The sequence below is a fragment of the Apus apus genome, chromosome 22 (genome assembly GCF_020740795.1).
Source record: "Apus apus isolate bApuApu2 chromosome 22, bApuApu2.pri.cur, whole genome shotgun sequence".
Taxonomy (NCBI): domain Eukaryota; kingdom Metazoa; phylum Chordata; class Aves; order Apodiformes; family Apodidae; genus Apus; species Apus apus.
Window position 1 is genome coordinate 77,722 of NC_067303.1, and position 269,458 is coordinate 347,179.

General features: G+C 48.5%; 11 protein-coding genes across 33 annotated transcripts; 7 read left to right on the forward strand and 4 right to left on the reverse strand.

Moving 5' to 3' along the window:
* Positions 1-51,738: 51,738 nt before the first annotated feature.
* On the forward strand, positions 51,739-52,618 carry LOC127393461 (olfactory receptor 6B1-like; the record flags this gene model as incomplete). The annotated part of the gene is given in 3 exon segments (XM_051638545.1): positions 51,739-51,840; positions 51,843-52,271; positions 52,274-52,618. Coding segments are annotated over 3 exon segments (876 nt in total), but the record flags the coding sequence as incomplete, so codon positions are not given.
* Positions 52,619-56,171: 3,553 nt separating this feature from the next.
* FEZ1 (fasciculation and elongation protein zeta 1) lies at positions 56,172-76,233 on the forward strand. 8 transcript variants are annotated; one of them, XM_051638715.1, is made up of 11 exons: positions 56,172-56,267; positions 58,985-59,287; positions 64,110-64,206; positions 65,422-65,508; positions 65,945-66,155; positions 68,358-68,629; positions 69,638-69,718; positions 70,071-70,146; positions 70,602-70,667; positions 71,264-71,461; positions 72,116-72,286. In XM_051638715.1, the coding sequence occupies exons 2-11, from the start codon at positions 59,013-59,015 to the stop codon at positions 72,130-72,132; spliced, it is 1,380 nt and encodes a 459-aa protein (XP_051494675.1). In that variant the 5' UTR covers positions 56,172-56,267; positions 58,985-59,012; the 3' UTR covers positions 72,133-72,286. The 8 variants fall into 8 exon arrangements, with proteins under 8 accessions (XP_051494675.1, XP_051494671.1, XP_051494674.1 ...); XM_051638711.1 differs by having other exon boundaries at positions 71,264-71,429; XM_051638714.1 differs by having other exon boundaries at positions 70,101-70,146; positions 71,264-71,429.
* Positions 74,015-163,795, reverse strand: PKNOX2 (PBX/knotted 1 homeobox 2). 7 transcript variants are annotated; one of them, XM_051638721.1, is made up of 13 exons: positions 163,716-163,789; positions 112,209-112,351; positions 111,781-111,897; positions 102,931-103,039; positions 97,503-97,636; positions 93,191-93,362; positions 89,789-89,977; positions 81,095-81,227; positions 80,920-81,017; positions 78,833-78,952; positions 77,043-77,119; positions 76,439-76,617; positions 74,015-75,613 (listed from the first exon to the last, which is right to left on the reverse strand). In XM_051638721.1, the coding sequence occupies exons 4-13, from the start codon at positions 103,012-103,014 to the stop codon at positions 75,366-75,368; spliced, it is 1,434 nt and encodes a 477-aa protein (XP_051494681.1). In that variant the 5' UTR covers positions 103,015-103,039; positions 111,781-111,897; positions 112,209-112,351; positions 163,716-163,789; the 3' UTR covers positions 74,015-75,365. The 7 variants fall into 7 exon arrangements, with proteins under 7 accessions (XP_051494681.1, XP_051494683.1, XP_051494684.1 ...); XM_051638723.1 differs by lacking the exon at positions 163,716-163,789 and adding an exon at positions 156,683-156,978; XM_051638724.1 differs by lacking the exon at positions 163,716-163,789 and adding an exon at positions 127,084-127,101.
* Positions 163,796-174,664: 10,869 nt separating this feature from the next.
* TMEM218 (transmembrane protein 218) lies at positions 174,665-177,388 on the forward strand. 2 transcript variants are annotated; one of them, XR_007891454.1, is made up of 4 exons: positions 174,665-174,799; positions 174,885-174,987; positions 176,858-177,069; positions 177,243-177,388. XR_007891454.1 is itself a non-coding variant. In XM_051638433.1 (3 exons), exons 1-3 carry the CDS (start codon positions 174,690-174,692, stop codon positions 176,990-176,992), a joined length of 348 nt encoding a protein of 115 aa, XP_051494393.1. In that variant the 5' UTR covers positions 174,665-174,689; the 3' UTR covers positions 176,993-177,388. The 2 variants fall into 2 exon arrangements, 1 of the variants encoding a protein (XP_051494393.1); XM_051638433.1 differs by having other exon boundaries at positions 176,858-177,388.
* A 4,868-nt stretch (positions 177,389-182,256) lies between these two features.
* SLC37A2 (solute carrier family 37 member 2) lies at positions 182,257-191,990 on the reverse strand. The gene is made up of 18 exons (XM_051638398.1): positions 191,900-191,990; positions 189,604-189,685; positions 189,432-189,519; positions 189,046-189,124; positions 188,734-188,869; positions 188,226-188,302; positions 187,978-188,144; positions 187,537-187,574; positions 187,138-187,317; positions 186,889-186,979; positions 186,748-186,810; positions 186,171-186,256; positions 185,293-185,341; positions 184,921-184,994; positions 184,375-184,453; positions 184,196-184,293; positions 183,822-183,886; positions 182,257-182,521 (listed from the first exon to the last, which is right to left on the reverse strand). Exons 1-18 carry the CDS (start codon positions 191,956-191,958, stop codon positions 182,506-182,508), a joined length of 1,527 nt encoding a protein of 508 aa, XP_051494358.1. The 5' UTR covers positions 191,959-191,990; the 3' UTR covers positions 182,257-182,505.
* Positions 191,991-193,401: 1,411 nt separating this feature from the next.
* Positions 193,402-207,387, reverse strand: CCDC15 (coiled-coil domain containing 15). The gene is made up of 12 exons (XM_051638397.1): positions 207,379-207,387; positions 206,829-207,026; positions 205,253-205,402; positions 204,372-204,536; positions 202,810-202,914; positions 199,557-199,721; positions 198,082-198,201; positions 196,583-196,750; positions 196,293-196,483; positions 194,507-194,686; positions 194,288-194,436; positions 193,402-193,682 (listed from the first exon to the last, which is right to left on the reverse strand). The coding sequence occupies exons 2-12, from the start codon at positions 207,000-207,002 to the stop codon at positions 193,561-193,563; spliced, it is 1,689 nt and encodes a 562-aa protein (XP_051494357.1). The 5' UTR covers positions 207,003-207,026; positions 207,379-207,387; the 3' UTR covers positions 193,402-193,560.
* Positions 207,388-208,409: 1,022 nt separating this feature from the next.
* On the forward strand, positions 208,410-215,045 carry HEPACAM (hepatic and glial cell adhesion molecule). 2 transcript variants are annotated; one of them, XM_051638593.1, is made up of 7 exons: positions 208,410-208,635; positions 210,873-211,214; positions 211,424-211,705; positions 211,814-211,919; positions 212,521-212,594; positions 212,794-212,864; positions 212,942-215,045. In XM_051638593.1, the coding sequence occupies exons 1-7, from the start codon at positions 208,551-208,553 to the stop codon at positions 213,230-213,232; spliced, it is 1,251 nt and encodes a 416-aa protein (XP_051494553.1). In that variant the 5' UTR covers positions 208,410-208,550; the 3' UTR covers positions 213,233-215,045. The 2 variants fall into 2 exon arrangements, with proteins under 2 accessions (XP_051494553.1, XP_051494554.1); XM_051638594.1 differs by having other exon boundaries at positions 211,814-211,907.
* Positions 215,046-215,162: 117 nt separating this feature from the next.
* Positions 215,163-222,605, forward strand: ROBO4 (roundabout guidance receptor 4). The gene is given in 18 exon segments (XM_051638595.1): positions 215,163-215,287; positions 215,365-215,643; positions 215,716-215,854; positions 215,934-216,061; positions 216,392-216,504; positions 216,919-217,132; positions 217,221-217,342; positions 217,880-218,051; positions 218,132-218,279; positions 218,370-218,500; positions 218,924-218,949; positions 218,951-219,101; positions 219,501-219,762; positions 219,858-220,529; positions 220,617-220,739; positions 220,810-221,351; positions 221,470-221,568; positions 221,647-222,605. Coding segments are annotated over 18 exon segments (3,561 nt in total). The 5' UTR covers positions 215,163-215,193; the 3' UTR covers positions 221,793-222,605.
* Positions 222,606-222,657: 52 nt separating this feature from the next.
* On the reverse strand, positions 222,658-233,433 carry ROBO3 (roundabout guidance receptor 3). Its single transcript, XM_051638303.1, has 27 exons — positions 233,307-233,433; positions 230,513-230,839; positions 229,591-229,748; positions 229,390-229,510; positions 229,173-229,311; positions 228,730-228,857; positions 228,522-228,646; positions 227,886-228,057; positions 227,623-227,819; positions 227,164-227,245; positions 226,908-227,076; positions 226,655-226,821; positions 226,368-226,492; positions 226,066-226,279; positions 225,872-225,984; positions 225,618-225,789; positions 225,333-225,518; positions 225,161-225,254; positions 225,049-225,080; positions 224,897-224,977; positions 224,619-224,819; positions 224,369-224,537; positions 224,135-224,296; positions 223,276-223,358; positions 223,115-223,192; positions 222,949-223,035; positions 222,658-222,872 (listed from the first exon to the last, which is right to left on the reverse strand). The coding sequence occupies exons 1-27, from the start codon at positions 233,431-233,433 to the stop codon at positions 222,658-222,660; spliced, it is 3,924 nt and encodes a 1,307-aa protein (XP_051494263.1).
* Positions 233,434-239,048: 5,615 nt separating this feature from the next.
* MSANTD2 (Myb/SANT DNA binding domain containing 2) lies at positions 239,049-259,070 on the forward strand. Of its 5 annotated transcripts, XM_051638446.1 has the most exons (5): positions 239,061-239,552; positions 249,879-250,137; positions 251,592-251,652; positions 251,820-251,978; positions 257,563-259,070. In XM_051638446.1, exons 1-5 carry the CDS (start codon positions 239,073-239,075, stop codon positions 258,413-258,415), a joined length of 1,812 nt encoding a protein of 603 aa, XP_051494406.1. In that variant the 5' UTR covers positions 239,061-239,072; the 3' UTR covers positions 258,416-259,070. The 5 variants fall into 5 exon arrangements, with proteins under 5 accessions (XP_051494407.1, XP_051494406.1, XP_051494409.1 ...); XM_051638447.1 differs by lacking the exon at positions 251,820-251,978 and having other exon boundaries at positions 239,049-239,552; XM_051638449.1 differs by lacking the exons at positions 249,879-250,137; positions 251,820-251,978 and having other exon boundaries at positions 257,563-257,653.
* A 1,422-nt stretch (positions 259,071-260,492) lies between these two features.
* On the forward strand, positions 260,493-269,129 carry LOC127393455 (endothelial cell-selective adhesion molecule-like). Of its 4 annotated transcripts, none has more exons than XM_051638528.1 (7): positions 260,493-260,578; positions 266,560-266,762; positions 267,301-267,514; positions 267,602-267,757; positions 267,842-267,964; positions 268,074-268,215; positions 268,521-269,129. In XM_051638528.1, exons 1-7 carry the CDS (start codon positions 260,545-260,547, stop codon positions 268,813-268,815), a joined length of 1,167 nt encoding a protein of 388 aa, XP_051494488.1. In that variant the 5' UTR covers positions 260,493-260,544; the 3' UTR covers positions 268,816-269,129. The 4 variants fall into 4 exon arrangements, with proteins under 4 accessions (XP_051494488.1, XP_051494489.1, XP_051494490.1 ...); XM_051638529.1 differs by having other exon boundaries at positions 268,077-268,215; XM_051638530.1 differs by having other exon boundaries at positions 266,560-266,717.
* Positions 269,130-269,458: the final 329 nt, after the last annotated feature.

Consider the following 269,458-nt stretch of genomic DNA (forward strand, 5'->3'; position numbering starts at 1 on the left):
CCTAGGAACCTCCTCATTGTCATTAGGACCCCCTAATTACCACTATGAACCCCTCTAATTGCCTCTAGAAACGCCCTATTCACACATAGGAACCCAATAATTACACCTAGGAAATCCCTAATTACACAGTGTAACCCCCTAATTACACCTAGGAACCCTTTAATTGCCTGTTGGAAGCCCCTAATTAGCCCTAGGAAACCGAAAGCTCAACTCACGCAAATAGCGTGACTCAGGCAAAATGCCACTAGGAACCCTCTAATTGCTACTGGAAAGCCCTAATTGCCTCTAGGAACCACCTAATTGCCCCTAGGAAACCCTAATTGCCACTTGCAACCTCTAATTAGCCCCAAGAATCCCCTAAACATCCCGGGGATGCCCTAATTGACATTGGGACCAATTAATTAACCCTAGGAACGCCCTATTTACACCTAGGAACCCACCGATTATGACTAGGAACCCGCTAATTGTTCCTAGGAAGCACCTAATTGTCACTGGGAGCCGTTATTACCCCTAGGAATATCCTAAATATCCCGGGGACCCCCTAATTGACCTTGGGACCCATTAATTAACCCTAGGAACCTCCTCATTGTCACTAGGACCCCCCTAATTACCCCTACGAACCCCTCTAATTGCCTCTAGAAATGCCCTATTCAGACCTAGGAACCCCCTAATTACACCTAGGAACCCTCTAATTGCCCGTTGGAAGCCCCTAATTAGCCCTAGGAAACCGAAAGCTCAACTTACGCTAACACCGCAACTTACACAAATAGCGCAACTCACGCGAATAGCCACTAGGACTCCCTAACTGCCCCTACGAACCCCTCTAATTGCCTCTAGAAATGCCCTATTCACATCTAGGAACCCCCTAATTACACCTAGGAACTCTCTAATTGCCACATGCACCCTCTAATTACTCCCAGGAATCCCCTACACATCCCGGGGACCCCCTAAATGACCTTTGGACCCATTAATTAACCCTAGGAATATCCTCATTCTCACTAAGACCCCCTACTTACCCCTACGAACCCCTCTAATTGACTCTAGAAATGCCCTATTCACACCTAGGAACCCCCTAATTGCCCGTTGGAAGCCCCTAATTAGCCCTAGGAAACCGAAAGCTCAACTTACGCAAATAGCGCGACTGACGCAAATAGCGCGACTGACGCAAATAGCGCGACTCACGCGAATAGCCACTAGGACCCCCTAATTGCCCCTAGGAACTTCCTAATTGCCACTAGGAACCCCCTAATTGCTACTGGAAAGACCGAATTGCCTCTAGGAACCACCTAATTGCCCCTAGGAAGCCCCTAATTGTCACTGGGAGCTCCTAATTACCCCTAGGAACCCCCTAATTGCCACTTGCACCCCCTAATTACCCCTAGGAATCCCCTAAATATCCCGGGGACCCCCTAATTGACCTTGAGACCCATTAATTAACCCTAGGAACCTCCTCATTGTCACTAGGACCCCCTAATTACCCCTACGAACCCCTCTAATTGCCTCTAGAAATGCCCTATTCACACCTAGGAACCCCCTAATTACACCTAGGAACCCTCTAATTGCCCGTTGGAAGCCCCTAGTTAGCCCTAGGAACCTGAAAGCTCAACTTACGCAAATAACGCAACTTACGCAAATAGCGCGACTCACTCGAATAACCACTAGGACCCCCTAATTGCCCCTAGGAACTCCCTAATTGCCACTAGGAACTGCCTAATTGCTACTGGAAAGCCCTAATTGCCTCAAGGAACCCCCTAATTGCCCCTAGGAAGCCCCGAATTGCCACTTGCACCCCCTAATTACCCCTAGGAATCCCCTAAAGATCCTGGGGAACCCCTTATTGAACTTTGGTCAGATTAATTAACCCTAGGAACGCCCTATTTACACCTAGGAACCCCCTAATTGCCACTAGGAACCACCTAATTGTCCCTAGGATGCCCCTAATTGTCACTGGCAGCCCCTAATTACCCCTAGGAACGCCCTAATTGCCACTTGCACCCCCTAATTACCCCTAGGAATCCCCTAAACATCCGGGGACCTCCTAATTGACCTTGGGACCCATTAATTAACCCTAGGAACGTCCTCATTGTCACTAGGACCCCCTAATTACCCCTACGAAACCCTCTAATTGCCTCTACAAATGCCCGATTCACACCTAAGAACCCCCTAATTACACCTAGGAACCTTCTAATTGCCCGTTGGAAGCCCCTAATTAGCCCTAGGAAACCGAAAGCTCAACCTACTCAAATAGCGCAACTTACGCAAATAGCGCGACTCATGCGAATAGCCACTAGGACCACGTAATTGCCCCTTGGAACATCCTCATTGTCACTAGGACCCCCTAATTACCCCTAGGAAGCCACTAATTGCCTCTGGAAATGCCCTATTCAACCTAGGAACCCCCTAATTACACCTAGGAACCCTATAATTACCCGTTGGAAGCCCCTAATTAGCCCTAGGAAACCGAAAGCTCAACATATGCAAATAGCGCAACTTACGCAAATAGCACGACTTCCGCAAATACCGTGACTCATGCAAATAGCGCGATTCACACGAATAGCCACTAGAACCCCCTAATTGCCCCTAGGATCTCCCTAATTGCCACTAGGAACCCCCTAATTGTTACTGGAAAGCCCTAATTGCCTCTAGGAACCATCTCATAGCCCCTAGGAAACTCCTAATTGCCACTTGCACCCCCTAATTACCCCTAGGAACCCCCTAATTGCCTCTTGCACCCTCTAATTACCCCTAGGAATCCCCTAAACATCCCGGGGACCTCCTAATTGACCCATGGAGCCATATAATTAACCATACGAACCTCCTCATTTTCACTAGGACCCCCTAATTACCCCTACGAACCCCTCTAATGGCTTCTAGTAATGCCCTACTTACACCTAGGAACCCCCTAATTACCCCTAGGAGTCCGCTAATTACCCTCAGGAACACGCCAATTGCCCCTAGGAAGCCCCTAATTTCCAATGAGTCCCCTAATTACCCCTAAGAACCCCCTTATTGCCGCTTGGACCCTCTAACTACCCATAGGAACCCCATAATTGCCTCTAGGAACCCCTAATTACACCTAGGAACAACTTAATTACGCCTCGGAAACACCTAATTGCCTCTAGGAAGCCCCTAGTTGCCACTGAGAATCCCTAATTACCCCTAGGAAACCCCTAAGTATCCTGAGGACCACCTAATGGAAATTTGGACCCCCTCATTAACCTTAGGAACCCCCTAACTGCCACTGGGACCCCCCAATTGCCCTTAGGAACCCCCTCATTTCCTCTCAGACACGCTAATTACCATTAGGAACCACCTCATTACCCCAAGAAACCCCCTAATTGCACCTAGGAACCCCCTAATTGCCCCTAGGAAGCCCCGAATTGTCACTCGGAGCTCCTAATTACACCTAGGAAGCCCCGAATTGCCACTGGGAGCCCCCTAATTACCTCTAGGAATCCCCTAAACATCCTGGGGACCCCCTAATTGACCTTTGGACCTATTAATTAACCCTAAGAACGCCCTATTTACACCTAGGAACCCCTTAATTACAACTAGGAACCCCTCTAATTGTCCCTAGGAAGCCCCTAATACTCACTGGGAGCCTCTAATTACCCCTAGGAACTCCCTAATTGCCACTTCCACCCCCTAATTACCCTAGGAATCCCCTAAATATCACGGGGACGCCCTAATTGACCTTGGGACCCATTAAATTACCCTAGGAACATCCTCATTGTCACTAGGACCCCCTAATTACCCCTACGAACCCCTCTAATTGCCTCTAGAAAAGCCCTATTGACACCTAGGAACCCCCGAATTACACCTAGGAACCCTCTAATTGCCCGTTGGAAGCCCCTAATTAGCCCTAGGAAACCGAAAGCTCAACTCACGCAAAAAGCGCGACTCAGGCAAATAGCCACTAGGACCCCTCTAATTGCCCCCAGGAACTCCCTAATTGCCACTAGGAACCCCCTAATTCCTACTGCAAAGCCCTAATTTCCTCTAGAAACAACCAAATTGCCTCTAGGAACCCCCTAATTGTCACTGGGAGCCCCTAATTGCCACTAGGAACCCCCTAATTGTCCCTTGCAGCCCCTAATTACCCCTAGGAATCCATTAAATATCCCGAGGACCCCCTAATTGACCTTTGGACCCATTAATTAACCCTAGGAACCTCCTCATTGTCATTAGGACCCCCTAATTACCACTATGAACCCCTCTAATTGCCTCTAGAAACGCCCTATTCACACATAGGAACCCAATAATTACACCTAGGAAATCCCTAATTACACAGTGTAACCCCCTAATTACACCTAGGAACCCTTTAATTGCCTGTTGGAAGCCCCTAATTAGCCCTAGGAAACCGAAAGCTCAACTCACGCAAATAGCGTGACTCAGGCAAAATGCCACTAGGAACCCTCTAATTGCTACTGGAAAGCCCTAATTGCCTCTAGGAACCACCTAATTGCCCCTAGGAAACCCTAATTGCCACTTGCAACCTCTAATTAGCCCCAAGAATCCCCTAAACATCCCGGGGATGCCCTAATTGACATTGGGACCAATTAATTAACCCTAGGAACGCCCTATTTACACCTAGGAACCCACCGATTATGACTAGGAACCCGCTAATTGTTCCTAGGAAGCACCTAATTGTCACTGGGAGCCGTTATTACCCCTAGGAATATCCTAAATATTCCGGGGACCCCCTAATTGACCTTGGGACCCATTAATTAACCCTAGGAACCTCCTCATTGTCACTAGGACCCCCTAATTACCCCTACGAACCCCTCTAATTGCCTCTAGAAATGCCCTATTCACACCTAGGAACCCCCTAATTACACCTAGGAACCCTCTAATTGCCCGTTGGAAGCCCCTAATTAGCCCTAGGAACCCGAAAGCTCAACTTACGCTAACACCGCAACTTACACAAATAGCGCAACTCACGCGAATAGCCACTAGGACTCCCTAACTGCCCCTACGAACCCCTCTAATTGCCTCTAGAAATGCCCTATTCACATCTAGGAACCCCCTAATTACACCTAGGAACTCTCTAATTGCCACATGCACCCTCTAATTACTCCCAGGAATCCCCTACACATCCCGGGGACCCCCTAAATGACCTTAGGAACCATTAATTAACCCTAGGAATTTCCTCATTGTCACTAGGACCCCCTACTTACCCCTACGAACCCCTCTAATTGACTCTAGAAATGCCCTATTCACACCTAGGAACCCTCTAATTGCCCGTTGGAAGCCCCTAATTAGCCCTAGGAAACCGAAAGCTCAACTTACGCAAATAGCGCGACTCACACAAATAGCGCGACTCACGCGAATAGCCACTAGGACCCCCTAATTGCCCCTAGGAACTCCCTAATTGCCACTAGGAACCCCCTAATTGCTACTGGAAAGCCCTAATTGCCTCTAGGAACCACCTAATTGCCCCTAGGAAGCCCCTAATTGTCACTGGGAGCTCCTAATTACCCCTAGGAACCCCCTAATTGCCACTTGCACCCCCTAATTACCCCTAGGAATCCCCTAAACATCCCGGGGACCCCCTAATTGACCTTGGGACCCATTAATTAACCCTAGGAACCTCCTCATTGTCACTAGGACCCCCTAATTACCCCTACGAACCCCTCTAATTGCCTCTAGAAATGCCCTATTCACACCTAGGAACCCCCTAATTACACCTAGGAACCCTCTAATTGCCCGTTGGAAGCCCCTAGTTAGCCCTAGGAAACAGAAAGCTCAACTTACGCAAATAGCGCAACTTACGCAAATAGCGCGACTCACGCGAATAGCCACTAGGACCCCCTAATTGCCCCTAGGAACTCCCTAATTGCCACTAGGAAATGCCTAATTGCTACTGGAAAGCCCTAATTGCCTCAAGGAACCCCCTAATTGCCCCTAGGAAGCCCCGAATTGCCACTTGCACCCCCTAATTACCTCTAGGAATCCCCTAAAGATCCTGGGGAACCCCTTATTGAACTTTGGTCAGATTAATTAACCCTAGGAACGCCCTATTTACACCTAGGAACCCCCTAATTGCCACTAGGAACCACCTAATTGTCCCTAGGAAGCCCCTAATTGTCACTGGGAGCCCCTAATTACCCCTAGGAACCCCCTAATTGCCACTTGCACCCCCTAATTACCCCTAGGAATCCCCTAAACATCCGGGGACCCCCTAATTGACCTTGGGACCCATTAATTAACCCTAGGAACGTCCTCATTGTCACTAGGACCCCCTAATTACCCCTACGAAACCCTCTAATTGCCTCTACAAATGCCCGATTCACACCTAAGAACCCCCTAATTACACCTAGGAACCTTCTAATTGCCCGTTGGAAGCCCCTAATTAGCCCTAGGAAACCGAAAGCTCAACCTACTCAAATAGCGCAACTTACGCAAATAGCGCGACTCATGCGAATAGCCACTAGGACCACGTAATTGCCCCTTGGAACATCCTCATTGTCACTAGGACCCCCTAATTACCCCTAGGAAGCCACTAATTGCCTCTGGAAATGCCCTATTCAACCTAGGAACCCCCTAATTACACCTAGGAACCCTATAATTACCCATTGGAAGCCCCTAATTAGCCCTAGGAAACCGAAAGCTCAACATATGCAAATAGCGCAACTTACGCAAATAGCACGACTTCCGCAAATACCGTGACTCATGCAAATAGCGCGATTCACACGAATAGCCACTAGAACCCCCTAATTGCCCCTAGGATCTCCCTAATTGCCACTAGGAACCCCCTAATTGTTACTGGAAAGCCCTAATTGCCTCTAGGAACCATCTCATAGCCCTTAGGAAACTCCTAATTGCCACTTGCACCCCCTAATTACCCCTAGGAACCCCCTAATTGCCTCTTGCACCCTCTAATTACCCCTAGGAATCCCCTAAACATCCCGGGGACCTCCTAATTGACCCATGGACCCATTAATTAACCCTAGGAACATCCTCATTGTCACTAGGACCCCCTAATTACCCCTACGAAACCCTCTAATTGCCTCTACAAATGCCCGATTCACACCTAAGAACCCCCTAATTACACCTAGGAACCTTCTAATTGCCCGTTGGAAGCCCCTAATTAGCCCTAGGAAACCGAAAGCTCAACCTACTCAAATAGCGCAACTTACGCAAATAGCGCGACTCATGCGAATAGCCACTAGGACCACGTAATTGCCCCTTGGAACATCCTCATTGTCACTAGGACCCCCTAATTACCCCTAGGAAGCCACTAATTGCCTCTGGAAATGCCCTATTCAACCTAGGAACCCCCTAATTACACCTAGGAACCCTATAATTACCCGTTGGAAGCCCCTAATTAGCCCTAGGAAACCGAAAGCTCAACATATGCAAATAGCGCAACTTACGCAAATAGCACGACTTCCGCAAATACCGTGACTCATGCAAATAGCGCGATTCACACGAATAGCCACTAGAACCCCCTAATTGCCCCTAGGATCTCCCTAATTGCCACTAGGAACCCCCTAATTGTTACTGGAAAGCCCTAATTGCCTCTAGGAACCATCTCATAGCCCCTAGGAAACTCCTAATTGCCACTTGCACCCCCTAATTACCCCTAGGAACCCCCTAATTGCCTCTTGCACCCTCTAATTACCCCTAGGAATCCCCTAAACATCCCGGGGACCTCCTAATTGACCCATGGAGCCATATAATTAACCATACGAACCTCCTCATTTTCACTAGGACCCCCTAATTACCCCTACGAACCCCTCTAATGGCTTCTAGTAATGCCCTACTTACACCTAGGAACCCCCTAATTACCCCTAGGAGTCCGCTAATTACCCTCAGGAACACGCCAATTGCCCCTAGGAAGCCCCTAATTTCCAATGAGTCCCCTAATTACCCCTAAGAACCCCCTTATTGCCGCTTGGACCCTTTAACTACCCATAGGAACCCCATAATTGCCTCTAGGAACCCCTAATTACACCTAGGAACAACTTAATTACGCCTCGGAAACACCTAATTGCCTCTAGGAAGCCCCTAGTTGCCACTGAGAATCCCTAATTACCCCTAGGAAACCCCTAAGTATCCTGAGGACCACCTAATGGAAATTTGGACCCCCTCATTAACCTTAGGAACCCCCTAACTGCCACTGGGACCCCCCAATTGCCCTTAGGAACCCCCTCATTTCCTCTCAGACACGCTAATTACCATTAGGAACCACCTCATTACCCCAAGAAACCTCCTAATTGCACCTAGGAACCCCCTAATTGCCCCTAGGAAGCCCCGAATTGTCACTCGGAGCTCCTAATTACACCTAGGAAGCCCCGAATTGCCACTGGGACCCGCTAATTACCTCTAGGAATCCCCTAAACATCCTGGGGACCCCCTAATTGACCTTTGGACCTATTAATTAACCCTAAGAACGCCCTATTTACACCTAGGAACCCCTTAATTACAACTAGGAACCCCTCTAATTGTCCCTAGGAAGCCCCTAATACTCACTGGGAGCCTCTAATTACCCCTAGGAACTCCCTAATTGCCACTTCCACCCCCTAATTACCCTAGGAATCCCCTAAATATCACGGGGACGCCCTAATTGACCTTGGGACCCATTAAATTACCCTAGGAACATCCTCATTGTCACTAGGACCCCCTAATTACCCCTACGAACCCCTCTAATTGCCTCTAGAAAAGCCCTATTGACACCTAGGAACCCCCGAATTACACCTAGGAACCCTCTAATTGCCCGTTGGAAGCACCTAATTAGCCCTAGGAAACCGAAAGCTCAACTTACGCAAATAGCGCGACTCACGCAAATAGCCACTAGGACCCCCTAATTGCCCCTAGGAACTCCCTAATAACACCTAGGAACACCTCAATTACGCCTCGGAAACCCCTAATTGCCTCTAGGAAGCCCCTAGTTGCCACTGAGACCCCCTAATTACCTCTAGGAGCCCCCTAATTGCTCCCAGGAACCCTCTAATTGCCTCTAGGAACCCCCAATTGCCTCTAGGAAGCCCATAATTGCCACTGGGAGCCTTAATTACCCGACGGAACCTTCTAATTGCCACTGGGACCCCCTAATTACCCCTAGGAAACCCCTACATATCCTGGGGACTGCCTAATGGAACTTTGGACCCCTCATTAACCCTAGGAACCCCCTAACTGCCACTGGGACCCCCTACTTGCCCTTAGGAACCCCCTCATTTCCCCTCAGACCCACTAATTACCATTAGGAACCACCTCATTACCCCAAGAAACCCGTAATTGCCCCTAGGAACTCCCTAATTGCCACTAGATGCTCCCTAATTGCTACTGGAACCCCCTAATTGCCCCTAGGAACCCAATAATTGCCCCTAGGAAGCCCCGAATTGCCACTGGGACCCCCTATTTACTCCTAAGAACCCCCTTATTGCCACTTGGATTCTCTAACTACCCATAGGAACCCCATCATTGCCTCTAGGAACCCCTAATTACACCTAGGAACACCTCAATTACACCTCGGAAACCCCTAATGGCCTCTAGGAAGCCCCTAGTTGCCACTGAGACCCCCTAATTACCTCTAGGAGCCCCCTAATTGCTCCCAGGAACCCCTAATTCCCTTTAGGAACCCCCAATTGCCTCTAGGAAGCCCATAATTGCCACTGGGAGTCCCAATTACCCCTAGAAACCTTCTAATTGCCACTTGCACCCCCTAATTACCCCTAGGAATCGGCTAAATATCCCGGGGACCCCCTAATTGACCTTGGGACCCCCTAATTAACCCTAGGAACCTCCTCATTGTCACTAGGACCCCCTAATTACCCCTACGAACCCCTCTAATTGCCTCTTGGAACGCCCTATTCATACATAGGAACCCCCTAATTACACCTAGAAACCCTCTAATTGCCCGTTGGAAACCCCTAATTAGCCCTAGGAAACCGAAAGCTCAACGTACGCAAATAGGGCAACTTACGCAAATAGCGCATCTTACACTGTCAACGTTTGACCCAGTTGGACAACAATGCTCTCGATCCCCTCCCCCTCCTACCCAGGTAGGGAAGGAGAGAGAGAGGAAAAAAAAAAAAAAAAAAAAAAAAAGACTTGGCTAGATTGAAAACTGAACCGTGCAACTTTATTTAGAATATTAATACGTGATGTTAGAGTGTATATATATATATATAGTGATTATACAAAAGTGTGGCAGAAGCCTCTCGCCTCCCCCCACCCCCAGCAACTCCCACAGCACTTCCCTCAGATGACACAATTCCGAGGAATCCCGAAGCTGCTCCTGGAGAAGGCAGAGAGTTACGAGGGTCAGGAGGGCTTGAGGTCGATGGTTCGACGATGATGGGCAGATGGTGTTCTCCCAGACGCCGGCCACGAACGAAAGAAAGAGAAAAAGAGAGAAGAAGGAAGGCAGACAGAGAGGCGAGGCAAAGCGGCGAGAGAGCGAAGCAGGAAGGAAGGAAGTTTTCTTCTGTCATCTCTGACCTTCCCCCGAGCCTACGTAGATATATGGAATGGAATATCTCTGGCCAGTTTTGCTGTTTGTCTAACCCAGCCTCCCACGGGGGGGACCACAGATCCCCCCGTAGTGTCTGAGCCGGCAGAGCAAAGGCACGACCTTGAGAGCCCAGCAATTACAAAAACATTCCAGTGTCTTATCAACCTAGCAGAACACGCAGTTGCTAGTTGAAGAAAGCTCACTGAAATAAAAAAAAATCAGCAAAAGAAAAACTGGCTTCATCCTGGCTCAAACCAGGACATACGCAAATAGCGAGACTCATGTGAATAGCCACTAGGACCCGCTAATTGCCCCTAGGAACTCGCTAATTGCCACTAGGAACCCCCTAATTGCCACTAGGAAGCCAATAATTGCCTCTAGGAAACACCTAATTGACCCTAGGAAGCCCCTAATTGTCACTGGGAGCCTTTAATTACCCCTAGGAACCCCCTAATTGCCACCTGCACCCTCTAATTACCCCTAGGAATCCCCTAATTGCCACTGGGACCCCTAATTGACCTTGGGACCCATTAATTAACCCTAGGAACCTCATCATTGTCACTAAGACCCCCTAATTACCCTTCGAACCCCTCTAATTGCCTCAAGAAATGCCCTATTCACACCTAGGATCCCCCTAATTACACCTAGGAACTCTCTAATTGCCCGTTGGAAGCACCTAATTAGCCCTAGGAAACCGAAAGCTCAACTTACGCAAATAGCACAACTCACGCACATAGCACTACTCACGCGAATAGCGACTAGGACCCCCTAATTGCCCCTAGGAACTCCCTAATTGCAACTCAGAACCCCGTAATTGCTACTGGAAAGCTCTAATTGCATCTGGGAACCCCCTAATTGCCCCTAGGAAGCCCCTAATTGTCATTGGGAGCCCCTAATTACTCCTAGGAACCCCCTAATTGCCACTTGCACCCTCTGATTACTCCTAGGAATACCCTAAATATCCCGGGGACCCCCTAATTGACCTTTGGACACCCAAATTAACCCTAGGACCCTTCTCATTGTCAATAGAACCCCCTAATTGCCCGTACGAACCCCTCTAATTGCCTCTAGAAACGCCCTATTCACACATATGAACCCAATAATTACACCTAGGAACCCCCTAATTGTCACTGGGAGCCCCTATTTACTCCTAAGAACCCCCTTATTGCCACTTGAACCCTCTAACTACCCATAGGAACCCCATCATTGCCTATAGGAACCCCCAATTGCCTCTAGGAAGCCCATAATTGCCACTGGGAGCCCCTATTTACCCGTCGGAACCTTCTAATTACCACTTGCACCCCCTAATTACCCCTAGGAATCCCCTAAATATCCCGGGGACCCCCTAATTGACCTTTGGACCCCCTAATTAACCTTAGGAACCTCCTCATTGTCACTAGGACCCCCTAATAACCCCTACGAACCCCTCTAATTGCCTCTACAAACGCCCTATTCACACCTAGGAAGCCCCTAATTACACCTAGGAACCCCCTAATTGCCCGTTGGAAGCACCTAATTAGCCCTAGGAAACCGAAAGCTCAACTTACGCAAATAGCGCGACTCACGCAAATAGTATGACTTACACAAATAGCCACTAGGACCCCCTAATTGCCCCTAGGAACTCCCTAATTGGCACTAGGAACCCCCTAATTGCTACTGGAACCCACAATTACCTCTAGGAACCCCCTAATTGCCCCTAGGAAGCCACTAATTGTCACTGGGAGATCCTAATTACCCCTAGGAACCCCCTAAATATCCCGGAGACCCCCTAATTGACCTTGGGACCCCTAATTAACTCTAGGAACCTCCTCATTGTCACTAGGACCCCCTAATTACCCCTACGAACCCCTGTAATTGCCTCTAGAAATGCCCTATTCATACATAGGAACCCAATAATTACACCTAGGAACTCCTTAATTACACATAGTAACCCCCTAATTACACCTAGGAACCCTATAATTACCCGTTGGAAGCACCTAATTAGCCCTAGGAAACCGAAAGCTCAACTTAAGAAAATAGCACAACTTACGCAAATAGCGCGACTCATGCGAATAGCGCGACTCGCTCTAATAGCCACTAGGAACCTCTAATTGCCACTAGGAACTACTTAATTGCCACTAGGAACCCCCTAATTGCTACTAGAAAGCCTAATTGCCTCTAGGAACCATGTAATTGCCCCTAGGAAACCCCTAATTGTCACTGGGAACCCCTAATTACCCCTAGGAACCCCCTAATTGCCACTTGCACCCCCTAATTACCCTAGGAATCCCCTAAACATCCCGGGGACACCCTTATTCACCCATGGACAAATTAATTAACCCTATGAACCTCCTGATTGTCACTAGGACCCCCTAATTACCCCTACGAACCCCTCTAATTGCCTCTAGAAATGCCCTATTTACACCTAGGAACCCCCTAATTACTCCTAGGAACCCTCAAATTACCCTCAGGAACCTCCTAATTGATCCTAGGAATCCCCTAATTGCCACTGGGACCCCTAATTACCCCTAAGAACTCCCTTATTGCCGCTTGGACCCTCTAACTACCCATAGGAACCACATCATTGCCTCTAGGAACCCCTAATTACACCTAGGAACACCTTAATTACGACTCGGAAATCACTAATTGCCTCTAGGAAGCCCCTAGTTGCCACTGAGACCCCCTAATTACCTCTAGGAGCCCCCTAATTGCTCCCAGGAATCCCCTAATTGCCTCTAGGAACCCCCAATTGCCTCTAGGAAGACAGTAATTGCCACTGGGAGCGCTATATACTATATATTATATATTACCCGTCAGAACCTTCTAATTGCCACTGGGACCCCCTAATTACCCCTAGGAAACCCCTAAATAACCTGGGGACTTACTAATGGAACTTTGGACCCCCTCATTAACCCTAGGAACCCCCTAACTGCCACTGGGACCCCTAATTGCCCTTAGGAACCCCCTCATTTTTTCTCAGACCGCTTAATTGCCATTAGGAACCACCTCATTACCCCAAGAAACCCCCTAATTGCCCCTAGGAACTACCTAATTGCCACTAGGAACTCCCTAATTGCTACTGGAACCCCCTAATTGCCTCTAGGAACCCCCTAATTGCCCCTAGGAAGCCCCTAATTGTCACTCGGAGCTCCTAATTACCCCTAGGAACCCCCTAATTGCCACTTGCACCCCCTAATTGCCCCTAGGAATCCCCTAATTGCCACTGGGACCCCCTATTTACTCCTAAGAACCCCCTTATTGCCACTTGGACCCTCTAACTACCCATAGGAAACCCCTAATTGCCTCTAGGAAGCCCCTAGTTGCCACTGAGACCCCCTAATTACCTCTAGGAGCCCCCTAATTGCTCCCAGGAACTCCCTAATTGCCTCTAGTAACCCCCAATTGCCTCTAGGAATCCCATAATTGCCACTGGGAGCCCCTAATTACCCATTGGAACCTTCTAATTGCCACTTGCACCCCCTAATTACCCCTTGGAATCCCCTAAACATCCTGGGGACCCCCTAATTGACCTTTGGACGCATTAATTAACCCTAGGAATGCCTTATTTACACCTAGGAACCCCTTAATTACCACTAGAAACCCCCTAATTGTCCTTAGGAAGCCCCTAATTGTCACTGGGAGCCCCTAATTACCCCTAAGAACCCCTCTACTTGCCACTAGGAACGCCCTATTCACACATAGGGACCCCGTAATTACCCCTAGGAATCCCCTAATTAACCTCAGGAACCCCCTAATTGCCTCTAGGAATCCCCTAATTGCCACTGGGTCCCCCTAATTACCCCTAAGAACCCCCTTATTGCCACTTGGACCCTCTAACTACCCATAGGAACCCCTAATTGCTTCTACGAAGCCTCAAGTTGCCACTGAGACCCCCTAATTACCTCTAGGAGCCCAATAATTGCTCCCAAGAACCCCCTAATTGCCTCTGGGAACCCCCAATTGAATCTAGAAAGCCCATAATTGCTACTGGGAGCCCCTAATTACCATTCGGAACCTTTTAATTGCCACTAGGACTCCCTAATTACCTCTAGGAAACCTGTAAATATCTTGGGGACCGCCTAATAGAACTTTGGACCCCCTCATTAACCCTAGGAACCCCCTAACTGCCACTGGGACCCCCTAATTGCCCATAGGAACCCCCTCATTTACTCTCAGACCCGCTAATTACCATTAGGATCCACCTCATTACCCCAAGGAACCCCCTAATTGCCCCTAGGAACTCCCTAATTGCCACTAGGAACCACCTAATTGCCCCTAGGAGGCCCCTAATTGCCACTTACACCACCTAATAACCCCTAGGCATTACCTAAACATCCTGGGGACCCCCTAATTGACCTTTGGACCCATTAATTAACCCTAGGAACGCCCTATTTACACTAGCAACCCCCTAATTACCACTAGGAACCCCCTAACTGTCCCTAGAAAGCCCCTAATTGTCACTGGGAGCCCATAATTACCACTAGGAACTCCCTAATTGCCACTTGCACCCCCTATTTACCCCTAGAAATCCCCTAAACATCCCGGGGACCCCCTAATTGAACTTGGGACCCATTAATTAACCCTAGGAACCTCATCATTGTCACTAGGACCCCCTAATTACCCCACGAACCCCCCTAATTGCCTCTAGAAATGCCCTATTCACACCTAGGAGCCAACTAATTGCACCTAGGAACCCTCTAATTGCCCGTTGGAAGCCCCTAATTAGCCCTAGGAAACCGAAAGCTCAACTTACGCAAATAGCGCGACTTACGCAAATAGCGTGACTCACGCGAATAGCCACTAGGACCCCCTAATTGCCCCTAGGAATTCCCTACTTGCCACTAGGAACCCCCTAATTGCTACTGGAAAGCACTAATTGCCTATAGGAACCACCTAATTGCCCCGAGGAAGCCCATCATTGCCACTGGGAGCCCCTAATTACCCATAGGAACCCCCTAATTGCCACTTGTACCTCCTATTTACCCCTAGGAATCCCCTAAACATCCCGGGGACCACCTAATTGACCTTTGGACCCCCTATTTAACCCTAGGAACCTCCTCATTGTCACTAGGACCCCCTAATTACCCCTCTGAACCCCTCAAATTACCTCTAGAAATGCCCTATTCACACCTAGGAACCCCCTAATTACACCTAGAAACCCTCTAATTGCCCGTTGGAAGCCCCTAATTAGCCCTAGGAAACCGAAAGCTCAACTTACGCAAATAGCGCGGCTCACGCAAATAGCGACACTCACGCGAATAGCCACTAGGACCCCCTAATTGCCCCTAAGAACTCATTAATTACAACTAGGAACCGCCTAATTGCTACTGGAACCAGCTAATTGCCTCTAGGACCCCCCTAATTTCCCCAAGGAAACCCCTAATTGTCACTGGGAGCTCGTAATTACCCCTAGGAACCCCCTAATTGCCTCTTGCACCACCTAATTACCCGTAGGAATCACCTAAACATCCCGGGGACCCCCTAATTGACCTTGGGACCCGTTAATTAACCCTAGGAAACTCCTCATTGTCACTAGGACCCCCTAATTACCACTACGAACCCCTTTAATTGCCTATAGGAACACCCTATTTACACCTAGGAACCCCCTAATTGCCCCTAGGAATCCCCTAATTGCCGCTGGGACCCCCTATTAACTCCTAAGAACCCCTTATTGCCACTTGGACCCTCTAACTACCCATAGGAACCTCATAATTGCCTCTAGGAACCCCTAATTACACCAAGGAACACCTCAGTTACGCCTCGGAAACACCTAATTGCCTCTAGGAAGCCCCTAGTTGCCACTGAGACCCCCTAATTACCTCTAGGAGCCCCCTAATTGCTCCCAGGAACCCCCAATTGCATCTAGGAAGCCCATAATCGCCACTGGGAGCCCCTAATTACCCGTCGGAACCTTCTAATTGCCACTGGGACCCCCTAATTACCCCTAGAAAACCCCTAAGTATCCTGAGGACCACCTAATGGAACTTTGGACCCCCTCATTAACCCTAGGAACCCCCTAACTGCCACTGGGACCCCCTAATTGCCCTTAGGAACCCCCTCATTTTTTCTCAGACCGGCTAATTGCCATTAGGAACCACCTCATTACCCCAAGAAACCCCCTAATTGCCCCTAGGAACTCCCTAATTGCCACTAGGAACCCCCTAATTGATACTTGAAAGCCCTAATTGCCTCTAGGAACCACGTAATTGTCCCTAGGAATCCCCTAATTGTCACTGGGAGCCCCTAATTACCCCTAGGATCCATATAACTGCCATTTGCACCCCCTAATTACCCCTAGGAATCCCCCAAATATCCTGGGGACCCCCTAATTGACCTTGGGACCCTCTAATTAACTCTAGGAACCTCCTCATTGTCACTAGGACCCCCTAATTACCCCTATGAACCCCTCTAATTGCCTCTAGAAATGCCCTATTCACACATAGGAACCCAATAATTACACCTAGGAATGCCTTATTTACACCTAGGAACCCCCTAATTATCCCTAGGAATCCCCTAATTACCCTCAGGAACCCCCTAATTGCCCCTTGGAATCCCCTAATTGCCACTGGGACCCCCTAATTAACCCTAAGAACCCCCTTATTGCTACTTGGACCCTCTAACTACCCATAGGAACCCCATAATTGCCTCTAGGAACCCCTAATTACACCTAGGAACACCGTAATTATGCCTCGGAAACACCTAATTGCCTCTAGGAAGCCCATAGTTGCCGCTGAGACCCCCTAATTGCCCCTAAGAACCCCCTTATTGCCACTTGGATCCTCTAACTACCCATAGGAACCCCTAATTGCCTCTACGAAGCCCCAAGTTGCCACTGAGACCCCCTAATTACCTCTAGGAGCCCAATAATTGCTCCCAAGAACCCCCTAATTGCCTCTAGGAACCCCCAATTGAATCTAGGAAGCCCATTAATTGCCACTGGGAGCCCCTAATTACCTGTCGGAACCACGTAATTGCCACTAGGACCCAGTAATCACCCCTAGGAAACCCCTAAATATCTTGGGGACAGCCTAATGGAACTTTGGACCCCCTCATTAACCCTAAGAACCCCCTAACTGCCACTGGGACCCCCTAATTGCCCATAGGAACCCCCTCATTTCTTCTCAGACCCTCTAATTACCATTAGGAACCAACTCCTTACCCCAAGAAAACCCCTAATTGCCCCTAGAAACTCCCTAATTGCCTCTAGGAACCCCCTAATTGCCCCTAGGAACCCCCTAATTGTCACTGGGAGATCCTAATTACCCCTAGGAAACCCCTAATTGCCACTTGCACACCCTAATTACCCCTAGGAATCCACTAAATATCCAGGGGACCACCTAATTGACCTTTGGACCCAATAATTAACCCTAGGAATGCCCTATTTACACCTAGGAACCCCCTAATTACCACTAGGAAATCCCTAATTGTCCGTAGGAAGCCCCTAATTGTCACTGGGTGCCCCTAATTGCCCCTAGGAACCTCCTAATTGTTACTTGCACCCCCTAATTACCCCTAGGAATCCCCTCTAATTGCCTCCACGAACGCCCCATTTACACCTAGGAACCCCCTAATTACCCCTAGGAATCCCCTTATTACCCTCAGGAACCCCCTAATTGCCCCTAAGAATCCCCTAATTGCCACTGGGACCCCCTATCTACTCATAAGAACCTCCTTATTGCCACTTGGACCCTCTAACTACCCATAGGAACCCCATAATTGTCTCTAGGAACCACTAATTACACCTAGGAATACCTTAATTACGCCTCAGAAACCCCTAATTGCCTCTAGGAACCCCCTAGTTACCTCTGAGACCCCCTAATTACCCCTAGGAGCCGTCTAATTGCTCCCAGAAACCCCCTAATTGACTCTAGGAACCCCTAATTGCCACTAGGAAGCCCATAATTGCCACTGGGAGCCCTAATTAACAGTTGGAACCTTCTAATTGCCACTTGCACGCCCTAATTACCCCTAGGAATCCCCTGAATATCCCGGGGACCCCCTAATTGAACCATGGACCCATTAATTAACCCTAGGAACCTCCTCTTTGTCACTAGGACCCCCTAATTGCCCCTAGGAATTCCCTACTTGCCACTAGGAACCCAATAATTGCTACTGGAAAGCCCTAATTGCCTCTAGGAACCCCTTAATTGCCCCTAGGAAGCCCCTAATTGTCACTGGGAGCCCCTAATTACCACTAGGAACCCCCTAATTGCCACTTGCACCCCCTAATTACCTCTAGAAATCCCCTAAATATCCCGGGGACCCCCTAATTTACCTTGGGACCCAATAATTAACCATAGGAACCTCCTCATTCTCACTAGGACCCCCTAATTACCCCTAGGAACCCCTCTAATTGCCTCTAGAAACGCCCTGTCCACACATAGGAACCCAATAATTACATCTAGGAACCCCCTAATTACACCTAGAAACCCTCTAATTACCCGTTGCAAGCCGCTAATTAGCCCTAGGAAACAGAAAGCTCAACTTACGCAAATAGGGGAACTTACGCAAATAGCGCGAGTTACGCAAATAGCATGACTCACGCAAATAGCCACTAGGACCCCCTAATTGCCCCTAGGAATTCCCTAATTGCCACTAGGAACTGCCTAATTGCTACTGGAACTCCCTAATTGCCCCGAGGAAGCCCATAATTGTCACTGGGAGCTCCTAATTACCCCTAGGAACCTTCTAATTGCCACTTGCACCCCCTAATTACCCCTAGGAATCCCCTAAACATCCCGGGGACTCCCTAATTGACCTTGGGACCCATTAATTAACCCTACGAACCTCCTCATTGTCACTAGGACCCCCTAATTACCCCTACAAAACCCTCTCATTGCCTCTAGGAACGCCCTATTTACACCTAGGAACCCCCTAATTATCCCTAGGAATCCCGTACTTACCCTCAGGAACCCAATAATTGCCCCTAGGAATCCCCAAATTACCACTGGGACCCCCTATTTATTCCTACGAACCCCCTTATTGCCACTTGGACCCTCTAACTACCCGTAGGAACCCCATCATTGCCTCTAGGAACCCCTAGTTACACCTAGGAACACCTTAATTATGCCTCGGAAACCCCTAATTGCCTCTAGGAAGCCCCTAGTTGCCACTGAGACCCCCTAATTACCTCTAGGAACCCCCTAATTGCTCCCAGGAACCCTCTAATTGCCTTTAGGAAGCCCATAATTGCCTCTAGGAAGCCCATAATTGCCACTGGGAGCCCCTAATTACCCGTCGGAACCTTCTAATTGCCACTGGGACCCCCTAATTACCCCTAGGAAACCCCTAAATATCCTGGGGACTGCCTAATGTAACTTTGGACCCCCTCATTAACCCTAGGAACCCCCTAACTGCCACTGGGACCCCCTAATTGCCCATAGGAACCCCCTCATTTCCCCTCAGACCCGCTAATTACCATTAAGAACCATCTCATTACCCCAAGAAACCCCTTAATTGCCCCTAGGAACTCCCTAATTGCCACTAGGATCCCCCTAATTCCTACTGGAACCCCCTAATTGCATAAACGGTCTACGTTTAAGGATCTAGGGTTTAGTAGCTAGGATTAATGGACTACCGTTTGGAATTAGCATCTAGCGTTAAAGGATTATAGATAAGCGTCTAGGGTCTAGTATGTAGGGTAAAGGCTCCAGCGTCTAGGGTTAAGGCATTAGAGTTTAACATCTAGGGTTAAGGTCCAGAATTTAGAGTTCTACGTCTAGTACTAACAGTCTATGGTATAGAGTTTATTTTCTGGAATTAAGGATCCACGGTCTACGTATAAGGATCTAGGGTCTAGGCTTTAGTATCTAGGATTAAGGCTCCAGCCTCTAGGGTTAAGCCTTTAGAGTTTAGCATCTAGTCTTAAGGTCTAGGGCTTAGAGGTTTGCGTCTAGGATTAACGGTCTATGGTATAGAGTGTAGCATCTATGGTGAAGCATAAATGGTCTACCTTTAATGATCTAGGGTTTAGTATCTAGGATTAATGGAGTACCGTGTGGACTTAGCCTGAAGGGTTAATTGATTGTAGATAAGCGTCTAGGGTTAATATATACGGTTAAGGCTCCAACGTCTTGGATTAAGGCTTTATAATTTAGCATCTAGTCTTAAAATCCAGAGTTTAGAGTTATGCGTCTAGGATTAATGGTCTGTGGTATAGAGTGCAGTGTCTGGGGTTAAGCATATATGGTCTACGTTAAAGGATCTAGGGTCTAGGCTTTAGTATCTAGGGATAAGGCTCCAGCGTCTAGAGTTAAGGCTTTAGAGATCAGCATCTAGTCTTAAAATCTAGAGTTTAGAGTTATGCATCTAGGATTAACGGTCTACGGCATAGAGTGTAGCATCTGGGGTTAAGCATATATGGTCTACTTTTAAGGATCTAGGGTCTAGGGTTTAGTATCTAGGATTAATGGATTACCGTTTGGAATTCTCGTCTAGTGTTAAAGGATTACAGGTAAGCGTCTAGGGTCTAGGGTTAAGGCTCCAGCGTCTGGGGTTAAGGCTTTATAGTTTAGCATCTAGTTTTAAGATCTAGGGTTTAGAGATTTGCATCTAGGATTAACGGCCTATGGTATAGAGTGTAGCGTCTAGGGTTAAGCATAAACGGTCTACGTTTAAGGATCTAGGGTTTAGTATCTAGGATTAACGGACTACCGTTTGGAATTAGCATCTAGCGTTAAAGGATTATAGATAAGCGTCTAGGGTTTAGTATGTAGGGTTAAGGCTCCAGCGTCTAGGCTTAAGGCTTTAGAGTTTAACATCTAGGGTTAAGGTCCGGAGTTTAGAGTTCTACGTCTAGAACTAACAGTCTATGGTATAGAGTTTATCTTCTGGAATTAAGGATCCACTGTCTACGTTTAAGGACCTAGGGTCTAGGGTTTAGTATCTAGGATTAATGGACTAACTTTTGGAATTAGCGTCTAGCGTTAAAGGATTATAGATAAGCGTCTAGGGTCTAGGCTTTAGTATCTAGGGTTAAGGCTCCAGCGTCTAGGGTTTAGGCTTTAGAGTTTAGCATTTAGTCTTAAGGTCTAGGGCTTAGAGGTTTGCGTCTAGGAGTAACAGTCTATGTATAGAGTGCAGCGTCTGGGGTTAAGCATAAACGGTCTACGTTTAAGAATCTAGGGTGCAGGGTTTAATATCTAGGATTAATGGACTACCATGTGGACTTAGCGTCAAGGGTTAAAGGATTACAGATAAGCGTCTAGGGTCTAGGCTTTAGTATCTAGGTTTAAGGCTCCAGTGTCTACGGTTAAGGCTTTATAGGTTATTATCTAATCTTAAGGTATAGTGTCTGGAGTTCTGCGCCTAGGATTAACCGTCTATGGTATAGAGTGTAGCGTCTGGGGTTAAGCATAAACGGTCTACTTTTAAGGATCTAGGGTCTAGTGCTTAGTATCTAGGATTATTGGACTACCGTCTAGGGTAAAAGGATTATAAATGTCTAGGGTTTAGTATCTATGGTTAAGGCTCCAGTGTCTAGCTTTAAGGCTTTATAGTTTAGCATCCAGTCTAAAGGTCTATGGTTTAGAGTTTTACGTCTAGGATTAATGGTCTATGGAATAGAGTGTAGCGTCTGGGGTTAAGCATATAAGGTCTACGTTTAAGGATCTATTGTCTAGGCTTTAATATGTAGGATTAATGGACTACTGTTTGGAATTAGTGTCTAGGGTTAAAGGATTATAGATAAGCATCTAGCATCTATGCTTTAGTATCTAGGGTTAAGGCTCTAGTGTCTAGGGTTAAGGCTTTATAGTTTAGCATCCAGTCTTAAGGTCTAGAGTTTAGAGTTCTGCGTCTCGGATTAACAGTCTATGGTATAGAGTGTAGCATGTGGACCCTAGATACTGGATGCTAGTCACTAGAGCCTTGACCCTGGGCACTTAACTCCAGACCCAGAACCTTAAGCCTACAGCCTAAAACGTGGACACTGGACCCTTAATCCTAGATACTAAACCCTAGACACTAGAGCCTTTACCCTGGGCACTTATCTCCAGACCCCAGACACCTAACTCTAGACTCTTAAGCCTACGGTCTAAACCCTAGACACTACACCCGAGGCACTGGACCCTTGACCCTAGTCACTTAACTCCAGACTCAAAACCCTTAACACTAGACCCTTAAGCTTACAGCATAAACCCTTGAACCTGGACCCTTAATCCTAGATACTAAAGCCTAGACGCTGGAGCCTTGACCCTGGGCACTTATCTCCAGACACCAGATGCCTAACTCTAGGCTCTTAAGCCTACAGCCTAAAACCTACACACTAGACACTGGACCCTAGACCCTTAATCCTAGATACGAAACCCTAGACGCTAGACCCTTGACCCTGGGCACTTATCTCCAGACCCCAGACACCTAACTCTAGACTTAAGTCTACGATCTAAACCCTAGACACTATTCCTGAGACCATAGTATTGGACCATAGACACTGGACTGTTTACCCCGGTCACTTAACTCCAGATTCAAAACCCTTAAACCTGGAGCCCTAAGCCTACAACATAAAACCTATCACTGCACCCTGGACCCTTAATCCTAGATACTAAACCCTAGACACTAGAGCCTTGACCCTGGGTACTTATCTCCAGATCCCAGACACCTAACTCTGGACCCTTAAGCCTACGGTCTAAACCCTAGACACTACACTCTAGACACTGGACCATAGGCACTGGACCCTTGACCCTGGTCATTTAACTCCAGACTCAAAACCCTTAACACTAGACCCTTAAGCCTACATCATAAACCCTTGACCCTGGACCCTTAGTCCTAGATACTAAACCCTAGACGCTGGAGCCTTGACCCTGGGTACTTATCTCCAGACCCCAGATGCGTAACTCTAGGCCCTTAAGCCTACCACCTAAACACTAAACTCTGCACCCTAGATACTTGACCCTAGACACTAGAGCCTTGACCCTAGGCACTTAACTCCAGACCCTAGACCTTAAGACTACAGCCTAAACTGTGGACACTGGACCTTTAATCCTAGATACTAAACCCTAGACACTAGAGCCTTTACCCTGGGTACTGAACTCCAGACTCTAGACCCTTAACTCTAGGCCCTTAAGCCTACAGCCTAAAACCTACACACTAGACTCTAGACACTGGACACTAGACACTGGATTCTAGACCCTTAATCCTAGATAAGAAACCCTAGACGCTAGACCCTTGACCCTGGGCACTGAACTCCAGACCCCAGACACCTAACTCTAGACCTTTAAGTCTACGGTCTAAACCCTAGACACTATTCCTGAGACCATAGTATTGGACCATAGTCACTGGACCCTTGACCCTGGCCACTTAACTCCAGACCCCAGACCTTAAGCCTACAGCCTAAACCATGGACACTGGACCCTTAATCCTATGTACTTAACCCTAGACGCTGGAGCCTTGACCCTGGGCACTTATCTCCAGACCCCAGATGCGTAACTCTAGGCTCTTAAGCCTACCATCTAAACACTAAACTCTGCACCCTAGATACTTGACCCTAGACACTTAAATCCAGAGCCTAGTTGCATAATTCTAGACCCTGAAGCCTACAGCCTAAACCCTTGACACTGGACCCTGGATACTGGATGCTAGTCACTAGAGCCTTGACCTTGGGTACTGAACTCCAGACCCTAGACCCTTAACTCAAGGCCCTTAAGCCTACAGTCTAAAACCTACACACTAGACTCTAGACACTGGACACTAGGCACTGGACCCTAGACCCTTAATCCTAGATACGAAACCCTAGACGCTAGACCCTTGACCCTGGGCACTTATCTCCAGACTCCAGACACCTAACTCTAGACCCTTAAGCCTACGGTCTAAACCCTAGACACTACACCCTAGACACTGGACCATAGGCACTGGACCCTTGACCCTGGTCACTTAACTCCAGACTCAAAACCCTTAAACCTGGAGCCCTAAGCCTACATCATAAAACCTAGACCCTGGACCCTTAATCCTAGACACTAAACTCTAGATGCTGGACCCTTGACCCTGGGTACTTATCTCCAGACCCCAGACACCTAACTGTAGATCTTTAAGTCTACGGTCTAAACCCTAGACACTATTCCCTAGACCATAGTATTGGACCATAGGCACTGGACTGTTGACCCTGGTCACTTAACTCCAGACTCAAAACCCTTAAACCTGGAGCCCTAAGCCTACATCATAAAACCTAGACACTGGACCCTGGACCCTTAATCCTATGTACTTAACCCTAGACGCTGGAGCCTTGACCCTGGGCACTTAACTCCAGACCCTAGACCCTGAAGCCTACAGCCTAAACCCTAGACACTGGACCCTTAATCCCAGATAGTAAACCCTTGTCCGTAGACTCTTCACCCTGGGTGCTTAACTCTAGACCCTAGACCCGTCACTCTAGATGCTTAATCCTTCAGCCTAAACCCTAGACACTAGACCGTAGACACTGAAATCTAGACTCTTAACCCTACGTACTAAACCCTAGACCCTAGAGCTTTAATCCAAGACCTTTTACTCTAGATGTTTTACTCTAAAAACTTAACCTTAGTGTCTTGCTTGGCCCTAATTCCTACACCGTAGACCTTAGATTCTTTACCCGAAATCCTAGACCCTTGACCCTGGGCGCTTAACTCCAGACCCTAGACCCTTAAGCCTACAGCCTAAATGCGAGACAGTAGACCCTAGACACTAGACCCTAGACCCTTAACTCTATATACTAAACCCTAGACCCTAGAGCCTTAATCTTAGATGTTTTACTCTAGAAACTTAACCCTACTCTCTTGCTTGGCCCTTATTCGTAGACCATAGACTTTAGATTCTTTACCCTAGACCCTAGGCCCTGGGTGCTTAACTCCAGAATCTAAATCCTTAACCGTAGACCCTTAAGCTAATAAACTGGGAGCAGCAGAGCAATTAGCTAAATTGGGAAAGGCCAGTAAGTCCAAGCTCAGCTGGGTTAGTTCTGGACCTGTTAATGAATTGATTACAGCTGCGAAGCAGCTCACCTGCTAAATTTAGATTTGCCTGCTAAAAAGGTGAAAAGGCTGCCTTTCTGGCCATCAGACCAGTGCCATCCTGAGGGCATGAAGAACAGTGTGGCCAGCAGGTCAGGGAGGTTGTTCTGCCCCGGTGAGGCCCCATCTGGAGAAGTGTGTGTGGTTCTGGGCTCCCAGTTCAGGAGGGACAAGGAGCTACTGGAGAGAGTCCAGCCCAGGTCAGCAGAGATGCTGAAGGGACTGGAGCATCTGCTAGTGAGGAAAGGCTGGGAGAGCTGGGGCTGTTCATGTAGAGAGGAGGAGACTGAGGGGGGATCTCATCAGTGCTGGTCAATATCTAGAGGGGGTGGGAGGAGGGGGGGGACCAGACTCTTCTCAGTGCTGTCCAGTGAGAGGATAAGGGACAATGGGCACAAGCTGGAGCTCAGGAGAGTCAAACTGAACATGAGGAACAACTTCTTTCCTGTGAGGGTGACAGAGGCCTGGGACAGGCTGCCCAGAGAGGTTGTGGAGTCTCCTTCTTTGGATGTGTTCCTGTGGAACCTACTGTAGGCGATCCTGCTCTAGCAGAGGCTTGGCCTGTGTGATCTCTAGAGGTCCCTGCCAACCCCAGCACTCTGTGATTCTGTTTGGAAAGGCATGGTAGTGGATACACAGAAAGTTTTCCTTTGCTCTATGGAGTTTTTGCAGCAGAGTTTGGTGAGGTTTTTTGTCTGACACTTGTAGTCTCTGAAGTGTGGAACTTGAAAAACAGAAGGTGCTTTTAGATGAGCAGACATTGAAAGGCAACTGCAAAGCCCAACATGCTGATTTCAGAATTCTGCATCTATAGGTCAATATTTCTCTGAGTAGTTTTGTGCTTCTTCTCTCCAGTCCAGTATGAGAAGATTGAGGCGCAGCTGCAGAAACACTACAGCACTTGAAGAAATTCTGGAATCTGTCCTACATGGAGTAGCTCCTGGATGATCACCCACAGACAAAGCAAGAGATATTTGAGGTAAAAGAGCTTAGAAATGCTCAGCAAGGCTGCACATCCTGAGGTTCTTGACTCTGGGTGCTTAACTCCAGACGCTAGACATGTAACTCTAGACCCTAAAGCCTACAGCCTAAAACCTATACACGGGACACTAGATACTGGACACGGGAACCTTGACCCTGGGCACTGAACTGCAGACCCTAGACCCTTAACCCTACACCCTATGCGCTAGACACTGGACCCTAGACACTAGAGCCTTGACCCTGGGCACTAAACTCCAGACCGCAGACCCTTGACCGCAGACCCTAGAGGGCAGGCCCTAAACCCTTAACCCTAGACCGCGGACCCTGTACCCTTAACCCTAGACGGCGGACCCTAAACTACGGACCCTTAAACAGCTGACCCTAGACTCTTAACCCTAGAAACTTAAACCTAAACTGCGGACTCGAGACCACGGACCCTAGACCCTTAACCCTAGACCGTGGACCCTAGGCCCTTAACCCTAGACCCTTAACCCTAGACAGAGGATCCTAGACCCTTAACCCTAGACTGTGGACATTAAACCGTGGACCCCAAACCACGGACCCTAGACCCTTAACCCTAGACATTTAATCTTAGACCACGGACCATAAACCTTAACTCTAGACCGCAGACACTAGACCCTTAAGCCTAGACCCTTAACCCTAGACCTCAGACCCTAGACCCTTAACCACGGATCCTAGACCATGGACCCTAGACCCCGGACGCTAGACAATTAACCCTTAACCGCCGAATCTAGACCCTTAACCCTAGACCCTTAACCGTAGGTCGTGGACCCTAGACCCTTAAGCCTAGACCCTTAACACTTGAACGCGGACCCTAGACACTTAACCTTAGAACGTGGACCCTAGGCCCTTAACCCTGGACCCTTAACCCTGGACCCTTGACCCTAGACCATGGACCCTACAGTACGGACCCTTAAACAGCTGACCCTAGACTCTTATCCCTAGACCCTTAAACCTAAACTGCTGACCCTAGATCCTTAACCCTAGATCGCGGACCCTAGACCCTTAACCCTAGACCTCAGATCCTATACCCTTAACCATAGACCCTTAACCCTAGACCACGGACCCTAGGCCCTTAATCCTAGACCGCGGACCCTAGACCTTTAACAATAGACCCTTAACCCTAAACCGAGGACCCTAGAATCTTAACCTTAGAGCGTGGACCCTAAACCGTGGACCCTAGACCACAGAGCCTAGACCCTTAAGCCTAGACCCTTAACCCTAAACTCTTAACCCTGGACCTTTAACCCTAGACTGCGGACCCTAGACCCTTAATTGTCGACCCTTACCAGTAGACACTTAACCGTACACCGTGGACCCTAGACCCTTAACCCTAGACCCTTAACCCTAGACAGTGGACCATAGACCCTTAACAGTAGACCCTTAATCCTAGACCACGGACCCTTGACCCTTAACCCTTGACCCTTAACCCTAGACTCTTAAGCCTAGACCGTGGACCCAAGATCGCGGACCCTAGACCATTAACCCTAAAGCCTTAACCCTAGACACTTAACCCTAGACACTTAACCCTAGACCTCGGACCATAGACCTCGGACCATAGACCTTGGACCCTAGACCCTTAACCCTAGACCGCGGACCCTAGACTCTTAACCCTAGACTGCAGACCCTAGACCCTTAACCCTAGACCCTTAACCCTAGACAGCGGAACGTAGATCCTTAACCTTAGACTCTTAACCCTAGACTTTTAACCGTAGACAGCAGACCCCAGACCCTTAACCATAAACAGCAGACCCTAGACCCATAACCCTACACAGCGGACCCTACACAGCGGACCCTAGATCGTTAACCCTAGACCCCTTAACCCTAGACAGCAGACCCGAGACCCATAACCATAGACAGCGGACCCTAGACAGGGGACTCTAGACCCTTAACCCTAGACAGCGGACCCTAGATAGAGGACCCTAGACCCTTAACCCTAGAAAGCGGAACCTAGACCCTTAACCCTAGACCCTTAAACCTACACAGCGGACCCTAGACCCTTAACCCTAGACCCTTAACCCTTGATAGCGGACCTTAGAGTTGGCTCTAGACCCTTAACCGTACACAGTGGACCCTAGACCCATAACACTACAGAGCGGATACTAGACAGTGGACTCTAGACCCTTAAGCCTAGACAGCGGACCGTACACACTTAACCGTAGATAGCGGACCCTAGATAGAGGACCCTAGACCCATAACCCTAGACCCTTAACCGTAGACAGCGGAACCTAGACCCTTAACCCTAGACAGCAGACCCTAGACCCTTAACCCTGGACAGCGGACCCTAGACCCTGAACCCTAGACCCTTAACCCTAGAACCTTAACCCTAGACAGCAGACCCTTAACCATAGACAGCACACCCTACACCCTTTTCCCTAGACCTTTAACCCTAGACAGTGAACCCTAGACCCTTAATCCTAGACCGCGGACCCTAGACCGCAGACTGTAGACCACAGACTGTAGACACTTAACCCTAGACCGCGGACCCTAGATCCTTAACCCTATACTGCGGACTCTAGACCCAGGAACCTAGACCATTATTCCTAGACCGCAGAACCTAGACCCTTAACCCTAGACCCTTAACCATAGGGTGTGGACCCTAGACCCTGAACCTTAAACCCTTAACCTTAGACCGAGGACCCTAGACCATTAAGACTAGACCCTTAGCGCTAGAACGCGGACCCTACACTCTTAACCCTAGACTCTTAACCCTAGACCCGTAAACCCTAGAGCGCGGACCCTAAACCGGGGACCCTAGACTATGGAGCGTAGATGCTTAACCCTAGACGCTTAACCCTAGACAGCAGACCCTAGGCCCTTTAACTCTAGACAGTGGAACCTAGACCCTTAACCCTAGACCCTTAAAACTAGACAGCAGACCCTAGACCCATAACCCTATACCCTTAAAACTAGACAGCAGACCCTAGACCCATAACCCTATACCCAAAACCTTAGATCCTTAACACTAGGCAGCGGACGCTAGACCCTTAACGCTAGACCCTTAACCCTCGACCATTAACCCTCGGATCTTAACCTTAGACAGCGGACCCTAGACCCTTAATCCTAGAGGCATAACCCTAGACCCTTAACCCTACACAGCGGACCCTAGACAGTGGACCTTACACCCTTTTCCCTAGACCTTTAACCCTAGACAGGGGACACTAGACCCTTAACCCTAGACCCTTAACCTTAGACGGTGGACCCTAGACCCTTAACCCTAGACCCTTAACGCTAAACCCATAACCCTAGATCCTTAACCCTTGACCCTTAACCCTAGACAGTGGACCCTAGACCCTTAAACCTAGACTCTTAACCCTAGACCCTTAACCCTAGACAGCGGAACCTAGACCCTTAACCCTAGACAGCCGACCCTAGACCCTTAACCCTAGACAGCGGACCCTAGACTGTGGACCCTATACCCTTAAACCTAGACCCTTAACCCTAGAACTTTAATCCTACACAGCGTATTCTAGACCCTTAACCCTTAACCCTAGACCCATAACCTTAGACAGCAGAATCTAGATCCTTAACCCTAGAACCTTAGCCCTTGACTCTTAGCCCTAGAACGCAGACACTAGACCCTTAACCCTCAACCCTTAACCCTTGAACAGTAATCTTAGACAGCGGACCCTAGACCCTTAATCCTAGACACATAACCCTAGACCCTTAACCTTTCACAGTGGACCCTAGATAGCGTACCCTACGACCTTTTCCCTAGACCTTTAACCCTAGACAGCAGACCCTAGACTCTTAACCCTATACCCTTAACCTTAGACGGTGGACCCTAGACCCTTAAACCTAGACAGCGGACGCTAGACCCTTAACCCTAGAACCTTAACCCTAGACAGTTAACGCTAGACCGTTAACCCTCGACCCTTAACCCTCAACCCTAGACAGTGGACCCTAGACCATTAAACCTAGAGCCTTAACCCTAGACCCTTAACCCTAGAAACTGGAACCTAAACCCTAGACCCTTAAACCTAGACAGCGGACGCTAGACCCTTAACCCTAGAACCTTAACCCTAGACAGCAAACACTACACTGTTAACCCTCGACCCTTAACCCTCGACCCTTAACCCTAGACCCTTAACCCTAGACCCATAACCCTAGACAGTGGACCCTAGAGCCTTCACCCTAGACCCTTAACCCTAGACCCATAACCCCAGACAGCGGACCCCAGACCCTTAACCCCAGACCCTTAACCCCAGACCCTTAACCCTAGACGCTTAACCATAGACAGCAGACCCTAGACCCATAATCCTATAGTCATAACCGTAGACCCTTAACCCTAGACAGCGGACGCTACACCCTTAACCCTAGACAGCGGACCCTAGACCCTTAACTGCACACAGCGGACCCTAGAGCCTTAACCCTAGACCCTAAAACCAAGACAGCGGTCTCTAGACCCTTAACCTTAGACCCTTAACCCTAGACTTTGGATCCTATACCCTTAACTCTAGACCCTTAACCCTAGATATTAACCCTAGGCAGTGGAACCTAGACCCTTAACCCTAGACAGTGGACCCTGGACACTTAAACCTAGACCCTTAACCCTAGACAGTGGACCCTAGACCCTTAACCCTAGATGGTAGACCCTAAACCCTTAACCCTAGAACCTTAACCCTAGACCCTTATCCCTAAACCCTTAAGCCAAGACTGCGGACACTAGACCGCAAAACCTAGACCCTTAACTCTAGACTCTTAACCCTACACTTCTGACCCTAGACCCTTAACCCTAGACCATTAACCCTACACCCTTAACCTTAGACCTTGGACCCTATACCCTTAACCCTTGACCCTTAACCGTAGACCACGGACCTCAAACCCTTTAGCCCTAGACCCTTTAGCCCTAGACCCTTTAGCCCTAGACCCTTAACCCTAGACCCTTAACCCTAGACCCTTAACCCTAGACCAGGGACCATAGACCCTTATCCCTAGACCCTTCAGCCTAGACCGTGGACCCTAGACTGCGGACCCTTGACTGGGAAACCTTGACTGCGGACCCTAGACCCTTAACACTCGACCCTTAACCCTAGGCCGCCGACCCTAGCGCCTTAACCCTTGACGCTTAGCCCTAGACCCTTAACCTTAGACCGCGGACTCTGGACCCTTAACTCTAGACCGTGGACCCTAGATCCTTTAGCCCTAGATCCTTAACCCTAGACCCTTAAACCTACATCATAAACCCTAGACACTGGACCCTTAATACTAGATACTAAACCCTAGACACGAGACGCTTGACCCTGGGCACTTATCTCCAGACCCTAGACCATTAAGCTTATACCTATGCCCTAGATACTGGACCCTTAATCCTAGATACTAAACCCTAGACACTAGAGCGTTGACCCTGGCCACTGAACTCCAGATCCTAGACCTGTAACTCTAGACCCTTAAGCCTACAGCCTAAAGCATAGACACCAGATTCTAGACACTGGACAGTAGACACTGGACAGTAGACACTGTACTCTAGACCCTTAATCCTAGATACTAAACCCTAGTCGCTAGACCCTTGACCCTGGGAACATATCTCCAGACCACAGAAGCTTAACTCTAGACCCTTAAACCTATGGTCTAAACCCTAGACACTACACCCTAGACACTGGATCATAGACACTGGACCATTGACCCTGGTCATTGAACTCCAGTCTTGAAATGCTTAACCCTAGACCCTTAACCCTAGATGGTGGACCCTAGAACCTTAACCCTAGAACCTTAACCCTAGACCCTTATCCCTAAACCCTTAAGCCTAGACCGCTGACACTAGACCGCAGACCCTACACCGCGGACCCTAGACCCTTAACCCTAGACCGTGGACCCTAGACCCTTAACCCTAGACCCTTAACCCTAGACCCTTAACCCTAGACCCTTAACAGTAGACCCTTAACCCTAAACCGCGGACACTAGACCGAGGACCCTAGACACTTAATCCTAAACCGTGGACCCTAGAACCTTAACCCTAGACCCTTAACCCTAAACCGCGGACGCTAGACCGTGGACACTATACCCTTAACCCTAGACCCTTAACACTAGACCGCAGACAATAGATCCTTAACCCTAGATCCTTAACCCTAGATCGTGAACCCTAGACCATTAACCCTGGACTGTGGACCCTAGCCCGCGGACCCTAGACCCTTAACCCTAGACCCTTAACCCTAGACCAAAGACCCTGGACCGTGCAACCGAGACCGCAGACCCTAAACCCTTAAACCTAGACCCTTAACCCTAGACCCTTAACCCTAGACCGCAGACTCTAGACCCTTAACCTTAAACTGCAGACACTAGCCCGCAGACCCTAGACCCTTAATCCTAGACCGTAGACCCTAGAACCTTAACCCTAGACCCTTAACCCAAGACCGCGGACCCTAGACCCTTAACCCAAGACCGCGGACCCTAGACCCTTAACCCTAGACTGCAGACCCTAGACCCTTAATCCTAGACTCTTAACAGTAGACCCTTAACCCTAAACCGCGGACACTAGACCAAGGACCCTAGACACTTAATCCTAGACCGCTGACCCTAGACCATGGACCCTAGACCCTTAACCCTAAACCGCGGACCCTAGACCCTTAACCCTAGACAGCAGACCCTAGACCGTGGACCCTAGACCCTTAAAACTAGACCGCGGACAATAGATGTTTAACCCTAAACCCTTAACCTGACACCGCGGACCCTAGACCCTTGACCCTAGACCCTTGACCCTAGACCCTTGACCCTAGAACCTTAACCCTAGACCGCGGACCCTAGACCCTTAACCCTAGACAGCAGACCCTAGACTGTGGAACCTAGACCCTTAACCCTAGACCACGGACCCTAGACCCTTAACCCTAGACCGTGGACCCTAGACCCTGAACCCTAAACCGCGGACCCTGGACCACGGACCCTAGACTCTTAACCCTAGACCGTGGACCCTAGACCCTTGACCCTAGACCCTTAAGCCTACATCATAAAACCTAGACACTGGACAATGGACCCTTAATCCTAGACACTAAACCCTAGACGCTGGACCCTAGACACTAGATCCTTGATCCTGTTTACTTATCTCCAGACCCCAGACACCTAACTCTAGACCCTTTAGCCTGCAGTCTAAAATCTAGACAGTATACTCTAGACACTGGACCTGAGACCCTTAATCCTAGATACTAAACCCTAGATGCTAGAGCCTTGACCCTGGGCACTGAACACCAGACCTTAGACCCTAAAGCCTACATCATAAGCCCTAGACTCTGGACACTGGACCCTTAATCCTAGATACTAAACCCTAGACGCTAGATCCTTGACCCTGGGCACAGAACTCAGAACCTAGACCCTTAAGTCTAGACCCTTACGCTTACACCCTAAAACGTAGACCCTAGATTCTGGACACTGGACACTAAACACTGGACCCTAGACCATTAATCATAGATACTAAACCCTAGACGCTAGACCCATCTCCAGATCACAGACGCATAACTCTAGACCCTTAAGTCTACGGTCTAAACCTTAGACACTGGACAATAGACACTGGACCGTTGACCCTGGTCATTTAACTACAAACTCGAAACCCTCTAACCCTAGACTCTTAATCCTACATCATAAACCCTAGACACTGGACCCTTAATCCTAGATACTAAACCCTAGACGCTAGACCCTTAAACTACAGCCTAAAACCTAGACACTAGACACTAGACACTGGACCCTAGACCCTTAATCCTACATGATAAACCCTAGACACTGGACCCTTAATCTTAGACACTAAACCCTAGACGATAGAACCTTGACCCTGGTCACTTAACTCCACACCCTAGACCCTTAAGCCTACAGCCTGAACCCTAGACACCGGACCCTAGATACTGGAATGTAGACACTAGACCCTTGACCCTGGTCACTGAACTCCAGACCCTAGAACCTTAACTCTAGATCCTTAAGCCTACAGCCTAAAACCTAGGCACTAGACTCTAGACATTGGACATTAGACACGGTGTGGAGAGTCTTGCAGAAGACTGGCTGCGTGAGAAAGGTCACGTAGACATGATACAGCTGGTTAATTGTAAGAGCTGAGAAAAGGGAGTTTTGCAAGAAACCAGGACAGCATGTCCTTGAGCACAAAAATGCTATACAATAACAAGATATGGTAGAGGGAACTTGGACATGAGAGTGAGAAAGCTAGCCTGGGAACACTAACTACAATAATGTAATCAAAGGCGTGGTTAACATTAATAGTTAGCCAATGGTGAGCTTAGCTTTGCACTATGCTATGAGCTTCATGATTGAGAGTATAAATACTGCCTGATTGGAGTCAATAAACGAGACTTGCTGATCACTCATCATGGTCGTTTGCATCTCTCCCGTCGCCTCCCACAACACGGGACACTGGACCCTTCATCCTAGATACTAAACCCTAGACATTGGAGCCTTGACCCTGGGCAGTTAACTCCAGACTCTAGACCCTTAAGCCTACATCCTAAAAACTGGACACTAGAGTCTGGGTACTAGACCATAGACACTGTACCCGAGACCCTTAAACCTAGATGCTAGACCCTTGACCCTGGGCACATATCTCCAGTCCCCAGACATGTAAATCTAGACCCTTAAGCCTCCGGTCTAAACCCGAGACACTGCATCATAGACACTGGATTGTTGACCCGGGTCACTTAACTCCAGACTCGAAACCCTTAATCCTAGACCTTTAAGCCTACATCATAAATTCTAGACACTGGACCCTGGGCACATAACTCCAGACCCTAGACCCTTAAGCCTGCAGTCTAAACCCTAGATACTGGACCGTAGACACTGGAGCCTTGACCCTGGGCATTTATCTCCAGTCCCCAGCCACCTAACTCTAGACCCTTAAGCCTACATCATAAACCCTAGACAGTACACCCTAGACACTGGACCATAGGCACTGGACCTTTGACCCTGTGCACTTAACTCCAGACTCGAAACCCTTAACCCTAGACACATAAACCTACATCATAAACCTTAGACACTGGACCAGTAGTCCTAGATACTAAAGACTAGAGCCTAGAACCTTCACCCTGGGCACTGAACTCCAGACCCTACACCCTTAAGCCTACATCATAAACCCTAGACTCTGGACACTGGACCCTTAATCCTAGATACTAAACCCTAGATACTGGACCCTTTACCCTGGGCACTTAACTCCAGACCCTAGACCCTTAAGCCTACAGCCTAAAACATAGACACTAGACTCTAGATACTGGACACTAAAAACTGGACTCTAGACCCTTAATCATAGATACTAAACCCTAGACGCTAGAACCTTGACACTGGCCACTTATCTCCAGACCCCAGATGCCTAACTCTCGACCCTTAAGCCTACGGTCTAAACCCTAGGCACTACACACTAGGCACTACACCCTAGACATTGGACTGTTTACCCTGGTCACTTAACTCCAGTCTCAAAACCCTTAAGCCTAGACCCTTAAGCCTACAGCCTAAACCCTAGACACTGACCCTTAATCCTACACACTAAACACTAGACGCTAGATCCGTGACCCTGTGCACTGAACTCCAGTCTCTAGACCCTTAAGCCTACAGCCTAAACCCTAGACACTGACCCTTAATCCTACATACTAAACACTAGATGCTAGATCCGTGACCCTGTGCACTGAACTCCAGGCTCGAAACCCTTAAGTTTAGACCCTTAAGCCTACAGCCTAAACCCTAGACACTAGATCCTTGACCCTGGACACTGAACTCTAGATCCTGGACCCAGAACTCTAGATCTTTAGGCCTACAGCCTAAAACCTAGACACTAGATTCTTGACCCTGGACACTAGACACTGGACTCTAGACCCTTAATCCTAGATACTAAACCCTAGACACTAGACCCTTGACCCTGGGCACTTATCTCCAGACCCCAGATGTGTAACTCTAGACCCTTAAGCCTGTGGTCTAAACCCTAGACACTACACCCTAGACACGACACCCTAGACACTGGACCGTAGACCCTGTTCACTTAACTCCAGACTCAAAACCCTTAATCCTAGACCCTTAAGCCTACAACATAAACCCTAGACACTGGAAAATGGACCCTTAATCCTAGATACTAAACCCTAGAGGCTAGACTTTTGACCCTGGGCACTTATCTCCAGACCCCAGACACCTAACTCTAGACCCTTAAGCCTACAGCCTAGAACCTAGACTGTATACTCTAGACACTGGACCATAGACACTGCACAATTGATCCTGGTCACTTAACTCCATACTTGAAACCCTTAACCCTATACCCTTAAGCCTACATCATAAATCCTAGACAGTGGACACTGGACCCTCAATCCTAGATACTAAACCTGAGATGCTACACACTTGACCCTGGGCATTGACCTCCAGACCCTAGACCCTTAACCGTAAACCATTTAGCCTACAACCTAAACTGTAGACACTGGACCCTAGATACTGGACCCTAGACACTGGACCCTAAACCCTTAATCCTAGATACTAATCCCTAGGTGCTAGACCCTTGACCCTGGGCGCTTAACTCCAGACACTAGACCCTTAACTCTAGACGCTTAACTCTAGACCCTTAATCCTACTGCCTAAAACCTACAAACCACACCCTAGACACTGGACCATAGACACTGGACCGTTGACCCTAGCCACTTAACTCCAGACTCGAAACCCTTAACACTAGACCCTTAAGCCTACATCATAAACCCTAGACACTGGATCCTTACTCCTAGATACTAAACCCTACACGCTGGACCCTTGACCATGGCACTTATCTCCAGACCCCAGATGCCTAACTCTTAAGCCTACGGTTTCTACCCTAGACAGTAAAGCCTAGACACTTGACCATTGACCATGGTCACTTAAATCCAGACTCGAAACCCTTAACCATAGACCCATAAGCCTACAGCCAAAACACTAGACACTGGACCCTTAATCCTAGATACTAAACCCTAGACGCTACACCCGTGACGCTGGGCACTTATCTTCAGACCCCAGACGCCTAACTCTAGACCCTTAAGCCTACAGACTAAACCCTAGACAGTACACCCTGGACACTATACCGTAGACACTACAACCTAGGCACTGGACCATAGATACTAGACTCTTCACCCTGGTCACTTAACACCAAACTCGAAACCATTAACCCTAGACCCTTAAGCCTACAACATAAACCCTAGACACTGGACAATGGCCCCTTAATCCTAGATACTAAACCCCAAACACTAGACCCTTGACCCTGGGAACTGAAGTCCAGATCCTGGACCCAGAACTCTAGACCCTTAAGCCTACAGCCTAAAACCTAGACACTAGACTCTTGACCCTGGACACTAGACACCGGACTCTAGACCCTTAACCCTGGGCACTTAACTCCAGACCACAGATGCCTAACTCTAGACCCTTAAGCCTGTGGTCTAAACCCTAGACACTACACCCTAGACACTACACCCTAGACACTGGACCATTGACCCGGGTCACATAACTCCAGACTCGAAACCCTTGACCCTAGACCCTTAATCCTACATAATAAACCCTAGACACTGGACCCTTAATCTTAGATACTAAAATCTAGACGCTACACCCTTGACCCTGGGGACTTAACTCCAGACCCTAGACCCTGAAGCCTACAGCCTAAACCCTAGACACTGGACACTGGACCCTTAATCCTAGATACTAAACCCCAAACACTAGACCCTTGACCCTGGGAACTGAACTCCAGACCCTAGACCCTTAAGCCTACAGCCTAAAACATAGACGATGGACACTGGATCCTTAATCCTAGATACTAAATCCTAGAAGCTAGACTCTTGAACCTGGGCACTTACCTTCAGACACCAGATGCCTAACTCTAGACCCTTAAGCATACGGTCTAAACCCTAGACACTACACCCTAGACAGTACACTCTAGACATTGGACCATAGGCACTGCACCTTTGACCCTGGTCACTTAACTCCAGACTCGAAACCCTTTACCCTAGACCCTTAAGCCTACATCATGAACCCTAGACACTGGACCCTTAATCCTAGATACTAAACCCTAGACATTGGAGTCTTGACCCTGGGCACTTAACTCCAGACCCTAGACCCTCAAGTCTAGACCCTTAAGCCTACAGCCTAAACCCTAGACGCTGGACCGTAGACTCTAGAGCTTTGACCCTGGGCGTTTATCTCCAGACCCAAGATGCCTGACTCTAGACCCTTAAGCCTATGGTGTAAACCCTAGGCAATACACCCTAGACGCTGGACCAGAGACACTGGACCCTTGACCCTGGTCACTTAACTCCAGACTCAAAATCCTTAACCCTAGTCCCTTAAGCCTACATCACAAACACTAGACACTGGACCATAAATCCTAGATACTAAACCCTACAAGCTAGACCCTTGTCCCTGGGCACTTAACTCCAGACCCTAGACCCTTAAGCCTACATCATAAACCCAAGACAATGGACACTGGACTCTTAATCCTAGATACTAAACTCTAGACGTAGACCCTTGACCCTGGGCATTTATCTCCAGACCCCAGACGCCTAACTCTAGACCCTTAAGCCTATGGTCTAAACCGTAGACACTATAACCTAGACACTGGACTATAGACACTGGACCGTTGACCCTGGTCACTTATCTCCACACACAAAACCCTTAAGCCTAAACCCTTAAGCCTACATCATAAACTCCAGACACTGGAAAACGGACCCTTAATCCTAGATACTAAACCCTAAATGCTAGCCCCTTGACCCTGGGCACTTAACTCCAAATCCTAGAGCATTAAGCCTACAGCCTAAACCCTAGACACTGGGCCCTCAATCCTAGATACTAAACCCTAGACACTAGACCCTTGATCCTGGGCACTGAACTCCAGACCCTAGACCTTTAAGCCTACATCATAAACCCTAGACACTGGACCCTAGAACCTTAATCCTAGATACTAAAACCTAGACGCTAGGCCCTTGACGCTGGGCACTTATCTCCAGACCCCAGACGCCTAACTCTAGACCCTCAAGCTTACAGTGTAAACTGTAGACACTACACCCTAGACACTGGACCATAGACACTGGACTGTTGACCCTGGTCACTTAACTCCAGACTCAAAACCCTTAACCCTAGACCCTTAAACCTACATAATAAACGTTAGACTCTGGACACTGGACCCTTAATCCTAGATACTAAACCCTAGATGCAAGACCCTTGACCCTGGGCACTTAACTCTAGACTCTAGACCCTTAAGTCTACATCATAAACCCTAGACACTTGACATGGGACCCTTAATCCTAGATACTAAACACTAGACACTAGAGCCTGGACCCTGGGCACTTCTCTCCGGACCCCAGAAGCCTAACTCTAGACCATTAATCCTATGGTCTAAACCCTAGACAGTACACCCTAGACACTGGACCATAGACACTGGACCGTAGACCCTGATCACTTAACTCCAGACTCGAAACCCTTAACCCTATACCCTTACGCCTACATCATAAACCCAAGACAATGCACACTGGACCCTTAAACTTAGATATTAAAATCTAGACGCTAGACCCTTGACCCTTGGCACTTAACTCCAGACCCTAGACCCTTAAGCCTACATCATAAACCCTAGACACTGGACACTTAATCCTAGATACTAAACCCTAGACACGAGACCCTTGACCTTGGGCACTTATCTTCAGACCCCAAACGCCTATCTCTAGACCCTTAAGCTTACGGTCTAAACCCAAAACACTACACCCTAGACACTGGACCCTTGACTCTGGGCACTGAACTCCAGACCCTAGACCTTTAACTCTAGGCCCTTAAGCCTACGGCCTAAAACCTACACACTAGACTCTAGACACTGGACACTAGACACTGGACCCTAGACCCTAGACCCTAAACCCTAGACACTAGACCCTTGACCCTGGGCACTTATCTCCAGACCCCAGATGCCTAACTCTAGACGCTTAAGCCTGCGGTCTAAACCCTAGACACTACACCCTAGACACTGGACCATAGGCACTGGACCATTAACCCTGGTCACTTAACTCCAGACTCAAAACCCTTAACCCTAGACACTTAAGCCTACATCATAAACCCTAGACACTGGACCCTAGAACCTTAATCCTAGGTACTAAACCCTAATAGATAGACACTTAACCCTGGGCACTTAACTCCAGACCCTAGACCCTTAACTCTAGACCCTTAAGCCTACAGCCTAAAACCTAAACACTAGACTCTAGACACTGGACACTAGACACTGGACTGTAGACCCTTAATCCTAGATACTAAACCCTAGACGCTAGACCTTTGACCCTGGGCACTTATCTCCAGACCCCAGATGTGTAACTCTAGACCCTTAAGCCTACGGTCTAAACCCTAGACACTACACCCTATACACAGGACTATAGACACTGGACCTTTGACCCGGGTCACTTAGCTCCAGACTCGAAACCCTTAACCCTAGACCCTTAGGCCTACATCATAAACTCTAGACACTTGAAAATGGACCTTTAATCCTAGATACTAAACCCTTGATGCTGGACCCTTGACACTGGGCACTTAACTTCAGACCCTAGATCCTTAATTCTAGACACTTAAGCCTACAGCCTAAACCCTAGATACTGGACCCTAGACACTAGAGTCTTGACCCTGGGCACTGAACTCCAGACCCTAGACCCTTAGCCTACAGCCTAAAACCTGGACACTAGACTCTAGACAATTTTGGGGTCGGTTCAGGGATCTTTGGAGCGGTTCAGGGATCTTTTGAGTGGTTCGGGGTTTCCTGGGGGCGGTTCAGGGCTGTCAGGGACAGTTTGGGGCTCTTCCGGGCAGTTCGGGGCCCCCTGAGGGATTGTTCAGGGCTCCGGAGTTCAGATTGGGGCTCCCTGGGGGCGGTTCGGGGTCCCGGGAGTTGGTTCGGGGCTTCTGGGGCCATTCAGGGATCTTCGGGGCTGTTTGGGGATCTTCTGAACGATTCGGGTCAGCCCGGGTGTCGGTTCAGGCTGCCATGGGCAGTTCATGGCTGTTCAGGGCTCCTGGGTGTTAGTTTGGGGCTTCCGGGGCCATTTGGGGCTTCCTGGGGGCAGTTCATGGAACTTAGGAGTGGTTCGGGGCTGCCCGGTGGTTGGTTCGGGGCTCCATGGGGGCTTTGGGGGTCTTGGGGGTCAATTCGGGGCTTCCAGGGCCATTCAGGGAACTTTGGGGCAGTTTGGGCATCTTCAGAATGATTCAGGGCCGCCCGGGTGTCAGTTCGGGGCTGCCATGGGCAGTTCATGGCCGTTCAGGGCTCCCGGGGATCAGTTCGGGGCTTCCGGGGTCAGTTCGGGATCTTCGGGGCAGTTCGGGGAACTTAGGAGCAATTCGGGGCTTCCCGGGGGTGTTTGGGGCTCCATGGGGGCGGTTCAGGGCTCTTGGGGGTAGGTTTGGGGCTTCTGGGGCTGTTTGGGGATCTTCGGAGCAGTTCGGGGATCTTCAGAGTGGTTTGGGGCTGCCCGAGGGTGGTTGGGGGCTTCCAGGGCCATTTGGGGATCTTCAGGGTGGTTCGGGGCTCCCGGGGGTTGGTTAGGGGCTTCTGGAGCTGTTCAGGGATCTTAGGAGCGGTTCGGAGCTGCCCTGGGGTCGGTTCGGGGCTTCTGCGGGCCGTTTGGGGCTCCTCGGGAACTATTTGGGGTTTCCGGGGACTTTCTGGGATCTTTGTTTTGGTTCGGAGATCTTCAGAGCAGTTCGGGGCTGCCCTGGGGGCAGTTTGGGGCTGCCAGGGACAGTTCGGGGCTCTTTGGTGCAGTTCGGGGCCCCCCGGGGGGTAGTTCGCGGCTCCCAAGTTCGTTCTGGAGCTCCTGGGGGTCGGTTCGGGGCTGCCCAGGTGTCAGTTCGTGGCTGCCAGGGACAGTTTGGGGCGGTTCGGGGTGGTTCGGGGTGGTTCGGGACCCTCCCCGGGCGCTTTGAGGCTTCTGGGGGTCAGTTTGGGGCTTCCAGGGTCATTTGGGGACCTTTGTTTCGGTTTGGGGAACTTTGGAGCCGTTCGGGGCTGCCCCGGGGGGAAGTTCAGGGCTCCCGGGGTCAGTTCAGGGCTCCTGGGGCGGTTCAGAGGTCCTGGGGGTCGGTTCGGGGCTTTCGGGGCCGTTCAGGGAACTTCAGAGTGGTTCGGGGCTGCCCAGATGTTGGCTCGGGGCTCCCGAGGGGCAGTTCAGGGATCTTCAGGGCGGTTCAGGTTGCCCCGGGGGGTAATTCGGGGCTCCCAGGGTCGTTTCATGGCTCCAGGGCCAGTCTGGGGCTCCCAGGGTTCGGTCTGGGGCTTCCGGGGCCTTTCGGGGATCCTCGGGGCGGTTCGGGGATCTTCGGAGCAGTTTGGGGCTGCCCCGGGGGCGGTTCGGTGCTGTCAGGGACAGTTCACGGCTCTCGGGGTGGTTTGGAGCCCCCCGGGGGCAATTCAGAGCTCCTGGGGGTCAGTTTGGGGCTTCCAGGGGTTGGTCCAGGGCTGCCAGGGGCGGTTCAGGGCGGTTCAGGACCCCCCCCGAGGCGGTTCGGGGCTGCCCAGGGTGTAGTTCAGGGCTCCGGGGGACCTGAGTGGTTAACTGCAGAGCTTGTTAATTACTCTAATTATCTCATCTGACCCTTCATCTCTCTCTCTTCCCCCCCACCACATCCCAGTCTGTCCTGGTTTGAGCCAGGATTAAGCCAATTTTTCTTTTCACTGATTTTTTTTTCCTTCAGTAAGCTTTCTTTTAACTAGCAACTGTGTGTTCTGCTAGGCTGATAAGACAGTGGAATGTTTTTCTAACTACTAAGGTTTCAAGGTTACACCTTCACTCCGCCAGCTCAGACACTATGGGGAGGTCTCTGACCCCCCCCCGTGGGAGGCTGAGTTAGACAGACAGCAAAATTGGCCAAAGATATTCCATTCCATATATCTACGTAAGCTCAAAGGAAGGTCAGAGATCATAGAAGACAGCTTCCTTCTTCTTCTCGCCTTCTCTTCCGTCCATGGCCGGCGTCCGGGGACGACTCTGTTCATCCATCACCGTCGACCCTTAGGCTCGAGCTCTCCTGACCCTCATCACTCTCTGCTTTCTCCAGCAGCAGCTCCGGGATTCCTTGGGACTCTTCCCAGTTCAGGGGAGTGCTGTGGGAGTTGCTGGGGGTGGGGGGAGGCCAGAGGCTTTTGCCCATATCTGAATATATCTGTATATAATTGTATATATTTTCTGGTATGATTCATTAGTGTTTTAATTAAAGCTGTGTAGTTTAGTTTTCAATCCAGCCAAGTCTCTCTCTTTTTCTCTCTCTCCCTCCCTACCTGGGTGGGGGGGGGAGGGGATCGAGAGCATTGTTGTCGGACCTGAGTCAAACAGTGACACAGTCCCTCTTCCCCCATGTCTCCTGTTCCCTCCAGCTCCTCTCCGGGTTCTTTCCCCCTCTCCCCGGCCCCAGTCCCGGTGCTGTCAGCCCAGGTCGAGTTTCTTAGGGGCGATTTGGGTCTCCAGGGTTCAGTTCGGAGCTCACTGGGGCGGTTCGGAACTCCTGGGGGTCGTTTTGGGTCTTCCGGGGCCATTTGGGGATCTTCAGGGTGGTTCGGGGATCTTCAAAGTGGTTCGGGGCTGCCCCAGGGCAGTTCGGGGCTTCCGGGATCATTCAGGGATCTCCCAGGTGGTTCGGGGCACCCCGGGGTGTTGTTCAGGGCTCCCGGGGTCAGTTCGGGTCTCCCTGGGTGCGGTTCGGAGCTCCTGGGCATCAGTTCAGGGCTTTCGGGGCTGTTTGGGGAACTTCAGAGCGGTTTGGGTACCCCGGGGGGTAGTTGGGGGCTCCTGGGGTCGGTTCGGGGCTCCTGGGGGTCGGTTCAGGGCTCCCTGGGTAGTTCAGGGCCTACTGGTGTTCGGTTTTGTGCTTTCGGGGCCATTCATGGATTTTCAGAGCGGTTCAGGGCTACCGGGGGTAGTTTCATGGCTCCAGGGGCAGTTTGGGGCTCTTGGGGCTCGGTTTGGGGCATCCACGGCCTTTCAGGGATCTTCGGAGCGGTTCGGGGCTGCCCCAGGGGCGGTTCAGGGCTGCCAGGGACAGTTCAGGGCACCCCAGGGGGTAGTTCGGGGCTCCCGGGGTCGGTTCGGGGCTGCCAGGGTCAGTTCGGGGCTCCTGGGGGTTGGCTCGGGGCTTCTGGGACCGTGTGGGGATCTTCAGGGCGGTTCGGGGAACTTTGGAACTTTTGGGTCAAGTGTCCAGTTTCTAGGGTCTAGGGTTTAGGCTGTAGGCTTCAAGGTCTAGAGTTACGGGTCTAGGGTCTGGAGTCAAGTGCCCAGGGTCAAGGGTCTAGCGTTTAGTATCTAGGGTTAAGGGTCTACAGTCCAGTGTCAAGGGTTTGGTGGCTAGGGTTTAGGCTGCAGGCTTAAGGGTCTAGCATTACGAGTCTAGGGTCTGGAGTTTCGTGCCCAGGGTCAAGTCTCCAGGGTTTAGTTTCTGGGGTCTACGGTCCAGTGTCTAGGGTTTAGGCTGTAGGCTAGGGGTCTAGAGTTACAGGGCTAGGGTCTGGAGTTATGTGCCCTGGGTCAAGTGTCCAGTTTCTAGGGTCTAGGGTTTAGGCTGTAGGCTACGGGGTCTAGAGTTACGGGTCTAGGGTCTGGAGTCAAGTGCCCAGGGTCAAGAGTCTAGGGTTTAGTATCTAGGGTTAAGGGTCTACAGTCCAGTGTCTAGGGTCTAGTGTCCAGGGCGTAAGCTGTGGTCTTTAGGGTCTAACATCTGGAGTTAAGTACCCAGGATCAATGGTCTTGTGTTTAGTATCTAAAGTTAATGGTGTAGGGCCCAGTGTCTAGTGTATAGGGTTTAGGCTGCAGGCTTAAGGGTCTAGCTTTACGAGTCTAGGGTCTGGAATTAAGTGCCCAGGGTCAAGGCTCTAGGGTTAGGAATCTGGGGTCTAGGGTCCAGTGTCTGGGGTCTTGTGGCTAGGGTTTAGGCTGTAGGCTTGAGGGTCGAGAGTTACGAGTCTAGGGTCTGGAGTTATGTGCCCCAGGTCAAGTGTCCAGTTTCTAGCGTCTAGGGTTTAGGCTGTAGGCTTAAGGGTCTACAGTTACGGGTCTAGGGTCTGGACTTAAGTGCCTAGGGTCAAGGGTCTAGTGTTTAGTATCTTGGGCCTACGGTCCAGTGTCTAGGGTTTAGGCTGTAGGCTTAAGGGTCTAGAGTTACGGATCTAGGGTCTGCAGTTAACTGCCGAGGAACAAGGCTCTAGATTCTAGGGTTTACTATCAAGGGTTAACAGGCTAGGGTCCAGTGTCTAGGGTCTATTGTCCAGGGTTTAGGCTGTAGGCTTAAGTGTCCAGAGTTATGGGTCTAGGGGCTGGAGTTAAGTGCGCAGGGTCAAGGCTATAGGGTATAGGGTTTAGTATCTAGGTTTAAGGGTCTAGGGTGCAGTCTTTAGGCTGTAGCGTCTAGGGTTTGGACTGTAGGCTTAAGGGTCGAGAGTTATGGGTCTAGGGTCTGGAGTTATGTGCCCAGAGACAAGGGTCTAGGGTTTAGTTTCTTGGGTCTACTGTCCAGTGTCTAGGGTCTAGTGTCCAGGGTGTAAGCTGTCGTCTTTAGGGTCTAACGTCTGGAGTTAAGGACCCAGGGTCAAGGGTCTTGAGTTTAGTATCTAAGGTTAATTGTGTAGGGTCTAGTGTATAGGGTTTAGGCTGTGGCCTTAAGGGTTTAGGTTTCTGGATCTAGGGTCTGGAGTTAAGTACCCAGGATCACGGCTCTAGTGTTTAGTATGTAGGTTCTAGAGTCCAGTGTCTAGGGTCTAGTGACTCGGGTTTAGGCTGCAGTCTTAAGAGTCTAGAGTTACGGGTTTACGGTCTGGATTTAAGTTCCCAGGGTCAAGGGTCTAGGCTCTAGGGTTTAGTATCTAGGTTTAAGGGTCTAGGGTCTAGTGTCTAGGCTGTAAACTGTGGGCTTAAGGGCCTAGAGTTATGGGTCTAGGGTCTGGAGTCAAGTGCCCAGGACCAAGGGTACAGTTTCTAGGATCCAGAGTCTAGGGTCCAGTGTCTAGGTTTTAGGCTGTAGGCTTAAGGGCCTGGGGTTACACATCTAGGGTCTGGAGTTAAGTGCCCAGGGTCAAGGGTCTAGGGACTACGGTTTAGTATCTAGGGTCTGGAGTTAAGGGCCCAGGAGCAAGGGTCCAGTGTCTAGCATCTAGTGTCTAGGGTTTAGGCTGTGCGCTTAAGGGTCTAGAGTTCCAGGTCTAGGGTCTGGAGTTAAGTGCCCAGAGTCAAGGGTCCGGTGTCTAGCATCTAGTGTCTAGGGTTTAGGCTGTAGGCTTAAGGGTCTAGAGTTAGGCGTCTGGGGTCTAGAGTTAAGTGCCCAGGGTCAAGGGTCTAAGGACAAGAGTTTAATATCTAGGGTCCAGTGTCTAGGGTTTAGGATGTAGGCTTAAGGGTCTAGGGTCTGGAGTTATATACCCAGGGTAAAGGCTCTAGTGTCTAGAGTCCAGTGGTTATGTTCCAGAGTCTATGGTCTAGTGTCTAGGGTGTAGTGTTTAGGATTTATTCTATAGACCTAAGGGTCTAGAGTTACGGGTCTAGGGTCTGGAGTTAAGTGCCCAGGAGCAAGGGTCCAGTGTCTAGGGTCCAGTGTCTATGGTCTAGTGTCTAGGGTTTAGGTTGTAGGCTTAAGAGTCTAGGATTAAGGGCCTAGGGTCTGGAGTTAAGTGCCTAGGTACAAGGCTCTATAGTCTAGAGTTTAGTATCGGGGGTCCAGTGTCTACGATCTAGGGTCCAGAGTCTAGGATCTAGTGTCTAGGGTTTAGGCTGTAGCCTTAAGGGTCTAGGGTCTGGAGTTAAGTGCCCAGGGTCAAGGGTCTAAGGACTAGGGTTTAATATCGTTTAGTACCTAGGGTCTAGTGTCTAATGTCTAGGGTTTGGGTTGTAGGCTTAAGAGTCTATAGTTACAGGTCTAGGGTCTCGAGTTAAGCGCCCAGGGTCAAGGATCTAGGGTCTAGGGTCCCGTGTCTAGAGTCAAGTGTCTAGGGTCCCGTGTCTAGGGTTTAGCCTGTAGCCTTAAGGGTCTAGGGTCTGGAATTATATGCCCAGGGTAAAGGGTCTAGAGTCTAAAGTCCAGTGATTAGGTTCCAGAGTCTAGGGTCTAGTGTCTAGGGTCTAGTGTTTAGGATTTGTGCTATAGGCTTAAGAGTCTAGAGTTACGGGTCGAGGGTCTGGAGTTAAGGGTCCAGGAGCAAGGGTCCAGTGTCTAGGGTCTAGTGTCTAGGGTTTAGGCTGTAGGCTTAAGGGTCAAGAGTTACGGGTCTAGGGTCTGGATTCATGTGCCCAGTGTCAAAGGTCTAAGGTCTAGTGTCCAGTGTCTAGGGTCTAGTCTCTATGGTTTAGGTTGTAGACTTAAGGGTCAAGAGTTACAGGTCTACGGTCTGGAGTTAAGTGCCCAGGGTCAATGGTCTAGGGTCTAGGGTTTAGTATCTAGGGTTTAGTATCTGGGGTCTACAGTCCAGTGTCTAGGGTCTAGTGTTTAGGGTTTAGGCTGTAGGCTAAGGGTCTAGAGTTACGGGTCTAGGGTCTAGAGTAAAGTGCCCAGGATCAAGGGTCTAGGATCTAGTGTCTAGGGTTTTGGCTGTGGCTTAAGGGTCTAGAGTTACCGGTCTAGGGTCTGGAGTTAACTGCCTAGGTACAAGGCTCTATAGTCTATACGATTAGTATCTGGGATCCAGTGTCTATGGTCTAGGGTCCAGTGTCTAGGGTCTAGGGTTTAGGCTGTAGCCTTAAGGGTCTAGGGTTAAGGGTCTAGGGTCTGGTTTTAAGTGTCCAGGAGCACTTGTCCCCTTTACTTGTCTGCTGCCCAGTAGAGCCCAGACTGGGCCCTAAGCCTCCATGGGGTCAGGCTGCCCTATACCCAGGGTCAGCTCTGATGATGAAGCCATGCAAGGTCGAGAAGGCCCAGCTGGGGGCTGCTCCTCACTCCAGGACTGCTGTTCAGCTCCAGCTGCCGCCCTTGGTTTTGGCCTTGCTACATTGCAGGCACACCTGCGCCAGTCAGGTGCCTCACTGACTCACACCTTGCACCTACCTTTTCTCAGAAGGTCACCAGATCTTCAGTTTGCTCTCCTTGAAGTCAGAACATATGCTCACCCATCATCCCATCCTGGATGTGGCCTGAAGACACCATCTCAGTGCTGCTGTAGTCTCCAGAAAGAGGCCTTCTTCAACACGGAAAAGCTAAGAGGGAACCACGTCCTCTGACGGCTTGAATCTCAAGCATTTCCAACAGTGGAGAACTGAATGTGTCTTTGGGCAACCTGTTCCAAAGTCTCACTGGCCTCACTGCTGTGCCCTTTGGAGCGCACTACCTGGCACCTTTGTGGAGTCCATGGAGAGAAATAAACATTTAAATTACCGATCCAGATGTGACTGTCTCCATCAAGGAGAAGTGAATAATATCCCCAGCTGCTCTGTGTCCTGTGTTCTCAAACAGTCCCAAAACATCCTGATTGGCAGCTCCAGAGAGGGTAAGGGAAAAATCTTACAGAGAAATCTTACAGAGAAATCTTACCATTTCTGGGACTGCTCCATGAGGATGAGCCTGGAGCTGAGGGTGACCATGACACAGGCCATGCCCTCCCCAAGGAGGACACAGCCCTGCAACATAGTGTGGAAGCAGAATGGTGCTGGTAACAGGGTCCATTACATCAGGGTCCATCAACAGTTTCAGACAAGGTGAGGGCAGGACCCAGGTCCAGAGCCCAACAAGGAGGAGGCAGGGATGGGACAGAGACAAGATGAGGGACAAGGCTACAGCCCAGGTCAGACTGGCACATGGCCAAGATGGAGTCAGACCTGGGCACAATTGCAATGTCACTGACACAACGATTGAACCTGAGCTGCTCCTAGACCCATGAGCAAGGCATGGGAGGAGCCCCCAGGTGAGGCTGATCATGGCCATCAAGGCCCTGATGGACAGGATTAATTACTGCTCGCAGGATTTGACCTCTCCACAGCAAATGTAGAGTCACAGTCTGACACCTTCATTTTCAGTGCTCCAGGTGGTGTGAGATAACCCTCTCCTGCCGCAGGGATTTCCATGGGCATTCAGTGCCCCCCCCACACCGGGGGTTGTCCACAAAAATAAATTCCTTATCTTCCTAGTGCTGTGAAGTTGTTGGGTGCATTGGAGGTGACAGCAGCAATGCTTGTCTCCTGCAACCTGGCCCTCCTGGCTCACACTCCACACTGAAGGGTTTTGAGATGGGAAAGATGGATGCCACAGCTCCAACTCCATCTTAGCACCCCTCCTCCACATAGAGGAGAGAGACACCAGGGCAGTCTCTTCTTCAAAGAACTTCAGCCTGTGGGAGCCCAGGTGCAACCTAGACATCCAGGTTTCCCAGGCAAGGAGCTGTGCGGGCCTCTGAGGGTTCATTGGAAACTGAATGAAGTTGTAAGAGTGGATCCAGCTGGATGTAAACACCATTAAAATGGTGATCTGAACTTGGAAATGGGCTGGGGTGGCTCAGAAATTACTTCAGGGGGGGAGTGGGTCTGACACCTTTGGGTATCTGAGGCTTCTGCACAGAGAACAGAAGACACCACATGGGACTTCAGGGTGAGTCTCCCCCACTGGCATTGGGAGAAAGAAGTGAAGAAGACAGCCTGCATCAGCTGAAATGTGCTGCCTTCTTCCATTGTGAAGCAAAGCTTTGAGAGGACAAGGAGGCTTGTGTCCACTTTAGGTGGGTGCACTCTGTGCTGATGTTTTAGCATGAGACCCTCAAAATCTGGGATTAAAATCTCTCATTCTTCACAGCTACAGAAAAAGCATCCGTGTCCACTGGGCCAGTCTCTCCTGCCTTTGTATCTGAGGCAGACACTGAGGAGCTGCTTCTTCTCAGGTGCCAGTCAAAGCTGCTAGGAGGCATTCCATCACAGGAGCAACCTCCCATGGAGGACACAGGGCTTCCAACTAATGGTACATCTTGAGTCCACATCTGTAAGTGAGCTCACTGCAGCAGGTTACAGCCCAGGCTCCAATTTCTCTGACATCAGAGCTGACCAATACCACATAAACCAATGTAATCTTGCCTTCTGCACATGGGTGAGGTCAATCCCATTGCTCCTGTCCTGCTGACCAAGCCGGGGTGCTCTTGCTTACTGACCTTCCTCAATCTGCCTCTTCAAGAGAGCAGCTGGAGGTCTGCTGTAGAGGTTTGGAGCCTACCATCCCTGCCTGGAGGTGTTGGAGAGCAACAGCTTGGAGCTACCATCCCAACAGGAGCTTAATTGTGTTGTTTTCACCATGTGTAAAAAGAAAGCTGAGAAGCAGGAGAAAACCTTTGGGAGACTGAATTCTGCTTTATAGCCCAGGACACTGCACAGAGCAGAGGACATTTGGAGGCTGCTGGACACTCGCTGGAGAGCTGCTGAGAGAAAGCTGCAAGGGCAGAACAAGCCCCAGTCCTGGGTCAGAGTTTGGGAGTAGACCAAGGGAAGGAAAGACCAACGTGGGGAAGAGGCAAAGGGTGAGACCCTGGCCATGGTCTTCACTCTCCAGCATTGTCAGCACAGAGGTCACCCCATTACACTGGAGAGTGCAAGTAGGTGATGAAGGTGCTGAGGCAAGTCTGGGGGTTGTTCTTTAGCCAGTGAGTCTTTGCCAAGGGGATTGCCCGTTCCCCCTGCACAAGATCACCTCTTCTCCCTCAAGAGCTTCAAATTAGTAGCTTTGAGGTGTTCCCTCATCCAATGCCACCACACAGTCCTTGCACATCTCCTATTTTAACCCCTGACCTGGACTGTGCTAGGGGTGGCAGGAGAAGGGGTATTGCCTCTAAAAGAAGGGCTGAGACTCCTCACCCTGCCTGGGCCTGTCTGTCTGGGGGATAAGGATATGTGTTTGGCCTCGCAGAGCAGTGCTTGGGGACCCTGCAGGGAAGAGGAAGGTACCTTTTGCCTCTCTGAGGCACAGCTTTCCTGCCTCAGAGCAAAGGGCTCTCTGTCCTTCCAGTGTCAGCCAGGTGCTCAGGGGACAACCTTGAGGACAGGAGGCACAGTGCTCTTGGCTACAGTGGAAGGACTTTCTTTGGGAATGCCAAAGAGGAAACGGGCTCACAACAACACTGTGAAGCCCATGGACATGGGCAAAAGTAGGATCTCATCTAGGAAAACCTGTTTTTCCCCTTTCCCAGGCAAGGAGCCCTTCACAGGACCATCCATGTTATCTGCAGTAGCACAGAGTCACTTGCTGTTCTCATTCCAAGTCCTCTTTAAAGGACCATTCCCACATTCTTTCTAAAGCAAGTACAGAGATGCTCTTTATTAAATGTCTCCCTCTTAAGACCAAACTGTGATGGTGATGGAGAAAGAAGGAGGGGAAAATGGGACATCACTATTGGAGTTCCTCCTGGTGGGAATGGGAAACATTCCCCTGCCCTAGGCTGTACTCTTCCTTCTCTTTCTCATCATCTGCTTGGTGACTGGGGTTGGGAACATCCTCATTGTTGTGCTGGTGGGGACAGAGCAGCACCTGCACACTCCCACACAGCCACATACTTCTTCCTGGGCAATCTCTCCTCCTTGGAGACTTTCTACAGCTCCACCACCCTGCCCTGCCTACTGGCCAGCTTCCTGACTGGGGACAGGACCATCTCTGCTCATGCCTGTGTGGCTCAGTTCTAATTCTTTGCTGCTTTTGCAACGACCAAGTGTTACTTGCTGATAGCCATGTCCTATGAGTGGTACTTAGCCATATGCCAACCCTTGCTTTACATAAGCCTCATGACCTGGAAGGTCTGTCTACAGCTGGCGGCTGGTTCTTGGCTGCTGGGATTGATGATTTCTACTATACTGACTTCTCTCCTGCCCCAGTTACAGTTCTGTGTCCCCAAGATGATCAACCACTTCTTTGGTGACTTTGCCTCACTGCTGGAGCTTGCCTGCAGTGACACCAGCATGGCCATGCTTGCTGCTTGCTCTTTGGCTTTTCAAATGTAATCTTCCTCTTCCTACTCACGCTGGTGTCCTATATGTGCATCATAGCTGCCATCCTGAGGATCCTATCCAACACAGGAAAGCAGAAGGCTTTCACCTGCTCCTCTCACCTCACCAACATCACTGTTTTCTACGGCTTCCTCTTTGCTGTCCTTGTCCTGCCCAGAACAGCCCCAGTGCAGCAGCTCAGCAAAGTGTTCTTCTTCTTCTACACTGTCATTACACCTCCGGTCAATCCCCTCATCTACAGCCTGAGGAAAAGGGAGGTCAGGGAGGCCCTGAGGAAAGGACTCAGGGAAGCCCTGGCCTTCACCCAGACTCTGTAGTATGCGTTGCATCATGGGGTAGGAATGGTCCTTCCGGGAACCACTGAGGATGAAGTGTGGGAAAGCATGTGCTGCATCCCAGGTACTCTCCAGGTGCCTCATGGATGTTTGTGAAAAATTAAGGATAATGGAGGATCCAGTTCCTCTGAGATCTTTTTGTCTTATTTAGAAGAGGCTGTGGGAAAGTCCCCGCTTGTGTGTATCATGACCATGAATAAAATTGCGTATATGCCCATTGGATGACAGGTTTTTCTGTGGAGATAAAAGAGAAACTAAGGTTGAACGAGGAGCTCTATGATTCTGTGATTCTCTTCCCAAGTGCCAGCATCTTGGCATTGTCTCTGGTGTTCTCTGGTGCTGTTCATCTCTGACTTGGGCGACTCGAGGTGTGTGGGGATGAGGAGCCAAACAGAGGCAGAAAGCCCTGGTCTCCACCCTGATTTCCTGCTTGGTGGGGGACACTAGGGGACACTTATGCTTACTGATAGCTCATCAGGGGCATCTTTAGAAGGGTTAAAGACTCAGAGCACTTATGGACTGGCAAGGGGATGACAGTAAAATGTCCCTGGTAAGAAATATTCCTATTTTTAATGGAATGTGAAATAGATGGAGGTGGTGAGGTGCAATTTTCCTGTTACTGAGGGCTAAAATGAGGTCTAAGCCCACCCCAGTTTTAGTTCCTTTCCCCTGGGATGATCAACCTTCCCTCTCCAGCCCTCCTTCCCTGCAGGAAAGCTGTAACCCCCTTCTGCCTGAGCCCTGAGCAGGGCTGGGCTGTGGTGCTCTGGATCAGGTGCCCATGGATCCTTACCAGAACTCTTGGGTCACTAATGGACAGGCACTGAAGGAACCTCCCTAGTCAAACCTTGTAGAGGGCTAACCAGGGCTCTGCAGCTGATCACGAGGAGAGAAAATTATCCTGGATCTCTGGCAAAGAGCTTGTTTTCCATATTAGCTCCATCACTTGGCGATGTATAGACAAAACCCGTTGCTGTACTGCAGGCTTCTGCAACAGATTTCTAGTTTAAATCAATTGTAAAATATGAATAGGCACTTTTTTTTTTTTTTTTTTTTTTTTTTTAGTTAATGGCCCCGTAGCTGGCAGCTCTTCCTATGTGGCTAGTAGCACTTTCTAAACTGGAGAGTGATTCTGTAGGGAGCCCTGCCAGGATTTGGAGCCAAAAGTAACAGGGGAATGCTTTCTACCTTGGATGTCTTATAGAATCATGTAGAATCAGAGAATCCTTTTCATTGGAAAAGACCTTTAAGATCATCAAGTCCAAACATTAATGCAATGCTGCCAAAGCCACCACTAAACCATGTCTCTTAGCACCACATCTGCGCAGCTTTTAAATCCCTCCAGGGATTGGGGTCCCACCAGTGCGCTGGGCAGCCTGTGCCAGGGCCTGACAACCCCTTTGATGGATAAATTTCTCCCAATATCCAATCTAAACCTCCCCTGGCACAACTTGAGGCCATTTCTTCTTGTCCAGTCACTTGTTCCCTGGGAGAAGAGACTGACCCCCCTCACTCTAACTGCCTTTCAGGTAGATGAAGAGAGCGAGAAGGTATCCCCTCAGCCTCCTTTTCTCCTCTGGACATGTCAATGCCCTTCTTGTCAGGAGGGCCCAAAGCTCGACGCAGGATTCGAGATGTGGTCTCAGCAGTCCTGAGTACAGGGGGACAATCACTTTCCTAGTCCTACTGGCCACACTATTGCTACCGATGCAAGCCAAGATGCTGTTGGCCTTTTTGGCCACCTGGGGACACTGCTGACTCATCTTCAGCCGAGTGCCGACCAACACCCCAGTCTTGCTGCCATCCCTTTTGATATCCCTTGCCACCTATGCCTGTAGGTAGTGTAAACGGGTATGCAGGGTGGTTGGGTCCCGTCGAGTAGTGACCTAAAGTTTCAACCTCTAAAGCAGTTGGTGCTTCATTATTTTTCTGATATCACAGCTCCAAACTGTGGTTTTCTTCTTTTCCATTTTCTTATCTATATATATATATTTAAAAAAAAAAAAAAAAAACAAAAATTTGGTGCTGGATGGCATGGTTTTTCATCCTCCTATCCATCAGATACCTAAAACTGTAACCTCTTGCTGTGTTGAGTCAGGAACACTAATATTTTATTCCTATAAGTGCCAGACAACAACATTCAAACTTTGGTGACCTGTTTCAGAATATCATCTATCTATTGTCAAATGGAACAATATAGAATATCATGTATATACTGTAAAATTGAAGCCTGGGGTGGGAGGATGCAGATCCTACCTCTTTAGCTGATATGGTATGAGCAATGGGTGGCTGCTAATCACCTTGCAGTGGGAGATTACAGGTATATTGTTTCCACCCCAAGTTTTGCTGTTATGTTGGGATCACAAAGAAGACATCTTTTATATCCAACACATATCTAGCACAGTAATTTATTGCATTAGTTGTCCCTACCCTCTACTGACAGCAGCTGTTAGAGGGTCAGTGACTTTATTTAAAACCCTGTGCCGTGACCGTTCTGGTTTTTTAACAGGCCATGTGGGACTGTTATGTGATTAATGGGGTTTTATTTTCCCCTATAATACTCAAATTATTACTTTAACTGTGTGATTAATTCTGTTGCAGGTTTTATGGCAGGAACAGTTAAGAGTTTCCTCCCAGTAATGTATGAAATATGGCTTTACACCTGCAATTGTAAATGGTAAACCATGCCCTAGCTGGAGATTGTGCCTTAAGACACAAGTCAGCCACCAGATGAAGCCACCACGAACAGCAGGACACGTCAGATCACAGCACCCAGAGCGTGGAGACCAACCTGTCCCACCGTGTCCATGTGCGGCTGGACAGAACTTCCCCAGGGACAAACATTTCCCAGTCTCTTCTACCCAGAGGCCATGTACTGGTGGGAAACCCCCGTTCCTTCCTGCTGAGGGAAACCAGCATGAAAAAGGAGTCAGGAAACAGGGCTGAGGGTGTTTGTCCTCCCTTGGCATCCAGGGAGCCCCATGATGGAGGACGCTGAACCCAGGACCAGGGAGACACAGATAAACCTCAAACCAGGGAAATAATTGAGCTTAAATCCAGTGTCAGGGAAAGGAAATTAAACCTGGTATGGGGAGAAAAATAACTAAACCCAGTACCAGACGAAACTGAACCTAAACCTGTGTCGCGCGCCTGTTTCCCACAACCTGTAATCAGGAGAAAGAGAACTCCAAACCAGGCCTTGCCCCACAGACTGTTCAGCCAGGATTGAAAAAAAGAAACAAGATTGTGTGAAGCACTTGCTCTGAAAAATGTTAATTAAAACCGAAACAAACAAAACCAAACCAAACAACCCTGCTATTATTTTTTTTTTACTAAAAATATTTTCTTGATCATTAACAAATAAAACCCTTTTTGAAACATTATTCCATCTTTTTCTCATTTTTATTTGAATTTCTGTTTCCGATGTGCAGACCACGGCCAGGCAGCAACAATAGGGCTCGGAAAAGGATGGAGACCACCCGGGGGGGGGGCAGGATGACGTCAGGACTCCTTTGACTATAGCTGCTCCCACCCTCCTGGTGACGTCACCCTTCCTCCCCTGCGCGTGCGCTTCGCATCTCTGCCCCCTCACCTACCCCCCTGGAGCTGCGCGGAGGATGCGGGGCTGCAGGTGGATGCGGAGCGGGGGGGGGGGGGTGTGTGTTACGGGGTGCCGCGGAGCGGGGAGGGAAGGGGTGCAGTGGTGGGGGGCACGGGGGTACACGTGCTGGATTTTGAGGTGTGCCCGGGGGGGTTCACGCTGAAGAAGGTGCAGGGCGGGACGGGACGGGGGAGATGTTGCGGTCCAGCAGCGCGGGGGAGGTTCGGGCACCCCTGGGGGAGCGTACACGGGGGGAGGGGGCGCAGGGGGGTGCGTCGGGATCGCGTCGTTTTGGTGCGTAGTGGATAACGCTGGCATTGCGGAGTGCGGGGAAGGGATTTTTGGGGGTGCATCGTGGTGCAGGGTCTGGGTGCGTGCGAGGGGGTGAAGGGGGCCGCAGAGGGGCATGGGGGGGGCGCGTTGGAGGGGGGGGCGTGGGGCGTACCTCTGACGTACGGGGGTGGGCGGGGTTGGATTTTGCGGAGCATTGATCTGCGGGCGCCTCGGTGTATTGTGGGGGGTGCCTGTGTTTGGGGGTTGGGGGAGGAGATGCTCCTCTACGCATCAGCATCCGTACACGGGTGGTGCATTGTGGGATGCGCACACCCTGCGGAGATGGGGGGATGTGCTTAGGGCGTTTTGGGGGTGTTTGAAGGGGATGCAGACACTGGGGCGTGCGGGCATAGAGCTGCACAAAGTGGGGAGCGTGCAGCTGGAAGTGCGGTGCGGGGGCGTGGAGCGCATGCATACATCCGCGTCCCCTTCTCCCCCCCACCCACTCCCCTGCACTGGGCATGCGTGCACCCTCATCTGCAACCCTCCTTGCACACCTACGCTTCTGCATGTCTGCACCCCCGGTACTTGTACGCTGCATGTACGCATGGGGTGCTGCATGTCTGCGGGGGTGCAGGCAGGCACCAGTGAGTGCACCTGCACGGCATGTGTGCACGCACCCCTTGCACACCTGCACTGTGCCCTGCGTGCAGCATACTTTGTGCACTGTGCATGCCTTCATCCTGAAGTGCACAAGCAGGGGTGTACATGCTCCCTGTGCACATGTGGGTGGGATGGCTTCCTGTGTGCACAGGCTGAGTGCTGCAGATTGCCCAGTGCTGCACACGTGTGGGTGTGGAGGTGCATGTGTGCACAGGGCATGCAGACATGCTGCACGTGTGCCCGGCAGTGCTCAAAGCCCCAGTCTGGGGGGGGGTTCTCCCCAAAGCTGCAGCGTTTCTGCTCTCCTCTCCAGGGGAAGGGAGCCAGGTGCTGGGTGAGGGGACTGGGGTAGCGGCACCTCTACTGGGCTAGTACTGCCTTACTACTATCTTAATACTTGCTTCTATGAGGCTACTGCTAAGATATTGCCAGGATGCTCTCAGTAACTTCGTGAGGGAGTAGTGAGATGCTATCAAGACACAGCTGAGATACTCTAAGGATACTACTGGGATACTACTAAGATTCTCAAAGGAATTTACTGAACTGCTGTTTGCAGACAGCACTGAAGGCACACTGAGAATGGCACTGAGATACTTTCAGGATATTATATGGATGCTACTGGGATACTGCTAGAACATTCCTAAGGTACTACAAGAGCAGTACCAGGATGCCACCAGGACTCTGCTAAGACACTTCCAGTGTCTCTTCCCAGAGTTGATACTGAGATACTGTTCTGAAGGTACCTCTGGAGCAGTGCTAACACACCAGCAGGGTACTCTCAGGATGCTACAACAGAAACAGTGAAGTTGCTTTCAGCATAGTAACATGGTGCTAAGATTATACCTGGATATTACATTGCAGTACCAAGATACTATCAGAACACTACTAAGGTAACAGCTATATACCATTACACCACTTAGGGTCCTATCAGGACCCTGCTTATATACTACTGTGATATTATCAGGGCACTGTTAGGATGTAAACAGGAAGCTATGGGGACATTCTTGATGCAGGATAAGGATACTCCTACCTGTGCTACTAGAACATAAGGGCAATGCTGAGGTATTCAGTGGCTGCTCCTAGGATAGTCTCAGCATAGCACAAAGGTACTACCAGGATGTTGCTAATACAACCAGTATACTCCAACAATACCACTGATACTTTCACAATACTATAGAGGCATTCCTAAGATACTACTGCTAAGGGTCATTACTAGGATACTACTAAGATAATATCAAGGTACTACTGTCATATTCTCAGCATATTATCACAACACTGTTAAGGTACCATCAGGACAGTACTCATTTTTTAGTAGGATGCTATCAGGATGCTAGTAGAATATCGATAGGTTGCTTCTAAGATACTACAAGGGCACTAGAATAGCTAGTGGTAAGATATTACTGGGATACTACCAGGGCAGCTTTTAAACTTCTGGGGTACTGTCAGCACATTACTGATACTAGTATGATACTTTCAGGCCACCACTAAGGTAGCAGTGATATTGTAAGAGGTTACTACAGAGATGCTACCAGTTCAGTAAAAAAGGTAGTATACTATCAGGATAGCACTGAGACACTTTTGGGCTATTATCAACACTTTGTTGCTGCTATCAAAGTACTACTACTGTAATGTGAGGATAGCAGCATACTTCTATAGTGCTGCTAAGATGTATTGAAGACAGTACAAAGGTGCTGTTGGAATACTACTGGTTCTATAATAGACCTGTCAGTAGAGTTTCAGCCAGCATAGGAGCTCTGGTGTTCTAACTTGTGAGTATCCCAGTGCCTCACAGGCTTAGCCTCTCCCTGCAGCTAAGGCAGCACGTTGGCATTGAGGAGTATGGAGGCACCCCTGGTGAGCCTGGAGGAGGAGTTCGAGGATGGGCCTGGGGATGATGGGGAAACCCCACAGCGCACCACGGACCCAGCATTGGCTGAGCTGGAGAGCTTTTCGGCTGAGATGATGAGCTTCAAGTCAATGGAGGACCTGGTGCAGGAGTTTGATGAGAAGCTCACTGTCTGCTTCCGCAACTATGATGCAGCCACCGAGGGCCTGGCTCCCGTGCGGGGGCATCTCCAGGCACAGGAGGAAGAGGAGCGCCTCCAGGATGAGGAGTGAGTAAGGTCCCCTACTCTTGGGGGCACATAATTCCTCACACATCTGTAAAATCCACACCCCCCCCATACAAAATGGCTCCCAGCATTGCAGCTTGGTGATGCCACATATCATAGTGGTGTAGAAACCTGTGAGTAAGCCCCCTCACAGCCTGTGTGACTCCTTGCACCCTTGCAAGACTTCCCTGACTGGCTCCCTGAATTGTGACATGGTCATAGACCATGTCAAGAGTAGTGCTGTAGTATCCTATGAGTAAGGACCCCTTCAGGTTCTGCGTGCTGCTGTGTATGCTAGCAGGGTCCACCCTGCATGGAGCTCAGCCCCCTGCATCACAGTGTAGTCATGCAGCAGCCTGGAGTAGCTATGTAGGATCCTTGGGGCAGCTATGTATTATCCTACAAGTAGGCCACCCTTGGGCCCTGAGTAATGAGTGATGGTAATGAGCTACACCCCCTCCTACAGCATGCAGCCCATCCTGGCCCATTGCAGTGTGGTTGTGTAGCACATCGGAGTAGCAGTGTAGGATACAATGAGTAGCACCCCTCTGGAGCCTATTTCACCTCCTTGCATGCTTGCATGATCTCCACCACATGGAAATCGGCCTCCTGCAGCACCTTGGAGTAGCGCTGTAGCATACTTCAACTGGCTGTATAGTATCCTTGGAGTAGCTGCGTGGCATCTTATGAGGAGGCACAGCAGGATACCCCATTTAGCATTGTGGGGGATCACGATGGTGTCAGTCTATGTGAGGAGATGCCCAGAGAGGGGTGAGTGTAAACCTGGAGTAAGGTGTGAGTAGAGTTTAGCTTCCTGCTCGCATTGTGCAAGCTCCTCATCGAGCCAGGGAGCAGGCAGTTTGGGTCAAAGCCCTCCACCCGGGCCCTGTGGTCCTGCCACAGGACAGTGGCATTTGCATTAAGCTGGAAATTTCCATTTTAACCCTTTTTTTTTTCTTTTACAGGCAATGCCATTTTTTTGCCCAAATTTGTGTGGGTTTTTTGCAGCAATGTTTATACATTAACTTTGGTTTACTTTGGTGTGTTTAATTTGGATTATTGCCCAGGTCACCATTCCTAATATTCTTCTTCACCATGCAAAACAGTTGGTTTCAACCCCAAAGCCCCCAAATCTCATCTCTTTGCTTCGCTTTCTTTTTTTCTTTTTCTTTTTCTTTTTCTTTTCCTTTTTCTTTTTCTTCTTCTTTTTCTTCTTCTTTTTCTTTTTTCTTTTTCTTTTTCTTTTTCTTTTTCTTTTTCTTTTTCTTTTTCTTTTTCTTTTTCTTTTTCTTTTTCTTTTTCTTTTTCTTTTTCTTTTTCTTTTTCTTTTTCTTTTTCTTTTTCTTTTTCTTTTCCTTTTTCTTTTTCTTTTTCTTTCCTCTCCTCTCTTCTGCTGTCTCCTGTCTCCTGTCTCCTTTTTCTTCTCCAACCCACTGAGGCTGAAATGCTTTTCAGAATTGGCCAAACTGATCATTTTTCAGAGAAAAAAGACTTTTGGCTGGGGCCCAGGAGCGCCGCGCTGTCGCCGGCAGCCACTTTGTGCCACTTATTGTGGCTTTTTTTGGGTCAGTTTGGGCAAAACAGGGTTTGTTGCAGTTTTTTTCTCCTTGAATGCACCCTGTGTGCAGGGCGGGGGATGGGCTGAGGCCTAAAAAATGCTGCATTTCCATCATTATTAACCAATTCTGGCCATAATTAACCCAGAAATCTGCTGCCTGACTGACCCTGAGGGGTGCTGGCCCTTTAAGAGTGAAAAAAAACCCACCAGTCTGGGGGGACTAATATTTTTTTTCCTTATTTGCTGTGTTTTTGTTAAAAATGGGAATATAAGGGTGTTGGGTTTTTTTATGTGGGCATTTCTGGTTGTTCATTTGGGAAATTTGCAATTTTCCGGGGAATCCAGGCGAGGTAAATATCCAAAAAAGAGTGGTTGGGGTTGTGTGAGGTTTTGGGATCATTTAGGGGGAATCCACTTTTCCACCTTTTTCCACCTTTTTCCCCATTCGTTCCTCCTTTGTTCTTATATTTTCTCTTTTTGCCCTTTATGCTTTCCCCCCTTTTTTCCATTTTCCTCCTTTTACCTCTTTTCCTCCTTCCCCTAATTCCTGTTTTCCCATCTTTTTCTCTCCCCCTTTTTCCCTTCTTTCCTCCTTTTCTCCCTTTTTCCTTATTTTCCCCCTTTCCATTTTTTCTCCTTGTTTTCTCCTCTCTATTTTCCATTTTTCCCCTTCTTCCTCTTTTTTCCCTTTTCCCTCTCTCCCCTTTTTTCCTTTTCCCCCTTTGCCCCCCCTTTTTTCCATTTTTTCCCCATTTTTTTCATCTTTTTTGCTCTTTCCCCCCCTTTTTCAACTTTTTTCCCCAATTTTCCTTTCCCCTCCCTCCTTCCCCATTTTGCCCCTTTTTCACCTCTTTACAACTCCCCCCCCCGCCCCTTTTTCCTCTATTCACCTTCCCCTGCGCAACTCTTTTGGGCTGAAATTGGTAAAATTTGGTCCAGCCCCGCAGTGGACAATTGAACACCACAATTGTGGTACAAAGGAGGGGAACAAGCACAGGGGAGGGCAGTTTTGGGGTGTTTCAGTGCATTTTGGGGTGTATCGGTGCATTTTGGCATATTTTTGAGCAGTTTTGGGGTGATTTGGGGCAGTTTTGGGGTTGTTTCCAGGTGTTTCAGAGCTGCATTTTGGGAGACTTTGGGGTGTTCTGGCAGGTTTCAGGGCATCACAACTGGGGTTTTTTGGGTGTTTTGGTTTGTTTAATTTCAGAGCAGCACTTTTGGATGTTCCAGGGCCGTGTTTTGGGGTGTTTCAAGGAAATTCTGGGGTGTTTTAGGGCAATATTAGGGTGTTCAGGGCAGTTTGGGGGCATTTCCGGACTGTTTCAAGGTGACAATTTGGGGTGTTTCAGGGTGGCATTTTGAGGCATTTAGGGCATTCCTGAAGCATTTTGGGGTGTTGGACAATTGAGGGGGGTGTCCTGGAGCATCACAGCAGCATTTTGGGGTGTCATGGCAGTGTTTTGATGCATTTTAGGGTCTTTCTGGGCAATTTTTAAGAACAGCATTTTGGAGTCTTTCCCAGTGGTGTTTTTGGGTGTTTGAGGGCATCCGCATGGTATTTTGAGGCACTTGAGAACTTCTTTGGGCAGTGCTTTGGGGTGTCATTTTGTAGAATTTCTAGGTGATCAAAGGTGGCATTTTGTGACATTTTGAGGCATTTCAGATTTGAGGGGTGGCAATTTGAAGCATTTCAAGGCATTTTGGGGAATTGTGGCTTTTGGGGACATTTTGGGGTGTTTCAGGATGGCTTTCTGGGGTATTTCAGGGCATTTTTGAGCTTTGGGAACTTAGGAGTATTCTGGGGTTTTCCAGGACAGCATTTTGAGGTGTTTTAGTGCCTTTCAGATGGTCTTTGGACTTTGAGGAGTTTTGCAGTGTCTCTAGGCCTTTGGGGGCATTTGAGGATGTTTTGGGGTATTTCCAGTCATCATGGTGATGTTTTGGGGTAGGATTTTGGGGCATTTCAAGGTGGTCCTTTGCGGCGTCTGGGGACATTTTGGTACATTGCAGCTGCCTTTTTAGGGGTATTTTGATGGCAATGTTTGGGGGCATCTCAAGTGCTGTGGCAGCTTTGTGGGGTACTTTGGGGTATTTCAGGGCAGCATTTGATGATGATATTTTGAGAAGTTCTGGGGTCTTCTAGGACATCATTTAGGGTAGAAAGTAGAACCCCAGGAACTACCGACCTGTCAGCCTCAGCTGTGTGCCTGGGGAGATCATGGAACAGATCCTCCCAAGAAGCTCTGACAAGGCACATAGAGGACAGGGAGGTGATTCATGACAGCCAGCATGGCTTCACCAAGGGCACGTCCTGCCTGACCAACCTAGTGGCTTTCTACAATGGAGTGACTATCTCAGTGGACAAGGGAAGAGCTACACATGTCATCTATCTGGACTTCTGCAAGGCCTTTGACACAGTCCCCCACAACATCCTTCTCTCTAAGTTGGAAAGATACAGATTTGATGGGTGGACTGTTCAGTGAATAAGGAAAGTATAAGGAAATAAATAAGGAAATAAGGAAAGAACAAGTTGTTGGAACAAGTCCTGTGAAGGGCCACAAAAATGATCTGAAGGCTGGAGCAGCTCTCCTATGGAGACAGGCTGAGAGGGATGAGATTGTTCAGACTGGAGAGGAGTAGTCTCTGAGAAGACCTTATAGTGACCTTGCAGTGTCTGAAGGGGCTCCAGGACAGCTGGAGAGGGAGTGTTTACAAGGGTGTGTGCGATAGGACAAGGAGCAATGGCCTTAAACTAGAGCAGGAGAGATTTAAGTAAGACATTAGGAAGTTCTTTACAGTGAGGATGGTGAAGCACTGGAACAGGTTGTTGAGAGAGGTGGTAGAGGTCCCCTCCCTGGAAACATTCAGAGTCAGGCTCGATGAGGCTCTGAGCAACCTGATCTAGTTAAAAAGGTCCCTGCTCACTGCAGGAGAGGCTGGACTAGCTGACCTTTAAAGAAAGTCCCTTCCAATCCCACACATTCTATCGTTCTATGATCAGTTGGGGTCTTCTAGAACATCATCTGGGGTCTTCTGGGGCAGCATCTGAGATATTTTCAGACATCATGTGAGGTCTTCTAGGGCAGCATTTGAGGTGTTCTTGGATGGTTTGGTCATCTCAGTTTTGTTTTTGGACATTTTGGAGGCATTTCAGGGTGTTCCAAGGCTGCATTTTGGGTTGTTTTGAGGCCTTTGGCATGCCCATTTGGGATGGCTTTCTGGGAGACACCATTTTGGGATCACCACTCACCACCCACCTCCCCACAGGGTCTGGGATGCTCTAACTGATGGCTTCACCCCCCGGGGCTCCCCCCGACCCTGGCTGCTCCCTGGGGCTGAGGCCCCCAACGGCACCGACCCCCAGGTAGGGCTGTGCCCCCCCCCTTGGCTCTCCTGTCCCTGCATGACCCCCTGGCAATGCTAGTCAGCTGTCAGCCTGTCCCAAGGCTCAGCAACCATCAAACTACCCACAAATGGTATTTTTGGGATGTCCACATTCTAGGGTGAAATCACACTGAAATGGGCAAGCTGAAATGTTTGGCTTGGCAATCTGATCTTTGCCAGTTTGCCCCCAAGCCAACGGGGAGGTAGTGTATTTTGGGGGGTCGAGAATGGTGTTTTCTTGATCATAGTGAATTAATGCTGCAAATAACTGCAGCTGGGGTTGTGGGAAGGCTGCAAAGATGCCCCCAAATCCACTGAATTTCACCCATTTGGGTGTTAACACATCCTGGTGCTGAAGGGGAGAGAGAAAGTCAATTTCTTGGGTTATTTTCTGCTAAAAAGGTGAAATAACTGTGAAAGGTGGTAAAATAGATGTCTCCCCGTCCAGCATCTCCATCCATCACCTCTCTATCAGTGTCCCCATCAAGTGTCTCCATCTGACCTCTTCCTCATTCAGCATCATCATCCATCGTCTCTCCATTCAGTGTCACCATTCAGTATATTAATCCAAACACCTCTTCAACATCTCCATCCAATATACCTGTACTTCTCCCTGTTCAACTTCCTAGCCTTCTGTCTCCACCCAACAACTCTCTGTTTAACACCTCCGTCAATCCCCTTGCAAGACCTCCACATCCAGTGCTTCCCTGTCCATCTCTCTCTCCATCTCCAGCATCCCTGTGCAAAGTCCCATCCAACATCACTGTCCAACATTTCCCCATCCACCATTTCTATCTGTCTCTATCCACTGTCTGTGTCCAACATCTTTCCATCCAATGTTCCCATCCAGTCCCCAGTATCTCCATCCAACATTTCAATCCAATGTCTCTATCGAACATCCCCATCCAACATCTTCATCCAGTGCCCTCATCCAGCATCTCTACATCCAGTGTCTCCATCCAACATCTCCACCCAGTACTGTCATTCAACATCTCCCTATCCAGTGTATCCCTGTCCAGTGTCCCCATCCATGTCTCCTTCTGATATCTCCCCATGCCAACCCCCTGCCCCATGCAGTGTGTCCCCATGAGCTGTGATTCCCTGGTGGCTCACCCTGTGCCAGGGCCATGCCTGGGGCTATGCCTGGGCTGGGCCTGTGGTGCCACCAAGGGTGCCCAGCCTTTGTCTCCTGCAGCTCTGCGAGAAGGAGGAGGAGGAGCTCACTGAGAGGAGTGAGCAGGACTCAGGCATCAATGAGGAGCCGCTACTGACAGCGGAACAGGTACACAGGCCTGGTGGCAACCTGTGTGTCTGCATGTCCCCCAAAAGCTGGGCTTCAGCCTCCAGTGTGGCCTTGGCCCACCCCAGCCCCATGACCACCTGCTGACAGCACAAAAGAAGGCCAGATCCTATCACCGTGGGATGTGTGGAACATGGGTTGGGATGCAGAGGGAGGTGTGGGCTGTGGGTGATGAGGTGGGATTTTGGTGCAGATGGGAAGGTGGGGTGTGGGTGCTGGATGCAGAGGTGGAGGGTAGAGGATGGAGGGTGCAGATGGAGGTTGGAAGGTGCAGACGGAGGGCGTGGGATGCAGATGCAGGGTGCTAATGGTGGTGGAGGATGCAGAGGAGACTGGAAGGAGCCGGATCTAGCTCTGGGTGCAGAACCTGGGTGCAGCAACAGGCTAGAGCTACCCACTGGGGGTGGGTGGGCTGCAGGTGCAGGTGGAGGACACAGATGCCCTGCAGGTCATTGAGGAGCTGGAGGAGCTGATGCAGAGCTCACCCGACCCTGAGGCTGACCCCGAGGGTGATGAGGAGGAGGAGACAGAGGCTGATGCTGAGGGCGAAGGTGGGGGCACAGAGCCCATGCTGCTGCAGGAGCTCTATGCCTTCTCCCCTGCCTTGAACAACAACTGCTCCCATGAAGGTACGGCCTGCTCAGCCACGGGGGACACATTTTTGGGCCTATTCCAACCAGTTTGGACAATTGAATCCCTCCGAGGTCAGGGCTGGCTTGCTCTGGTGGTCACACACAGGTTGGCCAGGAGAGGGCTCTTGGCCAAAAGTGAAGCTCCTGGGCATCTTGCTTGTGGTATTGCTTGAAATGCCCCCAAGGCCTTGCACTAAATGTACTTTGCTGGATTTTGCCAAGTTTGCTAACTGCATTTTGCAAAGTGCATCATGCTAGTAAATGCTCCATGCCATGTGCCAGGGCCGTGCACAGCCCCTTTCCCAGGTGCACCCAGCGTCCTGCTGCCACTGCCCTGCACCTTGCAGGAGTGCCCAGTGCAGTTGGCATTTGCGGTTTCACAGAATCACAGAATGGGATTGGAAGAGACCTCTGATCATCGAGTCCAACCCTCCTGCCACAGCAGGATCAAAAACTAGAGCATATCACTCAGGCATCCAGACAGGTCTTGAAAGTCTCCAGAGGAGGAGACTCCAGAGCCTCTCTGGGCAGCCTGTCCTGGGGCTCCGTCACCCTGACAGTAAAGAAATTCTTCCTCATTTTGAGGTGGAACTTCTCATGCTCAAGTTTGAATCAATTGCCTCTCGTCCTATCACAGGGCACGAAGGGGCAGGAGATGCAGTTTGTTGATGACACTTGGCTAAAACACACAGCATGCATGGTCCTAGCTGCTGACGGTTTTCACTCCCCTGGATGCAGCAATTGCCACTAAATGCCCTGTGCAACAGGAGCTTTCCCAATTGCAGCAGGCATTTTCCTAAATCCTTGGAAAATATGGTGGTGCTTTTCACTCCTTGCATGTTGAAAGAGCACCCTGTGTGCTGCTGAGTGCCCCATGCAGCACTGAGCTGATGGCACCAGGCTCTGCTCAGTGCACTCTGGGCTCTTCAGCAGCAGCGCGGTGTCATCTGTCACCCCAGGGGTTTTGCTGCTCGCTCAGCAGAATGCCCTGATTGCACAGAACATTTCATTCACTGAACTGTGTGTGGCACCGACTGCAGCAGGCGTCTCTGTCATTGCTCTGGGCCTGTCAGTTCTGAGGCTGGGCATTGCAGTAATTGCACAATGCAATTATTTATTGGTGGGCCAGTAAATGTGCTGAGCAGCTCATTAACCATGGGATGTGTTCTACTAGTCTCAGTGTGCATTTCACTAATTGTCCCATACACTTAATTAATTGCCCATGGTGATGTGTGCTCACTTTGTCCAGGCATGCCATAAACTGGATCATCATATTTGCACCGGGAGTCTCACTAGACCATGAGTCTCCCTAGACCATGAGTCTTGCATTTTGCAAACTTCACGGTGCCTTTTGTGAACTGCAGTGCACAGCAGTGATTGCACTGGGCGTGCGACTGGTTGCCTGAGCATTTCACTAATTGCACCAGGTGTTTCACTAATTGTACCATGCATTTAATTTATGGCACTGGGCACTGCGCTTTTTGCACTTGCCCGATTGCACTGGGCATTTAAAATATTGAAGTGGATGTTTCACTAATTGCACAGGGCATTGCACTTATTACATCAGACATTTCATTTCTTGCTCCGTGCTGGCACTTACTGTTCAAGACATTACATTTCGTGAGACCCTGGCCCAGGTTGCCCAGGGAAGTTATGGCTGCCCCATTCCTTGAAGTGTTCAAGGACAGGTTGGATGGGACTTGGAGCAACCTGGTCTAGTGGGAGGTGTCCCTTCCCCTGCAGAGGGTTGGAGCTAGAAGATCTTTAGGTCCAAACCAGTCTGTGATTCTATGGTTTATTGCACCAGGCATTGCAGTAATTATAGTGAACATTTCACTAAATGCACTGTGCATTGCACTTATTGCACAGGGCCTTGCATGTATTGTACTGTATTGCAGTAATTGCACTCAGCATTTCACTAATTGCACTGGGCACTGCACATACTGCACTAGGCGTTGCACTTAGTGCACCAGTCCTTGCAGATGTTGCACTGGGCTTTGCACATCTGCACTGGACATTGCACATACTGCATTCTGCATCGCCGTGTGCACTAGGCTTTGCATGTATTGCCCCACACATGGTACTTTGTGCACCGGGGTTGCAGCGATGGCTCCGGGCAGCACTGCCCGCCTGCAAGTGTGACAACCTGTCCCGCGGAGCCGTGTCCTGACGCTGCCTGTTCCGCTCCCTGGTGTCCAGGGCTGTCCCGCCTGTCCCCCCGGGAGCTGGTGCTGGCGGCGGGGCGTGCGGAGGCGGCCAGCCGGGCTCTGTCAGCGGAGCTGGTGGCCCAGTTGGCGCGGCGGGACGAGCTGGCCTTCGAGAAGGAGGTGAAGACGGCGTTCATCGGGGCGCTGCTGGCCGTGCAGGGCGAGCAGCGGGAGCAGCGCGAGGCCGCCCGGCGTCGCCGCCGCGACCGCGGCCCCAGCACCCAGGGAGGGCGGCCCGAGCGCGGGGGGCAACTGCCACGCAAGGTGGGAACACAGCGGCCAGTGGGAAGGGATGGGGGCTGGGAATAGGGAATGGGGGACAGGGTAACGACGGATGGGAGGGGCAAGTTATGGGGGGACATGGGACTAGGGGATGAGTGATGGGGGGGTCAGGGGAGCAAGGGATGGGGGACATGAGGCAGGGACATGGTATGAGGACAAGGGATGGGGTAGAAGGGTTGGGGGGGACATGGTGACAAGGGGTGGGGGGACAAGGGATGGGGGATATGGGGCAGTGGGACAAGGGACAGGGAATGTGAGATGGAAGGACATGGGACAGGGAGGGGGTGATAGGGACTGGGTGATGGGACAGGGCAGAGGGACATGGGAGAGGCAGATGTGGGGGCATGGGGCAGGGGAACAAGGGCCAAGGGTACGTGGGATGGCAGAAAAGGGACATGAAGATGAGGGCACAGGAAATGGAGCAATAGCCATGGGAAAGGGAGACATGGAGCAAGGGGATGAGGGATGGAAGGGCATTGGATGGGATGTGGGGACAGGAGGACATGGGGGAAGGGGATAAGGGATGGGGGGACATGGATGCAAGGACAAGGGATGGGTGTTGGGGGAGGGCAGAGGGACATGGGATGGAGACTTAGGGCAGGGGGATGAGGGTTGGGGGAACATGGGACAGGAGGTGGAACAGATGGACGTAGGAAGAGGGGGTACAGGGCAGGGGGATGGGGTATGTGGGGACAGAGGGACATGCGGTAGAGGGATCAAGCACAAAGGGATCAGACAGGGACATGAGGGATGGGGGGATATGGCACTGGAGATGCAGGGATGGGGTGATGGGTGGTGGGTTGGGGCAAAGGGACATGGGACAGGGGGACATGGAAGTGTAGGAAGATAGGTTGGGGCAGATGGGAGCAGGGGGACACGGGGACAGAGGGATAGGGAGATGTGGTGGGAACGGGGTGGGGGGGAACACACTGGTGCCAGGGGTGATACTGGTGTCCCTGGGAGATGATGGGGTGACCCGCATGTCCCCAGCGCTTCAGCATGGAGGGCATCTCCAGCATCCTGCACTCCGGCCTGCGCCAGACCTTTGGCCCCACCGCCAACGAGAAGCAGGTGCTCTTTTCCCCCCAAAACCACCCAAATCCATTCCCTGTCCACACGCCCTGTCCCCCCCATACCCTGCACCTTGCAAACCCCACCGTTTTTCACCCCAAAACCCCCTTCCTGACCAGGGGTTCTTGTACAAGTTGTGTATAGTTTGTGTTGGGCTGGTTTTGCATTGTGCAATCCATTCCCTACCCCCCAAAACAGCTGCAAATTGAATGCAATGGCAGGGAAAAAAATCCTTTTGTCCCAGTTTGGGCTAATTTGCAGCAAGGTGCTGCAAAAAAAAGGCAGTTTGGTGCCATTGGGGTGGTTTGCGGGGGGGGGGCGCTGTTGGGGTTTTGGGTTGTTTTTTCTGCAGTACCTGAACACGGTGATTCCCTATGAGAAGAAAGGATCACCACCCTCCGTGGAGGATCTGCAGATGCTCACCAACAGTGAGTGCTGGCTCGTGGTGAAGTTTTGGGGTGGAATCAGCTGGTTTGCACCACCACTGAATGGTGGGTTGGGGAGGCAGGTGCACAGGTTGCATTTGGGTGCATTTTTGCAGCACAGCATCAGTCTGCTGCAGCATAGCAACACAAATGTCCATCATTGCAGTGGGGTGATTTGAGGTGCAACCACCTCAGGTGCATCATTGCAAGAAAGCCCATTTTTAGGGGGAAAGACCCGTTTTTGCAGTGCAGCAGCACTGCTGGTTCACAGCAGCACCCCTCGTTTTTGCACCCTACACAAATGTCAGTTTTTGGGGTTCTGCATTGCAGGTGCCTGGTTTGGATGCTCTCAGACCTGGTGCATTGTGGGAAACTGGCAGCGTCTCTATGGCGACTGCAGGGATGGTTTGGGGGGAAGGGACATTCTGAGGGGCTCACAGCCCCATTCTCCCTCACAGTCCTGTTTGCCATGAAGGAGGGGAATGAGAAGGTGCCCACACTGCTCACTGATTATATCCTCAAAGGTATATGCTTGTCTCCTGCACCCCCTGTGCATCCCTTTTGCCTCTGTGCCTCCACCACAGATCCCTTCTGCATCTCCCTTGCATCCCTCATGCATGCTTCTTGCATCTCCAGGGATCCTTTTTGCATCCTTGGGAATCTCCTGTGCATCCTTCTGCCTCTCCTTGCATCCTTTGTGCATCCCTTGCCCATTCCTCATGCATCTCCCTGCATCTCTTAAGCATGTCTGGTGCATCCTTTAATGATCCTCTGTGGATCCTGGGTCCATCTCCTATGCATCCTTCATGCATCTCCTGTGCATCCCGTGTCCATCTTGTGCATCACCCTGCATCCCCTTTTCTCTCTTATGCACACTTCATTGCATATCCCCTGTGCATCTTCCACTCAGTTCTTGTTCACTCTTGTGCATCCCAGTGCAAGCATCTGCATCACTGTGCACTCTCATGCATCACTGCCTGTGCTTGTGCATCATCGTGTATCCCTGCATTGTGCACACTCATGCATCATCCTGCAGCCTCAGGCACCCTCGTGCTTCCCTGCAGCCTCAGGCACCCTCGTGCATCCCTGTACACACTTGTGCATCCTCATGTTTCCCCAGGCATGCCCATGCATCATTGTGCACCTTCATGCATCCCTATATGTGCTTATAAATCATGCATCCTCCTGCATCCCCATGAACATTCATCATTGTGCATCCCTGTATGTACCTGCGTGCATCGTTGTGCATCTTCATGCACACAAGTGCATCATCATACATCATCCCTGTACGTGCTCATTCATCATCATGCATCCTCAGGTACTCATGCAGCATCATCAGCCTCTCTACTATGAAGACAGGCTGAGGGAGCTGGGGCTGTTCAGCCTAGAGAGTGCTCTGGGGAGACCTTAGAGCACCTTCCAGTGCCTGAAGGGGCTCCAGGAAAGCTGGGGAGGGGCTTTTCACCAGAGAGGGCAGTGATATGACAAGGGGCAATGGTTTTAAACTGAAAGAGGAGAGATTGAGGTTGGGCATCAGGAAATTCTTCGCCATGAGGATAGGAAGGCACTGGAACAGGTAGCCTGGGGAGGTTGTTGATGCCCCCTCCCTGGAGGTGTTGAAGGGCAGGTTGGATGAGGCTTGTGCAGCCTGGTCTGGTGGGAAGCAGGGAAGTTGGAACCTTGTCATCTTTAAGGTCCTTTCCAACCTTCACCATTCTGTGATTCTATGATTCTATGATCATGCATCCCCAGGGACTCTCATGCATCCCTGTGCACACTTCTGCATCACTGTGCACCTTCATGCATTCCTGTACTTGCCCAGGAAGCACTGCATCCTCATGTATCTCCTTGTACTCATACACTCTTGTGCATACTCGTGCCCTGTGCACCTCCATTCACCCTTGGATGTGCTCGTGCACCATCGTGCATCCTCCTGCCCCCCAGTGCCCACTCTTCCCCTCTCTCTTTGCAGTGCTCTGCCCAACCTGATGCGGTGCTGCCCTTGCACCCTCACCCCAATGCTCCCCAAAAACGGGGCCAAACCCAAGGAAAATGGATCGCCCGTGGCCCCTCCACAGCCCTGCCCTGCACTTGTACCCCCCTTTGCACAGCTGGAAAATAAATAATTCGTTTCATTAATTAAGCAACCGGGCTCTGGCGTCTCCATCCCCTGCTTGCCACCTTGTTTTGCAACTTTTTGATAGAAAAATGCACATTTTTGGAGGTGAAAAATATGGATGAGGACTTTGCTGCTGTACTCATGAATATGCAGGATTCTATAAAATATGCAAATTTCTGTCTAATGAGCTGCTGGGAGCTGGCTGTGCTGCTGCAGCCAGCTGCCATCCAATGGGAAAATTCAGCCAGAAATTCCATTTTGAGGTGATTTTTCCCATTTTCCACTGCTCCACAGCCCCCTTTTCTGCTAAAAAAAAATGCAAAATTCACTGTTTCCTCCAAAAAAACAACCTATTATTTAGCACTGGCTCATTAAGGAATGGGGGAGAGGGTGCTTCCATTTTGGGGAGATTTACTCAGTTTGGGTGTTTGTCACACATTTTTGGGGGACAGCTCTGAATCTGGGGGCGGTCACTGCTCATTTTTGGTGAACAGCCTCCATTTTGGAGGCAAATTAAGCCATTTTTGGGGAAATATCTTGTTTTGGGGAGTTTTAAGGAGGATGGCTAGTTTGGGAGAACATCATTTTGGGTGAACATCACTCATTTTGGAGAGTGTTGCTCATTTTGGGGGAGAATTGCACATCTTGGGGAAACATTTTAGGGAGCATCATGGTTTTGAGAAGGTCATTTTTGGGGGGCATCACTCAAAAAAACCCCAATTATATTGGAGGAACACCCCTCATCTTGGGGAAAGACCACTTTTTTGGGGAAACACTTCAATTTAGGGGAGCACTTCTAATTCTTTGGGGGGCGTAAGACATTTTGGGAGACCATCACCCATTTTGTGGTGGGTCACTCCTTTTTGGAGAATGTAACCCATGTTGGTAGACCATCATTCATTTTAGGGAAAATCCCTCGTTTCTTGAGAATGTAATTAGTTTGGAGAGAGAATCACTCATTTTGAGGTGAGCATCACTCAGAGGAGAATCACTCATTTTTGGAGAATGTAACTCATTTTGGGGATAAATCCCATCTTATTGAAGAATAAAACTTAATTTTGGGGAAGAAATACACAATTTGAGGGACAATCACCTTTTGGAGAACGTAACTCATTTAGAGGTGAGCATCACTCATGTTAGGTGTGTGTGCCTCATTTTTGGGGGAGCATCACTTTCATTATGGGGTAGAATCACTCGTTTTTGGAGAATGTAACTCATTTTAGAGTGCGGATCACTCATTTTAGTGGAGAATCACTAATTTTTTGAAGACTACCACTCATTTTGGGGAAGAATCACACATTTTGGGGGGTATTTGCCCCTCTTGGGTACCATTCTTACTCTTTTGGAGAGCATCATCCATTTTTCGAGAACATAATTAATTTTGGGGTGAGCATAATTTATTTTAGGGGAGGGTGTAAGATTTTTGGGGTGTATCACTCATTTTGGGTTAAAATCACATGGGGGCTCTTTTTTTTTAAGGAGAGAGTGTAACTTATTTTGGAGGTTAGCATCACTTTTGGAAGTCCAAATCCTATTTGCATCACATCACTCCATCGCAGACTTGGCTCAATTCACCCATTTTGCAGGCTGACTCACCTGTTTGAGGGGAGTTTTGCCCATTTGGGGGGCTTATTCATCCATTTTGGGGGGTTATTCATCCATTTTGAGACTTCTCCAGCCACAGGAAGAAGCTGCCAATAAAATACAGCTGTGAAACCTCATCTTGTATCAGTTTATAATAATGGCCATGAATTAATACTAAATCACAATGAGTCCTTTATGAAATTACAGATTACATTCATGCCAGATCACTGTTGAAAAACAGGCTTTTTTTGCCCATTGCATCACTCATTATTTTTCTTCCCTGGCTGCCATTTGTGGGGTTTATTTCTGAACTCCTCAAGAGCCAAAAAATAAGGACAAAACCAGCAAAAAATGGCAAAAAAAAAAATCCAAATATCCTTCTTACAGAAACCTGCAGTTACAGGAGGAACCTGCAGAAGAAAATTCCTTTATTATTTTTGCCCCATGTCACACGGGTTTGCTTTTGCATTTCTCCCCATGCCACATTTTAAGGCAAAATTTGCCCTTTTTCTTGCATTTAAAAAAACCAACAGAACAACCCAAAATACATGGTTGTTTTTTTTTTCAGAACCACCCTCCCCCGCAGCTCCTTTGGGGTAAAAGTCCCACACATTTTCCCACACAATATCAGGGAGAAACCATCTTCCCAACAACAATGTTGAAATGTTGAATTTCATTCTGCCTGGGTGAATCTTGGGGGTCACCATTCAATTCTGGGTAAAAATATGTATTTTTTTAAACCTATTTTTTCCTGATTCGGTGCCAAAAGGCCCTGGGAAAGTCTTGCTCCCAGCAGCCTTTGCCCCAGCTCTGCGTCCAGTCTCAGTCCTTATGGGCAAGGATGGGATTTTTTTCTAGATTCAACGGGTTTTACCACATAAATTAAAGGATTCTGGATTTCCTCCCTTGTTCAGGAAGTTGAGTCCGGAGTCACCAAATGGAGCTAAAAGGGGGAAGTTTGGTCAATCCAGTGGGTCAAAAGCACAAAACCTTCCTCAGATCCAACCTGAAGCAGAATTTGCACTCACTGATTGTTGTTTTTTTTTCCCACGTGTTGATATTTATGCCTGTGGAACATCTTTTTTTGGGGAAAAATCCCTAAAACATCAGTCCTGGGGTTGGTTATTGGGGTTTTTTTGCACCAAGAAATCCGAGTGAGGGATGTGGTGGCCCATGGTGAAAACCCACCATTGCCCAATAGCATCTAAACATGGCCTGGGGAAAACAGCTTCCCATAAAAATCCTTTTTCTTAGCAAAAAATGGAAGGGAAAAGGAAAAAATAAGAATAAAACCTGGAAAAAATAATCTGGCCACAATATGTGCCTTGTAAACCTGTGTCCTTCACTTTCACGTGCTGATATGGTAGTCCCTGCGCTCCCACGGGCAGCCAGGGTGTCCACCAGCGCCTCCAGTTTGCGTTTTTTCACCAATTCTGTTTTTGTTCTTGCCATTTTGTGGCACTTGGGGGAGAACTCTGCTTCTGGTGTTATCACTGATTTGGGGAGGGCGTGGGAGGAGTTACTCCAGTGAGTCACTGTGGTCCAAGCCAAGGTTGGTGCTGGGCGCTGCTGGGAGGCCACCAGGCTCTTCCTCCAGCTCTTCCTCTTCTTCTTCCTCTTCCTCCATCTCATCCTCATCTTCCTCATCCTCCTCCTCTTCCTCAGTGCCGTCGAGGGAGTCGTCATGGGCTGCCAGCATGGCCTGCTGCATGGCCATGGTGGCCGTGGCTGACGAGAGGGGTTGCAGGTTGTCCATGCTGAGTGAGCCTGAAATTTAAAAAAAAAAAAAAAAAAAAAGGATTCTCCAGCTGATACAAAAAAGACCAAAAAGTGCATAAACTCAGAATAACCTTGTACCCAAATACAGCACCCTGTAGAGTGTCCCACCTGCCCCAGGCACTCCCCAAGGTCTGACCCTTAATTTTTTAGCTCATGTTATCTTCACTAAGTAACAAGAACCTCTCATAGTTTCTATGAAGCAGAAGAAATTTCGTTAATTAGATGCCCAAATCAGGCAGATCTTCTATTCACCATCTGTTCATTTCCACCCTCCTGTCCCTTCATCTTCTTTCTTCTCATCTTGTCTGGTCCATCTGCTCTTTTCACCTTCCCTTCATCTTCTGTACTGCTCCTCATTTTCATAAGCTCTCTGTTTATCATCTTATCTCATCTTATCTGTCCTCTGATCTTGATCCTCTCTACTGTCGTCTTCATTTTCATCATCTGTTCATCTTTTCATATTTTCTTCACCCATCTTGACTCATCCATCTTCCCATCTTGACGTTTTTTCGTCTTTTTTTCATTTTGTCTCCTTTCCCCTTCTCCCACTCCGCCCCCTCCCCAGCACTTCAGGAAATAGCCCAGGTGATCCCTCATTGTGGATGATCCTTGAGGGCTGTTCCTAGGCCGAGGAGATGGCAATGCTCCATTGCCAGAGCTGTTGTGATGGCCAACTGGAAGAACCTTCTTGCATGGGTCACCTCTCCAACATGTTTTCCCTCACAGGGACTTCAAGGGCTCTAGAAATCCTTAATTACCAATTAAGGTTTGTCACCGTTTGACAGTGGCTACTCTATCCAGGTTTGTCCTTACCATCAGGATTTGTCCCCGAATTGCCACCCTGCTGCTGCAGGACCCCAGTGGCAATGGAGTTGGGCCAGAACCGCTGGGTGGGCCGGTGTTGAGATTTTATTTTCTTGGCTTTGGGGGCTGGGTCTGGGTTGCTGGCGTCAAGCATTGGCTGCAGGATGCGCCGCCGGGCATTTATGAACCTTTCCAAGGAAAAGAGAGATCATTCAAGCAGCCAAGAGTCATCACACTCATACCGTTACACATTAATTTCAAGTTAAAACAATAATTCAATTAGTTTCAGTATCAAACCCTTTAAAAATTGGCTGCATCAGCCAAAAAGCTGGGGTTTTTTACCCTATTTTATTGGTGTGTGGCATGTTACACCATTGCAGCAACTTTTCCAGCTGTGTGTTAAAAGCTGCTATATGCTGGGCTTGCAGGATAGGGCACTGAGACATCGCAAAAGAATGCCCACAATTAAACACATCTGAACTCATCTCCCAGAAATCATCCAGAATCCCAGAAACTGGCCATGTTACGCCCCAGAAAAGCATTATATAGCACCAAAATAGCATGGAAAAGATCTTGAGAGCAAGAGGACTGCAGAGGCTACCAACACACTCACCAGTTGTTGACTTGCAAGAGGGTCAGGTTGGTTTGGGCAGCAATTTGCCTCTTCTCATCCTCTGTGGGATAGGGGTGCTGGAAAAAAAAAAGAAAAAAAAAAAAAGAGAATGCAGCAAAATAACGTCCCCATTTTTTCCATTTTACAAACCCAAACTTGGTGGCTTCTTGAATTTGCAAGGCTTAAGGTGGCATCTGAGAGCATCAGTTTCCTTGGTGTCCTTAGGGCTTTTCCAAGACTTTTCCTTGAAGGAAGATATTTGTTGTTGTTGTTGTTTGTTTTATTGATTTTCTAACAACAGTTGTTGGTAAAGGTGGGATTTAGTCTTCAAAACCTGTTGTCACCCACAAGGTTCCTTATGTGCATCAATAAAACACCTGGAATACCTGCCCTAGGAGGCTACTAGCACTCAAAGCTCCATCAACTCCCTCCCAACTGTGCTAAAGTCCTCCTTTCCAACCCCCAAAATTAAAATATCAAACCAGCCTCGCATGTCATTTTTTGGACCCCCAAGCAAGTGTTGATTCACATGACTTCTTTTCCAGCTGTTTGCCCCCAAACAAGTGTGAGTTCCTTGACAAAACCGGTCAAAGTCATGCAGGAAACAACCATCCCAGCAGGGCCTCAGGGATGCCAAAGTGATTAAAAATGGCTCTTTTTCGGCAAAAATATCTCTATTTTTGGCATATTTTTTCCAAGACTCCTTCTTTCTGCTCGTACTACAAAACTCCCAAACCCAATACAACAGTAAACATCAATGCTGTTAAGTTAAAAACCACATCATCTATGATACCAGATGGTGAAGCCCAAGCTTGGGGAAGCCCAGGCATCCTCTGACCATGAGGACCTGGCTGAGAGCAAGTCTAACAGTCCAGTAGAAGAATAATTTCAGTTTTTCGATCCAGTTTTGGAAATTTCACGCCATGTGGTTCTCCTAACACCTGGCAGAAAATAGTTCTTTGGTTTCTGGTCTTTTAAATCCTTCTGTTTTCGAACCTGCAGTCCAGCCCTCCAAAGGTATGGGAGGTGCATGATGCAGCTTGGGATGGCAGCCTAACACAGATGCTCTTGTCCTCAACGCAAGAAATACAAGATTTCCCATATACAAAAAAAGGCTGGAAAGTTGCCAACCAGCTGCTGCTCCATGTCCTGGGTCATGCTTGTTCCTGAAATTGTTCCTTGGAACTGCTGTTTTCTGTCTTGCTGTTTCATCTGTAGGTCTCCCACTCCTGGAGACCCTCACGCAACTCTTTGCAACCAGCTTCTGAGTCGTCTCCTGGACAGATTATTGATGAAAAGGGTTTTTTTTCAGCTTTTTGCCCTTCTTCCAGCCTTGCTGGAGAGAGAGCAGTCTCCTAGCAAAAGAATATCCTTGTTGCTTCCTCTGAACTCCCTCTGTCTACCTACTTCTCCAACTGCCAAAAAATGGGACAATGTAGCAGTTCTGCATTTCAACTGGTTGCAGATGTGCCCCAACCAGACCTGTGGGGCAGCTTTCACACCTCAGCATGCTGGAAAAGGGTATTTTGGAGTTGTTAACAGCAAAAACTGCTCCATTGCCCATCTGCAATAAGTCATGGAAGGTGTCCTCTTGCTTGGTTTGCTTCTTCAAGCATTAAGGGAACATTTTTGCCACCTGCAGTGAAAATGGTCATCCCAGAATATTCCCAAAATAAAATCAAATCCACTTTGTGAATTTAGATATAAATTCAGACAAATCACCACCTTGATTTGTTAATATTGGGGATTTTTTCCAGCTTGAAGAAGGTTTTGGTGGCTGCAGTGCTCACCATGAGATGCTGGAAGAGCCATGATCGCATTATGTTGGTGGCGTGTTTGGGCAGGACACCTCGCTTGTTCTTGGACTTCTTGTCCTCACCATCAAGGAGGGAGGTGAGATCCAGGTTCACCTGCCAGGGGAGAAAAAGGAGAGAAATTGCTGAAAACAACGATGTGCAACCCAAAAAATAAGCAAAATTAACCCAAAAAACTGAGCAAAACCAACCCAGAAAATGGGGAAAACCAACCCAAAACCCAAGGAAAACTGATCCAAAAACTGACCATAACCAACCCAAAAACCAAGCACAAACAATCCAAAAAATGAGAGCAATCAAACAAAGAAATGAGCAAAACCAAATCCAAAAAGGGAGTGGGTTTGAGTGCAAAACACAGGAACTCAGAGAAGGCATCAAACCCCATCCTTTACCCAAAAATTTTGCATTAAATCCACAATTTCCCCCACAATTTCTATCTCCTTTTTTTTTTTTTTCCCCCTTTCTTTTTTTTCTCCAATGCTTTGCAAAGGGCAATGAGCTTATTCTCCCTGGTGATGGCACCAGCACAGCTGGGGACCATGGTGGCAATGTCACAACTGTTTTCCATGGTTAAAGGAGATTAAAGGAGAAAACACTTTAAACTTTTAAAAAATAACAACAACAAAAATCAAAACAAAAACAAGACCACAGAAAAAAACTCAAACTAAAATATTAATTTCTAAACCCAAGATTAAAACTCTTTGCTTCATTAAACCTTATCAAACCTGTGTTCTTCACCCAGCCACTTCCCACCATGAGGAGTAACATGCCCATTGAGTGAAAATTCGCTTTTTCGCCCCCAAAATAAAAATAAAACATCTTGCTGAAAGAGAAGTTTTACTGAGGTTGCGGAAAGTGAACTGAAATCTCAGCGCTCACATTTAAAAGGGATTTTTTAAATATTTTTTTCCTCAGCTCTTCATTTGCTTCTCCTGGATGAATAAAACATCAGGTCAGCAGGCCCCTGAAACTCCCCTGGGCTCCGGTTGCATAAATCATGCTGGCAGTGCGGGAAGAGCATCCAGAGGTGCTTGTCTGGGGCTCTTTCCCTGCCCTGATATTCTCTGTGCGCGTGTTTTCCCACCACAGAGGGTTTTGCTGCAAGATTTAAGTTGGTGACAGGGAGATATTAAAGAAAGAAATTTTTTAAATCATTGCCCAAGCAATAAAACCTGTCAGGGAGGTGCCATTTCCAAAATGCCATTTATTTATTTTTTTCAGGAGGCTCCTGCAAGTAAATTGGGGAGTTTCAGAAAACAATTTGCATAGGGGGATTTTTGCTGATCTGCCCCCAGGAAACAGAGTAGCAGAAATCAGTGTGGGTTTTTTTCCAAAATTCCTGGAGAATGAGGGTTTGGAAGAGATTATGAGTTAACTAGGATAGCATGTTGTCCTTATAAATCTATTTCTACCCCAAATTGTCAACTCATTGCAAGTTGTAAGGCGGGGAAACCCTGTGCAGTTATTGGCAATGACAAAAAAGGAATAAAAAAAGAGGAGATGGCTAAAAAGTCTCCAAAATTCCATAAAGTAAGGAAAAAAATTAGACTTGCCTGTGAGCAGTGTGACTGCTGTGCCCGACAGGCGATCTCAGATCCATAACAGTAATAATTTATATCATGTGATATGATTGATATGATAAGATGTAAGGTAATGTAATATATTGTGTTATGTTGTTGCATGTTCTGTTCTGTTCTGTTCTATTCTATTCTATTCTATTCTATTCTATTCTATTCTATTCTATTCTATTCTATTCTATTTGTTTACATACCATACTATACTATGATACATTATTAATAGAATATTTAGTAATTGTAATAATTACTCTTTTAATTAAGATATTTATTTTTCATTTTATAAGCATTACTATAATTTGTTAGGTCATTGCTATAACTTTTTAGGCACCCCAAAGGTGCCTAGCATATGGATTCAATCAATGTTTCTTGCTAATTAAGAATTTAGGATAGTTCCAAGGGTTGAATTTATGGAGAACTGGGGTGTTTGCTTGCTGCAGCAGTGCAAAATACCCCCTAAAATGGCATTTTGAGGTGGGAAGGTCTTACCTGGGCGTTGGGGATCTGCAGGGCACTGGGTGCGATGGCTTGGGCAAGGACCTGGCCCTGCGATGTCACCATCGTCACGGGCTGGTACAAGGCTCCACCTGTGGAAAAAAGGCTCGTGGGTGCACGGAATCCCCAGATTTGTACCCCTCCCTGCCAGCCCCACCCTCATCCTTACCTGGGACGGCAGGTGAGCCGCTGCCGGCGCTCATGGCCAAGTTGCCTGGCGGTAGCGTGGCCGCTGGCACCACGATGCCCGGCGGCGGGTTGGAGGTGGGTGGCAATGCTGCGGGTGAGCTCTGCAGCATCTCCTGGGGAAAAACAGATCAACAACTTGAACTTCCAAGACATGGTTTTCATTTCCCCCTGCAATAAATTTGCCCTGTTGCTTTTTGTTTGTTTGTTTGTTTGTTTGTTTTTTACTGCAGGTGGTTCTACAGGTAAAAAAGAAATTTTTCATTTTGTTTCAATTGCAAAAAAAGATGGAAAAATAAGGACTTATGCTTTACAAAGCTCTCACTTAGTCTCTCCCCCAAACTCTGCTTATTTGTACAGCCACTATTTCCTATAAGGAAAAAGGAGAGGAAAAAAGAGCACAATGAAGAGCAGAGATTTCTTCAATCTTATTTCTATACATTTCTATATTTTTTGGTGCTTTGACTGAAACTAGATGAAGCAGCATTTGCTAAAAGCTGGGACAAACACCATGATTGCCCCTTGCCAGAATAACAGTAAAATAATGATGATAATAATTTAACTCAATTTTATATCATTCTTCGCAGCTTGAAGCTAACTTATTGAAAAAACAGGCTTTTTTTTTTAGCCAGAAGCTGTAATTTTTGTATCAGTCCCAGCTCTGGGGTGGCTTTGGCATGTGAGCAGCAATTTGCCTTAATTTGGATGCATTTCTTCAAGAAACCTATTTCTTATCTTAAGAAAAGAGGACTTCTCAGGACTCGCAACATGTAATGACACAGGTAAAAGTGACCACACAAACACAGTCAGGTCAGGAAAGCTGTAGCTCCTCTTTTCCTTGCAGTAAAACCATAAAGATGGTAATTTGAACACACAAATAATTATTTTTACATCAAGAGGTGATGTAGGTATGTGGTTCAGCCGAGAATCAGAGTGCCCTTGTGTCTATGTAGATGTATTCCCCTTTGCTGGGGGGGAAAAATTCGGAAATTTTGCTGCAACTGTTGCAACTGTAAATTTTTGCTTCACCTCCTAGACATTCCTTTCAAAATTAATTTTGAAAATGCAAATAAAACAATAAAATGTACTTTTAAAAATATTTGTTCCCCATCTCCAGCCTTTTGGAGGAAATTATTTCCGGTTGAAAAACTGGGATTGCTCAGGATATAAAGAGCAAAAATTAGTTGCTTTTTCCAACACTTTTCCTAAGTGCAGCTAAAAAAGCACAGTGGAAGTATTCATATAAAACCAAGTGTGTCCTTGGAGAGCCTCAGTTGTCAGATACGGCCAGAGACAACCAGAAATTTGGACCAGTCTGGAAACCTCCAGCTTTCCTCTCTCACCGTTGTTTGTTGTTTTTTTTTTTCCCCACAGTTCCCCAAAAGAAGGGCATCCACCAGAAGACTGTTTTTGGAAGTGCACTGGGAAGAAATAATTTGGGATATTGGAAAAAGGGAACAAGAAATTGCCCACATATAGTGGGCAAAGCTATTTTCAGCAGCATCTTCTGATGGCAAAAAATGGCACTTTTTTGGGTCGCATAGAGGAGAAGTGTCCCAAGCCCAGCAGTGTAAAAAAAGGCAGAATATTGGAAATTATTAGGAAAAAAAAAAAAAAAAATCATGGTGTTTCACAGTGGCAACACCACTGTGAAATCAAGGGTATCCAGTGGAAGTGGAGGCTTAAAATAAACATTGATAACTCCAAGATTAAAAAGGTATATTTTGAATACTAATTGCCTTGGATGAAAAATGCCAGCCAAGTTATATTATGCTTGTGGTATTGCTGCAGAGGAAAATAGTTTATATTTTAGGACTCAAAGAAGTTGAAATGTCTCCAGCAATTTTGAAACTTGAGTGTAAAACAATGCATCACTAGAGGGCTCTGCAGACCCGTATCTCGGCACCGACCTTCTACGGCTCTACCATAAACCACAATTTCTCGGAATTAAAAGTCCTTTAAAGGAAGGAAAAGACCTGATACATATTGCATCACACAAAAAAACCCCATCTTTTTTACAATATGGCAAATGACCAAGTGGCCATGTGTAAGTGCTAGAATTTGGTGCTCTTTGAGCTAGTGTCCTGCTCGTGCTTTATGATACTGCCATTCATTTTTGGCTGCATAAAAATTTCCCTCTATTCTTAACTTTGTGAAGTTTATTTGTGCTCGAGTAAAGCTGAGGAAAATTGGAGTTTGGAGAAAAAAGAAACTGGAGTTTTCCCAGAAAGACGTGACCAAATTCAGTCATGTAAGAAGATCCATAAGGCTCCTTCAGGGATGGAGGGGTGAATGGAAGGAGATGGAGAAAAAAAAAAAAGTTGGCTTTAAATAACAGAAAACCAGGTTTGTCCACAGCACAAACTTGGATAAAGATCTATACAGAGAAATGATGCACTGAATCAGGCCAACCCAACTATCAGCCTCGAACCACCAGCAAGATGGGGAGGAAGACAAGAAGAAGAAACACTGTCCTGGAAATGCCCATATAAACACTGTCAATCTACTGCAATTCTCACTCAAAACAAATGCTGAAAAAGGCAAGATTAAATGAAATTTTCAAGTCCCTAGCAGTGCTGTCATTCCCATTATGAGTGGCTTTGTGGAAGTTTTTTTCTTGCAACTGAAATCAACTGGGGAGCAATGAGGTGCACTTTGACATTGAAAGAAAGTTGAACTGATTTACTTTAAGCATTGGGTTCAATTGGCTTTTCCCACCCCTTGCCATGCAACACACACAGAATCACAGAATCACTTAGGTTGGAAAAGACTTTCAAGATCATTGGGTCCAACCACTAACCCTAGTCTACCAAGTCCAGCACTAAGCAATTTCCCCAAGTGCCACATCTAGATGATTTTTAAACACATCCAGGGATGGTGGCTCAACCACCTCCCTGGGCAGCACATTGCAATGTCCAACAACCCTTTCAGTGAAAAAGTTCTTCCTAATGTCTAGCCTAAACCTCCCTTGGTCCAGCTTGAGGCCATTTCCTCTTGTTCTATCACCAGTTACTTCTGAGAAGAGACCAGCACCTACTTCTTTACAACGTCCTTTCAGGTAGTTGTAGAGAGCAATGAGGTCTTCCCTCAGCCTCCTCCTCTTCAGACTACATAGCTCCAGTTCCCTCAGCTGCTCCTCATAAGACTTATTCTCAAGGCCCTTCACCAGCTTTGTTGCCCTTGTTTGGACACACTCCAGCACCTTGATGTCTTTCTTGTATTGAGGTGCCCAAAACTGGATACAGTACTAGAGGTGTGGCCCCACCAATGCCAAGTACAGAGGGAAGATCACCTCCCTCATCCTGCTGGCCACACTATTCCTGATACAGCCAGGATTCCATTTGCCCTTCTTGGCCACATGGACACACTGCTGGCACATATTCAGCCACCTATCAATCAGAATATTCAGAATATTCAGGTCCCTTTCTGCTAGGCAGCTTTCCAGCCACTCTTCCCCGAGCCTGTAGCATTGTATGGGGTTGTTGTGGCGCAAGTGCAGGCCTTGTTGAACTTCACACAATTGACCTTAGCCCATCAATCTAGTCTGTCCAAGTCTCTCTGTAGAGCCTCCCTACCCTCAGGCAGATCAACACTCCCTCCCAACTTGGTGTCATCTGCAAACTTACTGAGGGTGAATTCTATCTCCTTATCAAGATTGTTGATAAAGATGATAAAAAGAAGTGGTCCCAATACTGAGCCCTGAGGAACGCCATTTGTGATGGGCCACCAGCTGGATTTAACTCCATTCACCAGTAATCTCTGGGCCTGGCCATCCAGCCAGTGTTTGACCCAGCAGAGTGTGTGCATGTCCAAGCCATGAGCAGCCATTTTTTTCATCAGAATGCTGTGGGAAACACTGTCAAAGGCCTTACGAAAGTCCAGGTAGACAACATCCACAGCCTTGCCCTCATCCACCAGCTGGGTCATCTTGTCATACAAAGAGATCAGGTTTGTCAAGCAGGACCTTCCTTTCATAAATCCATGCTGACTGGACCTGATTGGCTGGTTGTTCTGTATATGGTACACAATGGTACTCAAGATCATATGCTCCATGACCTTTCCTGGCAACGAGGTCAGACTGACAGGTCTGTAGTTCCCTGGAGCCTTTCCTGTGGATGGGTAGCACATTTGCTACCCTCCAGTCCCTCTTCCCAGTTAGCCAGGACTGCTGGTAAATGATGGAAAGAGGCTTGGCAAGTGCATCCACCACTCCTGGGTGGAACCCATTTGGCCCCATAGACTTATGGATGTTTAGGTGGTGCAGCAGGTCTCATTCTGGCCCATCTCCCTGTTTTCCAGCTCAAGGGACTGGGTGTCTAGGGAGCAACCCATTCAGCTGCTATAGACTGCTATCTACTGCATCTAGTAAAGGATGGAGATTGTCCCTAGTCCTCCTTTTGTTATTAGTGTATTTATAGAAAGCTTTTTATTGTCTTTGACAGCAGTACCCAAGCTGAGTTCAAGTTGAGCTTGGGCCCTCCTAATTTTCTCCCTGCATTGCCCTACTACATCTCTGTATTCCTCATGAGAAGCCCGTCCTGTCTTCCAGAGACCATAAACTCTCATTTTCTTCCCAAGTTCCAGCCAAATCTTTCTATTCAACCAGGCCAGTCTTCTTCCCTGACGGTTCATCTTTCAGCACAGGGGACAGCAGCTTTAAGATTTGTTATTGAGGAATTACCCTTCATGACAGTCTCCCGAGGGACTTTGTCAATCAGTCTCCTGAACAGATCAAAGTTTGCCCTCTGGAAGTCCAAGGCAGCAGTTTTACTGACCCCCCTCCTTACTTCTCCAAGAATAGAAAACAAAGCTTTTTCTACGCCCTAGACTTCCCCCAACTGTTACTTCCCCACGAGTCCTTCTCTGTTCATGACCAGCAACTCCAGAAGGGTACTCTTCCTGGTTGGCTCCCTCACCAGCTACATTAGGAAGTTATCTTCCATGCACTCCAGGAACCTCCAAGATTGTTCTCTCTGCTGTACTGTATTTCCAGCAGACATCTGGAAAGTTGAAGTCCCCCATTAGAACAAGGAATAGCAACTGTGAAACCTCTCCATAGTTTTCTTGCTGCGCAATGGCTTCCAGTTCCTCCTGTTCAATGCCCATGCTGCGTGCATTGGTGTCCATGCACTTCAGCTGGGCTAACAATCCTGCCACCACTTCGGGGACGGAAGTCCTAATTGCTGTCTGATCATTCTCAGCCACTTTTATGGTTACTAACCTATTAGTTATCCCTGTGCTTTTGATGCCCCATGTATCACCATCTTCCACCTCAATTGAGAGGGCAGACTGGAGGCCATCCTTAGGCTCATCTCTACTGAGCCTGATTTTATCCCCTAACCCGTTCGAGCCTAGTTCAAAGCCCTTTCAATGAGCTCCACCAACTCATGCGAAAGGATCCTTTTCCCCCTTTGAGACAGATGTACTCTGTCTGTCACCAGCAGACTCGGTACCCTACAAACTTCACCATCTGCCTGAGCAGATCGTTTATTTGCTCATAGCACACACAGGTGGTATCTCGGGCTCTCTTTGGTACAAGTGCCAGGCTCAGGCATTCACTGCAGCTGGAGACCTGCGTGTGTGGGAGCTCAAAGTTCCCATACTCTTTCTCACAGTGGCTTTTGTCTGTGTTATGACCATGATCGTCTCCCCTCCCACTCACCCCTATGGCTAGCTGCCCAGCACCTCCCCTCTCCTCCCCTGTCTGAAAAACTCAAAAAATGTTCATTAAATGAGAAGGAGTTAAAAAGGCTCTATGAGGACTCAAGGAAGAGGAATGAAGGCAAGTGTAAACCCATCAAAAATGGAAGAAGGGGAATTGCTTGGTGGACTTGCAAGCCAAGGAGACTAAAACTCCTCCACAAAGCAAAGCAGAGCACGAAGTGGCAAAGGGATGGAGAAAACAGGGTAGAAAAATATTTATAAGGTTCAGGGACAGCTCACCACACCAAAAAAGACCCAAAATTTTCACCCCAACTTGGTCAACGCCAGGAGTCATCACCAGACGCGGCAACATGAAAAAATTTCAGCATGACTTGAAACACCCATTTGGGTGCTCTCTCATTTGCCATCACCTCCAGGCATTTTGGCATTTCCAGAATTTCTCACATTTTTCCATCTGAACACCAAGCCAACGACTATCCTTTTTTAATACACCAGGGAAATCCAACCCTGGTTCTCTCACAATGACATTTTCTGACTGTTGTTTTCTGTTTTGGTTGACATCCTTGTTATTGTGTATCCATAACTTTTTAAGCAGGCTGTCCCATAGTAAAAAACTTTGCAAAAAAATGGAAATACTTTGCTCTCATGCCCAACCTGCTGTGTCTTCTCACAAAATGATCAGTCCCTCCTACACCCTGAGAAAAACTGTCTTCCGAGAAATCTCATTCATTGATATTAATTGCATTCCTATTATTTAGATATTTTTAAATTCCTAAATTAGTGGCCCCTGAGCTGCTCTACCTTCCCTCAGTATGAAATTAATAGGAAAATAATTAGTGCAATTATCCTGCTTCCCATTTTTGTGAACACAGATCCCGTGATTCTTCAGCTGTCTGGAGCATCTCCAGCCCTTCAAGCTCAATTGATGGATATAAAGTATTGCTACCCCTTTTTTTAACTTGTAAACTCAAGTATACTCAATGAGTTGAGGCACTCAGACACTTGACATTGCTTAGTTGGATAACTGGAAAAAAAGTCACCCTTTTATCATCACTGGAACATCATCTGATGACCAGGTAAGATGGTGGCTCCTTCTAGTTTATCACGGTGAATATTCTGGTTCCTGTTGACTGCTCCTTTTATTGCTGAGCCAGCATTTCCCCTCCAGTTGGGTCTTTCCTGGGTGTATTCCCATTTATTTAGCGTCTCCGAATCCTCACTGGAATTTTCAACTTTTGAGTCTTGCCTGGGAGGGAAACACCAGCAGCTCCAGGTCTGCAGGAATCAGAAGCACTTGGTACCTCTCCACAGGCTTGATTATTTTCCAGAGACTCATGTTAATTTTCTGATATGATCCCCACTTCTTTGTGAGGGACTAAATCCTCATTACTTTTCCTGACCAATGCATTCTAATTAGACCAACACTTTAAAAAAAAAAATGAAAGGGGGTTGGGGGTGGGGGGGAATCACAATAGCCACAGGAAGACTTTCCATCTCATTAACTCCTTCACTTATTATTTCCATGAAAATTACTGATAAAAAACGTGCATCTCCATTTGCTGGGACCAGGAGCTTCGTCGGTTCATATCTAACATCTCTCTCATCACCCAGGATGTGAGTTGTTGCCATGGGAACGCACAATAATAGAAACTAATAAATTACAAACGAGATGCTCGTTGAGCAATTATTGTTCTCTTTTATGCAAGTGTCTTGCTAATTTTGATCATAAGGAATGCTACCATAAAGCAGCAAAAGTAAGCAGTAAGTCCATTTCTAGAGATTATTACAAAATACAGAGTGGCCAGTTGTTTTGTTTGGGTTTTTTTTTAGACCAATGATTAAGTGGTTGGGTGCTTTCAGGAAACCCAAATAAGAAAGAAAACTTTCTGGAGAACTTTTCCCTCCCTGCTCTGGGGAAGACAGTGGCTGTAAACATCATGTTGAGAACATGAAACTGCAGTGCTTGGAGCCAAGATGCTAAAAGCCCATTGTTCCCCTTCTCACCACCCTAAAAATGTCCTGAAAAGCCCTAAAAAAGCACCCCCCAAAAAAACCCCTTCCCTCTTTTTGGGGAGAATTCCAAGAGCTGTCTGTGGATGCTCTGGCTTATTTTGAGTTTGCTGCAGTTGCTTCTGGAGGTACTGTGCAACCCTAAATTTAATTTTCTGCAAAAAATATCCCTAAGGGTCATCCGATGTTGTGCATCAAGGAAGTTTTTTGGGATGCAACCAGCCAACATTTATTCCCTGTGCTGCCAATGCACATAAAAACCCCAACCCATGGAAAAAAACCCACAATTTTTTCAAGATATTAAGTTAAAATCCCTTATTTTGTCCCAAAAGCCATCTAGGTGCAAATTGTGTTGGTCATTTCATTTGATACTTCTGCAATTCTTGGGCATCCCCTTGTTCATTCTTGCTGTGCTTGAATCACCAAATGTTTCCTTCTCCCAGCTAAAACCCAAATCACGCCAAAAAAAGTCAAGGCAGGAATCTGAATTCCCAAAATCTGTTCAACTGCCTTGAAGACAAGAATGGTGAGAGAGGAAATGGTGGATAAAATCATGGTGTTTCTGTCTCTCTCACCAACAAATGATATTTTTTAATTTAAAAAACGCAAATTTCTTGTCCATTTTCCCATGCGTTCGTATGGCTTCTGCAGTTCCTCCCCCCCACACTTTTCATTGCTGCAACATCAGAGTTTAGGAGAAGTCCTCATCTGTTGGCTTTGAAGATACAAAAATGTTGGGGTTACAGCTTTGCCAAACCCACGAAAAATAAGAAGGCCATGAAATAATTTTTTTTTTAAAGAATGAAAAAAATCAACAGAGAACTATTGCACTATAGGAATGAAATATGCATTATTTTTAATTATGTTCCTCACTTAGGAAGGGGGTTTGATGACTTGTCAGGAGGCCGCAGGAGTTGTAGAGCAGTCTCCCAGCCTCATTGGCCCAACTCACCTATTGGCCAATGGGGAACAATGGTGAATACCAGCAATCTGAAGGAGTTACCTGGGGGTGGATGCTGATGGAGGAGGGGCTGGGGGAGTACGGTCCCCCCAGGTCATTCCTGAGTAGGTTGTCACTGTGCATCTTGGTTTTGAGGCAGGTGATGTAGCGGTTGCAAAAATCCTTGCACAACTCGTTGACCTTCTCCAGCTCCAGGAGATGGATGCGCAGCACCTGGATTGCCTTCACCATCTATGGAAGGACACAATGGCAGAATTAAAATAACTCTTTTCCTCTGCTTGTCAGAAAAAAGCTTAAAAAATTTCAATATTCTCACAAAAAATCAAACCTGGAACAGATCCTTGTGGCAGAACTAAATGCATTTCCTTTCTAAACTCAACAAAAAAAGCCAAAAAAAAATCCATATTCTCACCCAAAACCCATCCCAGAGCAAACCCCTCTGCACCTCCACACTTCTTTTCCCTCCCCATCACTCCTATCTCTGCAATCCCAAGAACCCAAAATTCATCACAATTGCCATTGCCTTCATCAGAATTGCTCCCCACGCCCCAAAGTAGTCCAAGCAAAAGCCCTGGTTGTCAAAAAGTGTTTGGTTATTCTCTGGAGGCCACTTCTTCTAACACGCTCACGGGGCTGCAGCTCTGCTGTGTGCCGGTGCTGGTGCCAAGCCTGGGCCTCATTAAAACGTGCCCCATAAACGTTCAAAAATTTACACATAAAACATTCCTCTTGCTGAGCTGAAACCTTCAGTTTTACAGCCGCTGTTTGAAATCTTGCATAATATATAAAATTTCAGCTATTCACTCCGGGGCAATAAATCTGGTTTTATGTAACAAAGCGTCTTTGCATTTCAAAGGCTGTTTTTAACTTGCAAATTTTAGTGGTCATCTTTACAAACTGCCAGTCGATACAGTTGGGAAACATCCCAAAAAATCCAGCGCCAAACTCAGATGGCAGCTCCACAATGGAGAAAGGGAATTTTGGTTGGTGAACAACAGTAACGATGGGTTGTTCCTGGGGAAAAAAAACAACATTATTTTGCTTTTCTTGGCTCTTTTTTTGCTTTTTTGGACTTCTTTGTGGCTTTATTCCCCTCCTCCACTGTCGGTGCAAGCCCAAGTTGGAGGCGTCATGCCCTGGCTCTCTGCATCCTCCCAGGTCCCAGGGCTCAATGGCCATGAAAGTCAATATTCAAGGGCAAAGGCAAGAAGACCTGACACATATACGTATAAAAAATAAATCTCTCAATTATCTCAGCTCATTTGCTTAGGGTCTCATTTTATGTCCCTGCTCCACTGCGCAGTATATCTGTCCGGATAAAGAGTTACAGTCCGATGGCGTACGTGCATGGGGTTGTAAAAAATACAGATGCTGAATTAATTGACTGTGTGGCACTCGGCAGCTGATTGAGTTGATAATGGTGAGATCTGACCTTTTTCTAATTTCTAATTATGTGCATCTCGGCGGTGAGGAATACATGACTCTTATTCTAATGATAGCTAATGCCGCTGGCCTTTTCATTCCTGCTTTCCCATCACCAATTCCCAGTGAATTGGTGGCGTTTAAAAAAAAACAAACCACACTAAAAAAAAAAAAAAAAAAAAAAAAAAAAAAAAAAAAAAAAAAGAGGAAAATGCAAATAGGGAAAAAGTCTCTGTTCAAGAACAGGTGGAAACACTCTTTTATCCAAAATTCCCTCCCATTGGCACTTCCCAGCAACTAGAATAGTCCTTTGTCAGCATCACATTAACCATTTTCTCTGTCTTGATGGAGGCCAACCACCCTTGGAGGCCTTTAGAGAAGTTTAAGAGTATTGGATTAGAATGAATACATACAGTTATGCCCTAGAAATAGTTAAAAAATATATATTTACACACACGTGAATATAAATACATTCAGTGCTGTGAGGCCATTCATGGGATGAAGTTATATCTCTATGGCTAAATTTCACCTCAGCAGCAACAGTTGCTCCTAAACACAACGCTTGTAGTCCAAAAAACATTATTGGTGTCATTTTTTTGGAAAATACCACAAAAAAAACCCCAGTGAAAATAGCTTCTGTGGACACTTCTCCTGCACTGATGTTTGATATATGTAGGAACGGGTTTTCCTCCTCCAAAATTTTATGTGTCTTTTAGCTTCAGCTGACTGTCTCTCTCCTCACTGCACCATTTTTATCTAATTTAATGCAATGGGGTTTTTTTGATACACCTCAACATTTGATCCATGTTCAGTCCCCAAAATTAAATAATCCAAAATGTTGTTTTTTTGGTCACTCATCCCTGAGCTATTTCTGTTCTTGCCTCTAAAACTTTGCAAGATGGCCTGTATTTTTTGAAGGACTTTCCTCAGACTGCCAAGGCATTCTTGATTTAGGGATCTCTCAAAACTCCTCCACAAGCTGAACTTGGGGACAAAAGATGCTGGATTCTAATCCAGCTTGAGATTGTTGCTATTTTTAGGAATGTGTTAGTTTTGCACTTGGATGGGCACCACTCATTCTTCTTCCCTTCATGGGAGGTCGTTGGATGAACTCACCTCTTTTGATAACTACAATATTTGGAAAAAGCTGCCTGTGAACTGCCTGATTTTGCTTATTTTCTGGCATGCAAATCCCTCTGCAACATGATCCAGGGGACATGGCAACCTTCAGGGAATGTGTTTTGCTCTTTGCATCATCAGAGGTCGGAAAACTGCCTCTTTTCTTTGTAAAAGTTCACTAGCAGAATGCTTGAAGGGTGCACCGCACCTGGATGGTGCCATGGACCTGTCTACCCACTTGCTTGCGATGCAGCCCACATGTGGAGGCTTCATGGACAAAATAATGGGATTTTGGGATGTTTCCTGAAGTGCCTGTAAGAGAAAAGTTCAATTCCAAGCAGTGTCTTGTGAGGCACCTTCCATCAGCATTGGATACTGTAAGAAATTTGGATTGCTATTACAAGAAAACCACCAAAAATGGTCCAAAGTGTCCTAAACCATTGACATGCATCACTCTTCTTCAGAAATAGATCTTATTTTGTCTTGTTTCTAGAACAGGATCCGACCATCAGACTTGAAACAAGATGGTGACAGACAAGAACATAGATGCTATCAAGAGCTGCACCAAAGAGCAGTAATTCCTGCAGAGATTCCAAGGTTTGGGGCTCAAACAAGCCATCAATCTTGGCTGTTTCCAGGAAATGCATTGTCCTTATGGTGTTAGTAGGAAAACTAGCCAAAAATTGGGAAACAGTTTGTTTCCACAAGCAGTCTTATGGAATAGATCTCAGAGGTCCTAGGGAAGGTCTTGCAAGGTATGTGGAGAACATTGCCAAGATGGCCCATGCTACAAATAGAGCTCTAAAACATTTCTCAAGATAGTAAATCTCCATAACTTGTTCCTCATCCCTTACCCTCTCCCCACCTCCCCAAAACCATCTGACAAGCCCCAGCTGCCTCTACCAGGTTGTCCAGCTCAGGGTCATCACTGAAGAAGGGTTTGTGCTCCTGTTCCTGCTGGTGGACGAAGTTCTCTATGTCAACGTCGAAGCTGGCTGAGGTGATGCACTCAGAGCCCTGCGTTGCCTGCTCGCACTTCTCAAAGAGCAGAGTCAGCAGCGGGAACAGTGGGTGCCTGCAGAGGACAAAGCAGACCCTTCATAACGTCCAGTGCTTAAGGTCCCATTTCCATTTTTACCACACAACATCCAGCCATTCCCTCCCAGCATGGTGGTACAAACCTCAGGCCCAAGCCAATATTGAACCTGATCCCTTTAGAGCTTTTCTAACAACAACAAAAAGCTTAAATATTTCAAAATTCACCATCTTCTCCACCAGGCAATTGCTTCTCCCCAACATGTGTGTGGTTTCCATCATTGCACCAAAGCTGGCATTTCCAAAATGTTTTGCCAAGAGCAAAAAGGTATGGCTTTGGTGTAGTTGTCTTGGGGTCATCTGCTGTCCTGGTGGTTTTGCATTTTGGGGATCAACATCAGCACCTGCTCATCTATGGTAATATTTTACCCCAAAATGTCTGTCTTGGTAGGAGACACCAGATGGGGATGAGCAGGTATTTCCATGTGTCCGCAGCATCCTATGGACCAACACTGCTATGGGTTGCTTCTCCACCAAGAGATATCTTCGCACATCTGTCAAGCACATCCATGTCAATGCACAAAGTAAAAGCTGGGTCGAATCCTATTTCTTTTTTTGCCACAAGATAGCTCTTAGAAAACTAAGGTTTACAGTTCTCCTGGCAAATCCAGAAATTGCTCTAATGATGCTGCTACACTAATGCATTATAAAATGCAAATATACGAACAGCACCAAAGCATGTGGAGAAGAAGGGGATGAAGACCATTAGTTAGCACAACCAAAAAATTACAAAAGTAATTAAAAAAATAAAGTTTTAATTAAGTCTTTCAGGGGAGAAATGCAAAATGCTGCTCCAAGGATGGTTTTCCCCAGCACCCCAGTTGTCCCAGTGCAATGGGACTCGCTCCACCATTTCACCTCCAAAAGATGTCCAAAAAGATGATGAGTCACTTCCCACCGCTCTTTTCCAAGAGAACTCAGGCGAAGGGGTTAAACCCCAGGGCTAAGTCTTCATTTGCAGCCACTAATACCACAGCATATTATAGTTTAATCTGTCCTGATCCCGATTTAATGCAAGATTCACCCAGGCGGGAGAAGGGAGTGGGGGTGGGGGGAAAATAATTTCATAATTTCAGCAGCCCTGCCTGGGCTGAGCTGAGAGATATGAAAGGCAAATTCCAGGCAGCGGGTGGAATTATTGGGATTTAAGAGCTGGTGGCTCAGCGGCAGGTGCCCGCTGCCTCTTCCAGAGCTGCTCCCTCAATTCTGTCAAGGCACGGAATTACCCCAAGGATGGGTGGGGGGGCACTGAGGGATGGATTTGCAGCCCTCAAGTGGCTTGTAGCCCCTTTGCTCTGAGGGGTTGCAGGTACCACAGGGGGGTTAAGACCATTGCTGGTATCACCATGTGCTCCTCGGTGTAAATAACTGGGGGGAGGGTAACTCCAGTGAAAGTCTTGGAGCACTGGCAGGAAGAAGGAGTTTTGCCTTTCAGCTGGAAATAAAAATAAAGCAAAATAAAATAAAATTAAATAAGATAAAATAGAATTAAATACAATATAATCCAATCAAGTAAATAAATAAAAATTTAAAAATAATACAAAAATATAAGAAAAAACAAAAGGCCCTCTAAAACAAAACAAAATAAGGTAACATAAAATCATACAATATAACAAAACAAGGGGGAGGTGCAGAGACAAGGGAGAGCCCAGAGGCCCATAGCTGAACACAATGTCAAGGAGTGGTGAAATTTGGGTTTCTGCCACAAGCTGTACTCTGAATTGGTATTGCAATTTTTATTTCTCTTCTGCATGTAAAAAAAAGTATCAGTTTTTCTCTATTTCTAGCCTTCCTGGAAAGGAAGGGAACACTAGGGGTTGGCAGGTGGACATTGTGGCATGGAAGCTGAGAGCTGGAGCCCTTTCTTGCTATGAAATTTTGGAGAAAAACAGCTGGATATCCAGGATGCATGGAGAAACAGGAGGATTTTGCCCACTGAAGGTGTTACAGAGGTGGAAAAATCACCCCTGTGGTACAAGGAAGAGTTTTGGGGTGGAAAAATTTGCTTTTGTAAAACATGGTTTTGCAAAAATCTTTTTGTTGTTTTTTTCTGTTTTTTTCCCTCAGGGAATCCTCCAAATCAAAGGGCTGAACCAGCCCTGACACTTCCCTGCCAGAGAGAGGTTGTTGGCTGCGACTCATAAAAAGGATTCAACAGATATGGGCTAATGAAAAGATATTAATTCCTCTAATGGCCTCGTTCCTCACCTTCAGTAGGCCTAACCTGCAGGTGCCAGCACCACTGGCATATCCCAACCTGCTTTCCTTTACTCAGCTCAAATATACACAAAAAAATTATATATATATACAAAAAAAAAAAAAAAAAAATATATATATATATATATATAGTGAAAGCAAAACAAACCTAAAAAAAAAAAATACAAACAACCAACCCCCCCAGAATAAAAAACGCAAAACTTAACACGGAGAAATCAAATATTCCTGCTTGGAAAACTCCATCTCGTGTTTCGTGGTGCTGGGGTTGTTTAAGCATCAGTTCCTGTGGGAGCAGCATCTAGACTGGTCCAAAAATCTGTTGGGAAGTCCTGGGTGCACAGTTGTATAAAGTGAATAAAATACTCGAGCTGGGAAAAAATTCCAGTGGAAAGTGATGCTGCTGGAGCAGTCCTGGCCAAGCTGCTCCCAGGTCAAGGAAGGTGGAGAGATTGACTTTTTATGCAAGCAGTGACTTCTCCTGTGGCTTTTCTACTTCCCATCACATTTTCCCAGAGTTTTGCCACCAAGTTGGTCAACCAACAGTTGCATCCAACACCTTCTGCCTTGGTGTAATTATTGTACATTAAGAAAAATCAATCATTCTGGGTAGAGGGTAGGACTGAAAATCTATAAGTAAGTGATGTGCAGGTATTGCATGCAGTAAAAAAAAAGTTCCTTGGGTGTGTTTTTAGAGATAAAAATATATTTGAGGGGTAGCTTTGGCTGATACCCAAAACCAAGCATCCAGGTTTGAGCAACAGGAGACCATGCCCAGGACCAGCCAACTATTTTTCCCCACTTTTCTGGGTGGGAAATGCCTCCAAAAAGGTATTTCTAGCTTTTATTTTTTGGTCATTCAAATTAAGGCTGTGAAAACTCCAAAGGGTTTTTTACTTTTGATATTTCACTAATGGTGAAAAAATCCTTGCAAGAAGTGCAAAGAAAAGGTGTTTTCTTTTCTTGAGTGACCTCTTTTGCCTTGAGAAAATTATTTCCAGCATTGGAAAAAATCTGGAGATCCACTGGGAATAATCCTTTGCATTTTCCTGGGATACTGGTGGGTTTATTCCATGCCTTCATCTGCCTTTTCAGGCCTTCTGGACTTGTAATATTTGGAGTCAAAATACTTTAATTCCTTCACTTCAATGCTGCAATTTTTTGGTTCACAAGTCCCCATGGCCCTGACTATTAACAGGGGGGTTAATCCTTAGTCTTAACACTTAACCCTAATTATAATACACATTATCATTACATCATTTTTGTGTACATTATAATATTGTAAATAATTACATCTTACATATAATTGCATATTAATTCTATAATTACACCATATAAATAATATGTTACTTAATACACTTACACAATAACATTACTGCAAATATATTTCAATATTATTATAGCAAGAGTGACATAAAAAGGGGACAAGTGTCTCATCGACCACGCACCCATTGCTGCCCGCACCCTGTACAGATGCATCAGCTGCCCATTTCAGATTCCTACTTGATTTTACTCCTGGGTGCTTTTTCAGCCCCAAATCACACGGTTTTGCCAAAATAAAGGGTAATTTGGAGGTTTTTTTGGGGTGTGAATATTTTTGAGAGAGATGCTTCAAAACCAGGTCCACAAAGAAGCTCCAGCTCCCTGCATAGTTCTTATCACTAATTATTATTCCTAAAAAGGAGCTAATTGCTAACACCCTCCCCCCATTCCAGTGTGTTAATTAATGCATTAGAGTAATAGCAGATTAATAATGCATTAAAATAATGAGTGCATCAACGAATTGATGCATCAACCATCAGATCGATGTTTTAATAATGCATTAGAACCACTAATGCATTGATGCAATAATGCATTAATAAATGCACTAATTAATTAACACCCACTGCTTCTTAGCTTGCATCACCTGTAGACAGCTCGTTTGTCGGCCTCCAGCTGCACCTGGGGGTCACCAGCCACGGCAGGGACCGGCGCGGTGGTGGCTGGGTTGGGGAGATGCACGGGCTGGGCCTTGGTGGGTTGCTGGGCTGTGGCTGTCATCTGGGAAAGGGGGGGAGAGGAAATAAAGGAGAGGGAAAAAAGGAAGAAAAGGAAATAAAAATGGGGTTTGTTGCATTTTTGTGTGTTTTGCTGCTTTCTGCGTGGAATTTTTAAGATTTAGGAGGGGGCAGCCCCATGGTGGGGCTCTGAGCAGGATGGTTTGCGGGCATAAAATGATATTTGCATTTCATCTAATGCTGGAAACAGCAGGTTTAAGATTTTCACACTTTACCCCGACTTTTTCACTTGGGGAAAACACAGGTCAAAAACATCCTGACATCCTTATTGCAACAGCAAAGCAAAGGTGGGGAGGAATTCATTATGCTTTAAATCAGCTGCTTGCCAAGAGTTTTTCCCAAGCAGGTATTACTGTCTAGACACACAGACATTTTCAACCTCCTTCCAAAATTACCTGAGCCTCTTCCAACTTGCCAAGCTTGGGGATGAGCCATTTTTGCTCCACAAGAAAAAAAAGAACAACCTTTTTTTTTTTTTTGGCCAATTCCTAAATCACCCACCTTTAGCCCCAGACTGCTAATGTGAAGCAAACAGGGCTGGATTCCACAGGGAAAATTCCGTCCACTCTGCACTAAATCCTTCTACTAATGAATATTTTGCTTTTTGAAAAAATTGCAATTATTTTCGTTCAATACATGCGTGCAAGATGGCAGAGGTGGGCACGCCAGCACACACATCAATCACTGTGCATCCCTCCAGCACAAACCCTATGTGCCCACCCCCTAAATTGCATGTATTTAGAGGCAATTTCTGCTTAAAATTAGTAATTGCATTAAAGAAATTGGAGTTACTTGCTGCCGGGCTGCAGATGGCTCCAATGTACACCCTGTGATGTATCACTTGATCTTCACAAGATTCAGTTAAAGATAAAAATTCAAGGAGAATTTTAATCAATTTGGCTTCAAATGCATCAGCAACCCCCCAGATCCCTAAATCTGGTGGTTTTACCTCAAAATTTTGCTGGAAAATTAACACAAAAGGGATGTTTCACCTGTTGTGGTGTGGAAATATTAAAAAATTACCATTTGCCTGTTTCCACTCATAAATTTTCAATCCTCCCTTGAGCTGGATAACAAAAGGAAGCCTCTGCCTCTTGCTAAATATATGTAATTTATTTATTTGTTTAATATACTTGTATATTAATTTCTGTGTGCAGTTATAGATGAAATATCTATATATATTACTTATTTATTGGTCTGATATGCTTATATGTTTCTGGGCTTATCATATAGAACTAAAATCTTTTTACACATAATTTATTTGTCTAATATACCATATTTATTTCAGCATATATTTAAATTCTCTAATAAAATCCTATATTTCTCTGATTATATATGAATAGTATTTCAAAATCTAGAAAATAAATATATTAAAACATATAAAATAAATATATAAATATATGCAATTAATATATAAAGAAAGATATAAAGAAATACTATGTTTTCATATGTTATATTTATGTTATATATATACATATACATACATATATATATATATAAAAAGACATGTATGCCCACAGTCTTCTCCAGCCAAACCCATCCTGATACTCAGTTTCTTGGCATGAAAACAAGCAGATATCTCACCTCCCTTAAAAGCTGCATAAACCCAAACCCAGTCCAAACCATGGCCACCTTTTGCTTTTAAAATGTTTGAGTTTAATATCTCTTGCCTGACCTTTTCCTGCTGATATGGTGCTTTTTCTTTCGTTCCTTTTTTTTTCTTTTTTTTTCTTTTTTTTTTTTTAAATCTCTTTTATTGTTTCTAACTCCAAAGTTTGGCTCCGGCACCTCTAAATTCATCCAGTGCTGCTTCATTGCTAACTCTCCCCACCCAGAACTGGATTTCCACTAAATCAATGAAAAATACTTTGGATTTCTCTTCCCCTCGCCCCCCCCACTTTCTATCTAAAACCAAAATAAAAGCAGATTTGGGATGCTCATGGAGAATCTCACCATGCTTTTGCTCTTTTTTCCCTGTTATCTCCCTTGAAAATTACTTTTTAGGGGGGGGAAAAGGGTTTTTCCTTTTTTCTTTCCATTTTTTTCCCCTCACCACGCTCATTTACCAGGATGCCAACATCCTTCTCTCGTCCTGCTGCAAGATCCTGCCAACTTGGCTCTTTTTCCAGCCAAGTCTGCAACTTAATCGGGTAATTATCAAAAAAACCCACCTCCACTGCAGCTGTTTGGAAGGTGTTACCTCACCTTAGGCTAAAGAATATAATTTAAAAAAAAAATTTAAAAATCCCAAATTGGCAGAAAAAGAGGCAAGAGGATGCTCGGATGTATTTGCAACCCAGTAGAGATGGTGGGTAGGGGAAAAACACAGCCAAAATATGGCTTAATGGAGCAGGTAGGGATGGAAAAGGAGAAAAAATGCAGCAGGTTTCTTGCTCAGGGCATCTCTGCAATGGTAAAATGGAGAATTGTGGGGGGAAATGGTCTGAATTTGGGTATTAAAGTTGCAAGCGTTGAAAAAAATCTGCAAGTGGGGATTTTTTTTTATTTATTTTTTAATAACCAAAAATAGTTGCAGGAGTGAAACAAATAGATGTTGAAAAATGTTGCCAAAAATGTTCAAAAAATTATGTACAACGTATGTTTCAAAGTTGTTTTTAAAAAGTTTAAAAAGGTAAAAAAAAAAGTTAAAAAATTATGCAAAAAATGTTTTTTAAAGTGTAAAAAGTAAAATTGAAAAAAACTACAATTACGTTATGTAAAAAATGTAAGAAATTTTTAGTGTTTAAAATATAGAAAATATGTAAGCATTTAAAAATGTAAAAAGACTGTTTAAAATGTTTTCTTTTTTTTTTTAAATACGCTAAAACTATGTTAAAACTATGTTATGTAAGAAAATATGTCAAGAATATCTTTAAAAATGCTTTTCAAAGATAATTAATGTCTTAAAATGTAAAAAAGTAAAAAAATCCCCATGGTTTTGCAAGACTCCCAGTTAAAGCAGAGATTTTTGAGGTGCAGCTTCCTCAATGATGTACATCACCTCCCTGTTGTATTCCTTTTTATATTATATTTCTGATTTTTTCATTCCTTTTGGAAAAAAAAAAACATTGGCTGGAGTCCATAGCAGTCACCAGGAGATGTGGAGCTTCCTGCAGGTTTCAGTGAGATAATCCCACTTGTTTTAGGGGCTTTTTTGAAGACTATGAGCAAATACACTAATTCTAGAGAGTAACCACCGTGAAGGTCTTCCGGGCAAGAAAGTGTCCTAAATCTGCAATATTTACCCCATTCCTTTATGTTTCACAGTGAAATTTCTCTACTGCCATCACAGGGGTTCTGAGCTCAAAAATGTGCTGAGGACACTGGGAGCTGGGGGTTTCCTCCTACTGCAAAATCAACATCTCCAGACAACTTTTCATCTGTGACTTAAAAAAAAAAAAATTAAATTTATAATTATTATTTTTTAAGTTTCCATTTTTGGCCTGAAAGGAACCCCCTAAAAAGCATTTTGGGTGGGGGCAAAGCTGTTTTGATCACATTCTGTGCTGAAAATGCTGAAATATCATGTCCACCCAAATTTTAGTGATTTTAAAATACGTTTATATAGTAAGTAAATAAATAATTTATTAATTTTTTTTCCCCATTTTTGGCTTTGAGAGTTTCAGCCAAAAAACACTTTTTTGGAGGGCAAAGCTGCTTTCATCACTTTCAGTGCTGAAAATTCCTATTTTTAAACCCACGTTTTTGAACTAATTTTGACAAGGTAAGGCGGAAGATTTTCCCTTGGCTTTTTCTTTTAATTTATTATGGAAAAAAATAGGGATTTTTATGCAGCCTCTTTAATTTCCAACAGGTAGAGCTAATGTAAAGTAATGTAAATGTAAAGCTCCCCCAAACACCTTTTTTAGCATTTTTCTCTCCAAAATAATGCCCTTCATGATGAGGAACTGGTTGCATCCATCATAACTGACATTTTTTGTACTTATCACAGACCTTTTCCATCTCTGCCCCACCTTTGAAGAGAGGAAATTAGTGCAATTTTCTTTTCCAAACCTCCCAAATCCCAATTTTCCAAGTGAAAAGCTCACAGCAGCCACAGCATCAAGTAAAAAAAAAAAGCAATCCTTGGCTGCAGCTTTTCCTCCAAACCCATTAAACTGAAGGAAAAATGCTTGAGCAACCCCATCAATATGAGAAAAAAGGAGGAATTTGGGCAATGACACTCCTGGGGGTCCCCAAAATTCAATGTATTAAACCAAGGAGCAGATAAGGGACAGAGCTGGGGAAGGCAGGGGGGACAACTCCAGAGGATGCTGCAGAAAATCTCAGCTATTTTAAAAGTCCCTTAAATTGCCCATTAGGATGAAAACGGCATCATGGCTCCCCGCAGTGTAAGCAAGAACAGCGGCATGATTTGAGGTGGGAAAACAAAAATTTTTGAAAAAATGGGAAAAAAAAAACTCCTCTCAGAGTGGAGCAGTGAAGCGAGCAAATGATGACAGAGAAGCTGAAGGAGACATAAAAAACCCACCAAGGTGACGTTTGCTAGAAGTGACCTTTTCCCACCAACGGAGATGAGCGGAAAGGAGAGCCGGGTGGCTTCACGGAGGGATGTAAAAGTCAATTTATTTATTTTAGCTTGCAGAGAACAGGCTTGCTTTTAGGTTCATTTGTTTGTTTGTGGTTGTTTTTTCTGGAAGCAGCAATATCTCTACTTTTACAGCAAATGGGAGAAAACCTCAACATTCCCCACATCAACCCCCAAAAATCTGCTTTGAACCCAGAGCCAGTTCAGTACTTGATCCGGATCATTCTCATTGAGTCACTAGAGCTGGGAAAGTGGAAATGTGATGTAGATTTGCCCTCAAAAAATCTTGGGATAGACCATGTCCAAAATCCTACCTCATCCCCCATGTCCAGCCCATTAACATTGTAGATGAAGTCTTTTTGCCCCCTCACCATGTGTTGCCAAAAAAGGCCAAAAAATAGGCCAAAAGGCCATTCCTATGGCTCAACGCCACCCCTCCCTCCCTCTTTAGCGAGGTGCTTCACCTTTCCAGCTTGTTCACATGCTCACTGCAAATGTCAGCTTCCCAAGAAGACCCCACAACGAACCAGAAAAGGGAAAAAAACCCACAGTTTTTCCTCAAATCCTTCAATCCTAGAGACAGTATTGAGAAGGGTTTAATCTTTGCCAGTCTCTGAAATGAGTTTTGGGGTGAAATAGTTTTTAATTTAGCAAGGGAAGGTAATTAATGAAGGATTTGGGGGTCACAAAGGGTCTGGAGAAGCCCATGGGTACTGGGGGACACTCACCTGTGGGGTGTCTTGGTAGGGAGGAGGGGGCACCGTCTGGGTGGCCATCATCATTAGAGCAGGTGCTGGGGAGACATGGTGCATCCTGGGTGGGAGTCACATTGAGAACCTGAGGGTGGAAAAAATGCTGCTGGATTAAGAGAGATCTCCCCCCGAAGAAAAACTTTGGAAAGGAAAAACAAAAGGGACATTCCTTGCATAAGCATCCCATTACCCAAAGGAGAAACTCAAGATGATTTGATGACCCTTATCACAATTTGATGGTAACTTGAGTTGCATGATTTTGGATAAAGAACGCACTGGGGGCAAAGCAAAGAGGGTCACTGGCAAGGAGATCTTCCCTGAAGAGCAGCCAGGCAAGGGCAGAGTTTTTAGAGATGGTGGCTGCCATCAGTGAACCTCATTATATTTTCCTCCTAGGGAACCCTCGTGCACTCAGGGCATTTTCTTTCCACTCTTATTCCTATAACAGCAGTGCCTGAACGGAGATTTCCGTCCTTTTCCAGTTATTCCTCCTTTTTAGAAGTAGAAAGATTCAGAAATGCAAAACCTTTCATCTTCTTAAACTACACACACACAAAAAAATCAACCAAAACCCAAATAATGTGTCTCTTTGCCTTTGACGACCATGGAGTCACATCCCCAGGCACAGCTCAATCCAGAAGGGACACTGAGTACCCAAAGTTGAGCTGACTAACCCAGTTGACTCCTGTGTTAAGGTGACCAATCCCATGGAAAATAAACACACAAAAATGAGGAAAGAGGGTTCAACCCCTCTACCCCCCATATGGACATCCTTGAGCACAGGAGGCAGCCTGAGCCATGTCACCCTCAGCCTCTCTTGGAGTTGCTCTGCCGTCTGTAAATGTAGTTATCTGGGGAGCGGGGGGTGTAAAACAGTCTTCTTTTGGTATCTCCAGGTCTGAACGAGATGGGGACAAAAGAGGAGAACCAGGAAGAGATAAATATGTAGAGAAGCTCCTGGGTGGATGCTATCTCCAGGGTTAGACCTGGTGGAAGATGTAATCAAAACGCAACTCTTGCCCCTGCAAATGTCTCCTCTCCTATTATTTCACTGCAGTTGTATGGTAACTTCAGAAGAAAAGCCAACAATCTTGCTTAAATCCAAAAAAAAAACTGTCCTGGGTCCTCTCTGAGGCTCTGAGCTCTGGATTCAGCAGACTCACAAAGCCATCTGGTAAAGGTGTCTCCAAAAGTGCATTTGTCCTTGCAGCGACACATGTTTGTAAGAAGGTGACGTCTCTCGCAGGATTCACTTTTGTGATGCCCATAATTGCACTGGGTTCCCCAATGGCTTTGTATCTGGAGAAGACTCATGGCTCCATCCCATTAAGAAATGGAGAAAGTTACATAAAGTCCTCTGATATCTACCAAAAAATAGTGCCATGAAATGGTGATGTGCAGGAAGATACACTCTGGCACAAGGCAGATGAGGTCAGATGAGCTTAGTAAAAACCAAGGCATGTTTAGGGTCTTCAGATCAGTCTCCACAATTTTTTTGGGAAAAGTCACAATATTCTGGTCTTCTTCATTAGGTCAACAGTGTTTGGGGGAAATAATCCAAATATTATGGTCTTCTCCATGAGGGTCACAGTTACTTGGGGAAATATTCACAATATTATGGTCTTCTCTGTGAGGTCCATGCTGTTTTCTTCTCCATGAGGTCCATAGCTGTTCGAGGGAAGATTTGTGATATTGTCCTCTTCTTCATAAGGCTTTGGGCTTTACAGGAACCACCAGCCAAACCAAGTGGACAAATGCACCACATCCACATACAAAGCTGAGTGTTGTCTGCATGAAGTGAGCATCAATCACACATTTTGCATTAATAAACTGGGGAAACAACAACAAAACAAAAGAAACAAAAACAAAACAAAAAAAACCCACAAACATACAAAAAAAACCAAACAAACTACCAATGCCTCATTACTTTTCTCACACTTTGCTCTAGCATGGCTGCTGTGAGGTGAATATCAAGAGAGACCATCCAAAATCCCATGCAATGGGAAGGCAGAGCAAGGTCCTTGTGTGACACAGACCTCTTGCAGTGAGAAGGATATTGCATTTATGGGATTAAAACTGATGCTTTTCATCTTCTTTCCCCAACAGCAAAATAGCAGGAGGCAAAATCATCTGCTCCCAACTGAACATGTGGCTTAAAATCTTTGGCAAAACTCAGCTAGCAGCTGTGGGTGCACAAGCAGCAGCATCAACACCAAAGGGAAACTTCCCCACCTGAAATAGCTGCAGCTGGAGAAAAGCAGAATTTAGCATTGTGGTGGTCTAGAAGTCTTGATGGAAAGCTAAAAAAAATTAGGTATTCCTATTTTGGGAAAAAACTCTGCTTGGCATCTATTGTTCATGGCAGGAGGGAGCCTACCTCCAACGCACAGCAGTTTATTGCTGGGTGTGAGCTTTTTGCCTAAATATATTCCCAGAAGGCGGCAGTCCGGAGCCCAATCTAATTACCTAGTATCATCTAATCTGCTAAAATCAAGCTGCTCATTAAGGCTTTACGGGCATTGATTTGTTTGGAGAAAAGGATTTGGAGTTAAATGGGGGGGGTGGGGGGTGGAAAGAGAGAGATAAAAATGAGAGACAGCTGTTGCTGATGTCAGTGTATTTCTGTTGGGAGAAACAAATGCATTTGGGGGCCGTAAATATCCAGGGAAGTGCCTGGCACCCATGGGAAAAGCTGGATGGGTGTTTCATACAGGAACCCCCGACCATGAATGTTGGGACAACACCACAAAGCTGTCATTCCTGTGGATTTATGGGCAGAAAAATACAGAGAAGGGTCTAAAGCTGCTATTTTATGCTTTAATCCTTTCTTCTTTATATATATATATATATTTTTTTTTTATGCATTAATCTTCCCATATATATACATATACATATACATATACATATACATATACATATACATAAACGTATACGTATACGTATACGTATACATATCTTTTTCCCCCCGACCTCTTAAACCAATTTAGCCACATGAGCCCTTGTCCACAGGCATCCAGCTGATGAAAGGTGCAGAGCATAGCCAATCCCCTGCCAACGTCTCACAGATCAGCTCAAGGAAATGATCAAATCTTGGGCAAAGAGTGAATTTTGAGGGGCTGGGGGTCAGGGAGGGCAGAAATTGTGGCCAGCTCCCAGGGCATTTGCACGGAGGAAAGAAAAGGCGAGCAATAAAACCCATGAAGACTCTCATTTCCGGAAGTGGCAGTACTTCAGGTTTTGGCAGCGACCCAAGATCAAAGTATCCTAAATTTCCTTATGAAATAAAATTATTTCATCTATCACTGAAGTACTGCCATTAAGTTGGAAATGTATTTCCCAAAGACTTCACCTCAACCAAAAAGCATCTCAGATGTATAGGCTTTTTGCCATCAATATATTACCTCCTCTTTCAAATAAAAATAATTAAAGACTAAGTTGAGAAGATTTTTTTTTCCCCCCCCAGCATGGTCACTGATGCCTTAAAACATTTTAAATAATCGAAGTATTGCAGACAGTTGTCTGCCATCCCCACAGTGACTATGACTTCTTTGATTAAAAGAACAGCCATAAAACCATATTAGAAGTAGAGCTGAATTTAAAAAAAAAAAAATCACACTGTTGGACTCCATGTTATTGTTTTCAGGGGATAATGTTAATACTAGTTTTGAAAGCAGCAACTCTTGTTTCCAATCAGTGGGAAAATGGGTCATTTTCTCCAGCTTATTCAGCAGCTTCTCCCTCACAGTAAAACATGCAATTAATAACAAAGGTTTCAACATGAGAAATCACAAAATCAGCTTTTCAGGCATTTCCCCTTCTCTACCCAAAGTTTCTGGAGGATGTTTTTCCAGCCAAAGGAAGGTATTTTTCTGTATTAGGGGATGATCTTTTATATATATGTATATATATATATATAATTTATGTATTTTTCAAGATTTGCAATGACTTCATGTTAGTCATACTCTCACCGCAGCGGTCTGCAAGATTTTTATGCCACCGCCTTCACAGAGGGCTTGCGCTCACTGTATTTTATGATATATGCACTCATTATATGCATATCTCCAAGTTAAAATGAAGAAATATAGCTGAGTGGGAAGGGAGAGGCACCTCCAGAGGGCCATCCATCTTGCTTTCAACTGCCAGTAAGGACAGATTCACCCTCAGCGGATGATGCCGACTCTTCACTGGCCATAAAGTGACTTGAGAGTGACCCTCTCACTCTTGAATGTCTCATTTCTATCTGTCAACCTTCCCCCTTTTTGCTTGTTTTTCCCCAAATTCACCCTGTGCCCTGGAAGGTGAACACCAGGTTTTCACAGTCTGTTAAAGGAACCCCTAATGCCACTCTGAGCTCATTAAAAACAAAACAAATTCTACTAAATGGTTAAAAATGGGGAAGAATCCCATTTTTCAGGACATCGCCCAGTTTTGGTCATTCAAGATTGATTCCAAGTGGGCCTGCATGATGCCTCATCTGAGGACATCAGGAGCAACTGTGCTTGAAATACCACTGGGTCACCAAATTTTTTTAATTTTTTTAAGGAATATCTGTCTGAACCTAGGAGTCCTTCTGCACTGGGAATGTCCTTTGCTCTCAGACAAGATGCTGGTTCCCTAAAAGCTGGCCTTCCTGGCATCCAGTTATTGAGTTATGTCCCAATAAAAATGGATTAATTTAGTCTGCTACAACCATGAGCTAAAGAAGATGAAGATTTAATTTCTGCAGGACAAATCCTGGACCAGAGCAACCCCGTTTTTATTTTCTCCTAAAAAAAGCTCTTGGCCAATGCATGAGTACTGGGGTAAAAGGCAAAGGGAGATGCCATACTGGGTGATGTCAAAAAACTCTTGCCAAGCACAAGTCTGGTTCATCATTGGATGGGACATACACCCTGGGTTCAAGGGGAAACAGCATTTATGTATTAATATTTGAACATATTTATTTATGTTTACTTATTTTCATTGATTTATTTAATATTTGCAAATCTTTCCACCCATCTCCACAGAAAGGGGGGAGCCACTACAGTGAATTTCTGATGAGAACAACAATTACCGCTAAATATTTCTCTCCTCTCCACAGATACCCACCCCTAAAAGGCTCCAGGGATATCTCTGCAACAAAAACATGAGAATAAAACCTGCAAGAGGCAGTCAGAGCTTTAGTAGACAAGGTTAATGTACCTTGAACGGCAGCATTAAACAACTTTGTTCTTTGTTTTTAAGTGGAGAGCTGAGATACCTACATGGATTTTAAAGTGTTACTTTTATAGAGGGAGACTGTTAAAGAGCCTTCCAAAACAAACGGGCACAGGGAAACATCAAAGAAGCTTCTTCAAAGTAACCTGAAAATACTTGCATTTTGTGCAATCCAGCCCCCAGCCCAATAAAAGTTCCCAAAAGAGCAAATTCTGGAGGGCAAATCAAAAAGCTTTGATGTCAAACGTAGCCAAGGATCCCAAAAAATATGCCAGCTTCCTCTTGCCAGACACGAAATGTCCAGGAAAAGTTTCTGATTGCCTTGAGAGTGCTTGCAAAAAATAGGGAGCAGATTAATTTTCCAGCAGTTCTTCCCTGTGAGCAATTAACTGTGAATAATTTACGATCAAAATCTTGCCCGATGCTTTCCAGCCTTTCCTCGCGCTCTTCGTTCTCCATCGCAACCAGCTAATCTCAGGAGAGAGGAATCACTGCACATCCCCATTTCCATCACGCAAACACCAAATCGCAATACTACCCAATGAGATAGTCCCATCCCCAAGGTCCCAGGTGGGTTCAGAGGAGCTTCGTGGAGGACAAAGATGATGCTGACTAAATGTGAGTTTTGGAGAGATAGACTGGAAGAAAAGGCTTAAGTGTGGGTCTGAGATTAACAAGATGCTGAGAAAATGGGAGATTTGGGGGTTTTACACATCTTCTGTTCCACCAGCAAAGGCAACGTTCAGAGCATTTGCTTTGAGGATGAGCAGCCAAGAAGGAGCACACTCAAGAAAAGTTTTCCTTAGCAAAAATTTAACCATCAACCATGTTTTTCCACCCTAAACTGACAACTGTGGTCTGTCCCAAATTTCTCAGCCAGCAAATCAGCGAAGTGCAAATCAGACTAACCCTGGTGCAAAACACACCCCAGAACCTCAACGGAGACGTGCACCAACAACTCAGCAAACGTCCCACCACAAATGATGCAACAACTATTTGCAACCGCTGCTGCAACCCATAAACACCCCACGAGTACCACTGCAACTATTAATAATGCCTTTTTGGGGTGTTTAATTTGCAAATCGAAGTCCGCAGGTCTCATGCAAACCTCCTGACACCTGTAAAATTAAGTGCACTGGGGAAACACGGATAGAAATCCACATTTTGGGGAGTTTGAAGGAACTGGGCTAAATAAAAAACTGGATTTTGGTAAGCTTGACAGAACTGGGCTAAATGGAAAACTACTTTTTGGTGGGCTTGCAAGGAACTGGGCTAAAACCAGCAGACCTAACGCAACTGCAGAAACACAGGCGAGACACCCACATGTGTGATGATTTCCCCACCCACAGGAAGCCCTGAAAACAGAACATGACCACAGCTCACCTCGTAAGACCATCTCCTCCCCTAAATCTGCCTCATTTCTTGATGTATCCTGCTAACATGCTTGCAAATTTTCCCTTGAGGAGAGGCAAAGAAATCCCTCTGGATCTGGCTGTTTTCCTCTTTCCCATTTGGCAGACAAATCAGAGCTCCCAACTCGATGACTTTCTGCTTTGTATCCCTCTCTTGCAGCTCTCCAGCTCTTCTCAGCCTTCCCCTGAATTTCTTTTCTAAATGCCAAATTCCCAATGAGAAAGGACGCAACACACCAGAAGAGAAAAGCAAGTTTTTCTTGAGGCATGCTAGACTTCCTGGTATCAGCCAAGAGTTATCCCCATGCAAGCCTGGAGCCACGACACCAAAGATTGCGATGACAGCTGCTGGATTAATTGCTCCAATTTAAATGTTTCTCATTTGCCCATTTGAAAGCAATTTTTTGGGCCTTATTTCCAGCCTCGACAACAAAAGTGAGGTTTGAGACATGGCACAGTGATTCACGCAAGCTCCAGCCAGCTAGGGAATTACAAAGAGGTTTGAACTCCGTTAATTAGGCTTAATATTTAATAAAATGTCATCTCCATTTACTCTGAGTGATAGACCCTAGAAGACCTTCAGCCTGGTCTGAACTCAACCCAACGAGGAAATGGGGGACACAACACAACCGGGAAGTGTTTATAGTGTGAGAGAGATGTGCCAAATCAGTTTTGCAACTTTTTTTGCACAGTGACAAGAGGTACAACCTGGCCATGAAGATGCATCTCTGTGGATGTACAGGATTCAGGAGGAGAAAAGCTGAAATGTTTTGTGTCTGGAAAACAGAGGAACCACGTGCAGGGTAGAAAAGGCCAAAAGGAACCAAGTTATTTCTCAGATGTCCTCAGGGTAGGAAATTTCTACCATTAACCACTTAGAGCAATGCCAGCCTTCTGTTCCAGAAGGTAATTCGGTGGACACCCATCATTTTGTCTTTCTGTGCCTTTAGTGGGACCCTTAGTGTGCACCTTGCTGGCACGATTCGCTGAATAGATTTGGCTTGGTTTTTTTGCTGGAGATCCTTCCCAAGGCAAACTGAACTTGTATTCCCTAAAGACACCTGCTCATGCCCTCCATGGGCTCAGTCTCCTCCAAGGGGGACAACCCAACATGCCCAAAGTATCTTGCAGAGCAATGAGCCCTTCCATGCAAGTGCTGGGCAACTAACATCAAAGTACTGATTGGAAAGAGGGCATCAAGACAGGGAGGATCTCCCCAAAAAGAAGTCCGTGGGGTTACCCTAACCCCTTCAAACCCACCAGAGAAATCATGTGAAGGTGAACCAAACCTGTAGCTTTATTAGAAATGGGGCCAAACAAGCCTAATGAGAAATGCAGCTACTTCATCACATCCTTGATTGGGCATTTTTGGCTGAGAGAAGGTCACCTGTAAGAATCAGGGCTGGAGGGAATAATCCTGTTGTGATTGGCTGCTGATTATTAACCTGGACTTTCAGAGGAGGCAAGACTCAAAGAAAAGATGCAGCAGGGACCGAATGAAGCTTCTGGGCTTTTCCCTGAGATGCCTCCAGTTCAGGAAGAAATCAGGCACTTTTTCAGGACGTTTGCACAAACTGAAGGTGGCATCTCCATTTCCAGTGACAAAAGATTTTTCTTTGCCCCTTTAGGAAGAAAGTTGCAGCCAATGGGGTTTTATTTTCTTTGTCACCTGGCGGGTGCCTATGGTTTTGGCACAGATCAAGCACATTTGTGCCTCTGTCTAGCCCAAACCATCCGGTTTGACTAAAGGACTGTGAGACCCTTAGTTTCATGTGCATTTTCTTTTAAGTTCCCCATTTCAGTTATATGTAGCCAGTGACCCATTCTCCCCATCCTACTGATGTGCCAGAATGTGCCAGTGATAACAGCCCATATTTTAGGGTACTTTGACAAAAAAAAAATCTGTGTTTTCCTCCAGGCTGGCACTGGCTCATAGGGCTCATCACAACATGTTTTCAATACTGGAGCTTTAAAGACATCTTCCCTGCACAGCCTGCTTTCTAAAAATACAAAGGAAAACAGAAAAAAAAATCTGTAATTTTCTGCTAAATGCTCCCTGCATTTAGACAAGGGTGGATATAATTTGGGTGTAACCAAAAAGAGCAGAAATTCCCCCAATTAAAGCCCCACTGAGGTCATGACTCACCATATCCCACTCAACAAATCGATATATTTGTGTTATTAACTTCCTAATGAATATAAAACCAAGCAGTCTTACTGTTTAGGGGGTGCACAGGGAGCCTCTGCCCTGCAAATGTCCTTCTGCCACCCCGAAAACAAGATTCCCTGGGCAGGGATCACAGCCTGGGAAAGCAAGGGAGGAAAGTCTTGAATCCTGAAAGAAAACAGTGGAACAAGAAGGAGGAATATTAAGCAGAGGATGAAGCTATCTGTGCTGGGGAAGGTGTTTCAGTGGTGACAGTGAAGGCACAGTGGGCAAATGTCTGGTTTGAGCAAGTCTTAATATGCTTTTTTTGGGAGATAGTGGGGAAAACAGGAGGTGTGAAGGAAAACTCAGTTGGGAATATTCCCTTGGGGGTGAAAGCAGGGCTGATGGTTGAGCTAGATCCCAGGGTTTTGCCCAGGAAGGTACGAGCACCTCCGAGGAAGGAAAAAAATAATAAATCATATTTTGAAAGGTCTAACCAAGATGCGTCCAGAAGACAAAGCTGTGCTTGTCACCGGTCTATCCACAAAGGATGAAGATCCTGTCCTGACTTTTTTAGCTCCCAAGGGGTGGCAAATTCACGGCACGGGATCTCACTGCAGGTTAGTGGTACAATCTGGGTCTGGAAAAGAGGTAAAAGGGGAAAAGCAATGAAACAGCTTTGCCGTTGGCAGTGACCTCATTTCACGCCAGCTGTCTCCATCTCCCTAGTTAACTGTAACCTTCACTTGGAACCAGAGAATCATAGAATCATTAAGGTTGGAAGGAACCTTAAAGATCATCAAGTTCCAATCCTCCTGCCATGAGCAGGGTACCCTACCACTAGACCAGGATGCACAAAACGTCATCCAACCTGGTCTTAATATCCTCCAGGGATGAGGCATAAACAACTTCCCCTGGGCAACCCATTCCAGTTTCTAAACTAAAACATTTACACTTGAGTATAAATGTGCCTTTACATTTGGGCTCAGACAGCGTGAACCAGGGAAGAGCCATTAATTCCAAACCCAAGGAGCTCCCATTCATAAGGAAAAGTCCACACAACTTCTGGAGATACTGCTGCATCCACCAAGGATCTGGCCTTTACAGAGCCTGAGGTCAGGATTTCTGACCCGTCTAAGCAGATCCAGTGGAAAAATGAAGATGGACCGAGCAGGACCAGCATGGCTGTGGGGGTGTTTGCGTTTGACTGCAAAAAAATGACTAAAAGAGAGAAAATTCCCCAGATGTCTGCATATACATCACCTCTATACATATCCAATATATGTCTGAGAAATGTCCCTCAATATACATCACCTCCAGGTATCACCTCTGTGTTAGGTGATAAACATCACCTGAGTCTCCAATATATGTCTGATGTATCTACCTTGATATATATCATCTGGTAGAGAGCTCCTCAGATCTCTAATATACATCTGATAGATGTCCCTTGATATACATCACCTCTGCCGAGCTCCTAAGTTCTTCAGGATATATCTGATACATGCACCTTGATATAAATCACCTCTAGACAGCTCTTCACCCATATCACCTGACATGTACTCTCTGATATATGTCACCTGCTTGGAGCTCGTCGAATCCCCACTGTGTATCCAATACATCTAACATGATATACATCACCTCTGTCAAGCTCCTCACACCTTCAATATACACCCGATACATCTACCTTGATATACAGAACCTGGTACAGAACTCTTCAGATTGCTGATAGATGGTGGGGTGTGTGTGGGTGTGTGTATGTATGTCTTGATCTGTTGCTCAAATTCAAATGTACATCTGTTATATGCACCTCCAGATAGCTCCTCAGATCTCTAAGGTACACCTGAGGGATGCATATCTGCCATATGTCACCCACAGAGAGCTACGCCTTGCATGGTGAGGCCATGTGGAAGATCCACGAGAACTGTTTCCCCTGGTTTTAATTCCACCTTAGCTACCCTGTGATAACAATACTTGGGTTTTTGTGCCCTCACAGACTGTATCCACCATGGCAGCCAGCAGATGGGTCCAAAAGACAGAGGTATAAGGAGAAGCTTGCAGAGCAAATTACATTTCTGGAAATGTGGATGTCACCAAACCCCCAGGAAAGAGATGGCAGCAAGTAGGAGGTTTCAGAGCAAAACAGGGCTGAAACTCCCAAACATGGAAAACTTGGTGAAAAGAGCAAAGGTCAAGGTGCCCCTTGACTTCTCAGGAAAGCGCCAGTCCTGCTGAGGGGTTTAGCGATCTAATCTGCGTTACACTTAAATGCTTCAAAGAGGCTCGAGTCCAAAGCGCTTCCACCACTACTGCAGCTGAAATATCCTTGTGGATATTTATGAACAGGAATTAAAAAAAAAAAAATCAACCTATGAGCATGTGCCTTGGAACAGCTTGCAGAGGCTGATGCCAAATACAGAACATGGATTTGATTTGTGTTGGGTTAGTCATGATGATGTGATGACAAAGCTCAAGTTTTGCAGCAGTCTTTCACCTCCTAAGAGTTTTTTTCTGTCCTGTGGGAGAGACTTTTGTCACCTGGGCTCATCACATGAACATGACATGAGTGGAAGAAAAGGAGCAGGTAAATGAGGCTCTGCCAGTGCTAGAAGAACTCTGGTAGACTTGACTTTTACCCTTGGAAGTGATCAGGGTTAAGGTCTTAGACACTCCATGCACGCAGGACAAAAACTATGGGCCTGTGCAGGTTCGGCACAAAAGATGCTATTTTGGTCCTCATCAGGAAGAGCACCAAGAGCCAACCCCACTGGGGACACATCCCTGAACATCACTGTAGAGGGAGAGAAGTCCTTCTGAGCCAGCACACACTTTCAGCCACTTCAAAAGACATTCTTTGAAGTTCAGCAGAGGCCTTTGAAGTCCTCCCAACACAAAAGCGAATGGAGGACATGCCTCCTTTAAGATGCAACACAAGCCAGCAAGATACATGGTGTCATGGGCACTCATGGAGCAGCTGCCCAAGAGTCACAAATGAGACACCATTTATGAAAAGTCATCCCCAAAACACCCTAATCAGCTCCAAAAAATGCCCCAAATCCTGATCTCCTTGACCTGAATAACACCTGACAACAGAGGTGGAACCCAGCATCTCAGGACCTCAGCCTGTCTGCAAAAAGCCAAGGGCATCCCTGTTAATAAAGGTTTAATTAAGTGTAAGGGAATGCTAATAAAGCTGCCATTCAGCAAAACGAAATCCATTTTTGCAGAAATTCTAGGATTTAAAAGTCAGGTGGCTTTTCCCAGCATATTGCTTTGAAAAATGTGAGCAGATCATGATGCTTCTGACCTCATCCTATTGATGCCTCTTAATTGTGACTCATTTTTTAATCCATTTAATGGCAGTTCCTCTCACCTAATTGGAACCACAAATGGTGAAATTCCTGATAATGCTGCTGGGTTTTGCTGAACTATTTTTATATCCCAAAAGCAAATTGTACTGGCCCCAAGCCCTACACCCGTGGGAACAACCCAAAATCGTGTCAAAAGTAGCACAAAGGTAGAAATTGAAGCTCAAACTTGAGTTAACTTGAGTTTAACTCTTTAAGGAGCTCCAATGAGTGACCGTGACTCTCCAAGCACTTCGGCAACACCCACTACCAAAGTCTATTGCAAGAAAAACCATTGATTTTTTGAGTTTTCTTCCCCCCCCCCTTGGTGCAACTTCTGCAGCATGTCCAGCCTCTGAGTAAGGGATGGACATTGGGGATGCTCCAACGTGCAAAGAGCAAATGGTATTTTCATCCTCCCCAAGTCCCACATGTTAAACGTAGTGACAGGAGGGCAGTTCTCCACACTCACCTACTCCATCCTTGCTTGGAGAGAGGGAAAAGATTGAAGATGTTCCCATACACACAATTTTTTTTCCATATTTCTGCAAAATTAAAGCTGGCCACAAAATGCAGTTTGGGAGAGACAAGTTCATCAGGGGAGCCCCACTATAGGTGATCTGCATTATCCAAAGGGGGCAGGTCTGGGAATAATAGACACAACCCCCCCCGGCTGTGCACATGTGGGCACATCTGGGCCCAGGGAACAAAAGTGGCCGCACTCAAATAATGGCAATAAATAATGAAAGGTCCAAGCCAGCCCATGAAACCAGCACCATGCTGCTCAGCCTCTAGCCAGATGCAGGAGAACTCAGTACCCGCGAGGTCTGGAGAAGTGCCATTAATAACACATCAATTTTAATACAGGGTGGGTTGGATTTGCTGTTGTGGGGTTTTTTTTTCAATTTTCTTTCATGGTTTTTGTTGTTGTTGTTTTTTTCTGTTGCATTTTTTTCCTGCTTCACAAACAGCAAAGTGAATGTTTGAGCATCTCGGCAGGGGGTTAATGAGGACTCTGATTAGTTATTCAGATTTGCTGACACTGTTGCCTCCAACCATCCTTGGGTGCAGGAAGAAGGAGAAAAGGCTGGCAGCAAAAGCTCTTCAAGACGACCTGCTTGGCTTGGGCAACTCAGGCCAACACAGGTTTTGGGGGTCCCCACAGCTGAAATCCTAATGTCAGCTTTGGGGCAGAAAAGTACTTTTTCCCGTTGTTTGGGGGGGAGGACAGAAAAAGCTGCTGCTTGTTGGGCCATGCTGATTCCTATAAAGGGAAAACAGATTTGTGTGGGTTTTTTCAGATGAAAAACATTCTTGGGTGCTTTTAATAAAACTGGTGTGCGGTTATGGTCAGAGCTACATGGCCAAAAATCATGGGTGCATGGATGAACAAAGATGCAAAGCATGCACAGAAGCAAGGACACATGGATGCAAGCATGGAAGGAAGAATGGACCATCCCATAAGCCACAACATGTCTGCAAAAAATGCAGCATCTTCCACCATTGCAGTATTTTACACAGCATCCCATAAAAGTCTAAGAGTAACTGGTGTCCTTGTGCAAAAAAAAAAAAAAAAAAAACACCTTGGCCCAGAAATCTTTTAACCAAGTTAAGCCCACCCACTGCTGGTGTATTTTGGGATTTATTTCCAGATTCAGGCTTTTGTTTTTCACCTGCATCAAGAAAAAAGGCAATGTGAGAAAATAGATGGCAGGTAGCTGAAAATGATGCTGCAAAAAAGGCTTAAAGGATGGAGCCAGAGTGGTATTCATGGCACTGCAAAGGGGGCTTATTTAAAAAATTGGTATTAATTTTTTCTTATTCACTTCAGGACTTCTTATTTCTTGGTCAAGATGATATAGTTAAAGGATGGGTGTGGTAGTGACAGCACTCTCTCGGCAGTGACTTCATCCCAGGGATGAACGTCAGCACTGCAATTCTAGTTGAGTCTAGAGACCTAGCTGGCTCTTGCTTTGAGCATCCCCAGCTCAGTGTTCAAGGGGTGCTGATAAACTCCTCAGTATTTGTGACATTCCCCACAACACCTGCCAGGATCTCAAAAGCAAAACAACCTGGAGCTGTCCGTCTGATTCTGCCAACACTGGGACCCACCATCCAAACCAGGTTCTTCTCCTTCAGACCACCTCCATATGTTTCATCTCCATATGAAATGGTGCGTTAATTGTTCTGAATTAACAGCTCCAGCTGGAGGAGCAAACAAGCAATCTGCAACTTTAAGATAAAGCCAAACTTATCTCAAGTGATTTAAGTTGGTTGTTTGTTGGGTTTTTCTTACTGCTCAGAGCTGGGCTAAAAGGGACTTTTAGCACAGAGCCATGGAAGGAGGTGGGATGAGGGGAAAAAAAGGAGACGTAAAAAAACTCCATATTGGCTTTACAAGACAGTAGAAATACCTGTCCTCTTCTCTTCTGGGCAGCCCCATGATTGCAATGAATATTTTCTCCTCAACACACTTTTTTCATATCACATTTACATTTTGTTTCAAAATATACACACTCTAAAATAGAAAGGTATCTTTCAAGCTTTAAACCTTTGCCCTCTTAAAATCTCTTTTTGCACAGTTTTTTTCATTTGCTGCTAGATAGAGAAGGCGAGAAAGAAAACCATGACAGCTATTTGTTTGTAAGTCTGGATCTTCAACATGGATAGACTTTTTAATTAGCCTTTTTAGCACTTCTAAATCCTTTCTAATATCACCCAGTGGGATTCAAGAAGCAATATCAATATCACAGAACCATAGAATCATAGAATACGCTGAGATGGAAGGGACCCATCAGGATCATCAAGTCCAACTCTTGTCCTTGTGTAGGGCACCCCAAGAATCACAACATGTGCCTGAGAGCATCATCCAAATGCTTCTTGAACTCAGGCAGGCTTGGTGCTGTGGCCACTTCCCTGGGGAGCCTGTTCCAGTGCTCAACCACCCTCTCGATGAAAAACCTTCTCCTGATATCCAACCTAAACCTCCCCAGATTCAGCTTCTTGCCATTTCCCCAAATCCTGCCATTGGTCACAGGAATGAAGAGATCAGGACCTGCTCCATCTCTTCCCCTTGTGAGGAAGCCATAGGCTGCCATGAGGTCACCCCCCAGCCTCCTCTTCTCCAAGCTCAATAATCCAAGTGACCTCAGCCACTCCGTATAAATCATCCCTTCCAGACCTTTAACCATCCTCACGGCTCTCCTTTGGACACTCTCCGATAGCATGATGTCCTTTTTATATCATGGTGTCCAATACTGCATAATTTCAATTTCCCCACCCTGCTCATGCCTGATTTCAAGAAGAGTAAATAGTGCTGGCAGTGAAAATAAATGTGTTTTTTTTTTCCTGTGGGAACATGTAACTGCTGTGGAAATGCAAGAAAAGCCATCTATGACTACAACCTGCTATCTATGACTACCGTCTGCTGCCAGATCAAGTGGAAACTCCTTGTTACTGTAGCCAAGTCTGAACTGGGAGTCAACGTTCATAAACACTCAAGAGCTTTCCAAGAGCATCAAGGTTGGGTCCCATCAGATGACCAGGTTTGTGGATGGAGTCATGGTTCTCCAACAAGGTTTTCTACTGAAGTAGGGACAGCTGGTCTCCATTTTACAGGGGAAAAGGGATTTACTTGTGCCATGAGGACACTAAGAAGGGACACTGAGATGCGATGATGCATCCACTTCAATTAAGTACCTCCAAAATACAGATCCAGTGTCCAAGGACATGGGCAACATTGCTGGGACTTGGGCAGCCTTGGATGCCTGGATCCCTGGGGCTGAGCTGCACTACCTGACGACCTCCTGGCTCACACATAAAGTAAGAGGAGAAGAAATAAATCACTTTGGCACCTTCCCTGGGCACAGCAGCTATCAATAAGAGACCAAAATGCACAGGAGGCAGCCTGACACCTCACTGCTCCCAGCGAACCCGTTATGCAGATTAATCCCTCTTGATGGTGAATCATAATTAGAGCTCCATCTTAAGGAGATAGCAGCAATCAGATATCTTATCAAACGCCACCACAATTATTCAAATAATCCCTGGCTCTTAGGTTTGGGTGCTGTTTTGGGAAAGCGGTCCAGTGAACGTGACGACATTTCTCCATCATGTCCCACATCCTCAACTTCACGTCTGATTACGGAATTTGCATTTAATTTAATTTCTTCCATCTGGAGTAAATTAATAATCCGAGTACCTACCCCAGCCTTAATTACATTTGTTAAATTAAAAACTCGGGATGTGAGAAATTTAAATGCATGTAGCTCCATGGACAGACGAACCTGCCTGTTCAACCCGCTGTCTCCTGCTCCAGTTCCTCCTCCTTCCCCACAGCCATGCATCAAAGACATCACAACTAGAAAACAAAAACTCTTACTAAGCGATACAACAATAAGATGATCTTTTGACATTTCCAGCACGGTTTGCAGGGGAACAAGATAAAATGTAATAAATTCATATACTTCTGTGTGTTTCTTGGCTCCAGCAGCTCAAATTTCCATCTCTTTATGCGGGAGTCCTGGGGAGCAGAAATCCTTGATAATGCCAAACAATTCAACACTTTATTTTCTCTTTACTCTGCACCATGCACAACCACAGGCTTCAAACTGCCAGCTGCTGGGAGTGAAACCAGATGCCACATCCCTTTTCCATACGGAAACAGAAATAGCCCTGTCTCGGGGCAGTCACAGACTTCCATCACCCTGGGGTTTGCTACTGGAATGTGGAAAAGCCCCTCCCCAACAGCAAAAAAATACTGCAAGGGTACAATTGTAATTTTTGACACCTGACTTGGTTCAGGCCAGATCCTGTGACCATCAGCCCCAGAAAACAGCGGGGAAAATTTGCCCCGAGTCACTTCTTAATTTTGTCATTTCCTAATTTTGAAATAATAAGGTAAATGGTGATGGAAATAAAATCACCAAACTTGACAGTTTTTTAAATAGCTTTGCAGAAGCTTGCTGAATTTCCCCTCTGTTTGAAAAGGTGAACCTTTTAAAGGCTGGAATTAATAGGTGGAGTCAAGCTGGTGATGAGAAAACTGTCATAATAATTAAAGAGTAATTAAACACAAATGAAGATAAGCCATCTCCAGCTCCGGCCACTTTAGGAGCAACACCCCATATATGGTGTGATGGGAAGTGTCAAATAAGTATATTGGGGTGTTGATTTAGATGTCAGTGATAATGAAAACATTCAGTAAAGTCTGTTCTCAGCACTCCAAGAGATGGAACGAAATAATGTAGGTCTGGGTGAGTACAGTGGTAACAACCCCCTGGCCTGGGGCTCACGAGGCTGGTAATAAAACACCATTGAAAATATTCAGGAAAGCCACACTGGAGTAAAGTGATACAGGTGAGAGCAGAGCCCGAAATAGCTTTTTCCTTTGCTCCCCACTTGCTTGCAGCTTGGGCCACATTTCTGCACTCTGGGGAAGCTGGGTTTGACTCTCCATCCCCCAAAAAAATCCCCTTGGAGGAGTGAAACAGAACATTCTCCCCAGCAAGATTTGGCCATCAGAGCCAAATGGGCTCAGTGCTGTCTGATGGACATTGTCGTTCCTCATCCTTTCTTCTGCTTTGTTTTGAGTTAACAGTTATGGTGCTGGAGGAGAAAACATCATGTTTTAGCAATGAGGTCCCCAATGAGGGTGTTTAAAAATTAATTAGTGCCATGCAACATATTACCAATGAATAGTAATTTTAGCTTTTGTACCTACTTCATCATGTCCTACACAGTCATTTTTCCAGCTTTTCTATGGTCCTTCTGGCCAACCAGGACCTGACACAGAGCATACCAAAGAAATTGTTTTCCACGTCTCCTGGAAATGCCCTGTTCAACAGCAAACACACACCTCACCCTACATTCTCTGGAGCTTTTAAATCAATTAAAGTGATGTTTGCTGGGCTGGCTGAAAGGGAGAAACCTGCTCTGCTCATGAAGCAGGTTCTCATCAACCTAAAACTGCAGTTGTCCAAGGGCGAGAGCCTGGCTACACCCCCCATGGCTCCTACACACAGTGTGTGCTGTGGTATGGAGGAGGTTGTGGGTGCTGGCTTCATCCAGGATGAAGGATAGATGTCCTTCCTCTGTGGACGGAGATCCTCCATTCCCAAGGATGGAGAACCTTTAAGGATGGATATTATATCCCATCCCCAAGGATGGAGATCTGCCAACTCTAAGAATGAAGGTTCCCCCCTAAACCCAAGGAAGACAATCCCCATAATCCAAAGATGGAGACACCCTCAACTCTGAAGGTAAAGACACTCCAGCCCCAAGGACATGGCTCCATAAAACACAAGGATGAAGGTCTTCCTAACACCAAGGACAGGAATTCTCCCAACCACAAGGATGGGGATCCCCAACCCTGCAGGTGAAGATCTCCAAAACCTAAGGATGGAGAGCCCCAAACCTCAAGGATGGAGATCCTCCTAACCCCAAGGATGGGGACCCTCCCCCCCCAACCCTGAGGATTTAGATTCCCCAAAACCCAAGGACCCTCACCATCCTGAGGATGGAGATTCCCCAAACACCAAGGACGGAGATCCCCCAAACTCCAAGGACAGAGATTCCCCAACCCAGGAACCCTCACAATCTTGAGGATGAAGATTCCCCAACCCAAGATCAGAGATGTTCTAAGGAGAGAGAGATCACCTCCAGACTTAAGGATTATGAACCTCCCAAAACCCAAGGATGTATATGCCCTCTTCCTCAGTCTCAAGGAGGGTAACCTACCCCTGGGATCTCACTGGCTGCATCCCACACACCACACTGCACTGGGCAGGACCTGGGGCCACCACCCTGCTCTGGTGATGGCTACCCAAAAAAACAACCCACCATCTCACTCCTACAGTGAGCAAGGAGTGAGGAACCTTGCCGCACCGGGTTCCTTCAGGTGGATGGCGGCAGTGAAGGGAATTGGCAGGAACATCTGGAACAGATTCATTTTATGGCCTGTTTCCTATCACAAACAGGTACTTTGAAGCAGTTAAGTGGTAGCAGGGCAGCACGTCCCCATGGGTGGGCTGTGGTTTGGTCTTTCAGACCACGCTGCCCCACTATGACAAAGGGGCTGGGGAGAGGGAGCTGACATTTTCCAAACACAGCTTCATGCATCTGCAGGCAAAACCAGGACTAAATGAAAACCCAAAAAGCCAAAACAAACCAACCAACCAAACAGAAACCCCAACAACTTAAATGTCTAAGTGATGTTGATCCCCACATCAGGCTCTCAACAGAGACGGGGCTGCACACCTCCCAGCAAACCTCTTCAAAGCCTCAAGCAATTAAGAGCTTTGGAAAGGGGAAGATTTGACCCAAAACACCCCCTGGGGGAGGGAAAGGCAGTGACCCAGCTGCAAGCAAAACAAAAACAGGGGAGACAGTAACATGGGGAAGGCTCAGAGCAGGGCAGGAAGCTGGGGTTGCAGCCCTGGGTGCAGTGAGATGCAGTGATACACCCCCAAATACCGTGAGCTGCACTGATTTAGTTCCACATGCAGTGAGACACAATGACTTACCTAGACGCAGAGGGACACAATTATTTGCCCCCAAAAGCAGTGAGCTGCCGTGACCCACGCCCCAGATGCAGTGAGACACTGTGATTTGTCACCAAAAAGCAGGAAGCCACTGCAATTTACTCCCAGATGGAATAACTTAGCCCCAGAAGCAGTGAGCTGCAGTGATTTACCCCAGATAAAATAAGCTGCGTTTGACCAGTGAACTGGTCCCAGGTGAAGTGAAATGGAGTGATTTGCCCCTAAAAGCACAGAACTGCCATGATTCACCCCCAGTAACAACAATTCTGCCTCAGATGCAGTGAGTTGCAGTGATTTACCCCCAGAAGCAGTGCGCTACAGTGATGTGCCCCAAAACCCAGTGATCTGCAGCAGTCTCCTCCCAGATGCAGTGCAACAACTTAGCCCTAGAAGCAGTGACCTGCACAGATCTAAACCCAGGTGCAGTGAGCTGCAGTGATCTACCCTGAGAAGCAGTGAGCCACAATGATTCAGCCCACAGATGTAACAAGATGCTATTACTTACCCCCAAAAAGCAGTGAGTTGCAGTGATTCAACTCAAGATAAGTCAGTGATTTACCCCAAAACTGGTGAGCTGCAGTGATTTACCCCCCCAGATGCAGTGAATCACAGTGATTTGTTGCCAAAAGCAGTGAGACACCATGATTTATACCCCAGATTGAGTGATTTAGCCCCAAAAGTAGTGATCCACAGTGATTTACCTACAGGTGCAACGATTCTACCCCAGAAAGGGGCAGACATGGTGTTTCAGGAGATGGTTCAGTGGTTAGGGGCTGTAGGGCAGATGGTTGGACTTGATGATCTTTAAGGTCTTTTCCAACCTTGACAATTCCGTGATTCTGTGATTAACCCCCAGCCGCAATGAGTTGCCACAGTGATTCCCCCCAGTTGCAGCCCACCACAGCGATTTACCTGATGCCCCCTCCCCTCCCCCACCAACTCCAGTGCTTCCAGGCAGGGAAATGCAGGGTCCCGCTGCAGTTGCTGTGGGCACCCCTTCTCCAACGTTCACGTGAAATTAATGCATTAGCATTAAATTAATGAGTTAACATGATCTTAAGCCCCCATGTCCAGAGTCTTCCTGAGCAAAGACCTGCTCCTTGTCCACCTCCCCTTTAGCTCATGCAAAATTGAGCATTTTTCACCTTTAGACACTATCTGGCAGGAGGCAGCATCTCAAAACTCCTTTTAGCAGAAGTTCTGAGGTATAAAAGATGCAAAACATCCCTGAATTATTCACAGGACATTTCAATCGAAGCCCCATGCTGGAATAAAGGATGTGGTGAAGGAGCCACAACCTGGGATGTCTCTTCTCTTTTTGGATGGGAAAACTCTTCATAGATTTACTGGGGAGAAAGGAATGGCAGAGAGGAAAAAATAAAAGGGTTTCCCCCAGGCAGAAAGGGCTTGAAATGCTCAGAGCACCCGTTTCTCTGGTGCATCCAACCAGAGCAACACAGTTGCATTTGACCTTTGGCAACACGGAAGATTTTGGAAACTTTTCCAGGGCCAGAGGAAGAAAATTGAAGTGGGGCACGGGGGGAGAAACGGCAAACCAAGACACCCCACCCCAGCAAGGCTTAGAAATGGTGGAAAATGAGTAAGAAACTCAGAACTGATTTTGCATTTCAAATACAGGTTTTAAAAAAGGGAAAACCTTGGAAGATCTTTATTTTCTTCCAGTTTCTCCTCTCCGTTCTGCTTCTTTCCGGTCCATTGAGCATCCAGGTGCTCCCAAGCTGAGCTTTCCATCACTCCAGCTTCTACTCAGGGCAAAACCTCAACAACTCAGTGCAAAACGTAAAAAAAAAAAAAAAAAAAAAAAAAAAAGTAGGACACCCAGCCTTGCACAATCCAAACTCAGCTTGATGCTCACTAATTACCTAGTAATAGTATTTATATGCTGCTGGCATGCTCGGAAATGCAGCTCTTAATAACCGAGGTCGGTATCAATATTAATGTCCTGGCTTGACTCTCAATACCTGGGGACTGATAAGAAACAAAGAAACATCACAGTAAAGTGCAAAGCGGGGCAGAAAATGGAAATTTAAAGGTATTTTTCTGTGTCTGTCAGGAAGGAAGATCAAATGATGGGATCTCCCCTTGGCATGTAACAGCAATAAAAGCAGAGAAGTTGCAGGTTCCCATCTCCAGGGCAGAAATCTTCCCAAAGCAGAACATTTCTCAGTCCCCATAAGCCCTTTCCCCAGCTTTAAGTTTTCCATAGGTAGAAGCAGGCTGGAAAAACTCTTCTTTCCTTATTATGGGAATAGATTTCCAAAATCCAGGGGCTTTCCCCTTGCCTAATTACTTCAAGACAATCACCTTTAAACATTCACCCCTGCAAACTTGGTTGCTCCTGCAAAACCCCAGGCTTTGGGTCAGCTCAGCAAGAATTACCGCGATGTTTCAATCCTTACAGAAAGAGGGAGAACACTCCCCAAAACTCACCAGTATTATATTGCACATATATATGCACAGGAATATTTGCAGCAGTGTGACCACATAGGGCATGGCGTGGGTTGCAAATGTGTCCCAGTGCCACTTGAATTTGATTAAAAACCTCTTTTCTTAATAATTTCTATGCAGAGAAACGGCACACCGGGAGCAGAGTTTAAATGGAGTTAATAAACTATTAATAGCCTGCAGGAAGGCTGTGATGGATTCGAGCTGCACGTGTTCCACACACTTGGGTACAAGGTGTTGTTGATGATGTCTGTGCTCAAAAAAAATCATGGAGGTCTTCAATGAAAAGTGGAGTTCCCGGAAACCTGACACTTCTCCTGGAAAAATGGTTATTTTCAGGATTTTCTCCATCAAAATGAAATTTGGTCATTTGAGAGTTACGCAGATGTAGCACTTACCCCATGGAGTGTTGGGTGTTGTGTTAACCCGCACTGTTGAGCTATTAATTAGTGTTGATTTGTGCTGGCTCGTGATTAATATTCCAAGAAAATTATTGAAAGCCATAAAGATCATGTCCAGAAACGTTAGGATGTTTCCTAGTTTTGGTGCTTTCATTTCTGTGGAAGCTGAGAATTTCTCTATTTTTTCTCAAATTCCAACTGAGAAAACGGCAAATTCTGGAAAGATCTTGAAACTAGAGCTTCTGTTTCACAAACCATGGTATGAAGCATCTACTGACACAAATTTATTTAAGCAGTTGTTAAAAAAAGGGAACGAGTAACACACTGAACCTACAGAGAAAAGCCAACCCTGCCTTGTTGACCACGACAACAACTAACATGTTGACCCTTCAAAAAAGACCCAACCCTGCCTTGATTACTATGTCATGTAGAAGCAGGACTCATGCCAGCTGCCCAAAGACAGCCATAAAAATCCAATGCTGCTATAAAGTGACTTCAGATATTGCAAGAAATCCCAGAGACTATTTATGACCTCATTTGGCAGTTTGGGCTGGAAACAGTGCTCTGTAGTTGTAGGCTTGGCTGTCAATTTTGGTCAAACTCAAGAAGATCTTTCTGAAAAGCCACTGAGTAACCCAGTGGAAACAGTAATTTTTTATATGGAATTTTTCCAAAAGCTTAAATCACCTCTTTATTACGTATTTCTTAGTTCTAAATTGTGGAAGGAGGCCACAAGGTCTATTCCACGAGGAGCCACCTATGAGAAGAAGACAGAGGGTAGAAACAAGTGCTTCTCAGGGAAAAAGGCACAATTTCCACTCAAGAGACACTGATCAACACCACAGACCCCCAAAAAAGAGCTTTTTTCTTTCTTTATTGCGGTGATGAAAGAAGAACCTTCCAACCTTCTTCCAACTTCTAGGTACTAATCACCTTTTCTCTGACCAAAGAGAAACGCCATTTCTCCAAACAAAACAATGTGAACCAATGAGAAGACCCTTCCCCACTGTTTCCAACCATTGTCAGTGAAAAGGGAGCACCTTGCCCCAACCCTTCCATCAGCACCAAAGAAAACACCCCAATCACCATGACTTGCAGATCCTTTCCTGCTTTTCCCCCTCCTGATGTTGGCTTTCCCCAAAGAACCTCCAAGATGCCCCAGACCATGATCTACCACAAAAAATAACCAAACTCAAATGAGAAATGGAACCAATTAATTAACTGGGAACAGCTGCAAGTCAACATGCTGCATGATCAACTTGCCTGCACTGGAAACATCTGGTTCATTGGCACTCAATGTTGGTCCCCATTTTATTGACCATGAAGCTGCAAGGATAGGATGAAGAACAGTAAAAGCCACTTCGAGGGTCACTGTAGCTTTTTGGCTCTCTGTCATTGGCTGATCTCCTACACAGCTGCTTCCCACTGAACAGTCACATCCCAACTCCAGTGCCATTGGCCATCAACCAACATGGGAATAAAAACAAGCTGTTGGGTTTTTTTCAGTTGATGTGACTTATTTGGGGATTTTTATATTTTTTGAAGGAGGAATACACAGTGATTTATCAAATTTTGTAATTAGATGGGGAAAAAAAAACACCTTTGCCGTCTCATTCTCACCAAGGTGGGCAGTTGGAGAGGGTCCAGCGTCGTGATTACCATCCCATGGTAAAGTGGATCTGGGACAATCCAATACCAATACTGTGAGGGGGAATATTTTATTTCTTCAGCAATAAATACTTATTTTCCAAAGTGCTAGTTCAGAATGGAGAAAAATGAGAAGGTTTGAAACACCTCAATGAAATTTAGTTTTTTGTTTGAATCCACAGCTCCACTCAGTGCCATTTTAATGCTATTTTAAGTGGAAATGTCAATTGGAAACTAACATTCAGAACTGTCAAAACATTTCACTTCTGCGGACAGAGCTGATAGATTTTTGCTAACATGTGTCCCAACAGAAAACACTTTTGGAATTCTACCATGAAAAAAAAAATTTTTAAAATATTTATTTATTTATTTATTTATGTTTAGAAATCAATATTTTGACTTATTCGAATGAAAACAAAGCTAAAATACAGTATTTCCTCCACGACACAAACACTATTTTCTGACAAGCTGTAATCACCAAAAAAGTGATCTGAATCAAATGTTTGCTGCCACGGTCTGTTATAATTCCATGGGAGGAGAAGAGAAACAGGTATTTGTAATCGTGGGCTCTTGGAACCCTTTTTTGCCAGTTAATTCTGTACTTGCACAGTTTTATCTGTTCTTGTAGCCCAACAGGATAAAAATTAGGGTGCAGGAAGCCCCGTCCACCATCCAGAACCATTTCCAATGAGTTGATTTTCTTTAATAGAAGGGGAAAAGCCTTGAAAAAAAGATGGTTTTCTCCTCTAGAAGAGGCAACTTTCGATTTTAGGGGGGATTTTTACTGTATTTTACATTAATGACACCTCCTCACCCCCAGCAGTTTAGGGGCGAAATGGCACCAGGAGTTTTTCCTGCACTCGCAGGAGAACATTCACAGGGGGGTGTTTTTTTAAATTCAATATAAATGTAATTTTCCAGTGATCTCAACTTTTAAATTCCCACCTTGCATTGCCAAAATTAAAAAATAAAATATAATAAAATAAAAAATCTAAAAAAAAAAGGGGGAGGGAATTGAAAAATAGAAAAGTAATCCAGGCTGGTTGCCATAAAAATAAATTAGTTTTACTGATTTTTCTTGTTCCAGGAGCCAGCTGTAAAAATGCAGCATTGCAAAATGGGCTAAAAAATGGAAGTTTTGGAGCCATTAGTGGGCTGTAAAGCCAAGTTTTTCATCCCAAAGCTCACACCTCCACCATCCTCAATGGAGCAGCTCACCCGCCCTCCATCACCTTTGAGTCTCCCCCAAATTTCCCTTTTTTCTCTCTTTTTTTTTTTCCTGAGCCCAGGCTCTGGCCCCACGCAGGGAATAAGCACAATTATCTCGTCTCGCCACATTTTTCCAGCCCTGCCTGAGGTTTAATTAAAGCCAAGAGAAAAACACAGAGGAGATACGCGTCGCTCCGCTATCGCCTCGTCACATGTGACAGGGACTGGAGGGGGGGGGGGCGGGAAATAAGGGGAAAAAAAAAAAGGAAAAAAACCCAGCCAACCCTTTATCGCAGACTTTTTAATTTACCAGACCTTCCTGTATATTGCTCTTTTATCATACTGACTTTCAAAAATTACATATTAAAAATATATATATGGCTATGTGTGCGCTCATGAGGTTATATATAATATATATTATATATATAGGATCCACACATGCCTTCTCATTATACAATATATATATATTTTGTGTATATATATATATATTTATACACACACACACACACATATATGAGCACCTTAATCCCCTGTAATCCCTTTGAATTACACCTAAACCACCCTCCTTGCAGGTGACCTTTTGGGAAAAGGCTGTTTCTATGCCAACAGCATGGTTGGAGTCAGGTGAAAGAAAAAATACAGCACAAGAATCTTGAATTTTTCCTTCATTTGGTGTTTTCACCCATGGCCAGGAGCTGCTTGATGCCAGAAGCCTCCCTTTCACAGGAAAACATTAATATTAGGAATTAATTACTATCTAAAGGGCTTGACTATCGGGGGGAGCTCAAGCAGATTTTGATTTTTCCTAAATTCCCAGCATTGTTATTGGATTAAATTCCCCTCATTTGGGGGTTTAGGAGCAAACTTCTACAGTTTTAAGGTCCTTTCCACCTAAAAATCTGCATTTCCATCCCCTGCCCTGACACAAATGTAACCCATGGACTTCCTACCATGAAGTCCAAATATATAAAATTCTGAAAATACCCCAATGTTGTTCCATTTTCACTGATTTTAAGGAATTCCAGCAAAAAGCTTATCTCTACCCAAAACAAAAAACAAAATTACAATAAATGGCCGACCTAAAGGCTGAAAAATTCAGAGAAATTGCTAAAAATAATCACAGGGGTAGAGTAACCCTGGGGAATAAGGTGGGGGTGAGATTTGGGTGAGTAAAAGCAGTTAAACATACACTATTTTCCAGGGATAAAGGCTGGAAAATTTTATTCCATTGAAAATTTGGGTTATTTTTCCTCACTTTCTTGAGTTCCTCAAGTTCCAGCTCAACCCATGAAGCCACATCCCAACACAAAGCATTTTAAAAAGGATGCAGAGATGGAAAAATATTTTTTTTCAGCACAAATTCTTTTTTCACTTATTTCTGGGGGGTTTTGATGCATTTTAGAGATTTCCACAGGGACTCGGTGACCCACTGGGTTGCAGCATCCCCAAAATTTTTTTTTGTGCTAGTAGCAAGAGGGACAGCATCCAAATTCCTGCTTTTTTCTTTTTTCTTGGTGGGCAGGGATGTATTTTTTGTTTCCCTCTGCTCTGACCCCAACTCCTTCATGGGCCTCAGGAAGGAAAATCCTTCCTGACAGCTCCATCTTGCAAGGCACCGAACCAAGAGGATAAAAATACTGGTTGTCATGGGAACATAAACTCCAGAGTTTGGGGAAAAAAAAAAAAACAAAACAGAATTAAATCTTGCACTAATGTCACCCCACTGCATTTTGGTGGGTTTGAGGATTTTGGGGCAAAAATCAGAATTTAAACCAATCCAATCAGGATTTGACGTCATTACATATGTTTTCCCTCAGCTAGATGCATCTCCAAAGTGGGAAGACATCTATAATTTTTTAAATTATTATTATTATTATTAAAAATAAGGATTAATCACAAATCACTGAATCACCATCCAGTCTCAGAGCCATCACTCTGGATCAGCTCCACAGATGCATCCCACTTAATAGATATAATATGAATTTTTGTATCTCTTCCAGAAAAAACACTCACCAGGCCTAATCTTATTCACTCAAAATACACCGTGATCACTTAGCAAATATTAAATTAGAATAATAAGGCCCCAGCCAGAGCATCCCCTTTTCCAATGACTTCACACAGGCTTAAAGAAACTTCTAGAGTTCCTGAGCAGGGAAACATCTCACTCCAAGGAAAATAAATCCTTTTGGATTTCATAAGCCAGAAATTTGATATAGCGAGGAGACAGGCACGAGGTCACTTAAGAAATTAAATGGTAATAAACCTATTTGGAATAACAAGGGCACATGGGCACAAAAAAATATTCCCATCATTAAACTTGAATTTCCAAAGGCAACACAGAAGAGGGAAATCATTCCTGGTGTCAGAAGAACACAGTTACTGGAACTAATTTCTTGGCAATGGCAATAAATCAGCTCTACGCTGGTACCTGAGCTCAGCAAGTGCAAAGGTTGGACGACACAGAATCACAGAATCACTTAGGTTGGAAAAGACCTTCAAGATCGTAAGAGTCCAACCACTAATCCTACTCTTTCAAGTCCAGCACTAAGCCATGTCCCCAAGCGCCACATCTAGAGGACTTTTAAACACATTCAGGGATGGTGATTCAACCACCTCCCTGGGCAGCACATTCCAATGTCTGACAACCCTTCCAGTGAAAAAGTTCTCCCTAATGTCTAGTCTAAACCTCCCTTGGTGCAGCTTGAGGCCATTTCCTCTTGTTCTATCACCAGTCACTTCTGAGAAGAGACCAGCACCTACCTCTTTACAACCTCCTCTCAGGCAGTTGTAGAGAGTGATGACGTCTCCCCTCAGCCTCCTCCTATTCAGACTAAATAGCTCCAGTTTCCTCAGCCACTCTTCATAAGACTTATTCTCAAGGCCCTTCACCAGCTTGGTTGCCCTTTTCTGGACATGCTCCAGCACCTCAATGTCTTTCTTGTATTAAGGTTCCCAGGTGCAAGGCAAGGGGTTTGCAGGGTTTACAATGCAACATAACACAATTAATTAAGGGTTTGCAATGCAACGTGTTTGAGGTTGTCTACAATGCAAGGCAATGTGTCGGCAGGTTTTGCCGTGCAACGTGTTGCAGGTTTGCAATGCAATGCAAAAGGTTTGCAAGTTTTGCCCGTCACTGTGCTTGCAGGTTTTTGCAATCCAATGTGGTTGCAGTTTTTCCAATGCAATGTGCTTGCAGGATTCGCAATACACTTGAAGGTTTTGCAGTGCAACCTGTCTGCAGTGTCTGTGATGCAATGTGCTTGACTGTTTTGCAGTGCACTGTGCTTGCAAATCTGGGCACCTCTGCAGTGTACTGCATGCTTGCACTTTTGTAGCTCTCCAGTGCAACCACAGAATCACAGAATCATAGAATTGTCAAGGTTGGAAAAGACATTCAAGATCATCAAGTCCAACCATTCATCCTACAAGCCCTAACCACTGAACCATCTTATGAAGCATGACATCTACCCCTTTTTTGAAGACCTCCACAGACGTGTTCACCTCCAGGTGCCTCCACCACCTCCCTGGGCAGCCTGGTCCAAGGCCTCACCACTCTCTGTGAAGAAACTTTTCCTAATATCCAGCCTGAACCTCTCCTGGTGCAGAAAACCATCTTTTTTTCAAGGCTTTTCCCCTTCTATTAAAGAAAATCAACTCATTGGAAATGGTTCTGGATGGTGGACGGGGCTTCCTGCACCCTAATTTTTATCCTGTTGGGCTACAAGAACAGATAAAACTGTGCAAGTACAGAATTAACTGGCAAAAAAGGGTTCCAAGAGCCCACGATTACAAATACCTGTTTCTCTTCTCCTCCCATGGAATTATAACAGACCGTGGCAGCAAACATTTGATTCAGATCACTTTTTTGGTGATTACAGCTTGTCAGAAAATAGTGTTTGTGTCGTGGAGGAAATACTGTATTTTAGCTTTGTTTTCATTCGAATAAGTCAAAATATTGATTTCTAAACATAAATAAATAAATAAATAAATATTTTAAAAATTTTTTTTTTCATGGTAGAATTCCAAAAGTGTTTTCTGTTGGGACACATGTTAGCAAAAATCTATCAGCTCTGTCCGCAGAAGTGAAATGTTTTGACAGTTCTGAATGTTAGTTTCCAATTGACATTTCCACTTAAAATAGCATTAAAATGGCACTGAGTGGAGCTGTGGATTCAAACAAAAAACTAAATTTCATTGAGGTGTTTCAAACCTTCTCATTTTTCTCCATTCTGAACTAGCACTTTGGAAAATAAGTATTTATTGCTGAAGAAATAAAATATTCCCCCTCACAGTATTGGTATTGGATTGTCCCAGATCCACTTTACCATGGGATGGTAATCACGACGCTGGACCCTCTCCAACTGCCCACCTTGGTGAGAATGAGACGGCAAAGGTGTTTTTTTTCCCCATCTAATTACAAAATTTGATAAATCACTGTGTATTCCTCCTTCAAAAAATATAAAAATCCCCAAATAAGTCACATCAACTGAAAAAAACCCAACAGCTTGTTTTTATTCCCATGTTGGTTGATGGCCAATGGCACTGGAGTTGGGATGTGACTGTTCAGTGGGAAGCAGCTGTGTAGGAGATCAGCCAATGACAGAGAGCCAAAAAGCTACAGTGACCCTCGAAGTGGCTTTTACTGTTCTTCATCCTATCCTTGCAGCTTCATGGTCAATAAAATGGGGACCAACATTGAGTGCCAATGAACCAGATGTTTCCAGTGCAGGCAAGTTGATCATGCAGCATGTTGACTTGCAGCTGTTCCCAGTTAATTAATTGGTTCCATTTCTCATTTCCTCTTGTCCCATCACTGGTCACTAGGGAGAAGAGCCCAACACCCACCTCACCACAACCTCCTCTCAGGTAGTTGTAGAGGGTGATGAAGTCTTCCCCTCAGCCTCCTCTTCTCCAGGCTAAACAGCCCCAGCTCCCTCAGCCTCTCCTCATAACACCTTTTCTCCAGACCCCTCATCAGCCTAGTTGCCCTTCTCTGTGCCCTCTTCAGCACCTCAGTGTCCTTCTTATACAGCAGTGCCCAAACCTGCACCCAGTGCTCCACGTGCAGCCTCACCAAGGCCAAGCAGATGGGCAGGATCACCTCCCTGCTCCTGCTGGTCACACTATTCCTGATGCAGGCCAGGACGGTGTTGGCCTTCTTGGCCACCTGGGCACACTGCTGGCTCATGTTCAGCTACCTGTCAATCAGCACCCTCGGGTCCCTCTACTGGGCAGCTCTCCAGCCACCCCTTTGCAAGCCTGTAGCGCTTGCCGGGGGTTCTTGTGGCCAAAGTGCAGGACACAACATTTGGCCTTGTTGAAACTCATGCCATTGGCCTTGGCCCAACGGTCAAGCCCATCTTAGTGTCATCTGCAAATTTATGGAGGGTGCACTCTATCCCTTCATCCAACTCATCAATAAAGATGTTAAACAGGACCAGCCCCACTCTTTTGCTGTGCATTTGCTCTCTTTTTTTGCAACTACACAACACCCATTTGCCTTTTTTTTTTCAACTTTGCAATGCAATGCCTGTCTGCAACTGTTTTTGCAACTCTGCCTGAACCTTGCAACTTTGCTCCAGACACTTCCTCTAAAAGTCTCCTTAAGTTTCCTCTAAAATTCTGGCCAATGCTTTTGAGTCCACCCCTGATTCTGGCTGAAAAATTCCAGGTGACAGACAACAGGGCATCCTGTTGGTTATACAGATTCCTATTTTCACTCTTTTTTTACCCAAAATAGGGGAGTTCTGCACAATTTAACTTCTCTAGAGCAACCAAGCCACAACCCTGCTGCTTCTTGATGGGAAAAAGCTCTGGTTTCAGGTATTTCTGGCTGTCAGTGGGAATTCGCATTGCAAATTACACTGCCACCTAGGCAATGCCTTCCTTTTCCAGCAATATTCCCCCTAAAAAAAAAAAAAAAAAGAAAAAAAATTGAGGGAGAAATAAGCCTCTGTGCCTAAAAAGGGTATTTTTCACCCCAAATCCCTAGGTAGGAGAGGTTTGGCTGCTTGCAGGCCTGTGAAAAAAACCCACAACAAAACAAGTTAAAGCAAAAAAAAAAAAATTTTAAAATCAAGCAAGTGCAAAAAGGAAGGAAAAAGAAAAAAGCAAGGAAAAGGAAAAAAAAAAAAGGCAAGGAAATGCAAATAAAAGCACCCCCAAATCCAGCTTGTTGGAGTAGTCTGGGGGAAAAAAGATTGGGTTGAGGTTGGTGGTGGCTTTGCCACAGCCTCGCAATCCCTTGCACACACAATCCCCCATGGACTTGAGCACACAGGTTCCCTAAGGCTCCAGCCTTGCTCCTGCCAGCCAGGATTTGAAATCCATATGGGAAAGAGGCTGGGATGAGAAGCAGGAGCAGAGCTGCACTCTGGGGAGCCCAAAAACGTGGATTTGGGGGGATCTGCTGCTCCCCCAAGTTGGAAAATAGGATTTTCCGGTTGGGGTGGGGAAAGGAAAATGCTGTTGTCAAAGCCAAAGCGAGCGCCATGAAGGGACTACACGGGGTAGATGGTGCATTCTGAATTAATTTCACTATTTTTTAGTAATGTGGTCCAAAAATTAAGGTCTGAGTACAGCAGAGAGAGATGGGGAGAGGCCCTGGTGTCACCAAATTCCAGCATATATTATATATTAAGTATTATGTATAAAATATAGGTGCTATGTATACTATGCACTATATATTGCATTTATTATCTTATACGGGAATAATCTATATCATACTAAGTATTCCAACATATATTAGATTTTAATCCCATATATAAAGTTATAAGTAAATGATAAATAAATGATAAATAAATTAATTAAAATAAATTAATCCCATATCATACTATGTAGGAACAATAAGTTATTTCATATCTATTATTCCCATATATAATAATATACATGGTCTGTTGGGAATAATATATATTCTGTTTTATTCCTATAAGTAATCTATTATTCCCATATACTCTATTCTATTTATGGTATATAGGGTAAGGTAGGGTAGGATATGACATATGATACGATATTACTTACATTACATTAACTACATTACGTTACTTTACATTATTCTATTCTATTCTATTGGACCAATACATAATATGTATTACTCCCGTATATGGGAATATGTATCATATAATAGGAACAATACAGACTTCATTCTCTATATTATATATTTTCATATATTTATTATTATCTCTATGTGACCATCATTGCTTTTCCCAGTTATCTGGGGGAAAAGGCCTCCTCCCCCGGTATCTGACATTAGAGGTTCCTGCAGGACAGGACTAAAGAGCCGCCAGACAGAGATTTGGGAAGATCCAGGTCCGGTGCCAATGCCCTCTTGCAACCTCTGCCACAAATCCACCTCTTTTTTCCCAAAAACTCCCCCCTACTGCATCACTTTGGGGACGCTTTGCACAATAACAATGAAAATGGACCCATTAGGATTGATATTTGTTAGGATCACTATGGCTCATCTGGAGGGGCCAGAGAAGGAACTGGGAACTGGCTCCAGTGGTGGAAAGGGAAAAAATGCAAATTCTTCTGTGTGAAAAGCCGAGACTTCCCTAATTGCCCCAATCAACCGCTGGCGCAATTAGCTGTGGCCAACCCAATGGGTCTGAGCACGGCTCCTCATCGCAGCCACCACCAGGAGCCGAAAAAATGGGTCATTTTCATAAAAATGACATCAGGATCCTGCAGAAAGCAGCACCGTTAATGACGTGTTTACACAGAATAGGACAATTTCTGTTTAATGGTGATTGCCAGAGAGGAGGAATTAAACTTCCTGGAGTCTGGGGGTTAGGGATAATGGGAAGGAAAGAAAGTTATGGAGGGCGTAAATCAGGAGATCTCACTGGGAAGGGGGGGGGGGGGGGTTAGGGGGGAGGGGGTGATGGCCCCACATTCTGCTCACCAGGAGCACACAGCCCTGCCATGCTCCCACATGCAAAACTAGATGGATTTTGATACAAGGCCTTTTGTGCACACACACATATTTGCATACGTGCAAATATGTATGTGCATGCATGTGCACATCTGCATGCAAATTAGCAAACGTACACAGGCAATCATGGACATGCAAAGGCACATGCAAACATGCATGTGCAATGGCAAACTTGCATGTAAACATGCAAAAGCAAATTTTCAAATGTATACGCGCACACAAACATGCACATGCAAACATGCACCTGCAAACTCACATGTAAGCCATGCACATGCAAACTTGCAAGTGTACATACACACGCAAATAGGAACATTCAAACATGCACATGCAAATGCAAAAGCACACACAAAAATGCCTATTCATGTGCAAATGCACATGCAAACATGTACACACAAACACACATGCAAACAGGCAAATGCACATCTAAATACAAACATGCACACATGCATATGTACAAATGCACATGCCAAGACGAACCTGTACATGACAACAAGAACATGCCAACATGCACATGGATTCACATACAGCCAAACATTCTCATGTAAATACAAACACACACATGCACATGCAAACCTGCAAACACACATGCAAAAGCGCCTGCAAACATGCACATGCAAACATGAACCTGCACTTGCCAACACGCACTGGCCAACATGCAGATGCAGTTACGCACATGCCAACACGCCAACACATGCATGTGCACAGGAGCCCTGGTAGCACCATCCAGACCTTTTTTGCCCTCTGAGCTCACCAGGTCCTGCCTGTGATGCTTCCAGATGTCAGGGGTGATATTTCTGCTCCCACGGTGGGCAAAAAAAGTGCAAAATAGGGTTTGATCATGGACAATAAGGTTTTTGGCTGGCCAGGTCACTCACACTGATCCTTCTTTTTCATTATATTTTAATTATTTATTTTTTTTTTCCAGAGTGAAAATCATTATTTCTTTCCAAACAAGCCAAGCCACAACAGCTTCTCGCACCCAGCTGCTGTGCAGGATGAACAAAGTTTTCAGGTTCTTTGTTGTGCCAAGGCGGTTCCCATCCCGCACAAAATCGTTTTGCCATTGGGCTTTTGTGTATGCTCATTCCTAAAGTGAACATCTGCAGGACAAGCCCAGATGTGCACCGTCACCCCTCTAAAAATGAAGAACTCCAGCTCCCAGGCACAGAATAAAGCAGTGTCTGGAATGATTTAATAAAAGCAAAATTAAAATCATTAGTGGAGGCTAATGAAGAACATGCCTTGCAAGGTTTGCACAGGAATAAAATGGGAACAGGGGAAAAAAAAAAAAAAAACAACAAACAAACAAACAAAAAACCTAAATCCAGCTCTTCACCCCATGCTCTAAAATTTCACATGTGGATTTAGTTTTTATGCTGGAGAGGACCACAGCAAGGACACTGGCCAGGACCAACCCAAAGATGATGGCCACAACCAAACCAGGAATGCTGGAGAGGACCAACCCAAGGATGCTGGAGAAGACCAAATCAAGGATGTTGGCCAGGATCAAACCAAGGATGCTGGTTAGGACTGAACCATGGATAGTACATAAACTCAAATTGAAGATGCTGATTAGGGCTAAGGAAAAGATGCTCCATAAAACTGAACCAAGGACATGAGCTAAAATCCTACTGGAGATGCTGGTGAGAAGCAGAGCCTGGCTGTGGGGTAGGGTTCACTCAAGGATGCTTGGATTAAACTAAGGCTAAACATAACCCTGGGATGCTCGCAAGGACACTCGCTAAGACCACAGCAAAGCTGAAGGTGATGTCTGGGATCAATGGACGCCAAAATCAAATTGAGGATGCTGGCTGGAATCAAACTGAGGAACCTGGTTGAAATCAACCTGAGGATGCTCAGACCAAAGCCACTGGTTAAAAGCAAAGCAAAGATGGTGTCTAGGACCAAAGTAAAGACGTTGGCTAAGAGCAAAGCTCAGCAACTCACCATTTCTATCCAACTTTCAAAAAAACGATAATTTTTCCATGTCCCCAAGCCACCAGCAGCCCAGCAAGACTCAGGGATGGCTGTATCCCACTGCCTGCCTGGTGTGGGCATGCCTTAAAGTTGGATCAACTCCCACAACCCCACAGGCTATTCTGTGTTTTGGTTTTTTTTCTGCAAGTCTTTTGCTGCTGCTGTTTAACTCATCGCAAAACCTCACACATGAATTTTAGTAAAAAGGGTCTTTTTTATCCTGAATTTCTTGCAAAACACACTGCGAAAAATTTCTGCACAAAGCGCAGGTTTTGGCTGTTAAATGGGGATACTCAGGATATTCAGCCTTTATCAAAGGCTTCTAGTGACTCTAATCTCCCCACAAAATTAGTATTTAGCTCCTGAGCTCATAGGAGAACCTCAAGATTTGGGTTTTTTTACACCTGTTTGCATGAGTAAATCAGCTGAATCAATCAGAGTAATTCAGTCCAGCCATGTCCTTTGCCCACCCCAAAAAAAATTATTCCTCATAATTTAAAATTCAATTAGCTGTTGTCTTCTTCTATTTTTTTTTAAAAGGCGATTTTTCCCAGAAACAGCTGATTTTTTCCCTCCACTACCTCAGCACACCTGAGCTTAATTTAACCCCCATAAGTAACTCCAAGACAGTGAAAGCTGCCAAAAAAGTGTCTTCCCTGCAAAGCTAACAGTGATGCAACAGCTGGAGGAAAAATAATGGTCCAAAAATTACACCCAGTTTCCAAGCAGGACTAAAAATAATTCCTCTGCTGAGCTTTGAAGCGACTTTACAGCATTTTTCTGACCCGGGATGAAGACAAATTAAACCCTGAGTGTTGTTAAAGCCTCATTGAATGTTGCATCCTAAAAAAATATTAATTGCAAAATGATTTTATAATTATTTTACTAAGGATGCGGCTGAGATCTGATGCTCTGCAGCTACACCAGGTACTTTTTTTTCCCATGCATTTAAGTGCCATAAAGTTGCAACCTGGAGCCAGGGAGGTTTGGACATGGGATTATATAAACTCTGTGCCTAATGATTGGCACCTAATTAAGGTCAGGGCATGCTAGCTTCATCAAGAGATTCTGTGCCAAGTCTGCCCTGCATTGGGTTTTTTTTTGGAGATTAGCATCCCTGGCTGTCTGGTCCCTCATCCCAACAAGGTCACATCAGAAAACAGTCCGTATTTCAGCTCACAGGTTGTACCATCAGGGCAGCCTTTGGGTTTGCACTAAAATAATCCCAAAAGAATCTCCCAAATTATTCCAACAAGCATATTCCCAAGAGGAAAAAATGTGGATTCCCTCAAATTCCTTGGAAATAAGAAGGGTTGAAAGCTTGGAGGGATGCAACCCCCAAGCGAAAGAGGATGAGGATGGTGGTAAAATAAGGACTAAGGCAATGGCGCGCATCCGGTCGCCGGCTGGCAAGGAACCCCGAAAGGCCAGGGTGAAAATTAGCAAAAGTCATTAAGGTAATGACATGGGGGTCTGGGGCAGTCCCAGCGCTGGGTTAATGGAGCTCTGCAGCAGCAGCTGCCAGCCGCCTTTGCCAAAACTCCCAGATTTTGCCCCACATCAGAGGCTCAAACCTGCCGTCGGCACGAGGTGAGGATGTGAAGGGCTTTGGGGTACCATGGCTGGCTGCTGCTCGTTGCTTTTTCCCCCTCCTGAGGGCACAGATTCCTGCAAAATCTCCTCTAGGGACGGCTTCTTGCAAGGACAGGGCTGAATTTGCACCAGTTCTTAGAGGCTTCAGCATTGGCCAGTGCCAGCTGCCACTGTGGCCACAGCACCAGATTTTGCCATCCCTGTTTTAGAGGGTTTTTGGCTTTATAAACCTAAAATTGCAGCTCTGGGTGGCAAAAGCAAAGCTTAGGTCCCCCTATCACAAGACAGCTCAGGCTTGCAAAGCCTGCATGCGTTTGCCTGCCTAAAAAATGCCATTTTTGCAGGAAGAAATCCCACTATGTGTACCTTGCTGGAAGGTAGGGCTCCGAGGTCAGTTAGTTTCATAAAATAATAAATTCTTCAGGTTTTTTTTCATGCATTTTCTTAGAGGGAACAAGGGTGAGTGGCCCTGGGCTGGGGATGGCATGTGGGAATTTCTCACAGCTCCCTGAAGGATGCACAGTTCAATATTCCTGTTATTATGCAGAAAAATAAATATCTTTACAGTAAGAACCCCCTGTTCCTATGGAAAAAGTTATTATTTTATTTTTTTTAATAGGGCATAGGCAGTTTTTGGGGGAAGACACTTGATGTGCACAAGACATTAAGGGAAACCCTGGGACGTGGGACACAACCGTCAGCAAAGGATGCAGTGCCAGCCAAGGGGCCCCTGAGGCTTTTTAAAGAAAAAAAGGGATTTCCCAGGTATATTGCAAAATTCGTTCCCCTGGTTTGGTGGAAAAATCCATATTCCAGCAGTTTAACACCCAGAAGAGCTGAAGCTCTCTGGTGTGATGAATATGCAAAGAACAGCAGCCCTGAGCCCCAGTCCTGTCCCCCTGGCTCCAGCACAGACTCCCCCTCCAGAGCTGTGATCCCCCTCAACAGCCACAGATGCCCTTCCCTTCTAATGGATGTAAAATATATGTATATCTTCATCTGCATTATTTGTTTATATTTGCCCAAATTTGTATTACTGGATTATTTGATATATATATATGATGTATATGTATCTTCATCCACATTATCCAATTAAATTAATCCAATACATATTTTATTGGATTATAATTACTACATAGATATAATCGGATACTGTGGATAAAGACATATATATAACATCTATATATATAAAAACTCCTAAATACATAGATAGATAGATAGATAGACAGACAGACAGACAGACAGACAGACATATATACATATACATATATTAAACTTCTATATATAGAGAAAGAGGATATATGGGGGGAGAGAATATCTAGAGAGAGGATATAAATAAAAAATATAGAGAGAATATACATTGTATTCATATATTGGATATATTCTAATATATATTTCTATCCAATGGATTTAGTATATGGATGCAATAGTATGGATATAATGATATATGGGCACATATAATAAATACACTGGATGGATACAATGTGATACATCCAAACCATTCAATATAGATACATTTTTATCCAATACAATCGATCCAATGGATGGCTATAATGCAATATATCCAGTGTATCTCAAATATATCCATCCCACCTTCTGTAAGCATTAACCTTTCCCGCTGCGATTTTTTATCTCCTTTAACAAACTTGCATTTTTCTCACAAAAAAAAAACACCTTTTCTCATGTTTTTGGCTTTTCCCCCTCCACTGTGCTGGCAACAGTTCGCATTTTTCTCTGATGAGCAATTCCCAGATTAAAGCATTTCCCCTCTCCCCCATTCTGAGGAGCCTCTTGCTGCCAGAAATACTCCTGTGCTAGCCAAATCTCACCAAAACCCAAAAAAGCTTCATCTCCACCCCTGGCTGCTGGGCCAGTAAGTTTGATAGCAGAAATAGGTATTTTAGTGCAATAAATAGACTATATTGCTATCTATATAGCTAGCTATAGCTATATAGCTAGCTATATAGATAGCTATATAGCTAGCTAGCTAGCTATAGCTATATAGATAGCAATATAATTCTTGCTATCATAAATAATCTATGCTATATAATATACAGCCATAGAATCATTCTTAGACTATATATCTTAGACATTCTTAGCACTATATATCAAGCATTATTTATAAATATATTGCTTATATCAATTATATATCTATTAATATATTGCTAACATCAATTATGTTGTCATCAACAAATTGCTTTTGTCAATATATATTTATATAATATAGAATTCTGACATTATTTAACTATATATCAATATATTAATGTTTTACATTAATATGTTAGATTATATACCAGAGTTATATTGCTATGTAGTATATGCTTCTGTATATCACTTTAAATAGTATATTTACAGCAATAACTATAGTATATCACTATATATGGAGACCAAAAAAAAGGGGGGGAAGCCAGCTTTTGCTGGAATGTAGAGAAAAATAATGAAAAAATCCCCCCCAAAAACCACAAAAAGGGTTCAAGCTTGGATATGAGGAAAACCCAGGTGCACCTCTGAGATACCACGAATACATACATATATATATAAAATAGACTACGGCACCAAAACCACACCCAAATCCCTTCATATGGTGGAAAGTCACCCTGATAAAAGAAGTTGCTTCAATCTCTTTTTTTCTTTTTGTTTTCCTTTTTTTTTTTTTTTTAGCCTACAGAGCTGGAGCTGGGAATCCATTAGCCTTTAATGAAGTGAAACCCTCATCTTGCTGGAGCCACCTCATTTAGCGCAATTGTTTCGCAGCCATTACAGAAAGACAATTACAAGGAAGCGGCGAGAGTAATTGGAAATGCTGGCGGGAGTTGGGCGAAATGATAATAAATAAAAATATTCCCCCTAATAAGCTCTCCAGGAGGGGGGTGGGCTGGAGAAAATCAACATAATTAGAACTGAACCTCAGCAAGGAAAAACAGACAGCGGGGTGGTGACCGAGTGGCACGGCGGAAAAGTGGAGGAAACTTCATTTTTTGCCCCCAAACAAATCTTTTTCCCACCTATATGAAGCCATCATGAGGAAAAAAAAAATGGTTGAAAGTAAAGCAAAAGAAAAAAAAAGGTTAAAAATGAGATGGTTTTGCTGGCAGGATGGCATGGAGGAGCAGAAACCAGTAACAGTAATATCTCTGCAATGGGTTTTTTTATTTTAGCATGTGAAATGCAATTTTTTTAGCAAAGGCTGAATTATTGTAATATAATAAGAATGAAAAATATATTTAAAATCTATTTTAGATCTAATAAGAAAAATAAAAGTATTACAGATGGAGATCTGAGGGTATTTTGCTTGGTGAAGGAACCAAAAAGAGTTACATCACATTCCAAACCCTGCTTCCCTCCTTGCTTCTGAAATCCTGGCTTGTCCGCCCAAAATAAACCCTGTCCCCTGAGAAAAAAAGTCCTTTATATTTTGGGGTTGCACCTGAAAAAGCCATTCAGGCAGGGGCTGGCGAGCAAAAAAGTCCTTTCAGTGTGGTTCTACACTCAAAAAAGCTCTTCAAAAAGGGATTTGCACTCAAAGTCCTTCAAAAAAGGGTTTGCAACCCCCAAAAAAGTCATTCAAAAAAAGCGTTTGCACCAAAAAACGACCTTCAAAAAGATGTTTGAACTCAAAAATATTCTTCAACCAGTGCCTGCAGCAAACCAGTCATTCAAAAAAAGCCGTCTGCATCCAAAAAAAGCACTTTTTTGCATCAAAAAAAAAGCACTTAAAACAGGTTTGCACCAAAAAAGCCCTTAAAACAAGTGTTTGCACCCAAAAAAGTCCTTCAAAATGAGGTTGGGACTCTAAAAACACCCTTCGAAAAAGGGGTTTCCACTCAAGAAAAGCACTTTAAAAAAGGGTTTGGACCAAAAAAGTCCTTAAAACAGAGGTTTTCACATTTAGGCCATTAAAAAAGGGGGTTTAAAGAGGGACTGGGCACCCAAGCAGCTCACTAGCATTCCCCCCCACTCCCATTCTCTGCATATCCAATATTATAATACACCCAAAAATAATAGCCTCAAGTTAATACCCTCCAAAATAATAATTTTAAAATTACCCTCAAATATATAATAAAATATCCCAAAATAATAAAGTACTCTCAAATAATTAAATACCCCACAAAATAATTATGCTCAAATAATAAAATACGTTAAAAAAAAAAATCCCGAAATAAACAATAAAAGTAACTACCCAAAATAACAAAATACCCTCCCTAAAAATACCCACCAAAGTAATAAAATGCCCCCTGGAATTATAAAATACCCCAAATAAATAATAAAACTACCTAAAAAAATAAGAAAATTCCCCCCCCCAAGTAATAAAATTTCAAAAATAATGTAATTAAATACCCCAAAAATAAATATTCCAAATAAATAATAAAAGTACTAAAATACCCCCATCAACCCTCCGGCTCAGGGGCAATTTTCATTTAAAAACCATGCACGTTTTTGCCTCACCACCCCCTTCCCCCCTGAAGATCATTATCACAGAACGAAACCAGAGATAAACCACTTTTATCTTCTTTCCTTGCCCTTACGGTGGGATTTTGTCCCCCTCCCAGCGCCCATGGAAGTCAACTCATGTGGAGAGTTAATGTTTCGTTAATACATATGATTTTTTTTTTTCAATTAATGTATAGGGGGTTTTAATTTTAATTTCCCATTTTTCTCCTTGATCACCAATTGTTTGGCTCTCAAAGGGGTTTTCAAAGTTCTCCCCAGAACTTTTTTAGCCTCCCCTAAGCTGCAGGTGATGCTCATGCTTTAAAATAATCTTAAATAGTATTAAATAATATGAAATAATATTGAATTATATTCAATAGTATTAAATGCTAGAAAACATTATTAAAGAATATAAATAATTATTAAATATTATTAAATATCCTGCAAAACCACATGAACAAATATTTAGGAGTTGCAAAATGCCTCCAGTACGGAGCTGGGTACTGGATTCCTGCCAGGAAGGTGCTGGGCAAAGCTCTTGGAAACTGGGGGAAAATGGGGCTGGTTTGGAGTTTTTTTAGTTCCCTGGCAGTAAAAGGAAGAGGGAGGACGTGGAGCTTGCTGGGAGCACACATGGAGGTGGGCATGGGAGCAAGCATAGAGTGTGCAGGGGAGGATCAACGGGAGCTGGAGGTGTGCAAGGTAGCAAGCAGGGAGTGAGCAGGAGAACATGCATGGGAGGATGAAAAGAAGCTTTAGGAGTGCAAAGCGTGCATGGGAGCATGCAGGGAGCGTGCAGGGACCATACACAGGTGGATGAATGCAAGCTTGAAGTGTGCAAGGAATTGTGCAGGGAATGTGCAGGGGAATATACACTGGTGGGTGGACAGGAGCTGGAAGTGTGCAAGGAAGAGTGCACAGGAAACTAGGAGCATGGAGGGACAGTGTCAATGAACGTGCCTGCAAGCTTAGAAGCAGCATCCATGGAAAGTGCAGAGAAGGGTGCAGGGGAGCTAGAGATGCGCAAGGAAGCATGCACAGAGGATGAGAGGCTGTTTGGAAGCATGCATGGAGCGTGCAAGGAAGGGAGAGTGCCAAGGAACATGCCCAGGAGCTTACAAGAAGCACCCGTGGAGTGCAGAGGGGGGCTCGGAGCGTGAGAAGAGTGCACACGAGGACACTCCAAGTGTGTGTGTGACTACAGCCTGAAATGACAAAACCAGGAAAAGAAACTTGGGGAAAATGGGCAAAAAGTTGATTTTCTGAGAAATTTCCTGGTTTTCCCTTCTGGGCAAGCAGCTCCAGGCAAGAGGCATGCGAACTGCTGTAGTGGGAAAATCATGTAATAATACATATATAAAATATGTTATACAGAGTTAGACATTTTTAATGTATATATGTTTTATCTATATATATATAGATATAAATATAGCTGCATATTTATGGTATAACATAATTATATATAGATTATGTGTTACCTATATTATCTGTTATATATCAAATACAGTTAGTATAATTTAGTCTATATAATATATAGAATATATTACATACTATTTCATATGTCTGTATATATGTGTATATACATATATATATATATACACTATATTAAATGTATTATATATAGTATAGATACATAGATAATATAGGAACTGGAATGAGTTGCCCAGGGAGGTTGTTGATGCCCCTTCCATGGAGGTTTTAAAGGCCAGGTTTGAGGAGGTTTTGTGCAACCTGGTCTAGTGGTAGGGTTCCCTGCTCTTGGCAGGGGGTTTGGAACTTGATGATCTTTAGGGTCCCTTCCAACCTTAATGATTCTATGATAACATGCATTCTATATTATCCATGTACCTGTATTATCTATATGTGATATATGATGAACATACAGCATTGATACATACATATATATGTTTTGATTCATGTATATAGATTGATTATTATCAATTGACTCATATATATAGACTCTATATAATACAGATAATATGGTTAATATAGATTATATAGATTATATAGATAGTATACATTATCTAGATAATCTAGATAATGTAATATATATATATGATCATATGAGATATATAATAAATATACAGAGTTAATGTGGTTTATTTTCATTCACTGGAGCTTGGGCAAAAGGGGGTGATTTTTCTCTCAGGAAAACAATTTAACATAAAGGCTGGAGCTTATATATATTATATTCTCTCTTAAGTATTCTATATTCTAGATTATGTATGCTAGATATTAGATAGTATATGTTATTTATATATTATATCTATTTTATCCAAAACCTGTGGTTCAGTCAATATTCTGTAGAAAATACACAATTTTTTAAGTCAACTCCCAGACTTCAGTCCCTGCAGACAACCAAAGAGCTGCAAATAGACTGGAAAACACTGCTACCGGCAGCGAGACACTGTGCTTCCCCCCTCCCCAATTCATATGATTTCAACTCATTTGATAGAAATATAGAATAATAATTATATTAGACACCTGAGATACAATAGGTCCCACTTCTAGCTCTCCATTGAGATCTATGGAAAAACAATAATATTTGAGATATCTGGACTATCTGGTTCCAAGGGAACTGGTCTATACTGTTCTGGTCTACTCAATCCAAAGATAATTTGCTTGGAGATTCCCAGTGGGGATGACAGAAATAGGGATTTTTAGGAGAAAAACCAGCACTGCGATACGGAGATGCACAACTTCAGATCAAACAAGACCCCCCTGGATTTGCAAGAATTTCCTTCCTGAATTCCCTGGATTTATTTTTCAGAATTTCCCAAATACCCTAAAAATCCTTCATGTCCTTATTTAATTTTCCTGCATTCATTTTCCTGAATTTTCCTGCATTCATATTCCTGTATTTCCTGATCTTTCTGAATTAATTTCCTTGCACTTCCTGATTCTGCAGGATTTTGCTATCCTGGTACTACACCTCTTTGCAGAACATCCCATTTATTCTCAAACAAATCCACTTTTTGCTGCAACACCTCAAGAACCCAATGACAAACTTTGGGACTATTTTAAAGCCCAAAAACGCCACACAGACTTTTCCTGATTTATCAACCCTGGATAAGCCAAACCCTTCCTGAATTTGGTACTTTGCAACCAGAAATCTGTATTTCTTTTGGTGCAAAGGCATCCCAACATGCAGCCTCACCGGAGCAACAAGGAGAATCCAGGGAGCAACTCCTCTCTATTTTTGGGGTACAGAAAAGCCTTATTAGGGTTGCAAAAATTAATTAATTTGCCAGGGCAACGTTTGCATCCTGCAGTCTCCATGGGGTTTTTCCAGGAGTGGCAAATGTTTATTTAGCCGGCAGTGGCTTTCCCAACCATTCCCTATCGTGCCTGGAGAGCCGCACGGACCAAGAGGAGATTTAATTAGCAAAAATCTCGTTAGGCAAACGAAATTATCTGTAAGACAATACTCCTTCGGACAGGGGGTATGATTAAACAAAGGCGTTAATTGCACCAGGCACTCTGATGCTCATTGCCAGGGTGGGGAGGGGATTTTTTGGGGGGGTGTTAGTGCTAAGGGCCCCCGTGCTTGCTGAAAAGCCCTTGAGCATCTCATTAGCGTGCCTTGATTGCATCACAGTAATTGCACGTTGGCACTGGTAGGTTTTTAGTTTCATCACCCCCGAAAATAAGGAAAAAAAAGGCTGGTTTTGAAGGTTTGGAAACCCCAAATTTTGACTGATCGTCACAGGGACCATGTGCCCGCATCACATCACTGAGCGCTAAGTGATGGAAATGACTTTTTTTGGAAGATATTTATAAACATTTATAAAGAATATTTTATCATAATGAAATACGATATTCTATTATATCATACATTATTATATAATGCAATACAATATAGTATAATATGATCTAATATTAAATGATATGTGCGATATTGTAATATAATATCAGCATATCGTGATATATTATTATGATATGATATAGAATATAATGTAATGTCATGTGATATAATGCAGTATGATGTGATGTAGTGTGAGAATGTAATATAATATAATACAATATAATGCAATATAACATAATATAATATTGATGTGTTCTATAATACCATCACAATATTATATTATATATATAATAGTATATATGTGATATAACTATATGTTATACAATAGTATATGATACTATATGCTATATTGTTATTATCATAATATATAGTAACATATTTAAATTATTATTATATTTTATATAATAAAATTTCTGCGATGTAATATATTGGACTTGATAAAGAGGTTGGTGGAGCTAGGTTCCGGTTGGACTCGATGATCTTAATGATCTTTTCCAACCAGAATGATTCTGTGACCGTGATTTTGTAACAGATGTATATATATTGCAATGAAATATATTTCATATAATAAATGCTTTTAAAAATCAAAAATATATTTTTGAATACTTGTAACTGCATAAAAATACACCTCTGTAAAAACAGAGATATTTCTATTTTTAGGTATTACTTCTAGGTCTTGGGGGGTTTTTTGCCCTAAGGCTGCAAGCCTTTTCACCCAGGTCCCTAATGATGCCCAGAAGCACTGCAGCATTCCTGTGTGATAAGGCTAATGGCACCAATTCAGGGCAAGAGAAGCCCTCCCTTTCCCAGAATCACTCCGGGATGCCTTAAATATGGGGGGGGAAGAAAACCTCATTAAATTGACACCCAGTCAACGCTCAGGGGTCTTATACATACATTTGTATTTATATATCTATATATCTTGTTCAAGACGGTCACTTGTGTCCACTGCCACCCTGGCTCCAATTTTTATCCTCCCAAAATTATGCTTTTTTCCCCCTTCCCATCCCTTCTCAATCTATATCTAGAAAAAATATAGTCTCCAATCTGTGCATATATATATATTTATTTATTTATTTATTTATTTATAAGGAGTATTACATAATGTTCTTAAATATATATTGGGGAACATTTTGTGATAATATGTTTCCCAATATATACTGAGGAACATACATAAATAATTTCCAATATATTATATTCCCCAGTACATTCTCCCAATATATTCCTCAATATTGTAATATCAATATACTACCATCAATATAATCTCATTAACATAATGCAAAGTAATATAATACATACATATTTTATATTCCTCTATTTATATTATATACTTTTCTCCACATATATACATTGGGGGGAATATATTTCTGGGTATTATATAATATTATCTTATTTGTAATATAACAATATTATGAAAATACTATTTTAAACAGTAATATTTATTAATAATTACATTTAAATACTGATACTGTTTAATTAAATATTACTTAATAATATTGTGGTATTATTTATTATGATACTGTATAATCTCCCTCCTCTATATATTGGCTCTTAGATGGACCCCACCCAAAACCTCCCTCCACACCCTTGGCACCAATATGCACAGCTGTCATGTGGGTTGGTTTTATTTTGGATGCCCTGCAAGGATCCTTGCCAAGGTCATTAATTTGGGTGCCCTTTGAGCATCTTTACTAATTAGGATGTCTTTCAGGGTCTTTGCTGATTGGGACACCATTCCATTGGCTTTGCTCATTTTGGGTGCCCTGTTGGAGTCCTTCATTTGTGTTCCTGTGAGCATCTTTGCTAATTAGGGTGCCCTGTCAGGATCTTCTGCCAATATCGGTGCTCTGAGAGCATCTTTGCTGATTTGGGTACCTTCCCATGGTCTTCGCTCATTAGCGTGCTCTGCAAACACCTTGCTAACTTGGGTACCCCATCAGGATCTTTGCTAATTAGGATGCCCTGCTGAGGTTGTTAATTTGGGTGCCCTGTGAGAATCTTTGCTGATCCGGGTGCTTTGCTGGGGTCTTTATTCTGGGTGACCTTTGCCAATTTGGGTTCCACCCCACAGTCTTGCTAATTAGGGTGCCCTGCAGAGGCCTTTACTTAGGGTGCCCTGTGAGGATCTTTGCTGAAACGGGTCCCATCCCATGTTCTCAGCTAATCAGGGTGCCCTGCTGAGGTCTATAATTTGGTTGCTCTCCATGGATCTTTGCTCATGAGGGTGTCCTGACAGTATCTTCCCTAATCAGGGTTACTTCCCTTTTTCACATTTTGTTTTTTTTTCTTTTTTTCTCTATTTTGTCTCATTTTTTTTTCATTTTATTTTTTCTCTTTTTCCAATTGTCTTTTTTCCCTATATTATCTTTTTTTTTCCTTTTTCTACCAGTTTTCTTTTCTTCTTTTATCTTTTTGTATTCTTCTCCTCTCTGTTTTTTTTCCAAATTTTTCTTTATCTTTTTTCTTTCTTTTTTTCCCGCAACTTTCTTTTTCAAAAAATTTCTATTTTTCCTAATTTTTTTTCTTCTCTTTTTTTTTTCCCCTTGAGAAAGGAAAACTCAACCATTTCCCTGCCACACCAGGAGAAAAAAACCACCCAAATCCCTCACCCTGCAGCATCCCCAGCAAGCAGGCAGCACCACGATTCCCAATCCCTATTTTCAGTATCCTCCATCCAACACTCTTCCCAGCCCTGCTTCATCCCAATAAAAAATTATTTCAGGGAAATAATTAAAATAAATACTTTTTGTCCCCTCACCCTGGGACAAAAACCCGGGTATATCAATATCCCCAGTAGAGAGGAGGAGACACACTCTTCTCAGGGAAGAGAAAAAATCCTGATGCAAAAAACTTTTCCCAGGAAAATCTGGGCAGGAGCAAAGTCCTTTATTCCAGGAAAACCGGGCTTAGTAGCAGATGTGGAGTATTTATATGAGGTTGTGTAAATACAGACAAGACCACCCGGCAGACATCACCAGCACTTATAAAAATCTAAAATATGTGACAGGAAAAATCCCCATTTTCTACTCAAGCTACTACCCCTCAGGGCCCAAAAATGAGTTTAAACTAGTGGGATTTATTAATGCTCCACATCATACTGGTAATGCAGGGATGGCCCTTCCAACTGCATCCCAAATCCAGGCTGTGATCCCATCCCCAGCTACAGGACAGCTCCCCTCTGATGATGTCAACTCAACCACAACAGAGGCTCTGGAGTTTTTCCTGGGAAAATCCGTATTTTTCCCCCTAAAAAGGCGAGAGGGGGACAACTATTAAAAACTGTTCCTGCTGTTGAGGAGTTGCCCAGGGCCAGAGAAGGATGGGGATGATGGACCATTCTGGGCTGGAACAAGGATGCTCAGGGATGCTCCGGCTCCCTGTGCACAGGGTGAGCAAGGATATATGGATCATCCTGGGCTGGATGCTCAGGAATGCTCCAGCTTCCTGGACCAAGGATGCTCTGGGGGAAAAAGAAGCCCCAAGCACAGACATACTCAACTTTCAGATTTTTCCCAGAAGGATTCAGACTTATCTATATGGAAAACTTGACTGGGATTGGGGGCACAAGCTGTATTCATACACTCCAAAGCGAAGGAGGAGTGAGCAGCCGCTCGCCTGAATAAACCCGGGATCTGACCCCAGGATGTGGTGGAACAGGCTCATGTTCCCGTTATTTTAAGCCAAGGTATCATTTCACCACCGATTCCCCTTCAGTTCCATGTGACACCGATCTCACAACCTGAAAATAAATGGGACGCTGCTCCCCTGCCTTCCAAGGAACAGAAATAGAAAAGTTAACTGTAATAACGCAGGCGCCCAAATACTTTATATTCATTATTTTTCCTATTTTGGGTTATTTAGAGGAAGGAGAAAAGCTCCAGAGCTTGGGATCACAGAGGAATTAGGGGGATTTTCCCACGGAAACTTAAAAATAAATAAATAAAAAGCATCACTCTCCAGGCATGATTGGTCCCTGTCAGCTGCACAATCCCTGATTTCTTACCTGAAAATGTGATGTTCCATGTGCCAAAATAGCAACAATTATTTTTCTCATTTGCCACCCACAATGAGCCCAACCAGGGGTTTTGCTGTTTGCGGCCAAAAACCTCTGATTTAGGATTATCCCTATCCTCCTGCTCCCTGGAGCTACTTCTTATTATTATACATTAAAATAATTTGTTAGAATATAATAAGATTATGTTACACTACAACAATTATATTTTATTATAGATTATATTTACACTACAATCTCAATTTCTTGATTGAAACTTCTCTTTTATCTGCTGGGAAAATTGTTTGTGCCTCACATGGGAAATAAATGTCACTTTTTACAACTACAACCCATTCGGCACCAAGTCTCCAAGTTATTTTTTACTCTATTCCTGCATCTCCAGGGATCTCACCTCTATGATACTTAGTTTCCTTGCTTGCAAATGGGATGTGAAGTCTAAAATTCATGTTATAACCCAAAAAAACACCACCAGGGCAAGGATTTTTCCAGGAATCTTAAGCACCCGTGATGCTCACAAGCTTGACTGCTTGCAGGGAGTGCGCACCTGTATCATAGAATCATAGAACACAGAATCATGGGGGTTAGAAGGGACCTCTGAAAATCATCAAGTCCAACCCCACTGCTGCCGCAGGAACACCTGGGGCAGATCACACAGGAACACATCCAGACGGGTCTTAAAAGTCTCCAGAGAAGGAGACTCCACCACCTCTCTGGGCACCCTGTCCCAGGACTCTGTCACCCTCACAGCAAAGAAGTTTCTCCTCACATTAAGTTGGAACTTCCTGTGTTATAACTTGGTGCCATTTCCCCTCGTCTCATCCTATCTCAAGGTACCACTGAAACGAGACAGGCCCATTCTTGATACCCACCCTTCAGATATTTATAGACATTAATAAGGCCCCCTCTTAAGTCTTCTCCTCTCCAGACTAAACAGCCCCAAGTTTCTCAGCCTTTCCTCATATGACAGATGTTCCAGTCCCTTCATCATCCTCGTAGCCTCCATTGGCCTCTTTCCAGCATAGCCCTGTCTCTCTGGAGCTGGGGAGTCCCAAACTGGACACAATATTCCAGATGCAGTCTTAGGAGGGCAGAGTAGAGGGGGAGGAGAACCACCCTTTACCTGCTGGCCACACTGATCTTAACATATCCCAAGATACCATTGTCTCTCTTGACCACAAGGGCATATTGCTGTCCCATGGATAACTTGTTGTCCACCAGGATCCCAAGGTCCTTCACCATGGGGCTGCTTTCTAGCAGGTCAACTCCTAATCTATATCCATGCATGGTGTTTCTTCCCTGGAACTCCCCATAACACAGTGTGCAGGGATGTTGTAACTCACATCAGGAAAGTTATTTTCGAGTACTTCAGAGGCTCAGTGACTGGCTCACCCCTTGCTCGAGGAGGATGATTTTCTGTCCACAAAGGGGACAACAACGCGCGCTCAGCGCTTGCTGCACCACCCCTGCTTGAGAATTGCCTCTTATCAATCAACCCATTGATAACTTGCTACTACAAACAAATCAACCCATGAATTTCTGCTATAAAAGGATCAATCAATAGGTTTTTAATTGCATGTTGGTTAGAATTAAATTGTATTTAATGTTATTAAAATGGAATTTAATTTGATTTAGGTTCAATTGCCACCAGGTGTCCCCCCCCCCTTCTAAAAAAGCAGGTATTTATAGCAGTGTCTCATCCCCACTGCCCCCAGTCCCAGCGATTAATTAAATTAGCACAAAGAAGGGCTTGTTGAGGGATCCAGCCCCACGCACTCCAACTGGCGACCAGGAAACAAAGGGTTTGATTCTGTCGGCTTGGTGGAGGGTGCTGTGAACCCTGGCCAGGCGCTGGAGGGGGGCCGGGGGCCAGGACCCCCTCCCCAGCAATGCCACCCAATGGGGAAAGAGCCACCCTGGATCATGGTGGGATGTGGGGTGGATGGGGAGGTGGGGCTTGGGTGGGCACAGGGGAGAAGGGTTCTTGCTAAAGGGGTTTTGCCAAGGGGGTCTTGCTAAAGAAGTCTTCGCTAAAAGGGTCTTGCTAAGAAGGTTCTCACTAAGGGAGTTTTGCCAGGGGGTTCCTGTTAAGCAGGCTCTTATTAAGAGGCTTCCTAAAAGGGTCTTGCTAAGAGGGTCTTTGCTAAGAGGGTCTGTAAAGGGGTTTCCTGCTAAGGAGGTTCTCGATAACCACGTTTTGCTAAGGGGGTTCTTACTAAGGGGGTCTTGCTATGAGGTTTTGCTAAGGGGTTCTTGCTAAGAAAGCTTTTGCTAAAAGGGTCTTGCTAAGAGGGTCTTGATAAGGGTATTTTGCTAAGGGGGTTCTTGCTAATAGGCTTGTAGCTAAGGCAGGTTTTCAAAGAGGTTCTTGAAAAGGGGGGTTTGGTAAGGGGTTCTTATTAAGGGGGTTTTGCTCAGGGGGTTCCCATCAGGACCTGGCAATCAACAATCACAGAAGGGGGAACCTTGCACGCCCCAATCTGCTGAGCCCATCCCAACTCATCACAGGAATGCAAGGACATGCCTGCCCTGAGCCCCTCTCCCAGCACCAGGAATTGGCCCAGTGATTCCTGCTGGGATAACAGTGCCAGGAATTCCTCTGGCTTCTCCCTCTTGACCCAAATCCTGATCAAGGTAGTTGCAGGGAAAATAAACACCCCCGAGGAAAAATTCCAAAATGTTCAAAAAGAGGGAAAAGCAGCTCAAGAAAATGTGACAGCAGGACTGGAGGGGGGGAAGGGGCGAAGGCATCAGGAGGGGCGTAGGTTGGCACAGTGGGAAATACTGAACTGGGGATTATCCCATGATGGGGAATACTTCGGGATGGGTCAGACACAGCAGCAGGAAGAACACTGCTAAAAATGTACCAGAATCATCAAAACCTCACCCACAGCCCCAGAATTGCACCAGAATCCCTAAAACTGCACCAGCATCCCTAAAATTGCACCAACATTCCCAAAATCGGACAAGCATCATTAAAAGTACACAAGTAGCCCTAAAAATTGCATCAGCATACCCAAAATTGCACCAGTTTCACCAAAAATTGCACCAACGCATCCCAAAAATTACATCAGCATCCCTAAAATCACAGCAACATCCCCAAAATTGCACCAGCATCACTAAAATTGCCTGAGCACCTCTAAAGTTGCACCAGCATCCCAAAAATGGCATAAGAATCCCCAAAATCACAACAGCATCCCAAAAATTGGATGAGTATCACTAATATCACACAAGCAGCCCTAAAACTGCATCAGAATCCCTAAAATTGGATGAGCATCTGTAAAATTGCACCAGGATTCCTAGAACTGCATAGGGATCCCCAAAATTGCACCAGCATCCCCAAAATTGCACCAGCAACCCTAAAATTTGATGAGCACCATTAAAAGTGGACAAGTATCCCTAAAAGTGCACCAGCATCCTCAAAATTGCAGAAGCACCCCCAAAATCGCTCCAGCATCTGTAAAAGTGCACCAGCATCCCAAAAATTGGACGAGCATCCCCAAAGGTGGACAAACATCCCCAAACTTGCTACATCATCACTGAAAATTGGACCAGCTGCCCTAAAATTGCACCAGCATTCTAGAATTACACCAACATTCCCAAAATTATACAAGCACCCCAAAATCTCACCAGCACCCACAAAAATGTATAAAGACCCCCAAAATTGCACCAGCATCCCTAAAAAATTGCACCACCATCTCTAAAGTTGCACCAGCAGGCCCAAAACTACAAAAGCATCCCCAAAACTGCATGAGCATTCCAAAAAGTCATATTGACATCCTTAAAAATCTCATCAGCATCCCTAAAGTTGCACCAGCAGGCCCAAAATTGCAAGAGTATCCCAAAAATCTACACCAGCATCCCAAAATCAGGTGAGTATCATTAAAATAGCACCATCATCCCTAAAACTGCATCAGCATCCCCAAATTATATGAACATCCATCCCCAAAATGGCACCAGCAGCCCTAAAATCACTCCTGCATCTCTCCAACTGCCCAGCATTCCCAGCGGGGCCACTTTGCCTGTGCTGATCCAGCTTTTAATTATTGGCTCATTAGGAGCACCAGAATTATCAACTGAAGCTGCATCCAGCCCTGCATCCCACTGACGCACCCCAAATCCAGTGGGAACTGCCAGCAAACGACCCCGCTAACTAAGGAGAGGAGGCAAAGCAGCTGCTATCCCAGCATTCTCTACCTCCTATCCCAGGAAAAGCGACAGGTGGGGAGGAAAGCCTGGAATATATTTAAAATAATGTGGTTTTCTTAAATTTATTTATTTAAGAGGATAAATAAAATAGATTCCTCATCCCATTATTCCCCATCAGCTCTAAATCCCATCCTCACCCTGGAAATCCAGGCATATGTCCTGGGATATAGTCAGGTGTAACACTTGAGACAGATTCAAGTCAGTTAAGACCCCACCTAGAAATTGTCTCTTAATCCTAGTTTATTTTACACATATTATTACACAATGGTAGAATAAGTATTTATTATTTATTATCATCATTATAATTTATTATTTAATATTTATTGTTTAATTTTATTTAATCTTTTTTAATTTTTCTTCATTTTAATATTTTATTTATGTATTTATTTATTCATTATTTACTTACCCTGTATTGCTGTTTCTTTAATTATTGCTCTTTATTCCTTTTTTCTGATCACCAAGTTTGTTCTTTGCTGTCCTGCTGAAAAAACACTCCCCAGTTTACGGAGTGATTCACAAATTCACACCTGCAGGGTGAATATTCACCAAAAAAGCCAGTTTCCACCCAACAAACAACTTCAAAATGGAATTTAAAGACAATTTTTAAACGTTAACCCAAGCTCCAGATCCAAAGGGGTGTATCAAAATGTCTCACTATTTTTTTTTAATGACAATTACTTAATTACCAGAGTTAAGAGATGTTGGATCAGAGATACAAAGAAATTTCTGCACATAAAAGCACTTTATAGAAAAAGGATTATATTGGGATTGAAATAATAAATAACAATAAATATAAATAAATAGTTGTTTTTTTTTTTAATTCTCCAGCAAAATTCATGTGCTCAGAATCCTGATGTGGGTTGTTTTTTTTTACATAATTGTATTTAAATTGGGCAAGTCCTAAGCAGGAATCATAGAATCATAGTATCATGGAATCATAGAATGGTTTGGGTTGGAAGGGACCTTAAAGATCATCAGGTTCCAACCCCCCTGCCATGAGTAGGGACACCTCCCACCAGCCCAGGCTGCACAAGCCTCATCCAACCTGCCCTTCAACACCTCCAGGGAAGGGGCATCAACAACCTCCCTGGGCAACATGTTCCAGTCCCTCCTACCCTCACAGTGAAGAATTTCTTCCTGATGTCCAACCTAAATCTCCCCTCTTTCAGTTTAAAACCATCACCCCTTGTCCTGTCACTGCCCTCTCTGGTGAAAAGCCCCTCCCCAGCTTTCCTGGAGCCCCTTGAGGCACTGGAAGGTGCTCTAAGGTCTCCCTGGAGCCTTCACTTCTCCAGGCTGAACAGTCCCAGCTCCCTCAGCCTGTCTTCATAGCAGAGGTGGAAGAGGAGGAAAAGCAGAAAAAGGTTGTAGTGAGGAGCCAGGGTGGGGAGCATAGGATGCTCCAGGGGGGGAGACCCCACCCACCACCATCCAGCCCATTATTTATAATTAGTTATTAGGAGCTGATCAAGGGTCTAATAAAATAGATGACACAGAGGAGAGTTGACTTCCAAAGGGTCTTCCCTTTGTGAAGAGGCAACAGGAAGATGCTGAAAAATAGGTGGGGGAATAGAAAATGGGGGGAAAAAAATAAAAAAAGGGGGGGAAACGGAAAATATAAATGTATCGAAAAAAGCATTAAAAATGTTTAAAGTGGTTCGGATCCACTGCCACCATGGGAGCTTGGAACAGCTCTTCTCCAGTCTGCCTCAACACCTTCCAGTAGGGTTTGGAACCACATTTTGAGGGATTTTTCCAAAGCTGATCCTATATGGGGAAATGAAGCTTGAAAATTAAATATTCTGGATTTTTTTTTTAGATATTTTGAAAAGTTTTGGCTTGTTGCTGGATGAGCCAGGGGGATTTTGGTGCCAGGAGTGAGATGAGGATGGAGGAGCCCAACCTCGGGCATGGTGGCTTTGATGCCCCAAGCAGCAAAGAAAAGGGGAAAAGAAAAAGGCAGGAAAAAAGCAAAAACTTAAACCAATGCTTAAAGAAGGGAAAAAAAAAAAAAAAAAAAAAAAAAGAGAGAGAAAGGGACAAAAAAGGAGAAAGGGGAAAAAATTAAAAGGGGAGAAATAAAAGGTAAGGAAAAAGGGGGGGGAAAGGGGAAAAAAAGAAAAAAGGAGAAAAAAGGAAAAAAGGAAAAGGTGAAAAAAAGGAAAAAAACCTCCATTGGCAAACACACCCTCCAATAGATAATTAATGATAATAAAACAGGGGCAAAGTAAAATAGAAACCTCTAAAAAAATCTCAAATTTGGATTATTTTTAATTGGCTTGATGGGATTTAGGGATAGGGAAAAGCCATCAGTGGCAGCTAGGAAAGGCAGAATCCAGCCCAAAAAAATGTTATTTTGGTTAAAACTTTTTCCATCATTTATCCAACACCTTGTGGAAGTCAGAAGCTCCATATGGAACATTACTGCATTGTTTTTTTCCCCTCATCGACCCAAGCAGCATTTCATGGCAGCTCAGAAAAATCTCCTGCACCTGCACTGGAATAATTTGGATATTTTTGGAAGCATCAGTGGGGTTGAAGCCCTCACTTGGAACGTTTATGCCATTTTGGTGGGGTTATCTGGATATTTGGGATTCTCCTGCTGGTGGAAGCAGGATGGGACAAGTTGCACAGCATGGAATGCTGAAAGATGGTTGAAGCACAGAATGGAAAATCAAATTATATGAAAAAGTAAAATAAAAAATTTAAAATTGCATTTAAAAAATGAAATTTAAAATAAAAGTAAAATAAAAAATAAAAACAAAAAATATTTTTTAAATAATCATGTAGATATGGTGCTTAGGGACGTGGTTTAGTGATGGGCTTGGTAAGTCCACTTGATGACCTTAAAGGCCTTTTAAATTATTTCAGGATTCTATGATGCTATGAAAAAAATAAAATAAGATAAATAATAAAAACAAAAGGAGATTAAAAATAAAATTAAATTAAATTAAAATACATTAAAAAATAAAAAAATGAAAAATTAACATTGGACTTAAATAAAACTAAATTAAACATTAAATTTAAAGTCAACAAAAAATTAAATACAACTTTGTGGGTGACATAAAGTTATTTTGAGTTGAAAGAGGCTCTACACTGGAGGTTCAGATCCACACCATCATCTTTCCAAGCCCCTCTTCCCCATCCAACCCCTCCCTCCTCCAGCATTGCTCCCTCAGATCACCTGCCTCCCGTTAGCCACAGAGAGCATCCCACTTTTGGTACTTTTCCTCCAAAAAAAAACCCTAAAATGACATGCCAGAAGCTTGCCCCTACTTCCCAAATGCCAGTTCCAGACATGGTGCAACCCAATAAGGTTGGACTTTCTCTTTTGGAACAGGGAAAGCCAAAAAAATCCAATATAATCTGGCAGGGAAGAGCTGAGGCCAAATTCCCAGCTTATTTATACAGCTGCACATCACAGCTGGGCAACAGCGACCTCTTCCAGGCTGGATCACAGGCTCCATCCCATGGGATCGTAGCTCCATCCCACCCAGATTAAAGCTCCTTCCTAACTGATTGCAGCTCCATCCCAGGGGATCATGGCTCCATCCCACCCAGATCATAGCTCAAATCCCACCCAGATCACAGCTCCGTCCCAACTGATCATGGTCCCATCCTGCTGGATCATGGCTCTATCCCATGGGTTTCCCATGGGAAATTACCTGGAGCACTACCTCAGCCCTTGCCCGGCCGGAGTGGGATTGAAACCAGGTCTAAATTCAATTGGGCCTTAACTCCCATCCTTCTGGATTATTAATTTGAGTTTAATGATCCTATTAATGATCCCAGGAAATAATTCAATTTTGGGTTAATTAGAGAACATTTAACATCCCTCTTTGGCTGTGGTGAAAGTTACTTAGGAATTGAGTTGTTGGGTGGCGCATGGGATGTTAAGTCCAAGTGAGAGTGGCTGGATTCTGTAAAATTATCCTGCTAAATTAAAAAAAAAATAAAGCATTTTTCCATAGTGAAATTAGGCCAGAGCAGCTCGTGGGAAAAGCAATTAGGCAAATCTGAGAGTGTCCCACCATATCCTCAGGAAATATCCCCCTGGTATCCAATGCACATCTCAAAGCCAACACTTCCATTGACCTGAAAAATCCACGGAGTCATTTCAAAGTTCCTGGGAAAAGCAAAAACCCCCCCAAAGTTCAAAGGCACTGGTGGTAGGAACTCATTTTAGCCCCAAGTTGGGAAAAAAAGTGATTCTCTGGTGCTCCAGTGGGATAAAGCCTTCCCACCACAACATACCTTCCCCTAGTTACGTGAAAAAAAAAAGACATCCTTAAAAAAATGGTAAATTTTCTTAAAAATTTAATTTTTCTTTTAAAATGGGTCATCTCCTTTCAAAAATGGGTAATTTCCCTTAAAAAAAAGGATTTTTCCTTTAAAAATAATTACTTTTTAAAATATTTCCTTTTAAAAAGGTGATTTTCTTAAAAAAAAAAAAAGATAATTCCTTGAAAAAAAAGGGGTTGATTTTCTTGAAAAAAGGCAATTTCTTATTAAAAAGGGAGAATTTCCTTTAAAAAAGGGAAGATTTCCCTTGTAAAAATAATATTTCCGCTAAAAAAAGGATGTTTCCTTTAAAAAAAAAAAGGAAGATATTTCCTTTAAAAATTGAGGTTTCCTTACAAAAAGGCAACTTTATTTTTAAAAATGTGATTTCCTTAAAAAAAAAAAAAAAAGGGGAGATTTTCTTAAAAAAAAAAAAAAAGCCATTTTCTTTAAAAAATGCTATTTCCTTTATTTCCCCTTCCCAAAAATGATGGGTGGGAATGCCGGTCATCACTTTTTTCCCCTTCCCCCCCCCCGCCATGATATCAGAGGGTGTTTAATGTCACATATATACAAATTATTATGTCAATAAAAATGTCATTTATAGATACTACAAAAATCCAGGGGGTTACGGGCCCCCCCCAGGCTGGTTTTGGGGATCCATGGCTGCAAAATGCCTTAAAAAAACAATTTTGGGATAACATGGAAGCATAGAGTTCCCTTCCCTGCCCCCCGCCGCCAGCTCCCTCATTAACCTCTCCCATAATTAGCGGCCAGCAATTAACTTTTGCCCCTAACGAAGGAGTCACAGCGCAGGGAGTGGAATAAAATGGGAGGGAAGGGGGAAAAAAAAAACAAGGAGAATCCCAATCCCAACTGCTCCGTATGACTTAAATCCAAAGAAAAAGGTGTTATTTTTAAATCCAAACCACCTCAAAATCCCAATATTTCACCCAAATCCCTCTCCCCATCCACATGGAGCTGCAAACCACCCCAGAAACATCAAATCCCAATTTTTGGGAGGATTGTTGTTTTTTTGCCAGCATCCCCCCACTTTTCCACCACAGGATGACGCCGAATCCACCGACTCGGCACTTCCCAGAGACACGAAGCCCTGAAGCTTCGCCCAAACCGGAACCGCCGGATCTTCCCCCCCTCTGCTCCCGCCGTTTTTTGGGATTTCAAGGGAAAAGAAGTGGGGAAAAAAAAGCAAATTTCAGACCTTTCTACACCTATTTTTCGACTTCTCACTGCAGACAGCTGCCCCCGCATCCCGGCCAAAAATAATCCATCCCCCCTTTCCCTTCATCTAATCTCTCCGGCTAGGAGTTGGAAAATATCCCGCTGGGTATAGGGTTTCCCGTTACCCGGGCGAGCAAGATAGTGGGAAAAAAGATCCTCAGGAGCAAGAAAAAAACGGGAAGAGCCCAAACAAAGAACAGGAGCCAAGCTGAGCTTCGACACCCGAGTGGGATAAAGCAGGGGGGGCTTGGGACACACACGGATCCTTCAGCAAAACTTCCTGAGCTGTGCGACACCGCTGGCGGAGCCGCCCCCCTGCGGATGGAAACATGCTAAAAAATTTTTAAAAACAAATAAAAATAATTCTAATTATTTCTTTTAAAGCCCCCTCAGATTGCTAAGAAGCTATTAAAGCAGGCGTGTAGTATTTATCCGACTTCACCGGTGTGGGGGGATGTGCTGGAGGGGCCCACGAAGCCATCCCAAAGGAAATGGGGTGCTCTGGAAGAAGGGGGTGCCCGGGGGGGAGAATGGGGGTGCCGGAGCAGGGGGTGATTCCCAGGCCACATTTCAAAGCTGGCACCAAGCCCACGTGGCAGCACCATGTGTGTGTCCTCCTGCAGTGAGTGCCCTGTGGGTGCTCGGGGGGGCACCCCAAGGTAAAAGGTGTCTTGCAAAGCTGGCATAAAGTGCACCCCTCCTGCACTCCTCCCTCACCCCTACCCCCCTTTGCATGGGAGGGAAGGGGCGCAACTTTCCAGCTGCAAAATGCAATGAGTCTGAGGGGGGATGCAACCCACCACCCCGGGGGGAAGGCCCTGCAAGGGGTTGTGGGGGACTGCAATTCAGCGGGTGGGGTCTGCAACCACCTGGGGGCTTTACAACCCCGGGGGGGACATTGCAACAGTCGGAGGGGCAGGCTGCAAGCCCGCGGGGAACACTGCAACTGGTCGGGAGGGGTCTGCAACTTCCTGGGAGATTTGCAACCCCTGGAGGGGCTGCAAACCCCCGGGAGGGACACTGCGACTTGCTGGGGGGGCTGCAGAGGGCACTGCAACTGGTCGGGGGGTTTGCAAACTCCCCGGGGGGAAACTGCAACCGGCTGAGGATCTGGCAGAGGCTCTTGCAACCGGCTGGGGAGGCACCGCAACCCTCCCGGGGTGCAATGCAAGACCGAGGGCTTTGCAGCCCGTCGGGGTTCTACAGAGGGTATCGCAAATGGCCGTGGGGGGCCTGCAAACTCCCGGGGGGGAGTGTTGAAACGGTTGGGGGGTCTGCAACCCCTGAACGGTGATTGCAACCGATCGGGGGGGCTGCAAACCCCGGAGGGGGCAATGCAATCGGCTGGCGGGGGGGGAGGTTGCAACATCTTAGCGGGCATAGCAACCGGCCGCGGGCGTCTGCAACCGATCGGGGGGGTTTGCAACTCCCCCGGGGGACACTGCAACCGGTCAGGGGTCTGCAGAGGCTATTGCTACCAGCTGGTGGGTTATAAACTCCCTGGGGAGGCACTGCAAGCGATCGGGGGGCCTGCAACCCCCGGGGAGGTATTGCAACCGGTCTGGGGTCTGCAACGGGTATTGCAAACGGCCGGGGGGGCCTCAAAGCGCCTGGATCATTCCAGCCACCCCAAATCATCGCAACCGGCCCAGGAAGCGGGGGGGTCACGGCAGAGAACCGCAACGGCAAACCGCAGCGAGCTAGAGGTCAGCTCGGGGCGGGGGGTGGAACCGGACACCGAGGACACATCGAGACACCCACCCGCAAGTTACTTCCCGCACCGGAGGGGCTGGAAGCGGGGGGGAAGGGGGTCCCCGCCGCCGCACGTGCCCCGCCGCCCGGGCTGCTTTGTCCGTCCGCCCCGCCCCGCCCACCGCCTCCCCCCCGGCCCACGGTGAGTGACAGCCCGGCCCTACCTGCCCGCCGAGCCGCATCCCCCCGCGCCGGCAGCGCGGCCGCTCCGCCGGCCCCGCCGCCCCCGGCCCGCCGCGCCGCGCGCCCCGCCCCCCGCGGGACACGCCTACATGGGGACACGCCCATCTCGTGACCCCGCCCCCACCCGCTGGGTCGCCGTACGCCCCGCCCACCCCGGGACACGCCTCTCGCCGCGCCACGCCCCTCGGGACACACCCCCGGCCCGCCCCGCGCAGCGCCCCCTGCTGGCGCGCGCCCTGCCTGCACCCCCAAACCCACCGAGCCCCTCCGCAGCCTGGGGAACACCCCAGCACTGGGGACTGCCTGGGCCCCCCAGCAACATCTACCCCCCAGCACATCTGCTCCCCCAACAGCAATTGCCCCCCCCAGCAGAATTTTTCCCCCCCAAACACATTTGCCCCCCTCAGCCACACTCCGAGCCCTCCTGCTGGCATTGACCCCCTCCACTCACAGACCCGCCCCCTGCCATGTGCCAACCCCCTGCGTGCCACCCCACCCCACAGGCCAACTCCCCCACCATGACCTTTCACTCTCCCTTAAATTTAGGGCCCTCCAAAAAGTCCCTCTCTGGGACACTTCCCGTGGGATCATCCTCAGAAGCAAAGTATTTATTAATTATTATTATTTGGGAGGGTATTGGCTTCCCCCCCTCACTCGAATTTTGGCCACACGAGACATTAACACCTTGGACATTAACACCCAAGGACCTTGAGATGAGTCTTCTCTGGAGTCACTTCCACTGGGAGCACCAGGAGCGCTGGGTCCTGCAGCCAGACTTTCCAATGAGGCTGGTTTTTCCCAGATCAGCCTGGGCACACTTGGGGTTTTCCTAATTTTCCTTCCCCAATGAAATAGCTGTCAAACCCAGGTCCAGTAATAAATGCAGGATTTCTGCCCATTTCCTAAGGAGTGTTGAATGGGAGAAGGAATCACTGAAGTAGTCCTGGAATCCTTTTGGGATGGAATAGAATCAGCTCCAAAGGATATACATGGTTTAGAGCTCTCCTGATGAAGGTTGTTCTGGCACCAGCAGCAGCGAGCATCCCGCATCCCGTGTCTGCTCCTCAAGCATCCCAAGGTCATTCCCTGAGCATCCCATGTTCCCTCCTCAAGCATCCCAAGTTCGTTTCTCAATCATCCCACATTCCCTCTTCAAACATCCCACATTTTCTCTTCAAGCATCCTTCATTTCTTCCTCAATCATCTCACGTTCCCTCCTCAATCGTCCCAAATTCATTCCTCACACATCCCCTCAAGTATCTCCTTCATCTTCTCCAATACCTGTTTCCTCCCCTGGTTTTGGAAACTCCCGCTCATCCTCCAGGACAAGTAGCCAGGCCTTGATTGTCCCTCCATTATAGTACACAAAAGCCACTTCTTTCCTTGAAAGTGTTTTCCAGAGGTTAATCCTCCTCCCTGGTTAAAAATAAAAAAATAAAAATAAAAAATAATAAAAAAAAAGGGGGACCTGCTTTCCCATCTTTTAGACAGTAAACTGAAAGTCTCATGCACTCAATTTTGGGGATTTTCTGCCCGGAAAAGCATCTACTAGGTCATCTCCGGGCATTTTTTGGTGGAATCCCAGCCCACAGCCCTGAGCCAAATTCATCTGAATACAATGACACTTGCACCAAATCCAGCTTGAAATCAAGGGATTCCCCAAATTTTCCCTGTCTGTCTCACAAAGAATTCATATTAAACCTGATTTCCCTCATTTTTGTGGTACTTCACAAACCCCCAGGGAAATTCCTCTTAAATAAGTTCATTTTTTACCTCTGCAAAGGATTTTCCTGGGAATAATAAGAGATTAAACCTCCCAAAGGATTTACAAACATTATTTTTGGAGCCACCACAAATTTTAAATAGTAAATAATTCCAAGTGATGCTACAGATTCAACATCTAATAGCTAAATATCCAGGAGAATATAATTAAAGGCTTTATCAATAATCCATAAGCATGAGAAAGATGTATTGAGAATAAATTACGGATTCTGGAATGGCTTGATATTCCTGGAGGTTTTCCCATGCCACATTAAGTAAGATTAAAGTTTATATCTCGCACGGGATTGATGGATCGATAATAAAGTGAAGCCAAAAGAAAGGATTTTTGCCTCAGCCAAGCAGGTGGGATTGAGTGGGAAAACACCTGAAAAAATGTGATTTCTCTCCCCACCACACCAGCTGAGCAGGGGTTAATGATGGCTTGTTAATGATGGGGTCCTTCCAGGGGAAAATTGCTGCATAAATGAAAATTATGGATCTTCTTATGAGGAAATCCCTGCTGCTATCTCCTTCCTTTCTGCTTTTGGATGTCAAGGCATAATAAATCTGTGGCTGGTTCTTCCTTGTCCTTCCATGCAAAATTCCTGTGAGTATCCAATGGACTGAGCCTTTCTCACACATTTCCAGGATAGAATAAAAAAGAGAATCAGGGTGTTGAAAGTGACATACCTCCATCTCTTGGGAAAACTTCAGAGTCTGTTTTCTGGAGGTGATAGTGGCTCGTTGAGGTAGGGATGAGCTGGAGGGGAAAAAAATCTAAATAATTATAAAACACCAGAAAAAGAAAAATCAGGAGCAATTAATAAAAATTAAGCAATAAACCCCCCTTTGACTTATTTTTTCTCTTTGGATTTTTTCAGTCATTGGGTTCCAAAAGCAAAGTGGAGATGTCAGATCCAGCCCTTTTAAATGTCGGCTTCACCTGAGATGTTCTTTCACTTTGGCTGGGCTTCCACAGTCCTTCCCAAGCCTGGCTCCGTGCTGGGAGCTCAACCTTCAGGCTTTCCCAAACAATACCACCACGGAGCCAACCATCGGCAACTCCTGGAAACACAGGAGTCAGCAGAGGGAGAAGCAGGAAGATGGTCACAACTCTTTAATGATGCAAATTGAGAAGCAGCCATCATAACAAGAGAGTTGTTAATTCTCCAACAAGTACGCAGATTCCAATGCTGACTTTTCTGAGGCTTATTTTTTTTATTTAGCAATAAATTTAATACTTGCCTCTTGAAGCAAAGAGACAGATGGACTATAAACTTTGAATTTTGAGTAGCTTTACTTCCATAGGTTGGTGTAATCTCTGATTTTTCCTGAAATTACATCTGGGAAAGTTTGCAGGGATTTAATTCTGCCTTTTTGCAGCCCTATTTGACCAGCTGCCTTTTAATTTTTTTTTTATTTTTTTTTTTGCATAGGTTACCCAAAAGTATCTAAAATACCACCTAAAAGGTTCATACTTTTTGCTGTTGGAGTCATGTCAGAGGCTTGCTGATGGACCTGAGAAAACCAAAACACTATGTCATACCTCCTCTGCAGGCAAAGGGAAGGAATATAATTTTTATGCATCCATTGGGATGCAAAAATCCCCAGACACAAGACGAAAACCCAGGGCCAAAATAAAAGGGTGCCTTTGGAGAACATGGGTGCATGGTTTTGGAAGGACCACAAAGTCACAACACAGAAGAAAGGACTCATCTCCTATATTTTTTGCAATTAAAAAAATCAGGTTGGAGGTGAAGAGAAGCATCTGGCCAGGGAGGTCAGTGCAGCCCTGAGAAGTGGGTGATCTACATTCTTGGACTATCCACATGTGGCAGGGCAAAGCCCTAGCACTGTGGTGGCAGGCTGCCCAAGAACATCCTTTTTACCAATGACTCTGTAGTGTATGAATGTCCAAAATTTAATTTGGGAATATAAAAGCCACATCCCATATGCTCTGGACTCAGGGAGAGGAGACCTTAAGAGCAATGCTGTGACTTTTGAAGGAAGGTCCCACAAGCCATCCAAAGTTTTGACTTTGCTCCTTTGCTCCAGGCCCAGCCAGTTCCCAACACAACTCAGTTCCCTGCCACCACATACAAATAAGGAAATAAATTAATTTTAGGGAAAAAAAAAAACCAAAACAAAAAAACCCACAATCAACAACAACAGCAGCCAGCACCTCATTTCCAAGCTGCTGCTTGGGGAACAAGGGGGAGGGAAATCAACAATATTTGTCAAATGAAAAAGGGCAAGAGCAAGGGATAAAACTGTAATTAAAACTGCAACCAGGCTTTGCCACCAAAATAACTCCAAGTCTTGCAGACTGAGGTGACCGCCAAGCTCCTGCCCCACAAATCTGGGCTATTATGATGAAGGAAGGTTGTGCCGAGTCACCCAACACCCCACCGTGGACACCCAGCTTCTGGCAATGTCGCCAACCCTTTCCAATAAGGAGTCATCATGGACGGCTCAATTGTGAACGAATTACTATGGACAAGCATATTATGGGCACATTAAAGTCTAATGAGTGGCCAGTGATTAATGCCATTATGAGGAATACCAAATAGAACTAATGATGATTGAGCCACTTAAAGTGACGTATCAAGGGTTGTGTTATTGATAACTCCTTGGTTTCTTGCCTAAAAAACTCATTGGTTGGAAGAGGATGACACAGGTAAAGGTGAGAGGCTTCCAGAAGCAATGATGCAAGGTCCCCACACTGATCCTCTCCTAAGGATAAGATTGATGAGAAAGAGCATTTTTTGGAGAAATGTATGGGAAATAGTTCTTTGGGGAAACAACTCGCCATGGGCTTTAGCCCCTTTGGGAATGCCGTTATAAAAGCACGTTTTAATTTTTAGCATCCACCCACAGACCCTGTTCTGGTCTTTCTTTTTCCCCTTGACCTTCTTATATTAATTTTCCATGAGTGCTTTTCTTCCTTCCTTTATCTTTCCCTCTACTCCACCACTTGCAGTACCCAGTAAGGGCTCTATAACCCCATTTAGAGCTTCCTCTCCTCAGCTGGGCCAGATTTGGTTGCCACCCTTGGCCTTTGATCCCATGGGGAAATGTCACCCTATGTGGGCATGATGATACTTAAGAGTCCCCAGAGGACAACAGTAGGACTTCTATTTAATATTTTTTTTAGGGAAATCACCCTGCAGTTGTTTTAGCTTTGGAGAGCCAAGTATCCAACAGCATTTTTTGTGCTGAGGTACAAATTTACTGGGCTCAAATAAATTTGCATTTAGTATCAAAGTCCACCAAAACCAAAAAACCACCAGCTTCCTCCCACTTAGGAATGTTTTGAGCCAGGACAGCTGATGACAGAGCCACCCCATCCTCCTCCATCCACCTTCTCCAAATGACTTTGAGTTGGAGTCAGACTCATCCTGCCACGGGAAACGCTTTTGCTCCTCCACCTCCCACCATGTTGGGGCTTTTAGAGGCATCTCCTCTGGCTGGGCTGGGATTTATTATTATTTTTTTATTATCTTTGAAGTGACTTCATATCCCATCTTAATATTTTTTGAGCATTGCAGGATTTGTTCTGTTTGAAGTCTTACATCCTCATTTCCCATCAGAATGATTAAAACTGATTTCCTCCATCAGCAAGAGAAAAATAATCCAAAATGGGTTCTTGCAGGAGCTGTATCCCCACCGGAGCCATTACAAACCCTCTCTGATTATTTTAACCTTCTTTTCTTAGGGATTTCTCTTCACAAAAGGGCAACTTGACTCTTCTTGGCCATACATCTCCTCCAAGAAGTTGGGAGGGAACTATTTAACCTTGTGTATTTTCAGCACAGAGAGAGGGCTGGGGGATTTAAATAGATCTTGTTTACCACCACCATGCTCCCAGAGGTATTTTTAGAGGGGTAACTAGATCCTCTCAACGCCTTTGCTTCACTTTCTCGGGCTTCCCATCCTCCGACCCCATCCCTGCACCTGTCCCAGTTTGTATCCAGACAAACTGAAACAGGATGGGTTTTTCCCATTGCAGTCAGCTGGGTGGTGCACCCAGGGACTTTTCAGGTGAAGGGATTCAGGCTGGAAAACCATATCCAAGGGGTAGAAGCTCTGGTCAATGAAGAAAACATGGGAAAAATGGGGACAGAGAGCAAGCAGCACTTGGGGATCCAGCTGTGCCTGCCTTTACCCACCTTTTAAATCCCATAAACTCATAATATCCTAAATAAAAAGTGTACTAACATAATTAAAATCAACTAAATAAATTTTGAAATAAATTATATACATTTAAGAAATAATCACAGACTCACAGAATATCAAAGGTTGGAAGGGACCTCTGAAGACTGAGTCCAACCCCCTGCCAGAGCAGGACCAAAAACTAGGACAGATCACTTAGAAAGGCATCCAGACAGGTCTTGAAAGTCTCCAAAGAAGGAGACTCCACAGCCTCTCTGGGCAGCCTGTCCCAGGGCTCTGTAACCTCACAGAAAAGAAGTTCTTCCTCATGTTGAGGTGGCACTTTCTGTGCTCGAGTTCAAATCCATTGCCCCTCGTCCTGTCACAGGGCATAGGTGATGAGACGTTGTCCCTGCCTTCTTGATGACCTCATGTATTTGTAGATATTAATTAGATCCTTCCTCAGTCTCTTCCTCTCTAGACTGAACAGCCCCAGGTCTCTCAGCCTTTCCTTGTAAGGCAGGTGTTCTAGTCTCTCCATCATCCTCACAGCCTCTGTTGGACTCTCTCAAGTAGATCCCTGTCCCTCTTGAACTTGGGAGCCCAGAACTGGACACAACACTCCAAGGGAGGTCTCACCAGGGCTGAGTAGAGGGGGAGGAGAACCTCCCTCGATCTGCTGGACACACTCCTCTTAATGCACCCCAAGATACCATTGGCCTTCCTGGCCACTTAAAAATAAATTAAATCTATTAAACTCTGATGACACCTTGAGTACTGTGTCCAGTTCTGAACATAAAAAGGACATGGAGCTCCTGGAGGCAGTCCAGAGGAGGCCACAGAGATGATGTGAGGGCTGGGGCAGCTCTGCTATGAAGACAGGCTGAGAGAGTTGATGTTGTTCAGCCTGGAGAAGAGAAGGATCCAGGGAAACCTTAGAGCACCTTCCAGTGCCTGAAGAGGCTCCAGGAAAGCTGGGGAGGGGTTTTTACAAAGGCTCGTAGCAGGAGGAGAAGGGGTAATGGATTAAAATGCTGGAAAAGGGGAGATTTAGGTTAGACATTAGGAAGAAATTCTTCACTATGAGGGTGTTGAGACATAAGAACAGGCTGCCCAGGCATGCTATGGATGCACCATCCCTGGAAGTATTCAAAGTTAGGTTGAATGAGGCTTGGAGCCACCTGGTCTAGTGGGAGGTGTCCCTGCCCATGCAGGGGGTTGGAACTGGATGATCTTGAAGGACCCTTCCAACCCAAACCATTCTATGATTCTATGAATATCCTAAATAATCTCTGAAATACACCAAAACCACCCCCAAAATACAAACAGCATCTTTCCATCCCAGGGCCCCATGACTGTCCCACTCCTGTGTCAGTTTGCAGCAAATCCTTGTAAAAGAGCCTATGCAAATGGGGGAGTTGGAGGTTCTGGGGGTGGAAATTACGGGTTTGTACCAACATTGCAACAGCTCAGTTTTCCATGGCATCATGGGCTCCCAACCTGGGAGAAGCCACCCCAAAAAGGGGGTCCCAAGGTAGGTCCCGCCATCCAACAACATCACCAGCGTAAGACTTAAATATCTTTACAAGAGAGTAATATAATGCCATCCCCAGCTTAAGCTCCATATCTACCAGGCGTGAAATTAGTTCCAGCAAGCTGCAGATTTGCCACTAATAAAAATATTTATCAATTCACTGGTCTTCAAATCAGGAGCAGAATATTTTCTTGCTTGCCTCAACGCCTGTTTCTTTTTAATTCTAATGTTGGAGCATCAGGGAGCTCCAGCTTAAACCTGTGAGTTTTACAACTGCGCAAAGAGTTTTAAATCAGTTCCTCTACTGCCAGGAGTTTCAGCATTTAATATCATTTGATATTAGATTATGTTGGACAAAATGAGCTGGGCATGGTGGATTTTTGTTTTTTAACCCAAAAAAGGCCACATTGACCCAAAGCCACCCCGCTTTCAAGGGCTGCGCCTTGAGAGATGCCTTACAAAAGAGCTTTGATCCATCTGATCCTGCCTTGCAGCCCTTGAAGTGAGATGACCTCTCCATCCTCCTGGGCCTAGTGTTTAATTAGCCTTGGTGCTAATTGCATCTCTCTGATAAGCTTGTTTTGCCCAACTCCCACCACCAGGGTCTCTTTTCATGCCTTTGCCAAGAAATGCCGTAACTTCCTCGTCTTTTCCTTGGGGAAGCCCATCCCTGACAATAAAGCATCCTTTGAATCACTCCAGAACAGGGCAGCATCTCCCATCCATCGGTGCCTACATTAATTATTTGGGTCCAAATAAATCCTTTGCACTGGGACATGAACACCCAACAGCATCCAGACTACCCTGCTTCTCCTTATTTACCAGGGAAAGCGTGGTGTGGGTTGAGAGCCTTGTCAGGAAAGGCTTTGAGGTACCTGCATTATTGATATCAAATATGCTGGGCCTGGTATTAACCATTTTTCCATCATTTGTCATAGGTTTGATGCTTCCTGCCCAAATCCTGATTTGGATGCAAGTTCAAAGTCTCGGTGAAACTTGGATCTGCAGACATTCCCACATCAGCCTGTATCCTGGGAAAAACCACAACTATGAAGTCTCTCCCAGAATCATCCAATCACTGCAAACAACATGAAAATCCTGAAAATTTGCAGCTTTCCTGCATTTTTTAATTCATATTTTATATTCAGTGTTGCTTTCTTCTCCCTTTCAGCTTTTTTTTTTTTTTTACAGGTGCAATGTTACTCTGTCACAAGCAGTAAATTATACCAAATCCTAGCAGGTGAAAGCTGTGAAAAAAATCCTCATTTTAGGACAGCAATGAATTATTCTTTGGCCTTAAAATCAAATTTTTGCATTCAACTGACCAGCTGATGAAGCAGCCTGGTAAAGCAAATCACTGTCAAGGAAAGGCAGAGGCTGGGATGAAGAAGAGGGTTTTTAGGATTATGGGTTTCGTTGCAGGCATGTTGAAGAAATGTCTAAGGAACATAGTCCTTGGAAATACCACACCAATAAGGTTTGTTTTCCCAAGTACCTTCTCTCAAATCCTTAGCCATGGATATACAGTTGTGCTCAAAGAAACCCACTGCCCTGCTGCAACCCTCTATGTGCAGTGTTGAGATATTTTGGAACGTGTTGGGATGCTGGGCATCATTCCATCTTCAAATCTTAGTGCCTGAGTTACCGCCAGCCCAACAATACAACAGGTAGGATTAAAACCCACAAGCAACATGGCTAAAACCTGGCCACTGGATGTGGTTTCTGGGGAATAAATTAGATTTATTCCTCCATCTCTGGCCAAATATCTGGTTTGGCAGTGGGTTCAATAGCTGAATGACTGAAGTTCTCTGCTGCAACCTCTTGGACTTGCTTAATTTTGTCATTGCTGGCATCAAGAAATGACCAGGTGGCATCAAGAGGAGATAATAAATAGTGAAAAGACTAAATTGATCCTGTAATGTGCTAAAGATGCTGCTGTTATAGCTGTGGATAAAAGGTAGATGGGAAAATTCAGTAAAGTCTCGTTGGCTGATGGACAAAGATGGGAAGCCAAATGATGAAAGAGGAACAGCAGGAAGAGAAGGGTCTCTACAAAAACAGGGATATGTAGAAATTTGGATTTTACAAACTATAGGGGTCTAAAAAGGAAAATAAATGAGAAAACAGAGAAAAGCAAAGGGAGATTCTGAAACCACAGGAGCAAATGTAGCATTTCTGATTGCCAGCAGGAATAATAGAAAATAACAGAAAAGAAAGGTTGGGAAAGAGATGGCAAAGATGGACACTACCAGTGTGGGGCTCACAGAGAAAGAAACCAAACCTTCCTGGTGGGATTAGCAGCACGAGATGGCATGGGAAGGAGTTTGCCATCAAACAGGTTGTATGTTGGCAGACAGTTCCTATTTGATGCCAAGTACAGGCAGGTGTCAGAGACAGTTTGTGCTCTGCTTGCCCAACCGGTTGATGTCATGCCAGGGACTTTGGCTTCATTGCAGGAAAAGGCAGGTCGACGCCATGCAGGATAATTAATTGCCATTTTATTCCTCCCATTAATAGGACTGCAGAAAGAAAACATCAGGTACATGACATTTTCTGCAAAGTGTCATCAGACTTTGCCTTGTGAAGAGGAAAAACTTAAGATATCAATGTATTTACTTTTTTTTTCCAGGTTAACTGGTAGATAAGCCGTAAGTACTGGAGTAAAGTCATCCACCAGCCAGATGTGACGGGGAAGGAACAGGATTTAACCTCTTATTGGGAAGAAAAGTGGGTTTAAAATGGAAATCCCACTTGTCTTCATATCACAAGATGCTTTGTGCATTTTCAAGCTCCTTAGCTTGAATTGGAGACCCTTGACCCTGTCCCACAGACATACAAAACCCTGCTGTAATCAGTCATGCATGTGCATCTATTTTAAGCAAATCTACCTGATTTTGGACCTAAACATTTTGAGGGCACGGGCAGCTCAGTTTCAGGTTATTTGGGGGTTGAAACTGCTTCAACAGAGAGGCTCTGCAGAGCGGGCTGGCTGCAGGCTGCAGCAGCAAGCAACGCTAGGTTCGTTAAGCACCAATGCGTTTGCAAGGGAGCAGAAATTCCGGGGAATTCCCGTTCCACCGGGAGCACCTCCCGGGATCGAAATGGGGCAACGGGGAGGAGAGGGGGAGACAGGGAGGACAGAGGGGGGGACAGAGTGCGGGGAAGGAGGGGAGAGGAAGGGGGAAGAAGAAGGGGGGGGAGAAGGGGGGTAGAAGGGGGGCAACGGGGAGGAGGGGGAGGAGGGAGAGGAGGGAGGAGGAGGAGGGGGAGAGGGGAGTGAAGAGACTAGGGGAGAGAGAAAGAGAGGTGGGTACGGTCCTGCGCGCTCCCGCCGCCGGGAGATCCGGGACCACCGAGCGCGCAGCCCCAAGCCGCAGGAACCCTCCCGGCCCCGCCCCCGAGTCCCGCCCTGCAGCCAATGGAAAGCGGCGGGGGAGTAGAGGGCGGCGCTGATTGGTTCTCCCGCAGCGTGGCAGACGCGGTTGCTAGGGGAAGCGGCAGCGCCGCCATGGCGGCTGCGGCGCTGGGCTTGGGGCCCGGGGTGCTGCTGCTGCTGCTGCTCTGGGGCCTGGCGCTGCTGCTCGGCTTGGCGCTCTCCCGCGCGGTCGGCCGGGCCCGGTGAGCAGCGGGGAAGGAGGGAAGCTGTGATGCTGTGATAATCTGGGGCTGGTTCTAAGGTCGTCCTGCTCGCTTCTCCCCGCAGGTTCGCCGTGGTGCCGATAGTGCTGGGAGCTGCCGTCCTCAGCGCCGCGTTGCTGCTCTTGCCCCGGGAGGACGAGCGCCCTGTCACAGTCGCCGACGACGAGGTGAGCACACTCCGTGGCCAACCTGGGCCGCAGGACATGACCTCAGGGAAGGCTGCAACTGCTGCCAGAGGCCCCTTGGATAGGCCTTTCCCACCAGAGATGGGCGCCAAGGGCTACCCTGAGGCACCAGGGATGTTGGGATGGGCCACACAGACGCCTCAGGGATGGGTGCCAAATGCTGCCCCTTGGCCCTGGGGATGGGCCTTCACCTCAGGGACGGCCCATAATGGCTGCCTCAAGGGCCCATAGATGGGCTTTCATTTCGAGGAAGGGCCCCAAAAGCCACCCCGAGGCCCTGGGCATGGGCCGTTGCCTCAGGGCTGGTGCCAACAGCTGCCTTGAAGCCTTGGGGATGGCCCTATGCTGCCTTTTTGGTCTCTGCAGCTCCTGCTCATGCTTAGGCTTCTGTGATTGCAGACTTTGTTGTTCACGGAGTGAGGATCTATTTATTTCCTTAACAAAATCCCTGATTTACATGCTGTTACATATGACCGATGGGATTTTAGCTCCCGTTCTTCCATTCCCAGGCCCACAGGGCTCTGTGCAGGAATGACATCCATACTTTTATCCCTCCCAGCCCTGAGCTTGAGCAGCTTCTGCTCCCCCTCTGTCATCCTTTTTCAATGTTTGGTCCTAGTCATCTGTGCCCGCACCTGCCTCCGTCTTCCAGCACACCCCAGAGTGCTCCAATAGCCACATGACAGGTCATTTTGCTCATTTTGCCCCTTATTCTGCATCCTTCACTTTCCCCCAGCTCTGTTTTCTATTTTAAAGCCCAGTACCAGCATGTTGGCTCTCTTGTAGGTTAATCCTGCACTCAAGAATGGAGCCATCTGTGTTGTCAGACAGCCCCTTGCCTCTTGTCAGGCACAGGGATCTCCCCCTCATTTCAGATCACATCAGGCTGCCTGAGCTGCCATCTTGAGTCGTCCCAGAGCTCTTTGAGCTTTGAATACACAAAGTTTTGTTGTGGTTGAGGTACCATTTCCTTTATTTTATTATTAATGCACATTAATTATTGCTCTTCTCAGTCTTTATCTCTCAAAATCCCTACTAAAGATCCTTGTAGTCTTTCTTGCCTCCACCTGGCTTGGGACTTGCTTGTGTAAAGGTTGGGAGTGAATTGAAGAGCAGCCAAGCGCGTGTTTGTGCCTGGGAGGCCAATGGAATTGGAAAGCTTATTTTTTTCAATTGGACTGGACCTGCCCTGACTATCAATAATACATGACCTGGGCTTTCTGCACCAAAACTCTGCTAATTGGCTAATTAAAAAGTGAAACGTACAGAAGAAGCCAGCACATAATTCACAAGAGACTCTGCAGCAACACCAAGGCTGAGCCTATGCTAATACGATTTATATAACTGAGTCAGGGGTTAGCAAAGTTCCGGGGCAGTCTCAGGAGCAGTGGATGTTGGCTCCTCATTGTCTCTTGCCTTGCCACTGTATCTTTTTTTTTTATAATCTCTTTTTCTCCCCCACCCCATTTCCTGCCTAAAAGGGAAGAATTGTGTGACAGGTCCTTGCAGTGCTGGGGAGTTTGTGGCCAGGTAGAGCTGCTGCAGGTTTTGCCTCGTTTCTTCCATGTGTTCAGTACCATGTTGCTCCTTTCCTCCACATTAGCTTTTCCCTGAGTGGCTTTTTTTCAGAGGAAAGGGATTCTCCTTCCAAGCATTTGTCACACACCCTGCTTCCCACAGAGAGCATCCTTGTCAGGAATGAAAAGTGGGGGGAGAAATCTAGGGGAACCCCAAAGGTTTTCCTCCTGGGACGATCTTCTTGGACCGTCCTCTTTTCCAGGATGTTTCCTGTTCCCTCCAGGCTTCTGGAGCGGACCAAGACTGTAATGTGGGTTTTTTTCATTCTTTACAGATCGTGGACACCTACTTCATCAGCCGCTTCATCCTCCTGGCCATGATGAGCCTGGTCTTCCTGGGGTGCCTTTTCCTGCTCCTGATTCACCACCTCATGGAGCCAGTGTATGCCAAACCACTCCACAGCAGCTAGCAGCAGCCAGACGCAGCAGTCCCCACCAAGAGGAAATCCCAGTTTCATGGCTATAAACCAGGAAGGCAGATCAGGAGGTGAACGCCTTAGTTTTTGCAAACTCAGAAAGAAGCAAGCAAAGTGTCTCTTACCCCCAGCACTGCCTCTTGTATCTTTAAAAGCTAGGTTTGGACTGAGCACAGCACCCTCCTTTCCAGGGACTTTGCGTGCTGCAAAGGTGCTTTAACCTCTTCAATTTTTTCTTTTCCAGGAGAGTTGAAATCCATGCACTTTGTACTACACTCGTTCAATGAATTGAACTGAGCCGAGATGGTTTGTTATTCTTATCCACAAGAGATGGTTTGTTATAATTCCTTTTTCACCTTAGTTAAATAAAACTCTCTGAGAATCCCCTCACTCCATCTGTATTTATTCCCCAGGAATGTCACCTTTTGCTGCCCTTTGATGAGGGTGTCTGAAAAAAACACCTTTTCCTGTGGCAGACATGGGGTTTTTTGAAAATTCAGTGTCTGGTGGTGGATCATTGGAGATGGTCTCTTTAACTGGAAACCTGAGCATTTAGAGCAGGGAGGGAACAACCCTGACTGGTCATCCTGGGCCAAGGAGCTGAAGGCACATAGTTTCTGGCACCCTAAATCAAAACCATCCCACACAGTGGTACAGATAGCTGGCTGAAGCCATAGTCAATGGCAATACCTCTACTTTTTTTGGGGAAACCCCACACTTTTACCGTTGTTCAGCAGCAGCAATGGGGTCATATCTCTTTTTTTTTTCCCTCTATTTTTTCATGGAAACTGTGGGGAACAACCTTGCTGAAGTGGAGTGGGGTGGCTGGCAGGGAGCTCAGCCTTCTGCCCAGGCTGCACATCATGCACATGGCACCATGTGGGAAATGGCAGCTCACATGGGCCTGGGGTCTGTGCTTAATGAGCAATAATTTCTGCTTTGTGCTGTCCTAGCAATCCCTCAGTAGTAGTGGTTTATTCTCTTGCCTGAAGCCTCACAAGGCTTTTAAACTACCTGCAGGAGAAAAGCATTTTGGTGACTCAGAGCTTCATCCAACTGTTTGGCAGCAGGGAAGGAGCCTTTGCCCTCCGCAGCGAGCCAGGGAGTGGATCCCATGGATGTCCTGCCATAGCTGGGTAGGGTGAGTTACGGTTTTCCATTCCTGGAGGGATGAAGCCACTCCGCCTTTCACGGATGAGCAGGCAGAGGGTATTGATGTGAGACTGATGCCGAGTTCAGGATGGTGCCACAGCCTTGAGCTATTTTCAGGGGCAATAGAGCAAAAAACGTCTGGGCAAGAAACTCAGAGCTTTCATACAGATTTTATTTTCTTCCCATTTTTAAATGTGTTTTTTTTTCATTTTGAACTGAAGAAAATGAAGAGTAAATAAAAGAGCTGGCCAGCTTCTTCCAGCCCTGTCCTGCCGGCTGTCAGTCACAAAACCTGGCTGTCAGGACATGAAAGATTACTAAGGCAGAGCTCGCAGGCATGGAGACAACCCTTCCCTTGCAGAAAATGCTGAAGTGCTCAGGAGCCCTGACTCAGTCAGCTAAAAAACCTGCCAGTACATTTCAGGAGAAGGCAGAGGAGAAGCAGCTCTGCTTTTCCATCCACAGAAATGCTCAGTCCCTTCCTCATCCTAAGCCTATGTCCAAGGGAATTGAACTATCATGTTAAAGAACACACCGAGCATTTATGCAACACAAGCGCGTCAGGTCTCTTGGTGGTTTTGAAGTTGCGCCTGAAACAAAATTCATATTTAATTCATCACTTTAATAACATTTATGAACACAGAGCTGGTCTTGCCACTCGCTCCAGCTCTTTGCTTGCTGTGTCTTTATTCCCCATGCAACAGCAGCTGGGGCACTAAAAAAACCCCTAAAAGCATAAAAGTGAAGCTCCTTCCAGTTCCACACCATAAATAAACCCAAGGTACTTGCTTTTTTTGTCCCTTTAATCCATTTTTAACTAAAATCAATCAAAAAGACTATTGTGCAGGGTAGATTTTGCAGCAGGAGGGACACGGTGGCTCTTGCATGAAGCCATTTCAGCACTTTCCCAAAAATCCCATTAACTGGGGAAAGAGCCCCATGTGCTCTTGCTCCTCCAAGACATACTGAGCTTCATCCTCGTCTTTTGCCCCTGGTGGCAGGGATCAACCAGCTGGATGAACTCAGCCCTGGCTCTCTCCATGTATTTATTTATTCTGAGCAATTCTGCTCCTCCCCATGCAGGGGCTTGCCAGACAGTTCCTGTTTATTTTTGGGACAGGAAACACCATGTCAAGGAATTGGTATGAGCCAGAGCTGCTTTCCAACCAGCCTCAAATGGTGGTGTTTTTTTTTTTTTTGCTGCCATCCCCACCACCCAAACCCCCAGCTCCTGGAGGACAACTTCTTGCTAGCATATCCACCTCCATCTAGCACCCTGATTAATTTTTTTTTTTGCACTTAAAGTGAAGCAGGAGGAAGGTTTGGCTTAAATCCCAACCTCCCAGTCACTGGTGAAGGTGTAGCCAAGGAGCCCTGCTCAAGCCCAATTTCTCCCCAAACTGCGAGCCAATAATCCCTGCTTTCCTTTTGCAGGGTGGGAGCACTATGTGCTCCATGTCCTGAGGAGCCTACTCCGTGCAGGCAAAAAAATCCTGCCAAATCTCAGCAGGAGAAACCTGCTTAGCCAAAAGGGATGTTTGCACAAGATACCACACACCAGGAGAACGGCGGCCAAGCTGCTTTCAGGTCAAGGGGGAACAACAGCCCTTTTCCCCCCTAAATTCCCTGACTGGCTTATTAGAAACACAGGAATGCTCCCACTGTCACTGGCTCATGGGACTCTGGTGTGGTTGCTCCCTCATGCCTGAGGCCAAGGGGTGCCAGAGCAAGGATGGAGGGAGAGCAAATGGCTGAAGGAGAAACTTCTTTCCTTGACTTAAGGTCCTTGAACAACAGCAATTCCTCACGCCTCATGCTGCATTCTGCCCATACTTAATTACCCTCCCTGGTAAAAGCTGGTGTCTTATTTCCACGTTGACTTTGCTGACTTCAGCTTCCTTGCTGGCTTTGCCTTTGGCTGCTAATTAAAAAGCCCTTCAGTGTTGGTCAGCTGCTCTGTGTGTAGGTAATTATGGACCATGCCCCAGCCACCCCTTCACCTCCCCAACAGCCCTACGGCATTCCTCCAAAATATGTGCAACCCCTTCCCAGGCCACCCCCTGGCAGAGCTCAGCCAAAGCGGTGTCACCTGTAGAAAAACACCTAGGGACATGTTTAGTGGGAACAGGGAATGCCCACGGGAGGGAGGGCTGAGCCCTGGCAGCAGGAACACAGAGGATCCCGCATGTGCCACCCTCACCCCAACCACGTCGCCTGGACAGAGTAGCCCTTGAGCTATAAAATCCAGGTTTTCTAGGTGGTGTGCTTGGAAAGCAGGCTCCGTAATTACCAGCAGAGCTCCTAATGAGCTCTTTTCAGGAGAGATGTTTTTTTCCCACCGTCAGGACAGTGGCAGACGAGTGTTTGTGCTCGCTGGGCTCCAGCACGGAGCCAAGGGGCTCATGGAGGGGGAAAGCAGCGGCCCCTTCTCCAGTGGAGCAGGAATGAGATGGGGCGAGTCTTGCAGACTTCTCCCACAGGAGATAGGCTTGATTTAAAGTCCTTTGGCTGGGGCAAACCCACGGGACCCCCCTCTGCCTTCCTGCTCACCCCTCAATTTCTACAATCTCAGCAAGATCTGGGGTTTTCTTTGGCATTTGGCCCCGTTGTTTTTTTTTCAAGTTTAAAACTGCCGTGGGCCGTCTGCCCTTTCTCCTTGCTCCCAGCAGTGCAGCAGCCAGAGCTGCTCAGACTTTCCAAACACAAACGGAACACGGCCCAGGCCTAAATTTGACCCAGAAAAGCTATGAGCAGCTGAAAGAAAAGGCAGGAGGCAGAGGGAGAGAAAAAAAGCAGGAAAAAGGGGCAGTGAGCCCCTGCGTCTGTGAAAATATATTTCAAGCCCCCCCTCCACAAGGTGGATAATAATTAAGCAAAGGGAAAGCTCAGTCACACATGCACAGAAATGACCCTTCTCAGCCTGGTGTGTGGCATCTTTGCTGGCATCATTGACTCTTGTGCTGTCAGAGGCCAGGAGCCAGGTTTCTGCTGAGGACAGACCTTGCTGTGACATCTCTCCCTATGGCTCTATCATGGTTTGCCTCAGGGTGGGTTTATTTCCTTGGGGCAAAGGATATCTGGGGATTTGGCTTTTCTCTGTCTGCTCCATCATTTCTCCTGCTTTCTCCCACTGCACACAAGCAGTGAGTTTTCAAGCCCTGTCAAGCATCTCCAGTCAGCATGGAGGGGACCAAAGGCTACTGGCATCCAGCCACCTCAGACACACAGCTGCTACTCTCCAAGCTACCTGTCCCCACCCTGTGCCTCTGCTGCCTTGCAGGGCTTCACAGGGATCTGATCCAACTGGCCAACAGGTTTTCTAGTGTTGGGTTTTTTTTTCCCCTTCACTGATGAAATCAGCACTTAATAAAATCACATCAGGCCCAGATGTTTTCTCCTTGAGTTAAGATCCAAGGAGGTAAAGTCAGAGTTCAGATTTATACCAGGCCAAAACCCACCGACCCTGGGACCCAGTGCTGGGCAGAGCCAGAGTGAGCCTGGGCAGCATCCCTCTGTGGAGAGTTGAGTGAGAAATGCACCCTGGTTCACAAAGGTCCTGCACTGCAAAGTTTGGGCCCTCCCAGAGAACCTCTGCCTAGAGTAGCCCAAGGTAGCTGGCCAGTTTAACCCCACAGGGGATCCTGGGCGCCTATTGTGTGACTCGTATTAATTAGGAGGCGTCTAACAAAGAATGCCCATGCTGGACTGAGAATGGCCACTGTGTGCAAGTGGGTGTTTGTTGTGAGCTGATGCACTGGCCCTTCTTTTGGGGCTAAATGATACAAATTACAAATTGCAATTAAAGAAAATGCTGGTTTGTGTGAGGTTGTGGGGGGTTTTTTAAGTGGGCTGAGGAGCAAAACCAGCTTTGTTGGGGCTCAGGGAAAAGCCTGGGGATGTTCTTTGCTAGAACAAGCAGCGCTTTGTTGGCCAGACAGTGCTGTAACTCATTTGGCACAGTCCTGCTCCAATATCCTGAAATACTGTGCTGGGCTGGGGCAGGCTTGCAAATGAGAGGCTGCACGTGCAGAAAAGAAAGCAGATAGGATCACTGCCCCTGATCTCACGCAGGCCTGGCTGAGCCCAGCCAGGACAGGAGCAAGACAGATTTTGCAGATTTTTATTAAGAAAAGGGCCAACGGTGAAGAATTGACCCAGAGAACCAGACGGCTGAGGCCCTCGGACTGCTCCTTGTCACTGCCTCCCTTGGAAGGAAAGCCACGGTGGCTGTAGGAACTCACGGGGCCATGCCCAAGGCCGTGTCTTGGCTCTGCCAAGACAAAACACGCTCCTGGCGTGCCCCAGCCTCTCCTCCCTCCAAAGCCTCTCAGCTCAGGGTGTCTTGTGGGGGGACGTCAAAACTCCTTAAACCTGTTGGGAGAGAAGCGAGCAGCTGAGCACAGCAGGTGCCATTCCACAGGTCTTGGGATCAATGGCAGGTGCTGCCAGAGAGATGGAAAATGACCCCAGCCCCATCTGCACCACAAGCCTGGAGGAGGAGATGCAAAGAGGAGATCCAGCCACCATTTTGTCTCCAGCCAAAGCTGCAATGTCCCCCAGAAAACATCCCCAGTGTTTGCGCCTCCTTTCCACAAGCTGGTCCAGAGACAACATGCTCCCCACAGCCCTCAAAGGTGCTGCAGGATTTCCACAAACTGAGCCAGTTGCTTCCCCCAGCATAAAACAGCTGGATTTTGGCACAAACTGGGATGGTGCCAGGACAATCCCGGCCCTAGCCAGCCGCAGCACAGGCGAGCAGAGCCTACAGCCCTACACCAGTGGCTGGAGGAGATCTGGGCCGCACTTACCGCAGCACCAGGCCCAGACTATTGGTCTTTCACCTGCAAACACAAGACATAAAGGACCAAACATTCATGAGAATTTGGGGCTGGCACGCCCACCACTGGGACTGGCTGTGGCCCCTTCCCCCTCAGTGCTTGCCCAGGGGCTTTGGTGGCAATCAGAGACAGGCCAGTGCTGATTCAGAGATTATTTACACTCCTGCTATAGTGATTCATCCACAGATTTGATTAGGAAGCCCACACTCTGTGTAATCAAGCTCTTTAGCATGGGTGGGCAAATCAGCCTATAAATTCAGCCATTTCCAGTGCATTAATCAATGTTTTGCTAATCGGGCATCTGAGCTAATGTGTCATAAGTCAGCCACAGACAAGGATGTGCTGCCCACCCGCCTGTCCCCAGTCTGTCGTGATTTGATCTTTCAATTCCCAAATCTTGATCTCAGCCTTTAAATTATCAGCAGTGTCTGAGGCTGAGCCTGCTAAGCAAAACTCAAAATCGGGGTGAATCAGGCTTGCGTTTGCATTTAATCCTCAGTGCTCACACAAGGATACTCACACCGAGCTACTTCCCATCCAGCACTGACTCTGTTAGCTGCACACTAGAGCTATAAAGACACAAGGACGGCGTGTTCAGCACCCAGAGGGTTTCAGGAGGCACTGATGGCTAAAATCCCCCAGGCACTGCCCTGGCTTGAGGTGGCAATGTCATTGGGCCCACAGGAGCGAGGCATATAGCAGATGGCCTTGTGATGCCCGCGCTGAGATTCAGCAATGACACCAGGGGATAACAAACATCTTTCTGGAGCGGCACCAATGCAGTGTTTTGGCATGGGAGGACTGGAGGCCACCCTGGGACAGTACGTACGTACCCTCTTTTCCTTGCCATGAAGCCACACCACCCACGGACCTCTTTGACCACCACACGAGCGAGGAGCTGCAAGAGGAAAGGTGGAGGATCACCACAGGACTGATGGCTCCGCAGCCACCAGCATCAGCATGAGCATTGACAATGCTGAGAGATTAATTTTAAGGCTCTCCCTAGGGAAGACTGCATCAACTAAAACCATGCGTGAAAGAGGTTGTTGGGAAAAGCCATGTGGATGGAGGCAAGGGTTTGGAGTTGATACAGGGTTTTGCCATTCATCCTGTGCCCACTGTCTCCTCAGGATAATCGGTGCCCAGCTAAAATGGAGCTGTTGAATATCCAGGGTAGTTAAACAAATCCTGCTGAGGAGGGACCTACCACACAAGCCAAGACATCAGCTGCTATCAACATGTAGAAGACATTATTCCAGCCCGTGGGGGAGATGAGCCCTGCCAGCAGTGGCCCCAGCGCAGCACCTGCGAGGGCACACAAGGCACATTAGGTGATGCCACATGCATGGGGGAAAGAGGCACTTGGCCTGCCCTGGCTGTACAGACCTACAGATCCTGTGCCATCAATTATGGCTGTCACGGTAGAAAGGGCTTTGGCGTTGCCTTTGAGAGACTCATGAGTTCCCTGTAGGGATGGAGGAGCAAAATGTGAGGAAAAGTGACTTCAGGCAAAGTCCTGGCATGAGGCTGCTCCCACCCTGGGCAGAAATTCCCAGATTGGACCCAGCCATGACTGGAAAGACCAAACTCAGATGCTGCCTGCAGCCAAGCCACAGCAAAAGTGGGATCACCAGCAGTGGACAATAATTTCAGGTGATTTTCCAGCAATTTTTTCCACTTTCATTGTGTGTAGAGGGCCGAAGCGGAGTCACACAGCCAGGGTGAAACAGCAACAGGAAAAAAAGCCATGTTTAAGGGAGGGTGTGGATGGCAGTGCGAGGCATAACAGCTCAGCCCTTCTCCACTGGGCTTCAGAGGCACAGGAAGACAAAGCTAAAATGCAAAATTCCCAGCAGACATCCCTCTGAGAAAGAGGGAGCAGCCTTTGGGTGTGCAGGGGTGGCGTGGTGGGGGCTAAGGTGTGCCTCTTACCAAATCTGCTGAAACTGCCGTAGTGATGAGAGCGTAGGGCCCGTTAACCAGGGCGCCACAGATGATCAGCATAACTATGAGAACAAGACAGTTGTGGAGGTACCCAAGAAGAGATTGAATCTTTAAGTTCAGGGAGCAGTGGGGACATCAAGCCTATTGTCCCCTTGTGTGGACATCACTGTCCTGCGCATCCATCTTGTGCACATCCCTGTTTCCCCCTGGAGATCCCACCCAGCAGGCAGCAAATGCTCATCCAGAACCACCCTCCCCCAAATGCTGGATTGGGACCCTGGACCGAGAGGGAAAATGACGGCAGGTGAATTTGAAGGAGCTCCCATTGGTCCTCCAGTGATGCATGAAGGAGCTCCTTACCTACTGATGTGCCAATGCCATTCTGGCCAACGTGGTTATACAGGAACAGCTGGAAAAGAGACACCAGTTTTGAGCTATTCCAGCTGTATTCTAAAGTGTTTTCATTGCAGCATCACCCCGGGGACAGGACAAAGAAGGTGAGGACCTGAATTATTGCTGGCACTGAGCTTCACCACACCCCAGCTCCCTGGCGGGATAGGAACCAAGCACACCCTTGGCTCTGCATCCCGCTGTCTGCCTGCCACATTAAACACCTGGCAGGGAGCAGCTAGAGGTGCTGCTGAGATTTACAGCCCATCGAGGCTCCTGCATCCACTGGCTGAAGCCAGATAGCAAGTCGCCCCGCCAGCTGTTGGGGGATGCAGAGGTGACGTGGCCTCTCCACTTTCCAAGCTCGCACCAGCTCCTTTGGAGGAGAGAGAGGCTCAGCTTGAGCCAGGCTTGGGTTACAGCTAATTAGCTAGGGGTTTTTGTGTACAAGCCTTCTGTAGGTGCTCAGGAAGGACATCCCAGCAGAGCACAAGGCCGTCAGCACAGGGGCTCTTGGGATGCAAAGCAAAGAGATGAAAGCATGGAGCAGCTCAGTGGGACCTACAAGGCTTAAAGACAGAGTGGGCTTATGGCAGGAGGGAGGAATAAAACACCCCCAAAAGGGTTTTTTTAGTTGTCAAGGACTATACAATCTCCTCCCAGCCCCCAAATCTGGATATCCACCGTGGGAACACCTGTGTATGTGGCTCAATCTCTGCTCTCATCTCAGCTGAGCATGTGACCAACTCCTCCCGGGAGCTTGGGAAGAGGAAGGCAGCCATGACTCAAACAAGCCAGAGCAGAGGAAACCCTCGTGACCAGGTTTTCTTCCCCGCGTGACAACACACCATGGGAGCAGCAACAACCAGCATCACGCAGCATGTGGTGGCCCTGCCGCCCGTGTAGTCAGAGATGAGGCCAGCAAAGATCCCCCCTGCAAGGAGGAGTTGGGGGTGTCAGTCACACCACCCCAGTAACAAAGCTTCACCCCAGCTTAGCCCAAAATCCAACAGGACACTGTGCCGTGATGCTCTTTCATCCCCCAACTTTGGAGCAAGATGCTCGCAATGTTAAATATATATATCCACACAACTTTCTCCCTGCAGATGGTTTCCTACATCTGCATGCAGCCATGGTTCCCTCCACACTTGCAAAATGTATTATTTTTCTAAGAAAAAGTAGAGTCTGAGCAAGCAAGACTAAGGGAAAGGTGTTGTGGTGGTCACCTGGAAGGCAAAATAAAAGCAAGGGGTGTTTGCTGCCCTCTGTGACTGCAATGGATGCCGAACAAATCTCATTACAGTGCTCCAGGGAAAGAGATGGGGTTACTGACAAAGTACTCCCATGGAGGAGACTTTGTATCAAGGCCAGGATTGTCCCCAAATCACCCTCAATCTACCCTCTCTGCCCAAGTATGTCACAAACCTAAAATGCCCCCAACATCAAAGAGAGTTGAGAGGTCCCCGGCTTCCTTGGCACTGAAATGAGCTGCAAGAAAGAGATGAGGGGTGAGGAGATGCTACCCTTGCTGGGCTTGTTCCTGCCTCACCATCCCCAAAAACTCACCAACATTCACAATGTAGAGGGGCAGCCAGTAGAGGAAGGTGTAGCTCACCAGCTTAGCAAAGAGCAGGCAGAGGGAGAACTCCACCACACCCTGGGAGGAGAGAAGACATCAGAGGAGCCTCCTTCTCCCAGACCTCCTCCAGGTGGTGGCTTTTCCCCAGTTTTCTGCCCCATGGGGCAGAAAATCACAGTTGACAGGGGGAGCTTTGCTCTTTACTCCATCCCTGCAAGGGGCATCCTGTGACTCACGGGGATCCGGAGGGCCCCAAGGAAGCTGATGGCTTCGGGCTCCTCAGCTGGCTGCTTGGGGCTGTTGGTGTGATCTGTTGTCTGGCCTGTGATGCTCAGTGGCCCTTCATTGGAGGTGACTGCTCCAGGATCCTTCTCATTGCAGGTCACCCCTCTAGCATCCTCCTCATCAGTGGCCATCTAAAAACAAGACAAAAATGGGAGATGTGACTCTTGTTGCTGGAAGGGGCTGAAACATTCGCTGACCTGAAGGGTCCTCACACCATGACAGCAACGAGCATCCTCCGCGATAATGTTGCTCTACTTTCTAATGTTATGAACTGACACCCCAGCTGTTTCACTGCAAACTGAGCAACTACCCAGCCCAGGACGAGTCAGTTGGGAATGGATTCAACTCACATGGTGCAGAGGCGGGCTGCAGCCAACATCCTCAGGATCTGCAGGGAGAAAGATCCCATGAGAGCCTGGACCAGCCCCTCTCTGCCTGCCCTCCTTCCAGCATCTTGCACCACAAATGACAAACGTGGAGCTGGGCACTCCCCAGGACTGGGTTGCATGTCTGGATACCTGCTTTCCCCGGTAAAATCCCAAAGGGCTTCCCAAATGTTTCCTAGGAAAGACAAGCTGAGAGGAGCAAGCACAAAGGGGCTGAGCCTGCCTGGATGACCCCAAAGGATGCTGAGTAGCCCCATGGTGGCCAGACCCGCATCCCTGCTTGCCATAAGCTGGAAATAAGTATTTGGGGTTGCCACAAACACTTGGAGATGGGTAAAGGAAAAAAATGTGGCTGATCTTGGCATTATGCCGAGCATCTGCTGTGCCCCAGATTGCAGCACTCACACTCTATAAGGAAGAAGAAGCAGATGATGCCCATGACAGCGATGATGATGCCGGGCACAACAAAGGACAAGCCCCAGGTGGAGGAAACCCACGCCCCAGCGATGAGCGACCCCAAGATGTTGCCAACGGAGGTGTGTGAGTTCCAGATGCCCATGATCAAACCTCTCCTGGTGGTGACAGAGTGGGGTCAGCATCACCAGGACCAACAGTGACTAGGACGGGGTAGGATGTGCTGGAGAAACACTCACTTTCCCTTCCCGAACCAGTTCCCAATGCACGCCACAACGGAGGGCCAGCCGGTGGTCTGAACCAGCCCGTTGCAGACCTGGCAAGACACAGGCAGCACCGTGCCCAGTGAGCACTGACTTCAACCACAGTGTAGCACCCCCATGCCGATTTGGGCAGCCAGGCTCAAAAATAGCCATCCCTGTCCCACGGCTGTCGAGAAAACTCTTAGCTTGGGCTTTTTTTTCCCCCAGTGGGGCAATCCCGTCACCATTTGCTTTGCTCCTGCCGCTACACTGGGAGTGGGCGGTGTTGTCAAACCGGCTGCCCACCCTGCTCGGCAAGTCGGGTGTGACCAGTGGTTTCAGCATCCATGCCACATGTGCACGGGTCTGGCATGGAGAGGAAATACCCAGTGTTCTCCTGTTGGGAAACTGCCCGCCCCCCCCCCGTCTCTGAAGCCACCGAAAAACCGGGATGCAGCTGCAGCAGTAAAATCTGGAGCCTGGGCATCCTCCCACACTGCCATACCTGGACAATGATGAAGTACCAGAGGACATGGATGTCCCAGAAGTAGCCAAGGCCAAAGAGTGCAGTGAAGAGCCCACTCAGCACCATCCCCCCTGACAGGTAGTAACGCAGGGGTAGGCGCTCCCCAAAAATCCCGCTGCAAAGAGACAGAAGAGTGCAGAGAGAAGGTGGCACCAGTGATGCCACCAGTGGGGGTTATAACACCACACCATCCCAGCAGATCCCAGCTCCCAGCTGCTTTTCCTGTGCCATCCCAATGGAAACCAGTTTCCTGGTGCAGCGGTGCAAACTGGCGTGCAGGGGACAAGGTACCTGATAAACATCCCAATGGCATAGGCCACCAGGAAGGCATTATCCAGGGCCCCAAAAAGCTCCTTGTAGTTGTCCCCATCTGGAAAAGAAATATTAAGGCCACGTCAGCCCAGCCACCATCATGTTTTCCCTCCCCACAGCCTGTCCTCATTTCTTGTCACCAAACCCCTCCTCCCCAGTGGGGGTTCTCGGAGTGTGGCCAGGTGCCGTTGGTGTTGGGACCTGATTTCACCACCCACCACTGCCCTTTGGCCCACTGCTTAATTACCTCCGGGTGCCTAATGAGCCAAAACCAGGCATGACGTGGCTTAGGGCACGGGGCGGGGGGGGCATTTTGGCTGCCATGAGGGTGAATTTTGGGGCAACAAAGGGGGGCTCAGCCTTACCAAAGGGTGCCCAGCTGCACCACGCGCTGTTGTTGGAGTCATTGCGGGGGTTGGGGCCCAAGGCCGAGCAGTTGGGGTGCAGCTGGCTCTGCGGGGAGAGAGAAGTGGGGGATCAGGACCCCCATGTCCCCGCAGTCCCATGGTCCTGTGGCTGGGTGAGGCCACAGCTAACCTTGACGATGCTGATGGGTTTTCGGGAGAGGTGGTAGCTGGTGTAGCAGAAGAAGGTCAGCACCAGTGTCAGCCCCCGATACCTGAGGGAGAAAGTGAGCAGAGGGGTCAGGGGTAGGGACAGGGATGTGTGGCCTGTCACCATCCCAGCTGGCAAGCCCCACCTGGTGGGAATGTCTCGGACGCCTCCAGCCTTGGTGTTAGCCCTGCTCCTCCTCCCCTCTCCCCAAAATTCATGCTTCTTGGAGAAAAATATCAGGTAAGGGAGATGAGAGCCACAAACATTGAATCTGCATGGGATGTGGATGTGTATTTAGGGAGCACACACAGAGCTCTGCTGTTATTTAACCTTAGAAATGCTGCAAAAGGGGAAAACTGGGGTCATTTCTGCTAATTTCCCTGGCAAAACACCCTCTGGATGTGGAACAAGCAGAATTCTGTCAAATCAGTGAGCTGAACCCGCTTAGGCGAGGTGGTAGGGGAGTGACCAACCCCCAAAATAGCCAAGGAGGCGGCTTGAAAAGGTCAGCTGAGGTTGTCTGGAAGGCTTCCCCCTCCTCCAGCCGCCATCCAGATAAACCACAGAGTGAGCAAATGCCTTCCTGGGCATCACGGGTGGAAACCAGGCACGAGGCAGCGGCTGATTCATTATTGCTCGCCATGTTAATTAAAGACAAGCTGGAGAAAAAAAAGGGGGGGTGGGCACCCTGAGCAATACCCACTCCAGTTCCTCCACTGAAAAGTTCCTTTATCCCTTTTGCTTTAACTAAATGAAGGAAAACAGGCTCAGGGATGGGAATGCTGCTCCCAAAAAAGCTGATGGATGAAGCCTGAAGAATCCCAAATAGGATCCAGCACCCACCAGAGCAAGGCGAGCACCCCCAAAGGGCTCATCCTGCATTTAAGGGAGGTTTGCAGAGGGTTTTAGAGCAGCACAGAGGATGCAAGTGGTCAGGGAACGGTTCCAGCACCCAGACGTGTCAAGTTGAGAAAAACGACCCACAACAATCTGTTTGGGGTTTTTTTTGCAGTGTTAGCCCATCCCAGCTCCTCTCCACAGTTTCACTTCTTCATGGAACTGCAGCAACTACAGACACCCAGTACATCCAGGACAGAGCTCTGCTCGAGGCTGCCAACTCCGCAGCTGGAGAATTCCTGGTTCCCACCCCTAAAAAATAACTAAACTCCACAAAAATCACTGCTGATCTGAGGGGAGTGGGGAGGAAGGAGAAGAAAAACTTCACAGTACCCAACATATTTTTTTTACCCCACATGTTCTGACAGGGAAAAATTACAGCTGCTGGCAAAGCACAGGGGTTGGTTTGCAACAGGCTGCCAAAAAATAAATATATTAAATAAATTGAACCCACCGTGGGCTCATCACCTCACCAAAAAGGAGGGGATCAGCGGAATCTCTGTGCTGGCTACATCCTACTGAATGTTGAGGGCCTGGCACATACAGGAGGGATAGTCTGAGCCCCCATGTCCCTCCTGCTCAGCCCTGCAGGGCTCGGTGTCCTCATCCCCAGGATGAGCCAACTCCTGGGTTGTGTCCAACCCCCTAGGTGCCAGTGCCGAACTGGAGCCGATCTCACAGTGGACCCGTTGCCCCAGGGGGCAATGGTGGCCCCTGGGCAAGTGACCCCCAGTCCAGAGCCAGTCCCATCCCGGTGCTGGTCCCGGGGCAAGTGACCCCTGGCCCAAGGCCAGTCCCCAGGAGAGTGAGCCCTGGTCCAGGGCAGGTCCCCATCCTTATGACAGTCCCTAAGCAAGTTGCCCCCAGTCCAGGACCGGTCCCTGGGCAAGTGACCTCTGCACCAGCAGTGGTCCCCAGCCTGGTGCTAGTGCCCTGGTTCAAGGCCAGTCCCTATCCCGGTGACAGTCCCCAGGCAAAAGACCCCCGGTCCAGTGCTGATCCCCAGGTAAGTGGCCCCCAGTCCCCAGCCCGGTGCCAGACCCCGCACCAATGCCAGACCCTGCTCCAGCATCGGTCCCCACCCCCGTGTCAGTCCCCAGGCGAGTGACCCCCGGGCCCTGCATCGGTCCCCCGCCCGGTGCTGCTCCCGTGGTCCCAGGGCCGGTCCCCAGGGGCTGTTCCCTATCCCGGTGCTGGTCTCCGGGCAACTGACCCCCAGTCCAGGGCAGGTCTCCGAGAGAGTGACCCCCGGCCCGGGATCGATCCCTAGCCTGGTGCCAGTCGCCGGGCGAGTGACCCCCGATCTAGGGCCAGTCCCTATCCCGGTCGCCCCCCGCCCGGCTCCTCCCCACTAACCCCTTGTGCCCTTGTCCCCGCTCACCGGCTGTCTCGGGGCAGGGCTCGGAGCAGGCGGACACCGGGGGCCAGCGCTGCCCTCATGGCGAGTGACGGTGCAGCTGCCGGGCTCCCCGGCCGCTCCTTATCACCGCCCCGAGCCGCCGCTCCCGCCCCGCCCGGGCCCGCCCCGGCCCCGCAGCCCCGGGGGCCGCCCCGGGCCTCTCCCTCCCTCAGGCCCCAGCTCCGGGGGGGCGCAAATGCCTACTGGGAACCCGGCTCCAAGGAAAGAAAAGCGGAGTTGGGCAGCGGGGAGAAGGCGGGGGGCCGGGGGGGGGGGGCGGCCCTGTCCCCTCCCCAGGGCTCTGCGATTTTCCCCAGATGCTGCTTTTCATCGGAAAGTGCTGATTTTGACTTTTCCCTTAGTTTCCCATCAGTCTCGGGGCCCTGATTTCACCTCAGCCACCCCCAGCAACGCTTTCGGGTTTATTCTCAGGGATTTTGGGAGTCTAGTTTTCCTCTCCCACCGGTTTTGCCCCAGGATAAACCCCACAGTTACCAAAGAATCCCTGTTACACCACCAGGATGATGGAGCAGAGCAAGATGAAGAGCTAGAGAAGCAGCAATAGCTTTATTTAACCAACATTTCTCAGAACCAGGGCCCAAACCAGCCCCACAGCCATTGGGGGAGCACTTGGGTGAGATGGAAACTGGGATCTCCAGGGCATGAGCAAGGACCTGCCAAGGAAACACTTCTCATTTATCCCGGCCCAAAGCTCCACTCTGAAACCAGTTAAAAATCACAGTTCTAGCTCTAGCCCAGTCCCTGCAGATGCAAAAACATCCCAAGCCCGATCCTACCCTTTACAAATCCACCTCAAAACCCCTTATTAGATCTGCGGCGTCTTCCCCTGACGCAAACAGCGGTTAATAAATAGCACCAGGCCCCACAAACCAATCAGTGAATGATTGTCCAGGGGGAACAGAGGAGCTGCCCCTGGCTCCATGCCCCAGTGCCACCTCTGGCCCCGTGGTCTTAGGTTTGCTCTGTGTCCAGCGGGATGGCAATGGGGAAAAGAAACCATTGGGCACGCTCGGCCGCCCGCCCTTCCTGCCGCAGTTAATATTGGAGAGGCGGCAAGAGGGCAGCGGCTGGTGGTAAATGTTAGTGCTGGGTCATGGTGCAACCTCCTTCCAGGATGGCATTCCCCACCAGTGTCATTTTTTTGAGGGACAGACCTGTGTAATTTCAATGTGGGGAGGGAAAGCAGCCTCCTGAGGGGCTGCAGCAGACAGCAAAGGGTCACGCTCACCTGGAGATTAAATACAGATACTTTTTTTTCCTAGGAAAAAACAAACTTTCCAGAGCAAAGTAGAGGCTGGGTACCAAGCTGGGTGGATGTTACTGGAGGAAAAGTAAAGGAGCAATAAAAACCTGGCCCTGGACTGCAAGCTGCAAGGCAGGGGCTCTCCCAGTTTCAAACCCAAACAGATACTGACCCCACATACCTTGTTTCTCTTCATTTCACACTCCCAAGGAGACAAACAACCCTTGAAAACAATTTATTCTGCAGCTGAAAATTCAACACCTGCCTCTAAACTGGCCCTACAGAGGGATGGGCTCTGGAGTGGGCAGGCCCAGGCACAGACCCCACTCTCCACTTCCACAGAAATCCAGGGAGGGGGACACAACCAGCAGGTGCCCCCTCACAGACGCTTCCCTGAGCGAGCACAGAGCGCAGCCAAGTCACGGAGCCGCAGCCTCCCCGAGGGGCTCCGGGCCACGGGGACGCAGGACGAGACCACCGACTGCAGAGCATGGCTGTAGGCTGGGGAAGGGAACAGAGAAGCAGCGCTAAGCGATGAAAGGTCTCGAAACTGGGTTCTGCTGCAGCCTTCTATCATGAACCAGAGAGAGAAAACTCCTTTTTAAGACAAAGTGACATGCCTGGAGTTTTCCACAGTTGTCTGTGTGTTTCTGGGTACGGAGTGATGCAAGGCCCCAAGCAGAAAAGCCGAAGGGTTTTATCAAGCCCAAATTTCTCTATTTTTTTTCCCCCTAGAAGACAACTCCCAAGTATTTTTCCAAGATCAGAGCACTCTCCAGTATAACAAAGATCATTTCCACCATCTTCATGCAACCTCCCAGCAGCAGATCACAGCAAAGAGGTTTCCTGTGCCCCTAACAAGCCTGTTTGCAGCATTTTCCTTCCAGTTCTCCCCCACCAACACAAGTACAGGCTGGTGCTTTGCAGAGGACACCACCAAGGTCCCTGAAGGGACAGAGGAATAGAAAAAAGAAGCAAAGCACCAGACTTGGATTATATTTGCAGGAGTGTCTCTACCCAGCAGCCCAGCACCACAGAAATGTCCCGGTGGGTTTGATTTCTCCCCATCTAATTAGGCCCTCCTCTCCCCAGACAGAAGCTCCTACCTCGGTGGTTTTTGTAGAAGATGCAGTTGTTAGCACAGGTATCTGGGTGGGAGTCCCAGAAATCAGACCCGCAGGAGCACAGCGGCGGCAAGTCAATGTTGGAGAGTTTTATCTTCTCCCTCAGCTGGGCTCTCAGAGCTTCGATGTACCTGCAAGGGACAAAATATTCACCTTGCCAGCACCACCCGGCACGGCGCACGGAGCAGGGGCCCGCCGCACCTCACATGCTCCTTATTGCGTTGCTGCTTCTCCTGAACCTTCCTCACACTCCTCTCCTCCAGCTGCAGCTGGGCCAGGGTTTCCCAGGCCCCCTCTCCCAGGGGGAGCTCTGGCTGGTCGACCATCTCCTGCAGCCGCTGCTCTTCTGCCCGGCGCTGCTTCTCCTTCTTCCTCTTAATCCTGCAGGCACAGACATGCTTAGAGCATGAGTTTCTCCATCCCACCCTCTGTTGCCTGCTGGCTCCTGGCTGCAAGACCAGGGTAAGGGAATTCAGACACTTCTGCTCTCTCCTTCTGAAACCAAGTGAGTTCTTCAAGATCTGCCAGAAAAGCCCAACAGCTCAGCTTTTCCACTCCCAATTTCTTCTCCTCATGGATCCTACCATGAGCTGGAGGGTCCATACCACAGCGATCCTACCAGCTTCCAGGACGAGGAGCACAACAGGGCTGTAGGAGAGCACTGGATACAGCCAAGAAGCTCCAAGGATCCCACATCTACTTCAAAATAGGCTTTTGTAACCAAACCTTCCTCTATTTCCTGCACCCACCCAGCCCTCCAGCTCTTTCAGTGGAATCTGGGTTGTGTAAGTGACGTGTAAAAGACGCTCCTTTCCTTGACAAGCAGCAATTACAGAGCACAAAGACTTTAAACTGAAGCATCTGCCATTTTCCTCCCACTGAGGAATACCAAATGCAAGAACATGTTACAGGCTGATCCCTGCCAAAAAGGCATTTAAATAAAATAATATTAAAAAAAAATCAAGGTTGGGTAGAAGCCAGAGGGAGAAAGTGTAATTGAAGGAGACATTTCAGCTGTTACTCTGTTTGGGGGGTCATATCTTTACATCCAAAGGGAAAGTGCTGAAGCCAAGTCTGCCCTACTCAAGATATAAACTCCAAAACATTTTTTAAATGAAGTGGTAATAGAGCCTTAACTATCCACCCATAAATCTTTCTGCTATAGAAACGAAGGCCAAGGCCAACTTCAGGCTTTACACCACTTAATTGCAAAACCAGATCCTTTCCGTGTACGCTCCCTGAAACCGAGGGAAAAAAATACCATCATAAAAAGATATCACAGGAACTAGGAAGTCCCTGGTGACTCGCCAGCACTCGCAGGGCAGGAGAAGGTCTCTGAAGATCCACTTTAAATATCAGGAACATGGCTGAAGGGGCATTTCTTTAGCCTGGCAATTTCTCTCTGAAAAGTGATCGTGAAAATCCTGCCCCACTCCCACAAAGCCACTGTAGGGACCACAATGGTCTGAGCTCCAGCATTTTATTTTAGAGGAAGAGACAATAAAAACCCTTGAAGCCTCTTTCCTATTTTGGTGTGAATTTGCAGAGCTCCTTCTTAGCCAACCCCTGATGACTAAAGCACCAAAACAAGTGCTGACACTTTTACACAGATACTGAGTTTTCAACCCTGGAACAAGTGCTAGGAAATCTTTTTATTACACTATACACCTTTATAGCTGTAAGGGTGAAGGTTCTGATATTAAAAACCGTGGAGATAAGAGCAGTGTAACAACGACACAACCTCACTCCAAAGCATGGACTGCGCCATAAGGGCTGGGGATCAGTCACAATTTGATGATTCCAACTCCTATCCCAGCCACTCAGGGATTTGGAAAGTAGCTGGAGAAGGACTCAATATGGCTCAAGGATCCTTCCTGGGTCCAATGAATCCCACTCCAGGGCTAACAGATTGGGTGCTAAAATAAACCCAGGAGATAAGCCAGGCTTTACAACTGCTGCTTGTGTCTTGGTGCTTCTTTCAACATACTCATGGTTTTTAAAAAGCTGAAGAAGTGGCATTTTTAACCCTGCTCCCAGCCAAGGAGTCAGAGTGTTACCCAGCACGTGGGGCTTTTTGGTACCAAGCTGGATCGTCTTCTCCAAGCCTCTGCTTTGAGCTGCAGAAGTGCTCTCCAACACAAGTGCACGCAACCCCCCCAGTCCTCCGAAAGGCCCTGCCTGTGACAAAGAAGGTGACACTGAGGAGCTGGTGCTCACCACATGTACTCACTCAGCAACTCTCTTCTGCCTCTCCCTCTGCCTCTGCTGCTCCCTCACCTGCTCGCGCTCGATGCTCATGAAGAGGCGCCTGCACCTCAGGAACTCGCTCTGACGCTGTGGGGAAGAAGAGGCACCTCTGAGGAAGACGTCTGGGATCACTGCCAAGTGAGACCTTGATTCCTGGAGCTCCTTCCCTGGGAGTCTCCTAGTGCACATGTCCCAGGGCTGGAAAGCCAGAGAAGCGGTGGTAGATAGGAGAAGGGGGATCAAGACATCTTGGAGCATCTGAGAACTTTGCACCCGCATCCCTCGACTCTACCTCCTTATGGATGGAGGCTCCATCATGGGACAAATCCCTCAGCTCTTGCTTTCCTGGGGGTAGAAGAGCTGGTTCCCCCCTCAACTACTCCAACAGATCTACAAGGCCAAGGATTTCAATCCACCAGAAAGGCTGCTGGTCCTCTGCCTGGACAACACAGAACTGGAGCCACTAAGAACCCCAGAGGTGGCAAAGGCTGAGACAAGTCCAAGAGGCCTGCAGGGGACAACTCCCCCCCTGCACACAGAGAGGTTCAGTGGCTTAACCCCATCGATGCAGCAAGGGCAGGAAAACCTCCTGGCTAAAGCTCATGCCAAAAGCCTGGGAATCCCTCAGGACACAACTCGTTTGAGGCCAGAAAGTTTAGGCTGGGATTTTTGCCTCATTCACACCAAGAGTTTGTCCATCCAAGCCCTGCATGGCTACAGATAAAGCAGCATGAGAAGTCATCAGGCTGAGAGTGGTGAAAACCTGACGGAAAAAACCCACAAGGAAGAGAGTCCTGCCAAACCAGTTATCCCAGGGTGGATCAGAGCCAAGGAGATATAAAGCCAGGGGCAGAGGGACATGCTGGGGGCAGGAGCAGCCTGACAAGCGCCAGCTGCTGTCACACCATCTAGAAACCACCACTGAATTTGGGAAAAATGCACAGAAGGGGCAGAAAAAACTCACAATTCCTTCAAAGTCCTTTCTAGTTTCACGCTGTGAAAAGAGGCAAGTGTTCCTCTTCACTTCAGAAGGAAGCAGGAAAATAGAAGTCACTTCCTTCAGACAACCCATCATTCCTTCACATTGCAGTGATGAGTGTGAACCAGACTCTCCATAAGCCCTGACCGTTCAATCAGAGACTCAGCATCAGGCCCTTCTGCTCTTAGCCTCACACCCAAACCACATAAAGTGGGTTTGTTCCATTTTGTTTGTTTTTAAACACTTTTGGCAGCTCCTTCCTCTCCACACAACCAAAGAAAGTGATACCTTTGTTCGACCAGGCACATGAAGCTTGTTTCTCCTTCCACCCTTCAGTGTCCCAGATTTGGAGAGAGCAGCATGGAATGGTTGCACTTATGGCCACAACGAACCTTAAATAGAACTCAGTAGGTTTCTCCAAGGCCTGAGTCACCACCAACAGTGAGGAACTTGTAAAAGATGCTTTGTGAGGCCTCACATCTGAGCAAGCAACATCCCTGCGCTCAATACCTTCCAGCCCTGACATGGAGATGGAACAACAAGGACAAACCTGCTTCTTGGTTTCCTCTTGATCCACACCAGCCCAGAGCACAAGGGGAGCTTGGCCATCAGTGCGGGGCCTCTGGGGAGGCTCGGGCAAGCGCGAGACCTTCACTGACCCATCCTGGAACTGGAAAATAACCCGAGAAAGCAGCATCAGCACCCTTACAGTCATGTTTCTCATCTTAACTGGAAGGGATTATCCCTACAGTCCTCAACAGCGTAAGCCACCTATGAGCTCTAATTTTTGGAGGGTATGGGTTGGCCATCAGCAGGAGATTCAACGTGGGGCATCTCCATGCAGGTGCTTGAGGCCAAAGCTTTGTGAAAACACTAAGGATATCCTTGAAAGAGGTTCCTGGTTTAGTTAAAGTATGGACTCACACTTCCCTTAGCCTGGAGGAGACTCAGGGGGGACCTTCTCACTCTCTACAACTACCTGAAGGGAGGCTGTGGTCAGGTGGGGGTCGGGCTCTTCTCTCAGGCAACCAGTGACAGGATGAGAGGGCCTGGCCTGAAGCTGCTCCAGGGGAGGTTTAGGTTGGGTATCAGGAAGCACCTCCTCATGGAGAGGGTGACCAGACATTGGAATGGACTGCCCAGGGAAGTGCTGGAGGCACTGGATGTGTTCAAGGAAAGGCTGATGTGGCACTTAGTGCCATGGTCTGGCTGATGTGGTGGTGTTGGTCATAGGCTGGATCTGATGATCTTAAAGGTCTTTTCCAGCCTTGGTGATTCTGTGATTTCATTATGAACTCCATGAAGTGTGAGAAAAATAATAATGCAAACAAAAAAAGTGTCTGAGGCATTTGACAGCCATAACCTCAGCCTAAACATCTGTGCTTTTCCCCCTGTTCTGTATTTCCCAAGCCAATATTTCCACTCCTGGCCAGCCTAACCAACCAAGGTTAGGCACATGGAGCTGTAGCCCAGAAGTATTTATTAACTACTCCAGGGAATCGAGGTGAAATGTTTCCACACCTCAGATGCTTAAGGAAAGCCTTCCTGAAACCAAAACCAGGATGGATAAATCCATGAGCTCCACCCTACTGCCTCTGAGGGGGGTGTTCAACCAGCCTGAGGCACAGGGATCGTCACAGCCAGCTCCTGCCCCTGAGGCAAAGCTTTTTTTCCCCCCCTTTTCTAGGTTTCCAGCTGATTTGCTGCACCAGCTGCTGCTGCCTCTGAGCTGGGTCCAGTGGAGGCTGCAAGCGCACACACTCTGCTCCAGCCTTTGACTAGCATCACGGGGCAATCCTGCACAAAGCCCCTTCTGAGGCCACAGCTGTGAGATGGAAGCAGTGAGACAGAAGCCACCACACCACTCAAAAGCCTGTTTTGACAACATTAGGCTTCAGAGCAAACTAGGCCTGAGGGAGTGACTGCTCCACTACAACAGCAGCTTCACCACCTCTGCCGAAATAAACCCAAATCCCAGCGATTCCAGCCTCTAAAAAACAACAGGCCCAGCCACATCAGCCTTACTTTTTCAAACTTGATTTTGATGTAGAAGTCCTCATCTTGCTCGGCACAAGGTGGGGCTATGCCCTGCTCCTGCAGCTCTGCTGGGAGATCATGATGTCCAGCCAGAAGCAGTTCCTCACTCTCCTCTTCTGCAGGCACCATGGCTGGCCCACCAGACTCCGGTTTCTGGAGGAGAAGGGAGGAGAGTGGGGTAAATACTGAATTAAATTTGCTGCTTTGGTGCTGGTGGAAAATCGAACATCTTTCTGCACAGGCCAGAAGCAGCTTTAACTCTGTAGAATCAGTTGAAATCTGGCAAGCAGCAGCCCAACATGTTCAAGCACCACCTAAGGGCATGAGAGCCAAAAAATCCAAACTTCCTTCATGATTCTCTTCTCACCAAGTGCAGAAATGGGGGCACAGGTGTCTGGGGGGCAAAGGGCAGGCCGGGAGAAGACCTCTCCAGGTGCCACTGTGCAACTGCAAGGAGCTGGGGGGTGGTGGGAGCTCTGAGTGCCACTGATCCTTCAGCTGGTAAGTGGGCTAGCTCCCCACTGGCAAGCACCAATATTTTGAGAGGCAGCAGATTGTTTCCTACAAACTAAAAAAACCAAATGCCAGAAGCAAACTCAGAGCCAGGATTGATATTTATATATATATTTCTTTTCCCCTGCTTTGCTGCCCCTTCAGCATGCTGGGAAGGGAAGAGGATTGATGACAAGAAGAGGATGGATCAATGGGAAGAGAGCAGGTCAGGCCTGGGATTCCTTGAAGGATGGAGGATAGCCTGGAGTTAATCAGAAATTATTTTATAATCTGATAATTTGATATTTGATTATTTGATATAATCACCACATTATTTGATGATTCCTCCATCAACCCTGTTACTGCTGTGCCATTATGACTGAAACACACCACTGAAAACCTGCTTTGGTGAGGCCAAGAGAGCAGAGAGGAAGAGTTACTGCTTTGCAAGGATGCTCTGGAGGTAGAAGGAAATGAAACTAGGGGAAAAAAACCCTCAATTTTGGGGAATGATGATGAGCTGGGGAAAATAATTTGGGTGCTGTCATGCTGAGGACCTACAGAAGCCTACCAAGCCCTGAAGATCTGGTGAGCAGGATGATCAGAAACACAGGTCACATTTCCATGTAATCACTACATAGGTATCTGCTTGGGAAAGCAGGAAAGAAACTCTTGGAATGTTTTTTGACCTGAAAAGAAAACTCTAGGAGAGAGGAAGAGCAAGGATTTGGGGAACAAGGACTATTGATTGCCAGGAATGCAACTCTTCAGAGGGAAATAAAAAGGAACAATGCAGAAAACAGGATGAAAGGAGAAAAAAAAATCCTGTAAACTGAGCAAATGCAAACTAGATGTCCAGGTTACCAGAAAAGGGCAGAGTGAGTTCTCCTTTAAATCAAGGAAGGGAAAAGGCAACACTGAAGAGAAGGGTTTGGCCTCAAATATTTGACTGGCTGACTTTTGGATAAAACAAGAGGAAATCACCTTACGAACAGGCTGTGAGCTGCCAGGAGACAAGATAAACAGCATAAATTTGTCAAGAGCAAGTAAAGTTGAGCTGGCTTGAACTTCTCCTCCAAGAGAAGAAAAAGGCCTGGGGCAAGGCACAGCAAAAGACATCTTGGTTAGAGCTTCAGATTCAATACTGGGGTTCAAGGCACAAAACCAGGGTAAGACCTGGGTAGGTTCTGCTCCATAATCTCATCATCAGCCTGGATGATGCGACAAAGAAACATCTTGATTACATTCATCCACCCTGCCAAGCCACTTGAAGCTGTGGGAGTGATTGAGAACTGGCTGAAAACACTTGGGTTGACACCAGAGGGATCTGCTAGAAGAGGCAGGACCAGGATATTCAAGGAGAAACAGAGCAAAGGGCAAGGCAGGGCACTCCAGCAGCTATTTCCAGGGTGGTTAAACCTTCTGCATCCCAAGGGAAGGGAATAAATTGCTGTCCTGCCTAGCTGTTGACATGGCATACCTTTCTACAGGGAGAAAGGGTCAGATTAATATTAGAGATTTGCACTCTCCTATCTTGGAGTAATAAACCGGATTAATGTAATATATCAATAAACTCCTTCCTGGAACAAGTGGCCTAGGGAAGCTGTTAAACCCTCCTTGGTTTAAGGAGAGAGTAAACCAACTGGAGCTGTGGTAAGGTCTAGGTGGGAGGATGGTGCTGATCCCTCCAGCCTGGTTTCTCCTTGTTTATGGTGGAGGACTCATTATGGGACTCCCTCATCCCTTGGACTAGCGTGGGCAGAGACAGTGTTATTGATGCAAGGCTTTAGTGCTGCTAATAGCCAAGTAATGAATCTCTCCCTTCTTGCTGAGCAGTCTGGCTGCATCAAGGACTGACACAGAAGGGATGTACAGTGTCCAAAATAGACAGTGAGGGTTTTCCAGCCCATAATTATACTGTTTTGATATCTCTTGTTCCCAAAGTTCACTTCCTTGAACAGAAATCCAACAGTACACAGAGAAGGAAGAGTCAGACCAGGCCTTATATTTTCTAGATAACAGCCAGCCAATATCTAGCTCACCTCTGATTAACCCATGAATGAGATGGGAATGAAGAATTGCAAGACGGGCAGGAAACTGGCTCTGGAGGAGGCAATAAGACAAACTATCAAGTTGGGGTTCTCCAGAGCTCACGGATGGATAAATTATGTCAGTTAAGAAAGGTCTTGGCACACAAAGCCGGATAAAAGCTGCCGCAAAAAGCTGCTCTTGAGAACAGTGACAAAATCAACAGAACAAAAGGTGATACACTCACGGCTGGCCTCCTCACACACCCACAATTCTCCACCAGAGACCAGCCTGGGTGAGGAAAACCCTCCAGATCTTTGCCACCCAGACAAAACAAGGAATCAATTCAAGGGAAAGAACTGTTGAGGTTTGCTGAAGAAAGGAAGGCTCCTAAGGAGAGGGCTGATGGTCACACTCCTCCCAGATACCCAGATCACAATCTCAGCCTTTAAAAATCTTTTTGAATTCCCCAGATTATGACTGGTTAGTCTGTGCAAACAGATAGGTCTTTATCCACTATATCCTGCTGCCTTCTCTGAAAGGCAGCAAGAACAGAAGAACAGAGCTGAAACCCACAGGCTGACCACCAGGTGGGTCACAAAAGCCCAGTTGGCTTCACTTCTGCTGGAGAAACTCATTGAACTACCCTTTGGATTTGCTAATTAGAGCCAGACCTTCCCCAGCTTGCCAGGTAATTCCTCTCACCCTCCCTCAGCCTCACCTCTCGCCTCCAGATGCCACCAGGGAGCTCAGGGGGATGAGCTCCTGGCAGGATGGTCCTGCAGGAAGCCAGCCTGCGCCGAACCTGCTTCACAGTTTTGCTCAGCTGCCATTGGGAGAGAAAAGAAAGACAAAACAAGTTGGTCAGGAGCCTTCCACAAGGGCTACACCAATTTACCTGCACAGAAGAGACCTCATGTCCCCCTGCTCCAATGAAGGTGCTTCCATCAAGGGAGTGTGACTCAACACACAAGCTCCACAAATGTTGCGGTAGGGGGATTCAGGTTATGACTGGATTTGATGATCTTCAAGGTCCCTTCCAACCAGGATGATTCTATGACTCTATGAAATACAGGAAACCTGCAACCCCACGTGTCCTTCAGAGCTGCCCCAATGCAACAAGATCTCAATTCCAGCCTGGAAATGCCTTGGTTACAGCTCATTCACTCCCAAACCACTTGGCTGAGATACCAGAAGTCCCAGATCCCTGATTGTCCAGCCAGAAGGGATTCTCCAACCCAAGGGAAGCCACGCTTCAACCAGAATAACTGCAGCTCCCAGCTGGACACACATGCTTTAGAAATCCCAAATGCAGCACGAGCATCACTACTAAAAAATGGACCTTACAGCAGGTTTTCCAAGATTCCATGATCCGATATTCCTGGTCTGCAGATGAGCTGCAATAAGGTAGCACCACCTAGTGCCACCGCTCCCACAAAACAGGCCTGCACAGCAAAAGGGCGCTGTCTCTACAAGGGTGGGCCAAGATCAACCATCAAGTCCTCCAAGAAGACATCAACCAGCCGTTCTGATGAGTGTGACTGAGGTGCACCACCATGTTTAGTAAATCAGAGTGAAAAGGTGAGGCAGCATTTCATTTGGTCTCTTCTTCCAAGTTACACACAACAGGACAAAAGGAAATGGCCTCAACTTGCCCACAGGAGGATTAGAATGGGTATTAGAAGCTTCTTCCCCAGAAGGGTTGCCAAGCCCTGGAACAGGCTGTCCAGGGCACTGGGGGAGTCACCATGCCTGGAGGGATTTAAAAGCTGTGTAGATGTGGTGCTGAGGGACATGGGTTAGTGGTGGTTGGTTGTTCAGCCTGGAGAAATGAAGGCTCTGAGACCTTAGAACACCTTCCAGTACCTGAAGGGGCCCCAAGAAAGCTGGGGAGGGACTTTGGACAAGGGCAGGGAGTGATGGGACAAGGGATAATGGCTATAAACTGGAAGAGCGGAGACTTGGATATCAGGAATAAATTATTTCCTGTGAGGGTGGTGAGACTCTGGCCCAGGTTGCCCAGAGAAGCTGTGGCTGCCCCATCCCTGGCAGTGTTGAAGGGCAGGCTGGATGGGGTTTGGAGCCATCGGGGCTGGTTGGAGGTGTCCCTGCCCATGCAGGGGGTTGGAACTAGATGATCTGTAAGGTCCCTTCCAACCCAAACCAGTCTGTGAATCCATGATTCCACATGGCCTTGGCAGTGCTGCGTTCGTGGTTGGGACCTGATGATCTGAGAGGTCTTTTCCAACCCAAAAGATCCTCTGGTCCTATGAGGACACTCACCTGGGCAGCTCGCTGCTGGAAGGACTCGCTCTGCCCCTGCTGGGTTGGGCTGGGGCCACAGATGGTGGGTGGGGGGCGGCCCCGAAACAGGCAAGTGTCCTTCCTGGGGGGCCAGCGCAACACGGAGCCCGAGTAGTGCAGAGCCAGGCAGCTCTCCCTCTCTGCCTGCAGGGACAGAGTTACAAAGCCACCAGCCACCTTCCCACCATCGTCCCATGCCACGCAGGAGCTGCCAGCACAACTGGGTGGCACTTCTTAGATGTTTTGCTGAGAGGGACACAAAGTCCCTGCAGGGCTGAAGGCACCTTCCAACTTTCCCTTCCGAGCAGAGTCACCTGAGGACATCCACACTCAACCAAGCCCTGGAAACAATGCAAAACACCCCAGAAGGGCCCCAAACCATTGATGTTTTCAGTGAGTTCCCTTCTCAGTCCCCAGACAGGCTCTGCCAAGTCTCCCTGGAAGTTGTTTAAAAGTAGAAAAGGATAAAAATATAATCTTAGGATAATCTAAAACAAGCCCACAGGGGGAATGGGAATATGGAGACCATGTGGAAATGCTGCTTGAGAGGAAACAGGATGGGAATGAGCCACCAGGAGATATCTACAACACTCCCAGCTCCAGCTTGGCTGTTTTTTAACTCCACACAGTTACACCCAGGACTCGGTTCTGCTGCTGCCCAAGAGAACCAGTGACCTTTCCGCAGGGAGCCAAAGGGCTGGTGGAGCACCTTCAGCTCCAAGGTGTCCCTCTGACCCTGCTCCAGAGGACATGGGACCCGCCCGTGGCCACTAGTCCCCTTGTTCTTGCTTATTAACACCTTGAGGTCCAGTGGGTTATTTTCCCAACTGATGCTGTTCCCAGGGGCGTTTCCTGCTTACCAGCTCACAGGACCTCTGCAGCTGCTGCTTCCTTCGCATCCTGACCTGGTGGTTCACCCGCCGCTTCACCTCTCCCTGAAAGCGCCTCAGACCAGCTGCCTTCTCGTGCTCCAGCTCCCTCAGCTCCTCCTCCACCCGAGATGCTGAAGCCTGCGAAAAAAATCCAACCCAACAAGGCTCCTTTTACCCAAGTTTAGCTCCATTGCAGCCCTGCAGCAGCTTGGAGCCTACCTTCCCTGCACAGATCTATGAGCCAGGTGAGCAAACCCAACACTGCCTGGTTTCAAAAATCACATACATACATACATATATATATATATTAATATAAACACATATTGGCCTGGAGAAGACTCAGGGGGGACCTTCTCACTCTTCAACTCCCTGAAGGGAGGCTGTGGTCAGGTGGGGTCTGGGCTCTTCTCCCAGGCAACCAATGACAGGACGAGAGGGCCTGGCCTGAAGCTGCTCCAAGAGAGGTTTAGTTTGGACATTAGGAAGCACTTCCTCACAGAGAGGGTGATCAGACACTGGAATGGACTGCCCAGGGAAGTGGTGGAGGCACCGTCCCTGGAGGTGTTCAAGGAAAGGCTGGAGGTGGCACTTAGTGCCATGGTCTGGCTGATGTGGTGGTGTCAGGCCATAGGCTGGACTTGATGATCTCAGAGGTCTTTTCCAGCCTTGGTCATTCTGTAATATTAAATAAGCTCCAACAACCCTACACAGCTTCATCCACACCTGAAGTTTGTGTGCTGGGGAGGAACCAGGAGCACCCAGCCCTCCCAGTCAGGAAGAGTTCAGCTCCCCCATAAGTTTTCTGGTGTCAAAGTCATGTGGAACACGGAGATGATTCATTTCCATATATTATCTCAACCTTTCAGGATTTAAATTTCAATACGGAAATAAATCTTGGTGGAAGGGCAGGAGCTTCTGTAATGTTCAGACATTAATTACAGGGGACTGAATTCATCATCCTACATTTAATGCACTATTAGTCCTCTTCTAATAACCCTCAAAGCAGGAATCCCCGCAATAAGCAGCAATAAAAACTTTCATAAGTGTTTCTAACAGAAGATTGACTCCAGACCCAGAAATATTCGACTTGTCGATTTAAATCCGCTTGCTGAACATCCTTTATTTCCAAATTTGGTGCTGATAATCCAGGGAGCAGCTGGGAAGAGATGGGAAAAACTGATGGGTGGGCAACAAAACTGTGGAGTTTTACCCATGCTGGATGGAGCCTAGAGCTAAAACATAGAGACCAGGCCCAAATGAAAAGCACAGAGCATGCTACATGGATAATAAAGTCATTAATTAGAGCGCTGGCTGGATTTCCCATCTGATGGTTGAAAATTATGTGGTTTTCCTCAAAAAAAGCAGCTTATTTGAGGGCAATCAGCTCAAACAGGGATGCTGGCCACAGTAGTGGCTTTAACCCTGACAAAAATAATGAAAATAAATTATTTGGTGTAGAAGCAGCTGCCTCCAAGGGGGGATAAAGCTCCAATCATCCCTGCTGGCACAATGGGAGAGTGGGGACCCCCCGGAGCAGGGCTGAGGACCTGCAGGTGACACTCACAAAGGCTGGGCTCTGCTCGGGTCCCCCTAGGGCACTCTCCACCCAGATGCCCACCGGGACCACGCTGGAGCTCCTCTGGGCCAGCACCCATCGGCTTGGGCCGGGGGGTCTCGCTCGTCGCCCGCCTGGCTGCTCCCCGGGCCCCCGGGGCTGATCCTTGGAGGGGAGCAGCATCTTGGCACCGCGGTGGGGTCGAGCCTGGGGAAGGTGTAGAGCAGGTGAGCAGACCCTCCTCTCCCGGCACCTGCATCCACAGCCCCTCACTCTGCACCTCCTGCACTCCCTCCCTGGGCATCCCACACTGCCCCCCACACCTTCAGCTCCCCAAAGCCCCTCCCTCCGCAAGCCCCTGCACATCCCCCCGGAGGCCCGGGGACCCCCCCAATCCCCCCAGTCTTGCACAACCCCTCTCTCAGCCCCCATCCCCTGCTCCCCCTCATCCCCCCCGGAGCCCCTCCAAACCCCTGCATTCCCTCTCACCCCTGCACTCCCCAAGCCTGGGCTCCCCTGCCGCCCGCCCCCCCCCAAACCCGGGCCCCCATCCTCTCACCCCAAACCCCCCCCCCCAGCGTCACCAACGGCCACTTCCGCCCCAACCAACGCTTTCAAGCGCGGCGTCACTTCCGTCCTTGGTGCCACTTCCGCCCTTCCGGCCCCGCTCCCCGCCCTTCCTGCATTAGGCACCCGGGTTCGGGTCCCGCCTCCCGCGCGGGGGGGGCGGTGGCTGCGTGTGTCCCCCTCTAAAGGCCCCTGCGACTCCGCCCCCGAAATCTCTCCTACAGCACACCTGAGCCCCCTGAAGTATCATCTTGTATCTCCCCTCTGAAGGCCCCCAAAGCATCCCCCCCCATATATGCCCCCTTAAAGCCTCCCGCAAAGTCACTCAAAGTGCCGCCAGAAAGGCCCCCCCACACCCGTCCCAACAGCATCTCCCCACCATGTCCCCCCCAAAACTCCTCGCTGTAGTAACCCCCCATCACGTCACCCCCAAAAAAAGTTTCCCCCAAATTCCCCCCATTCAGCTGAGACAGGATTTCTAAAGGCCTCGACCCATTTTTGGAGCCTGGGAGCCTCCTCAGCGTGAGGGGCTCACTGGGGTGATGAGCTTGGCAGGTCTCGGGCTGGGAGTGGGAAGCTGCTCTGGGCATCCTGCCCCGCATCCCTGCTGCCCTATTCAGCGCTCCCTGGGGAACCAGTGCTAATTGGCACCAGAGCTGGAATGAAGCCTGGATGCGACCACAGCTTCGTTTTAAAGCCTGGGAAGAAGAAAAAAACAACAACTGGGGGGGAATTTGAAAAATAGCACACAAACACCTGCCCACCAAAAAAAAAAAAAAAAAAAAGGCAACACTTACAAACAAACAAAACCAACTTAAAGTGATGCTCAGAGTCCTAAATCCCATGGGATTGTCTGCAAAACTCAGCTGGGCTGAAGAAATGGAACCCCCATGGAAATGGGGGGTGTCGGATTAGGGGGGTGGTGAATTGCAAATCTGTGTGGTTTTCCCCCAAATAAATGCCAGCTTGAGGCCGCCGGGGAGGCGAAAGCCGGCAGGACACAGGGGCCCTATTGAGAAAGGCAAGAACAAAAAATAAAAGGGAAAAAAAAAAACAACCACACAACCAAATAAATGAGCCGGGCGAAGAGCCAGGCTGGGAGCACCAAAGGACGTGCCCGGAGCCGGGAAACGGAGGGATTCGGGGGGCAAAAAGCTGACCGGAATGTGGGGAGCGCCGGTCGGCCTGGGGGGCCACCCCACTCCCCCCAGCCTGCTGCCACTGACCTGCCTCCTGGCCCTGCACACAGGTAGGGGCTTCTCCCCTTTTCCAGTGCTTTTTTTTTCCCCATTTTGCCATATTTTTACTTCTTTTTCGCAGGGTTTTCCCCATTTTTCCGTAGGGTTTGGAGGGGTATCAGGATGGAGGATGTTGCTGGGGGGGGTGAGGAGGGGGGTGGTACCCCATGCTTTCAAGCATCCCTTCCACTTGGGAAAAGGAAAAAAAGGGGAAAACTGGGAATAAAAACTGGGGGAAAACATTTTTTCAGAGCCAAGTAGGTCCAGCAGGGGGGTGGACCTGGCATCACCTCCTCCAAACTTCTCCCCAACTTTTCACCTTCCTCCAAACCTCTTTTTAAATAGTTTTTCAGCATCCCCAAATCTCTTTTTTTAACCCATCTTTCAGCTTTCCCAAAAAGCCTGTTTTTAAATTTGCTCCCCTTCCCAGGTGCACCCCTCATTTATTCCCTTATTATTGACATTTAGGGGTTCAACCATCCCCAAACTGCCCTATCCAGGTCTCAAATACTGGAAAAAAATCACCCCCGATTATTTTTTTACCATTTTACCAAAATCTGAACCCAAAACCAGCAAAGAAATTGGGATTTATTCCACAGCAGACTGGGAAAACTAGGATTTTTGGTGAATTTTTCAGCAAAAAAACATCCCAGAAGGGTGTGATATCCCCATCCCTAAGCCAGGAATGCTGTAGGAAATGGGAATATTGCCTGATTTATGGCTCAACACCCAAACTTATCACCCGGAGTGGGGAAAAAATCAGCAATTGCGTTAAAAAAGGGAAGAAACAGTTAAAAAGCAGCAATATGAAGGTGCAAGGATGCACTAAAAACTGCATTCCCAGGGTTTTCCCGATGGGATTCCCTACATCTTCTGGGTAGGGGCATGTTTTCAGGGAGGCCAGTGGGACGGGTGCTGCATACCAATAGGTCCCATGACTTTTTGGGCTTGATTAAAGCCCTTTTCTTGCTCTGGCGTCAATATGGGGTTTGTTCGCCCTGGGGTGACGGTGGCCACAGCGGGGGAGATCATCCCTGGGACCCGCAGGCTGGCATGGATGGGGAGGCTGACCATAACCTCCTCCCCAAAAATATTTTTTTTCCACTTTTCCCCTGGTTTGGGAGGTTTGAAGCGGTCAGGTGGGGTAATGCTAGTGCACCCGCCCCCAAGTTTTGCATCTGGGGGGGGCTGGGTGGATTGGAGCATCCAATGGGACCGGGGGGGGAGAGGAAGGCAAAAATCCCCCCACCCAGCGCCGCAAATTTTGGGGTGATGCGTGCATCTTTGCAAAGCATTGCAATGCCATGGGAGTGCTCCCCCCTCCGTGCAACTGGCGGGGAGGGGGAGTGCGGGGGGGTGATGCATGCGTTTTGCAGGGGATCGCATCAACCAGGCTGCAGCAGCGCTCCCACCTCCCCACCTGGGGTGATGGGGGTCAACCCATCCTTCTTTGCAACAAATTGCAGTGCCCATCCCCCACCCCTCCCGTACATTTTTAGGGCCATTCATGCGAAGGGCTGTATCAACCTGGGTGCGAAAGTAGTCCCCCGTCCTCCCAACCCCCCCCGGGCTTATTTGGGAGCGATGCTTGTGTTTTGCAAAGCATCATATCAACCTGGCTGCAAAACACCTACCACCCCCGTGCAGGTTTTTTGGGGAGTCAACAACTGCATGTTTGCAACGCACTGCATCAACCGAACCTCAAAAGCACTCCCATCCCCCTCCCCCCGCGGTGTTGGGAGCAATACAAGCATTTTTGCAAAGGGTCGCGTCAACCCGGGTGGCAGGAGCACACCCACCCACAACACAATTTGGCGGGGGTGGGGGGAAGGCAGCTTTTGCAACATGTTGCAAAATGCTTTTGACCTTGCCCTGGATGCAAAAATGCTCCCACCCCCAAGGCAGTTATGGGGCTGGGGCAACCCATCCGTCGTTGCAAGGGGTTGCATGCCATGCCTGATGCTCTTTTTGGGGGCCCTGCACGCATTTAAAAAATGGTTGTATCTTGGGTGCAAAAACACCCCCACGCAGTTTTGGGGCGGGGGGGGTAATGGTTTGCAAAATGCTTTTGACCTTCCTCTGGGTGCAAAAATCCTCCCACTCCCAACGCAATTTGGAGATGACACCTCCATCTTTGCAAAGGGTTGGAAGGTGCGTTTTGGGGGTGCTCAGCAGAGCTCCAGGAGGACATTCCACTTTATCTCCAGCCCCAGTGCCCACCTTATTGTCTCCCCCTATTCCTTCCAAGGTCTCCTGGCGGGGGTGAACATCACCAGCCCCACGGTGCTGGTCCGCGGCACAGCTGGCAAAGCAGCGCTGCTGTCGGTGCGTTACGCCAGCGCCAGTGCTGACAAGCCAGTGGTGAAGTGGCAGCTGAAGCGCGACAAGCCCGTCACCGTTGTCCAGTCCATCGGCACCGAGATCATTGGCAACCTCCGGCCCGACTACCGCGACCGCATCCGGGTGCTGGAGAATGGCTCCTTGCTCATCAGCCCTTTGCAGCTGGCTGATGAAGGAGCTTATGAGGTAGAGGTGTCCATCACTGATGACACTTTCACCGGTGAGAAGACCATCAACCTCACCGTGGACAGTAAGCACAAGGGTGGCCAGTAGAGATGGGGGTCTTCACCCACTGCTTTTTGGGAGGGTTCTCTCCAACCATGAGGTGGTTTTGGGGATTCAACCACCCCATACAGCCAAGCCACATCCCTGGTGGGGTTTTGGTGTCCCTCTTCCCATCCTCTGGGCCCATTCATTCCCAAGACACCATGTCACCCTGGTTTTTCTGCTTGCCCACAGTCCCCATCTCAAAGCCACAAGTGCTGGTGGCATCCTCGACGGTGTTGGAGCTCAGCGAGTTCTTCACCCTCAACTGCTCGCACGAGAACGGCACTAAGCCCACCTACACCTGGCTGAAGGACGGGCGGCCGCTGAGCAATGACTCCCGCCTGCTCCTCTCCCCTGACCAGAAGATCCTCACTATCACCCGTGTTCTCATGGCCGATGATGATGTCTACAGCTGCCTGGTGGAAAACCCCATCAGCCATGGCCGTAGCATGCCTGTGAAGCTCACCGTCTACCGTGAGCCACTTGCCCCCCCCACCCAAGCCCTCCAGTGCTGGCCACCCCTTGCAGATGCTCCCAGCTAAAATTCTGGGGGGATTGTCCTCCCTTATTTCTCTCACCCAGGCCGGAGCTCCCTCTACATCATCCTTTCCACAGGCGGTATCTTCCTCCTCATCACCCTGGTGACAGTTTGTGCCTGCTGGAAGCCCTCCAAGAAGTACGGCTGCGGGTAATTGGGAGCCTACAGGGCTCCTCTTACCCCATCCTGTTTTGTCCTGTCTCATCCTATCCCATCTCATCTCATTTCATCCTATCTTGTCCTGTCCCATCACATCACATCAGTCATCACACCTCAATCCATACCAGTCCATCCCATCTTATCTTGACCTATCTTGCCTCATCGAATTTAGTCCCATCTCATCACATCTCATCATCTATTCTCATCCTGCCTTGATCCATCTCTCCTGTCCCATCCCATGCAACCACATCCCATCTTGTCCCATTCTCATCTTGTCCCATTCCCATCCCATCTCGCCTTGATCCATCTCTCCTGTTCCATCCCATCCTACCTTGTTCCATCCCATCCTACTCCATCTCATGCCATCTTGTCCCATTCCCATCCTATCCCATTCCATCCCATGTTGACCTATCCCATTTTGTCCCATCTTATCCCATCTCATCCGGTCTCATCACAACCCATTCCATCCCATCAGGCCTTGACCCATACTACCCCACCCCTCCCCCATGGCAGCTTCATGCCCTTTCCCAATGGACCCATGGTGCCAGTGCTGCCCCTCCTGCCTCCCTCCCTCCTTCCCTCCCTCCTGCAGGGAGAAGCGCCAGGCAGAGACGCAGGCAGCCCCCGAGTTCTCTGAGCAGGACGATGAGCGACTGAAGCACGAGGGTGAGTGACAGCCACCATCTTGGCCAACACCCGCACCTTGGTCAATGCCAACAACTTGACTAATGCCATCACCTTAGTCGACACCTTGACCGGCACCAATGCCACTGGTGCCTCCAGCAATGCCTTAGCCAACACCAACACCTTGACCAATGCTAACACTGTTCGCTCCACAACCAACATCTTCCCTCCCTCCAAGCAGCCGAGAGCATCCCACGGAGCAGCGACCACGACCGCAAGAACCCGGTGGCCTTGTACATCCTCAAAGACAAGGTAAAGCAGCGGGTTGCTTGTCAGCATGGTGCTGTCTAGCAAGCTTGGCGCACTTGGCTACCCTTGTTTTTTGGCAGGACTCACCAGAGGCAGAGGAGGAGTCGCCACCCGAGCCCCGGGTTGCAGTGGAGCCAGGTTACACCAGCTCGCCAGGGCCGGCCGCTGGCCGCTCGCCGGGCCCACCAGTGGGGCGCTCCACTCGCCGCTACCATCGCTCGCCGGCGCGCTCACCCGCTTCCACGCGGACCCACCGCTCACCCCCTGGTTCACCGGCACGTTCCCGTGGGGCCCCGCGGCTGCTGCGGACTGCTGGCGTCCACATCATCCGGGAGCAGGAGGAGGCCAACGCCGTGGAGATCAGTGCCTGAGCTGCGGGGACACATGCGCCCTCGGGCGAGCCAGCAGGGACACCGGCTCGGCCCGGCGCAAAGTCACTAATTTGCTATTGATCCCACCCGGAGCTCCCCTCTTCTGTCCCCTGCCTGCCCAGGGCCGCGCTTCCAGGGATTTCTCGCCGGGACGAGCATGCCAGGAACATGCAGGATGCATGCGCTGGCTGGGTGTGCAGTGCCCAGAGAGAGCGTGTGAGGGAGCATGCACAGAGTGTGCATGGGGAGGGTGCACAAGCAGCGTGCAGAGAGCAAGCGTGTAGTGTGCAGAGGGAGGAATCAGAGTGTGCATGAGGGCATGTGTGGAGCATGCAGAGAGAGCAAGCATGACTCAGTGCACAGAGAGAGCATGCAGGAGAACATGTACACAATGTGCTGCAAAATACATGCACCAAGCATGCAGAGAGACCATGCAGAGAGCGTGTGCACACGCTGCAGGGAAAGCAATGATGGAGCATTCAAAAAGGTGCAACGAGAGTGTGCATGTAGTGTGCTGAGAGAGCATGCAGAGAAAGTGTGCAAGAGAGCATGCACAGAGTGTGCAGAGAGTGTGTGCCATGCTTGCAGAAGGGCACGCAGACAAGAGTGTGGCCGCAGTGTGCAGAGAGAGCAGTCACAGAGCCTGCAAGAGGGCATGCATGGAGTGTGCGCAAAATTTGTGGCAAGAGCATGAATGGAGTGTACAGGCAGTGTGTAAGAGGCCACATAGGGTGTGTGGGCAGGGTGTGCTGGGAGCACACAGAGAGAGTATGCACAAAGGGTGCCAGGGGCTGCACTAGAGTGTGCAGGGAGAAGGTGCACAGAGGAGCCTGCATGGAGTGTGTGGGTACCCATGCACAAGTGGTGTGGAGAGTGTGTACATGGAGAACTTGGACGAAGTGTGCATGGAACAAGAGTGCGCAGAGAGAGCATGTGGACAGTGTTTGTAGGGACTGTGCACAGAGTGTGCTGGGAGTGAGTGCACAGGGCATGAGGAAAGAGCACATGAGGCTTCCGTATTCTTGTGAAGAGAGCAGGCAGGCAGTGTGTGCATGGAGCATGCATGGAGTGTGCAGTGAGTGTGCAGAGCATGAGGAGAAAGCACATGCTTTGCTTGCAGGGAGTGTGCACAGAGCACACAGGAGCATGCCCCAAGAGTAGGAGTCAGGCCATGCATGGAGCTTTCCTGAATGCACAGTGGCCCAAAAGGGGGCTCCCCACTACACCATCCCTCCTCCAGCCCCCAAACACGGGCTGACAAGCGCTGCCCTTCTGCTGCACTGGGATTTTCCATGAAAATCCTCAGATTTGGGACTCTGCCCCAGGGTCTTCCTGGGAATAGGTTTAGGATGAGAAGTGGGGAGTGGGCGGCCAAGCACGCCGGGCCCTGGGGCGCAGGTGGGGGATTGGTAAGAGGGTGCCAGGGCCCCTCAGGGTGCTCAGGGTGCTACTAACCAATAAACTCACGGTCCCGCCCAACTGGTGCCTGTGGGTGTCTTTGTGGGAGTGGGGACCCCACCCGGAGTGAGGGGACATGCTGAGGTGGGCAGTGGCTGAGAACCAGTGAGCTCAACGCACCGGCTGGCTGCCAGATTTATGGGTGACAGTCATTCACTCTGGTCCCTACTGATGGCATCCCAAGCTGAAAGTTAGTTTAATCTGAATTTGTCTTTGAACATGGTGGGGAACTTGTTCTGATTAATTAAACTCATTAACCACTGGTGTCCCCAGCCCCGCTGCTGCCAGTGTCATCACACTCCTACCACCACCATAACTTGACCAAGCTCTTTGTGTCCACCCCCCCTCAGCACTTTCTGGCCCTTGCATCCGGCTATTGTCCCCCCACATCCGGAGCTGGATCTGTCCCTGCTGCCAGCAGGGAGGGCCAGGGATTTGGGGAGGAAGCAGGAAGGCCAGAAGGAAGTGGGAAGAAGGCTGGAGCAGACCAGGCAGGCGGGGCCATGGCGGGCAACTGGGCCATGGTGCTGGGTGTGGGGCTCTGCCTCACCGCCTTGCACTGGGGTGCTGAGTGTGGCCCACCCCAACCGGCAGCAGGTAAGGACAACCCAGCGGGTAGGGGGAACCCAGAAAGTCCTGTCCCACCCCACCCACAGTGTCCCTCCCCACGGCAGCACTGCAGGACAATTTCCGCCTGCAGCCGGGTGACCTGGTGGCCACAGCGGGGCAAACATTGGAGCTGGACTGCGTGCCCCCCTTGGGCCACCCTGAGCCCCGGGTCACCTGGAAGAAGGACGGGGTAACCTTGGACCTTGCTGGGGAGCGCTACACCGTCACTGAGGGGAAGCTCCGAGTGGCGGTGGTGCGACGCAGTGACTCAGGGCTCTATGTCTGTGTGGCAGCCAATGCAGCAGGCCAGAGGGAGAGCCGGGGCGCCCGCGTCGCTGTCCTGGGTAAGCCGAGGGCCCGTAGGGGGTGGTGGATACATCTCCTGGCGCTATGATTCCTCCATGTTCTCTCCACAGAGAAGCCCACCATTGTGCAGCACCCGAGTGACACAGTGGCAGTGTCTGGCAGCACTGTGGATCTGAGCTGCAGTGCCCAAGGGGACCCAGCACCACATGTGCAGTGGCACAAGGAGCGGGGGGACCTGCCCCAGGGCAGGTAGGTGGTGGCAGGGTGGAGGTGTCCCATTCCCAGGGTGGGGTGACAGGGGGGCTGATGGAGATGTGGTGACCTGCAGGCACGAGGTGGACCAGGAGCACACGTTGCATCTCTACGCTGTGACAACCGCCGACACTGGCACCTATGTATGCACGGCGCAGAGCCAGCTGGGCACCGCCACCGCCACTGCCCGCCTCCGAGTGCAGGGTCAGTGCTTGGACCTCCATGGCCTCCAGCCCAGTGCCACCCAGGGCCACCTGGGGCACCACACAACAGAAGACATCCAACAGGGTCCATTTAATGGGGTTCATCCAAGGGGTCCATGCTGGGAGGTCATCCACAGGAAGTTTATCCAAGGGGAGGTCCATCCAAGAGGTGTCCATCAAAGGGTGTTTGTCCAAGGGGGTCCATCCAGGGGATCCATTTGATTGGGTTGATCCAAGGTGACATCAGGGCCTCCAGACATGGGTATCTGGGCAGGCACTGGGGGACCTTGCTTCTGCCTGGTGCTGCTGTTAGCCTCCCTCTGCCCCACAGAGCGGCTGCCAACAGGCCGGCGGGACCCTGCACCACAGGACCTACTGGCCGTGAGGCTGCACCTGGAGAATGGCACCGTGCTGCCCACTGCGGCTGTCTGGCTCCGCTGGCAGGTTGGTGTGATGACGGGAGGTCCCCACCAGAGGGGAGTCTATTGTGGGGTCCATCAAAAAGGTTCTATCCAAGAGGGGTCCATCAAAGGGACCAAGAGGGTCCAGCCAAGAGGGGCCTAACCAAGAGGGGTCCATCAAAGGGTGTCTATCCAAGGAGGTCCATCCAAGGAGGTCCATCCAAGGAGGTCATCCATGGGGAGTCTATCCAGAGGGGGGTCAATCTAAGAGGGATCAATTCAAGAGGGATCCATCCAAGAGGTCATCCATGGGGAGTCTATCCAAAAGGGATCCATCCAAGGACATCCACCCACGGAGGTCTATCCAAGAGGATGGGACAGGGACATGACACTGAAGCTCCATCCTCTGTCCCATCTGCATCCCACCATGCCTCTTCATCCTTCTCATTCCTTCCAGATGGTGACAGCAGTGCCAGTGCCAGAAGGCTACATGGTGCTGTACCGCCCGCTCCCTGCCAGCACCTGGGTCCAACATGACGCAGGCAAGGAGCTCAGCACCATCATCCCCAACCTCCGCAGGGGCCACCAGTATGAGTTCAAGGTCCGATCCTATGGTGGAGGGACCCAGGGCTTGGACAGCAACACCAGGAACCTCTGGATACCTGAGAAAGGTGTGTTGGGAGTGAGGTGCCTCTGGGGATGAAGGATGTGGGGGTTGCTTGGGGGGTCTCGGGGGTCTCAGCATATCTGTCCTGACAGTGCCGAGTGCGGCGCCTCAGCACATCACCTTGGGCCTGGCTGAGAAGGGGAATGGCACCGTGGTTGTGAGCTGGGAGCCACCACCTCCTGACGCCCACAACGGCATCATTCAGGGCTACAAGGTTTCGGGTGATGGGGCAGGAGGGGGCTGGAGGGCTTCTGGCCAAGGAGGGTCCACCCAAGCAGTGTGTATGAGGAAGGGGGTCATCCAATCAGATCTAAGCCAAGGAAGTCCATCCAAGGGGGTTCAACACAGGGCACAAGGGAGCCATCCGAGGGGTGTCCACCCAAAGATATCCATGCAAAGGGGTCCATCTAAGGTAGATCCATCAGTGGGGGTCCATCTAAGGGGGTCCATTCAAGGGGTGTTCATCCAGGGGGGTACGTTTAAAGGAGTCTATTCAGGAGGGACCCATCAATGGGGGTCCATCATGGGGGTCCATAAAGGTTGGGTCCATCTAAGGGGGAGGTTATCCAAGGGGGTTTATGCAAAGGGGTCCATCCTGTTTGGATCCATCAGTGGAGGTCCATTACGGGGACTCATCTACAAGGGCCCATCCAAGACAACCTATCCAAGGAGTGTTCATCCAAGGTGGATTTACCAATGGGAGTCCACCAAGGGGACTCATCTAAGAGGGCTCATCATTGGTGCTTGCCAGGTCTGGTCGCTGGGCGAGAGCTGGCAGCACCCCACCAACAGGACTGTGGATGGAGGTACCCATCATCTCGAAGCCCCTCTCCCTACGTCTGGGGCTGAATTCTGTGTCCAGGTGGCAGCTTTCAACAGTGCAGGGCTGGGAGTTCCCAGCAATGCCACCTGCAGCCTTCTGGGTAGGGGTCCGGGAGGAAGGCAAGGGGACTGGGGGATGACAACGGTGGCAAAGGGTGTGACACCAGCGGGTCCCTTTCAGGGCAGCCAGCGGGAAGCAGTGGGGTGGTGCAGGTGCTGCGGCAGCCTGCTGTCATTGCAGCCACCAGCTCTTTGCTCTGGGTGGCCTTGGTGGCCCTTCTTCTTCTCCTCTGCCAGCGCCGCACCCGGGACAACGCCACACACCATGGGTGAGCAGCTGTGGGGCAGGGAGGCATGGGACATCCCTGGTGTGCTGGAGGGGGGTGGGACCCCCTGATGGCAGCCCTTGCCCCCCCCAGGCTGGTGGCCAGTGACTCGCAGTGGCTTGGTGGCCCCTGGAAGCCAGGCTGTGCCCCCCGGAACCTCAGCAGCAGCAGCAGCCTCAGCAGTCGGCTCCTGGGCAGTGAGGGCAAGGATCTCCACCCCTCCTGTGAGCCCCCCCAGTGGGCTGGGACCCTCCCAGAGCCATGGAATTCCCACCCAGAGCCATGGGACCCTCTCAGACACTCATGGGACCCCCACCCCTCCTGTGAGCCCCCCTGGTGGGCTGGGAGCCTCCCAGAGCCATGGAATCCCCACCCAGAGCCATGGGACCCTCCTAGACACTCATGGGACCCCCACCCCTCCTGTGAGCCGTGGGACCCCCCCTGAGACATGGTACCCTCACCCACAGCCATGGGAAGTCCCCCAGAACCACGGAACACCCTCAGTGCCATAGGAGCCCCACCTTGCTGCCCCACTGCTGTGGGCCCCTCCCTGCAGGGACCTGGGGACAGATGGAGCCGGGGACAGAGGGGACAGGGGACACCAAGCTCAGCACCCATGGGCACCCCCACCTCTTTCTCCCCCTCAGCCCTGTCCTTGGAGCGGCCAGGCCTGTGCCCCCCCCACACCCCCCACCCGCAGCAGCTGCCATGGGGGTCATCTGGCCCCCCTTGGGGACACAGGATGCGTCACAGGGGGGCACCCCGGGGTGTGCACCTCCCCCAGCACCCCCACCCTGGCACCTTGGGAGTGTGGCCGCAAGAGAGGTTGGTACAGCAGATGGGGGACATGGGCATCATGGGGGACACAAGGGGACAGGGAGGATAGGGGGAGACATGGGGGATATGGGGACACACAGGGGGACAGCAGGGAGACACAGGGGCCATGAGGAGAACAGAGGGGGACATGGGGTAGACACAGAGACATGGAACAAGGGGGATTTGAGAATCATGCCAAGACACAGGGGACATGGGGGACAGCAGAGGAACACGAGGGGCATGGGGGAACACAGGGGGAGGTGGAGGGACATGGGAGGACATGGGATGTGTGGGACAGCAGGAGGACCTGGGGACACAAGGAACACTGGGGAGACATGAGGGGACACATGGGAGACACGGGGACAGGAGGGAGGTGGCTCATGTCTCCATGTCCCCTGCCCCATGCAGAGCTGTACCCTGTGCACAGCACACCAGTGCTGTTGGGTGGCCCTGGCCAGGTCCCTGTCACCAGGAGAGGAGGCGAGTGGGATACAGATTTGAGGCTGGTGGCTGGGTGGTCTCAGCCGAGGGGACACAATGGTGACACTGGAGGAGGCCCGTGGCAGCTGCCAGCCTTCAGCTCCCCGAAAGCACAGCAGGGCAGCGTCTCACTGGCCTCACCAGTGACATGCCCCCAGCCACCCCATGTCTGGCACCTGCCTGTCACCCGGTGAGTCTGGGTGTCCCCAGCCTTGGGATACAGGTGGGTGACCCCCCCACCCTGACCCTGTGCTGCAAAAGCCATTGTGTCCCTTGCACCCACAGGTCCCCAGCCACTGTGTGCCACAGGGACATGTCCCTGGTCACTGGGTGCCCCAAGGACATCTCCCTGGTCACCAGGCACCCCAAGGACATGTCCCTGGTCACTGGGCACTCCAAGAAAGTGTCCTTGGTCACTGGAATCCCCAGGGACATGTCCCCAGTGACCAGATACCCCAAGGACATATCCTCAGTCACTGGGATCCCCAGGAACACACCTCCAGCCATCCAGTGCCCCAGGGACAGATCCCTGGTAACTGAGAGCCCCAGGGACCTGTCACCAGACACCAGGCACCAGAAGGACACAATCTCAGCCACCAGGCACCCTGAGGACATGTCCCCGGTCACCAGGAACCCTGAGCAGATGTCCCCAGTTCCCAGGCACCACAGGGACATGTCCTTGGTCACCAGGCACCCCAAGATGTACCCAGTCCCTGGGCACCACAGGGACACATTCCTGGGCAGCAGATACCCTAAAGATGTGTCCCCAGCCACCAGGCACTCCACGGACCCACCACTAGTGAGCAAGCTCCAGAAGGGTGTGTCACTGGCCACCAGGCACCCAGACGACACATCCCCAGTCAGTGGGCATCCAAGGGACACGTCGCCAATCACCAGGCTCCCCAAGGAGAAGTTTCCAACCACTGGGCACTGCAGGGACAAGTTCCTGACCACCAGGTACCACAGGGATATGTCCCTGGCCGTCAGTTACCCCAGAGACACATCAGTGGTGACCGGGCACCCAACAGACATGTTCCTGTCTAGCAGGTACCCTGAGGACATGTCACTGGTCGCCAGGTATCCCAAGGACACATCCCCTGTCACCAGGCACCCTGAAGAGATGTCCCCAGTCTCTGGCCACTGCAAGGACACATTTTTGGGCAGCAGGTACCCCAAGGGACATGTCCCTGTCCACTAGGCACCCCAGGGATCCATTATTGGTGACCCAGCACCCAAGGGACATGTCCCTGGCCCCCAGGTATGCCGAGGACACAAGAACCAGGTCCTGGTGGGACAGTTCCCTACTGCCTGGCCACCTCTCACCATCGCTCAGTGACGGGGTCCTCACACCACAGCAGGTGGCTGAGGACCTGGAGGTGGATGAACCCGTCATCTGCCCCAGGTCTGCTCCATCCCCCTGGGCCACCACCTTGGTGGCCAAGGTCCCTGCTGTGTCACCTTGCAGCCCCCCGGTGCCACGGTCCTTCTCGCCACCGCACACCTATGGCTACATCTATGGACCAGCAGCCTCTGAGCTGGGTGAGGGGGAGGAGGAGGAAGAGGAGGAGGAAGAGCAGCGAGGGATAAGAGGCTCTCCGGGGGGGTCCCTGCTCAACGGCTGGGGGTCTATCTCGGAGGACAACTTGGCCAGCGCTCGCTGCAGCTTGGTGAGCTCCTGTGATGGCTCCTTCCTCTTGGATGCCAGCTTTGCCCGGGCACTGGCTGTGGCCGTCGATGGTCTCTGCTTCAGCCTTGAGGACACCGATGGGAGCTACGGGGGTAAGCAAAGGGTCCCCAGACCCTCTTCTGTGACCCCCAGCATAGTCACTGCTGCAGCAAAGGTGGCCCCATCATGACCCCATGGTGATGCCACCAGCTCCTGCCTTCTCCCCAGCAGGTCCCTCACCACCGCTGTCACCCTTGGAGAGGATTTTCTCACCTGATGTCCCTATCCCCACCTGGGACTGGGGAACAGTTCTGGCGGGACAACCACAAGGTGAGCAGTGCCCCAAAGCTGGGGTGATGGGCACAGGGGTGTCACTCATGGCTGGAATATGTCCCCTTTGTTTTCCAGGTGGCTGCATGACTGGGAGCAGCAGCCCCTGGACCAGGGCAGGTGATGAGCTGAGGACAGGGGGGACAAGAGCATGGCGGTCCCCAGGGTGTGGGACACGACAAGGCCAGAGTCCCCTTAGCTCAGCAAAACTCTGGCTTTATTAAGCGGTTCCCCCAAAAGGGGCAAAAGCCACCCAAAAGTGTGGGTGGCACCAAGGTGGAGGGAATGTCTCTCCTTCTCCAGCATCCTTGCCCTTCCCAAGTGTCTACATCCTTCCCCAGTGTCCCCATCCCTCCCCAAATTCCTCATCCCTCCCCAGCATCCTCATCCTCCCTAAGTGTCCTTGTCCCATCCAAGTGTCCTTATTCCTCCCTGGTGTCCTTCCCCAGCATCCTTGTCCTTGAACCATCCTCACCTGGCCCAAGCACCTTTGTCCATCCCAAGTGTCCTTGTCCTTCCCCAGGGTCAGTGTCCTCCCAACTGTCCTCATCCCCATTGACCATTCTCATTGCTTCTGACTGTCCTTGTTCCTCCTGACCACCTGTGTCCTTTCTCAATGTCCTTGTCCCATCTCAACCATCCTAGGCCCTCCCAGGTGTCTTCATTCCATCCCTCATAAGCTTCCTTGCCCTTCCTGAATGTCCTTGTGCCCTCTCCAGTTGTCCTTGTCCCTCCTAACCATCCTCATCCCCTGGGTCCTCCTTCCTGGCATCCATGTCTCTCCCAGCTGTCCTTGTCCCCAAGGTCCTCAGCCCTCATGAGCTTCCTTGTCCCTCCCAACTGTCCTTGTACCCAGGGTCCTCAGCCCTACTGAGCATCCTTGTCCCTCTGGAGCATCCTCATCCCTCCCAAGTATCTTTGCCCATCCTGACTATCTTCATCCCACCCCAAGCATCCTTGTCCCCCCTCACACTGTCACCCACCAGCTGCTGGCTCTGTGCCCCTGGTGCCACTCAGAAATTAAAGATCACCCCGTGTCCCAGTTCCCGCATCCCCAACCCCTGTCCCCGTCCTTGCCCCTGCGCCTCGTCACTTGTCCTGTGTGGGGCAGGTTGCAGGTGGCCCCGGGCGATGGCGGTGGCTGCGGTCCCCTGTGGTCCTGCTGCACCCTGATCCATGGCCACGGGAGCTGGTGGAGCCTCTGGATGAGATGCTGCCAGCAGTGGAGCCACCACCAGATGCTTGACCCTGGGGCCGGCCTGGCATAGGGGTTTGAGCTCCCTTGCCATAGGGGATGAGCTCATCTGCAAGAGAGGGGACACACTGGGGGTTGGGGACACCCCCGGGGCCTCAGGCACATGGCTGCTGGCTCTGTCTTACTGGGGGTGGCCTGGTGGTGGGCCCTGCTAGGCTCTGGCAAGGCGCTGGGGGTCTGGCCTGGTGGTGGCACTGGCGGCGGTGGCAGCTCTGCAGTGGAGGGGGGAAAGGCTGAGTGACCCCCCCACAATGTCACCCTTCCCTTAATCCCTCCAGCCCCCCAGCTTACCTCCTGGTGGCTTTTCCTGACGGTAGTGGCTGCATTTGGGCTTCAGGCGACTTTTTGGGGTGTCCCCACGGGTTGTCCCTGGGGGGTGATGGCAGTGTCAGCTCCCCCCCCCAGCTGGTGACTGTCCCCCCACCCCTTTAAAAGGGTGACCTGGGGCTCACCTGTGCCCAGTGGGCAGCGGGCTCGGGGTGTAGGGGCCTCAACAGTGTCCGGACAGGAGGTGCCAGCACTGGGGGGGGCGCTCCTGGGAAAGAGGGGTGTGAAATGGGGGGTGGGGGTGCTGAATGACATCAGCACAGCTGGATCGCAGCGGGATGAGTGCATCGGAGCAGCTGGATGGCAGGGCCATGGCTGCATCACAGCCACATGGTCATGCTTGTGGTGACAAAGATGGGTGACCCTGGGAGGAGACATCTGGGTGATGGGTCCACAGCTGGAGCACAGCTGCATGGCACAGCTGGAGCACAGCTGGATGATAGATGCTCAGCCAAATTGCAAACTTGGCATGGCTGGATTGCAACCGCACAGCTGGATCACAACAGAGCTGGGTCTCAGCAACACAGCTGGATCACAGCACAGCTTGGTTGCATACACACAGCTGGATTCAGTGCAGCTGGGTGCAACAGCTGGCTTGCCATGGTGTGCCAGATTCATGATGGCATCCTTGGGTGGTGGCAGAGCTGAGCCACCACAACACAGCTGGATGGCAGCGTCCTAGCCAGCTGGTGACAGCACAGCCGCATCGCCATTGTCATGCTACAGCCAGCCCATAGTATAATGGATGGGACATGACAGCACAGCCAGAGAACAGCTGGATAGCCCTGGTGACAACATGGATGGGTCATTCAGAGACATCTGGACCATTGTGGGACATCTAGACCTTAATGGCATAGCTGGACCATGATGGCACAGCAGGGCTGGATCATGACAACATGGCTGGGTCATGATAGGACATTCAGACCCCAATGGGCTGTCTGGACCCTGATGACACGGATGGACCAAGCAAGGCCCATCTCCTACCAGAGCAGGCGGGGGCTCTGGAAGTCATGGAGGCAGGGGGTGTCCTCAGTGGTGCGGGGCGATGGTGTCAGCATGGCCATGGATCGGGAGGAGGCGGCAGGCGAGGGTGTAGCGGTGGCACAGGGGATGTCCTCACTGGCGCACCACTCCTCTGTCCCCAACCTGCAAGGTGGAAGCCAGTGGGATAGACACTGGGGTCAGCATCCCCCAGCCCCCACGGCCCCCAGCACTTACCCTCCAGCTGCCTCTTCCTCTTCATCCTCCTCCTGGGCACAGTGGCTCAGCTCGCTGTCCGAAGGTGGTGGGGGCAGCAGCTCTGTCCAACTCACCACTGGTGGCTTCACCTCTGTCCAAGTTACCACTGGTGGCTTTACTGTCTGCCCCAGCTTCGTCCCCTTGGCTCCTGTGGCGCCAAAGGATGCTGGAAGAGGACCGCACCACTGGTACCCATGTCCTCCCTCCTCAACCCATCCCACCACCCTACCATGCTCGACCCGTCCGTGGGGGGCTGCGGCATCCATGGGTTGGGGACCCCCCCCAGGGTAGGGGGTCCCATGCTGCAAGAAGTGGCGGGGGAGGGTGCCGAGCTCCTCATCCCCCACCTCAAGTGTGCCGTAAACCAGCCCCTCACCAGCCCCGACCCCAAATGGCTCCATCTGGGCAATGTAACGGGTGATGCCAGCATCTGCAGAAGGTCACCGGCACCGTCAACCATGACCTCCCCCCAGTCCAAGCCACCCATCCTCCACGCAGAGCCCTCACCATTGTAGTATCTGTCGGTGGTCCCCAAGCTACTGGTCACACCACTGTGCCAGGCATCTGCCAGCCATGGGTAACCACCAGCTACGGTCCTGCATGGAGATGGGATGATGAGATGTGGGCACAGAAGGTCCCAGGGTGGAGAAGGTGGACACCAGGGGTGTCATGGGCTGGTATTGGGGGCATTTTGTTTAGTCTTATGTGGGGGGAGAGAAGATGGACCGTTCCCCACAGGGGGGTTACCTGGGGCTGCCACATGCTGGAGTTGGGAAGGTGACTGCAGAAAGGGATGGGGGCGAGGGGCAGCGGTGAGTCCCAGCGGAGCCTCTAGGCTCACCAGCAGGCGTGTAGGCAAAGGATGCTGGGAAGAGAGAGGCGGTAGGTGCTGGTGGGTGCCAGGGTGAGGGTCCTGCGGGTGGCACCCACCCCCTTCCCATACCAGTGAAGTGGCTCAGCTCCTTCTTCCTGCGCCGGCGGCCGTAGAGCCACATGGCCAAGGCTGCCAGGATGAGCCAGCCTGCGCTGCCAACGCCAGCAATGAAGGCCGGGCGACGTGCCACCTCAGCCAAGCTCTGAGCTACGCTGCTGCCACCTGCCAGCCCCACATCCTGCTCCACCGGGGGGGCTGCAAGTGACACGGGGGGGAAACACACAGAGGAGCTGTCCCCCGCAGTGGGGTAACCCTGACACCTCCCACCTAGAGCCACAGCCACGCGGGACTCACCGACAAGGATGGGGACGGGGGCACTGCGGGTGCCCACACCAGCGCTGGTGGCAGCGGCGACTTGGGCATGGTAAGGGACACCGGGGACGAGTCCCTGCAGCACTGTCGCCAGTACTGTCCCCTCCACACTCTGGTTGATGTGGAAGCGGCTCTCATTGCCCAAGCACCAGATCTGAGGGAGGGGACAGGATGATGACATGGGGACACCATGATGTGGTGCCATGGGTGAACAAGAGGGGACATCGTGCTCTTACCCGGTAGTCACGGATGATGCCATTCTGCTCAGCTGGCGGTGGCGGCTGCCACGAAATGCGGATGCTGGTGCCATTCCCAGCCACTCTGATGGCTTGTGGCGGGGCACTGGGGGCTACCAAGGAAACACATGGAGAGGGTGTCACCTCCAAGGTGTCGCCGGGGACCACCACCATCCCCCTGTCCCTGTACTCACCTGCCTCCGGGATGCTAAGGGTGCGCACGGCGCTATCAGGGCCATGGAGGTGGTGGAAGTAGGGTTGGACCTTGACCTGGTAGTCCTGGCCACGGCGCAGGTGGGTGAGCAGGACCCCCCGGTCTCCCCGTGCCACCCGTGCCTCCTCCCAGCGCCCACCACCCCGCCGCAGCAGCACCCTGTAGCCCTCAAGGGAAGGTGCTTGGTGCTCCACCTGTGGACAAAGGGATGGGGATGAGGTTTTTTGGGGGTGGGCTGAGCACCAGAGCCCCCAGCGTGGCCCGGCACCTGGCAGCACTCACAGTCCAAGAGAGGCGGACGGTGCCTGGCAGCAGCACCACAGGCTCCAGCAGGTGCACAGTCACCTGCGCCAGCTCCTGTTGTACCCTCTCCAGGTCCAGCCCTGCCTGCACAGGGCTGGTGGCTGCTGCAGATGAAAGGTCCATGGGCACTTCCATTGGCATAATTGGCAGTGACACACCCAAGGATGGTAAGTCCACGAGCACCTCCATTCGTGTCACCGAGTGGAGATGCACCCAAGAGTGGTGGGTTCATGGGCACCTCTGCCCATGTTGTCACCAGGTCTCACCTTGGGTGCGCACAGGCTCTGAGAGGCCGCTGGGGTCGCTGAGCCCGTGGGCGTTGGCTGCCCGCACCAAGAAGAGGTAGATGGTGTCAGGAATGAGGCCGCTCACCGTGTGGCTCTCACCTTCCACGTCAGCTGCCACTGTCTGCCATGGGCCACCCGCTGCCTGGCTGCCAGAGAAGAGGGGTGACCCATAGTGGGATGGCACTGGGCCACTGTGTCACCCCTGCACCTGCAGAGGACACTTGTGTGATACCTGAAAGCCTCCACAATGTAGGAGGTGACATTGGTGGCACTGCTGTCCTCGTTTCCTTTCCAGCTGAGGGTGACGCTGCTTTCAGTGATGTTGGTGACCACAGGGGTGGAGGGTGGCCCAGGGAGAGCACCAGGTTCAGGAGACAGTGGGGAGATGTCTGATCCGTTACCTGCGGGGTGGCAAGAGGTGAAAATCTGGGGTGGCTTCATTCCCAGAGCCATGGTGTCCCCAGTGCGGTGACATCCCCATGACCCACCTTGTACCTCCAGGGAGCCACCCCAGCTCATCTTGCTCACCGGGCTGGTGGCCACGCAGTCGTAGTGCCCCAACTCCACCAACTGCGAGGAGAAGAGCTCCTGCCCCATCACCGCGAGTACCCACCACCCTTGGTGCCCACCCCCCCAAGTATCCACACCCTTTGTTACCACCATTCATCATCCATTGGAACCATCACCCTGAGCATCCACCACCCACTGCACCCACTACTCATTGGAACAATCATCTTGAGCACCCATCACCCATTGGAACCATCACTTTGAGCACCCACCACCCATTGGAACCACTACCCATTGCACACACCACCCATTGCACCCATCACCTATCTCTCCCATCATCCATTGGAACCATCACCTTGAGCTCCCACCACCTGCTGGAACCACCACCCTGAGCACCCACCACTCATTAAAACCACACCATGGGTGTCTCCCCCACTCACCTTCAACCCACTGATCTGCAGGGTGCCGTTCTCCAGCAGGCTGACGTGGGGCTGGGCCCCACCCAGGGCATTCCCATCCTTCTGCGCCCCCCCGCTGGTGGGAGGGTCCCCACCATGCACCCCCCGGCATGGCAGAACCCTCCGGTTGCCGGGCCCCCGACGGATCACCGGCGGGCGGGGGGAAGAAGCAGGAATTTCTGTGTGCTGGGTGGGTGCAAGGGGTGCAGGGAGAGTGGGAGGGCTAGGGTGGGGCAGGAACTCACCCTGGGCCACCTGCAGGCTGGCCCGGGCCAGCAGGCTGCCAGCCACGCTGAGGGCCTGGCACAGGTAGGAGCCAGCGTCCGCACGGGTGACGTTGACAATGGTGAGGGACCCAGCAGGGGACACCCAATGGCGGGCGCTGGGTGAGGGGGGCTGGCCTGGGAACAGCAGGGTCTGGGGAGTGGGATAGGGGTGGGAATGGAAATGGGGACAGGATGAGATGGGGTGGGAATGGGAATAGGCTGGGAATGGGGACAGGGGTCTGGATAGGAATAGGAACAGGCTGGGATGGGGTGGGAATGTGATGGGGATGGGCTGGGAATGGGATAGGTATAAGATAGGGTGGGGATGGGGAAAGGGAAGGGGATGGGGACACAATCGGGACAGAGATAGGGATGGGATGGGGTGGGGATGGGGACAGGGATGGGGTCAGGGTTGGGCAGGAATGGGGACAAGGATGAGGATGGGGACAGGAATGGGGTCAGGATGGGTTGGGGTCAGGGTAGGGGCAGGAATGGGTATAAGGATGGGGACAGGGATGGAGATTGGGATGGGAACAAGGATAGGGACAGGGATGGCCACAGGGATTGGATGGGGACAGGCATAAGGACAGGGTTGGGGACAGGGCAGTGACAGACCTGGGTGCCTTCCTTCTGCCAGAAGATGGCGGGTGGGGGGTTGCCCCTGGTGTGGCAGGAGAAGGTGACACTCTGCCCAGGGGTGATACTCTGGTCGCGGGGGCCGGTGACCAGCTGGGGGGGCACTGAGACACAGGAGAGATGGGCTGCTCCCACCGCTCCACTGGCAACCATGGGTGCTCCAGGGGGGCACAGGGACAGCCCTTACCATGGACAGTGAGGGTGGCTGAGGCCTGGGCACGGCCCACCCCATTGTCAGCCACACAGGTGTAGGTGCCCTCGTCCTCTGGATGCAGAGCCCACAGCTGCAGGGTGTTGTCAGGGAGCACATCCCACCTGGACCAAGGCAGAGATGCACCAGGAGGGGCTGGAACACTGGGAGGGTGTGTGGAGTGGGAGGAGGGCAAGGGATGGGGTGGAGTTGTGGGATGTGATGGGGACATTCTATGTAACAGGGACACAGGATGCAACAGGAAAGTGGGATGCTGCAACGGGGATGCAGGACATGATGGGGACACTCAATTCCGCAGTGTCATGGGAGGTGACGAGGACACACGCTGCAGCCAGGCTACAATCCATCCTGTGCCCCCTGCCATCAGGCAATGCCACCTGCCTGTGCCCCCCCCCTACCCTGTCGCTGTCCCCACTCACCTCCCTGCCGGTATGGTGCCCTCCTCCTTGTACCACTGCATGGTGGGCTGGGGGTCCCCCCCAGCCTGGCAGGTGAACTCAGCTGTCCCCCCTGCCAGCACTGCCTGGTCCTGGGGTCGCCGGTCAAAAGCAGGGCGCTCTGCGAGGGGGCATTCAGTCCTGCTGTCACATCACTCCTCCCAAAGGGGATGTGCCCCCCCAGCCCATCCCCACGCACCCAGGACCAGCAGGCGGGCGGGAGCGCTGTCCCGCTCCCCCGCCGCGTTGGTGGCCACGCAGACATAGAGGCCGGTGTCACTCTTGCGTGCAGGGGCCACCATCAGCTTCCCACCGTGGATCTGGGGGGATACAAGGGTCAACAGGGGAGTGAGACTCCCGGCTTGAGGGAGATGGTTGGAGGGATGCCCCTGTGTCTCACCGTCAGGCGCTCATCCCCATCACCCAGCCAGGCACCATCCTTCTTCCAGGTGATGCTGGGCTTGGGGTGGCCACGAGGGGGGACACACTCCAGGACAGCCAGGTCACCCGAGGCCACCTCCACATCCCCAGGGGGTCGCTGAAAATCTTCCCGCAGCACTGGGGTGGACACCAGCATGGGAGAGACATCAGCACCAGGGCAGGGGACACTGGCACAGGGTGGGAATTGGCATGGGGAGACATCGGCACAGATGGAGACATCAACAATGGAGGGGGGAGGGCATTGGCAAGGGGGTGACACCAGCATGGGGGGGCATCATCATGGCTGGGGGGAGATCAGCCCTGCCTCATTGTCCCCATCCCTGAGCCTCAGCCAGGACAAGCAGGTCCCCCAAGCCACCTGATGACCACATCTCCAGGGAGGCCAGGGACATCGCTGCCTTTGTTTTAATTTATTCCAAATTATTTTCACTTACTTTAATTTCTCTGAATTTCTTTTAATTTATTTCCAATTATTTTTACTTGTCAATTGTATTTATGTATTTTCATTACCATAGAATCACAGAATGATTTGGGTTGGGAGAGACCTTAAAGATCATCTAGTTCCAACCCCCCTGCCTGGGCAGGGACACCTCCCACTAGATCAGGTTGCTCAAGACCCCAGTTCTCCAATTCTTTTAATTTCTTTTCATCTCTTTTCACTGATTTCCAATTATTTTCACTTTTAAGTGAAGCTGTAACTTCTTTCCCATTACTTTGCTTTGTTTGAACTTCTTTACACTTCTTCCCATTTCTTTCCAATTATTTTCACTTTCACCAGCCATGGGCTCAACCGTGACACCAAACTCCTCCCTCAAATGCCCCCCACCCCAAAAATACCCTCATCACACCAAAATCCCCCCTCCAGGCCCCCGTGGACTGACCAGCCAGCTCCAGCGAGGCATTGCGGCTGGTGGCCACCCCCAGGTAGTTCCTGGCTACACAGACGTAGACGCCCTCATCAGTCCTGCCACGCCGGCCAGGGAGGATACGGGGCAAGTAGAGGGACCCCCCTGGCAGGAGGGTGCGGTGGGAGCGGGGGTCCTCCCGCCCCGTCCCCACCCGCTCCCCATCCTTGTACCACTCCACTGCAGGTGCTGGGCGGCCCTCGGCCCGGCAGTGCAGGGTGGCTGGGTCTCCCCTGAGCACTAGGAGGTCCGTTGGGTGCTGCACAATGCGGGGGGCTGTGTCCTCCAGCAGGGGGTGGGAACCTGTGGGGAAATGTGGGGGGTTAGGGGGGGCCACTAGTGCCTTGCAGGGAGGATTGGCCCAGGTTGTCTTCCTTCCCCACTTGGGAGGTAGAATGAGCCAGAGGTGGAATGACCTGGAAGTGAGATGATCCAGAGGTGGGATGACCAGAGGTGCAATGATCTGGAGGTGGGATGATCTGGATGTGGGATGATCTGGGAGTGGGATGAGCCCAGAATTGGGATGAAGTGCATGTAGGTCTCAGTCCAGTGGATCCCCCCCAACCCAGGTGGGTGCTGGCAGGGTGGGAGCAGGACCAGAACAGTGTCAGACCTTGGACACACAGGAGACAAGGACAGGGGGAAAAAGCAGCTCCACTCCCAGTAACACTCCTTCTCTGCCCAGTTTCCCTCTGGGCCACCCCTGGGGAAACGGGGTTGGGGCTAAATTCCCTAAAAAAAAAGGTGTTTTCCCTTGGCTGCAAGTGAGAATTTTCTGTGGCCAGGGAGGGAGCTCCGGGCTGCAGGAAACGCCTCTTTTTAAGGGAAAAAAAAAACCCATATTGGGTCTGTGGATGTTCCGGGGGAATTAATGACTGCTCGTTAATGATGGGGTAATTAATACTCATTAACGCTAGGGTAATTAATGTCCGTTAACGCTGGGCATGGCTGGCCCTGCAGTACAGGCTGCGGTCACTGTGTGTCACTGCTGTCCCAGGGAGCGGCGGTGACACACGAAAGCAGAGCAGAGTGCACATACACACACACACACGTGTGTGCATGCACATACATGCACATGTATGTAGCCACGCACTGGCCCGGGTGCATGCAGCACCAGGCATTTGCACACACGTGTGCACTCACAGACACGTGTGCATGCAGGCAGGAGGTGCGTGCACTTGCAGACACCCGAAGGTGCATGTAGAAGTGTGCATTCATGTAGGGGTGGGAAAGCATGCACACACATGCACACACACGCACACACATGCAGGGGCGTGCAAGCATGCACTTACACACGCAGGTGCACGCACACACATGTATTCACACAGGGAGCATGCACGTCTAGACTTGCATTTGCACACACATTTGCACACACATACGTGTACACAACCCTGCATGGCCCTACACACATGACACTGGGGCATACAAGCTTCCATGTACCCACAACCTCGCCTGCAGACGCGTGAACACGCATGAACATGGATCACACACACGCCCTCTCATGCATGCCCCTCATTTGCATACGCATGTGCACAGCCCCAGCTCCCCAGCACTTGGAGGTGGGGAGGTGGGAGGGGGGGCTGTGATTTGGGGTGCCCTGGGCTGGTTGCCATGGGGATGGGATGCGGCTGCCATGGGGACAGGGGAGGGATGCTGCTGGGGGCTGAGGCAGGGGGGCCCAGCGGGGGCCAAGGAGGTCGCAGCTGGCCCCGGTGGCTAATTGGACTGGGGAGGGGGGAAGGCCAGGCCCCCTTCTGTGCCCCCCGTTCCCCACAGGGGCTTGGGGGACACCCCTATCAGCCCCCCAGAGACAAACGAAGGGAAGTTCAGACTGAAAAACAGGAGGAAAAGCTCAAAAAGTGGACCCCCGCCTTAATCCTCCCTTCAGCCCCACAGTACCCATGGCTAGAGTCAGTTTGGGGACACAGAGTTAATTTGGGAACATGAGGCTGGTTTGGGCACACGGGGTCTCTCCCAGTTCAGTCAAGGGGTCAGTGTAAGGACACAGAGAGAGACTGGGGACACCAAGTCTCTCCCGGCTCAGGGATATGGGGTTGGTGTAGGGACACAGGAACAGTTTGGGGACAAGGGGTTGCTCCTGAGAGCTGGTCTGGGGACATGAGGACAATGTGTGGATACCGGATCAGCCCCAGTTCACGGTCCAGGAGTCGGTGTGGGGACATGGGGCCAGTCTGGGGATAGGGCATCACTCCTGGGTCAGTCCTGTTTTGGAGACTCAGGGCTGGTCCCGATTTGGGACTATTTAGGGACACGGGATTGCTCCTGTTTCATGGTCCGGGGACACAAAGCTGGTCCCCGAGGGGGAACACGGGGGCTGATTTGGGGACACTGGGTCACTTCCAGATTGGTGACATGAGCAGGTCCCAGAGTGGGGACATGCATTCGGTTTGGAGACCGGTGGGTCCTGGCTCGGGGCTAGGTGACTGAGGGCTATTGCCAGTGTGACCGCTGGACTGGGGACAGCGGAACAGTGGGACACGGGGACAGTGGGACACCGGGGACAGCGGGATACAGGGACACGGGGACAGCGGGACAGAGGGGCAACAGGACAAGGCGACAGCAGGATACTGGGAGAGCGGGACACAGGGAGAGCGGGAACTAGGGACAGAGGGACACTGGGGACAGCGGGATACAGGGGCACGGGGACAGCGGGACAGTGGGACAGAGGGGCAACAGGACAAGGCGACAGCAGGATACTGGGAGAGGGGGACACAGGGAGAGCGGGAACTAGGGACAGCGGGACACGTACCGTTCCCGGGGGTGAGACGGAGCGCGGGACCCGTACCGTTGGGGTCAGAGGAATTGGAGCCCTCGGCTCCCAGCGAGTCGGCGAACAGGTTCAGCTGCAGCAGCGTCTTCAGCAAGTACCGCAGCATCGCACCGCCCGGATCGGCTGGGTTGGTCCGAAACAGCACGGCTCGGCTTGGCTGAGCTCAGCTCGGCTCGGTCTGGCTGGGCTCTGCACGACCCGATCCAGCTGGGCTCGGCTCAGATCACAGGTAGGATGTGCTCAGCCCGGCTCAGCCCAGCACGGTTCAGATCGGCTCGGATCGGCTCGGCCCAGCCCAGTTCACCTCAACCCAGCTCGACTCAGCCCGGTTCAGCCCGTCCCGCCTCCCCCCTGTCCCGGCTCCTCCCGTTCGGGCTCCTCCCGTCCCGGCTCAGCGCGTCTCGGTTCAGTCGGTCCCAGCTTCCCGCAGCCCGCGGCACCGCCCCCGGGTCCAGGGGGATGCAGCGGGGGCGCGGCCAGCGCTATGCTGGGGGGGAAGTAGGGGGGTGTCACTGCCCCCCATTTTGGGGGAAGGGGAGGACTCCCATACGGGGGCGGGCAGGCGTGGGAAGTAGGTTGAGGTGATCTTTGAGGGGGGCCAGAAGAAAAGGGGGGCGAGGGCTGCCGTCACCCCCCAGGTAAATAACCACCTGGGGACCCCCCTTCAATGAACCCCAAAAGGCAGCTCGGGGGGGCAGGCTCATGCACAACTACTCCAACACGGGGGTGGAGAGGGGACTTTTAGGGGTGCTGGGACTCCTAGTGGCCTTGAACTTGGGGGGGGGGGGTCACGTGGGCACATCTGCATGATGGCTCCTGAATTCATAATGAGCAATTAGACAATTAATGCAAGGGAGGGGTGAAGTGTGAAGCAATGCCTCTTCCCCAGCGAACCCTTCGTTAGGGGGGGATCGTTATGGGGGGGTTTGTTATAGGGGGATTGTTATGGGGGCTCATTCTGGAGAGGTTCCTTATGGCACGGGTTTTTATTGGGGTGTTGTTACGAAGGTTCATAATAGAGGGTCATTATGTGGGTTTGTTATGAGGGGGTCGCTATGGAGGGGCTCATTCTGGGAGGGCTTTTTTTGGAGAGGGTCATTATGGTGGCACTATATATCCTGCTTGGGGAGGGTGGGGATGATGGGATGGGAAGAAAGACGGGGCCCGGGGAGGTGGGACCCCCAGGGACGGTTGGAAAAAGGAAGTGGGGAGGGGATGATGAGGGAGAAATGTGGAGGGAGGACACACTGTGTGCACATATGGGGCACAATGGGCAGGGTGAGCAGAAGAGGCCTCACATCTGGACAGTGAGACAAGCTCGCTCTGCACATCGGGAGGGGCGTTTCAACTGGAGGGCTCTTGGTACACATCTGGAGAGGGGTCGTGCACATCTGTGGCACAGAAGTTGTTCACATCTGGGAGATTTAGAGGGTACATGCAGATTCAGGCAAACACCTGGAGGTCACAGCTGGAGAGGTCCTGAGGGGGGTCACAACCAGTCTCTCGCAGGAATGGCTCAGCACATCTGGAGAGTCTGGCAGGTTGCACCTCTGGAGCCACAATAAAAGGGGGGGGGGGGGGGGGGGGCGGGCGCACATCTGGATGCACATCTGGAAAGCATGCTCCAGGATGCTGCCCCCCACACTTGTAGCTGTGCTGAGGCCCCAAATGGGCACAGACCTGGGACCCACCACACACATCTGGGATGCCCTGTGCACATCTGGGGCCATTCAGCCTCTCTGTATCCCAGCAGATCTGCCAGATCTCAGCATTCCATGGCCAATTCATCCATACCACCCAGAGCCAGGCATGGAGAAAAGAAAGATTAATTTATTAATATCCCTAAAGCTTTTCCCTTTCTCCTGCAGTGGCTGCCCAGGGATTTCCCAGAAGGATCAAAACCAGGAGAAATCAAAGAACAGGTTTATCCAACTCTTATCCAAATAATTCTCCAGGATGGGAATTGAAGGTGATGCCCAGAATATTAAATGCTGTGGAATTTCCCCCTCCCTCCTTTGGGTGTTCCTGAAAAGCCGAGTCACAGGGATGGGGCATCTCCAACTGGGAATCAGGGCTGAAAAAGGACTGGAAATCCCCAGGGAGCTTTTGGTCCTCTTTCCCCGGAGTGCTTTGAGGAATTGGATGTTTTGGGAATTTTTTAATGGGAATCCTGCAGTCTGCGGGACAAGGGGTTTCAAGCACTTCTGTATCAGCTTGAGGCTGAGGCGATGGGCTCGATGTCTTGGGGTGGGAAAAGGAGACAAAGGAGCTGCCTTATCCCCATGGATAATCTACACACACGCATACATACGCACGGATTTATCCCGGTTAATCAACCGGGCAAACAGCGCGAGCAGGGGCATTGCCTCCTCATTAGCGGATTTATTCCCGCTGCCGCCGCTGTTAATTGCCCTTTGATGCGGCGATTAGCGGCTGTTTGAGCAGGCTTTGCCCAAACCTCTCCCTGCCACGGCCTAAAAGCCACGCCCCGCCCCCCGAATATTATTTTTCGGGGGCGGGGGGGGAGGGGAGAGGGGAGGATACTTCGTTATCCAAGTTATTCTGCTTTATTTTCCGTAATTCCTTAATTTTTCTAACCTGGACAGGCCGGAGCTGGCGGTAATAAGGAGCGACAGGATATTTGTAGGGGCAAATAAGGGGCTGGGACCCCCGCGCCGCTGCTGGGGGGGGTTCCATCTCTCGCAGCCCTTGTATTACCATGCCCTCTGGGAACCCCCTCTCCCCCAGCCCCGCTCTTTGCCGGAAAAATGCAGCTTTTTGCATATTTATACGGGTCGTGGATCTGCACATGGGGCCGGGGGGGAGGAATGGGGAAGACCCCGGGGGGTGGGTCTGGAAAGGAGCAGGGCTGGAGTGGTGCTGGGTGGTGGCAGGGGGATACTGGGGATGCTGGGGTGTGGCAAGGGAGTGCTGGGGGGTACTGGGGAGACAGGGGGAGTGTGAGGGTTGGTACTGGGATGGGTTAGGGGGTGCCACTGGGATTGTGGAGGGAATTGTTCTGGGATGCTGTAGGAAATAGTACTGGGCTGCTGTAGGGAATGATTCCAGGATGTTTATGGGGGTGATGCTGGGATGCACAGAGGGATGCCAGGATCCTTTAGGAGATGGCACTGGGGTGCTTTAGGAGATGGGACAGGGGGCCCTTTAGGAGATGGCACTGGGACTGTTTAGGACTTGATGGCAGTATGCTGTAGGGAATCCTGCTGTGATGCTTTGGGGAATGATGATAGGATGTGATATGGAAGAATGCTGGGATGTTTTAGGGGAGCTACTGGGATGCTTTGGGGGATGGTGCAGCGATGCTTTGAGGGATGATATCGGGATGTGATAAGGGATAATACTGGGAGGCTTTAGGGGGTGGCACTGGGAAGCTTTAGGAAACAATGCTGGGATGCTTTAGGCCAGCACTCTGGGATGCTTCAAAGGATGATGTCAGTATGGAATAAGGGCTGATGCTGTGATGTTTTACTGGAGATACTGGCATGCTTTGAGGGATGGGATGCTTTGGTGTGGGATGCTTTAGGGGTACCAACTGGAATGATTTAGTGAGTAATGCTGGGACTCTGTAGGGGTAACACCAGGATGCAGTGGGCGCTGGTGCTGGATGCTCTGGGTGAGCAGATGGGGTTTGCTTTTGGGGTGCCTGGGGGTGCTGGGCAGTCCAGAGAGGCTGATCCCGAGGCCAGGGGTCAGTCTGTCTGTCTGTCTGTCACCTGAGTTTGGTGGGCACAGGAGGCTGCTGGGCCAGGGTCTTCTCTTGGGACATCCCAACCCGCCTCATTATTGGGGAAGCGGGAGCCCATGTGTTCCCTAGTCGGGTGTATATTAACATCCCATTCCCAGCTCTTTAATCTCCAGTTTGTCGGGATCATCTATCAGGCCAGGCTCCCTCCAGGGCCAGGGGAAAGCAGGCAGGGCTGGCAGCTGGGGCCCAGCCAGGGGCCAGCGCCGCGAGGCCCCGGAGGAAGCCAGCTCCGGGTCCAACAGGTCGTGGCTCATGTGTGAAGAGCCGGTTCTGGCCCGGCACCTCATTGGGAAAAGCTTCATCAAAGCTGGGCTTAATTGGGTGGAAGCCTCGTTTGCATGGGCACTAACGGGGGATCAGAGGGCCGGGGCCGGCGCTGACGGCCCTACAAAGACAAGCAATTACCCGCCTGTCTGCATTATGTATTAACCCATCTGGGGCCGGGGATGGCCGCGGAAAGGGAGACAAAGGCGGGGGCGTGACTGGGCTCCTCCTGCCCACAAACCCGCCTGGGGCCCCTTTGTGTAGCAGGATATGGGGGGCAGCTCCGAGGATGCTGCTGGGTACCAGAGCAGGGCAGGAGGGACCCTCAGCATCGCTGCATCCCCCTCAGCATCTCTGCATCCCCCCTCAGCATCCCCATATCCCCCCTGAAAGCAGCCACCACTCATTGCACAGATGAGCCCCAGCTGAGAACAGTCACAACTCATCACACCAATGAGCCTGGCTGAGAACAGCTGCAATTTGTTGCATGGGTGAGCCCTGGCAGAGGACACCCATGATTCATTGAACTGGGCAATCCCAGCTGAGAATCAGGCACAACTCATTGCATGGGTGAGCCCCACTGAGCCCACCGCAAACCCTCCCTTCTGCAGAGAGGCTGAGGATGGGCCCAGCTCCCTACAGGACTGATCCACTGAGCCTCACCCTCCACGGTGTCACTCCCAGAGGTCAGTTGGCCCTAACAAGGATGCACGGCCACATTCCAATCAGCTGCTCCATAAGGATAATGAGCAACCCACTGCCCTCATTTGCATACCTTTCCTGCCCTCCCCACCCCTCTAATTGGGGACTGAAGAGCTATGGAGCCATGGGGGGTCAAGGGCACAGGGCGAAGGGTCTGGGGGTCCTGGAACCCTGGGGCTAGGGGACACTGGTGCCTTGGGGGTCCCTTTGGGGACACACCACCAGTGGGGACACCCCTTCAGGGTTACTTGGGGGTGGTACTTGGGGACATTCTTTTGGGGACACTGAGGGTAGTGGTCCCCTTTGGGGACAATCCAGTGTGGCATGGGTGACAACCCTACAGGCAGAGGCAGCTGTTGATAAAGAGCACACCCTGCCCCCCCATCCTCCTCTCCCCCCTCTGCTGGGTGCCGCAGCCAGCCCCTATTCTCTGTAATTAGCAGGGGCTAATTATGGCCCCTGATTGTGGCTGGACAGTGGCTGCCAGGTGTGTGGGCATGAGGGCGTCGAGAGGGGTAGGGAGAGCAGGCCCACCATTCTGACCCTCTCCCACAGCCTGCCCCTCCCCTCTTTATTTAATCCCCCCATCCCTAATTACAGGGTTTAATTACTGGCCCCCATGCAGAGGGTGCTCAGTGTCCCCGTGGGTTCTATGGGTCACCTGAGGGGTCCCAGAGGCCACGCCCCTCTGCCAAAGCCACGCCCCCGAGCCAGCCCCGGCACCTTTTCCGCCAAGCCACGCCCACTCGTTGCACACACCTTGCACGTGCCCCGCCCCGCCCCCTGGCCACACCCCCTCAGTTAGCCACACCCCTTACCTCGTGCCCCTCCCCTCAGAGGCCACGCCCCTCCCGCCAATCTGCACGTGCAGCCCGGCCCCGCGCTCCGCCATCGGAAGCCCCGCCCCCCTCGCCTTCGCCACGCCCCCTCGCTCCCCTTCCTTCCCAGCGCTGCCGGAAGCCCCGCCCTGCCCCGCGCCGTCACTTCCGTCCGCTCGTTTCGGCAGCCGCAAGATGGCGGCGCCCTGCGGCTCCTCGCCCCTCCCGCCCGCCGAGCCGCCGCTGAAGATCCCCAAGATGGAGGTGCTGTCCCCCGGCTCGCCCGCCGCCCTCAGTGACGGCAACCCCAGCCTCTCCGACCCCTCCACTCCTAGCGGCGCCTCCCCGCTGGGCCCGGGTCCGGCGGCCGGCGGGGCTGGGCTGGGGGGCCGCGGCGGGGCCTCGCCCTCCGTCTCCTTCTCCCCGGGGGGAGCTGCCGCCGCCGCCGCCGCCGCCGCTTGCCGGGGGATGTCGTGGACTCCGGCGGAGACCAACGCGTTGATCGCGGTTTGGGGCAACGAGCGGCTGGTGGAGGCGCGGTACCAGCAGCTGGAGGGCGCCGGCACCGTCTTCGGCAGCAAAGCCCCCGGGCCTGCCATGTACGAGCGGGTCTCCCGCGCCCTGGCCGAGCTGGGCTACGAGCGTACCCCCTCTCAGTGCCGGGAGCGCATCAAGGTACCGCGGCGGGGAGGGGAGTGGCCGGGGGGTCCTACTGAGCGAGCTGCCGGCGCGGTTGGTGGCCCAGGGGTGGGGGCGGTCCGGCGCTGGGGTCAGCCTGCAGGTTTTGCCACTGCCAGCCGTTTTCCACAGCAACCTCTGGCCCTGGGTGCCAGACACCCTGTCCCGTGGCGTCACCCTTGTGAGGTCTCTCTGTAGGAGCTGTTTTCCAGAGCATCCTCTGGTTCTGGGCATAGGATCACCTTGTCCCAGAGCTCAGTGCAGCCCTTAACCATGGCTGTGGGAGCACCATATGCCCTGGGATCAATCCCTTCAGGTCCTCCCCTGTAGCATCCTCTGGTCCTGCCTGTGGGCATCTCCAGGGCTCAGCCCAGCCTTTGGCCTTGAGGTCATCCCATCCCTGGGATCACTCCATCCTGGACACCCCATGCAGGTGGTTTTCTGGAGCATCCTTTGGCCCTGGCTATAGGATCACTCCATCCCTCAGGATCAATTCCTCCAGGATCTCTCTTGAAGCCTCCTCTGGCCCTGGCTGTGGGTATCTCTGGGGTCTCAGCACAGCATTTGGTTCTGGGTTTTGGAGCACTGTGTCCCCTTGGATCAGCCTTGCCGGGTGTCCCCATGCAGGTGGTTTTCCAGAGCATCCTTTGACTCTGGGTTTGAGGCCACCTCATCCCCTGGGATCACCCCATCAGAGTCTCCCTCTGCTGCTAGTTTTCTGGAGCATTGTTTGACTCTGGGTGCAAGGCACCCCATCCCCTGGGATTAGTCCTTCCAGTATCTTCCCTGAAACATGCTCTAGTTATGCCTGTGGGCATCCTGGGGGCTTAGCCCAGCCTTTGACCCTAGGTTTGGGGGCACTTAATCCCCTGGGATCGCCCAGACAGGGTCTCCCTGTGCAGGCAGTTTTCCAGAGCATTCTCTGACCCTGGGCACAGGTCACTGTCCCCAGGGTCACTCTCCCCAGTGCTCAGTCCTGGATGCAAAGCAGTGCATCCCCTGGGATCAGTCCCTCCAGGATTTCCCCAGAAGCATCCTCTGCCCCTGATTGTGGTTGTTCCCTGAGGGACCTTGCCAGGTCACTGTGTCCACAGGGCTCAGCCCAGCCTTTGGCCTTGGGTTTGGGGCCACCTTTTTCCCCTGGGATCACCCCATCACAGTCTCCCCGTGCAGGCAGTTTTCTGAAGCATCCTTTGCCCTAGCTGTGGTGTCTCTGAGGGCTCAACCCAGCCTTTGTCCCCAGGTGCAGGGCACCCCATCTGTCCCCCAGTTTCAGCTCCCTGGCTCCCTACAGCACCCAATTGGCATTTCCTGGCCTGGAACAGACTGGGTGCCGGGTCCTGTGCATTCAGCTGCAGTTTCCCCTGTCTGGGAGGGCTGTGGCAGTGTCCTTTGGTCCTACATGAGGAGGGGAACAGGTCCCAGCTGCTTGGGTCCCCTTGAGTGTTTTTTGGGGAGCCACAACCCCTGGTTAGCTTGACTCCATCCCTTTACGTGTCCTCTAGCATCTTGTGGCCGTGAAGGTTTGTGACACCAGCTCCTCTCTAAAGGACACTCCAGGAAAAGGGGGCTCCCAGTTCCTCCAGTAATGGGCAGCTTGAACTCTGTTGCCCTCGTGGCTCCCTCTTGCTTCAGAGCAGCTTTGCAAGGAGCAGCATCATCCCCAGCTCACCCCACAGTCTCAGAAACCTCTAGTGATTGAGTGGTGTTCAACAGTGATGACAGCAGGTTTGAAAGAGGGATCAGTTAGCTTATTTCCTGGAGAAAAAGGGAAAGGCTGAATTTGGTGACCAGCTTGGGAGCAGCCTCTCCACACATCCTGCTTTTACAAAGAGGAATTTACTGGGATGGGGTGGGTTGGAATCACTGGGTTTCAGTTTATAAGATGAATGAAGCTCAGAAATGAGAGTTAAACCATCCAGGCTCCATCTGGATTTTATTTTCTCAGTTTACGACCCCTTAGGTTCTTCTTAGCCCTTAAATACATCTGAGCCAGCCTAGCCAGGCTGGGATTCTCCCAGATTATATATCCAGGCTGGCTTGGATATGGAAAATATATGGAATAAGGGGTTCTGTGCTACCAGGGATGCTTGGGATTAAGTGAGAAACTCACCCTTCAATCCCTGTTTGATTATCAGCGTTTGTCACTGGAAACAGTTGGCCAAAAAACAACCACCCCCTTTTCCTGACACTTTTAGATTCTTAATGTACTTTCTTCACCAACTCCCAGCTATTTGCTGCTCAGGGTTCCATTTCCCCAAGTGCACCAGTGCATTTTTTGAGAGGAAACCTCTTCACACCCTGTGTTTTCTCAGCAGCTTTTCTTGCTTAAATTCCTTCATTCCACAACATTCTGGGCTTTGTTGGAGGCTGGTAGAGAAGCTGCTTGAGGCTGTTCAGCTTTGTCTGATGGTTTCAGATTGCTGGGGTGGGGTTTATGCAGTGGCTGTAGAAGACCCAACCCCAAATTTGACCATGGGCTCTGCAACCATTAATGCTTCAGGGGGTGTTCAGAGTCTCCTCATCAGTGCATTTGGCTGGAGGTGCAAGAAACATGTATTTCCAAAGCCTTGGGGCTGGTGGTTGGATCTTCACTGGAATTTTGGTGAAATGAGCCCTCGGTGAGTTCTGGGCGTTCTTGTGAGAGCCAAGGGTTGACCCTTGTTACTTCTTGAGATAGCTGCAGTTGCTACTGCTGACCCTAAAATCCCAGGTTTTGGAAGATTCCAGGGGGAATTGGCTGCTTGGTGGTTTCATCTTCAACCAAGAGTGTAAATCAGTGCTGGGTGTGGAGAGGTCAGTGCCTGAGGGCACCTCTGGGGCTGCTGGAACAAGAGGAGGTCACAGATGCTTCATAATCCTCCACTACCAGCTGGCTGAGCTGAACGTGGGACCAGGAAGTTGATGAGGAAGGAGGATGTAGCTGCATCATTCTATTTGTTAGCTCTGATGTCCCACATTTTCATTATTTTCCAGGATACTTTGATTTAACGCCTGTTGAGGGAGGATTTGGTGGGATATTCTAAATGCTTAAAACATGTCAGGCTTGATGTGTTTTAGATAAGAACTTGATATTCAGGGCACTCGGCCCCCAGATGCTGCCAAAGCTTGAAGAGCAAAGTTAGGAAGGAAAAAATCCATTGGGAAGAGGGGAGTTTTCCAACTGTGTCATGTAGCTGCCTTCTCTCCTAATTCAAACAGGATGCACAGATTCTCCTCTGGTCTCCCAACATCTTCATGTGCATTTCCTCATATCCGGGGATCAGGAGCACTCTGGAAGGGGCTGGTTCAAATTTAGGGGTTGTAACGGGAGCATTCCAGCAGCTTTTCCTTTGGAAAGAGTGCAACTCTGTGGCTCTGAGGTCAGGGGATTGGTGAGTTTGGAAGATGGAACAGTCCTAATTTCTGCAACGATAGAGACCAAAATTGAGGGAAAGTGGCTTCATCCTGGCTCAAATCAGGACACTGTTGGGTTCCCAGAAAAGTGGCTTGTGCTCCATAACTTCCTCATCCTATTACCTCCTTAATCCTTCCTCGTTTAGTCACACACTCTGTCTGGTCCTACATCACCTCATGCTCCTTAAAGAGGAATTTCCTAAAGTGCCCATGCTTTTCCTCCAGCTTTTTCTTCATAATTAGGGACTTAGTCTCCCAAAACTCCTCAGCTCTCCCCATAGAGCCTTTAAATGTTAAGGTTTCTCCTCAGCGTTGGGGTTTTGATGGAATATTCAGCAAAACCTGGGCTCCCTTAGGAATTTGGGGCCCTTTTCCCGGCTGGAATTCCAAAGAAATCCCTCTTGCAAAGTCACCTTTGGGTGGCAGGGAGCGGTTAAAATGGGTTCAGGGGCATTTTTAACATCCAGCTACCATAGAAGGGCAGGTTCTTGCTTTTATTGTGCTGCTGGACTTTGGTGGCCTCTCCCCAGGGATGGTGCCCAACCATTGATTCAAAGAGGAGCAGCTCCCGCATCCTTAACTCCCAGCTGCGGGAATTCCCAAGTCCCACCCCCCTGGTGGAGGATTTTGGCATCCCCCTTTGGCTCACCCTGAATGGGTGACAGGAGGTTCCCAGTGACAGGAGGTTTCTTCCGGGTAGTGGTTCCCACAGAATGTTTAATTTTTTTATCAAAGGGAAAATAAAGACCTGGAAGAGGCCAGATAAACACTGGTGAAATCCTGGCACAAAGGGGAGAAGCAGATGCCATGAACCCAAGTGAAACAGGCAGGGATGGAGAATTACACCAAGTATCAACGACTTGGTGTCCTCCTGCTCCAAACAGTGTGTGCGGCAGGGGCTCGGTGGTGGTGGGGCTGTGGTTGTACCTGCTTTGCCATGTAACCAACCTATTTTTAAACCTTGAGTGAAGTTGTTTTGAAGGGGAAGAGCTCAAAAGGGCTTTGCTTCCTGTTCCTTTTGAAGGCGTTTCATATGTATTATTTTGGGCCCAGATCCTTTCCTGGGTAGCTCCACAAGTCACCTCCAGATCTTTCTTTGGTTTCAATAAATTGAGATGCACCAGGTTTTCCAGGCTTGGGTTGTTCCTTGAGTCCTTACTGGCAGCCCAGCATCTTGCTGGAGGATCTTATGAGCCTTGGTAGGTGGGAGCAACTTGATAAGCTGGAAAAACATGAACTCTTTGGTGACAAAAAAAAAAATTGTTTGCTTTACTCCTTCTTTGACTTGTTGAGGAGCATCTCTGGGAGGAGAATGCCCAGTGGAGTGAAGCCTCTTGCAGAGCAGCTGTGCCTGTTCTCTTCAGCAGGGGTATCACACCAGTAGGAATCTTAGCACATGTGGAACAAGTGTCTTGACTGTCTGGTGGCTTCTGCAGCCACATAGTGAGTTTTTAATGCCCTGGTCTGGTCATTCTGCCATACCTGCATCATCCACCACTTATGGCAGGTGTGGGAAACTGTTCACTTTGATGGCTATGTCTTCATTGATAATAAAGTTTTAGAGTATCCTGACAGCCGGTAGCCCCCCAGTACCGGCTTGCGACAGCAGGGGTGTGAAGTTATTCCCAGAGGGAGCTGGGAACAAGCTGGCAGGTTCTCTTGTTGTGACAGAGACTGCTGATGGCCAGGAACTTGCTGCAGGACAAGTGTGCTGAACTTGAATTTTGACCTTTATTTTAGGAGATGTATGAAGGGTCCTTTGACATTTCACTTCCAGCTTTTCCCATGGATTTGGAGGTTGCTTTCCACCAGTTAAGTTCTCTCAACACAGCTGGACCTTCCTTTGTAGCCCTTCAGCCCTGGGGCATATCACAACACACTGGGAGGATGGTGTCATGCCTTCTGAACAATCTGAGAAATATTCTCCATGAAGAGGAACATTTTCCCCCACCCACGAGAGGGTTTGTGCTGCTCTTCATCTTCTGGAGGGGCTTGTGGCCTCACTTTGCTGGTTTATTTGAGGTGGTTGAGTCTGTGTGGTCTCTCATGGCTTGCTGATAGTGGAGATGTGACCTCCTGGGGTACATCTTGCTGGATGTACCTGGAGTCCAGACTGCTGTGCTTTGGGCTTCACTTGAAAGTCGGGCCTGTGGGTGGGTCAAGATGTTCATCCCCATCACACTTTGAGTTTGATTTTAGGGTTGAGTGTTTCTGAAGGTGAAATTACCTACTCAAGCATGGCCTTCACTGCTTTGAAGCAGTGATGGGTTTTAAAAGCTGTTCTTGAGCAGGTCATGCCAGGAGAAGGTTGAACCTTACTCATGTGCCTCTGCAAGCTGAGCTCAATGCATCCACCCCATCTAACCTCTTCCTGGAGCCAAAAGCCATTGGCTGTGGGGGTTACAGACATGGCAGAGTTTGGATTGTTGTCATCATCTCAGCACTGCGTGTCATAGGGTGTTTCCTCACCTGGCTGGGTGACAGCTTGTCATGGCCCAGCTTTGTTCCCTCTTGGTCATTGGCAAAGTCCCTCCTTGTCCAGGCTGACCTCTGTGGTGTTGCTGCTCTGGATGGGCCACAGAAATAAGGCTGCTGGTGGTGATACCCTCAATAAGCCTTGTGTTCTGCCTTGCACACATCTTGTGACCTTAAAGTTGATGAGTTTTAAAAAAAGCCATCAGACGACTGCAGTCAGTCCTATCATAGAATCATTAAGGTTGGACAAGACCTCTAAGATCATCAAGTCCAACCATCAACCCAACACCACCATGCCCACTCAACCATGTCCTAGAGTGCCACATCTATGCTTTTTTTTAACACCTCCAGGGTTGGTGACTCCACTGCTGCCCTGGGCAGCCTGTTCCAATGCTTGACCACTCTGAGTAAAGAAATTGTTCTTAATATCCACTCTGAACCTCCCTGGTGCAACTTGAGGCCATTTCTTCTCATCCTGTTGCCTTGTGCTCCCAGCAGCCAATTCAGGAATGAAGACTTCAAGAGCTTTCACAGAGCTGGTCACCCCTGTGTGCCCTGCTCCAGGCTCCAAAAGCCATATTGTTTGCCCCAGTGGAGCTTCATCTCATGCTGCTTGTGAGTATCCTGGCATGAGGAGGGAGGAGGCTGCTGGTGCCGTTGTTCTTCGTTGAGGACCTAAATCCAAGAGCTTTAAGTCAAGTCAAAGAACATCTTTGGAGCTTAGAGTGTATAATTTCAGAATTATAAATTAAAGGGGGATAATCTGTGTTCGAATCATGCAGAGCTGCAAACAATCAGCAAAATCCTCCTCCAGCCTGTGCAGACCCTGGACAGCTTGCAAGAGTGATGAGCCCACCAGAGTATTGCACTCTTTATTTTTGCCTCCTTTTTGCCTTGCTCCCTTTAATCCTTTTACTTGTCTCTGTTGACCTGATGATAAATTATTTTCACATTAAAATAAGTCAGTTTGCAGCCTGAATGAAAGAATTGGAAGCATTCCAGGCCAGGTTGCATGGAGCTCTGAGGAGCCTGTTCTATTGGGAGGTGTCCCTGCCTATGCAGGGAGGTTGGAACTTGATGATCTTTAAGGTCCCTTCCATTCTATGATTCTATGAATTAATTACTACTGAGTTGCTACCCAATGTGAGATAGATTGGCCATGGATTTTGAGCATTCCAAGATGGCTTGGCCAGGATTATGGACAGTTTTTTGGTTAACTGTGCTGGAGATTGTTTGTTTCAATTAATAAAATGAGCCAGAGGTTCTGAGGTTCTGAAGCTGCTGTTAACTCCTGGGTCTGCTAGGGCAGGTGTCAAAACTGGAGTTTGGGAAATGTATTTCCCAAAAAAATCTGACTTGGATGGACACCAAATGATGACTTTGATGACACCAAACTGTGTGGTGAAGTCAGCACGCTGGAGGAAAGGGATGCCATCCAGAGGGACCTTGACAGGCTCAAAAAGTGGGCTTGTGTAAACTGCATTAAGTTCAACAAGGCCAAGTTCAAGGTTCTGCACCTGAGTCTAGGCAATCCCGTGCACGAATACAGGTTGCAGGGAATAAGGATTGAGGACAGATCAGAGGAGAAGGACTTGGGGGTAGTGGTGGACCAGAAGTTTAACATGGGCCATCAATGTGCACTTGCAGCCCAGAAGGCCACTGTGTCCTGGGCAGCATCAAAAGAAGCATGGCCAGCCGGTTGAGAGAGGTGATTCTCCCCCTCTGCTGAGCTCTGATGAAGTCCCAGCTGGAGCACTGTGTCCAGTTCTGGAGTCCCCAAAATAAGAAGAACATAGAACTCCTCAAGTGTGTCCAGAGGAGGCCACAAAGATGATCAGAGGCTGGAACACCTCTCCTATGAAGAGAGGCTGAGGAAGTTGGGGTTGTTCAGCCTGGAGAAGAGGAGGTTTCATGGTGACCTTATAGCAACTTTCCAATATCTGAAGGGGACCTACAAGAAGGCTGGAGTAGGGCTTTTTACACAGGTATGTAGTGAGAGTACAAGGGGCAATGGTTTGAAGCTGAAAGAGGGGATGTTCAGGTTATACATTAGGAAAAAGTTCTTTCCTGTGAGGGTGGTGAGATGCTGGAACAGGCTACCTGGGGAGGTTGTGGATGCCTCCTTCTGGGAGGTCTTCAGGGCCAGGTTGGATGAGGCCTTGAGCAACCTGATCTAGTGGGAGGTGTCCCTGCCCATGCAGGGGGATTGAAACTAGATGATCTTTAAGGTCCTTTCCAACCCAAACCGTTCCATGATTCTATGACTTTAAGAAAGAGTTGGGCTGTATCACTCAGATTTGAGCTGCAAGGAGAGAAATAGGGAGTGAAAAAGCTGAATTTTAGCAATCAAATGTACCTGTACCCCCAGCCCCAGGGAACCTGAACCCAGTTTGCTTCCAGTGGAAATCCACAGGTTTCATGGCTGGGTCCCTGGGTCCAGGTGGACGTGGTCGCTTAGTTTTTATCCCATTGGCAGACAGGAACTTAAAATCTGGTGGTGTCCACCCAAAGAGGATCTGCCTGTTTATTCCAAGAGGAAGCAAAGGTGTAATTCGGAGGGATTCCACCTCAAGCCATTGAGTAGCTCAGGTGCTTATGGCTGTTTGTTGATGTTGGTTTTAAATATTTTGTGGGAGGTATTTTGAGGAACAGCAGGGTCAAACTGAGCAGTTTTGCTTCAGCCCCCAGGGCTCTGAATATCATGAGGAAACAGGTTAGAAATGTGTTCCTGGCACTGTTAAACCAGTGTCTGAGGAGCATTAGATGGGTTTGAGCTTTCTGGGTGTGTAAAAATGCCTTTTGAGGGAAAGAAACAAGTGGTTTTTGCAGCGATGTCTACTTGAAAGCCCTCCTCTAGAAAGTGGGGTGACAGGACCAGCTCTTCCCAAATTAATTCCTCTTTTGAGTTCCAGAGGTGGCTTTGCTGCTTAAGCTCCAACCTGAGCAATCTCTTCAATTTAACATGAAAAAAACCCACATTTTCTAGCACATTTACCAACCCAGAACCCATCAAGATCCAGCAAACCTGGAGCACATCATTATCTCCCAGGAGCAGAATTTAATCCACAGTGAGGGGTGTGTGTAAAGGTGTTTTTTTCACCCCCAGATGTGTGCTGCTGTGGATTAGGGGAGAAGTGGTGACAAAAATGGTAGGCTTTTATGTGACCCAGCATTGTGAGGTACTGAAGGGATGGATCCCCAAGAGCAGAGCAGATTTTTGCAGCTGCCTGAGAGGTTTTGACCTCAACTTAATCAGACAGAGCCAACTTAGCCTCGTTTCTTATGGAACTGCTTGCTGCTGAAGGCTGGGAACGGGGAGTGTTGTTGATTTGACCTCTTTTAAATTTCAGCAGCTTCACAAGAGACTGAGTTAGTAAGGAATGCAGAAGATGTAAGTAATGTCTCTTTTCTTAGCTGACTAGCTTAGGCACCTACATTTTGTACCTCGTGTCTTCTTGCCAATGTGAGGAAGGTGGGAACCTTTTTGCTCTGGGGATTTTCCCTTCTCTCTCTCTCCTCCCCACTTCACCTTCTCTAAGCTGTAGGCACGACACCGGCTCTGCTTCCTCCTCCTCATAGGTGTGTTTCCCTGCCTGGTTGGTGTCTCCAACTTGGGGTCTCTTGGTACTTTTATTAGTTTTTTTCCCTACATCACACAGCAGACCTGGGGATTATTATTTGTTTGGTTTTTGAAGTGAGGGAGAGAATAAATCAGTTAAACCTGACAAACCTGTCACTGCTACACAGCTTTGTCTTGTGTTGTAGGTGTTAGCTCCCCCACCTGGAGTACTGTGTCCAGTTCTGGAGCCCCCAAGAAAAGAAGGCCATGGAGCTCTTGGAGCATGTCCAGGGGAGGGCTGTGAAGGTGATCTGAGGGCTGGAGCAGCTCTGCTCTGGACAGAGGCTGAGAGAGTTGGGGTGTTCAGCCTGGAGAAGACAAGACTCCAGGGAGATCTTAGAGCACCTTCCAGTGCCTGAAGGGGCTCCAGGAAAGCTGGGGAGGGACTTGGGACAAGGGCAGGGAGTGAGAGGACCAGGGGGAATGGATTAAAACTGAAAGAGGGGAGATTTAGGTTGGACATGAGAAGGAAATTCTTCAGTGTGAGGGTGGTGAGACCCTGGCCCAGTTTGCCCAGAGAGGCTGTGGCTGCCCTATCCCTGGAAGTGTTGAAGGGCAGGTTGGATGGGGCTTGGAGCAACCTGGTCTGGTGGAAGGTGTCCCTGCCCATGGCAGGCAGGATAGGACTAGATGGTCTTAAACATTTCATAACTCTTATGAATCAGATTTATTTCAGAACAATTGCATTTAGCTCGGGAGCATGGGGCAAATCCCCATCAGCAGGAATAAAGCAAAAACCAACCCTAAACTCAACTGTGTGAGTGTCTGCAGGTGTCTGGGAGCTCTTCCACCCTGGTGCCTCCTGATCCATGTGGGTTTTTGTTCTGTCTCAGACCCTTCGCAGGTGCTACAGCCGCGTGAAGGAGCACGGTGTGGGGAAGAGGAAAAGCAGCTACACCTTTGAGCAGCTGGAGCAGGTTTTTGGGCAGGGGGGATGGGACTCCCAGCCCTGCCAGCCTGTCCTCATCAACAGCAGCGGCTTGTACCAGGAGCTGGAGTCAGATGGCAGCACAATGGAGGAGTATTCACAGGAGGATTGGGGAAACCACAGTCAGGAGCTTCACTGCTACCAGACCGGCGAGCAGGAATTGGGTAGGAAATCCCACCCAGGCTCATCTCCATCCCCTATTTCTCCCTGTGGTTGTACCCATCCCACATATTCCACCACCACCTTCCATATTTCTGGGATGAGGCTACTCAAGGTGCCAAATACCCTCTGTTCTGGGTGAGAAAAGGGAATGCAATTCCCCAGCTCATCCTCAAAAGCAAACTGTGGTTCCCAAAGGGTTTTGGGAACCAAAAGTGTTTTCCCAAAGAGCCCAGCGAGAGGGGAGAAGGTCTGAGTGGCCAAGAATGACAGAGGAGGAGGTGGCAACATGTTACCTGCTCTGTTCTACTTCCCTTTGGGGGATATTTTCCCATTCAGTGCTTTGGGGGACATATAAATATGCTCATATCCAGAGGTGTGGCCTTTTAGAACTAAAACAATAAGCAAGCTCCAACACTGAGCCCTAAACCAAATTCCTTCATGTGCTTTTCTTTCCTCAGTGATTTCTCTGCCTAAGAATCAATATATTAATTAATTTGGAGATTCATTCGTTACCTACAGCTTATTTACAGCACAAGGTACCACATTCCTGATGGGAGAAGTGCACAGATCTGAGCAGTTTTGGGAAGAAGTGGGTTTCTTTAGGTGAATTTATATCTATGGTTATTCCTCCCATGCCTGACCAAGGGGGTTATTTTCCCAGTGGAAACTCTCCATCAATCCAGTTCAATTCCTGGGAGAGGAGAGGCCATCACTGCCCCATGTTCAGGGCATTGGGATGCTCTGAAGAAGGCTTAAATCAAAATTTAATGTTAAAATTTGCAAGTTGGCTGTTAACCACGTGCTGGTTCTTTCAGATTTCTCTCCTGGGCAGGGTTGAAAATCAGAAACGTGGGGGAGAGACAATAAAGTTACAAAAAATGATGGAAATGACGGTGAATTCTGTCGAGTTGGACCCGTTCTGCTGTCAAACTGACTTTGTCACCTGTTCCCCTTGGTTAAAACGGGGACATTTTCGTGTGCTTAAGCTGCCAATGTTCTTAAAATCCAGAGAAGTTACAAGAGAAACACTTAGCAAACAATATGAGATGCAACACAGATGGGTTTGTGCTGGGTTTAGCTCCTCAGATGTGCTGGTGGAAGCAGAACCACTTTTTTCCTCTCTGTTTTGTTGTTTGTGATGTGTTGTTTTTTTCAAGCAATGTAGTTTGCAATTAAATTGGTTTGTGATTTAATAGTTCGAATTGTGGCCTGGTCCTCACAAGGTTTTGCACTTGCAGAGATTCAGATCTGAACTGGCCATGTCTTGTCCAAGGGAAATAAAAATGCTGCTCAGTTAGAGAGGCTTTGGGAGCTGGATCTGTCTCTAGTGAGCTGCTTGACTCAGGAAGCAACTCCTAATTTATTTTTTAATTTGATTTCCATTAAAAAAAAAAGAAAGAAAAGCCCCAGGAACATTATTTAACATATAATTATGTGTTGGGATTTTACCTTTCAGATGAAATGCCTCCCACAAAAAGGACATTAAAGATAAAGCAGGAATCTTCAGAAGACACGCAGTAAGTCATTGATGAATGTTTGAGGCTGGCATGTGTTTTCCTGGGGATGGTGTGCAGGATATATGAAACTTCTGATTTTAATTATAAATACATTGTGCAAGACCATTCATACAGTTGAAACTTCTTTTTTTTTTTTTTTTTTGATTGTTTTATTCTGGTTACCTCAGAACATCTGGAAGGCTCCACAGCTCCAACCCTCCTCGGCTTCAGTCTGCAGCACACGAAACAAAACCCAGGCCAGGACTTCCAAGGGGGAGAAAACTTGGGATTTTTTTTTTTTTCAGATTATTTTTAGAACTTTCCAGAGCTGACTTGTGGCCTTTTGGGTGGGTTTAATCTGAGGAATACCAGAATTTTTCCAATGCTTGGAGAATCTCCCTTATTGGCCAACAATAACACGACTGTGCTGTGTTTTCCTCAGACCAGGGTTTCTTTTTTCCAACTTTTGCGATTTTTAAACGAGCAGGGGGGTTGTAGGCCAGGGGAGGTTTAGGTTGGATATCAGGAAGCACTTCCCTCGTGGAAAGGGTGACCAGACATTGGAATGGACTGCCCAGGCAAGTGGTGGAGTCACCATCCCTGGAGGTGTTCAAGAAAAGGCTGAATGTGGCACTTAGTGCCGTGGTCTGGCTGATGTGGTGATGTTGGTCATAGGCTGGTCTTGATGATCTCAGAGGTCTTTTCCAGCCTTAATAATTCTGTGATTCTATAAATCAGCAAATTCTGGGTGTCTTCCACTCGTCTAGTCCCCCTGGCAGTTATTCAGAGCACTGGCTGGTGACAATTTGGGATTTCCTATGCTGGGAAATGAGCTCCTGGAGGGGTGGGAAGTCATCACTGTGTGCATGGAAAAAATAAAAGACCTAAAAATTGACAAGCAATTTAAAAAGAAGCTTCCATTGTTGTGGAATCCACATCAGGTGGTTTTTCACCGTACCCAAAGGTGACCATGGAGCAAATTCAGTTTAGCAACTCACAGAATCACAGAATCACCAAGGCTGGAAAAGACCTTTAAGATCATCAAGTCCAGCCTATGACCAGCACCACCACATCTCCAGACCATGGCACTAAGAGCCACCTCCAGCCTTTCCTTCAACACCTCCGGGGATGGTGCCTCCACCACTTCCCTCAGAAGTCCATTCCAGTGTCTGATCACCTTTTCTGTGAGGAAGTGCTTCCTCATATCCGACCTAAACTTCCCCTGGAGCAGCTTCAAGCCATGCCTTCTTGTCTTGTTGCTAGTTGCCTGGAAAAAGAGCCCAACCCCACCTGACCATAACATCCCTTCAGGGAGTTGTAGAGAGTGAGAAGGTCCCCCCTGAGTCTCCTCCAGGCTAAACAACCCCAGCTCCCTCAGCCTCTCCCTGTAAGACTTTCTCTCTAGTCCTTTCACCAGCCTTGTTGTCTCCTCTGGACCTGCTCCAGCACCTCAAGATCCTTCTTGCAGTGAGGGGCCCAGAACTGCACCCAGGACTGGAGGTGAGGCCTCCCCAGTGCTGAGCACAGGGGAACAATCACATCCCTGCTCCTGCTGGCCACACCATTCCTGGCACAAGCCAGGATGCCCTTGGTCACCTGGACACACTGCTGGCTCATGTTCAACCAGTTGTCAACCAGTACTCCCAGGTCTCTCTCTGCTGGGCTGCTCTCCAGCCACTCTGCCCCCAGTCTGTAGCGCTGCCGGGGGTGATTGTGGCCACAGTGCAGGACCCTGCACTTGGTCCCTTTGAATTTTCATGCCTTTAGCCTCGGCCCATCGACCCAGCCTGTCCAGGTCCTCCTGCAGCTTCTTCCTGCTCTCCAGCAGATTGACATTCCCCCCAGCTTATTGTCATCTGTGAACTTACTGAGGGTGGACTCAATCCCCACATCCAGGTCATCAATAAAGATGTTGAATAGGACTCGTCCCAGTACGGATCCCTGGGGAACACCGCTGGTCACCAGACACCAGCTGGATGCAGCTATTCACCGTCACTCTCTGGGCCTGCTCATCCAACCAATTTTTAACCCAAAGAAGAGTGCACCTGTCCAAGCCATGGATTGCCAGCTATTCCAGGAGGATGTTATGGGAGACTGTGTCAAAGGCCTTGCTGAAGTTGAGGTAGACCACATTCACAGCCTTCCCCTCATCCACTAGGCAGGTCACCCAGTCATAGAGGGAGATGAGATTGGTCAGGCAGGACCTTCCTTTCCTAAACCCATGTTGGCTGGACCTGATCCCCTGGTTGTCTTCTCCATGCCACTTTATGACACTCAGGATGATCTGTTCCATAATCTTGCCAGGCACTGAAGTCAGGCTGACAGGCCTATAGTTCCCTGGATCCTCCTTCCAGCCCTTCTGGTGGATGGGGTCACATTGGCCAACCTCCAGTCATCTGGGACCTCCCCAGTCAGCCAGGACTGGTGATCATTGATTGAGAGTGGCTTAGCCAGTTCTTCCGCCAGCTCCCTCAGCACCCTGGGATGAATCCCATCTGGACCCATGGACTTGTTGGGATCTAAGTGGCACAGGTCCCTAACTACTTGTTACTCAAGGAGGACCTGGAGAAAAAGAACTTCATTTTCAGTGTAAACCTTATGATCACCTCTTCACACAGTTCCTTAGGACAGCTTTGGGATGACGTTACCTTACACGGTGTCCTTTAGGGAATTGCATAGAGAATCATAGAATGGTGAATGTTGGAAGGGACCTTAAAGATCATCAGGTTCCAACCTCCCTGCTATGAGCAGGGACACCTCCCACCAGACCAGGCTGCACAAGCCTCATCTAACCTGCTCTTGAACACCTCCAGGAAGGGGGCATCAACCTCCCTGGGCAACCTGTTCCAGTGCCTTCCTACCCTCACAGTGAAGAATTTCTTCCTGATGTCCAACCTAAGTCTCCCCTCTCCCAGTTTAAAACCATCGCCACTTCTGTCACTGCCCTCTCTGGTGAAAGTCCCTTCCAGAATAATCCTGAATTTCCTTAGGTGGAGGCTCAGGCCATCTGAATCTTACATGTTTTGTTGGATGGATGGACAGCTGAGTTAGGTTTGGTAGATTAATCCTTTCAGAGCTTTCTGGTTGGCTTTTTTTTCGCCCTCAAGTTGAAATGGGAAGTCAGGAGGAATGTGGCTGCACGAAGATAAGCTGAGGATTTTTTTATTAGCTGCAAAAAAGAGATGAAATTCCTTGCTGAACCTCAACGCTGCCAGTTTGGACACAGGGACATTGAGACCTGGTGATGCCAAGCAGGTGTACAGCTTCAAAATCTTGTCTTTGCTTCCCTCTTCTGGGATTTTGGGAGGATTTTTGGAAGGATTTTTTGGAGCTTATAGGAAACCACAGGAGGAGAAATGGATCATGATATATTTTCCCAGAAGAGAGAGTGTGGGAGAGTGTCACTAAGATGCTTCCTATAGGAAGCGTATTGCTGAGCTCTCTAGGTGCTGGATTTTATTCCAGCTTTTCTTTCCCTGCTAAAAAACACCCCTGTGAAGCTGCTGTCGCTTTCAACTTGACCAAAAACCTGCAGGAATGAGCTTGGCTTTGCCCCTGCTGCCTCCGAATAAACTACTTTGAAAAGTGAAATGTTGCTTCCAACCCCGTCCTGTGCTTTTAAATTAATCTGAGGTGCATTTCTATTCACTTTGTGAAGATGTGAATCAGTCCAGAGCTGGGTCCTTCACCCAAACCACCTGTTCCAGCCCCTTTGAATTCTTGGGTTTGTTTAGAAATGGCAGCTTGGAACAAATTTGCATCATTTTGTGCATATTTCCTTGTCTGAATTGCAAAAGCTTGTGGGGAAATGGCCTGGAAGGGTAAAATCTGGCTCAAGGGCACCAATTGCAGATGGAAAATTAGATGATCCAGCACTGCCACAGGGCAGACCCTCAGCTGGCTCTGCCTTTTCTGGTGAGAAAGAAAGAAAAGCAACAATTTGACTCTTGCTGCTTAGACCTCTGCTTGGTAGGTGGTGGAGGTGGTGGGGAGAGCCTAGGAGAGAGACAGAGCAGGAAGAGATGATGCTAGCGGAGATTTTGTATGGAATTTTTCCCTGTGGCTTCTTCAGGTCTCAAGGTGCTGAATTCCCCTCCTCCCCGTGCACAAGATGATGACTGAAACAATCCTTCTTCCCAGCAGGAGCAATTTGATGACTGACTAATTTTTATTTGATCTTTTTCCCCCCAACAGCTCTATTTTGTGTTGAGCTAAACTTAGCAGAGTGTTTATAGTGCAGTTAATAAAGGTGGGGGCTTCTCTTGTCGCTCCTCGGCTCTGTTCCTCTGCTGTTGAGTGAAAACCTGCCCACGCTGCTTTCTCCTCCTGCTGGGATGGGTTTGCTGGCTTGTCATGGAGTTCAGCTGTCGAGTCTCAAGTTGGAACTGCCATGAGACACCGAGGCAGCCCTGTCTCCTGGTCTGTCTGCTCCCCTTCTCTGTCCCATCCCCAGAAGATGAACTTTGATGTCCAAAAATCTAAAAAAACCCCACAAAACCCAACATTTTTTGAGCATCTTGATGCTGCTCAGGGTCTGAAGAACCATCAGGGAAGCTGGAGAAAAGCTCTGTCCAGAGATCTTCTGGTGTGGTTGCTGCTAGGTGGTTCAGAGAGGCAATGTGCTGATGGGTGTGGTTCCTTCTATCACCACGAAGACTGAGTGATCCCAGCCTGGGCTGCTGAGACCTCCTGGTGGGGGCTTGGACACCCCAAGAGTGTCAGAGCTGGGGTGCACCAACCAACCTGCTCTATGCAGAGCCCAGTGCCTTTAGGCTGCCCTGAAGGACAACAAGCCTTTGGAGAACCTTCCCAAAATGACGTGTGTTGCATTTACACTTACAAAAGCAGGTTTTGGAGATTGGGCCTCTCCAGTGCCATAGGAAGGGTCTGGAGCTCCCAAACCTTTTTTCTTAGTACCCTTTTATCAAAATGATGGAAGAGAGACCTTCAGATCCATTTCTTGGGCAGAAATGGAGCTGCTGGAGTCTCAACTCCTTCCATGATTCGGCATCATATCTGCTCTTGCTTCAAGACCTCATGTCCCTTGTGCTTAACTCCATGGAGAAGCTGTTGGGAAAACTCTCCATGGAAACTCGCTGTCATTCCTGGGCAGGACATTTCCTCCCCGTGGGTATTTTTGGGGTTGGTAACAGCAAAAATCTTTCTCAGAAGCTGAGCTTAGGGATTCATCAGCTCTCATTTTCTTTGGCAGGTTTAGAAATTGCTTGAAACCTTGTTTCCAGCAGTGGTTGCAGTTTGCTTGGGATATTGGGAGATGTTTGGGGTTCAGTTTTAATTTGGGTTTATGGAGAGTAATTAAAAAAATAAAATCAGTCTGGTGGTAGAATCCATAAGCTCACTTTTGTTATTAGAATAGTAAAATACCTACCTAAAAAGCAGCCAAGAAAGCTGAAAGGGTCCAGAGGAGAGCAACAAGGCTGGTGAAGGGACTAGAGGGAAAGTCTTAGGAATAGGCTGAGGGAGCTGGGGTTGTTTAGCCTGGAGAAGAAGAGACTCAGGGGGAACCTTGTCACTCTCTGCAACTACCTGAAGGGAGGTTGCAGTCAAGTGGGATTGGGCTCTTCTCCCAGGCAACCAGTGACAGGATGAGAGGGCACAGCCTGAAGCTGCTCCATGGGAGGTTTAGGTTGGATATCAGGAAGCACTTCCTCACAGAGAGGGTGATCAGACATTGGAATGGACTGCCCAGGGAAGTGGTGGAGGCACCGTCCCTGCAGGTGCTCCAGGAAAGGCTGATGTGGCACTTAGTGCCATGTCTGGGGATGTGAGGGTGTTGATCACAGGCTGGACTTGATGGTCTTGAAGGTCTTTTCTGGCCTTGGTGATTCTGTGGTTCTGTGATATTTTCCAAAAGTCAGGATAGTTTTGCAGCTCTTTTATCCTTCTCTCTTTGTTTTTTTCAATTCTCAGGAAGCACGACGTCATGCAGAACATTATGCAAATCTTGGAGTCAGTCCAGTTGAAGTGGGAGCTGTTTCAGAGCTGGACGGACTTCTCCAGGCTCCACCTTTCTAACAAACTGGCCATTTTTGGCATTGGTTACAACACCCGTTGGAAGGAGGACATCCGTTACCACTACGCAGAGATCAGCTCCCAGGTTCCTCTGGGCAAACGGCTCCGGGAATATTTCAACTCGGAGAAACCCGAGGGTCGGGTCATCATGACCCGAGTGCAGAAAATGAACTGGAAGAATGTTTATTACAAATTCTTGGAGATCACCATCAGTGAAGCCAGGTGCCTGGAGCTGCACATGGAGATCGACTGGATCCCCATCGCTCACTCCAAACCCACCGGCGGGAACATCGTCCAGTATTTACTACCAGGAGGGATTCCCAAAAGTCCTGGTTTGTATGCCATCGGATATGAGGAGTGCCACAAGAAACCCCCTTCTCCTCTGGCCGAGCACCAGGGGCCTGAGCCAGGCAATGAGACTCCAGGGGAGATGGAGGTCCCTTCTCCACAAGCCTCCCTCCGGGTGGATATGGAATCTGCCCGGATTATCTACTGTTACCTCGGCATTGCTGAGGTCCGGACTCTTCAGCAGTGCCTGTTTTTACATTTTCAGGCAAACACCAAAACCTTCAGCAAAGATTGGGTGGGGATCAACGCCTTTTTATCTCAGAACTGCGTTGTCGAGCCCGGTGTCTCCCCCAAATCCATCTACATCAAATTTGTGGAAGTGGAGAGGGATTTTCTTTCTGCTGGCTCTTTGGTAGAGTGCCTGGAAAAAGCCATCGGATACCCCTTAAAATTCAACAACTGAGTCTTGTCCTTCATAAGGATTCGGGCTTTCTGCCCCCTTTTTCCATCTTGCTACCAGACACTTTCAGATTCAGCCCCTTCACCATCAGATTTTCCTCCTGGAAATGAATTTTGGGGTGAGAAGAGGTTTGTTTTTTTCCGGGGCATTTTCCACGGGCTCATCCCCATGCCTGGTTTTCCTCCGGGAGCAGTGCAGCCAGAAGAAGCCCCCGGCCCATGAAATTACTGTAGGTACATTCCACATGGGATGAGCTTGTCCACGTGGTGTTTTCATACAAAAAAACCTGTTTGGTTTTTGTTGTTGTTGTTGTTGTGTGTTTTTTTTTTCTTTATTCCACAGTGTCTCGTTTTTATGCATCCGTCTCTCTTGTCAGTGTTATTACAGAGCTGAATAATTAAGCAATAGATAATGGCAAGTCGGACCTTGGGGCACGTTCAAGGAGACTGTTTTTCAAAGATATTGTATATAATTTAGGACTTCACTTTTTTGGTTTCTTTCTCACTCGTCAGGTGTTTCTCTCCAAACAGTGTTGCCTGCAAAAAAAAAACCCCAACAAAAAGACTTTGGTTTCTGGGACATCTCCCACCTCCCTCGTAGCATTGCTACTTTTATTTTATTATTTTTAACATTAAAAATAATTCCTGGCCTTTTTTTTTTATTATTTGTTTGTTTTATTTCTAGAGTTCTAGTTAGCAAGAAGAACCTGCCAGCTGGGAAACATTATTATGATGTCTTGGTTTTTTTCCATGTCGAACTGTGCTTATGGATACAATCAAAGCTGTGAGAATGGGGAAGGGGGGGCTGGGGGGAGAACACGGGGATGGGGGGGTGAGGGGAGGGACATGGGGACAGGGGAGGACGTGGTTAATGCCTTTTCCAGGCGTGTCACTATATCAGCCCCATTATCGGGTGTTTTTTTATTTTCCAAAGCTCATCGATCGTTGTGACATACGATGAATGTGTCGGTCCTAATAAAATCAAGCAAACACGGTTGGGCTTCCCCAAAATGTCTTTCTCCTCCTCCAGGCTGGGAGTTTCCTTGGATATTCACACTGGGTCTTCGTTCCAGGGCTCGTCGTGGTGCGAGATGTTTAATTAACTTTATCTGGGTGTGGGATATTTAATTAATTTATGTGATTGGGGTGAGCGCCCTCAGAGCTGCTCTTCTTCTCCCAGAGGTGCCCCAAATCCTGGAGTTTGGGGGTGTGGTATCACCTGTGAATGTGGTTAAGCCCCAAGATGTTGGAGAGAGGAAGAGGAGAGGGGGTCACCGCCCCCCGGCTCAGCGCTCAGAATGGGGTGAGTCACCCCAGAATGGGGTGAATTACCTCCAAACGGGGTGACTTGCCTCAAATGGGGTGAATAGCCCCAAAAAGCCGAGAGGGAATCACCAGCTGGAGCTGGAGGTGAGATGCTGGCAGGGGAAAGGTGTGATCCGGGTGGGATCCGAGGTCAGCTCCTGCAATCCCGGCGGCCGGGCTGGATTTACAGGGGGAAGCCGAGGTCGGGGAGGATTAATTCCCCCCTCCCTCCCCCCCACCTCCTCCTCCGCTGCATCTAATCTCTTGGCTGCTGCTCTGAGCTCTGACCCTGCTGGGAGCAAGGACCGGGATAACCTCGGCCAGGCCAGGAGGCTCATCCCACTGCTCCTAGAAATGAGGGAGCTGGAGCCAGAGGGGCAAAAAGGGGCTTTTTGGGAGGTTATTTTATATTTCGTTTTTAACGATTCAGGTGCTTAGCTCGGGGCTAGGGATGCTCAGCTGGGAGGAATGTGGCTGGGGAGGGTTTTGGGGTCCCCCGGGGGGGTTGGGTGATATTGGGCTGCCTCATTCTCCCCCTCTTGACCCTAATAACATTAACTAATAACCCAAATAATTAACTAATAATTGAAAATTTGTCAGTGCATGGTATTCACGGCTCGGGGGCCACTGCCTGGGACCCCGCCATGGGGTGGGAAGAGACCCCGCCCCCTTCACCATGCCCCGCCCCCCCCCCCCCCCCCCCCCCCCCCCCCCCCCCCTTGGGGCACCCCGCCCCCACCTGGGGGCCGCCCCCCCCTCCCGGTCCCTCCCCCCCGGCTTCCCCCCCGCTAAGGAGCGGCTTCGGCACCTGCTGCGGCGGCTCTGGTCATGGTCGCGCTGCTGGCGCTGGCTGCGCTGCTGGGTGAGCCCGAGGGGCAGCGAGGGGGTCACCAGGGGGAGCGGGCAGGGCGCTGCGGACGGCGGGGACAGCCTGGGGGATGCGCGGGGACTGGAGGGGCAACAGGCAGCCCGGGGCACCGGAGCGCACGGGGCAGAGCGTGGGGGAGCTGGGGGGTTGGTGCGCACCGGGCAGGACACGAGGGTGCCGGGTGGGGGCACTGGGCAGGACACGGAGCAGCTGGAGGGGTCACCGGGCAAGACCCGGGGGGTACTGGGGCGCACCAGACAGGCCGTTGGGGTACCCGGGGGGTGGCACCGGGCAGGACGCGGGAGCACCGGAGAGCACCGGGAAGGGCGTGGGGAACGGGAGGTGGGCACCGAGCAGGAGCCAAGCATCACCGGGGGGGTCACCGGGCAGGGCATGTGGTACCGGGGGGCGGGGAGGCACCGGGCAGCACCCGGGGGTAACGGCACGGCACTGGGCAGGACATGGTAGCACCGGGAGGGGCATCCAGAAGGAGCCAGGGGCACCGGGGGGTGGCAGCGGGCAGGACCCGGGGGCACCAGAACACACCGGGCAGGGCACGGGGATACCAGGGTGGGGGTCACAGCACCACCCGTGCCCCGATCCCCCCATCCCAGCAGGCAGGAGGGTGCTGGGGAAGGGCCGAATCAGCCCCCATCCCCTCTTTGGGGTGGAGGGGAAAATCTGGGTCTCCCGGGAAAAGCGACTTTGCTCCTTGTAGCTGTCAGATGGCACCTTCCAGCACCTCCCCATATCCAAAAGCCACCCCCAGGTGGGGTGGTGGAGGAGAGACCTGCAGACCCTGAGAGGTCAGAAATGATAATTCACCTCCCTGCATAGCATAGGGTGGAAAAAAAAAAATCCCCTTATTTTTTTTTTTCCTTTCCACTGGGATAAAAAACCTTCCCTGTTTTACCAGGTGCTTTAAGGCCACCTCAGCTGGTTTTGAGTTGCTGGGTTTCAACTTTTCTCTTCCCATGGGATTTCCCCCCCAATTTCCCCACCCTGTTAGGTTTCTATTTTTTGTCCTGGAGACGCCACTGTTTCTCAGACGGAAACATCCCTTGGCGTTCCCAGCCAAGGAGAGGCATTTGGGGAAAGGAAACAGCCCCAGAAACAATGGCACTGGTGTTTCCTCCCAGCAGGATGTGGGGTGGGGGTCCCAGCTCCTAGTTTTTCCCTCCTTGAGGGCTGTTTTTCCCTCCTTGAAGGTTGTTTTTCCATGATAAAAGGGAAATACATGGCGTGGGAGTCACTTCATTCTTCAAGCCCACTCAGATCCTCTGTCGCCACATCCCAATGGCATTGGTTTGCATGGGATCTGGATGGATCCCCCCAGAAAGTCACATCTGGGTCCTGGCACATGATGTTGTAGGGACCAAGAGGACAAAAATACAGAAAAAGACACTTTTTGGCTCCCCAAAGGGTGTTTTTCCCACTGGTTTCCTTTCAAACATCCCATGGAGAGATCATGGGGAAAAGCAAAACAGGGTGACACTTGGCATCCCCTTCCTCATCTTCATCCCCAATCCACCCCCCAGTCTCATCCCCATCCCAAATCCCAGCCCCATTCCCAACCCTATCCCATCCCCATTCCTAACCTATTCCATCTTCATTCCCATCCTGATCCCCACTCTATCCCATCTGCAATCCCATCCATATTCCTAACCCATTGCATCTTCACTCCTATCCTGATCTCCATCCCATTCTCATCCCATCCCCACCTCATCTGCAGTCCCATCCCCATCCCATCCTCATTCCCATTCCATCTGCAATCCCATCCCCACCCCATTTCTATGCCATCCTCAATCCCATCCCTAATCCCATCCCTTTCACATCCCCATCCTGTTCCCATTGCCACTTCACTCTCCCCCATCATGGGTTAAAGCGAGTTTCTATCTATAGCGAAGTCACGTAGTATTGCTATTATTTAATTTAATTTTTTAAAAATTTCTTCCCAAATTTGGTCTCTCCAGAGGATACGGCGCCTTCTGCCCCACCCCCCAACCCCACCGCCAGGGTCGTGAGAAAAGCCACTGGAGATTTTCCCAAGGGATGTGGCTCCGCAGCCCGGCTGCTCCTATCGGCTCCGTCATAAATAGTTGGAGTTCAGGGGAAAAAAAAAAGGAGGGGGAAAAAAAAAAAGAGATAAATTGATAGGTAAATTTAAAGATTCTTTTTTCCATTGGGAAAATCTTTCAGAGTAGTTGTAAAGGTGAATTTAAAGGTGTTTTGGTTTGGTTTATTTTCAATAGGAAAAAAATTTAAGGGTATTTTCCAAGGGAAAAAAAAAAAAAAAAAGTGTCCTTTTAAAGGTAAATGTAGAGATATTTTTTCCCGAAGGAAAAAAAAATTAAAGGTAATGTTAAATGTCTTTTTAAAGGTATTTTTTTCCCTATGTAAAAAAATTAAGGGTATTTTTTTTAAGTTACATTTAAAGGTGTTTTTTTTCCATATGGAAAAAAATTCGGGGTATTTTTAAATGTGAATTGAAAGGTAATATTTTTCCCTCAGGGATTAAAAAAAAAAAAAGGTATTTTTAAAAGTGTATAAAGGTGTTTTGTTTTCTTTTTTCCAGAGGGAAAAAGTCCAACTGTTCTTTTAAAGGTGAATTGAAAGGTATTTTCCATAGAAAAAAACGTAAGAGTATTTTTGTAGGTAAATGTAATGATGTTTTTTTTTTCCCTGGAGAAAAATAAATCAAGGTATTTTTAAAAGGTAAATTAAAAGGTGTTGTCTTTTCCACAGGGAAAAAATGTTACTTTTAAAGGTCAATTTAAACAGATATTTTTTTCCATAGGAAAAAAAAACTGCAAGGGTATTTAAAAATGTAAATGGAAAGCTTATTTTTCACAGGGAGAAGAACTTAAGGATAATTTATATAAATTTTATATAAATTTATATAAATTTTACTTTTAAATGAAAATTTAAAGGTAAATGTAAAGATTTTTCACCCCCCCAAAGGAAAAAATTCCAAAGTAAATGAAAAGGTATTTTTAAAGGTAATTTTAAGGATTTTTGTTTCTCCCTAGGGAAAAAATCCCAGCAGATGGGCTGGAGCAGAGGGAAACCAGGTGGGCAGGTGCTTAGCTTGGGGCAGCTGGATAAAAATCCAGTTTTTTCAGCCCAAACAGCAGCTGGAAGGTCCCTGGGTCCATGTCTCCCGCCTTAAATGCATCAGAGTTCAGGGAGAGGCTTATTTTTTTTTTTCAATCTGGTTAAAGCATTAAGGGATTTGGAGCAGGGAAGGTGGCTGGAGCTGGAGCAAATCCAGAGGGTTCGGTCCCGTGCTGGCAGCTCCAGCACCAATGAGCCCAGCCCTTTTTTTTTTTTCTGGGGTGAATTTGCCCCAGCTGAGGACTTTGGGGTGAATTCTGGAAAAAAAAAAAAAAAAAGGATTTTTAGGAAGTAAATATCCTCCTGATCTGGAGCCATCCCACGGGGTGGGAGAGGATGGAGCGGGGAGCTCTGGTCATTGTGGATGAAGGATGCCAGAATGAAGCACTGTTGACTTTGCCATCATTAGGTTTCAGAGTTAACAAGAGCACAGGCAGCCTGCACCACAGTGAGTTAGATGCAATTGTGGCCCACAGGGGCGGTTCACACACAGGGGGATGATGGGAAACCCTGAAGCAGCTTTTGCCCCCTCTGGAGCCTGGATTGCCCCGGGGATGTGACCTTTGACATTTTTATTGCCCAAAAAAATTGTGTTGATGGAGAAGACAGGCCAGAAAAAAATTGATTTCCCCAGCCCTTGGGAATGGTGAACGTTGAGGAGCTGTGATGTCATTTAATGGTGTCATGTGCATCATTAACTAACTATATTCCTACTATGATATTAATATGTTACTATAAATAATATTACCAGTATGATTAATATAGTTATATCTATCCTCATTATCCTTCTACAAACATAATTATACCCATAATTATTCTTCAATACATACGATGTATTATCTCTTCTATTACAGAAATTACAAACTAATTATTAGCCAGCAAATATTTTCTTCTAAATTATTGATATTTAAAAACATTCTATTTATAATGAGGGAGAATCCAGGCTGGAAAAAAAAAAACAACCCTGGATTTTCCCAGATTTGGGGAGGTTTAGGAACTGTTGGTTGTGTGAGCTTAGTGATTCTGATAATGATTATAAGAATAATAGCACAACTTATTACTAGAATTATTAGCATAATACTTATTATTAATTTATTTATTATTATCAGTTACTATTCTTATCACTATTATCACTGTCACATCCCTGCTGTTATAATGATTCCTAAAAAAATGTATGTATATTTAGAATATAAGAGTTGTGTCATTTATTTTATTTATTTTTTAAATGATATAATTATTTTATTATCAAAATGACCAGATGATTATTAGCTATCATATATTTTTTAATGCTCTCTCTCAATTTAATGCAATTCTCCATAGAACAACATAAAATTCCAACAGAATTCCTTTTCTTTCCCCTCTCTCTCTCTTTGATTCTCTTCCAGAGCTCAGTGTCATTAATAATATTAATAATCATATTAATAATATTCCTAATTTTTCCCCCATGTGCCCCCATCTCCTGCTGTCATTTATCCCTCCCCTTGGTGGGATTTAGGGATTTATGTTCTTAGCCCACAGGAGCTATTTTTAAGCATCCTCCTTGGACCAGGTCTGATTTCTTCCATTGTTTTTTTTCCACTGGAGAAGGGAAATTGAATTTTTTCTTTTCTCTTTTTTTTTTTTTTTTTTTTTTTTTTTAATTCCTGGGAAGACTTATCGGCCGGAGCAGAATTTCCTGCCTGGAGCTGGAAGGCCCTGTCCGGAAATGTCACCAAGGAGGGGGGATGAACAGATGCTAAAAATACACCCACCCCCCTGGCCTCATGTTTTCCTCTTTCCCCTGGAAAAATCCCACAAAACCCTTCAAGTCCATTGGGAAGAGGGTGAAGCTCCTTAAAGCCTTCAAACCTTGGGATTTTCCCCCAAATCCTGGGGTGGCAGCATCTTCACACCCCCCCCCTTTCCCCCTCTCCCTGCATCCCAATCCAGAGCATTCCTGGGGCTCTGGCAGGAGCAGGGCCAGCTGGGGCCACTGGATCGATGGGAACTGGGATGTGAGGATGGAGCCACCAGGATGCAGGTCCCTGGTGGCATTCCCTCAGGGAAAAAAAACAAAGCACCACAGATCAAACCCAACCTCTCTTGAGCTGATTAATTTTTCTGGCTGAACCTTATGGGCAAAGCCAGGGAATAATCTTCCTTTGGAGCATCCTTCCTTGTCTGTTGTATCCAGCTGGGTATCCCAGTGTCCCTTCCCAGGGGGTCTGGGAGGGGATGCTTTAATGACGTATTTGGGGTGGGACGGAGTGTTTGGAGTGGGATGTTTGGGATGGGTTGGGTGTTTGGGATGAAATGAGAAGTTTGGGATGAGATGTTTGGGATGAGATGGGATGTTTGGGATGGGATGAGATGTTTGGGATAGTGTATTTGGGATGGGGTACTTGGGATGGGATGTTTGGTGGTGGATGGGGGGGGTTGGGGAAGGCCACCCATGAATAATCCAAAAGCTGGCAGCAAAAATTAGGGATTCTAGGATAACAGGGAGGACTTGTAGGGTGCATGTGGGTGCTCCCCTCCCAAAATAAATCCTGTGGGATGGAGCATCTGGGGCAGCATCATGGGGGGAGGAGGGGACAGACACCCCAATACGGAGCAAAAAGATGTGTCCAGCATCTCCTGGGAGAGTAGGAATTCCAGATCTTGGTAGGGGAAATGGGGCTGGGAGGAAACAGTACTGTCCCACATCCTCCAGAGTGGTTGGAAAAGCCCTTTCCCAAGGATCAGAAACATCCTCCAGGGCCAACCTCCCAGGATCGCTGAGTTTGCCCTTGGGATTGAGGAAGTTTTCTAACACCAGGTGGGTTTTTCTCAGGAAAACTGAGTCCCATCACATTTTTCCCTCCCTCTCCGGCTGTGGGCAGGGGTGTCCTCGGCCGCACTGGAGGTCCACGTGGGGACAGGTGCCGTCTTCTCAGTGGAGGGGCAGCAGGCGGTGCTGCCCGCCTGGTTCACCAGCCACTCCCAGAAGAAGCCCTATGTCACCTGGCTGCTGGACAAGGAGGATGCTGACCCCTTCCAGGTGGGAACCTGGGTGATAGAGGTGACAACATGGGAGGTGGCCAAGGTAGAGTGAAGTTCATGGTGCCCACTGTGGGTAGGTGGCCATGCAGACCATAATGGGGGGGATGTTCATGGTGCCCATGATAAGGTGGTACCCACCATGGTGGGGATGAGCATGGTGTCCATGCTGGGGTTGTGCTCATGGTACCTGTGATGGAGAGGTGCCCATGATAGGGGAGTGCTCATGGTGCCCAAGATGAGGAGATGCCCACAGTGGTGGGGATGCTCATGGTGCCCATGGTGGGAAGGTGCTCGTGGTACCTTTGACGGGAGGATGCCCACAATAGGGGGATGCTTGTGGTGCCCACCATGGAGAGACACCCATGATGGGGAGATGCCCCTGGTAGAAGGATGCTCATGGTGCCCATGATGGGGAGGTACTTGTGGTGCCCACAGTAAGAAGACATCCACGGTCCCAAGATGTGGATGCTCAGTTTGGAGAGGCCCCATGCCCAAGCACTGCTCCACAAAAATTTGGGATTTTTCCTCTCTAGCAACACCATCCAGAGGTGACTCAGTAGATATTCTCACCCTTTGCGCAGATCCTGACCTACCTGGACGGAGTGGTGAAGGTGGAGGAGACAGAGCTGAAGCCCCGCCTGGGCTTCCTCTATCCCCTCCTCACCCACAACATCTCACTCTTCATCAACGCCACCCAGGAGCGTGACTCAGGCCAGTACATGTGCACAGTCAACGTGGTAGATGATGTCACCAGCACAGGCAAGAACGTCGGTGTCATCAACCTAACTGTCCTAGGTAAGGCCCTGCTGGTGCCACCCTCTGGCTCTGCTTGCCCTCCACTGTGGTGGCCATCTCCATGACATCACCTGGGGGGGGTCACAGTGCCACCGGCCCTCCCCACCTGCCGCCTGCAGGGCCACCCCGCTGTGGGCACCAACATCACCTTGAGCTGTTCCTCAGAGAAGGGGAAGCCACAGCCCACCTACCAGTGGCACCGCACAGCCCCCACCATGCAGGTCTTCTTCCCCCCTGCCCAAGGTAAGGTGCCCACCAAGGGGCTGAGGACAGTGTGGGGGTGAACTATGTGGCGGGGACACGCAGAGCTTAATTTGTCACCTGCAGATCAGGCCAAGGGCACCCTCAAGTTGACCAACCTCTCGCTGGACATGGCAGGGGTCTATGTCTGCAAGGCCGAAAACCGGGCAGGGTCAGCTGAGTGCAGCATCCTCCTGGAAGTGCACTCAAGTGAGTACGTGTCCGAGGGGATGTGGGGCGACAAGGTCCCCATGGGGTCCCTGTGAAGTCCCCATGAGGCCCCCAGGAGGGTCCAGTGGCAATAACAGCCCTTCTCCAGCAGGTAGCGCCAATGCCGTCATCGCTGGGGCAGTGCTGGGCTCCCTGGGCGCCCTGGCCACCGTCATCTTCTTCACCCGGCGGATGGTGGGCTACCGGCGCAAGAAACGGGACAGCCAGGAGGAGGTGGCCAATGAGATCAAGTGAGGAACCCCCCCTCCTATGGAGGCCGTTGAAATAAGGTTTCAGAGTTAACGGGGGGGAGGAGAGAGAGAGGAGGAGGTTTCCACCTCTGGCCAGCCATCATTAGGTTTCAGAGTTAACAAGGTGGGGGGGGGGGGGCACACGTGTGTGTGTATGTCCACTTCTCCCCAGTCATAAATAGCTTTCAGAGTTAACAAGGCCATTTTCCCCCCTCTGCCCCCCTGGGTCTCTCAGACACTCTCAGATCAGGGAGGTCTCCTGGTGCTCCTCCCACCCCCCCAGCATTGTGTGTCCTCAACCTCAGGGAAGATGCCACTGCTCCCAAGACCCCCATGTGGGCCCGCAGCCCCCCTGCTGACGCTGTCTCCAAGACCAGCACCTTGTCCTCCCTCGCCAGCGCTCGTGAGAGAACCTACGGTGCCCACCCCCCACTGGACACCCACCGGGGACCCCCCCCCCGCCCTGCAGGGCGCCCAGGCCCCCCTCCAGCTCTCAATGGGACCCCTCCCCGCCGCCACCCCAATCCCCCCACCCTAACACGGGTAGGTGCCATCCCCGTCATGGTGCCAGCGCAGAGCCGGGCCGGTTCCTTGGTGTGAGACCCACCCCACACCCCCCCAAAAAAAAAAGGGGTGCCCATAGCCCCCCTCCCACCTCCCCTCCCCCATTTTCTGGGGTGGTTTTTTTCCCCTTTTTTGGAATTGTTTTCCGGTTTTTTTAATCATTTTTTGAACGATGCCGCGAGCAGCTGGACTTGTGGGGTTGTTTAATGGGAGGGGTGAGGGAAGGGCTCCCCAGGACGGGGCTGTGGCTCCCTGTAAATAAAGCCCCCCAAAACTGCCTGGCCCTGCCCAGGGGGCGGGGGGGGGGCTGTTTTGGTTTTTATATATATATATAAATATATATAAATATATATATATAAAATGTCAGTTGAACCAGGGAATTTGTCATAAAAGAGCATTAAAAGCAGGGGGGATGGAGGGCAGGGGGGAGGGGCTGATGGGGGGACAGACTTTTTTAAGGTTTTTTTTCTGATTAAAAAGTGGCTGCGCTGCCCAGTGCTGCATTTTGGGGTGAGTTTGGGGCGAGTGTGGGGGGCAGGGGGTGGGGCATGGGCCTCGCCGCCCTCGGGGTGAGGTCACAGCATCTGGTGAGATCACCTCATGCCAGCCTGGATCCTCTGGGTGACATCGGGTCCTGGGTGTGTTACCACATCCTGAGCTCTATCACTGTGATGTCACA

Coding starts and splice junctions, on each gene's coding strand:
- MSANTD2 (XM_051638446.1), top strand. CDS start 239,073: ATGGCGGCGCCCTGCGGCTCCTCGCCCCTCCCGCCCGCCGAGCCGCCG. Junction 239,553..249,878: donor AGTGCCGGGAGCGCATCAAG/GTACCGCGGCGG, acceptor GTTCTGTCTCAG/ACCCTTCGCAGGTGCTACAG. Junction 250,138..251,591: donor GACCGGCGAGCAGGAATTGG/GTAGGAAATCCC, acceptor TTTACCTTTCAG/ATGAAATGCCTCCCACAAAA.
- FEZ1 (XM_051638711.1), top strand. CDS start 59,013: ATGGAGGCACCCCTGGTGAGCCTGGAGGAGGAGTTCGAGGATGGGCCT. Junction 64,207..65,421: donor CCAACGGCACCGACCCCCAG/GTAGGGCTGTGC, acceptor TGTCTCCTGCAG/CTCTGCGAGAAGGAGGAGGA. Junction 70,147..70,601: donor TCTGCAGATGCTCACCAACA/GTGAGTGCTGGC, acceptor TCTCCCTCACAG/TCCTGTTTGCCATGAAGGAG.
- LOC127393455 (XM_051638528.1), top strand. CDS start 260,545: ATGGTCGCGCTGCTGGCGCTGGCTGCGCTGCTGG. Junction 260,579..266,559: donor GGCGCTGGCTGCGCTGCTGG/GTGAGCCCGAGG, acceptor GGCTGTGGGCAG/GGGTGTCCTCGGCCGCACTG. Junction 268,216..268,520: donor GAGGTGGCCAATGAGATCAA/GTGAGGAACCCC, acceptor CCTCAACCTCAG/GGAAGATGCCACTGCTCCCA.
- ROBO3 (XM_051638303.1), bottom strand. CDS start 233,433: ATGCTGCGGTACTTGCTGAAGACGCTGCTGCAGCTGAACCTGTTCGCC. Junction 229,749..230,512: donor TGCCTCGCTGGAGCTGGCTG/GTCAGTCCACGG, acceptor TGTCCACCCCAG/TGCTGCGGGAAGATTTTCAG. Junction 223,036..223,114: donor TCAGGAAAAGCCACCAGGAG/GTAAGCTGGGGG, acceptor CCTCCACTGCAG/AGCTGCCACCGCCGCCAGTG.
- CCDC15 (XM_051638397.1), bottom strand. CDS start 207,002: ATGCTGCTCCCCTCCAAGGATCAGCCCCGGGGGCCCGGGGAGCAGCCA. Junction 198,202..199,556: donor TCAAAATCAAGTTTGAAAAA/GTAAGGCTGATG, acceptor GTTATTTTCCAG/TTCCAGGATGGGTCAGTGAA. Junction 196,751..198,081: donor AAGAGGAAACCAAGAAGCAG/GTTTGTCCTTGT, acceptor CTGGCTTTCCAG/CCCTGGGACATGTGCACTAG.
- PKNOX2 (XM_051638726.1), bottom strand. CDS start 103,014: ATGCACCATGTCTCCCCAGCACCTGCTCTAATGATGATGGCCACCCAG. Junction 77,120..78,832: donor GGCTCTTCCAGCATCTCATG/GTGAGCACTGCA, acceptor TTTTTTTTCCAG/CACCCCTATCCCACAGAGGA. Junction 76,618..77,042: donor CTCTTGCAAGTCAACAACTG/GTGAGTGTGTTG, acceptor TTCCTTGGAAAG/GTTCATAAATGCCCGGCGGC.
- HEPACAM (XM_051638593.1), top strand. CDS start 208,551: ATGTGGGGAGCGCCGGTCGGCCTGGGGGGCCACCCCACTCCCCCCAGC. Junction 208,636..210,872: donor CCTCCTGGCCCTGCACACAG/GTAGGGGCTTCT, acceptor ATTCCTTCCAAG/GTCTCCTGGCGGGGGTGAAC. Junction 211,706..211,813: donor TGTGAAGCTCACCGTCTACC/GTGAGCCACTTG, acceptor TCTCTCACCCAG/GCCGGAGCTCCCTCTACATC.
- SLC37A2 (XM_051638398.1), bottom strand. CDS start 191,958: ATGAGGGCAGCGCTGGCCCCCGGTGTCCGCCTGCTCCGAGCCCTGCCC. Junction 187,318..187,536: donor GCAGCCCGCCTCTGCACCAT/GTGAGTTGAATC, acceptor TCTTGTTTTTAG/ATGGCCACTGATGAGGAGGA. Junction 186,811..186,888: donor CCTCTACATTGTGAATGTTG/GTGAGTTTTTGG, acceptor TCTTTCTTGCAG/CTCATTTCAGTGCCAAGGAA.
- TMEM218 (XM_051638433.1), top strand. CDS start 174,690: ATGGCGGCTGCGGCGCTGGGCTTGGGGCCCGGGGTGCTGCTGCTGCTG. Junction 174,800..174,884: donor CGCGCGGTCGGCCGGGCCCG/GTGAGCAGCGGG, acceptor TTCTCCCCGCAG/GTTCGCCGTGGTGCCGATAG. Junction 174,988..176,857: donor TCACAGTCGCCGACGACGAG/GTGAGCACACTC, acceptor CATTCTTTACAG/ATCGTGGACACCTACTTCAT.